The sequence below is a fragment of the Protopterus annectens genome, chromosome 8.part0, assembly GCF_019279795.1.
Source record: "Protopterus annectens isolate FY-2018-M chromosome 8.part0, PAN1.0, whole genome shotgun sequence".
NCBI lineage: Eukaryota > Metazoa > Chordata > Ceratodontiformes > Protopteridae > Protopterus > Protopterus annectens.
In genome coordinates this window covers 627,992,467-628,280,824 of record NC_056741.1, presented here as the reverse complement: position 1 = coordinate 628,280,824, position 288,358 = coordinate 627,992,467, and positions in this window count along the sequence as shown.

The window sequence follows — 288,358 nt, the reverse complement described above, 5'->3', positions numbered from 1 at the left end:
GTTTAAGCCCCATATTAAAGACAACTCCATCACCCCACCTGGCTTTAATATATTAAGAGTAGATAGAGCACACAAAAGAGGTGATGGCATCGCCCTTCTCTACAAATCCAACTTAAAAGTCCAGCTCCTTCAAAAAGAAACCCCAAATTTTGACAATGCTGAAACTCTAGTCACCAAACTCCTTCTAAACCAGTGCAAACAACTCAACCTACTTAGCATCTATATACCATCAGAGGAAAACCTTAATACCCTAAAATCTATACTCCACTGGGATTCTCACTCCCTCTCCCAAGAAACTATAGCCCTAGGTGATGTCAACACTAACTGGAACAGTACCAACAGCCACCAACCACATAAACCTATATAACGTCACCCAACTCATACACTCACCCACACAAATTGACAAGACAAACAAAAGGGAATCAACTTTGGACTGGATCCTCACCAACCAGCCCAACACTATCCACCAATGTGGAACATTACCCAACTCCCTCAGTGGCCACAATCCAACTTTTCTCCTTTGGCACAAACTTAAATGCTCCAACCCACCCTCATCACTAAAAACCCACTCCCAAAATAACATCCCCCAAAAGCTATTCTCAGAAACCCTAAAATCCTGCAACTGACCTTCACTAAAACCCTCCCCCTAGATACTGCAGTACAATACTTTAAGTCCATATTCCTAAAAATTCTAAACCAATTAGCCCCACTCAAAACAATTAGGGTATGCAATAATCCTGTCCCCTGGCTAGAGAAAACCACTAAGAGCTTACTTAAGGATAGGGATAAAGCATGGAAAACCTGAAGACAATACAAAACACCCAAAACTAGACAAATCTTCTCTGAACTTAGAAACAAAGCAAAAAAGCAGGTCAAGATGGACAAACAAAATCACTATATTACCTTGCAAAGGAAACACAGTAACAACCCACAGAAATTTTGGGCTGCAGTGAATAACATCCTCCAACCTGGAAAAGCTAATACACCACCACCAAACATTGAAGGTCCAGACCCTAACACAGCCACAAACTTCAATAACTATTTTATCACTTCCATAATGAAACTTGTGAATGATATATCACCTACAACCCAGCCACAAACCACAACCTGCCAAATTAACTCCATCCCCTTCTCACTCAAACCAGTACAAACATCTATCATTCAAAAACTCTTAGAAAAACTCAAACCAACCACTCTCACTGCATAAAACCTACCAGCTGAATACCTCCAAATCGCATCCAAGGCCATTGCCTATTCCATCTCCCTACTTATTAATAGATCTATTTCTGAATGCACCATTCCTTCCTTGTGGAAAATCTCATATATCATCCCCCACCACAAGGGTGAACCCTCAACTGACCTCTCCAACTACCATCCCATCGCAATCCTATCACCCCTAGCTAAGATTCTCAAAAAGTGTATCCACCACCAACTCCATACCCATCTACTAACCAACAACCTACAAGCTAAAACCCAGCATGGTTTTAGACCATCCCATAGCACCACCACTGCTCTAATTAACTTCTCCAATATCATTAACTCACATAGGAACCAAGGGAAACTGGTCTCCACAACCTTCCTAGACTTATCCAAGGCATTTGACACAGTTTCCCACAATAAACTCCTTACCTGTCTCTCTGAACTCAACTTTGACAACCCCACTCTGCACTGGTTCAATAGTTACCTAAGCAACCACTCACAATCTGTCAAATGGGTCAACTCCCTACCCCCCCCCACTCCCCGTCACATGTGGCATCCCCCAAGGCTCAGTTCTAGGTCCCCTTCTCTTTAAAATATTTACAAACAATCTCCACTTAGCAACCACTAAAGCCGATATTGTCCAGTATGCAAAAGACACAACCCTAATCTGCTCAGCATCTGACATTCATCTTCTACAAAATAAAGCCCAAGAATCCTTTACTGAAATAGAAAACTGGCTAAACAAAAACCAACTGATACTAAATCCCAAAAAACATAGCTAATGCTATTCCATCTAACCAAGGACAATGACCTCACCTTCGCCATTCTCTCAACCAATAACACCCTCATCAACCCAGTAGCTGAGACCAAACTCCTAGGAATCACAATTGATCAACAACTTAAATACAACAAACACATATCCCAAACTATAGCTAAAGTACATAAGAAGTTAGGATGTCTCTGTCATAGCAAACAGTTCCTACTCCCCCCCCGAGTCTAGAACTATCATAGCCAGAACTCATCTCCTATCATCATTACTTTATGCCTCTCCAGTTCTAACCAACATAAATAAAACCAACCTGACCAAACTCTCTATATGCTATAATAAAATAACTAGGTTCACAGCCAGTGCTAGATCATACCTCCACCACTGCCAACCCCTACTTAAACTACACTGGTTAGAATTTCTGACTTTACTATGCTACCACCAACTCATTATAGCTCATCAAATTCTTTACCGGCCTGACAGTACCTCTGCCCTAGTGGGCATGTTAAATTTCCACAACTCCAACAGGACCCTACCATCCAGTAACAAATCCGTGATCGAAGTCAAGCCATGTAAGAACAGCTCTGGAGAAGCCCTATTCCCCATGAGGTCACAAAAGCATGGAACATCCTCCCTCCCAACCTCAGGCTACAAAATTGCATAATCATATTTAAAGACCTCCTTAAATCATACCTTTATGCTAACCCTCTTTGCAACTGCAAAGACTCCACTTGAATCTTCACCTCACTGTAGGCAGCTTACCCCCAAAGCCTCTGATGATCACTTTACATTGTCCCCTATGTGCATTGAATACTCTGTAAATATTATAAATATGTATCTGCTTCTGATGCTCACTCTACACAGTCACCTATGTGCATAGTACATTTTTTTGTAAATATTGTAAATATGTACTTAGTCCTACATATCTTACGCACACCTAGTGTACTAGTACTGTAAAGTATATGATCTCCTGACTGTACTATTAGACTGTTATGCATTTAGCTGCATTCTGTCTTATATGTTAGAATTCTACCATATGTTAGCCAACTCCTTATTTGCAGTCACCTGGCACTCTGTAATAACCCATGTATTCAAATGGTAACTTCTTAGAGCTTTTCACCCCAGGAGACCTACTGTCCAGTTGGATTTATCCTGGTAAAATAAATGTTAAATAAATATTAAGGAACATTCTGTAGCTAGCAATATTGTATCTTTCCCCTGAGAAAAGAACATTGTGTCTGCACACTTTATGCTTATTTTTCCTTTTTAATAAACTGTTGACCATCAAGGTTATCCTCTCTTTCTACTTAACTGTCTTTTATGCATAAATGAAACACAATTTCTTTTACCCTTTAGCCTGTCTAATGCCTAAAACTACTTTAAAATGGAAGTCCCTAATCTAACAATATGACAATACCACGCCCCATTGTTACAACAGCAGTAGTACATGTGACATATTACCAAAAGAATGGAAAAATACTCTCCTTGTAGTACAGGATGGAGTGATGGCATCCCTGATGTACATGTGTGAGAGATATGTTGATGTTTACCATTAACAAGTTTATGACAGTTGTGTGTCATTGTACATTGAAAGCGACATATGGGCATACCAGCATGGTGTATCTGCAACAGCTATACGTGATGTCTCTGCCAGTCCAGTTCCCACATTCAGACCTCATCCAGGTATCAGTATCTTATCACTGTCTGCAGACCGGGACACCAGAACACTCTTTGTGTCTGTTGTTGTGGTCTATAATTGTGGTCCTAAACCTTTGACCATTGTCTCACTTGAAGGGGCCTGAGCTTTTGCATGGGTATGGTGTATCATGATAGTGACTTCATGGCAGACCAGGTATCTGACAATAGCATTCACATCTATCATTAAATCCCGCAGCAAACTCTCTCTCTCTCTCAAGGCTTTGTTAGTGTTCAAAATGTGCCTGACATTTGGGAACATAGGGTCTGTAATAGTACCACTGTTTCCACCAGCAGAAACTTCTTCAGATGCTGTCATTGTTTGAGGGCCACTGGAATTCCTATAGAGATGAGCATGCATCTACGGTCAATGCCTGGGTGCAAACATGTCTCCCATTATCTCTAATTGCCCACCATTCCTGTTGGAACTGAGATTGCAATGTGTGAAATGCTTATATATATTTAGTGTTATCACATGCCACATCCCCAGTGCAGGCCCATTATGCATGGAATCAAGTTATGATGTAACATATGGGCTGTCATGTGTATGTACAGGCCTGTGGCCCTCAGGCAACACCAAAGTCTGCCCCATGTGCATACCTCTGTAACATGAACCACTTAGCATGTGTCTTCCCCACCCTACCCCACTCCCTATGTAGGACAACTAGACCTATATAGCAGAGTGCATTCCAGCCAACAAACACTCACTGTTCGAGTTTTCATCCAACACAACAACCCAAGTGATCCTAGTCATTATGTAGCCACACAGGTGGGCCTGGGACAAACAGAACCTGTTCCCTTAGTGCTGTCATTCCCCTTCACCCTCACATTGCTAGTCCCAATGTACTGAGGTTGCTGTTGAACACCCAGCATGCAGTAAATTCTGTGTCCCCAACTACTCACTAATACTGGCCTCAAAGCAATATATTTATGTAATTGACATGACTTTGCTCAACTCTTTCTAATTCTTATGTATAACACAGCTTGATGGCAGTTCCAGATTGTGCTATGGGGCCTGTGTTGTGCACACACTTTTTAGTCTATTGTATGAGCTGCATGTGCCCAGACAGGTCCATTAGCCCCATGCATGTGTGGTTACACAAACCTCAATGATCAGTTTATACAGGCTTGATACCAAATATAGTGTATGGATAGCAGTATAATGCCATGATAATTCAGTTTTTTTTAAGTTTTAAAGCTGCATCACCATGCATGAAGGCAGTGCAAATGCCATCCCATCAATGTCTACATGTTTGTTGTGGTCATGCTACTTCACATTGTCATTGGGATATTTTGTGCTGCCATGCTAACCATGGTGTCTGTGGCTTGCATTGTCATGACTCAGCTATCATTTTCACTCCTGGTTTCAACCTGGCAAGCGTCTGTGGTTTCTGCAAGGTCTGAATATGGAAGTGGGGTAGTGAATATGCACTGCATATGCACCAGTTGGTGTGCCAGCTAGTAGATGCATAACAGGGCCCCCAATACAAGATGGATACCTGGCACTTGCCTGCAAGATGATTAAGTGATGGCAAGCATCACCCACTCTGGTGAGCAGTGCCAACACTAAGAAATGACCTTATAAGGCCTCACCCTTGCATTCTCTGCCAATAAAAATAACAGGCTAGAGAGAGGCACCCTGACAACTATAATAAGTATAATTATACACTTTTTTGTCTTACTACAGTAGGCTATACTACCATGATGCACATCACATAGTGTCTGTGAGGTGTTTATGATGTCTCTGGTTATGTTTTGTTCATAGATTTTATCTGTATTTCTGTCCAGGAGTAAGTGGAAGAGAAGAAGATGACCTGTCAGAGGAGGAAGGCAAGACTCTCCAAGTAACAGGGTGAGTTAGTGTATTACTGCAAGATCTGTACATCTCTGCTTCCCCTACTTCGTACATCACTGCCCAGTTTTACGTTCTTATTAAAGAAAGTAACCATTGCATTTTTGTCTGTTACTTGCATGAATAATACATGTTTTAAATGCATTTGTAACTGTGCTGATCTCCACACTACTCCCAGTTTCTTTTGTTTGTAGCTTAGGTTCATAGGTTCATAAGTATAAACTACGCTAATGACCACTAGGGCCCTTAGGTGCTGATTTACTGACTACCTCTGTCTATCATAGATGTAGGGCCTAGACCAGGGGTGAATTTCTAATTATCCATCCACTGGTCCAGGTTGCACTTAAAAAGGGATGTGGAGGAGGATGGGGCCACTGTTCCAGAGAATGGGAATTCTCTGATTCTCTGGAAAACATATATATTTCTCCAACATGTAGAATTTATGTTGCAAGCAAAATTTACATCTTTTAACCAAGTAGTTCTGGTGCTGTTTGTTTTGTGATGTGCAAAAGTTTCATCTAAACAGGTTCCAGGGATGCCCTTTATGTCAGGCAAAGATCACCTGTCAGAAGTCTGTATGATACCAAATAAAGAAACAGGGCTTTGAGGCAATCACTGTAGAGTATTGTATTTTCTCACTGTATTCTTTTCATATGGAATCTTTGTGGACATTCCAGTTGCTGCATGCCCGGTCAGGTATATATGGAAATGTGCATTATAGTATTTGATAGGTCCGACGAGGGCTGAGTACAGTGGTATGATGATGTTTCTGCACCTAGATGCCATGCCCTTGCTTATACATTGAGCAACATATAAGGATTTTCTTACTATCTTGGACACATGTTGGTCAAAGTCTAGGTTACTATCTACTTGAGTTCCCAGATCCCAGACTAGTAAATCAACGTTTAAGGGTGTTCTATTGATGATGTAGTTACCTGGGGTAGTAGACTTCCTAAAAGGTACTGTAATGCCTTTCTTGGCACTGAGTTTTAAGCCATGGCTTTGCCACTAAGTGCTTGTCTATATTAGACCTTCCTAAAGGGTGTTCTCATCTTGGGGGATTCAATGACTGCTCCAAGTTTGCAATCATCTGCAAACTTGGTCAGCTAAAGGCCTTTGACATTGGCTTTGGCATTCGGGAAGTAGATGCCAAAGAGGACTAGGCCCAGCACAGAGCACTGGGGGACTCCACTGGTGAGCAGCCTCTTTGTGGAGAGACCTCACTGATTCTGACCTCCTAGGTCCTATTAGTGAACCAGCTAGCTATCCAGCAAGGTTAAAGATAAAGGAGTTTAGACCTGGTTCCACAAGTTTGTTGACAATACCAGAGTGGGGTATTGTATCAAATGCTTTAGCCAGATTTCCCTCATCCATTGCCTTAGTGACCTTTTCAAAGAAGTCCACCAGATTCAGTAAGCATGACCTTTCTTTGACAAAGCCAAACTGGAATAGATCTAGTGTCCTTATTGTTATTGTTGATAATTTCCATGATAATTCTTTCTATGGCTTTGCAAATAAGTCTAGTTAGACTAATGGGTCTGTAGTTTCTAGGGTCTATTGAAGGTCTTCCAACATGAAGGGAGATGAACATAGCAATCCTCCATTCATGTGGCACAAAGCCTGTTTTAAGACCATATTTAAATAATGACTCCAGGAGTCCTGATAAGTGAAATTCTAGACTATTCAGGAGGCATCTTGGAATGTTATCAGGGCAAACTGAGGCTGTGTTCTTAGCTTTAGTGAATGCAGCCAGTACATGCTCCCTAGTTATAACTGGAGGGGTTATATTTGAGTTTATTTTTAAGGGGATGGTTGAGGGTGAGAGGGGGATAAAGTTGGAACTGAATTTGTCCACTAACAGGTTTGCTATATCACCAAGCTCAATGAATGTGGCATCATTAACCACCAGCTCACCACATTGCTGTGTGCTGCTCTTGAGGTTTTTGACATAGTTATAGAAGACCTTATGGTTATCTTTCACCTAGGAGGCTATCTTAACCTCAAAGTTGGTTTTGCTTCACCTAATTAGCCCTCTTAGTTACTTTAATGAGAGAGTTTCTATCTTTATGATAATTGCTATTCTTGATTTTTGCCATATTTTTTCCTTTTTGTTGCATATCCTTTAATTTGGAATGCCACCAGGGTTGTTTGTTTCTAGGGCTAGTCCTGGGTTTACTTCTGGTAGGTTCGGCAGCCTCTATGTAGCCATGGATATGGTTGTACAGAGTTTCTGAGAGCAATTCAGAATAGGCTGCTGTGTACTCTACATTTGGAGGATCAATACATTTTGACAATCCATCACGTAATAAAAGGTAATTTGTCTTAGCATAGTTTTAATGGGATTATGAAGTTGATTTTGAATTCAAATGAGACAGCATTATTGTCAGATCTTACTAGGGAGTATGAGACATTGTGGGGTTGGAGTGTTCTCCCATATTTATAAGCACAACATCCAGTATGTTGGAACCTCTACTGAACATATTCACTATTTCATCAAGGGTGTTTGTATTTACAAATTCCAGGAATCTCTGTGCCTGTAGAGTTAAGGCAGTGTAGAATTCCCAGTTCATAGAGAGGTAATTAAAGTCTCCCAGGAGTAGGGTGCTAGGTTGGATAGTAAGTGTCTCCAGTAAGTCAGGGTATGCATTGAAAGCTTCTTGGGACATGAAGGGTGACCTATAGCTGGCTAGGAAATGGTACAGCAGTTTGTCTATGGTGATCTGTATGTAGAAGAACTCCAGTGATTCATACTATTTGACCACCCTAGAGGGGTATTCTTGTTATTGATGTATATTGAGGCACCTCCACCTTTAACCATTGTCTGTGCAGCTACTGGTCTAAAAGTGTGGAAGACACTGAAACCTTGCCAGGACACTCTCTGCCACTTTCAGCCATGTCTTTATAACTGCACAGATGTCTATATTCTTAAGTGCAAGAGGGACATGGAGGGAGTCAAACATATTTCATTGTATGCAACTCTATTGTAATCAGTCCCCTGTGATGAACCATGTTTGGCATTGAGCAGTTAACATCTTCAGTTAAGTTGATTTTACTATGTCGGTAGGTGTGTCAATTTGGTATCGCCTAAAAAAGGCACTATGGAGGTGGATAAAGTTTTAGCCAATATTCGAAAGCCTAGGGGGAGAGGTGCAGACCACCCTTGGCAATGCAATGTGGTTTGTTAACCATGTCCTCCCAAGCTAACAAATATTGGATCTCCTTAGGATGACACTAGAATGACAGCCAATTGTTGAAATCAATATTTTTTTGCTCATATTGCGGCATCATCCTGGTAATACGCTGCTCAATGCGAGGCTCATACCAGCCTGAGACACATAGTCTGACAGCTCCATAATGTCCCTCTTCATATATTCCAGGGAGGTACATCTCAAGCCATTTACACCTACATGGACTATGATGGAATCATACTGGTACACGTGGCATAATTACTTGAGTGCATGTATAATTTGGCAGATTCTGGGTCCAGATAAGCAACTAGCAGTTATCTTCTCCTTGTTCAGCATTGTTAGAGGAAGATTAATATATCTTACAGTGACCAAATATGTTTGACTGATACATATTTGAAATGCATTTGTAACTGTGCTGCTCTCCACACTACTCCCAGTTTGTTTTGTTTGCTGCTTGTATGACTGATATATATTTAAATGGATCTACTTCATCTGCCCTATCTTCCGATTGACCAACACCCATTTGCCCGACCCCATTTGACCGAAATTTCATTTGACTGACACTTCATTTGACCAACAAGTATTATTGGCAAGTAAATGGGATATGCCCCCTTCTCCACTGCAGTGCGACCCTGGAGTTAGAATATATAGTTAGGGGGGTGTGGGGGGCACAGCCTCCCACTTTTGTTTTACTAAGCAATATTAAAGCAAAACTAAACAATATAATATGAAATTAAGTGGGGGGCTTTGTCCCCCACACCACCCAGCCCCCCACACCCCCCTAACTATATATTCTAACTCCAGGGTTGCACTGCAGTGGGGAAGGGGGCATATCCCATTTACTTGCCAATAATACTTGAAAGGTCAAATTAAATTTCGGTCAAATTAAATTCCGGTCATTTGGTGTCAGGCAAATGGGTTTCGGTCAATCGGAAGTTAGAGCAAATGAAGTAGACCCATATATATGCATTTGTAACTGTGCTGCTCTCCGCACTACTCCCAGTTTGTTTTGTTTGCTGCTTGTATGACTGATACATATTTGAAATGCATTTGTAACTGTGCTGCTCTCCGCACTACTCCCAGTTTGTTTTGTTTGCAGCTTGTATGACTGATATATATTTTAAATGCATTTGTAACTGTGCTGCTCTCCGCACTACTCCCAGTTTGTTTTGTTTGCTGCTTGTATGACTGATATATATTTTAAATGCATTTGTAACTGTGCTGCTCTCCGCACTACTCCCAGTTTGTTTTGTTTGCTGCTTGTATGACTGATACATATTTTAAATGCATTTGTAACTGTGCTGCTCTCCGCACTACTCCCAGTTTGTTTTGTTTGCTGCTTGTATGACTGATACATATTTTAAATGCATTTGTAACTGTGCTGCTCTCCGCACTACTCCCAGTTTGTTTTGTTTGCTGCTTGCATGACTGATATATATTTTAAATGCATTTGTAACTGTGCTGCTCTCCGCACTACTCCCAGTTTGTTTTGTTTGCTGCTTGCATGACTGATATATATTTTAAATGCATTTGTAACTGTGCTGCTCTCCGCACTACTCCCAGTTTGTTTTGTTTGCTGCTTGTATGACTGATACATATTTTAAATGCATTTGTAACTGTGCTGCTCTCCGCACTACTCCCAGTTTGTTTTGTTTGCTGCTTGTATGACTGATACATATTTTAAATGCATTTGTAACTGTGCTGCTCTCCGCACTACTCCCAGTTTGTTTTGTTTGCTGCTTGTATGACTGATACATATTTTAAATGCATTTGTAACTGTGCTGCTCTCCGCTCTACTCCCAGTTTGTTTTGTTTGCTGCTTGTATGACTGATACATATTTTAAATGCATTTGTAACTGTGCTGCTCTCCACACTACTCCCAGTTTGTTTTGTTTGCAGCTTGTATGACTGATACATATTTTAAATGCATTTGTAACTGTGCTGCTCTCCACACTACTCCCAGTTTGTTTTGTTTGCTGCTTGCATGACTGATATATATTTTAAATGCATTTGTAACTGTGCTGCTCTCCGCACTACTCCCAGTTTGTTTTGTTTGCTGCTTGTATGACTGATTTTAAATGCATTTGTAACTGTGCTGCTCTCCGCACTACTCCCAGTTTGTTTTGTTTGCTGCTTGTATGACTGATACATATTTAAATGCATTTGTAACTGTGCTGCTCTCCGCACTACTCCCAGTTTGTTTTGTTTGCAGCTTGTATGACTGATACATATTTTAAATGCATTTGTAACTGTGCTGCTCTCCGCACTACTCCCAGTTTGTTTTGTTTGCTGCTTGTATGACTGATACATATTTGAAATGCATTTGTAACTGTGCTGCTCTCCGCACTACTCCCAGTTTGTTTTGTTTGTTGCTTGTATGACTGATACATATTTGAAATGCATTTGTAACTGTGCTGCTCTCCGCACTACTCCCAGTTTGTTTTGTTTGCTGCTTGCATGACTGATATATATTTTAAATGCATTTGTAACTGTGCTGCTCTCCGCACTACTCCCAGTTTGTTTTGTTTGCTGCTTGCATGACTGATATATATTTTAAATGCATTTGTAACTGTGCTGCTCTCCGCACTACTCCCAGTTTGTTTTGTTTGCTGCTTGTATGACTGATATATATTTTAAATGCATTTGTAACTGTGCTGTTCTCCACACTACTCCCAGTTTGTTTTGTTTGCAGCTTGTTTGACTGATACATATTTTAAATGCATTTGTAACTGTGCTGCTCTCCACACTACTCCCAGTTTGTTTTGTTTGCTGCTTGTATGACTGATACATATTTAAATGCATTTGTAACTGTGCTGCTCTCCACACTACTCCCAGTTTGTTTTGTTTGCTGCTTGTATGACTGATACATATTTAAATGCATTTGTAACTGTGCTGCTCTCCGCACTACTCCCAGTTTGTTTTGTTTGCAGCTTGTATGACTGATACATATTTTAAATGCATTTGTAACTGTGCTGCTCTCCGCACTACTCCCAGTTTGTTTTGTTTGCTGCTTGTATGACTGATACATATTTTAAATGCATTTGTAACTGTGCTGCTCTCCGCACTACTCCCAGTTTGTTTTGTTTGCTGCTTGTATGACTGATATATATTTTAAATGCATTTGTAACTGTGCTGCTCTCCGCTCTACTCCCAGTTTGTTTGGTTTGCTGCTTGTATGACTGATATATATTTTAAATGCATTTGTAACTGTGCTGCTCTCCACACTACTCCCAGTTTGTTTTGTTTGCTGCTTGTATGACTGATATATATTTTAAATGCATTTGTAACTGTGCTGCTCTCCACACTACTCTCCGTTTGTCCTGTCAGTGCCTTTTTTATGTAAAGTACTGACTTTGCATGTCCAAATACAGTTAGCACAGTTAGTCTCATCAGTAGTGCTTTGGCATTTCTTTACTGCTCAGTGCACCATAGCTTTGTTATTGTCATTCCATGGGTGCTCATAACCCTTGCCTGTCTGACATTTTGTAATGCATTTGTACTTGAGCCACTGCCCATCACTGTGACAGGTGTGCCTGGAATAGCAACTATCATGCAGTTGTGGAATACTGCACTTGATTTCCTTATTTTGAGGTGCTTGGGGGACTGAGAGGGTTTCCCTTCACATGCTCAAAGACCAGTTGCTTGAGCATCAGTAAGCTGCAGAAAAAAAAGGCGAACAGCATAATACTGAATGCTGTTTTCCATGGGAAATCATTGCTGGTTAACTTTCTTTATGCACGCTTGTAATGATTCACTTTTTAGGGAGATTTCTCCCTTCTTCGAGTTTGTGCGGCCATAGAGTTGGCATGTAAAAGTTTGGGGGTGCAGTGTGGGGGGGGGGGGCATGCACCCCTCCACAAAAACAAGAAAAAAGGCATTTTCACACTTTTTTTTGGGGGGGGGGCATTTTCTTCCATTCTTTTGGAACTTAGACTTTCAAGAAGTTGGCGTTTCATAGTAGAAGTGATTAAGAGTCCATTACTTGGTCCTGTCAGTTAATGTAAGGCATATTATATGTGGTATTGTGCCAGCTTGCGCCACCTGCTCCTGTTGTACTGTGTATTGTAGCGCACATACTCTGGCATATTCCACAGGACAGTACAATTCTGTGTATAGTTTGGTCATGACCCCCTTCCTTTACTGTTCACTGCTCCTACACACAGGTTATCATGCAGAACTCTAGCTACTGTCCTTCCCAGCAGTGGCATGGGTATATCCACTCATTTGCCCCACCAATATCCCCCTGTCCTCTTATAGGAGTGTCACAGGCTTTTATATCACCTGTGCTCTGCTAATGCCATATGTATTGTATGTGTGAGAATTTGTCTTTTAGTGAAACTGATAGAAAGATTATGTTGAGAGAGTTAAAGCACTTGAGGGACATTAGAAATAATACATAATTCAGTCTTGTGGCAAAACATATATGAGACTAATGCATTTCTTTCCCTGCATTCTGCATTTTGTATCTCTTATATGTTTACAGTAATTAATTTAGAATAGAATTTGAAATGGCTCTAATGTGAAGCACTGCTACTTGGGATTCTGGGATTCTAAACTGATTTTTTTAAAGTCTCAGTGTAATTTGAAACAAATTAATGCATTTAACCATATTTTGATTTTTTATTAAAGGTTCCATTCCTTTTCACAGTGGTGTTCTTGAATTTTTATTTGATGTAAGGCAAATTTGTCAAGTGTTATTATTTCAATAAATTTTATTGAATATTATCATTACACTGATGAGTTGCTTTTTAGATGCTGAATTAATGTGGATGAATTTCAGCACCTTATTTAAGAGTGTTCACAAACTACATTTCCTGTTTAAATACAGTGCAAATGATACTATGCATAAATCTGCACATTTGAACTCATTAGGAAAACCAGGACAAGTTGTCTCTCAGTTATACAAAAACTAGTGTTAATATATTTGCATGTGATAGCAACTGTCATGCTCCTAAATTAATTGCCTCCCTCATTTATGTGAGCCTCTCAGAGCAAGGCATGTATGCAGCAGATGGAATGACCTATGACATCTTGTTAACCTCTAGGGCCCTGATTTCTACATTCCATGATAGGGACAAGTTTAGCATAACAATTGCCTGTAGAAAAGGCTGCAGCAAGGGTCAAAATACCATTTTCATCTTTCAAAGAAAATGAGATTGTGACTATAACTACACTAGGCCTAGGAAAAGGGAAGTCATTAAAAGACGAATATTATTAAACTACAATCATATTTTGTTAATGAATATAATGTTATTTCAGAAAAAGTGACAGCTGTGATTAGGAAGTATAAGATGATAAAGCAGGAAAAAAAAGTTTTAGACCACTGTTATGCTCTTATCCTCAGCTCTCCTCCTCTAGTGGGAGAAATGCTGGGGAATTAGTTGACCATATTAATTTGTCTAGACTAACTTGTCTTGGAATTTCAAATGATTAACCTTAAGATATCCTCAAATAAGACCCTAAATCTAGATCCTTATTTCTTCAGTCAGGAGTATTTTCCCTCTGGGTATTACTCTTTCTGTTCACATACATTATAGGGATTATGCCATGAAAGGTTGAGAATCCCTAAACAGGGAACTGGAAATGAGAGAAAAAAACAGAGTTACTGCACAAATCTCTGGCACATAACTAAGAGCAAGTCATGAAACATTAAATACTTCTCTCACAGTATCAGTGAACCCCAGCTACAAAATCTAGCTCCGGCATTGTCTGAATCATTGTGCTGTTATAGAAAGGGGTTTTAGTAACATAATGTTTAGGATACACTATACAATCTCGGCATACTGAAATGTCGAAATTCAGTACGTCGAGACCGAATAGTGAAAAGTGCAGTTAAGCAAAATTACACTATGCCGAATCCGCCGCTATCATGGTGTCGCATTCATGACGTGTGGTGCAGTTTATGGATTTATCTGGGGTTTCAGGTAGGTGTTGTGTGTTTGGGGATAATGGGTAGGGATTTTAGTGTGTGTGAGTGTGTGCGGTGGTGTTTGTTGTGTGTTTATGTGTTTAGTGCAACCTCGGAGTTAGAATATTTAAGTGGGGGGGTGCAGCTCCCCACATGGGGGGTGCAGGGGGGGCTTGCCCCCCTGCTTATAGGTAGATGAAATGTGTTTGTGTGTGTTGTTATGTTTGTTTAGTTAGGTAGGAGTATGTGTGTGCGTGGTTATGTCCTGGTTTGTGTGTGTGTGTGTGTGTGTGTGTGTGTGTGTGTGTGTGTGTGTGTGTGTGTGTGTGTGTGTGAATGGTCGCAATTGTAGTGCCACTGTGGTCAGTAAGTCCTTTTATGTGGCACATCTCATTACTAAGGGTTTTGCATCCAGGAAGAAAGAGGTCATTATCTCCCTCTACTCTTCTCTCATTAGGTCAATCATTCAGTACAATGCCCCATTTGGGATGTACCTCACTAGACACCTGCAGCAGCTGGAGGGGCCACAAAGACAATCTCTGCTTGACTTACAAAGCCATGTCTAACCCAGATCTGTTAGAAATGCTACATCTAAATAAATCCCAATCCCTCCACACTACATGCTCCAGAGACCTCAACCTTATTACCACAATCAACAGAACAAGCTGGAGGGACAGGTTCATAACCCAGAGGCTGCCCATGCTATAGAATAGACTTCCCATACATGTCAAGTGGACCACCGCACTAGCCCTCTTCCAGGGGAAATCTTCATGAGTGGATGGGAAATAGAAAATTCACCCCAGGGATCACTCCAGTGACCTTACTCGACAGAGGCACTGGGAACTAAGGTTGGGTGGCATGATGCCAGGGTAATCCTATGGGCTAGGTTTGTAAAGGCTCCAGGTACACACCTATGAACCTACATATCTATATATATATATATATATATATATATATATATATATATATATATATATACAGATATATATATATATACATATATATATATATATACATATATATATATATATATATATATATATATATATGCATATATATATATATATACATACATATATATATATATATATATATATATATATATATATATATATGGTTCTACCTCACTTCAACGACATGCCGGAACATCGACAGGGAAATCGCGAGCCCCAGAAGATCGACAGCGCAGAAGACAGACGCGACGGGACCTAGAAGATCGACAAGCAGAAGACCGACCTGACGGATGAAAGCACCAACGCCGAGGATGCCGAAATGGGAAAAGGCTGTGTAAGTATGCGGTAGTGACGGACGTTAGGTCAGTAAGGTAAGTGTGGATAGGGGTGGGTTAAGTGAGTTAGGGTTAGAGGCGGGTCAGGTAAGTGTCGGTAGTGATTGTGTTTGGGTTAGGGCGGATAAGTGAGTTGGGGTTAGGGAGGGGGGTCAGGTAAGTGTGCGGTAGTGATTGTGTTTGGGTTAGGGGCGGGATAAGTGAGTTAGGGTTAGGGCGGTCAGGTAATTGTCGGTAGTGATGGACCTTAGGGTTAGGGTTTGGGTTAGGGTTGTAGGTAGTTGTGTATGTGAGGTTTAGTGTGGGTTTGTAGGGATTTTGGTGTGCTTGTGTTGTGTATGTGGTTTTGGATGGGGAATGTGTTTTGTTTGTTGATTGTGGTGTGTGAAGTGTATGAGGTTTCGTGTTTGTGTACCGTCGGTTATTTCGTTGTCGGGCATGTGGGATTTCGTGTTTTTGTACTGTTGGTTATGTGGTTTCGGTGATTGCGTTGTCGGTGTTTTGGTGTTTCGTTTATGTGAGGTAGAACCATATATATATATATGTATATATATATATATATATATATATATGTAAATATATGTATATATATATATATATATATATATATATATATATATATATATATATATATTTATATATATATATATATATATATATATATATATATATATATATATATATATATATATATATATATATATATATATATATATATATATATATATATATATATATATATATATATATATATATATATATATACACACACACACACACACACACACACACACACACACACACACACACACACACACACACACACAATTAACTCATCTAGGAATTTCAAATGATGAATCTTAAGCTATCCTCAAACAAGACCCTACATTTAACTACTATATACATTCTGCACATTATTAAAAAAAAAAACTCTACCTTAAAAGATATCTTCTATCTTGGCTAAATTGAGCCATAAAAATATAACATTATTATTCTAGGTGATGTAAACAGCAGTTGGAGAAAAACTGATATATCACAACAAAAAGACCTTCAAGCCCTTATGCTTGCCCTCTAAAGAAGGTCACAACTTATTGCTGCACTAACTAGAATAGATGAAGCTACTAGAAAAAAGTTAGTTTTTTAACCTGAAATCCTGACCGAGTCATTCAGGTGGGGATAATACCAGACTCACATGGGTAACCATAATCTAATCATTGCAATCTGGAAAAATCCTAAATATCTTAAAATATTATCAGTAGTTGGATCATAAATAAAAAACACTTTAATGTAGATACCTTCCTGACACTGCTTAGCAAATGTAACAGGCAACCATCGAGACACCTACCACTGCATGAAGCTGTGACACTTTTCAATGACGCCCTCTGTTTCATATTAGCTTCTTACCTCATAAGTGAGGGAAAACAGTAAAATGCCTTACACACACATACACACGTGCACACACACACACAAACACACAAATCCTGCTCCCTGGATGAAATTTACTGCTAAACAGACAGTGGTTATTAGAGATAAATTGTGAAAAGCTTAGTAAAAACAAAACACCACTACCTTCACAGAAACATATAACTCTTCAAAATATACATTAAACACTATAAACATGTTTTGAAAATAAAACATTGTACAAATCTAAAATCCACTAATAAACAGTCCCTGAGTTATTATAGAGTTCTATTAATAATTTGCTCAAACATGATAGGAAACAAAAAGCAATAAATTACCAGGTCAATTCAATTACACATTTGCCTACAATCTGAATTCTCATTTTAGAAAAACAGGTTCCTCCATAATAAATGAGAATGTCATGTAGTCTGTTCACACTATATGTGTCAATGGTTTCTTCTCCCTTGACCTTGTACCAACACACACTCCAAGACATACTTAAAAATATAAAGTGGTTTGTCACCTGACAATTTTCCTACTATCTTCAACTTTCTACTGACACCATTAATTCTCTTGTATTCAGTTTAATAAACTGACCCATCAAAGAGTCGTATGTTCCTGCAATGTGGAAGATGTCTTACTTTGTCCCACTTCATAAAGATGGTATCTGCCTCATACTTTCTAACCATAGGTCTGTTGCTGTCCTATGTCACCTATCAAAAATACTTAATACACAATTAGTTGTATCTCTCATTTTGCTCCTATCTAAAGCCTTTTAATACTGGATCTCATCTTTCACATGTCCAAGACTATCTACCCTTAATTTAAATGTCTCCAATCTTAAGTGTTTTCAGAGAAATCTTATAAAATATAAACAATGTTCACCAGCAAAGCATCTACTTCTCCTTCCTACCTATACTAATTGCGGTTCCTTCATAGGCCTCTACTCTTTTACATCTTCATCAGAGAACAGCACATTTCAGTACAGGAAGGAAATATTATGCACTATGCTAATGATTCTGCTTTAATATGTAGCACTCCCTCCATACCACAGCTAGAAAAACTAAGACAAAAAACAAATAGCCCTAGAAACATGGTCAGTTAAAGTACAACTAGTTCCACAGTCTAAAAAAACTAAATTAATTATGATGTTCATTACAACAAGGAAATCAATGTAAAGATATGTCAGTCACATCTCTCAACAACACAACTATTGAACACTTAAAACAAGTCAAGCTACTAGGTGTTATTAGTGACCACAATTTAAAATTTGATCAACATATTAATTATGTAGTTAGGAAGACTAGCCAAAAGCTTGGCTTGTAATTCAAAGCCAAATCATATCTTACAGATTATGACCACTAAACTTCAACTCAGTCCCCTTTCCATTTCCAACATTCAGCTTTTTCCTTTGTCCTAATCAATATTCAGTCTATCCAGCTTAACAAACTTCATACAAGAGTAAAAAACAGCACAATATTGTGTTATTAAACTATTAAAATCTGGAAGCATAGATGGAGGTTTCATGTTTCTTATGTTAAAGACATGTCAAGTTAAAAATGCTTATTCTAAATAATAAACCAGTTCCTTGATATTTATCTTATTTTAAATCTTTAATACTGCATTTGTTTAAATAATAATAAGCATTTATTTTATAAATTAGGTTGTTTCCATACAGCATATGTCACCCAGTCCATGTTTAAATTCCATAGTGATTTTGTTGTAAGATATGGATCTAGCTGTCTAATTAGATATTTGAATGAATACTTTTACTTTAATATTTGTTCAGATATATTTTGATTTTTATCTTTATTTGTCTCTCAGCTTCTTCTTCTTCTTCTTGAAACTTGTATTCCATTCATTTTTCTCAGCATGGTGTTTCAGACTAAAAGAACTCCAATCCATTACCTCTATCTGGTCTAAGACTTTGTTGGTTGATAGATAAGTCACTGTTGTTTCTATTGTGTCAAATATTTTTGGTCCATCACTGAAACAAATTTTAATTCTTGGTGGAAAAAGTAGGTGTACTTTGAGTTGCCTTTTTTAAGTTCCTTTATTAGTGGTAAACATTATTTTCTTTTAGCCATTACCTCAGATGAATAATCATTCTCAAACCAGATTGTGTGCTCTCCAAATTTGATTGGGGAATTAGACCAGACAGTTTTTAATATAAGTTCTTTATCTTGAGATGAAAACAGTCTGACTATCACTGACCTGGAAGTTTTTTTTTGTTTTATTGGATGTTGAGTTTGGCTTTAAGGCTCTCTGAGCTCTCTCAATCCCATAGGAGAGAGCCTCTGGAAGCTTTAAAATGTCTGGTAGCCATGTATTAAGAAAATTCACCATATTACTACCCTCAGTTTTTTCTAGTATTCCATAAATCTGGAGATTGTTGTGTCTGGATCTATTTTCCAGATCTTCACTTTTGTCCATTAGTGAAACATTTTGTCTATTTTGTCTGTCAGTACATATTTCATAGTCCGAAATTCTGCTTTCTACATCAGTTAATGTTCCTTTCATATTTTCTATCTTCAAGTTCTGTTGTTTTGTTAATTCCTGCAGTTGTTGGATTTGCTTTTGACTATTTTCTTCAAAAGTATCCAGCTTCTTGTTCATTTTGTCAAATTTCAGCGGCAAGTCCTGCATTGTTGTTAATAATGACTGTAAATCCTTTTTAATTGTTTGGTCAGGCATAGTACTTTTTGTGAAGCTCATCTTTTCTCTGGTCTTGATTCTTTCTCTTCTGGTTTTTAACAGGATTAGTAGTAGATAATGCAGAATTTTTTCTGTGTAGACTTCTTCTACAATTAGCTGAAATATTCCAACAAAAGTGAATTGTCTACAATCAGAGCTGAAGAAAGATGTTGCCAGCCAGTTCACATGCTTGCCATGCCCCCAACCAACAAATACAACTTTTTAAAGAATTTTAAATACACGTTAAAAACTGCCAAAGTGCTACATGTACTTGTAACTACTCTTTTCCGTATTAAACTCATTATACCATACTACATCACAGCTTCATTGTCATCAGTCATAAATAGTGTATTTAGTAATGTACCTATCAGCGCTTTTTTCCACATTGAACTCAGTATAGCATATTACATTCCAGCATCATTACTATCAGCCATTTTTCCACATTGAACTCAGTATAGCATACTACATTCCAACATCATTACCATCAGCCATAAGTAGCATATTTTGTAATGCTCCATGTGGCACTCTTTAGTCCTTTTGTCTGTTTACACTTTCTCTCTTACTATCTGCATGTGTTTTCATTACAATAGTTTTACCTCTAACAGTGTCAAGTTATTTTCCTTTTAACATGTCCTCTATCTGCAAATCTCTTCTTAACTCTTTCTTCATGGTTCATCATTATAACACTCCTCAAAGAAGTTAAAAAATATACAAAATTGATTTTATTGAACTATGACCTATATTTCATATGTACATTTGATATTTATTTTTACACCTTTACATTTAATTTGTACTTGTATGTGCAAACATATTTTATGTCAGTTAATTTGTTATGTTACAACTTTGCATCCTTGTGGAGCTTGTGTCCCAGGCCTTCACTGAAAGGGACCAATTGTTCAGTCAGATCATCTTGGTAAGCAAAAAGTATATAAATAATTATAAGATGTAAATTCAAAACCAAGCTCAAAAATGTCACAAAAAGCAAATAAGATGAGTACAAATGTCTAATACAAAATACTGTCAGAGGTAATTGCTTCCACTTTCACAATCACTTAAACGATCCAAGACTTCATCAGACTTCTGTTTGGTATAAATAATTATAAACAGAGACTAGAATCTCACCATCGAGTCTATTTCCAAAATTGTACAACATTAGTTAAGGAATTTACCACTTACTCCAAATGATAAGTGATTTCAAAATTAGAATACTAAAGTGTGGATGATGTGTGGTGCATAGACCCTTAAATGGGGTGTACTGTGGTTCTTCCCCCCCATGCAAAAGACATATTTTCATTTTTTTAATCTTTTTTTTGCATTTGGAAAAGTTATAAATTTCACTTTTTTATTAAGAGGGCTGATATTTTGATTGTCAACTTATATAGTCCAATCCATGTCATCCTTTAGTCCTGGATTTGATTACCTCTATCTTCATGTCATCCTTTAGTCCTGGATTTGATTACCTCTATCTTCATTTGCATAACGCATGACTAAATGAGTCACTTAAGCAGACAATGGTCATCCCAGAATAAAAGCAGTTATTCCTGGTGGATTTATAGTGGATTTATAGGTTTAACAAACAAATAAAATAGCTAGGATTTATAGGTCTAACAGATAAATAAAATAGCTAAAAATACGTAATCCTAAGCAGCATAGCTCTTATAAGTACTACACAACAAAAGTCAGAAGGGTTTGGAAAGTTGGAAATTATTTTTTCACCCAGTTACCCAAAACGCATATGTTTGTCTTTCATTAGGCACTGAATTTAGCTCTGAGTGATATACTCATATGCTTGGCTTGCTCTGAGATGTTCAATGAAACTGAAATTAAGAAAGATCCAATGGTTTTCTTTCCCAGGTGTATTTACTAGAAAGTTTACCTTGCATTCATCTGTTAAGTAACAAAATGCTTCTCTCTCTCTAACTATAGGATCCTCCAATAATACTACCTAGCAGGGGTGGCTCGTGGTATCGGACTGCCGGACTGCAGCCCTCCCACATAGAAAAATAAAAATCTTTAAAACAAACAGAAAAAAAAAGAGTTCAGACTGCTTTTATCAGCAGTCCGGATAAAGATAGACAGGTACCCAGCAATCATTGCTGCAAATGCACCAGGATTTATGTGTGTGTGTGTGTGTGTGTGTGTGTAAAATACCCCAGTTACTATATGGTGGATAGAAATACTCAGGCTTGAGCCCTGTACCTTGGATGCAGATGGCAAAGACCTGAATTCCCTATCCACCACCATTTCTAAAAAAAAAAAAAACTTGCAGATTTTTGCCTCATATTTGTTCTGTTCCTCATAAAATCTGTGGTTTCTGTATCTACATTTTTCCTTGCAAAGTCTGTAGTGTAGTGGTGCACTGGTAGCATTGTTGCCTAACAGCTACAGGTTCTCTGGTTTGATTCTTGGCTGGGGTGCCTTCTGTGTGGTGTCTGCATGTTTTCTCATCTTGCAAAAGATGTAATTGGCATTTCTCTCTGCTCTGCTGAAAATTGTCTTTTGTTCCAAGTCAGACTAGTTTCCTGGTTAAATGTTTAAAAAATAACAGGCATTTGAATTTCAGACTTCATATTCTTCAGAAAGTACATGGTAACACAAAATTGTTCTAGCAGTTGTCTAAGTTTATAACATGGATATTTGAAATTTGTCCCTATTTTTGGGACTGTATTCCCCCATTATTGGCTTTGTCCAGGTATTTGTGCTAAGGTTGAGAGTTATCTATGGTGAAAACTGTATTGATTGAATGTTTGGGGGCTGTATCCCCCCCCCATTACTGGCTTTATCCACATGTTTTTTGCTAAGAGGTTGAGAGCTATAGTGAGAACTGAATTCACTGAATATGTTTGGGAGCTGTATTCCCCCCCATTATTGGCTTTGTTCAGGTGTTTTGTGCCAAGAGGTTGACAGCTATGCTGAGAACTGAATTCACTAAATGGTAGCCATTTAAGTTTGTCTTCCTCTCTTTTACAAAACAGCTGATTTGGCATAGTGGTATGTTTCTCTGACTGTTTTGCACAGGGTCCCCTGGGTTAAAGACATGGCAGTGAAATGTATGGTGGTAACACAGCATTTTATTCTAGCAACTTTCCAGCATTATACAAGCAATGTTTAAAATGTGTCCCTGGTTGTATCCCCCCCCCCCCAATAAATTTCGGCTTTTTCCAGATTTCTTGTGCTGCAAAGTTCAGAGATACAACTGTGTGTCGAGTAGATTATACAAGGAGCTGAGAGCTGCAGGGGAACAGAACTTTAGTGCTGCTTATGCTGAGTCTGCTTGTATTAATAGCACAACAGGTACTGTACTTGCTTTTGATGCAGAAGGCTGTGGATTCTACTCCCACAGTAGATAGATGCATTGCTGATACTGTACTGTGTTGTAAAGTGGGTGGATGCTGCAGTCCTTTTTGGCAAAGATACCTAGAGTAGTAACTATGAACCTGTTATCAGTTTGCCATACAGTCCCTATTGCGATATTACTAGGTTATTTTTTTTTTAATGCATGCAACATAGGCAATTTATTCTTCAAGGGCAACACGCACTTTATTTGTAGATGAATAAACAGTGACATACAAAGTTGTTTGCTAGCAGCAACCTCTTCATTGTTACAGATTTCTTTAATGTGGAATTATTTAGATGACTTTTACTACTTCAGAGATTCTGCATATTTACTGATACTGGTGGACTGTAGAAGGTTGAGTAGACATGATGGAAATGTTCTGAATTGGGTAGTTTTGTCATTGGTGCATGCATTTTGTTTCATTGTTTACTGGAAAAATGTTCAAAACAATAAATTTAAAATGCCGTCTAACAACTGTACTGTATTGTACAAGGAATATAATTTAGTAGAATCAGGAAGGTGTATCAAAGAGCACATGTATGTTTCATGTGCAAGGGGCCTATGATTTGAAAACAGCCCAAAGTTAATCTTTATCTGCCACTAGCAAAATGTATTTTCTTTGAATGTGCGTTTCAAGGGCAGAGAAGTTTTTAATGCTAAGCCTGTTTTCATTGTGAGACTGCGTTGCTTTGTTTAGCAGATGTCTTAGTGATTGTGCTGTAAAATGCAAAATAAAACTTTCAAATGAAATTCAGATCATCATAGAAGTAAAGCAGTATGCACATTAGTGTTTATGGTAAATGGAGTGAAATAGCCAAGTAATGGATCATTGGAATGGCTGCAGGGGGAGGCTCCATTCGACCATGATTTTGTGAGGGGGAAGGGCGGCAAACTCAAAGACAGCCCCAGCTGAACTATACCTCCCAACTGTCCAGATTTTCACAGAATTAATAGATTTTTGCTTCTTATTTTTGGTTTGTTCCTCATAATATTTGTGGTTTTCTGGAAAATCATTTAGAAATTAAGTCACTAAATAATGACACTGGGTTTCAGACTTCATAACCTTCAGAAAAATGCATGCTGAAGTAAGACCTGTTCTATCAACTGTCTCAGTTTATACAAGAGCAATTTTTAGTACTGTTTATGTTCCCCCAATATATTTGGCCTTGTCCAGATTTATTACATTAACAGGTTGAGAGGTACATGCAAATAAATTGCTTTATAGAATTAAGCATAGCCAAACTTCTCAACTGTCCCCGAATTTGGCTCAAAATGTTGCTCTTCCCCTAATAATCCCTCCACAAAATAGCAATTTTGGAGGAAAACATGGAGGGTTTACAATTTAGAAATAACTGTAATAATCAGAGTTATAGATTACTTTTATTTCAGAAATGCATGTAGATTCTTTTATTTTGTCAGCTGCTCAAGTTAGCAGTACTATTATTAAAAAAGTGTCCCTTCTTTGACAGGTTCCCAGCTGTATTGTGTGGCTATTTTATATTTTTGCATTACATTTTTGGTCCATTTTTCATAAAATTGTTTTTTTGGCAAATTAGTGGTGAATCACTAAAGACTGAAGTTAGAAAATAATGACAGACATTTGAGTTTCAGGTTTCATATCCTTCAGAAAATTCATACTAATGCAAGATCTACTATTCTATTATCTTTCAAAGTTTATAAGAGCAATATTTAAAAAATGTCCTTATTTTTGGGCCTTTGTCCCACTTCTATGTATGGCTTTGCTCTGAGAGTGAGGTATGACAAATGTGTCAGGGCCATCAGTCAGCCAGAGACATTTCAAATTGTGACATACTTGTTGCACCCCACTCCCCCATGTAGTGACTCTGGATGTGTCCAAGCAAGGCAAGGAGCAGTTGTGCAGTGTAAATGTGCAGGGTATCCCCCCATGCAGTGTAAATGTGCAGGGTATCCCCCCATCCAAGGTAGACACAAGTACTACAGTGGCTTTTCATCTGTTCTTGATTTTGCAGAATGGTCTGGTTTCTGTCATATTTTTGTACTGTTGATTTATGCTTATTACTCAAAGTGCCTGTTGCTCTGTGTTTTAAGTAGCAATGCTTTAATGACCATCACGTAAACTTGTCTGAGATCATAACATGCAAGTAAGCTTTAATAAGCATACTGTTAAAGAATTGCCAACATTGAAGACTTTCTGTTGTTGCCATGCAGAGAATACTTAACTAGATAATGTATAAGCGTTGGGTATTGAAATGCATATGACAGTATTTGTAATAAAGGACAGGATTACATTATTTTAAGAAGCTCATCACACTTGTTGGAGACTTCCAGTGATCTCTGAGGGTTTTACCGGTAAACTAAACAGAATGCCATTCATGTGTGGTGCATAACCTGTATAGTAATCCTTTAAGCAATGTATCTTGAGCTTGTTTGCTTTTCATTTTTTACTTTGATCATGTTTTCCCCATGAAACAAATAGATGTCAGGCAGCAGGTCTTTTTTGGATAAGAAACATTTTTACAAGTGGGGGCATCACAGAGATTGCTACTTTCAGCATGTTACTTGGTACTTTAATAAAGCTGAATATAAGTTATAATGCAGTGCAAGGAGAAGTGGTTTGAGTTGAGTGCTGCATGTTTTTCTTATACTTGATTTTGACTGGCATTCCAGTAATGTATTTAAAAAGTAATTTATTTTTTCATGCCTCACAACCTTTTTGTTTCCATCTAGATATTAAGTAAGCTGTCCATCAGCCAATGCATTGAAATATTTTTATTCTTTTACACTTCATTTGTCTTGATTGGACTCTCATAATGAGGGTTTGGCACCCAGGGCAGCATATTTAATTAAAGTTTAGTTTTTGTGGTTTTGAGCATAGCTCCTCCCCTTTCTAGTTGTCTGCACCCCTTCCCACTGACCCCACCCATTCGGCTATCTCCTGCAGCCCCCCTTTGATTTGAAGTCACCAGCCGCTACTGCTACCTAGATTAGTCCAGTTACTTCAATGGGAAAGATAGACTCAATTCCTTTAGGGTACTCACATTAAAATGGACCCTCTTAAATTTGCTATTGTATACATTAGAACCAGCCACACTCTAGAAGAACAAATATCATTTAGAAAAATCCATCTTAACCTGCTCCTTACATCAGGACCTCCTAAAACTAATTCCTATATAAAGGGTGATGGGATTCTCCCCTGCGTGTGTGTGTGTGTGTGTGTGTGTGTGTGTGTGTGTGTGTGTGTGTGTGTGTGTGTATATTTGTGTCTATATATATATATATATATATATATATATATATATATATATACATACACACACACACACACACACACACACACACACACACACACACACACTCCACAAAATTTAGGCTGGCACTTCCTACTATAAACAAACCTCTGTGCTGCTTAATGTTATCTACCTTTTTACTGAAATCTTCATAAGAGGCAGTGTGTGGATGAAAATCTACTACTGATAGATTTTGTTTGCCCAGAGATTCAGGAGGTTAGAGATTCTGTTATGACATCTTAGTTTATGCTGTTCTCTGTTACGTTTTCCTTTGAAAGACAATCATCATTCTCAGCCCGAAAGCACCAAGCAGCTCTGAAGGAACTTGTTCATAAACTTCACCAAATAGCAAAATGAGTATCAAATGGATGAAGAAATTAACTTCCTTTGTTTTATCATTTTTGCCCATCTCTGATGGGTGTAAACTTCATCAGAAATGTTAAACAATTGACATTCAATACCTAATATGAAAAAGTTTTAAACTCAGATGTATACAATTAACCCATAAACAAATACATAGCCCATTCTAGAATAATTTAAGAACCAAAGCACAGTAAATCACAGAGCTCCTTCAGTGAAGAAAAACCTGAACTAAAATCACAACAGAAACACCACACTCTCTGAAGAAACTCTTTAATCTGATAGATTAAGTGCCATCATCTTTATCCAAAATCCATCCATCCACAACGCCTTTTCCCATTTCTGCACATGGGGTCAGGGTGTCACTTCAACAGTGACAATCATCTAGACACAAGGTTCACACCACTAGGTGAATAGCCCTGCCACTGCTATTCTTCCATACCACACAGTTACACACTCTCACACGTATGACCAATGTAGAGTGTCCAACCCACCTACTGCATGTCTTTGGAATGTGGGAGGAAACCACACCACCCGGAGGAAACTGACATGAATACAGAGGAGACATGCAGACTCCACACAAAAGGCATTCCAGACAAAAACTGAACCAGATAACCTCTTCCTGTGAGTAGACGATGCTATCATTGTGCCACCCCTTTATCCAAAGACTTCAGCAAAATCTATGTCCCCATCTAAAAATGCAGTTTAAATACCTTAAAAATGGTCATGTGATCAACAACCACTCACCTTGATCAACAACTACTCACCTCAATTTATTTTTAAACAGATATGCATCCTAACTTATTATGTAAAAAATATATATTACAAAATATACATATAAAAATGTAAACATACAAATATATATATATAAACACACACCCACACAGTGCAGTCCCTCACACACACACACACACACACACACACACACTACAGTCACAACACACACTTACACACAGCATTTCCCCTCACAAATACACTCACACACACACACTTACCTACAGCAGAACACGAAAAGCACTAATTCAAACTCGCGTAACATCGGGATTTTGAATTTCGCACTTTTCAGTGTTCTGCGGTTTCGTTGTTTTCATCTCGGCATTCTAGATTTCGATCTGCTGGTCTTTCGTCCAACTCAAGTAGACCTATATATATATATATATATATATATATATATATATATATATATATATATTTATGCTGGATCAAACTTTTTGAGCTTACATTTTAAGAACACTGTTAATAATGAACTTATCATTAAGCCCTGGAAAAATGTGGGCATTCAGTTTCATTTGCCACCAAAATTCCCTGTGTTACAGGAAAATTTTTCAGTCACCTACAAATGGTCTCATCTCAACCATTTCCAAGATACAAAACAAAAACTTTGAAAATACCATGCAACTTGGAACATGCTTACTTAGCGTATTATTATTACTTCCTTCTCTAATACAGTAATTATGTTTACATATCTTTTCTTTCAGAGAATATTCTGTTTTTCCTATATACAATATCCTACAATTAGAGCATACTGTGATTTAAACCACACCCTTTGTCCCACTGTTAATTGAGGGACACCCAAATAATTTAATAGCAAGTATCAAAATAGAGCCTACATTGTCAGTATCAGTGTAAGTACACTATTTAGAATAACCATACCCATATTTTTTGTTAAAAATCAGGGCCATTTCAAAATTGTTTTCAGACTTATTCTTCATATTACATTCTTTTTTTGTACACAAACATCAGATGGTCTGCCATTACTGATTTGGTTTCATCGAAGCAAATAAAAATATTCTAGTTATTGTAAATAAATTTCTTAACATTACTAACACCACTAGTGGAAGTAAGATTCATGGCCCTAACAAAAGTACTATCCACAATATTGTTATTAGATACAGCCTGCACCTTTGGTTGGTATGCAATTCTCAAAATAGGAGAAAATATAAAATGTGTTCCTTGAATAATTTAATCTTTTTTTACTACATAATAACTCACCTGGGTAACCCATTCCTTAAATAATCTTATGAAAAAATCAAGTTCCCCTTGAAATTTGTGCTCTTCTGATACCGGTCTAAATATACAGCCTATCTGGCCCTTCACAATACTCACTTTTTTCTCAGTGGGTGGCAACTACGGTAATGTAAACATGCACTGGAAAATGTATCATTCTTAAAAAATGTTGAAGAATAACTCTCTCAGTCAACACTTTTATATATAGCAACATTCAAACAGCTAATTACTGTAACTGACCCTTTACAAGCAAATTCCAAAAACCTAGTGCTGTGGTTAAGAAGTTCCAGTAATTCATCTAATAATTCCATTGAACCTTCCAAATAATAAAAGTATCATCCAAGAATCTAAACTAGATGCCTCAGTGTTTGGTGAATAGTGAGGTAAACACAACATTGCATTCCCAGCATAACACCACTCAACTAGCATATTTTGGAGCACAAGCTGTTCACATGGCTTGACGGTAGTATTCCCTTTCAAAACTAACAAAAATTGTTGTTTTAAAAGAAACTACATAACTTCTATAAAGAGATTCAAATCACCATTCAAGCATTCAGGGAGACCACCAATAACTTCTGCAAACCATTGTAAATCTATTTCATGTAGTATAGTGAAGAACAAATCCTTAATGTCTATGGTGACAAAGATACTGCCATTGGAAAAAAGGTACTTCATTCAAAAGACTAAAAAAATGCCAAGAATCTTTGAGAATGTTTGAATGTTTAAACAAGTCCCCTTTAAGTTTCCAAGCTATACATTTTGCTAAAGGTTCAGTCTTCAACCAACTAGTTTCCAATCTGGCCACAATTTGCCTTAATGGGGAGCATATCAGTCCTATAGACCTTAAGAATATCAAAAATGCTAGGTATTCTTAAAGATTTTATCATGATTTTAGAAAAATGTAAGAACAACTCTTTTTTTAAAGGAATCAAGTGAGTGTACCTAGCATACATATTTCTTTTACATGAACTTTTTTTTTTCTAAACTTTCTTCATGCTTTAAAAAATTAAACTACTCAGTTCCGCATACTGATGCAAGTTCCCCTTTAACCCATGTGGAGAACTTGCATTTACCTGGATTTGTCATCACATTTCTCTGTCTTCTAACAAACTTTCCCGATCACATTCTCTTTTGGTTAAAACCACACTTTTCAATACAAAAACAGTTTTGAATTTATTACAGACATCTGAATGTCTGTACATTGCATTAACGGTGATTTTAACATGAATACCATAAGCATAACATGAAAATCCTTTGTGACAGCTTCCTTTTGGCACACCCCATATAGAAGCTGTTGCAAGAGTTACAGATAGTCAAGTACATTACTGCCTATGATGATGTTTTTGTTCCAAGGGACAGCCCAGTGTGTGTTGAAACATAGAATGTTCCTGTATTAACCAAGCAATATTGTTTACAAAATCCAAAAGCATACACCCTAGTAGGTTTGTCACAGTTAGTCTCTTTACTAAATCCTTGTAATTTTCCAATAACAATTTCAAGTTTGTTTATGCTTCTTATCATTATAACTGGATCTTTACTTATCCTGGATTATGCTTCAGGATGTCTTAAAATACCTGCCAATTTGTCTGAATGATCATCTTTACTATACTAAACTCTATAATATAGGTTAGAGGGAAATCATGTACATAATATTTTGTGTTATGTTTTGTGCTGCTACCTGATATATTTGTTGAATAGATGTAGTTTGTGTTTCTAAAGCAAACCTGCAATGCATGAACCTTAAAATGTATTTACTTGGCTACACACAAAGCTTCCCTGTACACCCTTTCAATATATACACCTCAATCATCTCTTCTGTAATTTTTGAAAACTGTATATCATCCACTGTTAACATAGAAACATGTATGAACTGATGTATTAAAATACTCTTTCTAACATACTGTGGGTGATTTGTTATGCTGTAAGTGTAGTTATTTGTGAATATTAGCAAACACTCCAGATCTAAATGCCTTAGGATCTGCATCATAGCTTAGATTAATATATACAAAGGAAATATCCTTATGATAACTATAAATCTCAAAAAACTGGTAGCATTATTTATTTATTTTGACTGCATTATTACACTGATCCACAAGGAGCTTTTCCAGACTTAACCTAGGACCACTAACAGTTTATATGGCTTGCTTAGAGTCCACAGTTGCAAACAGAGACTGAGGGAATCAAACCCTGGACTACATGAAGCAACTCATTAAGTTCCCATAACTTTAATCCTCTGCACTCTTACTTGCTTCCTTCTCAAATTGAAATACATCATTAATAAAGCATGAATTAAAGTGCACATTGTTAAAAGCATCCAGTTTATAGAATACTGCTCTCTCATTTTCATTCATAGCCAAGCTGGAAAAAGTGGGAACTACAGGGCTTCCCATCACTACACCCCTTATTTGCTTGTATAAACATAATTAAACAAGAAAAAAAAATGTTGCCAAATATTAATTCTGACATAACACACCATATAAAATGTCTTCGTGTCATTTCAGTACTCATCTGTTACATCTTTCTCCAAATAAACTGCATGACATTCTGTGTCCCAGATAGTGTCCTGCCAGTATCACCCACTTTGCAAGATATCAAACAATCAGTTCAAAGTTAAGAGCACAAAATGCATTTCAGGTAACCAAACAGGCTGGACTGCCCAGAAGGTCAGAAATGCAGAAAGGCTGAGCTGATTGATTTTGCAAAGCAGATGTCTCCCTGGATAATTAGCTTGTCTTCTTTTGGGAGATTCCTGACTGGTACTTGGAGTAATGTAGATCCATTGCCAACCTGTCATACAAAAGGCAGACATATTTCATCAAAGCTCAGTCCTTCACCTTTCCCTGCACAAGTTGCAGAGCTCACGTTTCTACCATGACAGAGGAAAAGCATTCCTATATGGTAGTGTCCTGATCCAAGGCTGCAGCCAGAGTGTCATTTTGTCCTGTCTGAGGAGTGGAGATAATTCATAGTTGGTTGCAATACTTAAGTTCCTGTGCATAACAATTTTAACATCATGGGTAAGACAAAGTAGTTCAGTGATGAAGGTTCCACACAATATTTAAAATGACCACACCGAGTTGAACCAGTAAGTCAAGTGAGTGCCCTTATATATGGGTAGCAGTGGTAACTTTTGCCCAAATATAAAATATTTCATAATAGATGTGAAGTCTTTCACAAGAACCATTGATCTGTCATCAAGCCAGATTCCAAAAACAAGTAAGTTGGCACTGAGATGATAACAAAATCTGCAAACTGCAAAAAAACCTTTATGGTACTGAGTAAGTTATAAAAAGGAAGACACACACAATTTGTTCCTACTCACATGACACAATCAACATATTCAAAGGTGTCGGCATTTCTACAGTTAACCTAGACCTTATTCACATCTAATTTAAAACAAATTGCTACTTACTGTGGTGTTTCACCTTGGGAGCTGGATTAATGAGTTGCTAGAAGATACAAGTACTGTCAAAGGTCTGCTAAAACTTGAATCCAATGAAGTCTCAGTTAGAAATGCAAAATCAGTGTCATGTAAATGACTGGCTATAAGGCTAGCCTTACTGAGAACAAGCCATGCTTTTGAAAATAATGCCCTGTATGTAATCAAAGACTACAGGTCCCAGAAATTGGCCTGAGATGTAAATTAATACAGTCCATGGTTTACAGCTTTTTCCAAGGATGTCCTCCTTACCAGTATATCTGTACCTTGCTCAAAAGGCACCACTGGCTTGACCTATACCTCACACCATTCCCATGCACACCTCTGAAGGACTTCCATTCAGTGGCATAACTTATAATAAAAGGTACTAACTCTGTGACGCCTGACAAACTCCCAGGTGAATTCTTCATAACTTTAAACACTACTTTGTTGAATCTCTTGAAGTCATGATTGATGAATTACTAGAAGCCGTGTACATTGGTGACTTATTGAGAACAGACAACATAATTCCTGAACAAGTCAGTCTAATTATCACCTTAAGTGTATTATTCATAAGAACATCTAGACATGTAATCACAAAGAGTGTAGGGGGACCTGGAGTGTTGGATCGTACTAATTTGGAAATACATCTTGCCTTACAACTTTGTGGCTTTAAGTTAGTTATAGCAGAAATGGGTGAGGGGCTAAATGTACATGCAATTTATGTTGCTGTGGTACAGCCTTTGAAAGCATACTGCATAAATGTATGTTAGGCAGTGTTTCCAACTGTGGAAATGACCTACACTTCATTAGATGTTTTGATAACTGACTTAAGGCAAAACCTACTGATATTATCTGGAGAAACATCAAGTTTGTTAGGCAGCTTATCTAACTTTGGTAGGCTGATAACTGGTTTATGAAAGAAAATTATTTGTGGTACTGTCTAACAAAACATCAAAAAATAGATATTATGCATATGATATCAGCTTTATGTCTCTACAAATGATATCAACTGTAGTTCTATGAATATGTACAAAATATATTACTATGGATATGTAGTGTTGTGTTATTGTTATATAATTGAAAATAATAACAATTATTAAATAAAAAAGAAAGGAAAACTGATGCCATAAGTGATGTGCCTTAAAGGTTAGTAATAGGTTCACTGATATTTGGAATATTTTTTTTTAAATATAACTTAATTGCCATGTATAGGTTACAAACAAATATACTCATGACTGGAAAATATTATTATTATTGTTTTTGTTGTTGTTGTTGTTATTATTAATACAGACAAGCTTGGCTGAAAGTCCCATCCCCATAACATTCATTGTGGAATTCCAAGACTATTGTCATTTCAGACTGCTCCCTGAAGAAACGTTCTTCTTTGGACATCAGATCTAAAAAGAAAGGGAGAGAGAGAGACAGAGCTCTCAAGATATTTTGACCCTCTCCCCCAGCCTCCCTCTTATCCATCTGTCTAGTTCTCTAGGAGTGTCGTGGACATTGGTTTGGATAAGATGTTGAGAAAATTTGTAAAAGCCCAAACAAATATGGGAGTCATTTCCTTCCCCTCGACTCTGAGGATGTAGTGCTAGCCCAATCACTACACTTCTCGTTGCTTGTTTCCCATTCCCTATGTCAGATCCAGTAGTTTCTGAACTGAGACTCCCCTGATCATCCTTTTGTCAGTAACAACAACCTTAGTGTTTTCAACATAGACAGTTTCTCTGGCCCCCTTGACTTCAAAGTCCACAGAGCCAATGGTATCCTGGAGCCAAAAGCTTGGTGTCAATTACCCAGAGGCAGGTATTACTCCATCTGGGTTGGGGCTGTCTTTGGTCCTGAGTGCATCAGTTCTTAACAGCTCAGCTCAGGTCTCAGATGCTGATCTGATTGGATCATTGCTGCTGAGAATTCAATCTTTAGGTCTGCTAATCTTTGAGTTAGCTCAGAATCAAAGGTTGCCCTCCTTGGTGCCTTTGGGCCCATCCATGTCATTCAAGGCCTTCAAAAAGAATTTGGCTAAACAGCCGACATAGGAAGGGGTGTTTCTTTTACTGTAGTTCCATCCTGACATTCTGATGTATCTGTGACCTTTGGATCTCATCATCTTTCTCAGGGACATGCTTCAGACAGCCTCAAAATATCCCTTGCCCGTAGTACTGAGGACACTGACTCCAATACTTTTCCCGCCTGAAGAACACAAAGTGTAAGTGCAAGAAGAGACACTTGGACTCCCTTTAAGAGTATCTCACTGAGCACACTGGGGTAGATGAGGAGGAAGGGTCCTCCTAAATTTCAGGCACCTCATTTAGTGAGTTAATGGAGCTGTTAAAACAGAAGAGAATATGGCCCACTGATACCCCTTCCTCTGATCTGAAAGTGTTTTTCAGGGCCTTTGGAACAGGCCCATCAATGTCCTGGGTCATTCCTCCTGTTAACAAGCTTATCAACATTTCACAGAAGACTTGATGGGATCCTGATGTGGTGGAACCCATCCCATACAAATGAGATAAGATGCTTATCCCTTCCAAGTATCACCTGCATTGGAGCAAAGGTCCTTTTGAGGATTCTATTGCCATCGCTGCAGCCATAAAGAAGGAACTATTAGAGGAGAGCTTCATTGTCTATCCTCCAAACTAAGAGTCTACAAAGAACATTTTGGGAAGTCTATGTATGCTTTGGGAATATTTTCTCTTCAAGTACACAATTACATTTCTCTAACCAGTGAGCTGTTACACTCCCTCAGGAGACCTCAGATAACAGAGATGATGAACGCCATGGAGTCTCAGTTGCCTACCATGTTGTCAGTTGCCAATGGCATCATGAGGCTGGTTTTCAGTGCAGCATATGGAGCACTGAGAGCAGCAGGTACTGGCACAGTGATATGTCATGCCTGGTTGTATTTATGTGATTTGAAGACAACTTTAAGGCATCCTTATTGAACTCTCCTTACAATAGTCCATCTTTTTTTCGACCCAAAGGTAAAATTTACTTTGTCAGAGTGAGCAAGATGATAAAACTTTGTCAGCAGTAAATTTTTGTTTTTCTAATCCTAAAAGACACTTTTCTACAAATAAAAGGGAGAGGGAAACATCTCTGGTTCAGGACGTCCCTGTATTTTGTCACTGACTCCTGAGGCAGAAGGGGGAACTTCAATGGATGCTGCCCTGGAAGCAGAGGAGGTCTGCAAAATCAAGGATTTAGAGGCCCCTTTACTAATAAACTCTTTAAGCATTCTTGAAAGTTTGCTCTCCTGCTCCACAGTGGAGGGAGCTGGAAATTAGATGGCCATCACCTAGGATTTATGGGTGAAGACAATATTATTTAAAGGCTACATAATTCCATTCCAGGCAAAATCAACCCCTTTCTACAAGAATCTTCCAGATATTCCACTCTTACAATGAAGGGCCACAACTCAAGAAATCTGCTGACTGCTAGAAAAAAAAGAGTAATCCAGGAGGTCCTACCAGACAACAAAGGATGCGGTGTCTACTTAAGATTCTTTTTAGTTCCCCAAAAAGCATGGACTTCAAACCTATTTTGGACACCAGCAATCTGAACTGGTTTGTGATGAAGACAACATTGAGGATAGTCATGCTACCATCTGTTCTTCTTCTTCTAAAGAAGGGAGACTGGATGTGTTCTACAGATCTTCAGGGTGCTTATTAGATGTGGAGATTGCCCTGCACTCCAGAAGATACCTTCACTTCCAGCTGGGAGCTAGTCACTATCATATAGGGCCATTTGGTCTCTCCACATCTCCCCCCTGGTGTTCACAAAATGAATAGCAGTGGTGGCAGCTCATCTCAGGCTGCAGGAGTTCCAGGTATTCCTATACTTATATGACTAGCTCCTCACTACAAGAACAAAATAATACTTAATCCAAGCAAGAGATCATTTGCCTCAGTTGTGTTGATCTTTTTTATAGCCTATTCAGTCCTTGGACTTCATAAGTTGTCATCTAAACACAGAGTCACAAAACTGCAAGACTACCAATGTCAGTGCTGATTTGCTTTCCCCTGCAGACACAAGGCAGCATTGGTTCTCTGAATGCATTAGCTTCTCTGATTCTTTGCTTACTGGGTTCCATGGCAGCTTCCGTCACACTAGTACTTCATGCAATATTTTTCATAAGAGTTCTGCAGTGTGCTCTTTCAATCTGATTGCCTCTGTTAACACACTGTCTCCTCCATCCAATCAAGCTATCCTTTCTTTGTCGTCATCACATCTCTTGATGTATAATCTTCCTGCTGGTACTGCAAGGATATCTATTTGTCCTTCCTCTTTCAATGGCCACAGTCAAAAGAGATGCCTCCCTACTGGGATGGGGGGCATTTCAAGGGGAGGACAGTTTAAGAAATGTGGATCATTCAGGAGGTCCATCTTCACATCAGTGTTCTGAAGATGAGGGAAGTCCTTCTAGCATTCTAGAAACTTCAGGACTTCCTTTCACAGGGTGTGATTTCTGTCCAGACAAGACTTCTTTGGTCTAGTACATCAACAAACAGAGGGGAACCTATTCCTACCTGTTATGTCAAGAGGCCATGAAAGCATGGCAATGGGCAATGTCTTTTCAATGCTTTCTCATAGCAATGCACATATCAGGTTGATAGTATTCACACAGACAAACTGAGTTGTTGCATTCTTATCCCTCATGACTGTTCCTTCAGTGATATACTGGCAACATACGTTTTTATCCAATGGAGTCAGCTCTGTTGCAACCAATTGCAACCCTACAAATTTGAAGTGTAGCAAGTATTTCACCATCATCCATCTACAGGGACAGTCACCAATGGGCACTCTAGTATATACCTGATCACCTGGACTCCTTTATGCTTACCCACCACTTTTGTTAATAACAAAGTTCATACATAGATCCAATAATTCATGGGTAGGCACTAGGCTAGTTGCCCTTGTGGGACATTTTAAGCCTAGCTAATTTCACTTCCAAAGATGAGAATCAAACACTGGATCTTGTGTCTGTGAGGCAAGCGCCTTAGCCATTATACCAACCCCCAATCACAGAATGAAAAGCTTACACACAGCTTCCATGTGCAATGCAAAAGTAATTCTCATTACCCCTTTCTGGCACTTACAAGTCTGGTTCACTTACATATGGCCTCATCTTCTACCTTCTTTGGTCCTGGATTCCTTTCTGAATCTACTCTCTCAACCAACTGACAAATCTAAGCCATGCATCAGGTCCCTCAAACCAATTACATGGTTTATCCTATTCCAATGATGGTCAAAGACTCTTCCCTACCTTCCAGAGTGGTACACATTCTGACCACCTCTTAGGAAACTTCCAGTAGAAAAGGTCAAATTGTAAAGGTTTTTAATATAGGTGATAGGGAATAGACTTGACCTGTTTTCTGTCTCCCTTTCATTCCATTATAGATATTTTGTCAGGTCCCTTTCGCACTGGTGCCAATTATTCTGCTATTAAAGTTCAATTATCAGCTATTGATGATTTTCCCTGGGTAACAAATGTCTCATCTATAGCATCTCTGAAAGTCTCTAAAGCTTTTCTAAGACTCCTTATTAAAAACCCAGCTCCTCCTTGAGATATTGCCTTGATGTTGCAAGCTCTCATGCAGTCCTTTTTTGAACCTGCCTCCTCCATAAATGTAAAGTTGTTTTCTTGGAAAACATTGTTTTTTAGTGGCTATAACTTTGGCTAGATAAATTTCTGAGCTTCAGGCCTTGACATGCAAATATCCTTATTTGAGTTTCCACAATAAGAGTGTTTGGCTGAAATTCAGTTTTGTGCCTAAGGTAGCCAGAGTCAGCCTTGAACCAGGTTGTACATTTGCCTGTCTTTTTCCTCTTTTTCCATAACTACTCAAACAAAGATGAATACACTTTGCATACCTTAGACATTCACTGGCAACTCATATTTTACTTGCATGACACAGTTTTTATGGAAAGATGGATTGTTATTTGAATATTACTGTAAAATTGTATTTATTTTTATTTATTTTACATTTGTTTACCTGGAAAGTCCAACTGGACACAGGTCCTTTTAAAGTGGAGGCCTGGGAAGAAAAGGTCCACAATTAACATCCAACAATACACAATATGCAATACAATACAGCTAAATCTCAATTACAGGATGCTAAACAAATACAACTACAGTTACAATATATGTTCTTGTGAGACAGACAAATTACTACATAGGTATATATCATGTATGGTACATGCATTTATAATTCATCTGATGAGTACTATATATATTAATGAAGAGTGTAAAATATGGGTAGGAATAATAAGAAAAGTGGGGACAGTGGTATTAGATTTATAGAGAAGGAGGAGTGGATAGAGTTGAAGTAGTGTTAAGTCCAGAGTCTGAAGAATGGAGAAAGTAGAATAGTGCTAGCCTGGACAGTTGCAGTTGCAATGCCATGTGCTTAATATGTGTTTTTTAAGAGAATTTTTAAAGTCTTGTGTAGAAGCAGTAGATGAGATGGCAGGGGGCAGTTCATTCCATTGTTTAGCTAGGTTTAGTTACATTGAGAAGGAGCTTATTGGAGTGTAGGTTGCTCAAACTAGTATATGGTGTTAGTAATGTTATAAGGCCGGGGTGTTTTTGGGGAGGTGACGTATTTTATGTGCTAGTAGGAGTTGGTTGTAGAGTAGTAGGTGTGGAAATTCGAGCCAATTCAGTTGTTTAAGGGGAGTGCAGTGATGTGTTTTGCATGAGCTATTGATAGCGAATTTGGCAATTTTATTAAAGCAACTAGTTAGTTTGTTTATATCAGAATTTCTAAGACTGATGAAGACTGGGGAAGCATACAATGTGTGGAAATGAGATGGGTACATGCTATAGTTGCTCTAGTGGTGTCTGTTAGGAACTGTTTATTTCTATAAAGTGTTTCTAATTTTTTATGCACTTTTTTATTGTATGCGAGATGTGGACATTGAATGTCATGTTGTGATCAATCTGTATGCCTAGAAGTTTGATATGTGTGACAGGAGATATAATAGTGTTGTTGTGAGAAATCATGTTGAAGGTGGTGTTAGCCGATGCATGTCAAGTAGGCTGGAAAATAAGTAATTTTGTTTTATTTGGATTTAGTATTAGTTGAGAGTTGGTGAGCCACCTCTCTACAGAGAGAAAGGAGGCATGGGTATGCTGTTGTATTACTTGGAGGGAAAATGATGCACAGATTACGGTGGAGTCATCTGTGTATTGGATGATTGTTGAGGGCGGTGTAGATGTGTGGAGGTTGTTAGTGAATATAGAGAATAGTAGAGGTCCAAGAACAGAGCCTTGTGGGACCCTTAGAGTCACAAGGAGAAGAGAAGACAGTTCTTGATGCCATTTAACTGCCTGCTGTCTCCCAGTTAGGTAACTCTGAATCCATGCAATAGTGGATTGACTAAGATTCAGTTCAGCACTTGTAAAAATAACACTGCTGCAGCCGGATACACAGACCATTTCCAATTTATTAAAAATAATTCCACAAATGTAGATTGAGCGCTTTCTTCCCTGTAAGTAGGGATTTCATCAGAATCTGCCATTACATACCATATTTCCCCTTAAGTACTAAATTAAAATATGACATCATCCAATTAAGCACATCCTGTCCCAGTTTCTATGTGGGTAAGACTGAGAGACGGTTAAGGAACAGGATATATGAACACAATTACCAAATATTAACTAATAATATGAATAATGCCTTGTATAAGCATTCTATTGTGTGCCCAAGTTTTACTGAGTTTGTGTTTGCCATTTTGGAAAGGGTGTTACAAAATTCAAGAGGAGGTGACTACAGAAGTCACATAGAGGAAAAAGAGGTCAGGTGGCAAATCAAGCTGCAGGCTAATCAAGATCCTGGGCTTAATGATAAAATCTCCATTAAGCCCTTGTTACATAAAAAAGCAACTTTTGTGAAATAATTTGTATGTAGAATATTTTGGTATCAGTTTATTATTATATATGTGCAGTTTATATTAAATATTTAAGTGTTTTTTAAAAAAAATGGTAGTAATGCAGTTTAAATGTTTTAGTAGTATATTTTTAAACAAATGAAAATGTGTGTTTTAAAATTTATGGGCTATGTGTTGCTTTATGTGCTTAATTGGATGATGTCATGTTTTAATTTAGTATTTAAGGGGAAATATGGTATGTAATGGCAGATTCTGATGAAATCCGTACTTACAGGGAAGAAAGCGCTCAATCTACATTTGTGGAATTATTTTTAATAAATTGGAAACGGTTTGTGTATCCGGCTGCAGCAGTGTTATTTTTACAAGTGCTTTAGTGACTGGCAACACTGGTTGGCTCTAGTTGACTTCTTTTAAGATTCAGTTCAGACAGAGCAGTAATGAGTTTGTTGTGGTAAACCATATCGAAAGCTTTATAAAAGTCTAGAAAGATGGCAGAAACAGATTTACCATTATTCCTGTGCTGATTAACTGTGTGAGTAAAGAACATGAGGGTAGTGGTGGTGCTATGAAAAGGCCTAAATCCATGTTGAGTGTTTGAGAGCAGATTATGAGTAAGAAAAATAAACTGGGATCCAAGGTATCTAAAGTTGCCTTGTCCAAATGGCTATCAAATTGTATTTCCTTTGCTTATAATATGAAAGGATTGTCTCTGTCAACCAAACTAAGAGGAAATAGCACTAGGACTGTTTCAACTTCAACTGCTTTTTTCAAACATTTCTTGTTGGATATCTCTACAGCAGCAACATTGTCTATCTTGCACACCTTTGTCAAACATTATAAACTGGATGTTGTTTCCAGATTCACAGCTACCTGCAGTTTCACCATACTCAAAGGTACCATATCCTTGTTGTTCCTTTCCATCCATCTCAACATCCCACCCTCCTTTCCCCTACCTAAAGCGTCACCATACCCTTTTTGTTTATTTATTTATTTATTTTTTTTCTGGAGGACCATAATGGACCAAGCCTGAAGCCTTTATGGTGCATATTTGTTAAACACTCTGGTTCCTTGTTTGGGTTTCCCCTGCCTAAGACATTCCTGTTCTTTTAGGGCAAACTCAAACAGAAGCTATTCTGCTACTGCAGGAAATAGTATTTGTCAGCTTGTGTCTGCATTGAGGCAGATAACCGAAATGACAAGAAGGAGGGAGAGGGACAAATATCTAGAGTTATGGTAAGTGCATCACTTTCATGTTTGTAGGATTGACTGGATTAACAACAATTGACCTGATATGACAATGGCTTCAGAATGTATAACAAATGCATATAATGACTGCATCAACCACTAGGTTTAAAGTCTTCTTACAATATTCTGGTCTTATTCTCTTCTCTTATTTTGCCTGGGTGAGTGGCACCTCCTAAAATATAAAATACAAAATATACTAAATCCAAAGACAGTAACCATAATTGAAATATTTAATGATTGTTTTCATATAATAATAATAATATAACAAAATAATATAATAATAACAACAATAATTGTTTGTTTGTGTCTTTCGGCTTTTCCTGGTAACAACAACAACAACAATAATAATAATAATAATAATAATAATAATAATAATAATAATAATCATACAAGAGTTCATCAAAATAAAATTAAAGTCCACAATTAGCAATTTAGATAATCAGATAATCTTTTTATAGTTGCATTTTTCCCCATGTCTGCTCACCATCAAGCCTCCCCAGGAGGTGTACCAGTACAGTACAGAGTGAGCCATCCAGAAGGGTCTCATTTGGACAGCCTTAAGAGTTCATTGTGCCCCAGCTCGTTGCTTCTTCTCCGCATCCAGTGGCAATCATCCTCTTCTACTAGACAAGGTAAGGTTCGTAAGTTCATTGGTGTGAGCTAGGCTAACAACTACAAGTGCCTTTTTAAGTCTGGCCATGCATCCTAAATCTTAAACAAGTTTTGGTATCCTTGATAAGTGTAAACAGGGATTTAGGGTATGAAATATTTACAAGCAGGGGCTGGGAGATGAACCATATACAGGCGGCCTGTGTCCATTAGAAGCATAGGTGTCAAACCAGGGATGAATAATGTTTCCCATCCAATTGTCCAAGTTACATTTGAATTGGTTTAGGGAGGATCTCTGCTTCATATGGAATGGGAGCCTGTTCCAGAGAAAGGGTAGTCTCTGGGATACACATCCATCTCTTCAACAGATCCTATTTATATCACAGGCAAGGTTTAAGTGTTTAGAATGGGTAATTTTGGTGCTTTTTGTTCTGCGGATATGCAGGAGGTCCATAAGGGTGTGGTCTGAAAATGCCTTGTATGTTAGTAATATATCTCCCCTCAACAGCCTGTATGAGACAGAATACAGGGATAGGGCCTTGAGGTGGTCTGCATAGGATATGTTACTTACTCCCTGTATTCTTTTGGTGACAAAGCTTTGTGGACATTCCAGTTGTTGGATTTGCCTGGTTAGGTACATGCCAAAGGGGGCATTGTACTTAATGATAGGTCTAATGAATGCTAACTACAGTGGAATAATGGCTCCTTGGACCTAGATGCCATAACTTTATTACTTGCACAGTATAGAATGATTTCCTCACTACTGTAGACACATAATGGTCAAAGGATAGATTACTGTCTACGTGTGTCCCCAAGTCCCTGACTACTGAGTCAACTCTCAGCCGTGTGTTGTTAATATGATAGTTACCGGGGGTGGATAATTTCCTGAAGGATACCATTATGCATCTCTTAAATTTACTTTTAGGCCCTGGCTCTGATACCAGATATTTGTCTACATCAGACCTTCCTGGAGAACATTTGTGTTGGTAGGGAATTCTATGACTACTCCTAATTTGCAGTCATCTACAAATTTATTCAGCCATAGGCCACTGACATTGGTCTTGACTTCAAAGAATTAAATACCAAAAAGAATCAGTCCCAGGACTAATCCCTGAGGGACCCTATTTGTGATTGGGTTCTTTATATTGGTGGACTCCCCGATCCTAACTTAATGAGTCCTTGCTTTGAGCCAGCTGGCTACCCACCAGGTAACATAAGGGTTTGTTCCTAACCTATTGAGTTTGTCACGAATGCCCAAGTGGGGTGTTGTGTCAAGTACTTTGGACAGGTGAATGTAGGTAGTGTGAACTGTTTTGCCATCATCCTTTGCTTTGGTGACCTTCTCAAAAAAAGTCCACCCAGCTGAGTAGGCATGACTTGCCTTTGACAAAAACAAATTGGGTTGGGTTCAGTGTCTGGAGGTTTCCCAAATCATTATTGATCATTCCCATGATATTCTTTCAATGGCTTTGCATATAAGACTAGTGGGACTAGCAGGTCTGTAGTTTCTAGGGTGTGTGGATGCCCCCCCCCTTGTGCAGAGGGATGACTGTTGCTGTTATCCATTCCTGAGGCCAAAAGTAATTTCTCCAGATCACAGGTCTATGGTGTCATGTTTTTGTTGTCCTTGGGCAGGGAAACCACAAAGAACCCACCTTAGCAGCTTTGCATCTTTCTGACTGAGTTATGGTGGCATTTCTAGTATGCCCTTGGTGACTGGCAGATATAGGTATCTACATCACCGTGAGGACATCAGATGCTCTTCCCTTGACATGCAAGTGCTTTTCCATGCCCACCGCTTGAGAACTACCAAACCTCACTTGGGATCACCAAGCCTATATCCCCTGATCATATGGCCACCTCGTACTCACAAGCCTTAACTCACATGGGACTGGATGGCTGACCAGGACCACCATCTTCCTCCCTCACTCCAGGGTAATCAAGCCAGCAAAATGATTTATTATCACCCTCCTCCCACTGCTCTTCCAGTGCAAGTATCACTAATTAAATTCAGGTTGTCTACATTGTGTCAGATCTATTTCTCCCTATACCACTCAGCCAAGGCAGCAATTTAAACACTTTAAAACCATAATCACAAGACTTTATTGGACTTTATTAGAGCAGCCACAAAATCTCTGTGAAAACCTTTCATAACCTACTTAAAATGATAAAAATAAATAAATGAATATTTAAAGCCCAGGATATATTGACAATCCAAGGGAATACTACTTGAGAATTAAAAGATGTTAAACTATTTTAAGCATCTTAATTTCAAGATGGTACTGAGTTTGGAGGATGGAGGGTGGGACGGAGAATGAATGGCCTGAGTCTGATTGAGGGTATCTTTATAGTCCAAAAGCAAAAGTACAAAAATGGGAAGAAAAAAATGTAAAATAATCATAAATTTATATTAAATTTATGATGTGCTATAATTGGCAAATATTAAAGGCATTACTATACTTCATTATACTGTATTTTGTACTGCCATTCACCAGTTTGGTAATATGTCCCACATTTTGCCATCTGCCATCACTATGTTATGCATTTACCAGATGAAAGGTTGAGGGTTAAGACTTATGCTCTGAATGATCTTCTTGTTTGGGGGCAAATCTGAAGCTTATAAATTAGAGTAATAAAATTTTAAAGCGATATTTTATGGGGTAGCACAATCAAAGCTGTCTTTTCTTTTAGCAGTTTTAAACCTCCTCAGTGGAGGAACCAATGGCAGAGCATGTACCCCAAGTGTAAGAAAACACATTGATAAACAGAAATGGTAGAAAACCTTGGAGTGCCTTATAGAGTCATAACTCCCCCACTACCACCCCCACCACAACAGGATGTCAGCCTGTGCAACCTCAGCTAAGAATGGATTTGTAAAACCAAAAATGGCTGAGATGTAAAACTAGCAGCTAAGGCTTTATCCCAGCCTTCAGGTCCAGGTTCCTTTCTAGCCTGCACCGCTAACCCCCCCCCCCCATACACACACAACAAAACACACACATTGGTTTATTCTCCACATCTCTGCAGATTCAGTGGTTAAAATAAAAACACACACATGCTGCTTAGAGGTCTGTGTTAGATACAAGAGCAAGGGATTCTACACTAAGTATTTTTTAATTCTTAAGAAGTAAAAACAGTGAAAGTCATACCTCTCAACTCATAGTCGGCCTTAGGCATAGGCCAACTAGGCGGCTGCCTAGGGCACCACTGTAGCAGGGGTACTTTCCAGTTATCTGGATGGTGTAGGAAGACCAGGATGGGGGCATCAGGTGGTGTTGGGGGGTGCTGTGGAGACTTTTTACCCAGGGCACCAGTTGACCAAAGGACTGCCCTTTCTCAACTATCCAGATTTTTTCAGAATGTCCAGATTTTTGTCTCATATTTTGGTGTGTTCCTTATAAAATGTGTGGTTTTCTGACAAATCATTGAGAACTGAAGTCACTAAATAATGATAAGCATTTGAGTTTCAGACTTCATATCCTAGAGAAAATGCACACTAATGCAAAATGTTTTATTCTAATAACTTAGTTTATAACAGCAATATTTAGAATCTGTCCTTGATTTTGGACCTTTGCCCACCCCCATTTTTTTGGCTTTAGTATAATTCTTGTGCTAAGAGGTTGAAAAATATGGTGAAGGTTAATTTAAGCATCAGTTTTTTTAAAACCTGTGTCTTACAACTATATCAACAGCAATAACAGTCACACGCCTGACACAGGTTTCAGAACTGTTTTATATCTCTTCTAGGAAGAAATGTGCATTTCTGAAAGCTTGTACATGCTAATTACCTTTTATACACAAACTAATATTACCTCTGTTTATGGAAGGAAGTAGTTCAAAGACTTAATATATTATATTACCTCCCCTTTTTTTTATACTCTATATTAGATCCTTGTTTTTCTTTTAAAACATATAGTTTCAGTACAGTGTCATCTTTTGTAAAGCTAGTCAGTTAGGTAGGATCACTTTTCTTACTGGATAACATTTATGAGCCGCAGAACTATTACTAGGTAAGCTATTTGTCTTTCACAGAACATGGTTTACTGTTATGAGTGAATGGGTGGTGTCAGTGTTTCTAGAACATGGTCTCCAGTCACTTGTAAGCTTAAAGGCTGGGGTATACCACTGATATAAGCATTAGGCTCTGTGTATGCTTTCGCTTGGGCATCTAGTATTTAGGCAATATGCTGTCACCTGATCTACAACATGTACACTGTAGGTTAATGGTTCCATTCTGGGAGCTATCTTCCAAGGATGCCACTTTTCTTCTGTGCAGCTCCTTATATGCAATTCCTGCCAAACATAAAATCTTCATACTGTTTTTCTTGACATTTGGGTAATGTTTTTCTTCTCTACTGCTCTTCAAATTTTGGATTTTAAGAGGTCCATGGAGGCTCTTAGGTTACAGTTTATAAACAACTTTGCCAGAGTTTATTTTTCTTCTTGGTCAGCACCTCTGACCATCAAGCCCCCCCCCCCCCCATTACTCCATTGACTCATTTGTTGCTCCAGGTCTAAGGCTCAAGTTATAGGTTTATACTTAAATTTAGGAAACAAAGATCAAATATCTGGGGTTGGTGCAGTGATCCTGGGGGGGGTAGTGTTTTTCAGCAGCTATAAGTCCTACCCTGTGTGGTAAGATCATCAATAGGTCAGGCAGGCAATAGGGAGTAGCCAGGACCATGCTCTGCTCCAGTCCTGTAGGGTGACCATTCCTGCCCCCCTCTCCCCAGCCTGGCATCCTCTATCTGAGCTCTAGCCTCCATCAGAGCTCCACTAGAAAGAGAGTGAGACACCTGCATACACACACACACACACACACACACACACACACACACACACACACACACACACACACACACACACACACACACACGATAGACATGATCATCCATCTAAAATACCTGTGTCAACAAGCACCCGAGCCACTAATCAAACAAAGGTTGTCTGGGTCATAGTCAGGGCTTTATCCTTCTATGCTGCTGGCAAAGCCAGTTTGGTTTGCAACATGTATTTATGGTATAGAAATAAGAAGATTTCAACTTTATGTTAAAAAGAAATGCCCTCCTTTTCCATTAGAGAGAAATGATCTCCATGTTCATTACCTTTATGTACTTCTTGAAGGTCTGAACAAGCCTTTCAAGTAATCTATTGATACCAATATTATGAGGAACACTTCTGACATTTTTGATGCAATTTCTGTTCGTAAAAATGTAGAACTCCTCAGTGTAAACTGTGTCTGTTCAGTTAATCCAGCTCTAGAGCCTATATAGTTCTTAAAATTGTAGCAATCTTCTTCTACATGGCTGGCTTCATAGGAATGACCTCTTGCCATTTAAACTGAGCATCAGTTGCTATGAAGAACATAATATTCTTAAGTAGTTTGTCAAAATCACATGCAGACTTCGGTGATATTGGCCACTCTTAGTGATAAAGGGGTGCTGAAGGCGGTACACTCTAAATCCCATGATGTTCTGAATAGTTCCTGTTTTTTCAGCATTTGGCCACAACTGCAAACATAAGCAATACATTTTATCTTAACTGTCCCTTGGGGTCTCTTGTGTAGGCTGTAAATCATTCTAGCATGTAGTTTTGCATAAATGACTACACACAAAAAAAATTAGAAACAAGTTAATATGCATTGGTCATCCTTGCATGTTAATGCCAGAGATGTTTGGCAAACAGAGTAATTTCTTAATTCCTTTGGATATGTGCATTTGTCTGTGCTGAATAAAAGAATTATAAATGATCCTCGTAATTAGAGCTCATTTCAGATGTCATCATGAGGGAAACAATGAAGGTATTAGTACTGTGTTACTTTGTCCCCTTTTATTTGTTTATTTATTTATTTTTATTTATTATTTGTTGACCAGGATAGCCCCACTAGGCTAGTAGCTTTTTTCAGGGAATATGTGAGGTAGTATTTATACTAAATACTAATGTCTTTCGGCATTTCCCGATTAGGGGTCACCATAGTGGAACTCCAGTCCGCTAATGATTGGCAGTGGATTTTTACAGTGCCGAGGTTCCAGCCCGATGCCCAACCTTCAAAGAAGGCACAACCATTCATGCACACACCTACCTGCATGTCTTTAAACATCACTCAACTGTGGGGAGGACATGCATACTCCACACAGAAGGTGCTCCAGCTGACAGTTGAATTGGAGAACCTCTTGCTGTGATGCAACAACACTAACCGTTGCACCACCGTGGCCAGGTGAGAATTTGGTCAGGGCATGAGGGAACTTTCCCTACTCTTGGTAGTCAGGGGTAGAGTTTGTGTGTTACACATCCTGACTTCCTGTTTCCTGTCCAGGCATGGCAGCAGCTGGGAAGAACAGGGAGAAAACATGGCTAATTCAGCTTTTGCAGAAACTGAAGTGAAAGTTGTTGAAAATGTAGTTGAAATGGTAGAATCGCTACCACAAGTTTTTTTCTAGTAATATGGGTGCAGTAAAAACAGTGACATTGGAGGAAAAGGAGATGGTAGCTGAAAAAGAGAGGGATTCAGAGGAAAACATTCAGAAAAGACTGTTTGAAGGAGAGACAGTTACCTCTGAAAAATGCATAATTGCAACCCTTCAATCGGGGGTGGGGGTGCAGGATGTTTATTTGGAACAAATGGTAAACCGAAGTGAGCCAGAAAATGGAGCAGCAATTTCATGGAACAACACCATGAAAAAAATAGAAAAAAGTGAAGAAGAGACTGTGCCAGAAAAAGTTGCAGAGACAAAAAACTTATGCACAACTGTTGGAGAAAGATCAAAGAAGAAAGAAGAAATGAAAGAAACAAAAAAAGAAGTATACAGTACATGTGAGCAGTAAAAAGAAGCAAGTTTGGACAGGTATGAGGTTTGGGACTCTTGTCATAGCACCTCTGGGTGTCAAAGCAAAAGAGGTAAAAGCATTTATTTTAATTAATAAAGAGACTTTTTGTGACTTGATGTTTGAGACTGGGCAGGCCTTGAAAATTTTTGGATGCGTATGAACAAAAGAAAAATATTTATCCCTGGCCAGAATATGTTGTGCAAGCTTTTTACAAACAAATAAAATGAGAATAATGATCCAGTTTAGATCTGAAGCTGAAGCAAAATAACTGAAAGAACATTTGTTAACTATTGTGAAGAAGTAATGGACACTACAAAAATATATGATGAAAGTGGACTATGGACTGGGGGATGGGAATCTGAAGTAATACTGAAAATGTAAAATGATAATGTTATGCATGTACCTAGTATTATTAATGTTCATGGTAATAGGGGGATGTGAAATATAGGGGCCAGCCAAAGACTTGTTATTTTTGTGGAAAAAATGATAATTTATTCAATGAATGTTCCAAAAAGATGCTATTTACTTGGTAAAATAGGGCATAATGCAAAAAATGTGATTTAAAGTGCAAAAATGTGGCAATACTGGTCATTCATGGCGAGAATGTGAAATGAATGTGCAAGAAAATGAAAATGAAGTTATAAAGGAATAAGAGACAGAAGAATGTGTTATACAAGAAAATGTACAAAAAAAAGATGTGACTGATAAATGGGTTGTACATGAAGTTGAAGAAAGTAACAAGGAAAATGAAACAGAGGAGACAAGTAAGCAAGAAGCTGGTTGGCATACATTAAGATATAAAAAGATTTAAATCAGGAAAAGAGTTAAAGAAAAGAAAATTCAAAAATATAATGCTCAGCGAACATACGAAAGGAGAGGGATAACAATTTTATTATAATAACTGTTCTTAAAAGCTGAAAATATTAGCTTTAAATGTGAACAGTATGAACATTTTTAAAGGAGAATAGGTATATTACAATGGTGTGTTGTAGCAGATGCACATATTATTGTTTTAGAAGATATCAAATTATTAACAGAAGAAGACATAACACAAACTGAAAAACTTTGGAATGGTGTGGTAGTTTGGAACATGGGGAAAGAAACATGCTTGGGCATATGTATATTATGTCAAGAAAGCATTAAAATATTATATGTAATCATAGCGAAACTAGGACAAATAACAATATACTTGAGATGGAAAATGTATGTGTATAGAATTATAGCTTTATATGCATATGTAACAAAAGAGAGAGAGAAATGATGTGTTAAAATATTCTTGAATATGTTTGTGTAAATATGGACATTATAGTGGTGGGTGATTTTAACTGTAATTTAAGAGAAAATAAGAGCAATTATAATGTTAAAATTGTTAAATAAAGTTAAGTGTATAGGAGAATGATCACTGGATCTACAAAAGGAATGAAATTAGGACGGGAATTGATTATTTTTTAATATCTGATAGTTTAAAAGTTAAAGAAAAAGGAATTAAGTATGCTGGATTTTCAGAACATTTGGCTATATTGGTTAAAGTACAGGAAAATGAAGAATATATAAGAATAAGGAGAGGAATAAAGATAATTAATGAAAAGGAATTAGATTTAGAAGAGATAAAAGAACTTATGGAATTATGGAAAAAGAGAGGTATAAGATATTAAGTCAAGAAACATTCAGACACTTATTAGAGAAGTAAATTCTTTTTATGAAAAATATAGAAATATATGAAAGGAATCAAATGAAAATTAATAGCTTGTTATATAAACAAAAATATTGTTTGCAAGGAAAGAAGGAAGAGGTAGCACCATATTTGAGTAAAATAATAAAAGAAGGAAAATAATAAGATAATTAAAGAATAAAGAAGGTAAGCAAATAATGCAGCAAGAATGAATATACAAAATAATTAAAGAATATGAATTTTAATTATTTGTTAAAAGAAAAGAAAACATAACACAAATTTATAAAGTTGAAAAATTAAATAATGAAGATAAGATTATTTAGAATAAAAATAACTTTTAAAGAACTGAATGAAATCCTAAAAGATATTAACTTGAATTTTGCAACAGGACTGGATGGATGGAATTGTATATGGAATTGTATATGATATGTATAAAGAAATGAAGGAGTGACAATAATAACCTTTATAGAAGTTATAAATGAATGCTTAGAAACTGGAATTAAAGAGAAAGAGATATGTGCAGGAGTTATAAAATGTATATTTAAAAAAGGAAATAAAGTAGAGATAAAAATGGAGACCTGTAACATTGAATAATAAGTATAACATTTTTATGAGAATAATAATAAAAAGGTTACAAAAAAATGGATAGAATATATGACTAAAATGTATTCAGAAGAAAAGCAAAAGGAAGTCAAGGATTATTATGGCTAATAAGAGAAATAACTGATGATATCATAAATAAAAACTTAGAAGTGAAGGTTATGATAGGGGATATAAGTAAATCTTATGATAATATTCAATATAAATAATTATGGGGAATTTTGCAGGCATATAATATATATAAGTAAGCAAAAGAATATTACAAGTAATAAAATCTGTTTATGAAAGGAACTATGTGAAACTAAATGTAAATGGCTGGATTGGGAAAGAAATAAAAATAGAAGTGGAATAAAGTAGGGCTACCTATTTAGTAGTGTAATTTTCTCAATAGTTATGATACAAAATTATGAAGGAAGTACATTTACCAATAATGTGTAATGATGTGGATGATATTGAACTAATTATTAAAAATAAATTATGGATAGAAGAAGTAAATGAACATTTGAAAAATTAAGTATAAATTAAAAAAAATGGTTTAAGTATAAACAAAGACAAAAGTAAAGGATTTGGTTTTGAAGGTACGATAGGAGATACTGAGTTCAATGATAAATATATAGATATATTAGGAATAATATTTGGAAGGAATAAATGCAGACAACAATGGGATAATGAAGAAAAGAAATAAAAAACGCAAACAGGTATAGAAACTCCACAAAAGCACAAAAAATTAATATAAAATAAAAACACAAAGTGGAGATTCAGCACAGAACAGTGCCACATGATTCAAAATAAATGTTTTAATATAGAAGTTAGCACTTTCACAGTAGTAAACCACTTCATCAGACAAAAATGAATACGCACACACCCATATTTAAATCAACAATAACTAATAAGAACATTCAGTGTCATTGAAACATTAATTACAATCAGACATTAAAAGACCCAGTGCACTAATGTTTCAGTGGTGTTGCATGCAAAAAGGTTTAAGTGATACTGTGTCATTAATTCCAGGACTACTGTCAGCTTTAAAAAACAGTATATATTTCTGTTCACACTCCTCAGTTCTATTTCTTAAATCACCCCCTAAAACTAACATAATTTTGACCTTATTATGACTCATGTTATATAGGAAGATTTATTTAAATATTTTAACACAGAGTATCTTACCTTCCCCTTTGATTTATGGCTTACCCAAAATTCACAAGAGTTTAGGTATCCCACCCATGCATCCCATTGTATCTGGGAGAAGGTGGATAACTGACCCTCTCTCTATCTTTGTAGAGAAAATGTTACAACCTATACTTGAGGAGGTAGCCACAGTCTTGATAGATACTAAGAATTTCCCAGAACAGCTCTATAATATGACTTTACACTTAGACCTAAGAGATGATCTTTATTTTTTTACCCTAGATATAGGCTCACTGTCTACAGTGATCCCCAATGATTGAGGAATAGAAAATATTAGGGAATTTCTGAATGGTGGTCAATTTTTTAATAGTGATAAGGTGAATTTGATATGTAGTCTACTTGAAATTATATTGGAGAACAATGTTTTTATATTTAGTGACAACTGTTATTTTACAAAAAGTTTGGGGTGGCTATGGGCACAGCATGTGCCAATAGCTATGCCAACCTAACCCTGGACAAATGGGAAAGTGACTTAGTATTATCTAATAATGTATTTTGTCCACATATTGTATGGTACAAGTGTTTTGTGGATGACATTTTCCTTTAATAGTGTGGCTCTAAGGAGACATTGCTCTATTTTATTCAATATTTGCATACTACTACCCCTTCCTTAAATTTACTTTTAAATACTCTATGGAACAAGTTGAATTTCTAGATGTGAGAGTTCAGAAATGTGATATGGGGAACATTAAAGCTGCAATTTTTAGGAAGGATGTTAAAATTAATTCACTGTTACATAAAAATAGTATGCACCCCAGACACATTTTTTTAAAATGTCCTTAAAGGACAATTCCTTAGGATAATGAGACTGCATAGTGATGATCAACAACTTAAGGATGATTTTAACAATTTTAAACGTGATTTTTTTGTGTGTAGGGGATATAGTGAGCAAGAAAGTGTAGGGGATATAGTGAGCAAGAAATTGACGCATGTATTCATACTGTGATGAATGGGGCAAATGGAGACCCTTTTTTTCTGAAAGAGTTGATTTACTAAGGCAACAAAGTAATGTAGTATCTGGGAAGAGTATTAGATTTCCTTTAACTTATTCCAGTGATGTTAATTTATTTTGTGGAATCATTAAGAAAAACTGGAACATTTTATATGCTAATGATGATTTACATGACCTTGTGACTGAGAGACCTAGTTTTTCTTTTAAAAATAATTTGTCACTTAGGAGACAGTTATATTATAAGAACAATAATAGTAAGAAAATGGCTATTTCTCAGAGGCAAGGTACTTACCCATGGAGGCACTGCAGTGCATGTAAATACATACATAGTGGTTCATATTTTATACATCCTGTACTTGGATATCATATTGATTTTTCATTTTATAAAGACTGTATCTCTAGATATTTAGTCTACTACTGTTCTTGCAATCAATGTGCAGCCTATTATATAGGCAAAACTAACTGTTCTCTTAAGGAACATGTTTTAGAACATTATAGAGACATAAGGAATAACAAGGTTACTAATACAATAGCCAAACATGTTCAGCAAACTAACCCTGAACATGCTTTTAAGTTTTTTTATATTAGAGTTAGTTGGTGTTAGTTTTAGTGGGGGGGGGGTGATTTAAGAAATTGAACTGAGGAGTATGAACAGGAATGGATACTGTTTTTTAAAGCTGAGAGTAGTCCTGGAATTAATGACACAGTATCACTTAAACCTTTTTTGCATCCAAGACCACTGAAATATTAGTGCACTGGCTCTTTTAATGTCTGATTGCAATGAATGTTTCATTGACACTGAATGTTCTTATTGGTTATTGTTGATTTAAATATGTGTGTGCGTATTACTTTTTGTCTGAGGAAGCTGTTTACTACAGTGAAAGCGCTAACATTTATATTAAAGCATTTATTTTGAACCGTGTTGCGCTGTGCTGTGCTGAATCTCCACTTTGTGTTTTTATTTTATTAACAATGGGATAATGTACTCAAAGAAGTAAAGGATATGACTATTTATTTTAAATCAAATAGATTTTCATATAAAAAACACACTTGTTGATCACCATGGTAATAGGAAAATTGCTTATGTTGCCAACATCTATATGAGTCCTATTAAGTAAGAAAAGGAACTAATGATGATTATATTTTCTTTTATATGAGGCTCTAGACTGAATCCAGTTGAGAGAGGGATTCTATATATGAAAAAAGAGCAAGGAGCCTTGGGTTTAATAAACCCAATAGTACATGCAGCATCTTTAATTTTATATAAGGTAGTAAAAGGAATTATGAAGGAAAATAAAAGCTAGATATAAATGATATTATATTATAAATGCAAAGAACTGTAGGAAGAAATCAAAGTTTAAAAAAGAAGTAAAAACACTGTGAATGAAGAAATGAAAGAGTGCCAAAACAAAATTGTGTTATGGAAAATAAAAAAGAATATATGTGAAAAACAGAAAGGAGTGGTACTTAAATATAATGAAAGCATTTTATTGCATGGATCCATGGAATGATTTAGAAATAGATAAGAAAAAAGACATAATTATGAGATATAATAACTATAAAAAAATTAAAGAATATAATGATTTTTTATGGAGATTGTCTATTAGAAAATTACCAGTTAAGGCAAATATGTCATACAAGAAAAATCAAGATAAAATATGTAATACATGTAGAGAGTTTGAGACTACTGAGCATGTGTTTTTGAAATGTGAAAGAGTTAATAATCTGTGGAAAGAAATATATAAAATTAATAGGGTGAAAAGTTTGTTAAAACTTGAGCAAATAAGTATGGACATAATAAAATGTGGTTATTATAGTGCACAAAAACAGGAAGAAGTGAAATAATGGGCAGACATAATTTATGTTTCATGGACTATATGGAACGAGAGGCTAAATGAAATCAAATATAATGGAAAATGGACTTTGACAAAGATTTTAGAGAAAATAATGTGTTGGCTATAGATAAAAGAGTGGGGAGAAATGCTTAAATTAAAGTTTATAATGTATGGATATTTGTAAATAGATGTAAATAATGTAAATATATAAATAATATGCAATGTATATATCAATAAAAAAACTCTTTTTGCTAGGTGTCATGGAAGCTATCACAATTCAAGTAGATGGGACTTCAGTTTAGTATCACATCCAAAGGATGAGACACTCAGGAGTGAAGCACCTCCTTCATCCATCTCCCTGGTGTGAGACTAGAACACATAGCCTTCTGCATCAAAAGATAGTGTGCTACCTGTTGCATCATTAACATGATTTAAATTCAGTCTCCTAAAGGAGAGATGAGTGTTATGGCCAGGCTGCAGTCATTACTGGAACTACTTTTCTTTTGTTTGAAAACTGAAAACTAAACCAGTCAATAATACAAATGCAATCTCAGTGAGTGCTCGTACCTCAAAGTAAATTCACTGAAAGCTACATTTCATACAAATACAATTTAAATATTCACTTTTGACTGATTGTGGAGTAGGAATGTAGAAGTTTGGGCAGTGTAGGGGTGTCTGCCCATCTGGGGGACGGAGGTCTATAGGAGGAAAACTTCAAAAGCAGGCTTTGAGATTAAGTGAATGTGGCTTTCAGTGATCTATTTATTTATTTATTTATTTTATTTGGGGGTAACTGTACTCACTGAAAATGTCTTCAGAAAATCAAATGAATCCATTGAATCCAAGGGTTGATGATTAATCACTAAGATGAACCTTGATCAGTAATGGTATTTGTTGAGTTTCCTTATACCATATAAACAGCTAAGAGCCCCAATCAATCTAGGTGTAACTGCACTTTGCTTGAAACAATAATGTAAAAATGAAAGTACTCAGAAGTTCTATGCGATACTACAGCATGTGTGATAACAAACAGCAATGCCATAGGGTGAAATATCACATGCTAAATTGCCTATTAAATACAGGTCATGGCACATGAGGACTTTGTTGGAAATTATCAAGATTTTTTTGTCTCCTGAAAGGCTTCATCACAGCTGCTAGTGCACTCTTGGCTGACCCATGTCTTCTGCAGAGCATTTTGCAGATGTATTACTGTAACAAGATGTGGCTGAAAGTTTTGTAACAGTTCACAAGACTTAAGACCTGATCTTAACTGTTATGCATTTTAAAGCTGTGGTGATTGCAACCTGCTTCACCCCTTTTCCTATGTCTTGCGTAAGTAATCTTTATTAATGGCTTGTACACAATATGAGACCTCATCTATGAAAAAGAAACTCACGTGTTCCTTTTTGCAGTCATGCCATATTCAGTTAGCTTGGACAAAAATCTACTGTATTGCAGTAAAGATTACGAGTATTTACTATCAGATAGGTCCTCAGATTCTATTTGTAAGTAGGCTTCTCAGTAGAAGCATTTCCTTTCTGCTAAGGTATCAAACATGACATCAGTGTGCAACAGTGGATACTCAATAATGTAGGGCACAAGTTAATGGTTACCTTGAAGTCTCTGCAAATACATATGCCCTTAGCTTTCCCCTTTTTAAAGTTGGAACTGTAGATGTACCCCATTCAATCCCTTCAACCTTCAACAAACATTCTGAGTCCTCCAAATGTCTTTATATTTTCACCTTTGCTTTGAGCGCAAATGGCCCTGGATGAGTCTTGTAAATTTTTGCTACAGCATTTTTATCTCTCTTAGTCCCATCCTTCATATCCTAAAGAAATTAAGACAGCCCATGCCTCACTCAAAAACTTGTTTCAAGTATGTAAGCGACTGGGAAACTGTTTGTTTTGTGGTGGCACTATCAGGTATTCCCATATTTAGTACTTTCACTCCAGCCCAATCCATTTGAATTTTCTACAGCCACTCTCATTAAAATAGTGCTGGCCTTCTATTATTTAGTTTGAATAAATTCAACTGATAGTCTCTTATTGTAAGCTATTTCACCTGTTATACTGCCTTTATAATACACTTTTTCTAATGTATAGATTTTGAGTACCACTGAAGTCTATTATAACAGCATCCATGGGAACAGTCCATCATAATCAAAATCTGAAATTACAGCTAATGCAGACTCAGACCCTTTGTCAAGCTCCACTTTCAGTTTGACTCCAGACACCTCTGACAACCCTTAGGATTCTTAGATCTGACTCTGAAAGGCTGTGCAGTTCCAAACTTAACAAATTATATTTTTTCAAAACGGTATCTGACTGTAGGTCTAGTTATTGTTCAGTTGCATTCTGAGCATTTTTTTTCATTAGAAGCACTTCTGCATTGGTTTGGTCATTTGCTGAGGAAGGGTGCTGGGTATATTGGGAGAAAGATGCTAAGGATGGAGCTTCCAGGTAAAAGAAAAAGAAGTAGGTCTAAGATAAGTTTTATGGATATGGTGAGAGAGGACATGCAAGTGGTTGGTGTGACAGAGCAAGATACAGAGAACCGTAAGAAATGGAAACAGGTGATCCGCTGTGGCAACCCCTAATAGGAGCAGCTGAAAGAAAAAGATGAAGACTTTTCTCCCTGTACCTTCTGTTTCATGATATGCCTTTTATCAGCTTTGCATATTCTCTGGGCCCCCTTCCTTGCATCGCCTTTTGCAGACTTTCTATTTAAACCAACAGTTATTTGTACTATGTGATGCCTCACCACAGTTATAGATTATTTGTCACTTCTCTTGCTTCAGCGACATTTTATTTATCTGGAATTCCATTGTTTTCTGTTGCAATTCAGATGATTCCTCATGATACCGCAGCAGAAGTTTCCATCAACATTGCTATACTCAGAGCTCACTCAGAGATTAAATCTTTTTCTGACATCACTTTGGTTTCCCAAAATGTGGCCATTCCTACTGCTTTGCTCTGCTCCTTTACCTTTATTTTTTCTCTAGCAGCAGTAGTTTTATGTAGTTCTCCTGCCTGAGTAATGATTACTGTGCTCTCTTTACCCAAAGTGTAATTATTATTATTATATTATTATTATTATTATTATTATTATTATTATTATTATTATTATTATTATTATTATTATTATTATTATTATTATTATCTCTCTCTCTCTCTCTCTATATATATATATATATATATATTTTTTTTTTTTTTTTTAGAATCTCTACTCTTCAACAATTTATCATATCATAGTACTTTTACAACTATACACATAGCAATAGCAGTATAAGTAACAATAAATCATACATCTGACACAATTTAAAATTCTATTTTAGCCTATCTAGGAGGCATTGTGATAGTAATAATATTCTTTTGTTAAAGAGGTAGGGCCCACACACAATCCTTTTTCATAGGTGATCCAGGAGCAACATTTGGGGAAGTGACTTGCTCAAGGTCATAGAGTAGACAAATGAGAGAGGGATGAGGGAATAAACCCTTTATCACAAGAACTACATCTTATAGCCTTAACCCGCTCAGACAACTCACAGACATTGTAAATATATGTTAAAGCTAATACATGCTGTGACGACTGGAGAGATGGGCGAAGGCTGCCAGCCTAGTCAAATAGAATTTAATATATAATTCTATCAACTGTATAAATAAATGCAAAATACAGGCTTGTGTTTTTAAATGTAGGAAAACACTGTGAAATGTGGAACTGCAAAATATGTGACAACATTGCAGTCTGCTGGCCCAGTGAAGCATGTTGTATCCTTTCATGTTAGAATTTGGCCGAAGGGTGGATGGATGAAGATTTCATGCCCATTGTTTTTAGGCTAAAGTTTATGACTAGAATTTAAATATGGAAGGTGCTTTATTGCTTTAGTTTCTGTTAGTATGTACATGTGAAATGTCTTCTATTGTTGTAAGTTTCTGTGCAGGTGGTAGATTGCTAAATAATGCAGTTTGTGGCCTGAGAACTCAGACCAGGTGCTAAGATGATGCAATATGAATACTGGGAAAACCTAAGTGTCAAAAATTATGTAATGTTGGGACAGCCTCAGAGACATGTTTGTTAGTAATGTTTAAATACTATTGCTCACAAGAGACCTGGAGGCATTTTGATCTGGACATCTAACTTATCAGCACTCTGCTTATGCTCACATGTATGTTTTTAGCACTGTGATATCTTGTAGGAATAGTTAAAGCTAGTAAAGATTAATTAGGTATTTTTCTTTGAAACCAGACCTGTCCTACTGTAATACTTTAAGTTTCTGTGTGATCTGTGAACTCTTAGATATCCCTGTGGTGTAGTAGATGTGACTTGTGTTTTAATTATTTATTATTAAATATTTTTAAAACCTTCTACCTGTGGCTGGTTTGTGTAGAGATGAAGTATGCTTTAGAGTACATTATATATTTATAGAGTTTACTGTCTAAGCCCTTCCAATAAGCCTTAGACTGTATAGTCACATTACCATTGGATATTAATATTGCACAGTAATAATTGGACACCCTTTTAAGGTCCTTTTAGTAGCTGATATTATTAACTGGGTGGTGGCAGTAATTGCTACCGTATAGTCTGGGTAAAGGGGCACAGCTGGAGAATCTGTGTCAGCCTTTCCCAAGAGTGTCTGTGAAGTTGTATAAATACTTATCTCAAAGTGTGTGTGTGTTGTGTCAGCAACTTGGGCAGGGACACTAAGCACTGGTTGGACAGAGAGGGCACTGGAGGTCCTAGCTTGCACAGTTAGGCTGAGACCTGGACCCTATAGCTGTGCCAGTGGGGAGTCTTACTGGGGACCTGGTGAGCAAGGGAGCAGCCAGCCCCAGACTGACTGTGATCTCTGTGTGCACTTAAGGGAAATTGTACTTTACTGTGTGTATTAGTTATCCTTTCCTCTCCTCTAGGAGATGACCTCCCTGGTGTTAGTGGTGAGGATTGAGGCTCCTTGATTGCTGGGCCAGGGCACAGCCGTCACAAGTGGTGGCAGTGGTGGGATCTACTTCACATACTAATTGGCTTGTAGTGGTGTGGGTTGAGCGAATTCCTGTAGCTTATGTACAGTGATCTCTAAAAGTGTTTTGTACTCTAAAACAGCCATGCAGTGTATACCAAGAGTTCAGATCACAGTTGTTTATTTCTTTTGTTAGCTTAGTGTTAGTCAGGGTGAGCAGGCAGCATGTCAGCAGAAAAGTATGGAAAGCTGACAAGGAGCCAGCTGGCGGAGATGTGCCAGGCTAGGGGGCTGGTGCATGGAAACCTGACTAAGGCAGACCTGATTGCAGCCTTGGTTACAGCTGTATCAGAAAACAGCAGCCTGGAGGATAATCAGACTGACAGTGGAGATACAATATTCTCGGAGAATGGACAGCTCAACCTTTCTGCAGTGGACTTAAAAATCCAGCTGGAGCTAAAGAGACTTGAATTGGAGGCCAGGCATATGGGACTGGAAGCAGCTGAGAGAATGAGGAGCCTAGAAGCTGAAGAACAGGAACGGCAAAGAAAGCATGAGAGGGAACTGCTGATTTCGCCAGAGTCATGGAGGTAATGGGGAATGGAGTAACCGGACCCCAGAAGCACAAAAGGTCAGTAAATTTCTTCCACAGTTTAAAGAGGGGGATAATTTTGATAGCTTCATTCATATGTATGAGCCGGTATGTAAACAGTATGAAGTTGACCAAAGGCTCTGGGTATGGTTCCTGACCCCCTTACTCCATGGTAAAGCTGTAACGTCTTCAGCAAAATTGCATGACACTGACTGTTTTGATTATACTGCTGTAAAAAGACATTTGTTAGAATGTTTTAAGCTAACACCTGAAATGTATAGGAAAAAGTTTCCTGAGCATAGATGCAAGGCAGATGAAAATGTATGTAAATATGTTGTTGAACTGAGCACTTATTTTCATAGCTGGGTGAGTGGATGTCAGGTCACCACTTTTTTTTCCAAATATTTTATTGATTTTCAAAAAGACAAAACAATTTCTACTAGAATACAAATGAAACAAAAGACAAACTCTATACAATATGTACATATGGCCTATATATAAAAAATGAGAATAACTTAGAGTTAGAGAGAGGTAGTTACACATAACAAAAAAATCAGTGTAATTTCTCCAAGTAGGTCACCACTTTTGAAGGGCTGGCAGACCTTTTGGTAAGGGAACAAGCCCTTAGCATTTTGCCTGAGAAGATGAGGATCTGGTTAGCTGATAGACAGTGTGCTACTTCAGAGGAGTTGGGGGAGAAGGGAGACAATACCTAGCAAGCAGGGCAGCCCTGCACAGGAAAGGGACCCCAGTACTGCTCATGGGACTAAAGGAACCCATGGTGGACAGCATAGACTGCCCCAACAGAATCCACCAGTAGCAGGAGAAGCCACTAGTCCAGGTACACATCCAGGAGCTAGGGTTAAATGTTTTGAATGCAACCAGTGGGGCCATGTGGCATACAGGTGTCCACGGAGGCAAGGTGGGGAACCAAAGTTGAAAGAGCCAGTAAATGGTAAAGACAAAATGCCAATAGTGGGTTGTCTTGGGACAGCAGAGGTATGGAACTACCACCCTACAGATGTCCTGAGAGGGAAGGATTTGGATGAGGCAGTACTATGTACTTATGCAGTTACATGCAGTGAGGCTAGGAGACAAGCATGTGAGTCTGGTAGCCTGGGGGAGACACAGACAGACTGCATACTTGCAGCCAGGACTGCTGAGGTGGTTACTTCAGGGAGTGAGCTACACTGTAGCAGTGAGACTGAATGTGAGCCACGGCTGCTTGTGGGTACTGATGTTTCTTTGGACAGGATAACTGCAAAGGTAGAGGTGAGTAGCAGTACCCAGGCTGACAGTGAGGCACCGCTGTCAGAGGATGCCAGACGTCCAGTGGAAGGGGAGCTGGGAAGGATTACAAGGAGAGACTTGAGGTAGGCTCAGCTCTCAGACCCTGCATTGCAAGGCCTGAGGCAGGTAGCTAGGGAGGCACCTGATTCTCATGGGAAGGGGGAATCTGTATAATAGAACAAAGGGTTACTGTACAGAGAGTGGACCCCTGAGGGAGGGCTAGAAGGTGAGAGAGTACAGCAGTTGGTAGTGCCTAGAGATTACCATCTGGCACTTCTAGCCATAGCCCATGATATTCCCTTTGCAGGTCATATGGGCATAAAATGTACAAAGACATGTGTTATGCAAAATTTCTATTGGCCTGGAATTTCCAGAGATGTAACAGGGTACTGCAGGACCTGAGAGCAGTGCCAAAAGGTAGGCAAGGCAGGAGACAAGGTAAAAGCTCCTTTGATGCCTCTGCCTGTGATTGAGGAGCCGTTTCAGAGGGCAGCTATGGATAATATGGGTCCTCTGAGTACCCCAAGTTCCACAGGGAAAAAGTATATCCTAGTGATTGCAGATTATGCTACACGATACCACGAGGCAGTGACTTTGTCCTCCATTGAGGCCGAGAAGGTGGCAAATGCTTTGCTAGAGATTTTCAGCAGGGTAGGTTTTCCAAAGGAAATACTGTCTGACAGAGGTGCCAATTTTATGTCAGACCTGCTGGCTTGTCTGTGGATGTCCTGTGGGGTGAAGCACATGAAGACCACCCCCTACCATCCCCAGACTAATGGTCTTGTTGAGAAGTTAAACTCTACAATCAAGCCCATGCTACAGGCATTTGCAGATCAGTTTAAGAGGGAGTAGGACAAATATTTTCCCCATCTGTTGTTTGCTTACAGAGAGGTTCCCCTGGAATCCACAGGGTTTTCACCCTTTGAGTTGCTGTATGGGCATAGGGTGAGGGGACCTCTAGATTTAATTTGAGATGAGTGGGAAGGTGAGTGTGAGTCTCACAAGGAGTTTGTTGTGGCATATTTCCTGAACCTCAGGACAAGGCTCAGGGAACTCATGGGCCTGGCCCAGGAGAACCTGGCAGAAGCCCAACAACAGAAAAAGGTGTGGTATGACAGGAATGCTCGAGCTAGAGAGTATGCTGTAGGGCAGCAGGTGATGGTTCTCATTCCTGTCAGACACAACAAGTTGCAAGCAGCTTGGGAGAGACCCTACAAGATGGTAAGGAAGGTAAGTGCTGTTAACTACATGGTGGAAGTGCTAGGCAGATGGCAGGGGCACAAACTGTACCACGTTAACATGATGGAACCTTACCATGATAGGGAGGCCCATGTGCTGAGCATTTGCAGTGGATTGCAGGAGGAGTCTGAGGGAGATCTGAGGACTGAGCTCCTCAGTGAGGCTCAGGCTGACACCTCGATGGAAGGGGTAGCAATGTCCCAGCAGATATCTCCTACCCAGGTTCGAGAAATCCGAGCAGTGTTACAGGAGTTTAGGGGCATGTTCACTGGAAAACCAGGGAGCACCCACCTGGTGCAGCACCAAGCAAATACAGGACCCCAAAGGCCTATCAGGCAGACCCTTTACAGGGTGCCTGAGAGAGTCAAACAGACTCTGAAGGAAGAGGTACAGGAGATGTTGGAACTAGGGGTGATTCAAGAGTTCAACAGTCTCTGGGCCTCACCAATGGTGTTGGTCCCAAAGAAGGATGGCAGCACCAGGTTCTGTGTTGATTACAGGAAATTAAATAGTCGCACAGAATCAGATGCTTACCCCATGCCTAGGACAGATGAGGCCCTCGAGCAGCTGGGTGGGGCTAAGTATCTTACAACCATTGATCTTACCAAGGGTTACTGGCAGGTGCCCTTGACTCCCAGTGCTAGAGAGAAGTCAGCCTTTGTGACTCCTTTTGGCTTGTATGAGTTCACAAAGATGCCCTTTGGGATGAACAATGCCCCAGCGACTTTCCAAAGGATGGTAGATCATATCTTAGCAGGAGCAGGAGGGTTGGCCCTTGCTTACATGGATGATATTGCTATCTACAGCCATTCCTGGCAAGAGCACCTTCAGCATGTCAGGGAGGTGCTGGGCAGACTACAGAGGACAGGGTGGACCATTAAGCCGAGAAAATGTCAGGTGGGTATGGCAGAGATCTCCTACCTAGGACATAGAGTGGGGAGTGGTAAGATAAAGCCAGAACCTGCCAAAGTGGAAGCTACTCAGGCATGGCCTGCATCTGTTACCAAAAAGCAGGTGAGGGCATTCTTAGGGACAGCAGGGTACTAGAGAAAGTTTGTTCCCAATTATAGTACAGCCCAGCTGTTCCCTCACAGACCTGACAAGGAAGAACAGGCCAGATAAGGTAGTGTGGACCCCAGCATGTGAGCAGGCATTTCAGAAGCTTAAGGAAGCTTTGGGAGGACCCCCTGTGTAAGCCAGTCCAGACTACAGCAAAGACTTTGTTGTGCTGGTGGATGCTTCAAACTATGGGGTGGGGGCTGTACTTAGCCAGATTTCTTCAGAGGGAGAAGAGCACCCAGTGGTTTATCTCAGTCATAGGCTCCAAGCCAGGGAGGAATGCTATGCAGCGGTAGAAAAGGAATGTCTAGCCATAGTGTGGGCACTACAAAAACTTCAGCCTTATCTGTATGGAAGGAAATTCACTGTGATGACAGATCACAACCCTCTAACATGGTTAAACAGAGCCAGTCAGCAAAATGCCAAGATGCTAAGATGGAATTTGGGGTTGCAAGCATACGATATGTCAGTGCAGCACTGCAGTGGGAGTAGCAATGCAAATGCAGATGGGCTCTCAAAACAGGGAATGGGGTGAGGTACACCCAGATAGACCTGACACTCTCAAGCGATGTTTCTCAAGGAGCACTTGAAAAACTTGCTTGAGTTACCTGGGGGTAAGATATGCGACGACTGGGGAGAGATGGGCAAAGGCTGCCAGCCTAGTCAAATAGAATTTAATATATAATTCTATCAACTGTATAAATAAATGTAAAATACAGGCTTGTGTTTTTAAATGTAGGAAAACACTGTGAAATGTGGAACTGCAAAATATATGACAACCTTGCAGTCTACTGGCCGAGTGAAACATGTTGTATCCTTTCATGTTAATCCAAAAAACAAATGCTTGATGCTGATACCTCAACCAGAAGACACAAATGGAAAACCACAAAAGTCAAAAAAAGTCTCTGGAAGAGTGCTGTTACGTATCCAAAAGATTTATTAAAATGAAGTAAAATCACACAACATTTCAGAGAGATTAGCGCTTTCGGGTGTTAACCCTTCATCAGATAGAGAACAAATGTTACAAAGTACTATTTAAAACAATGAACAGCCAATCAAAGACTAGCAGATAACCCACCTATTTCTTAAGGTGGGTTTTATGGGGACAACATCATTTAGCCCTGGATTCCTATGTGCCATAAATTCTATAATTTTTCTAGACTAAATTAACTCTGTATATTGTTTGATGTCCCCTCCCCAATTATTTAGCCTCACATTGACTATAGCCCTAAAACCAAAACAATGAGTGGGGTTATATTTTATATGTCTGAAAAGGGCATTGTGTATATCATTGTTCCTAATACTGGATAGATGTTGTAAAATCCTTACTTTAAACATATTATTAGTCTTGCCCACGTAAAAACATGGGCAAGACTTGCAATTCACTAGGATATACAATGTCTTTGGTTCTACAAGTAGCCCTAGCTTTTAATATAAATGTTTTATTGGTGGTGGGATGTACAAAGGTAGTGTCCTGAAGGATATGCGGGCAGGCCTTGCATATACCACATGGCTTACTGCCCATAGTTGAGCAAACTTACGAGAGACCATGCAGATTTCTCGAAGGGAAATATTTTTGTTTGGGCTAGACCAAGAGAAGCTACATCTAATAAAAGTACTTTCGCCAACAGGAATTTCATTAAACCTTCTTCCACTACTTCATCTACTTCTGTTACTTCCGATGGTATTGTGAAGCACTCTGAGCCTGTGAATATCACGCATTCGCTTACTTCTACTTAGGAACTACGTAGTAACGTGGCGGCTGCAGATGACGTAGAACACATTCCTGATGATATGGTAGCAGCTGTTTACTCCTCGGATGTTGGGGGAACGACTGTTTGTTTAGTGAACTCAGAAACAGACCACGCTTTGTCTTTGGCAGCCAACCCGACTGGAATTCCAACAGCGGATGATATACGCTTAGGGGCACGACCCAAGGCTCTTTTGGCTGAACAGCATTTTTTGAAGGTACTACCAGTTCCAGTGAAGAAGAAACAAGGGGCATGGAAATGCTCACTAAGCGAGGGCAGAGACCCACGAAAGAAACGGAGGACATTAGAGTGACTATTTGCGGTAACAATGACAATGGTGATATTGTTTTTTAACTTATTCACACATAGTTTAACGACTGAAGAACTTTTTGTTTTAAATAAGGGTTTATCCTTTGTTCCCAGTAGGGACAGTAATTACCATGAAATTGTGATGGATCTCATGCTTTTTTGTAGGGGTGTGGCACTAAAGAATATGTTTGGTAACAATGTGATTTATAAGCCTATACTAAGACAGCCTAGTACTTTTGTCCCCCCACTTACACCTTCTTTGCAACTATTTATTAATTCTTGTGAACAAGATCTTTTGGACTATTTTCATAGTGGCTACACTCAGAAATATCATAATTTAACTATAGCTCAAAGACAAGCCCTCCATGATTTGTGTGAAAACAGAGAAATTACCATTAAAATGGCTGACAAAGGAGGTGCTATAGTTATAATGGACACCATATTTTATCAAAATAAATTGACACAATTATTATCTGATTCTCAGACATATGTTTCTATGAATCCTTTAATGGTTAAGCATTTAATAGAAAAAGTGCACCAAACTTTGGAACAACTTTTAAATGACATGGTCATTAATGAGGAACTCTACAATTTCCTCAGAGTGGAAGGTGTGGTTACACCTCTCCTAAAAGGACTACCAAAGATACATAAATCTTTGATAGACCCCCCCCTTATGACCCATAGTGTCAGGCAGGAAATGGGTCACAGAAAATGCCTCCATTTGGCTAGAGATTACACTTAGACCATATGTTGAAAAAATGGAGAATATACTGACAGACACGGGGGGATTCTTGAAAGCACTTGGGGAGATAGATAGGGCCATTCCTAAGCTACATTATCTTATGGTCACCCTTGATGTGCAGAATATTTTCACTGTCATTAATAATGACTATGGAATTTCGGCCATCAGTACACTCTTAAAGGATAGTGGAGCCACAGACCATAACATTATCCAGATTACAACTATGTTGAAGTTGGTTTTGGAGAACAATGTATTTCTGGGCTTGAAGCATGTGTATAGGCAGGCACAGAGTGTAGCCATGGGCACACCCTGTGCAAACACTTATGCAAACCTAGTGCTTTCCTTTTGGGAAAAACTATATATTCTCAATAACAATGAATGGAAACCATACATTGAACTCTATAAGCGTTTCGTGGATGATGTTTTTATTTTATGGAAGGGGGACATCACTTCATTAGAACTCTTTATTACGTTCCTACATTCCACCACGGATTTTTTCAGGTTTACGAAGGAAACATCATATATTAAAATAGACTTTTTAGATGTTTTGATAGAACAAACTACTTTAGGTTTCTCCACAAGCCTACACAAGAAGGAATGTTGGAAAAATACACTTTTGACATTTGACAGCATGCATCCACGATATACCTTTTCCAACATAGTGCAAGGACAATTAGCCAGGATATCCAGGATTTGCACGGATGACTCTTGTTTTAATGGGGAACTAGATAACTTGAAAGGATTATTTGTTGACAGGGGATATAAAGAGGCAATGGTTAAAGATGTTATAGAGAAAAATAAAGGAAAAAGGGGGCATAAATACAAACCCTGGTTACATCGGCCTGACAGAGAATTGAATGTATCCCCAAATGAAACAACACGTGACTTTAGACCTAAGGTTATGTTCACATACAGCAGCAACATCAAAGAAATTAGTGGGATTATAAAGAAAAATTGGAACATTCTTACCAGTGATGATAGGATTAGTACAATTGTTGGTCCGTCTCCAATGTTTGGATATAGGAAAAACAAGAGTTTAAAAGACATTCTATGTGGGGAACACACTAATGATTGTGTTACCCCTATTTCATCAATGGGCAGTAAGCCATGTGGTATATGCAAGGCCTGCCCACATATCCTTCAGGACACTACCTTTGTACATCCCACCACCAATAAAACATTTATATTAAAAGCTAGGGCTACTTGTAGAACCAAAGACATTGTATACCTAGCGAATTGCAAGTCTTGCCCATATTTTTACATGGGCAAGACTAATAATATGTTTAAAGTAAGGATTTTACAACATCTATCCAGTATTAGGAACAATGATATACACAATGCCCTTTTCAGACATATAAAAGATAACCCCACTCATTGTTTTGGTTTTAGGGCTATAGTCAATGTGAGGCTAAATAAGAGGGGAGGGGACATCAAACAATATACAGAGTTAATTGAGTCTAGAAAAATTATAGAATTTATGGCACATAGGAATCCAGGGCTAAATGATGTTGTCCCCATAAAACCCACCTTAAGAAATAGGCGGGTTATCTACTAGTCTTTGATTGGCTGTTCATTGTTTTAAATAGTGCTTTGTAACATTTGTTCTCTATCTGATGAAGGGTTAACACCCGAAAGCGCTAATCTCTCTGAAATGTTGTGTGATTTTACTTCATTTTAATAAATCATTTGGATACGTAACAGCACTCTTCCAGAGACTTTTTTTGACTTTTGTGGTTATCCTTTCATGTTAGAATTTGGCCCGAGGGCGGATGGATGAAGATTTCATGCCCATTGTTTTTAGGCTAAAGTTTATTACTAAAATTTAGATATGGAAGGTGCTTTATTGCTTTAGTTTCTGTTAGTATATACATGTGAAATGTCTTCTATTGTTGTAAGTTTCTGTGCAGGTGTTAGATTGCTAAATAATGCAGTTTGTGGCCTGAGAACTCAGACTAGGTGTTAAGATGATGCAAAATGAATACTGAGAAAACCTAAGTGAGAAAAATTATGTAATTTTGGGAGGGCCTTAGAGACATGTTTGTTAGTAATGTTTAAATACTATTGCTCACAAGAGACCTGGAGGCATTTTGATCTGGACATCTAACTTATCAGCACTCTGCTTATGCTTAGCACTGTGATATCTTGTAGGAATAGTTAAAGCTAGTAAAGATTAATTAGGTATTTTTCTTTGAAACCAGACCTGTCCTACTGTATTACTTTACGTTTCTGTGTGATCTGTGAACTCTTAGATATCTCTGTGGTGTAGTAGATGTGCCCTGTGTTTTAATTATTTATTATTAAATATTTTTAAAACCTTCTACCTGTGGCTGGTTTGTGTAGAGATGAAGTATGCTGTAGAGTACATTATATATTTATAGAGTTTACCGTCTAAGCCCTTCCAATAAGCCTTAGATTGTATAGTCACATTACCATTGGATATTAATATTGCACAGTAATAATTGGACACCCTTTTAAGGGCCTTTTAGTAGCTGATATTATTAACTGGGTGGTGGCAGTAATTGCTACCGTATAGTCTGGGTAAAGGGGCACAGCTGGAGAATCTGTGTCAGCCTTTCCCAGGAGTGTCTGTGAAGTTGTATAAATACTTATCTCAAAGTGTGTGTGTGTTTTGTCAGCTACTTGGGCAGGGACACAAAGCGCTGGTTGGACAGAGAGGGTACTGGAGGTCCTAGCTTGCCCAATTAGGCTGAGACCTGGACCCTATAGCTGTGCCAGTAGGGAGTCTTATTGGGGACCTGGTGAGCAAGGGAGCAGCCAGCCCCAGACTGACTGTGATCTCTGTGTGCACTTAAGGGAAATTGTACTTTACTGTGTGTATTAGTTAACTTTCGCGGTGGTGCAGCCATGGCATTGTTGCCTCACAGCAAGAGGTTCTCCCGTTCGATTCTCAGCTTGGGTTGGGAGTGCCTTCTGTGTGGAGTCTGCATGTCCTCCCCGCGGTCGAGTGAGAGTTCGAAAGACTTGCTTTGAATGGATGTGCCTTCGTTGAAGGCTGGGTGTTGGGCTGGCAACTCGACACCATAAAAAACAACTGCCAATCATTAGCAGACCGGAGTTTTGCTGTGGCGCCCCCTAACCGGAAAAAGCTGAAAGACAAACAACTGTGTGTATTAGTTATCCTTTCCTCTTCTAGGAGATGACCTGCCTGGTGTTAGTGGTGAGGATTGAGGCTCCTTGATTGCTGGGCCAGGGCACGGTCGTCACAAATGCTAATTAATTTTGTACACAAACTGATATTATTTCAATTTACTGAAAGGTAAGGTGATCTGAAGGGAAGTCATCCCTCAAATTATTAACTCCTTATACATTCAAGACAGTTATAATAAGCACCAGTTTGTTTATTAGCATTAAGGGAACTGTCTAGCTTCAATAATAAGTCCCCACTGACAAAATCTATCCAGTTCTGAGTGCTTTCATCTCTGAGCTGATTCTGCAGTCCCAGCTCAGGCTAAATTTAACTGTCTAACCATAAAACCTTGTCAGTCACTTCACATCTTAGCCTATTCTTTCTTATTCAGCATATCTCCTCAAAATACAAGTTGAACATTTCTAAATCTCACCTCTACTTATTTATTTTCTCACATTTTAAACAGTGTCTTGCTGATTTAAATGTCAAAATGAATGATCTTATTAAATTTCGTATATATTGCTTTACCACCACCATACAGTTAATTATTGTTGTTGGTGTGACATTGTCTAAGAGTACCAGCAGTTAATCTTTCACAGTGCTGGAACAATTCAGTAATTGGCTAACAAAATTAATTCAAAGTGCTAATTAGTCTGACTTCGTTAAAAATCATTGATTTACTGTACTTCTCTCAGGAACTGTTTGTTTAACCTTGTTACTTTGTCATGTTAATGCTACTTGGACGTTTTCACTCCAGGGAAAAGAGAACATTCTAGTACAAATAATGTTCTTGTGATTTGTTTTTTTCCTAAATACAGTATTACCTCCTAGCTGTTTCACAGGACTTTAACACTTATTGCCTTTGCAAACTATATAGTTGTATGAGTGTCAGAACTTTACATGAAAAGACAGTAAGTGATGCCCATCAGGGACATCTTGCTCCTGGCAGCACATTGGTTGCAAGGAGTAGTAGTCTCTGTAATACTGTATAGTTTTCTGTAAGGCCTTTGATACATTTCTGCATGCTGTTATTTGTGACAAGTTGACATGCATAAACATTAACCCAATGCCATCTGCTAGATAGCCAAAAGGCCCACTAACAGGACACATAAAGTTAGGGCTGTAGCACCTCTGCACACAAATGTAACTTGTGTCTCACAGGACTCAGTCTTTAGGCCCTGCCTCTTTGGCATCTACTTCTGTGGTATGAAAGCAGACATCAAAGGCTTGTGGTTAACCAAATTTTCTGATGACTGCAAACTTGAGTGCCATTATTAACCCACTCCTGGCACTCAGCTCTTGCAATAATAGCTTCATTTTCCAATACCTGGTGATCTGACCATGGTCTCAAGCTCAATGTGAAAAAATATAGCACAGTTTCATTTGAAAGACAGGGCTATCCAAATGACACAGTCATTAGGGACCTAAGCATAATCATTGACAATGAGCTGTCCTTTTTACTACAACGTATCAGTCATAGTGACTAATTCTACTAGACTTAGCTAACTGCCAAAGGCATATCCATCAGAAATAAGAAAATCATAACTCCCCCATATTTTTCCTCAGTAGTTTCATCGTAATGTATAATGTTATGTACCTCTCCAAACAAATCACAAGAACATTATTTGTGCTAGAATGTTCCCTTTTCTTTTTTTTCAGAGTAGGCCTGGAGTGAAAACTCCCAAGTAGTGTTAACATGGCAAAGTAACAAGATTAAACAACTGGAAAGGCCACAGTGATTTCTAAGAACAAAAAAAAATCACAAAACTAAATTCCTTAAGCTACCTGGATTGGGTAACAGTCCTATAACTATAATCTATATTATGCAAATATCTCCATGGTGACCTTTACTTAGCTTTCTCTGTGAAAAAAAAAACTGTCCTACCTGACCTTTTTTATACGTTCATGGGTAAGTACTCAACAAGCTGCCATTGAAGGCCATTTTAGCCTAGCCAATTTCTCATTTGGTGACAGAATTAATCTATCTCATTTGGTGTTAAATTGAACTTCTCTATTCCACTGTCAATAATTATATATTGCCTCTAGTCAGAATAACTGGGATTGTGTCATAGATAATTTGAAGGGACCTTTACATTAGTGGTACAGGGGACAGTTCTGGGATAAATTTTCTATTACTCATCCATACATCCAAGTTGTGCTTTACTAGGAACTTTACCTTTAGAAGTGTGGTAATACTTCAAATACCCATGCCTGTCCTCATTATAAGGTAAATAGGACCTGATGGTGTGATCCATACTAATGTAATGTATCACCTACATATAGGGCATATTTTCTTACATGTCAAACAAATCAAAACATTACTGTTTTACTCATTTGTAGGAGATCAAATTCTATTTAGGTATGTGACATCATCCTACTGTTCCTCAGTTACTGAATACTGGATTCAGACCTGGTATTTGAAAAAGCATTATTTCTGTGCAAGACAGTTCATTTAACTTTTCTCTTATTTTCCTAACTAGGAGTAACACAGCTGCTCATTATCAGATAAGCTACCTGAAGTGAACTGAAAATAATACCTTACTCTCTGTGAATGTCATGGTTGAGGAGCCATTGAGCCCTTTTAAATCATACTATTTAAGTGGTTCCATATATTATTTAAATAGTTCCTGGTATCTCTGTCCCCTGATAGTCTGAGAGGTGGCAACAGCCATGTCCTTATCAGGACATAATGGTGCAACCAGGACTTCATCAGTCAAGTCAGGAAAAATATATTAGAAAGAAAGTCATGGATCACACCACTTAACAGTGTAAATGCTTAATTTTGTTAAGTGTTTATGTCTCGTTGTTTCCTGTTGGTTGATGAATACCTGACATGGACACCATTACCACTACCTCAGCTTGGCTTCCTGTCAGAAGTGAAATGTATAACAGTTTGAGTTTTGACACATCGAAAAATAAACACCAATTCAATGAGAATTTTGCAAGTTGTGAAACGTGCTGTTATACTATTATGGCCTTTTTTGCAGGGGTAACCTGCACTCCCCCACCCTTGCCATTTATTTATTTAAAATGTGTTTACCTGGATAGAACACTGTTCACAACTGTCCAGTTTCAGTCTCTGCTTGGGAATATAAAAAAAATCTGAATTACATTTATTTAGCGGCAACAAGACAGTAATAAAATATACATATGTAAAAATAATCATTATCAGCTAAAAAGTGTAGTTTTACACACCTCACCAGAACCTTTAGTTTAGTCAGTCACTCCACTCTTATAATCCACCTTTCGAAACTAGACATTTGCCCTGATGCTCTGAAAAAAAATTTCTAAGCTTGTTTCCTGACTTTTCTGTGGGTTGTCTAGTCTGGATACAGATTTGCTATGTCCAGGACTGGTTGTGGGCTTTTGAGCCCCCAAGCCTTTCTGTGTTTGAGGAAAGCCTTCTAGCTTAATTTGGTTTCTTAGAACTAGGCAGTTTTTTAGTTTCAGCACTTGTCTGTTTCTTTGAGCTCAGCACTTGTTCAGAACTCATTGTAAGCACTAAATAAGCTACAAATTACTACAGCACTCAACTTTCCTCACTTGTCTAGAGGAAAACAGTTTCTAGTACTTAACAAATAAGCACCTATCCAGGCATGTCTAAGGGTCAGCTCCCGATGTTTTCTTCTGTCTACCTGATGAATCTGGGCATCTTGGGGCAATGCAGCAATTGCCTCATGTACACAGACAATCCTCTCCTCCTACCACCCAACACTACAACATGTGAGAGATGCACTTATATAGCCAAACTGGAAGCAAAGCTCTCTTCACCCAAGACTGGACTAGACAGTCAAGAGGAGAAGGTAGACACTTGCACCACACCACACTCATCACATGGTGCCTCAAATCCTACACCACCAAAACACACACATAGAAACACAAAACAGACACCTACATTCATGGAGGCTCTCAGTAAAAACCTGCCCAAGCAACACAGACCTCCAAAGCAAAAACACAAGCAACCTCCACCCCCCCCAACACAACCCTAATGACAGTTAGCCCACAAACTCAGTGTGCCACTCAACCACAGCCCATAAGGCATAACAACGTACCTAACACTCTAGTCATAGGTGACTGTATAGTCAGGCACACTGATGTTCCACTCACCAGGCTAAACAAGGAGAAAGTTACTGTCAGCTGCCTGTCAGGTGCCAGGATCCGCCACATAATGCATGCACTCAGGTCACTCCACAACAAGTACAAATATGACTCTGTCATTGTCCATGTTGGTGTGAATGACCTGAGACATACCTCCCTGGACTACATGAAAAGAGACATGGAGGAGCTCTCTGATCTTGTAGCTCAGGCAGGTATGACCCTAGCCCGGAGTAGCATCCTGCCATCACCCAGAATGATGCCACAGTACAAGGACAAAATGATTGACTTCAACAACTGGCTAAGCTTCTGGTGTCATTCTAAGGGGATCCAGTATCTGTCTGCCTGGGATGACATGATCGACAAACCACAATGCTTTGCCAGAGAGGGCCTGCACCTGTCACCCCTGGGATTACAGATACTGGCTGAGGCTCTAGCCACCCCTATAGTGCCCTTTTTAGGCAAGGTTCAAATGACAAATTCACCATCGTAACAGGTACATGCAAGCAGAATCTGAGGGTATTGCTACGCAATGTTAGAAATCTAAACCTCAAAATGCACTCCCTCGAGGTACTCCTTAAAATGGAGAACATCAACATCTGTGCAGTGACAGAGACCTGGTTCAAGGATCCAGAGAGTACCCCTGCATTACCAGGCTATAATTCATGCCACACCTTGTGGCTGCCTAACCTGGACCGAAACACTAAAGGTGGAGGCATGTTCATATTCATTAAGGATATCCACACCTCCAGGCTAGTTGCTCAGCATAATGCATCCGAGATTATCCATAGTTTCATAGTTTCATAGTATAGTACTAGGCTATCTGCCCTGGGGCATTTGTAAGCCTAGCCATAGTGAAGTGGGTTTTGCCACCCCATGAAACGGTACAAAAATTTACAGAATAAATCTAGAATACTGTGCCTCTGTCTAGTAGTGACACAATGAAGGTCCCTTTATATACTAGAATTAGTTTACTGTGCCCCTGTCTAGTAGTGACACAGATGTGACCCCTGGGGTAAACTTGCGATCTCCCATCCACTCATCAAGATTTCTCTTGAAGAGAGTCAGTGAGGGGCTCTGCCTAATACGAACTGGGATCCTGTTCCAAAGCATAGGAAGCCTCTGGGTTATGAATCTATCCCTCCAGCATGTCCTATTCATACTTGTGCCGAGGTTTAAGTCTTTAGCTCTCGTGGTCCTGATGGATTTGGGTTTTTTGAGGTGGAGCATGTCCATCAGATCCTGATTGGACATGGCCTTGTACGTCAGGCAGAGATCACCTCTGAGCAGGCGGTATGCTACTGAATAGAGCTGAAGTTTCTTTAGTCTGGCAGAATAAGACATATGTTGGAGACCCTTGATCCTTTTGGTGAGGTACTTTTGTGGTCTCTCCAGCTGTTGCAAATGCCGGGTGAGGTACATACCAAATGGGGCATTGTACTCAATCATGGGTCTGATGAGGGAGGAATATAGGGGTACAATGACATCCTTGGATCTGGATGTGAATCCCTTCATGATGAGGTGTGCAAGGTAGAATGTTTTTCTAACCACTTTGGCAACGTGGGTGTCAAATGAGAGGTCGCTGTCTACTTGGGTCCCTAGGTCTCTGATTACTTTTTCCATACTCAGTGGGTTGCTGTCTATGTGATAATTTGTGGGTAATTTGTTTTTTCCAAAAGGGATGACTATACATTTTTTGGCATTTAGTTTAAGGCCGTGACTATGGCACCAGTTGTCCGTTTCAGTGAGGCCTTTTTGTTGGATGTGTGTGTCTGCTGGTGTGTCGACTATGGCACCTAGTTTGCAGTCATCTGCGAACTTTGTCAGTCACAGCCCTCCCATGTTTGCTTTAACATCTGAGAAATAAATGCCGAACAAGAGGGGTCCCAGGACAGATCCCTGTGGGACACCACTTGTGACTGGCTTTGAGTCTGACATTGCTCCAGTGATTTTAACTTTATGGGTTCTGTCCTTTAGCCAGTTTGCAACCCATCTAGTGACATAAGGGTTTACTTTTAAGCTGCTTAGCTTATCTATGATGCCTGAGTGAGGTATTGTGTCGAAGGCCTTAGCCAAGTCCAGGTATGCTGTATGGACTGCTTTGCCCTCATCAATGGCACTAGTGACTGTTTCGAAAAAGTCAACCAGGTTTAAAAGGCAGGATCTGCCCTTTACAAAGCCGAACTGGGTGGGGTCAAGTGTCTGTAGGTCCCCTATGTCTCTGTTTATGAGTTCCATAATGATTCTTTCCATAGCTTTGCAGACCAGGCTAGTTAAGCTTATGGGGCGGTAGTTTCCAGGGTCTGAAGAGGCACCCCCCTTGTGGAGTGGGACCACTGCTGCAGCTAACTCTGGGCAAGACCACAATCCAAATTGTAGCTTGCTACAGATCCCCCACCATGCCCCAGGATTCCCACTCCTCATTTCTCAATACACTAGAAAATATTAGGGTACAACCTAACACCCTAATAATGGGTGATTTCAACTACCCCACCATTAACTGGGAAAATTCATATACCAACTCTTGTGCTCAGTGTTTTCTGGAATTCATAAATTCCAATGCCTTGGATCAACTTATCCCCACCCCAACCGGAGGTCAATTCCTCGTTGGTCACATCCGACCACAAGCTAATCACCCTAGACATCCACATTCCTCCCCCACCCCCATTAGGGAAACCACCATAAAAAAATTCTCCAAAGCCAACTTCACACTTCTTAAAACAGAAGTGGCAAACTTCACGACACCCATGCTGACGGGCAATAGAGATATGACTGCTGAATCCTACACAAATGCACTTTATAAGCACTTACATGAGTGCATGAATCGTGCAATCCCTAACAGAACCAAGATGCTATCCTCCAAAAAATGCAAACAAATCTGGTGGTCCCCTGCCATAAGCAAACTCTACAACAGAAGAAAGAAACTGTTGCAAAAAAAGAGTAAAATCCCATGACTGGAGGAACTCCCTGGTCAGCCTAAGTAAGAAGCTGAGATCCCTCATAAAATCCTCCAAAGCTAGTTACAAAAACAAAATCTCCATTTACTCTAAAGACAACCACAAAGCACTCTATAGCTATATCAAGAATCTCAATGGCAACACTCAGATCTGCTCTGAGTTACAGCAAAATGGCACTAAATATGCAGACCCAACTGATATTGCCAACATCCTGGCAAATAGGTTCAGTGCTAACTTTACCCCCCTCTCATCCCATAAAGGGCCAATCTCTATACTAGAAGAATGCAAAGTTCCTGTAATCACAGCTGCACAGGAAAAAAACAAACTCTCCAAAGCCAAGAACACAGCATCCGTGGGACCTGACAACATACCAGGCTGCGTTCTACATGAACTACAGAACGAACTGGCACCACACCTAAGTACCATGTTCAATCATAACCTCACCTCAGGCTATGAGCCCACTGAATGGTGCACAGTGACAGTTATCCCACTCCACAAAGGGGGAGCCACCACGGATCCCAGAGACTACTGCCACATTAGCCTGACGAGCTTGGTCTTCAAGGTTATGGAACGTAATCTCATGGAACTTATAAACAATGACATTGGTCATCTCCAAACTCAGGACCCCACCCAGTTCAGGTTTGTAAAACGCAGATCATGTCTCCTAAACCTGATAGACTTCTTTGAAGCAGTCAGCAAAGCCGTAGATGAGGATAAGGTGGTTCACACAGCCTATCTAGATCTCGCCAAGGCTTTCAACACCACCCCCCACTCTGGAATTATAAATAAACTCACTAAACTAGGTATAAATCCCTATGTCACAAGATGGGTTGCCAACCCGCTCACTGACAGAACCCACACTGTGAAAATAACAGACTCCAGATCCAACTTCAGACCAGTGATAAGTGGAGTACTGTAGGGTTCAGTCCTGAATCCTCTCCTGTTTGGTATCTACTTCTCTGAAGTACAGGCTAACACAGAAGGTCTTTGGCTAACAAAGTTCACAGATGACTGCAAACTAGGAACCATAATCAAAACTTCAAAAGATGTGGACATCCTACAAAAGAGCCTCGTTGAGACAGATGCCTGGTGTCAAAGCCATGGCCTCAAGCTCAATGCCAAAAAGTGCATTGTCATCCCTTTTGGTAAAAACTCTGTACCCATGAACTACCACATAGGCGGTAGTCTACTTAACACCGAAAGTGTGATAAGAGACCTTGGGACACAGGTGGACAGTAGTCTCTCCTTTGATAATCACATCGCCACAGTAGTCAGGAAATCCTTCTATGTGGCACACCTCATCACAAAAGGTTTCTCTTCCAGGAAAAAAAAGGTTGTCACTCATTAGACCCATTATAGAGTACAATGCCCCTTTTGGTATGTAACTCACAAGACATCTACAACAACTGGAAAGGCCACAGAAATACCTCACAAAGAGGATTACCGGCCTCAAACAGATGCCCTATGGAGACTGTCTCAAGAAACTGCAGCTTTACTCCATCACATATCGCCTACTCAGAGGCGATCTCTGCCTAACACACAAAGCTATGTCAAACCCAGAGCTTTTGGACATGTTCCACTTAATGAAATCCCAATCCCTCTGAGCTACATGCTCTAGGGACCTAAACCTTGTCACCACAATAAACAGAACATGCTGGAGGGATAGATTCCTGTCCCAGAGACTTCCCATACTCTGGAACAAACTACCTACCTATCTATATCAAACAAAGCTCCTCATTAGCACTCTTCAAGAAAAATCTTGATGATTGGATGGGAGATAGGAAATTCACCCCAAGGATCACTTCTGTGGCTCTGCTCGACAGTGGCACAGGAAAATAATTTTTTGGTTGGCGAAAGCCAGGGTACTTTTTAGCTAGGCTTATATAGGCCCTAGGGCCAATAGCCTAGTACCTACCTATGAACCTATGCCATCCCTTGGTTCCAAAGTTGTCTAACCAAGCACAATTTTTCAATGAACTGTAACTCTTGTACCTCTCTCCCACTCCTATCCACTACTCGAAGGTGTACCTCAAGGATCTATTCTTGCCCCTTCTGCTCTCTGTAAATTTCCTCTTGATCTTCCTTACCTTTCTCTCCTATAAAGAGATGACATGGTCCACTACTCCATCTACTCCCTAACTGCCTTACAACAAGATCTTCAACCTGATGTCAATCACCTCGGTGGATGGATTACTACTAAAAATTTGACACAATTCCCCATTCAGGTATTATTGATAAACTCACCAACCTGGGCATAAACCCTTACATCACAAGATGGATCGCAAACTGGCAAACTGGCTCTCAGACAGATCCCACAAAGTAAGAGTAGCGGGATCTATGTCCAAATCCAGACCAGTAACAAGCGGTGTACCTCAGGGCTCTGTCCTGGGGCCCCTCCTGTTTGGCATATACTTCTCAGAAGCACAGGCAAGCACTGAAGGGCTGTGGCTGACCAAGTTTGCAGACGACTGCAAACTGGGTGCTATAATAGAGTCTCTGGCTGACATGGATATCCTCCAGAAGGGCCTTAATGAGACTGATGCATGGTGTCAAAGCCATGGTCTCAAGCTAAATGCTAAAAAATGTGTAGTAATCCCCTTTGGAAAAAACAGAATACCCGCGAACTACCACATAGGAGGTAACCCCCTGAAATCTGAAGTAGTAATAAGGGATCTAGGGACCCATGTAGATAGTCAGCTTTCCTTTGATAACCATGTTGCCAAGGTGGTTAGAAAATCCTTCTATGTGACCCATCTGATCACGAAAGGGTTCACATCAAGATCTAAGGATGTAGTGGTGCCCCTCTACTCTTCCCTCATCAGACCCATTATTGAGTACAATGCACCAGTTGGAACGTAGCTGGCTAGGCATCTCCAGCAGCTGGCGAGAGCACAGAGGTACCTCACTAAGAGGATTACTGGCCTCAAACAGTTGCCCTATGCAACATGATTGAAAAAAGTAAGGGTTTTCTCTGTTGCATACCGCCTTCTCAGAGGCGATCTCGGCCTAACATACAAAGCCATGTCCAACCCAGAACTGTTGAACATGCTCCATCTTAGCAAAACCAAATCCACTCGAGCTACACTCTCTAGGGACATAAACCTCAGCACAACAATGAATAGAACATGCTGGAGGGATAGATTCCCTTCGCAAAGACTTCCCTTGCTATAGAACAAGGTCCCGATCTACATAAGACAGAGCCCCTCACTATCACTCTTCAAGAGGAACCTTGACGAGTGGATGGGTAACAGAAAGTTCACACCAGGGATCATACCGACAGCTCTACTAGATAGGGGCCAAGGGTACTAGCTGCTAGATCAAGGGCCTAGGGTACCAACCAAAGGGGTGGTGAATACCGCGCTGGGCTAATATATGCCTTTGGGCAGATAGCCCAGTACCTACCTATGAACCTATGAACCTAAAAACATACTAAATATACTAAGTATATCCAAAACTAAATGTGAGATTGTTGGTACTAAACAAAAACTCAGCAGCTCCAAGAAACATTTAGCAATATATGATCACAACAAAAATCCCTTAGAGCAAGTCTCCTCTTTCCAGGATCTTTGTATCTCCTTAGACCCCTCACTCAATTTCCACCCATCCAGCTTGATAATATAGATAAAAATAATCCACTACTTTTATGAACAGAAAAAATATCCCCTTTCCTCCCATACTCCACATGGTCTGCCACAGGGAAAGGAATCCTACTCCCTCAACTTGAATTCAGCATCCCTCTTCTATCAGCAGTCTCTACTGAAAACTCCTTCACTATCCAAATACTAGAAAATAAAATATGTAGATTTATTCCACATTCACCAAGAAATGAACACCACTGTGAAACACTAAAAAGGCAAACTTCAAGAAGCTTTAACCCCTCAGCCCCTAAAACATAAACCCCATATTCCAAACTACATATCTCTGACCCTGCACTCTCATTTCTCAGACCCAAACTGCGGGAGTCCCACCCAACTGAAATTAAAGATCCATCATCTTATTTCAAGTTCCTTCCTATACTAAAATCATTTCAGTTAAGCAAGCAAAATATGCCTGTACCCTTCAGGTTACATCACTTAAGTCTATTTTGTCTCTGCTCTATTCTAACTCAACCACTAAGATCATTTGCTCCTTTTCACACCAAGTTTATTCTACACTATCACTGTACTATTTTATTGTCACTTAAGTGTTATTCTATTCTTGTATATTTTGAATGTCTGATCAATTTTTGACCCAGCCTGAGACTAAAACTGGTCAGAATTTATCAGTGCTCTGTCCCAGTAAACAAATTCAAATAAATAAATAAATAAAGAGTATCTACAATTGTAAAAGAAATTGTTTACAAAAAGCAACACAAATCTAATGTAGTAAGTAAGGTGCTGTGTAATAATTACAGCTATGTTATGTCTAAGTCGGAATGTAGGATAGTTGAAGGAAGTGAAGTGTGTTAGACAGAGGCAGGAGGTAGTAAGTAGTTGGAAGTGAAGACTGGTGCAATAGAACGTGCTGTATGTGAGGACAGTAAGTGTTACTAAGAAGAGAAAGAGAGTGATGTAGCTCATGTTAAATAATATGGCTGGATGATTGGCAGTGAGATTTGGCTGATGAAGGAGGTGTGCCTTTAGTTGAGTCTTAAATTTTGGGTAAGATGATGTCTTTCATTTGTGGGGGATTACTTTCCCAGAGTTTTGGACCTATTATAGACAAGCAGTGATTTGTATAATAGAGTTTAGTTTTGAGTGCTGTAGTGTGGGATCAGATTTGTCATGGTTTCCAAGGCTGTAAGAGGAAGGTTGTCTAGATTAGCTACTAGGGAAGAGAAAGTCTGATTGACTAAGAGTTTAATAGTCAGAATTTTAGGAGGTCAACTATTTTTTGAATATGGAGCCAATTTGCTTTTTTACTGTGTTGCAGTTGTATTCATTTTTAGGGAACTGGATAAAATAAGCTTACAATTTTTACTGGTTACTGTATGAATCTGTGTAGAGTTTGTTTCTGATGCTAACGCTAGGAAGGAGAGGCCATATTCAAGTTGGGAAAGTAGAATGCTTTTGCCTATGGCTGTTCTGAAGGTGTTTGTAAGAAAGGAGATTTTTAATCCATTTTTGAAGGAACAAGCCAAATGCCAAGATATTTAAAACAGGTATGGTTTTCTTTGGGTATTGTTGTGTCCATACATATGCAATGAATGTTTTTTATAAGTTTGTTTGGTGATAAAAATCACAGTTTTGGCTTTGCTGGAATTGGGAAGGCTGCTTGCCAGTCCATCTTGAGGTTGATTAGTGAGTTATATTATACTGACATATATTATTATATAATATTATACTAAATATATTTATATAGCTGTATGTCAAAATAAAATGACAAAAGTTTACATTCATGAACGTCCAGATCATAGTAAGCTTTCTCAGTGGAGTCAGTTGGCCAATGTGCTGAACTTTGCTCTTGTCTGCATTGTAGTGTGATCTCAGAGTTAGTATTTTTCGTGGGGGGGTGTGGGGGACAAAGCCCCCCACCTAGGTGGGTTTTATTGGCTTTGGTTTGTTTTGTAAAGCTTTGTTGGCCAATTGTTTACTTACCAGGGGAAAATTTACAACAATCCAGATGTCAGTGAATATAAACTTTCATTGTTTCCATCTTGCCGTTTTGCCTTGCAGATCTGGCTCTTCAGACTGATAAGACTGTAGCTCCCGGGATCCAAAGTGGATCCCCCCTTGTGGAGTGGGATGACTGTAGCTGTGCACCACTGAGTGTACACGAAGCCTGAGGTGAGGCTATGATTAAACATGACATATAGGTGAGATGCCAGTTCATTTTGCAGTTATGCAGTACACAGCCAGGGATCTTGTCTGGTCCCATGGATGATGTATTCTTGGCTTTGGAGAGTGCATTTTTTATCTGAGTGGCTGTGATTACTGGAATTTGGCATTCTTTTGGTATTGAGATGGGCCTTTAAGGGGTGAAAGGGGGATGAAGTTGGCACTGAATCTATCTGCCAAGATATTGGCAATATCCTTGGGGATCATTATATCTAGTGCCATTCTGCTGTAGCTCAGAGCAGATCTGAGTATCACCATTTAGATTCTTGACATAGCTATAGAATGCCTTGTGGTTGTCTTCTTTGGCAATTTTGCTTTCGTAACTAGCTTTAGAAGATTTTATGAGGTATCTCAGCTTTCTACTGAGGCTGTTGAGGGAGTTTTTTGAATCCTGGGTTCTTCCTCTTTTCTGCAACAGTTTCTTCCTTCTGTTGTACAGCTTGTTTATGGCAGGGGACCACCAGATTGGCTTCCTTTTTTTAGAGGACAGCGTCTTGGTTCTATTTGGGATGGCTTGGTCCATGCACGAGTGAATGTGCTCATACAGCACCTTAGTGTAGGATTCAGCAGTTGAACTTCCAGTTCCCATCTGCATGGGTGTCATGAAGTTTGTTACTTCTGACTTGAGAAGCATGAAGTTGGCTTTGGAGAAGGTTTTACAGTGGTTTCCTTAAAGGGGGGGGTGGGGTGGGATGTGGATAACAAGGGTGATTAGCTTATGGTCAGATTTGACCAATGAGGGGGTGACCACTGGTGTGGAGCATTGATCTCCCATGTTGGTAATGACAAGGTCTACAATATTGGTACCCCTGGTGGGACTATGAATTAGTTGCTCTAGGGCATTGGAATTTATGAATTCCAAGAACCATTGAGCAAAGGTGTTGGTACAGTAGTAGTTTTCCCAGTTAATGGCAGGGTAGTTGAAATCACCCAGTATTAGGGTGTTTGGTTGTATCTTAATATTTTCCAGTATGTTTAGAAAGGTGTAGTGAGAATCGTGGGGGATGTTGGGGGATCTGTAGCAAGCTACATTTTGTATTCCAGTCTTACCTAGTGTTAGTTGCACCTGGAGAATTTTAGATGCATTGTGTTGGGCAACCAGCCTGGAAGTGTGAATATCCTTGGTGAATATGGACACTCCTCCACCTTTAGTGTTTCGGTCCTGGTTTGGTGGCCGAAAAGTGTGGTATGAGTTGTAGCCTGGTATTGCAAGGGTGCTCTCTGGAGCTTTGAACCAGATCTCAGTTACTGCACCGATATTGATGTTCTCCATTTTTAGGAGAACCTCCAGAGAGTGCATCTTGAGGTTTAGACTTCTAACATTGAGTAGCATTACCTTCATATTTCACTTGCTTGTACCTGTTATGGTGGTAGTTTTGTCCTTTGAACCTTGCCTAAAAAAGGCACTATAGGGGTGGCAAAAGCCTTAGCCAGTAACCTGAATCCCAGGGGGCGACAGGTGCCAACCATCTCTTGCAAAGCATCATGGTTTGTCGATCATGTCATCCCAGGCAGACAGATACTGGATCCCCTTTGAATGACACCAGAAGCTTACCCAATTATTGAATTCAGTCATTTTATCCTTATACTGTGGTATCATTCTGGGCGATGGCAGGATGCTACTCAGGGCTATGGTCATACCTGTCTGGGCTACATGATCCGAGAGCTCTCCGATGTCTCTTTTCATGTAGTCCAGGGAGGTACATCTCAAGTCATTCATGCCAACATGGACAATGACAGAGTCATATTTGTACCTGTTGTGGAGTGACTTGAGTGCATGTGTTATGTGGTGGATCCTGGCACCCGACAGGCAACTAACTGTAATTTTCTCCTTGTTCAGCCTGGTGAGTGGGACATCAGTGTGCCTGACTATAGAGTCACCTATGACTAAGGTGTTGGGTACATTGTCTTGCCTTAGGGGCTGCTGTTCGATGGCACACTGGTGTTGTGAGCTATGAGATGCTTTGATTGTGTTTGAGGGTGGTGTTTGTTTGCGTTTCAGCTTCGGAGGTCCTTGTTGCTTGGGCATTTAGCATCTCTCTGTGAAAAATACATATCTCTCAGATCTTTGCAGCTGCTGGAAGACATAAAACAATGAAACTCTTACAAAATAATGCAGAAGGCTCCCTAGTTTTAGACATCCTGTCTCCTTGCTGCATTGAAACCATCTCTTTTATTACTTGGTTATAAAACAATTTAATTTCAACTATTTTTCTGAAGTTTTGCAAGTTAACCTTCTATGTTCCAGTTTCCACTGTTAAAAATATATACATTTACACAGCTACCTACAATAGTGTATGTACATTTCTGTTCTCTTCCAGTAGGGTACACTGTGAAAATATCTTTTAAGCTCAATACCATACAAACCCTGTTCAACACACACTTCTGTACCAGCACTTTAATATACACATAACATACAGTTCTAATACATTTGTAAGACAAGCATATGAATCATGTTGATATTCACAACTGACATATGATTATTTACGAAATTCCAGACAGCTGGGCTGGCAGTATTTCCTTTTTGTGACACAAGGCATGGCACAGTGGCAGATGTACATGATAAACTTGAAGAAGCACAGAAGGCTTAACTATAAAGGTAGAGAATGTTTGAAAAAAAAAGATGACAGATGTGTGAAAAAAGCAGATTTTTTTCCCTAGAAAGGTTACTAGGAGATGCTAAACCTCCCTAATGGAGAATTTGTGGCAAACAACGGGACTTGAGAGAAAAGAATCATGAAATGGGACTGCAGAAGGCATAGAAAGATATAAGGCAGAGAAGGTGATATGGAGAGAACAGAAGAGGGCAAAGCATGAAGGACCGGAGATAAGGTGGTAAGAGGGTTCATGAATATAGGAACAAGTGGTATTAGTAAATTCAAAAATGGTGAGAGGGCTTCAGTTTTTAAGTCATGTTATAGAGACCAGTGTAGAATTAAGATTAGAAAAATGTCCTAGCAATTCATCAGATTCCACAAGGGATTATGCTGATTGCTTTTCCCAGAAGTAAGATGATTTACCCATTTTGATTGCAACTCAGAGACCTGTAAGTATAATGTAAACCTGAGGGAGTAATTTTTCCATTGGCATCATGTATACTCCCTGAGTCATAACCTGGACTTTCAGAGAAGGGTTGAGTCAATGGTACCTTCCTCCTTAAAATGTGCAAGTAGCAAGGAGAAAGACAAATTTCTGGATTAAGAGCAATGATTTTTCAAAAAACATCTAATGATAAGTTTGCACATTTGCCAGAATGAGGAGATATTCAGTCCAGAAATTTATATCTATAACTATATATATATAACTATATATATATATATATATATATATATATATATATATATATATATATATATATATGTATATATATGTATATATATATATATATATATATATATATATATATATATATATATATCTCTATGGATCCATATGAGTTCGTCGACAGTTCATAAGAACGACACTCACTTCTTCAACACGACATCATCGACCGTTCATATTATCGACATGTCAGGTATGCGATCTTCCCCCTTGCAGGGCCCATGTTAGCACTTGTTTCTGTGTTAAGGTAAATTGTACAGAGTCACGTAACTCCCTAATCGTGTCAACACAGAAACAAGTGCTAACATGGGTCCTGCAAGGGGGAAGATCGCATACCTGATATGTCGATAATATGAACGGTCGATGATGTCGTGTCGAAGAAGTGAGTGTCGTTCTTATGAACTGTCGACGAACTCATATATATATATATATATATATATATATATATATATATATACATATATATATATATATATATACACATACACATATATATCTATATTTATGTTCAACACCGGAGGTGTACCCCTCACTGGTGAGATCAGACCACAAACTAATCTCGCTGGAGGTCCTCATCCCACCCCCACCTGAAATAAAAAAGACCACAGTAAAGAACTTCACAAAAGCCGACTTCACACTTCTAAAGACTAGTGTGGTCTCCTTTAAGGCCCCGAGCCGTGGAAAACAGTACTCAAGCCGCTGAATCACTTACAAATGCCTTCTACCAGCACCTGCAGGACTGCATGGATAAGGCAATCCCAAGCAAAACAAAGACTCTTTGTACCAAAGGCAAGCATCCAGTCTGGTGGACCCCAGCCATAAACAAACTCTACAACAAAAGGAGGAAGCTACTACAAGATAGAGCAAAATCCTTAAAAGGTAAGACACCCTTGATCACTATAAGTAAAAACTAAGAGCTCTCATAAAATCATCCAAAGCAAATTTCGAGAGAAAAATAGCTAAAGACTCAAAAGACAATCATAAGGCCTTCTTTAGCTATGTTAGAAACCTGGGAGGAAACTCCCAGATATGCTCAGAGCTAGTTCAAAATGATGTGAAGATTACTGATCCTACAGACATTGCCAACATACTGGCTGACAGGTTCAGTGCAAACTTCTCCCCCCCCAAAAGGAGAGATATCTATACCAAACGATTGCAGCCCCCAAACATCTCCAGCGCCCAAGTGAGAACTGCTCTCTCAAAGCAAAAACACAGCATCCATGGGACCTGATGGTGTCCCCGGCTGTGTGCTCCATGAACTCAATGAGGAATTAAACCCACAGCTAGGACAGCTGTTTAATCAAAGTCTTACCTCTGGATACGTACCCAGGAGTGGCGCACTGCAACTGTGGTACCACTTCACAAAGGCGGTGCCTCCACCGACCCTGGAAATTACCGGCCCATTAGCTTGACAAGCCTTATCTGCAAAGCCATGGAGAGGATCATAATGGACCTCATAAATAAAGACATAGGAATTTGCAGACTTTGGATCCAACCCAGTTTGGCTTTGTCAAAGGCAGATCATGCCTTTTAAACTTGGTTGACTTTTTGAAACAGTCACCAAAGCCATTGATGAGGGAAAGGCAGTCCATACAGCCTACCTCGATCTGGCTAAGGCCTTCGATACAATACCCCATTCGGGTATCATTGAAAAACTCATCAGCTTAAATGTCAACCCATACATCACAAGATGGGTTGCAAACTGGCTGAGTGACAGAACCCACAGGGTCAGAGCTGCTGGCGCCATGTCAGACTCAAAGCCTGTCACAAGTGGTGTCCCACAGGGCTCAGTCCTGGGCCCACTCTTGTTTGGCATCTACTTTTCCAAGTACAAGCAAACACAGGAGGGTTATGGCTGACAAAGTTTGCAGATGACTGCAAACTGGGCGCCATAGTAGAAAACACATCTGACACAGATATCCTTCAGAAGGGTCTCACAGAAACGGATAACTGGTGCCAGAGCCACGGCCTAAAGTTAAATGCCAAAAATGCATAGTCATACCCTTCGGGAAAAACAAGGTTACCCCTAGCTACCAAATAGGTGGCAATCCACTGAGCACAGAAGAAGTTATCAGGGACCTGGGGACCCAGGTTGATAGTAGTCTGTCATTCGACACCCATGTAGCTAAAGTAGTTAGGAAGACCTTCTACATTGCCCACCTTATCATGAAGGGATTCTCATCTAGATCAAGGGAGGTCATAGTCTCCCTTTACTCATCACTCATCAGACCAATGATTGAGTACAATGCCCCATTCGGAATGTATCTGACCCGACACTTGCAGCAGCTGGAGAGGCCACAAAAGTTCCTCACCAAAAGGATAAAGGGTCTCAAAAATCTGTCCTATGCTGCCCGACTGAAAGAACTCCAGCTCTATTCAGTCGCTTACCGCTTGCTCAGAGGTGACCTTTGCCTAACATACAAGGCCATGTCAAACCCAGATTTGATGAATATGCTTCACCTCAAAAATCTAGATCCATCAGAGCCACAAGGGCGGAGACTTAAACCTTGACACGGCTATTAATAGGACGTGCTGGAGGGATAGATTCATCACCCAAAGACTCCCTATGCTGTGGAACAAAATCCCGGTACATGTGAGGCAGAGCACCTCGCTGGCCTTGTTCAAGAGAAATCTTGACCAATGGATGGGAGATCGCAGATATACCCCAGGGATTACCTCAGTGTCACTGCTCGACAGAGGCACAGAAAAATAATGGGTATAGTTCCCCATACTAAAGGGGTGGCCTAAGCCACAAAACGATGGGCTAGGCTTGTAAATGCCCTCGGGCAGATAGCCTAGTATGAACCTATGAACCTATGAACCTATATATATATACACATTTATATATATATATATATATATATATATATATATATATATATATATATATGTATATATATATATATATATATATATATATAAATATATATATATATATATATATATATATATACACATATACACATTTATATATATATATATATATATATATATATATACACACACACACACACACACACACACACACACACACACATGGTACTTTTCCATTAAAGGGGCAGCAGTCATCGCCAAACATAAATTTTGCTGTAAAATGTACATGGAAAAGTACTGCAAATGTTATCGTGATTACATGTTCACATTTTCAATAGATGCTTCTATCTGTCAAAGGCCTTCGTCCCCATTTTCAGTTCACATTTTCACCACATCTTCCTATTTTTCAAAGCCCTTTGTCGCTCTTTTCAGGACATGGTCACAGAACAAAGGCAAAACAAAAAGCACAACAAGACTGTTAAATAAACACAACCATCATGTCAGAAAATGAATAGCACTCTGACAATGAAGACAACATTAACATTATATAATACATAAATGCATATGGACTGAAAAAAATCCATAATTTACCATCTTATTTATTTGGCAGGGTAAGCCAAATGACCCCTTTTTAGATGCAACCCAGGAACAATTGCCCACCTATGTTTGACATTATTTTGAGGATCACATTATTTTGCTAATCTATATATGATTTGTCAGGAAACAACATGCTTTTAATAAGTTTCAGCTAATGTTTACTAGGGAAAAATCGGGTACAAGCACCCCCTTCATTTTGTTAACCTGAACAATAATGTTAATTATACTCTGTATATACATGCCACCAACGATACAAATCAGAGTGCTGCTACCATGAGCACAATGATAAAGTAAAAATGGTATAATTCAAAGCTCAACGCAGAAGCCAACATTAATGACCAGCCAAGTGTTAAAGCTCTGTTAAGATTTGAACTTAAAGAGAGTGTATGCCCATCACTACTTCAGACATGCGCATCATTAAAATACAGCTGGCTAAAATTAAATAAATGTCTAAATTCACACAAACACTTTAGCAAGCACACTCAATTTACTTAAGCAACTGCACAATCTGCACGTTATCGCAAAAGGTTTTGCAGGGTGCTATGCAAAATTATCTTTTAATGACAACAGGTGGCGACGACTTCTGCCCCATTAATGTAAAAGTGCAATCTACATATATGTGTGTGTGTGTGTGTGTGTGTGTGTGTGTGTGTGTGTGTGTGTGTGTGTGTGTGTGTGTGTGCGCGCACACACACAAGCGTGTGTCTGGGTGTAATTTTTCGAAGGTGAACAGGCCCAGTCAGTTGGAATAGCAGGTGGGGGATTAATACACCTGAAATAATACAAGTTAATAGTATATGGGCAATAGTCATTTCTGGTATTTAATGTAACAATGGAGAGAGTTGGTCATTGGCCTTCGAGATCTCAGCATTAATCGCCTCATAGAGGCCTTCCATTTTATTTCTGCAGATGCTTTCCTTATTACTACCCACTTCTTCTTTGGTAAGGATGGATCTAGCTCTTTAAATGAGCTCCTCAAATCTTGCCAACTTGGGTACAGCTTTACAGGTTATGTGGAGGATCATGGATTCTGCAACATGGACAGATACCCAGACTTGTTTGGTGTCAGTTCCTCCCCTGGATTCCCCCTCTTTTGTTTTGTCTCAACCCCTTCATGCACTCATCAGTCAGTGCCAAGGGACTAGCCTCATAAGAAATGCTCAGCTGCAGGATGAGTCCTCTAAGGAGTTGGATTCCCCACCCTTGGCATTCAAAGAAAGAGGATGTGCAAGAGGAGGCACATCAACTCCTCCTTAGAATCAATCACATAACACGCAGACTCAGAAGAATCAAGAGAGTTCCTTCCAGGAGATACCATTTTTGGTGCAGAATAAGGGATCCTTGCTAAATGACCCTCCATCTCAGGATGACGAGATCCTTTTTGAAGCCTATGATTCAGCTCCCTTCTAATTCTTGGATGGTTCCTCCTGCAGCCTACCTCACCTGGTCCTTTAGGAGATCATGCCAGGAGCACAACACCTGCGAATTAGTATCCATAAGGCTGATAAATTCCTTATCCTCCCAGACATACAATTTTGGTCCTAGGGTCCTGTAGTTGATTCTATAATTGTGGCAGCAGCTACAAAAAAAAGCTCAGAGAAGACACAGCTACTGTTCATCCTCCCAATAATGAGTCCAGGCCATGGGCAGTTAGGGAGTGGGTGTATGATTCAATTGATTATGTGCTTAGGAGTTTACATACAAATACATGTATACAAATATTTCAAGCACTGGCATTAATGAATTTTTAGCTTGCCAATACACCAAAACACTTGTTCCCATAATAAGTGTCCAGGCTGTTCTTAAAAATATCTAAACTAGTACTTGATTTAATGAAAATTGGTAGTCTGTTCCATGCATCAACTACTCTCTCAGAGAAACAATTAGTACACTTCTCATTCCTATAGAATCTTCTACATAGGTTATCTAATGATTCTCTAGTACTTTTTGATAACCCCAAACATTCCCAAAGGTAGTAGTCTCTAAATGCCCTATATACCTGAATAAGGTCTCCTCTTAGATGTCTGGAAGAGACATTGTACAAGTTCAGATATTTTATTCTTTCATAATAATTTAAATTTTCACATTCATGGATGCCCTTGGTATATTTCTGCTGTACTCTTTCCAGTTTAATCATGCTTGTTTTCTTGTAGGGTTTCCATATTGTTATTCCATACTCAAGTTTGGGTCTAATGTAACTAACAAACAATGACTTCATTATTTTTGATTTCCTAGACCTTATAAATCTTTTTATACACCCTATAGTTCTATAACTATCATTAACCAATTGGTTGCTATGATTAAAAAACTCATAGCTGAATCTACCTATATACCCAGGTTCTTAAATGAGTCTACAGTTTCAATCACTGTGTGGTGTATTAAATATTCACCTTTGTTTATGGATCCCAAATCTCATATGCTTAGTTTTTGATGTATGTATCAGCATATTATTCTCTTGTGCCCAAATGGTCAATTTAGTCAAGTTATTTTGCAAACATGCCTTATCTGTAGCACATGTAATCAGTTTACCCAATTTCAAGTCATCTGTATATAGACTGTAGAACATCTCAAATGAAAAAGTTAGGTCTGAAAGATGCAGTCTAAATAAGTAGGGCCTAGGACAGAGCCCTGTGGGACACCCTGACTGTAATCAAGGATTTCACCTGTCCAGTTGCTTTATGATACTTGCCATGTCCTATTTGTAAGCCATGCAGCTACCCATCTTATCAAGAGTACATCAATACCTAGTTGTACTAATTTATTGATCAGTGTTTTGTGTATGACCCAGTCAAATGCCGAAGTTAAATCTATATAAATTACATCACAGCACAATTTGTCATTCATAGCTGTTATTATATTGTTAGAGAACATCATGTTACAGGGGTAATATATCTGTTTTCAATATATGCATGCTGATATATGGTTTCAAGTCCCAACCTATCCAGTTCTGACAATAACTTGTCCAATATTACCTTCTCCATTATTTTTCCACAACATGAAAGTAGACTTAAGGGTCTGTATGACTCTGGGTTTGTCCTACTCCCTTTTTCCTTAAAAACAGGTTTAATAAGTAAGCTTCTCCAACCTTGAGGAATCTCTCCATATTTCTATGACCTAGTAAATAACAGATATAATGGTACTGTAAGTTCTTGCTGAAATGTTCTCAGGTCATTGTTACTAATTCTGTCTCCTCCCTGTGCTTTCTTTGGATTCAGTTTGCTCTGTTCTTTTCTAATATAATCTAATTTGATTCTGGTATCTGGAGTTACATGTATGTCCCCTTTTGTGGAACCAAACAGTTTTGCATAAGATTTTGTAATTATATCTATAATTTGTTGTGTCTGAGAATAAATTTTAGAATATGCACACGGTTTATCAATTTGTGTGTCTTTACTCCTTTCACATCTTATGTATCTATAAAAGGTTTCCTGTTATGCTCAATATATTTATATAAATTTTCTTCAAATTACACTATGCTTAATCTATTTGTACAGCTTGTTTATTTCAGTTTTTAAAGTTGTTGTTCAACCTTTCTTCCATTTCTTATATTTTTTGTCTCTCACCTTAATCAAATATCTTGTTGTTATGGAAGTATATCCCCCTGATGTTGTATGCCTAGATCCTGATGTTAAACATTTTTTTATTTTTTTGCACTCAAACAATTTCTCTTTCAAAACTTTCCACATTCCATCTGCAGTTTTTTCACTTACACCTCATCCAGTTAGTTTTACATAGTGACTGTTTTGCTTCCATATCATCTGTAATTAACCTTCTGTGCATTGCCTTAGATTTCTGTTTGGAATAATTATCTAGTAACAATTTAACCTTTATAACCCCATGATCACTGCTCATCAATGGTTGTAAAACTTGACTTGAAGTTACAGACTTTGATCTATGCCATCCATATGAATCATTTTCAGAGAGACCTAACACAAAGGTCACCCATGTCAAATTCTAGAAAGCTATTAGAGACCACTCTGAGCAAAATGTTTAATATCATAAACCTCTTCATGAGGCTAATATATGAAGCAGCTGATAGAGTGGCACATGCTCTGTGAGCAGGTATTAGCATGAGGTGTCATACCTGGCTTCACTTTGTGAACTCTTTAAGCATCCTCTGCAAATGCTCCTATGATGGATCATCCTTGTTAGCTCCTTGGGTGAAGGAGAAGCTGCAGAAGTGTGAGCAATATGGAAAGATGCTTTCTGCCATAGGAGTCAGGTTTGAGACCCCATAAGGATCATATTATAGGAACCAAAAGGGGTCTAAATCTGTTTAGTACAGAAAAGGGAGGCATCACCCTTTTGACTACAATTCTGACAGGTTCAGCTACAGCAGAGGTAGCCCCATTAATGGATGCAGACCTGAAATGAGAGGTGGTTTGTAAAACAAGGGATATAGTGCACCTTTCTCTGAAAGACAATCTAGTTGTTACTGAAGATCTGCTTGACTGCTCCCCTCTGGAGGCAGCCAGGGAAGTTGTTTATCTATTCATATGTAAGCACTTTCATACAACATGATGTGCCCATGCATGAGGAAGCAGCAACTGCCATTAGTAACTGGGTTGGCCTAATTTTTCCTTTTAAAATGAAACAGAAAACTAAACATTTATCTACTCCTCCTCAATTTTCTATGTATAGGAGTAGTTTACTGGGACTGGCTCAAGGTTTGATTCAGGCTATTGATCCATCTTGTACAGTAGTTTTCAATAAAAGAAAGAGGGATGCCTCCTTTCATGAAGAGATTCAAGATTCTGAATCCCAACAGAAAGATGCAGTAAAGGATTCAGAGTTTTGTCTTTAGATTTTGGATTCATAAACGGAGGAGAGCTCACTTTCTGATTCTCTCTGTGGAGTTTCTCTTTTTTTTTCTGAGACAATTGCTAGAATGTCCAAGTGTTTTCATTGGGAGAACACTGACGTTTCTCGGTCCCTTAGAAAACACAATGAGTTGTTACAAAAGGATTTTCCAGAACCTACACCCATTCCTCCTGTCCCATCTACTTTACAGGATGTCTGTCATACTGCCTGCAGTTTTCCTGATAGTCAGCCAGCTGTCCCTAAAAAGGCAGATAGGATGTATAAGGTTCCTCAGGCTTTTACATTTTTATATACTATTTTCAAATCTGACCTAGCAGCTATAGCCTTAGTTGACTCCTCTGCTGCTAAGCACTTAGTTAATTCCAATCCTAATCTTTCTGGTAAGGATGGGAAAATTATTGATAGTTATGAGAAAAAAAATGTATACTTTAGAAAATTTGAATTTCAAAATTTTAAATCATCAGGCTCATATGTTAAAGTTTATTCCGGCATAATGTGAAAGTATAGTTCATAGGTTCATAGGTTCATACTAGGCTATCTGCCCTAGGGCATTTATAAGCCTAGCCAGAATGTGTTTGGCTTTCGCCACCCATTTTAAATTTATTTTGCTATGCCCTTTTTAGAGGTTAGTATACTGTGCCTCTGTCTAACAGTGACACAGAAGTGATACCCGGGATAAACCTACGATCTCCCATCCACTCATCACGATTCCTCTTGAAGAGAGTCAATGAGGGACTCTGCCTAACCTGGACTGGGATTTTATTCCAGAGTGAAGGGAGCCTCTGGGTTATGAATCTGTCCCTCCAGCATGTCCTATTTATTTCAGTGCTGAGGTTTAAGTCTCTCGAGCATGTAGCTCGATGGGATTTGGATTTTCTGAGGTGCAGCATGTCCATTAATTCCGGGTTGGACATGGCTTTATACGTCAGGCACAGATCGCCTCTGAACAGGCGGTATGCCACTGAGTAGAGCTGGAGTTTCTTTAACCGGGCAGCATATGGCATCTGTTTGAGCCCTTTGATCCTCTTGGTGAGGTACTTTTGGGGTCTTTCCAGTTGCTGCAGGTGTCTGGTAAGGTACATCCCAAAGGGGCATTGTACTCAATTATGGCCCTGATGAGGGATGAGTAAAGAGGCACGATGACCTCCCTGATCTAGATGTGAATCCCTTCATGATTAGGTGGGCTATATAAAATGTTTTTCTAACCACTTTGGCCACGTGGTTGTCAAATGAGAGATTGCTATCAACTTGGGTCCCCAGGTCCCTAATTACTTCTTCTGTACTTAATGGATTACCACCTATGTGGTAATTTGTGGGCACTTTGTTTTTGCCAAAGGGATGACTATACACTTTTGGCATTTAGCTTGAGGCCATGGCTCTGGCACCAGTTGTCTGTTTCTATGAGGACCTTTTGGAGGATGCTTGTGTCGGCTGGAGAGTCGATTATGGCACCCAGTTTGCAGTCATCTGCGAACTTGGTCAGCCACAGTCCTTCCGTGTTGGCCTGTACCTCCGAGAAATATATACCGAACAAGAGAGGTCCCAGGACTGAGCCTTGTGGGACACCACTTGTAACTGGTTTGGAGTCTGACATGGCTCCAGCAATTCTAACCATGTGGGTTCTGTCCTTGAGCCAGTTTGCAATCCATCTAGTGACATAGGGGTTTATATTTAAGCTGGTGAGCTTATCTATAATGCCCGAGTGGGGTATTGTATCGAAGGCTTTTGCGAGGTCCAGGTAGGCTGTGTGGACCACCTTCCCCTCGTCAACGGCCTTGGTGACTGTTTCAAAGAAATCAACCAGGTTTAAGAGGCAGGATCTGCCCTTAACAAAGCCGAACTGGGTAGGATCCAGTGTTTGTAGGTCCCCAGTATCTTTATTTATGAGGTCCATGATGATCCTTTCCATAGCTTTGCAGACCAAGCTAGTCAGACTTATGGGGCGATAGTTTCCAGGATCCGTTGAGGCACCACCTTTATGGAGAGGGACCACTGTTGCTGTATGCCACTCTTTGGGCACATATCCTGTAGTAAGGCTGAGACTGAACAGTAGTTTTATGTTTGGGTTTAGCTCTTCTTGGAGTTCATGTAGGATGCAGCCCGGGACACCATCTGGTCCCATTGATGCTGTGTTTTTTGCTTTGGAGAGGGCGGCTCTTACCTGAGCATCTGCTATGTCAGGGGGGCAGCACTCTGCTGGGATAGATATTTGCTCTTTTGGTGGGGAGGGGGGGGGGAGAAGTTTGCGCTGAACCTGTCAGCTAGGATGTTGGCAATGTCTGTGGGTTCGGTGTATTTTTTCTCATTTTGGACTAATTCTGAGCATATCTGGGAATTATCACCCAGATTCCTAACATAACTAAAGAAAACCTTGTGATTATCCTTAGTGTCCTGTGCAATTTTTCTCTCGAAGCTGGCCTTAGACAATTTTATGTGTGCCCGTAGTTTTTTGCTAATACTGATCAGTGATGCCTTCCCTTTTTGGGATTTTGCTCTATCATTTAGTAGCTACCTCCTTCTATTGTATAGTTTGTTTATGGCTGGGGTCCACCAGACAGGACATCTGCCTTTGAAGGATTGGGTCTTGGTTTTATTTGGGATCGCATGATCCATGCATTCCTGATGGTGTTCATAGAATGCGTTTATAAAGGATTCTGCGGTCTGGGCCGTATTTTCCACAGGCCCGGGGGCTTTAAAGGATTCCACCTCAGTTTTGAGGATGAAGAATGTTTTATCTACAGTTTCTTCTTGTGAAGAAAAATCTGCATTAAATAACTTTGTTCTATTGCACAGGTCACTATTCACTGTTTGCAGTGTGTGTATATGACTCTGTTGATACTTCTTCCAGGACCATGGCCACTAGTATGGTTTTAAGGAGGTTTGCATGGGTGCTTTCTCAGAACCTCTCAGATGATGTTGAAACTGAGATTTTAAATTCTCCGTTGGGTAGAGATTTAGTGTTTGGCCCCTCTGCTGCAGAGGTAATCAGAAAATGTGATGAAAGGAGCAAGCTGGTCCAGGAAATCTCTAAGATTTTTCAAACCTCCTAGGGATTTTCTTTTCCTCATCCAGTTTCAGCAAAAAAATAGAATAAACAGTCTCAACAGAATTCAGGTAAACAGATGTTTAAGAAGAAGTGGCAAGGACTTCCAAAAAGCAGTCTCAGACTTCCCAAAACCAAGGACATGTGGGTTTTGAAAAATCATTCATCAGGATTACAGATGACAGTGGGAGGAAATTCCTCCTTTCTAGGGGGTCATTCATCATCCTGCAGATCAGACTCTTTTGTTTCCATCCATTGTTCATCACATGTTGTCCCAAGGAGTGATAGAACCAGTCCCTCCTTCCCAAGTGAGGAAGGGGTCTTATTCAAAGATGTTCCTAGTCCCAAAAAAAGAAAATGCTTGGAGACCAGTTCTAAACCTGTTTGTGGTAGTGCCCAGGCTCAAAATGATGTCACTTCACAACCTGTTGCCTCTTCTTCCTCTTTCAGGTTTCCTGGTAAAAAGATGCTCATCACGTTCCTATTCGTCCAGACATCCAGACTTCAGGTGTTTCCTAAGGTTTGTGTGTCTGGATCACATTATCAGTTCTCTTCCTCACCCTTATCCACTGCACCAAGAGTGTCCACAAAGTATCTATCTCCAGTTATAGCTCATTGCAGGCTACAGGATACCCACATTTTTCTGTATTTAGATGACTTGCTAATTTTTGCAGAGTATTTTTCAAAATGTCAGAAATCTGTCTATTGGGTGATAGATCTCTTACACAAGCTAGGATTCCATGAGAACATTCAAAAGTCTTTCTCAATTCCCTCATACAGGATTGTGTTCCTGGGATGTCAACTAGACACATCAGTTCAAAGAGCTTTTCTTCCACAGGAAAAATCAGATCTTTATTTTGATCTAGTTCTAAGGTTTTCCACTCAGACTTTGGTCACTGCAAGAGAATACCTCAGGATGTTGGGTCTCATGGCATCTATGATTCTCGTGATACTCTTGGCAAGACTCCAAATGAGAAAGACACAGTGTTATCTGAAATCTGTTTGGTACCAGCATCAATACCCTTTATCTTTTCAGTTACCAGTACTGGAGATGTCAGAAGAGAAATCACTTGGTAGAGATAACAGATATCCTTAAATCAAGGTCTCCCTCCCTGCTCCAAAGCAGTTAAGTCACCACAAATGCTTCAGACTTTGCTTGGAGAACAGTTTCATGAGGGATAAATGTGTAGGGGGTGTGGGACACCCTGGACAGTTGCAATCACATAAATATCAAGGAGATGCTTGCCCTGATCAAGACACTCAAATTCTCTGAACAATGCTTGGTCTCCAGGACCTCTTCAAGTGGATACAGACAACACATTGGTGTGATACATCAACAGGCAAGGGGAAAAACAAGACATACCCCCTTTGCAGACTATGGTGTGTTACCTTGGTATACAGCTTCACTGCACAATCTCACTCTACAGGCATCCTACATACTGTCAGAGCAAAATTGTGTGTCAGACAAACTGTGCAGGACCAGGGCAGGACCTCATGAATGGGAACTATATCTGAGAATCCATCGGTGGTGAGTTCCTCAAGTAGAGCTCTTTGCTCTTCCTTTCTTAGCAATCAACTAGCAAAATACTGTTACAGGACTCAGTGCAAGAAGGCCTAGAAGACAGATGCTTTTTCTTTTCTTTGGATAAGAATGTCCCTGTATGCTTTTCTACCCTTTCCACTAATATCCAGGATACTTTTGAAGATTCAAAAGGAGTCCCCCAAGATCATTGTGGTAACTCCCTTCTGGCCCAGACAACCATGGTTCTCATTTCTTTTGGAAATGGTCAGGGGCAATTACCACAAGCTTCCTCATAGAATGAAATGACTCACACAAGAACCAGGATGTTCTATAAACCCTGACATCAATCACCTTCTGCTGACTGCCTGTATTATAGGGTCTTAATTCTATTTAGGCACCTGTTTTCTGAGGCTGTGCAGCAGGTACTAATGGAAGCAAAAACACCTGCTGCTAGAAAATCATATAAAAGTAAATGGAAAAGGTTTCCTACTTGATGCCAACAACATAACCAGCACCCAATCAGAGCTAGTTGTTCTCTGGTTTTACAATATTTGTGTGAGTGACTATCCTATGGCCTTTCTTATTCCCCTATCAAGGTGCATTTATTAGCCATTTCAACATGTCTACCCATGTATCCTCCTCTTTCAAGGCAGTCACATATCCAAATGTTCTTGAAAAGGGTTTTGCATAACAGGCCTGCAAGTAAACCAATAGCCCCTCCTTGGATCTTAATTTTCTGTTATACAAACTAACATTTGCTCCATTTGAGCAAGCTAAACTAGCTGAAGTGAGGTTTTTAACATGGAAAACAGTTTTACTGATTGCTCTGACCTCTGTAAGAAGGGTATCTGAGTTGCAAGCTCTTACAGTGAGTCAGTCCTACCTCATGTTCCACAAGGGTAGGATTTCTTTGAGCACTAATTCTTCTTTTATGCCTAAAGTAGTACCTGAGTTTAATTTAAGCCAAACTATCCATCTCCCTGTTTTCTTTCTTGAACCTAAAATGTGCGAGAAAGGATACTCCATACATTGGATGTCCACAGGCAACTCAGGTACTGTCTAGTCAGAAATAAATCTTTCAGATCATTGAATCAATTGTTCATTTCTTGTGAAGGTAAGTCGTAGGGACAATCTGTGCCAAACTATTTCTATATGGATGTCCAAGATTATTACCTTTTGTTATACTCAACATGAAAAATCTATTCCAGGCAGGATCGAGACCCACTCTACAAGGACCTATCTTCTTCTATGGCTTTTTGGAAAGAGATGTTTTCTATAAGTATTCTAGAAGCTGCTACTTGGTCCTCTGTCCATAGCTCTACAAAACACAATAAGCTGGAATCCTTCTCCAGGTCTAGATTAGGCTTTGCCAGGACCATTCTCCAGGGGTTCCTGAACACTTCTCCTTCCACCTCCTAAATATAGTTAGCTATGGCAATATATCCATATAGCAACTGCAACTGCAATAGTGATCAATATGAAGAAGTTAGTACAGTTGTGTAAGTTGAACTTACCATAACACTAGATGTTTGAATGATCACTGCTGCAATAGCTGCTCCTTCCCTCTATCCCCTTGTTTTTTGGTGTGTTTTTTATGCCTGGGTTTTTGTTTGTCTTTCGGCTTTTTCCCGGTAAGGAGTGTAAGATGCTTAGAAGGTTAAGGAGTGCTGTAGAGCTACCTTACAAGCCATCACAGTCAGCCTGCACAGTGGGTATGACCTGATGTCCCCATGCTTGTTTATGTACCTGCCACTGTAGTGTTGTCTGTAATTACCTGAATAGGTCCCAGTGACCACAGATGGTGAAAAAGATTTTAAGATGTGGATTTCAGCCATCTCCTTACCATTTGTGTGCTTTAATCTGACTGAGGAGTTCTACAGGCCTTGCAATTTTACCCCCTTAGAAAATGCTTCTTAAGAAACACTGGAGAATCTGTAGTTACAGACTGACTTGGAATTTGTGGACAAAAGGAGAGCCCATTTTCTCTCTCTCCCAGAGCAGTTCTTTTTTTTTTTTTTTTTTTTTTTTTTTTGTACAAAGGCCAAAACTGGAATCTTGTTGGGTCCATGTGTGTTTTACATGACAATGATTTTTCTTCTCTTATGTAACCTGACAAGAGGAATCATGAGAATCATAGAAGCCATAAATCCTGAGATATTCTCTTACAGAAGTCTAAGACTGATTGGAGAAGGTCAGGCAGGTTTCCAGGTAAAAAAAAACACCTTATCCTGCGTAAGAAAAGCCTTTTTTCTGAGAGGTGTCTAGAAGGCAGTTTGGAAATGCAATCCTGTGTGATGGTGTCAAGGAAGATTTTTTTTTGTTGCATTTACCTGGAATCACAGATTGATAAGAAAAGACAAAACCCATGTTAAGGACTCAAGACTCTGAAAAGATAAGTAAGTTTTCTAAATAGGGAAAATGTGAATGACATGCAGTCTGCAATGAGCTATTATTGGAGCTAGACACTTTGTAAACATCATTGAAACTGTAGATAAACAAATTGGTAATGCAGAGAACTGATAATGTGACCCAGTCACAGAGAATCTGAGAAAGTTCTTGAAGTCTGTGGATACGGGAATGTGGTGATAAGCATTTGTTAGATCTAGTGTTACCATGAAACTCAAAAGACGAATGAGAGGGTCAGCATTTTGAAGTTTGGTACTTTCACATAAAGATTGAGAAAGGAAAGGTCTGGGACTGGTCTTTGTAAATGCTCTTTCTGGGAACCAGAACCATTGTGAAATAGAAGCATTTACCCATTTGATCTTAAGGCACTGGTTCTATGATTCCTGGGGTATGCGTGTGGAAGAACATGCAGAAAAAAACTCTGGTTAGGAGGATGAAGAGGAATTCCCCTGAAAGGATGTATTTGTATCCAATGCCACCTATAACCCTCCTAAACCACTTTTAAAATCCAAGAGTCTACAATCTGTTGCCATGGAGAATGTAGAGAGCCTGTTTCTGGGACGGAATTAGAGAGGCAGGGCCAGGAGACAAATGGTGGCAGAATGCTGGCATAATCATTCTCAATTATTAGACTGTCCCTGTTTCGAAAGATTCTCTGTTTCTTGTTGTCCTGTCCTTCTATCTCTTTTTTGCTCAGTGTTAGAGCAGAGGTAGCAGGGATTCCTTGTTTTGTTATTTAAATGAAGTAGAGTGTTTAGGGGATTTAAAATGGAGGACCTGAAAAATCTTAGAGACTTCCTTAATTAATCTTCCTCTTTCATCAAATTGTTTCATGGCCTGAGTAGCAGATGGGCCAAGCAAAGCCTCCCTATCTCAAGCAAAATTCAAAATCTCAGACCTTCATCAGACAACTTTTGGTTATGTACCCAGGCATATCTCCTCAAAACGGTAGCAGTAGCAGTGGCCCTACACACAGCATCTGCGCATTCATGCATACACTTCAAAGCTTGTTTAGATACTTAAAAAAGTTAGATACCATAGGATTCAGATAGATGCAACCTTCTAAAGGAAGTGTGGCAATGTCCTTCTACTTGTCTGCACAACACTGAATAAACTTACACATGTATGCCTTGTAGTTAACAATTATGTAAGCCAGACTGTGAGAAAAAAATATGCTCTTACCAAATCTGTCCAAAACCTTGCATTCTTTTTCCACAGGTGAAAAATTTGTATTGACCAACAGTCTATTTCCAGCTGGGTTTGATCTTTGAAGAGAAAAAAAAAATTGGTTAGTTTGAAGTACTTTATACAGTTTTTCTGCCTTTTTGGGGACTGAAGATTGAGAGTCAGAATTATTACAGGCAGCATTAAACACATCCTCCAAGGCTGGCAAATAGAAGGGATGGGTATAGGATGTGGTATATCCACTTGTAACATATCATAATATCTCCTCAGTTCAGGGGATGTATCCACTTGTTCCTACAAAACACCTCATTCATCCTCAAAATAGTATGAGAAAAAGAAAATGTCTCCAAAGAAAATGGTGAGGACCAAGTTTCCCCAGAATCATAGTTTTGGGCTTGGACATCTGCAGGAGAGGAATTCCTGTCTCTGTCCATGTCAGAAACCTTTGGCAAATTCTTCTCAGAAATTTCTTTACTAGTATTGCCATCGGGTAAGGATTTCTGAACACCAGGATTAACAGACAGTAATCATTGTTTGGCCAGGCTAGGAAGGACTACTGGTAGGCTATCAAAGAAGCTAAGAAAGAAGTTGCAATAGTAGGGAAGAGGGCATCAGAGGCACTCTACCAACTTCTGGAAAGTGACTCACTAAGTGGCACAAAGAAACTATATCAGGTTGCAAGGCAAAGACAGGAAGATAAAGAAGATAGTCAGACACCTTTCATAAGGGATGCTAGCAACAACCTGCTCATCATTCCACAGGACATCAAAGGAAGATGGAAGGAGTATTTTCAGCAGCTTCTGAATGAAGAAACCCCCCACAGAAGTTGTACTACCCCAGAAACAGCTTACAATGAGAGAAGAAGAGGAACCCACCCTAGATGTAAGAACAGCACTAAGGAAAATGAAGTCAGGGAAAGCAGCAGGCTCAGATGAGGCTACAGCAGATATGATAAAGATGATGGGTGAGATAGGAGAGAACTGGCTCCTGAGGGTACTAATAGCAGTGTGGCAAGAAAGTCGTATCCCAGGTGACTGGAGAATAAGCATACTCATGCCAGTGTACAAAAACAAAAGGGACATCCATAAATGTGGGCAGTACAGAGGTTTCAAGCTCCTATCACATTGCATGAAAGTTCTGGAGAGGGTGAGTGATAAACGGATATGCAGAGCAGTAGGAAGTAAGATGGGAAATGAGTAGTTCAGATTCAGATCATGATGCATTTCAACTGACCCAATGTTTTTAGTGAGACATGAAGCTAGAAATGAGGAAAGAGTCCAACTGAGTATTCCTAGACTTGGAGAAAGCATATGGCATGTTCCCAAGAAAGCTAATCTGAGTAGTACTGCGGTGGTTTGAAGTCCCAGAAACATTGGCAGAATTAGGGCAGGCTATGTACAAGGACCCAATAACTCAAGTACGAACAGCATTTGGCCTCACAGAGGGTTTCCCAGTGGGAGTGGGTGTACACCAGACTTTAGCTCAGACCCCACTGCTGTTCATTCTGATGATGGACTACATTAGCAAACAGGTCAGAGGGAACAGATCAACAAAGTTGCTGTATGCAGGCAATGTGGCATTACAGGCTGACTCTGAGCTAGAATGGAATGCAAAACTGAAGGCACATGGGATGAAACTAAGCACAGATAAGATGGTGGTAATGGCAGCAAACTGGGGAAATTAGAAGAAGCTGGGAATAGAAATAGAAAGGAAGGCAGTGGAACAAGTAAACAGCTTCAAGTATCTGTGAGGGTTGGTTGAGGAGAAAGAAAGTCTGAATGAAGAGGTCAAAGCTAGAATCAGAAGGGCTGCAGCCAACTGGCATAGAGTGTCAGGTGTAGTCTATGACAGAAGAATACCAAAGAAGCTGAAAAGTAAAGTGTACATGACAGTGGTGTGACTAGTACTACTGTATGGTACAGAAACCTAGGCAGTAAAGGCAGAACAGTTGAAGAAGCTAGAGGTGATGGAAATGAAGTGCCTGAGAAAGGTGGTAGGATCCACACTGTGGGACAGATGAAGAAATGAGGACATAAGAGCAGAAGCCAAAATACCTCCAATTGCAGAAAAGATCAAAGAGAACAGATTACGGTGGTTTGGGCACATGTGTAGAAAAGCAGAAGACAATCTGGTGAGGGAGATTTGGGACAGACAGGGAGAAGGTAAGAGGAAGCGAGGACATCCAGCAAAGAGGTGGATGGATTGTGTGAAAGAAGATCTGTGACAGTCAGGCATGAGTGTTGAAGAAGGCAGGAGAGTGGCACTGAATCGAGAGAGTTGGCGACAGTTAATACGATACCCCGATTCCATGTAAATGGGAAAAAAGGGATGATGATGATGATATGGAAGGAAATAATCCTTACTGTTCTTGCATCTGCAGCAAGAGTATTTGAGTTGCAAGCTCTCATGGTGGGTGAATCCTATTCGGTCTTCCATAGAGACAGGATGACATTAAGAGCAAATCCCTCATTTATGTTCAAAGTTTTTTTTCTGTGTTTACTTTGAATCAAGTGATCAATTTCCCAGTGTTTTATCCAAATCCTCAGTACTATCTTGACTGAACTAAGTCCTTTAAAAAAGCAGATCAGCTATTTATTTCTTATGATGGGGCAAAGAAAAGACAACCCATGTCAAAACATATTATTTTAAGGTGGTTGTTCACAGCTACTGACTTTTGTTATATTCACCATGCAAAATCTATTCCAGGCAGTATCAAGTCACATTCTACAAGAGCGCTGCCATTTACAATGGCATACTGGAATAGGGTGGACTCTAGAAGGATTCTAGAAGCAGCAATATTGTCCTCAGAACTTTTACAAAGTATTACAAACTGGATTCCTTTTCCAGGTTTGGGACTGGCTTTTCTTGGAACATTCTCCAAGGGCTTCTGGATCCTTACCCCCCCCCCCCAAGTTTGAATAGGCTTTGGTAGTCTACCGCAGCAGTGAGAATGATGAACACACACACCATAACAGTACGTGTTTGATTTTCTCACTGCTGCAGTAGCAGCACCCACCTTCCAATTCCCCTTTTTTGTATATGGCAAGTTGTTGGGATATAAAGTTATTTGTCACTGTATATATCTTTTACAGATTCAGATAAGTAAGCTCTTTATCTCTTTTTGGACTAAAAAGTACTGAAGATCTCTGCTCTTTGACTGCTGATTTCCCATGTGACTGCTGATTTCCCTCCAAGTGGTTAGACAATTATCAGTCAGAATGTAGGTGTGGAAAGGAATCAGAACTTTGTGAAGCTAGAACGTTGTATCTCAGGCAAGATATAATCTTTACAGTAGTTTAAAGACTACAGCAGCAATGAGGAATTTGAGCATATACTATTATGGTAGATGCAACTTGCACAGATGTACTTTCTGTTATAAGGAGGGCTATAAGTTTAGCAGGGAAGTTGCCATTTCTTGAGGTGACATGGAGTTTTGTTTTTCCTTGGAACATTGATGAAGAGTACTTCATGCTAACCGATGTCTTTCTATAACCTTACTTTTAAAGGCTTGACTTCAGAAAGAGGATGTACTGCTTCTTAATCAGACTGGACTAGATTTAATGGAAAAAGTTGCAAACACTTATCCATAGATTTCAGGAAGCATCTTTGAACTATTTTGATGCGACAGCACATCCCTAAAATCTTTCCAAGGCAAAGTAAGTATTTAAGCAACTTAGTTTTTTTTTTTTTTTTTTTTTTTTACTCTAGACTGTGGACCATTGACAATTGTCTGAGGATTTTAGCTTAAAATGTCCATTAACTTAACAATGACTAGAAAAGGGCACTGGGGAAAGAAAATAGTCTGTACAGAGCCCTAACCCATGTAAAGGGAGGTGCATCTCACTCCTTGCAAAGCAGGCCTGGAGCCTACACATTTTTCCCAAGCAGAGAGGCATTGATTCTCCTTGGATCACCACCTAATCTACACCAGTAGATTAAAGCCAGTAATCTTTTCACATATTTAAATGCCATCTTCAGTGAATAAAGGATCTTACTAACTGTAAAGGATTTTCCAGCCTAGGTAAGGGTATCCACAAGGTCAGCCATATCCTCTGCATGACGGGAAGACAGGAGTGTCTAGTGTCATTGATTCTGACAGGGACAGTTGCAAATTTAAAAGTCGTTAGAACCCTAAATAATGGCCTTAGTGACATCTCTAATTTTAGTTTTAGGAACTAAGACACTGAGTCTTTCATTATCCAGTGTTGTGAGTGCAAAATAAGTGCGTTTAATCATGGAGACATCGATTATGACAGGTTTTCCAGTATATTCTGTTTTGGTTTAAAAGAAGGACCCATCTATTGTGCTCTTTCCTTGCTTCTTCATAATTGATACCCAGTAACTATACATGAGTATATGTTTGTGTGTGTGCGTGTGTGCGTGTATGCGAGCGCGCGCGCGTGTGTGTGTGTGTGTGTGTGTGTGTGTGTGTGTGTGTGTGTGTGTGTGTGTGTGTGTGTGTGTGTGTGTGGTATGCTGATTCAAAGTGCATGTCTACTAGAACTAGTAGACTTAGCTGGTGAACAAAGTAGTACCTCAGTATAAGTTCTGTTGGAAGTGGAAGGGTACTCACTGACCATTTTATATGTGCAGAACTTTACCTCTAGTTTAAGTGAATATCTGCATCTTCCACACTAAGAATCACTAGTCCAGATCAAAAGGATACTGTCAGTGAAAGTCAAGCAATTTATGCATTGTCTAATGAATCCCAGTGTAAGAAGGTTTGAGATGGAGAGTTTTGGTGTTCCCAGCATTTTCTGATGTGGGAGAAGAAGAGTATATAGAATGTAACATAAACATTTACTTTCTGGTCCTAACCTGGAACATTTAAAGCTCCAAGGAAACTAAATTTAAAGTAAAACAACACTGCAATAAAATGAAGAATTTTCTACTGCACTTGCAGCCATTACTCGTATGAGCTTACTGATACCAAAGTGCTTAGGTCAGTAAAAAGAATTACTCAAGAAACTATGCAGACTGAGACTTTACCAGCAGAAGTAAAAATGATCATTAGTAAAGGGATCTGCTGCAGCTGGTAATCAATGAATTACCTGCATTGTAAAACAGCACATAGCCCTGCTACCGTAAGTATGGTGATTGCTTATCATTTCACTTCTTAAGAAAGAAACAACCCCCCCCCCCCCCCACACACACACACACACACACGCACATACATGGATACACAGACACTGAATGGCATAAGTTACCCTTCATCATGCTCTGTACTATGAAGGACAACAGGCATGTTGCAAATAGAATACCTTGAAAATGTTCAGAATGACAAACACTTAGTAAACAGAAAGTAGTGCACGTCAGTAATTAAAATAACTCCTACAAAAGTCAATGTATAATATCTTATTTTCAATGTTCACATAATTCACATAACCAGAATACTTACCGTTATGAAAAATACTGAAAATAGAGGCATTACTCTACCTGGCACTCTATCTCTGTGCAAATAAATGTTAAACATCATGCATTAGTACCTTTTCTTTCACTTCCAAAATTACAACTTTGAATGTGTGTTTCTGTATTCCCATATTTAGATCTTTGCATTAGCAATAATGTAAGCTTTCACTGCAGTTACTGCCTTTACTTGGCTGTACATACTGCATCCAAATGTTAAGCTAATAAGAATGCAGTAAACCATGCAGCTAGAATAAAAGTAAAAGAAAATGATTATCAATAAGGACATGTGGTACTGATGTTAAAAACAGTTAATTCAACTATACTGCAATGTATTTTTGGTGATAAATATTATAATGAACCATTTTTTGCTCTGAAAGAATATTCTCCAGCGATAAATGCACACAATCTTTCTGGCACATAAAATTATTTTTTTTGCCACATAGAAGACACTCGTGCAATACAGGTGCAATCATACCTCTCAACTGTACAGACTTTCCCAGAATGTCCAGATTTTGCCTCATCTTTCTGGTCTGTTTTTCATAAAATTGTGTTTTTCTGACAAATTATTGGGAAGTCATTTAAGACTGAAGTCAGAAAATAATGACAGACATTTGAATTTCAGACTATAAACTTCAGAAAATTCATGCTAACACAAATATGTTATTCTATTCTATCAAGTTTGTAAGAGCAATATTTAAAATTGCCCCTATTTTGGGGCCTTTGTTTTCCAATTGTTTATGGCTTTGTCCAGATTTCTTGCTCTAAGAGGTTGAGAGGTATGGGTGCAAGAAATCTACTCCTATACCATATATACATTTGCTGACAAAATAAAAGTACAGTTACTTATATTGTGTAAACAAAGCAAGCAGATCATTCATTAAAATATGCACATTCAAGTACTGACTCAGCAGAAAAAAATGTAAAATAACAAATCTCTAGAGAAAATTTTCTGACAAAATAAGAGAAAACAGTTTGAAATTAACTGCACAAACAATGGTATTGTTATATTATGGTTTTGCAATGGAAATCTGCTATAAAATTCAAACTGTTGTCAAAATAACAAAACCTAATTATGTAGATAATTAGATTATCTAACTGCCTAGATATTCTTTCCAGATATGTATCCACAATATTTTGAACAACTTTTACTTTCCCAACGTACAGGAAATGTCTGAATGACTCCAGAAGACAGCACTACATTCCCAGCTCATTTACATTTTTACATTTTACATTTGTTTTACCAGGAAAGTCCGACTTGGAACGAGGCCAATTTTCAGCGGAGGCCTGAGGAGAAACACTCCAGATGCATGTACACTCCTGCCTTGCTTCACCTGGATGCTTGTGCACTTTTTCATTACAAGTACTCAAACAATATTCACATTTGTTTTTAGTAAAAACAGTTAAAATAAAAACAGCTGCCAGCCTAAAATTACGAAAAAGAAAAGTATTGCGGTTTGAACACTAGAGCAAATGGGTTTCTTTGAGTATATCCTAAACCCAGGTTGGATTTTTTTGATCTAGTGGTAAAACAGCATGTAAAACAGTTTCTATTGCAGTGTGTGCTTGAAGAATATATTCATCTTTGCACTTAACACTACCAAGAAGGGTCAAATAGTGAACGTATACCAATATTCATCAACAAAGAACTGTAAAATCAGTTTGTATCTTACACATCTTCCTCAAAATGCTGGCTGTTGGCATACTGTAACTTAAGAAATACCAAAAGGCAAAAATTAATCCTGTTCTGCAGACCTAACACAGATGTTCCTCAAGCACCTTTAATTCCTTAGGGATCTTGAAACAATTAGCTGCAGCATTTCTAGGGCATTATGAGGGACATCAATTATACGGCCATTTTTTGAGAAATCTAGAGCCATTAAACTGTTTTTGAAAAAAGTTGTTAAACACTACAGTTCAAATTATTTGTTTAGTTAGTTGAACAAGGGAAAGACGGACATGACATGACATTTTCTTTTTTTTTTCAATAATGTTTATTTATTTTTCAACAATGCATATAGAAGAAAAAAAAAGAGGAATTAAGAAGTTTATATCTACAAACATCTATGGGTGAGTGTTATATATATCTTTTACATCTAGATTATAATAAATCATACCTAAAGCAAAACAACTAATCTTATTTACATTATGTACATAGATGCTTTCATAGTTTAATAACATAGAACAGGTTATCTTCATATGATTCCTCTGGATGAAGTCTTATATGTCAGTACCTATATCTGAGTTTATGCCTGCATGATGAAGTGGGATTTCTTGAGCATGCTGTATTAAATCTATGATTGGTGGTTTATGCAAGTATAATGTTAAAGATCTGTTCCCAGCATTTGTAGTGTTTGGAATTTTGGGTTCCTTTATTTATTATGAATTTATGGGCTAGTATATGTTTAATCGCCAATATTCTAAAGCTCGCCCAAGAGTTCTTGTTCGGATTAAGCCAGTTGGTAGCTATATATATAGTTTTATTAAGAGGAAAATATTGATTAGAATGGTTGCTTGGTTTTTGGGTATATTATCTGGGAGAATGTGTAAAATCATAAATTCCCAGGTGAGTGTCGATGTTTGGTAGCCCATCTTTTGCAGTTGCAATCTTAGGGAGTTCCAAAGCTTGAATACACATTTACAGCTCCAGAATATGTGGAGAAGGTCAGCAGTTTTATCTTTACACTGTGAGCAATTTGGGGAGTTTTTAGAGTTAAATTTATGTAGGATAGTGGGTGTGTAATATGCATTGTTATATATTATAAGTTGAGTAAAGGCCAATTTTTGAAGGGATATAGATTTTTTTGTTAGGTTGATTGCCTGAATTAGTTTGTGATCCTCAATAGATGGGAGTTTTTTCTTCCAGTATTCAGATATGAGTATATTGTTTTGGAATTTCATATCCTTTATCATTTTGTATGAGCATGCGGTATATTTTTTGTTTAGAAGAAGAGTTTTCCATAGTAAGTTACATGTTGTTATGTCTTCCTTGTTAATGGTGGTATCCTGAAGGTAACTCATACAAAGTTCTTTAATCTGTCTCAGGATCAGCAAATATGATTTAGGGAGGTTCATTTGACTTCTTATTTCTTGGACAGAGCAGTTTAAGTATGGGTATATATCCTGTATAGTTGTGTTTATTATGTAAGGGAAGCGTTTTAAATCCAACGTCTGGTTATTTATTTTAAGACTGGGGTTTTTATTGCAGAGGTTGTAATATCATCATGGCTTGTATCAGGTTTAGTGATTTAAATAGGTTTTGTGTTAGTATGATGGAATATTTAAGGGATTATATTAATTTATAGGATTTCATTATATTGGTGTTTAGAAATGGTAATGCTTTGGGGTTTATATCCAGCCTTTTGGCATGGTTGTGGTATATTCTTAACCAGTGTGAGTACCAAGTTTTGTCCATTGGATTGTATTCTGCAATTCTCAAGATTCTATTGGTATTTATAATTAGGTAATAACTTTCAAAGTTTGGTAGGTCTAAGCCACCTTTGTTTTAGGCGTCATTAGTTTATCATATGAAATTCTACTCTTTTTGGGTTCCCAGATAAATTTAGCAAATTCAGTGTGGAGCTGTTTGAAGAATTTCTTGGGTATGATTAACTGGGAGGACATGAAGATATATAGAAGTCTAGGTAAGACATTCATTTTTATTATTGAGACTTTGGCTAAGAGTGGTAGTTTCAGATTTTTCCATCTATTAAGTCTAGTAGGATGTGGTTCCATTTTTGTTTTACATTATTTTAATAAAAATCTTTGTTGTCTGTGGAGAATGTGATACCTAGGTATTTAATTATTTCTTCTGTTTTTATTTGTCCTATAAATGGTAGAAGTGAGAAAGGTTTAGGGGTTCTCAAGGGGAAAATGTTTTTTTTTTTGAGGTTCATTTTGTAGTTTGATATTGTAGAGAAGTATTTAATAGCTGATAGTATTTTCTTTATGTCCGTGATTGCCGTGGTACAATAGATGTTGAGATCATCTGCAAATGATGATAAGGAAATTTTAGTGTTGTATATTATTGGGGAGTTATGGTATACATTTTGTTTTATATTTAAAAAGAGGGGTTCTAGATATAGGTTAAACAGTAGCAGAGATAGAGGGCAACCTTGACGGGTTCCATTTTTAATTTGTATTCTTTTAGACCAGATTTTGTTTATATATAACAATGTATAGAGGTTATTGTATAATATTTGTAATGTTTGAATACATTTTTGGGGTATGTTAAAGTAGGGTAGTATTTGGAATAAGAATTTCATGTTTACTCTATCGAAGGCTTCATGGGCGTCAATGACAAGTGCATATATGTTTAGGTTGTTTTGGTTAGCGTATGAGATTAGTGTATGTAGTGTTAATGTATTATCACTCGTTTGTCTGAAAGTTATAAAACCAGATTGTTCAACAGAGGTAATTTTATCCATTAATTTTTTTCTTTTTGTTAGCTAGTATAGATGTTAGGATTTTGGTGTCAATATTAAGTAGTGATATGGGTCTGTAACTATCTGGGTTTTTGGGATCTGCCTTTTCTTTAAGTATAAAGATAGTTTTAGACGCATTAAAGTGTATATCATTAATTTTATTATTTATTATATAGTTAAATATATGAAATAGGATTTGTGCTATAATGGGGTAAAAGCTTTTATAAAATTCCACTGTGAGACCATCTGGTCCAGGGGATTTATGAGATTTTAATTGCTGGATTGTTATTGTTATTTCATCTATGGATATTGATTTCGTTAATTTTTCTTGTTGTTTTAGGTCCAGTTTCGGGAAATTAAGTTTTTGAAGAAAGTTTCTACTGTTTTCATTTGGGGGTAGTATCTGTTGGTCCCCATAAGTTTGTGCATATATATCTTCAAATGTTTTAATAATATCATCATTTTTGGTATAGTTCTTGTTCTCGTAAACCATTTCAGAGATTTGAGAGGATGATTTTGTTTGATTGATAATCCTTGCTAGTGCTCACGATGGAATCTGAACATGATTAGCATAATTGGCTAAAATTTTGGTTTCGTGGAAGGATAATTTATTATTGTGTAACATGTATAGGTCTTTTTGACATTTCAGTAATTCTGTTTCAGTTTATGTATCAAATTTCTTTACTAGATCATGTTCAAGTGATTTTATTTTAGCCTCCAATTGCTGTTCCTCTCTGAGTTTAATTTTTTTATAGTAGGTTGCTTTTTGAATAAAAATTCCCCTGATTTGGGCTTTAGTTGCCGCCCATTCAATATCTGGGGGTAGCTGTTGTTTTGCAAGGTTCGTCAGAGTTGTTTTAAGGATAGATTGGATCTCTTTGTTTATTTCATTTTTAGTTAGAAGATTGGGGTTCAGGGATCAATTGTATCCTCGTTTTAGTGCATAGTTTTTAGGATTTCCACTAAAGTTTAGAGTAATTTTAGAATGGTCAGATAGGTACCTAGCATGTATGTTCACTGTAGGGTCTAAGGTGATTAGTGCTTCCGAAATTAAGAAAAAATCAATTCTCAACCACATTTTGTGACAATTAGAGTAGAACGTAAAATGATTTGATTTATTTGGGTTATTCCCATATTTAAAGGGATCATACACATTAAAGTCGTATTTAATTTCGTTTAATGTTATCAATGCTTGTTTGTTATACGACAGAGGTAAACTTGATTTGTCTTGTTTTGGATTTTGATAGGTGTTCCAATCTCCTCCCAGAATCATATAGTAGTTATGGTATTGGCTTAAGATAGGGTACAATGACGCAAGAAAGGAGTGTTGATTATTACAGGGAGCGTATATATTTAGTAGTAGAATAGGTTTAGGATATACGGGAGTTGAAAGGATTACATAGCACCATCTCCCTTCTTTGTCTATTTTGGTTTCTATGATTTTGTCTTGGTATTGTTTTTTAATAATTATGGCTATTCCAGCACTATAGGTTTTACCTTCCGAAGCTATAATTTCTCTTATACATGTTTTCCCCCTGATTTCTGACCATTGTCCTATAGTTAGATGGGTTTCCTGAACTAATATAAAGTTTGCTTTAGCTTGTAAGATAAGATGTAAGAACAGTTTCCTTTTTTTCTTATTTTGGAGCCCTTTGATATTCCATGAGTCAAATTCCCACATTTACGTATTTCATCAGTTTGTATATGAAGCCCTGTGGTTTATGTATAGATATCAGCTTTTGCTCAATTTTTATCAAAATCGTGTTATGAAAGCATCCTCTTATTCCCGTCCCTCCCCTGTGCCTAACCACTAATCTCCTGAACCAGGAATCAAGTAAGGTATGAGAAGTTTTTAACTTTGTAGGTTTGTATGTCAGTAGGATAATATCCTCTTGTGGTTTAGAATTTCTGGGGAAAGTGAAGATTAGTAACCCTCCCAACATATGTTTTCACTACTTGTACAAAGCCTACCCGACTCATTCCCTAAAAAGCACTACTTTAGTACCCTAAGTCTCCTCCATGACTTTTACTATCTAACATAATAATTTCGAAAACATGTAGTCAACAATCTTAGTCTTAATTAGTGAAAAATGTGCCAGTCTCAAAAAGTCTGTTGTAAACCATATTTACATATTTTATAACTCTGTTCTGTTACAGCTAAATTTTATTTTATGACTAGACTATTAGTATATATTGATTTCAGGTCTTATCTTCCGTTATGGTTGTTCATTACCCTCCTTGAGAGGAAGTCCCTCACCCGATTTACTTATCCGCTTGGAAATATTTGGGTTCTTTAGCTGAGAATGTTATGTTGCTAATTCCCTAGTCCGGGGTTAGGGTGTATACAAATGTTTGTGTACGAATGTGTGTTATAAAGACTTTGTAATTATTCTTAGCTTTGGTTTTCTAATTAAATTTTATTGTCTCAGTGTGCTCTTTAGTTTTGTGAGCCCGTCTATTCTCTCTGAACCTTTGTGTTATTCTTATGTGGTGTAGTGTGGTGTTACTCCCAAGCTAGCTGTTTTGATACACTTAAGGCAACTATCTAAATATGGTTCGCTAGGAATGTTTTGGACTGTAATATTTGCAGTAAGAATTATATTACATAATCCGTGGTAAATTACGTCCTTAATACAAAAGTGTTAAATGTCATACACTCCAAGTATATCCATTAATATGAACCATAGAGAAAAAAGCTGTGGCTATGTATAAGCCGGGTATTTATAATTTGAGTTAAGAATCACAATAGTTCTTCATTCTATACACTGTTGTAGTTACTGTTTCCACATATGTGTCATGTATAAGCTGTCAGAGCCCCATTGTGAGTTTAATTATTTTTCATGTGTCAGTTTTCTTACAGGAATTTCCTTTTAAAGGGTCTATCTTCCAATGCAAACATGTGCAGGGGCTGTAAAAGGTATTGATATATAATCTGTTTACGCACACATACACTCACATACATGCATTTACGCACACATCTGCATTATATAACTACAGTTAGTCATAAGAGGTGTTGGTTTACTATTGTGTACTGTTGTACATTATCTTTTCATAATTTTTAGTTTAGGATTTACTTATTTCTGATATCTAGGGTGCTCTGAGTAAATGTATTGTATAACCTTATTGGTATGTAACAAGTTAACTGTATGATCTTTTTATTAATTAGTTAACACTTGTATCACTATAAAAAAGGTGTATTCTTTTTGATGGGTGTAATATTAACAGTAAATGTGTTGGAACAGGTAACTTCTTGGAAATGCCATTTTCTATATATAGTCTTTACAGATACAGTATTTGCCTTATAATGTGTAGGTAAGGGAGCTACTGATTCTATGACTTTTTCCTGTTTTTTTGCACAGAATCAGTTGTGATGGTATCTCTGCAATATGATTCTTGCAATGATACAAAAATAAAGCACCTTAACACATTAAAGAAATTAGAATAATTTTCATTTTCCCTTTGAAATCAGAAGTTGCTGTATGAAGAACAAACACCTTAGGAAATACTATGAAAACTATTTAGACACTTCACTTTGCATGTCACATCTGACACCTAAAAATAAAAATGCTTCCCTGCTTAGGTATTAGTTGTGACTAAAACTGTCCCATCTGAATACAGTGGCAGTCTGTTGTATTAAAGGACCTTATTAAGTAAAGGGAAAGCAAGACACCCTGAATAGGTTTTCAGTCAGGAAAAAAATAGATTTGACAAGCCTGTTCAGTTATTTACTGTTGATGGTTCTACATTGTATGTCTTAATCGATGTAAAATTATTTTCATACTTTAAAATAACAGAAAGAGGTAAAGAAAAACAAATAATAAAAGGGGAAAAGAGAATGTTCGTTTAAAATGATGTTAACTGTGTGTACTGTTCTTTTCTTCCATCCAGCTTTGCTCAAAGGCTTCACGAAGCATCAGGTCGTCTAAGCCGACTGCTAAGCTGCTCGTATGGGGACTCTTATCTGGATCAGACTTCCGGAAGTGCCTTCTCTGCGATTACTCATCTGTGGGTTAAGGGAAAGTCTTTTCAGTTCCCCTCGTGGGAGAATTAGTAAGGCGGAAGTGAGTTGTGCTTTCTGGTTTGTTCCTCGTGTCCTGTAGAGGCAATATCCGGATCACCATGCTCGAAAAAGAGGCCCAGCATGAAACTAAGTCCAAACAAATGCAGAAGGAAGACCCCGGCTGGTCGCAGGGTTTGCAGCCGACATCTGGAGCTCCACAACCCGTTCCGGTGAGTGCAGTTAGCTTTCTATGGCGGGAATCTTTTTAAAAATGGCCAGAAAGATATTTTTTGCTTCTTTATGGTTGGCGACCGAGTATTTAATTCCATCTACTTGGAATATTAGAATATTTGGATATTTCATTTGAAATTTTATTCTCCTGTCAATTAAAAACTTGCAGTAGGGGGAAAGAAGTTGTCTGGCTTGTCTAATTTGCAGGGGCAGATCTTGAGCAAGTGATATTGTGTTATTATTCCATATTATGGACCTACCATTTCTTTTTGCAGTTGTCAAAATTATGTTAGTGTCCTGAAAGTTTAGGAGTTTGACATATACTGGTCTTGGTTTGCTTAATACTTGAGATTCTCTCAGAGCTCTGTGTGCCCTTTCTATTATCATTTGTTGGGCTGTTTTTGGCTCTTTGAGTAAGTTAGCAAATATTTGGATAATAGAAGGAATCAGTTCATTGTGGGATATAGCTTCTGGTATGCCTCTGATGATTATATTATTTCTCCTGGATCTTGCTTCTAGATCAGTAATTTTTGCTTGAATGTTTTGGATGTCTACTTCATGTGTATCAGTTTTTTTTTTGTTATTAACACTATCTTTTCTTCATTCTCAGTGATTTTAGCTTCTAATTTATCCATTCTTGACATTATTTGATTGAAAGTGTTTCCAAATGTTTGTAGTTGGATGGAAAGCTCTTTTATTGCATCTTGAATAGGAAGTAAAGCTGATTTGATGTCATCCAGATTTGCAGGCTGATCTGATTTACCTCGGTTTCCCATTTTAGGAGTGTCTTGTTGTTTTGTTATTTTCTGTCTTTTAGAGTTTAGATCTTTCTCAGGCGATAATAATTCTGATAGTTTAGTTTTAGTTGTAGTAATGTCCATATTTTTGTCGTCTTTTTACATTTTGTGGAATTGATAAGTGTCAGTATGTATATGTATTTCAGGATGACAGGATTTCCAAGCACACGGCTTTCGTTTCTTGTTTCCCTCTTTTGCTTCCGATAATCTGCTTTAATCTTGGTAGTTTAGCTGTTGTTTCAGTTTTTTTTTTCCTTGCTGGTATTTTTTAGATGTTGGTTAGAGTTGGTAGTTCAAAGTATTATGTTGAAATACTTCCTGGTTTGTCTTCTGGGTTGGTTTTATTCCAGTTAGTTAGAGGAGCTGTGGGTTAGCAGTGCTTACAGAACAGCGGCCATCTTTGAATCCATGACATGACATTTTCATATGTCAGTCCACTCTGCATCCCTATAATGTGCAGCAGGTATCCCTCCACTGATTGAGACACGGGGGATCATTTTGAGAAGATAACAGTGATGTCAGTTAGGATGAATTACTATTTACAGGTTACTCATTCAGATTCCAGGCTTTGCAGCTGCAGAGAATGTATAGAAAATATTATTGTCCTTAGAGACTCACAGCACACAGTAAGAATCATGAAATGTAGAGAAGGCATTGGTATCATTAAGGCCATTCCCTAAATGACAGTTATCACATTTATACTTTGTAGATTATGCATACTGGACACTTAAGGCTTCAGAGTCATGCTGTAGGTGTGACTCCTCAAAAACAAATTTAAATAGATTGCCATCTACTAAGTTTTTGCAAGAAAATTCTCCAAATGTGGTAGAAGGAGTGTTAAGAGAGGAGATTCTGTCCTGGCCGTGTATGTCCTCAGGATGATGAGACCCTACTGCAACTTTGGGATGGGAAAATGGATTTTCCATGTAAGAAGACAGAGCTGTATAGATATATATTGCAGCACAAAGGAAACACCTGAAAATGTCATTGTCCAAAAACTGAAACAATACTTTGCAGCAGGTGTAAGAAGTATGTTATCAGACAGTGTTATGTTCCAGGTCTCATGTTCTCAAGGTTCGTTACAGGATAATATCACCAAATGAGCAGATGGGGCTCCTTTCTTCCTTCAGATGTGGCAGACACTGCTGTTAATTGTATGTGCAGTGTTAAGTGTGGCACTTTGCAAAAGTGCAATTACAGACAGGGCTCAAAATTATGTTACATTGATGTTCACTGTGTGCTGTTGCTGAACCAATGATGCTATCTGGAGGATGCAATTAATAACACATTTAAAACTCATTTTACCAGATGGATACTATGGCAACTCAATGCTCTAGTACCCTTGATTTAGTTAATTCTAACTTCAGCAGACATTTACTGACTTTGCAGGCCATTCTCACATCTAAATATATTGGTAGTACATACTGAGTTTCAGTTACTGACGTCCAGCTTGCACAACTATGCCCACCATGTCCTAAGTCCACACTAAGCTGTCTTATGCACTTACGAAATCCCTGCCCAAACCTCAAAGACCTACAAGAGGTAGGTTGGGTAAACAGGATATTCAGTGACTCACAGGCAAACATTATCTACAGAAATAAGTGGAAGAGAAAAATGGGTCACCCATCTGGCAAGCCAATGCCTTTAAGGCAACCAGACTAAGCCAACACATCTGATACTATTCTAGTCATTGGTGTCTCCATAGTGAGATGAACAGATGCACTACTCATGAGACTCTGCAAAGAAAGGGTGAAAGTAAACTGTCTCTCACATGCCAGGATATTCCATGTCACTACAGCCCTCAAGTCCTTTCACCCATGGTACGCATGTGACCTATGACCTGGTCATTCTGCACATGGGAGTGAACTAACCTGAATCATATGAAGAGAGACATGATGGAGCTCTCAGAATAGGCATCTGAGGTTGGCATGAAACTGGTCTTGAGCAGCACGCTACCATCTCTAAGAATGATGCCACAATACAAATAAAGGCAAATAAAATAGAATTGACGTTAAATATTTGCTTAGTTATTGATGTCATTCTAAGGGGGGGGGGTGCTGATATATATTAGCTTGGGGTGAGATGATTGATGGTACTATCCACTTTCCTACAGATGGCCTACACCTCTCTCTCCTCATGACTTTCATATATTTTCTTAAGCTTTCCTCACCCCATAGTGCCTTTTTAGGTAAGGTCAGTCTCCTCTGCAACATAATCAAAGAAAATTAAGACAATAAAAGTAGTGCTTCTCAATGCTAGAATCCTGAATAAGAAGTTAGACTCTTTACAGGCCTTCCTTACCCTAAAAATAAAGATAGCTTCATCTTTACTGAAACATGGCTTCAAAGTAGCAGTAACACCCCCCCCCCTCCAGTGCTAGATTTCAATGCCTATCACTTATTCAGACCTAACTCCAAAAAATACTATGTTGGTGATAGTGTTGTGTCCATATTTTTAAGAAGCCAATTCATATCAGGACTCATAGAACAAGACAATAACCTGAAGCTCCTCCCTGTCCAACTCACCATCAATAAAAATCCAGACAGTATCACAGCCAACAGTCATACCCATCCTCCACACCCATATCACACACAGCCCACGAGACATATCTAAACAAACAAGAGTAACTCCTTATTGAATCAAATACTATTCTGGGGGATTTCAACTATCCTTCCATTAACTGGGTAACCTATACTACCACAAATAAGTATGCACAATGCTTTCTAGATTTCATAAATGCTAATTGCTTAAACCAACCAGTTCCCATTCCAGTTAGAGGATCAAAAATATTGGATCTAGTCCTGTCCGCTATAACCCCACTATGCTCTGTCCCTGTAGTTGACCTATCACTGGTCGTATCTCACCACTGCTCAGTAATATTCACTATAAGGCTTAATCCTCATTTGCCATCAAACCTTCTGTATTTGGAGATTCAAGGGCAAATCTAGCATAGCAAGCTGATGACCTGATGAAATGTAAGCACTCTTCTCCTTTATCTTCAACGTCTGTACCTCGCAAACTGTTACATTCACAGTTTCTGTGCTCTCCTAAATGCTTGCATTGAGTCATCAATCCCCATCACCCTCAAATACAATATTGTTTTCAGGAATAAACCACTATGGTAGAATCCTAGTTTAAACAATCTGTACAATATAAGGAAGAAACATATGGTCTATAAGAATAAACTAAATACCCCAGTCTCTGAAAATGGAAATAAGCAAAGAAGTGAGAAGCAAAATCAAAACCACCAAAGAAAAATGTGAATTGAAAAATGCACCCATGAAAAGGATAACCACAAGGCCTTTTATAACTTTCAAATCTAGATGCTTAGGATTTCCCTCTCTCTTCCCCCCTTGGCTGACTTGGTGTGACTTTGTTTGAACTCTACTTTTACCTAAAAAACAGAGTTTACAAGAATGCAATTGGTCACCATAACAAAATCAGTTTCTCTCAGCATTTAAGCAGAGTAGGTTGCACACAAAAAGCATTTGTTAAGCTTTCACTTACAGTGTTGTGTAATTAAGCAGGTCACCATTTTGGTCAGCCATAGGGCTCTTTTTCTACTTGAGTGTTTGCCTCCTTCCCTTGCAACTTAAGAAAACTGACTCTTACATTAAGAACTATAATACTTACCTTATAGCTTTAGGACACCTTTAAACTGAACCTGTACCTAGAGAAAGTGTATAATCAGAGCTCCTACTTGCTGCATGTGTTTTTAATGTTTAAATTGCACGCACACATTGAAGAAGTGCTTTTATGACTTGAATAACTTGGGCTAGTGTTAGAAAAGTATGTATTAATATATGTGTGCAATGCTTATTTGAAATAAGGGAAGATTAACACGTTTTTATTCTATATGCAGTATTAGTTCTATTTGAAACTGAAAACATGCTTTTCTGAAATTGTGCTTTCTGACACTGCAAGATGCACTCTGACCTAGTTTGCTAGCACAGCAAAATACATGTTTATGCCTTGGAAATGTACTGGAAAGCAGGTGATTTTCTGCTAGGTCAGGAAATTAAATAGAGAATAATAATAATTTCTGTAGATCCATTCATTATGGACAATAAGCTCTGTTCATGCTAATGAAAAATTGCAAAAGCTGCAAGATAGTTAGACACTATAAACAATGAACTGCTTCAGAAATCTGTACTTGCATTGTGCTTGAATTAGCCATAGTACCTAGACTTGTAACATCACATAGCAAGAAAGTTATAATTGACCGGTGGTCATCAAGGCCATCCTGTTTACTAAAAAATCTTTTTTAAACTTTGAAGAGTCAGCTAGAAATGTGAGAAACATCTGTAAAGTAACAGAATTGTGAACTGGTGATCTACTACGTTAGTCGTAGTGGGCAATGTCTTGAAAGAAAGGTATAATAACTGTGGCACTTCCTGATTTAGTCAGACAAACTCTGTAACTGCATTTTTGTATCCTTGCACAAGAATAAAGATACCTGAACTGAACATTATGCTTTTGGTCTTTTGAAGTATTTTTCTCTGACATTTTTTGGTCCTTCGGACTGGAAACCCTCATTTAGCCTGGGATCAGATGGGCCAGGTGGCATGAAACTGCGCAGGGAAGATACCACATCAGATCTTCTTCATTGAAAGACCTCCGACTGAATTGTCGTGCAAAAGAGGCCAGCCACTTTTCTGATCTACGACTGAAGGCGGGTTCCGTTTGAACAGTGAGTGACCAATCGCTGAGGCTCAGGTAAGGTGAATCTACTTTTTTCTGTTTTAGATCAGACACTTGATTGTATTTGTTCTGTGAGAATTTTTAAAATTCAGGGACAGAAATATTGCTATCTTGTCATAGATCAGGGAAACAGAATAAGTAGGCAGGTAGTCTGAAGGGACTGTAAACACTTGGTGGTACCACATTAAAAACAAAAGGGTTACGTAACATTTAAAAGGTTAGAACAAAATGGGTAATACGTGCACAAAAACGAAAAGACCCCAAAGCCCACCATTAACCGAAGACGCAAAATATATGCAATCACAGCATGCTGACAATGTTAGATATTATACTAAATGGGTTAATAAATATGAATTTGATGGGAAACTAGAAAGATCCTCGCTTATCAAACTTATTAGACAGCTAAAAACCGATTCTAAAGGTCGGGTTAAAAAACAACGTAAATTAGGAGTTCCTCAGGCACACAGGTGGATTGAGGAAGCAAACCGAAGAGAACAAAAGAATAAAAATTCAAAAGCAATGTTTCTAGACAAAGAGGATAATAACTTAGTTATAGCATCGGCCCCTCCGCCCTCTCCGGTTCCGGTTCCCTTACCAGCTCCCTTACCGGAATATGAAGCAAAAGAACAAACTGACCCACCTCCACGATATCCAGTTGTTCCTATAAAACCACTACCTTTTGTTAGAGAGCCTATCAAGACTAGGTCTTGAACACGTAATTTAAAAGGGGATATTGAATTATATCAAATGAATGGAAATTCACGGGCTATGAGTGAAGAAGAGATATGCCCACTCATAGAAGTACCAAATCCTCAGGCAGGACAAGAAGGGCAGGACCCAACTCTCTTAGTATACAGACCGTGGACACCGGAAGACATCCGGAAAGCCGCAGAGGGAATTCCCCATCCAAAAGTTAATTTTAGAAAGTTCTTAGAAGACTTACAGGGCATGAGATTAAGTTATCACTTAAACGGAGAGGAAGTAGAAAAAGTAGTCAGACAAATAGTAGGTCCAGATTGGCACATGATCAGTGGCAACTGGAATCCCTGTGACGCTGCACTTAGGCCCCTCCCACATAGAAGCACAGAACTAGATAACAGAGTGAAAGGTCTGACAGACCAAATTTCTGAGAAATGGAAGCCTAGAGCAGACTGGACTTGCATTAATCAATGCATCCAACAAGAAAGTGAAACTGTTGATAGATATTTTGCCAGATTATTAGAATGTTTTAACAATCACTGTGGAATGCAGGTGCCTGAAGACCAGACACAAGATTCCCCATATGAGCAGCAGTTAAAGAATGCATTTTTGAAAGGGGCATCACGAACCCTGGTACACCCCTCCAAACTACCAGAAAATTCAGAATCACATGACTTTATACTAGTAAAAGCAGCTAATGGACAGCTGTATCAGGAGCCTCTCTCCCATAACATTACAATAACAGATCCTGTTTCAGGATTAACCCAGAAAAGCAAAATTGTTGTTTCTGCAAAATGCCCAGTGAACCTTTTGGGCAGAGATCTTATGCAACTATTAGGCATAGCAGTAGTTCCAACCATGCAAGGTATGGAAGCACAGCGACAAACTAATACTTTTGCAGTGCAAACGGAAGGTGAGACATTTTACTGGTACAGCCAGGACTTAGTTACGACTGGTCCTGCAGCAGTAACTGAAGAGTTAATGAATGTAGCTATCAGTAAGTTCCCCTCCCTTTGTATTGACATACAACACCTGTTGCACTGTACTCTGTATTATTGTAATACACCAGGACCTGACAAAGAATATGAACAAGAATTGTTTAAAAATCATGCAAACAGATTAGTGCTGTGTAATTTGTACTGGGACATGAAAGGGAACAGTGTAGTTAGCTGTTCATTACCCTAGGAGTTCTTTTCACTTTACAAATCAAATCTAATACCGTTTAACTAAAGAAGAAGATTTAAAATGGATAGACCTAGGAGAGAAAGTTACAAAATGGGAAAAACAGACAGAATCAGAACTGTCAGAACAGGGAATACAAAGATAGAAACTGAACTGGATAACACAAACACATCCAGCTGTACACTTGCAGTCCAGCAAAGACAGCTGAGAAGCCCTCTTATTAGAAGAGGAAGAAAAAGCTTTGTTAGACATACCAGAAACTCTCTGGTCAACAGGAAAGTCAGACGTAGGACTTATTCGCACAGCAGGACCAGTTACTATCATGCCAAAGTCAGCATTTAGACCACAAAATAAACAGTACCCCTTGAGAAAAGATGCAGAGGCAGGTATTAAACCTATCATAGCAGCTTTGCTTAAGAAGGTAATACTGGTGGAATCTCCCGATTCGCCATGTAATACACCCTTATTCCCAGTTAGAAAAGCAAACGGAGAATGGTGTATGGTCCAAGATTTACAAGCTGTAAATGATGCAATAATACCAAGAGCACCTACGGTGCCAGATCCACATACCTTGTTGAATGATTTAAAACCTCAACAGAAGTATTTTTCTGTGGTAGATATCAGCAATGCATTCTTTTCGATACCGATACACCCTGACAGCCAGTATTGGTTTGCATTTACATTTCAGGGGAAGCGGTATACATATACGTGACTACCACAGGGTTATAGTGAAAGCCCAATGATATTCTCACAAGAGATGGCAAGTAATTTAGCAGGATTTATCCTACCGAGAAGTAGTCAAATTTTACTTTATGACATCCTGATGGCTGCCCCTACCCAGCAAGATTGTAAGGAAGATACTATAGCATTATTAAAATTCCTAGCAGTTGAAGGACACAAAGTAAGCAAAAATAAATTGCAGCTTTGGAGAAAACAAGTGAAATACCTTGGATATGTAATATCCAAAGATGGCAGAACATTAGATGAGGACAGAAAAGTAGTGATCTTACAAGCACCAAAACCCACAACCAAGAAGGAAATAATGTCCTTCCTGGGTACGACTAATTTTTGTCGAAGCTGGATCCCAAACTATGCTTTGGAATCTGCACCTTTAACTGACCTGATTTTTAAGAAGCCTATGGCAGCACAAGATTTAATACAGTGGACACCAGAAGCAGAATTAACTTTCTGCAAACTGAAACAAGTGATAGCATCATCATTAGTTTTAGGATTACCAAATTATCATAAACGTTTTTTCCAAACTGTAGATTGCAAGCAAGCTTATATGACATCAGTATTGACTCAACAGCATGGGGACAAACAATGCCCCATTGCTTATTATTCATCACAACTGGACCCAGCGGCACGGTCTCTACCCCACTGTGTACAAGCAGTAGTTGCAGCTGCAATGGCAGTGCAGGCTTCAGCCTCAGTAGTGTTATTCCACCCTCTCACATTGAGAGTGCCTCATGCAGTCGCAATCATTTTACTGCAAGAAAAAGTAGCATATCTTTCCCCTGCTAGGCATCTTTCTTGTATGACTATATTGCTGAGCCAGCCTCACATGACAATTGAACAATGTACTACTTTGAATCCGTCTACCTTGCTCCCAACTCCTGTGGATGGTACACCCCATAACTGCCTGCAGGTAATTGAGCAAAAGACACTGCCTAGAAAAGACCTCACGGATGTTCCCTTGGATGATGCCGATGTGACATATTACGTGGATGGCTCATGCAAAAGGAGTCCTACAGGACAGAACCTAACAGGTTATACAGTAGTTTCTGATACTGAGATTGTAGAAGCGAAACCTCTACCACATAACTTATCTGCACAAGCAGCAGAATTCATTGCCTTAACACGGGCATGTACCTTAGCAAAGGGTAAAAGCGTAAACATTTTTACAGACAGCCAGTATGCTTTTTGTACTGTACATGTTTTTGCACAACAGTGGAAGAATCGAGGAATGGTGACATCTACTGGCAAACCGATTAACCATGCACAGTTTATTTTAGATTTGTTAGATTCTATTCAGTTGCCTCAGAAAGTAGCTATTTGTAAATGCATAGCTCATACAAAACAGCAAGATAGGATTTCAAAAGGCAATGTGAGAGCTGACACAGCTGCAAAGCAAGCAGCCTTAGAAGCATTTCTTTTGAACGAGGAATTACAACCTTCTGAGATTTTAGACTTAGAAATGTTGAAAACAATGCAGACATTTACTACATAAGCTGAAAAACAAAAATGGAAAAGATGAGGAGCAATTCTCAAGGAAGGGCTGTACATCTCCAAAGAGGGAAAACCGATATTACCATCTAATTTATTTAGATATGCAGCTTTGTTGAGCCATGGGCAGAGCCATGTCTCAACAGGGGGGATGGTACAGTTAGTGAATCGGGCATTCGCTACGTACAGGTTTACAAACTACACTAAAAAATTTTGCCTGTCATGTCACACTTGTAATAAACATCATGCACAAGGGGCATTAAAGCCTAAGCAGGGGAGTTTCCCTACACCACCGTATCCGTTTCATACTATCTGTATGGATTTCATAGAATTGAGCAAATGTGAAAACAAAAAGTGCTGCCTTGTCATTGTGGATATGTTCTCCAAATGGGTGGAGGCCTTTCCGACTAGTAAACCAGATGCAGCCACTGTTGCAAAGACCCTAGTTAAAGAAATTATTCCTAGATTTGGCATACTGGAAAGGATCTACAGTGACAATGGTACACATTTCATTAACCAAACTATACAATAGTTAAGCCAATATTTTGGGATTTCTTTAAAACATCAATGTGCATATCACCCTCAGTCTGCAGGGTTAGTAGAGAGGCACAATGGAGTTTTAAAGAATAAGCTTAAAAAACTTATGGTAGACACACAGAAGAACTGGGTGTACTGTTTGCCTCTGGCACTGTTGAGCATGAGAACTGTTCTGAATGCAAAAAGATTGACACCTTTCGAAAAGATTTTTGGAAGAGCTTATTATATACCTCAGTGGAAACCTCTCATGCCTACAGACCAGGAAGCAGATTGGACACTTGCAGAGTATATGAGGAGTATGCTGAATAACAAACATCTTTTACAGTTTAATTCTGTTTCAGATAAAGACCAAACTAAACCAATCGAAGTGGCAGTAGCCCCAGGCACTTGTGTCTGGGAGAAGACAATCAAAAAGAAGAATTGGACGATACCAAAGTGGGAAGGTCCGTATCAAGTACTGCTGAGCACGCCCACAGCAGTCAAGATTGCGGAACGTTCATCTTGGATTCATTTAACACACTGTAAACTAGTCAAAAACTTTGAACTTGATAAAACTCTTGCTAACACACAGCAGCAGTAAAATGACAAGACCCAGAGACAATAGAAATACTGAACAACTTCAGCAGTATATTCAGCAGTGCTGCATAATCATCTTAATAACTACATTAGTGACAATGTTCTTTTTGCTGTGGCTTTTGCTGTGGCCTTTCTTTTCTTCAGCCACACCAGCCAGACTGAACAAACGTGATTCAACACTCATAGACTGGCATCTGAACTTTAACACTTACCAAGCAATCAAATATGTGTATGCTGAGACTTTTAATATTTCAAATTGTTGGATTTGCACAGCTATACCAACAGCATACGGGAGATTATTGATGGCTGCTGTACCCCTAGGGGTCACTGAGACCTGGAAAAACTTGATTTTTGAGGCTACACCTGTGAAATCTATAGACAAAATTGCATTATTTCTACCTGTTACACAATCAGGAATTGTATGCTTTTTTAAGAATGTCACGATTCAAGTAGGTTGGAGTAAATGTAATGTGACTATTTCTTATAAATGTTATATTAAACCTAAAAATGCTAAAAATACAGAAACAATTTGTGATGCAGATTATGGCTCATACTTTGAGTCCTTGCATAAAACTGTCAGTGATATACAACATAATCCTGTTCTTTTAAAGCAACTGTCTATTATAGATAAGAAAATGTTTCATGCAGGGAAGGTGTATATCAATACTAAGGTAGAAAACTGTTATTTCATATGTGGGAAAAAGGCATACAAATGGTTGCCTGAGAATTGGTCTGGCAGTTGTTTTTTTGGATTACCTGGTCCCGGCCATACGACACACTACAGCTTTGCCTCATGGGAGAATTAGAAACGTCAGAGACGTCACAAAGAAACCTGAAAATCCAATCAAGAAACCTGAGAATCCAGTGGGACAGATCATAGCAGGCTGGAGAAACCATAACTCCATGAAAGACAAAAGTAAACTAGCACACATGGACTTGAATGACACTATCATATCCTGGGATGGCATAGCCCCTGCATATGGTGCAGTTAAATCAATTTGGGAACTGAGAAAGCTATCCAAACTTCTTGAGGTCATGAGCAATGCAACTTTTTCTGCTCTTGAATTAATGACTGATGAACTGAATGCAATGAGAACTGTGGTACTTCAAAACCACATGGCTCTTGACTACACCCTAGCGGCGAGAGGTGGTATGTGCGCTTTAATCAAAGACGAGTGTTGTTCATTTATTCCCGACAATAAACACGAGATCAACAATCATTTGGAAGTGATTCAGCAAGTGTCAGACATGACCAGGCCAGGCCCGGACCCACTGATGGACTTTTTCCAGAATTTGTTTGGGGGGTGGGGTTCCATCCTAATGAACATCCTGATTGCCATTTGTGTGGGATTACTTTTGTTAGGAGCATGTATTTGCTGTGGAATTCCCTGCATGAAAAAATTAATCAAAGATTTTATAGACATGTCAGTTTCTGAGACTTTGTATCAAAGTACTGAAATTGAAGAACTGTTGAAAAAGGAAACGCTTTCATAAGTTTAAACTGAATGACTCTCTTAGCTGCAAATCCTTAAAGGAAGAGGTTAGGAGAAGAAACAAACTGTTTATGCTTTTGAAATAGAATAAAAAGTATTAACAGGGGGGAAATGTTAGAAAAATATGTATTAGCATATGTGTGCAATGCTTATTTTAAATAAGGGAAGATTAACATGTTTTTATTCTATATGCAGTATTAGTTCTTTTTGAAACTGAAAACATGCTTTTCTGAAATTGTGCTTTCTGACACTGCAAGATGCACTCTGACCTAGTTTGCTAGCACAGCAAAATATATGTTTATGCCTTGGAAATGTACTGAAAAGCAGGTGATTTTCTGCTAGGTCAGGAAATTAAATAGAGAATAATAATAGGTCAGGAAATTAAATAGAGAATAATAATTTCTGTAGATCCATTCATTATGGGCAATAAGCTCTGTTCGTGCTAATGAAAAAGTGCACAAGTTGCAAGATAGTTAGATACTATAAACAATGAACTGCTTCAGAAATTTGCACTTGCATTGTGCTTGAATTAGCCATAGTACCTAGACTTGTAACATCACATAGCAAGAAAGTTATAATTGACCGGTGGTCGTCAAGGCCATCCTGTTTACTAAAAAATCTTTTTTAAACTTTGAAGAGTCAGCTAGAAATGTGAGAAACATCTGAAAAGTAACAGAATTGTGAACTGGTGATCTACTACATCAGTCGTAGTGGGCAATGTCTTGAAAGAAAGGTATAATAACTGTGGCACTTCCTGATTTAGTCAGACAAACTCTGTAACTGCATTTTTTGTCTCCTTGTGCAAGAATAAAGATACCTGAACTGAACCTTATGCTTTTGGTCTTTTGAAGTATTTTTCTCTGACAGCTAGCTATACCTGAAGTGCTTTTACTGGCAATTTTCCAGTTGTACAATTGTGAACAATTGATTTAGTTTTTCTGGTATATCTTTAAAATCTGGCAAGTGTTTATTTACTGCATTGCTCTCTTGCTTAGGTTTCTTAGCTATAAATCTTAGTTCATTCTGAAGTGTGCTACTTTACCCCCCACCCTCAAACCTTTCTGAATGTATTATTATAAAATAACTGCCTGTTGTTGCCTTCATGCTTACCCTAGAATCTCTGCTTTTCTCTTTTCCTAGTTGAACTCTACATTTACCTACAAAATGGAGTCTACAGGACTGCAGTTGGTCACCATAACAAAATCAATTTCTCTCAGCATTTAAGCAGAGTAGGTTGCACACAGAAAGCATTTGTTAAGCTTTTACTTACAGTGCTGTGTAATTAAGCAGGTCACCATTTTGGTCAGCCATAGGGCTCTTTTTTCTACTTGAGTGTTTGCCTCCTTCCCCTGTAACTTAAGCAAACTGACTCTTACATTAAGAGCTATAATACTTACCTTATAGCTTTAGGACACCTTAGGAAATCTTGTAAACTGCAACAGCCCGGCTACATTTGCCCTCACTACGCTTGGGCTCTCTTCACTCCCCTCCCTGCCTCCAATTCCCTCCCACCTTCAGTACCTCTCATTTTAAATTACTATAGCCACTACCCCACTTTCTAGATCCTATCTGCTTTCATCTGAGATAATTCCTCCCACCCCCATTCTTCTACCTACATTTTAATAGCATCTATTAGCTTTCATCTGGCATTCTCCCATCCCCTTCCAGTACCTTTACCTCACCACTCTATCTTCTGGTGTTGTATCACCAGGTAAAACAGTTCCTTAACTTACTAGCTGAATCACAGATAATGATATACTCCTCTTTACTACCCCTCTTGTTCACACCATACCTCCTTACCTTGTATGAAAACCAGTTTCCCACAGGATGTTAGATCCTGAAAGGCCATACTATCACCCCAGCTGTAAATACTCCCACCTTCAACCGTACTTACAGTACCAGGTCCTGTCCAACATCTTGTTCAGTCTATCAACATCTCAACCTCAGGCACATTAGCTCTAGATCCAAACACTACCACAAACTAATAAACAAATTCTTGAAGTTCATCACCAAGTATAGACTTAACCTAATACTTGTTGGTGATATTCACCCCAACCCTGGCCCACGCACTTCAGATACACATACCACCTCTACTTGCAATCTAAGCTAGAAGCCTACAATTAATAGGCCAACTAACTCTCTCCTAGCCTGTCATCACAATATTAGAAGCATTAATAACAAGGTACATGAATTGTATGCACTTCTGGATGTCCACTCCCCTGAGATTCTCTGTTTATCTGAAACCTGGTTAAAGCCTAACACTACAGACAATGAAGTGTTACCACCTGGGTACAACATACACAAGCTGGATTGTGCTTCCAGGAAGGGGGGTGGGGTAGCTGTACTCTATAAATCTGAGTTGAATGTCATCATAGATGTAATGCAACCACCTCAGATTAATAACTCAGAGATTCTTGCCACCAAATTGCAACTTAATAAAAATAAATGCATTAATATCATCTGTATGTACAATCCCCCAGGTAACAATATATATACACTTGACGATATCCTGCACTGACTATCATGTCACTACCCCCAAGAAACCCTACTACTTGAAGACTTTAACATAGACTGGTGCACCTGTTCCTCAGAATCCCCAACCACCCATATTAACCTGCATGCATTTACACAAATCATATCCACCCTTACCAGGATAGGTAAACCCAACCAAAAAGAAAGCATACTTGACTGGGTACTCATAAATAGTCACCCCCAACTGTGCACCTCTGGTACCCTCCCTGATGGCCTAAGCGATCACCTTCTCACATATGTAATTAAGCACAAAGCCATTAATTCCCAACAACCCTTACTCAGAAAGGTTAGAAACAATAAAAACTTTGACCCTGCCAAATTCCAACAAGAACTAAACTCATGTAATTGGTCTATTCTAAAACACTTCCCCTTAGAGGAAGCAGTAGCATACTTTAACAACAAATTCCTTGAGATCCTTGATTTGCATGCACCTGTTCGTTCAAAGAGAACAAAGGCAAAAACTGTGCCATGGCTTTCTAGAGTCTAAACTCAAAATTACCCTTAGAAACAAAGCATGGGCTTTATGGCATTCTTCTAAAGACCCCCAAGATCACATTAAATACATGCAATCCAGGAACGAAACTAAAAATCCATTTTACAAGACAAAAAAACAATACTACTGTAATTTACAGGGGCAGGTTTAAATAATCTACTACATCCTGGACAAACTTCAACCCCAATCCCTGCTGCTACTATTGATAAAACCTCTGAAGATGTTTCTCACAGTTTTAACCGATTCTTTACTGAGACAATTCAAGCCCTAGCTAGCCAACTACCTCCTAGCTCCCCAGGTCCTGAAAGTACCACCCCTAAAAACCTACTCGCGTTCAGCTTCCAACCAGTCGCCACTTCACTTATCCGTACCTTGATCAAAAAATTAAAACCCACTACACTTTCTGCTGATCAACTCCCTGCTGAGTACCTACAAAAATCATCTGATGCTGTTGCTTACCCCATCTCAATACTAATCAATCGAACCATAATAGAAGCTAAAATTCCCACCATCTGGAAAATATCCTATGTAATCCCACTTCACAAAGGAGGCAGCTTTACTGAATTCTCCAATTATAGACCAATAGCTATACTCTCTCCACTTGCAAAGATTATGGAAAAATGTATTCATAGACAACTCATGTACCACCTAATCCAGAATCACCTTATGGCGGACACTTAGCATGGCTTCCGTCCTCATCACAGCACTACTTCAGCCCTCCTAGCCTTTACCAACACCATAAACCATAATCGCAACAATAATTATATATCCTCTGCCCTCTTCTTGGATCTTTCCAAGGCATTCAATATGGTTGATCACCAACTTTTAATCCACACCCTGCAAACATTCTGTCTAGATACTAGAGCCCTTCAATTGTTTCAATCCTACCTGAATGGTCAACAGCAGGCTGTCCTCTGGCAGAACAAACTCTCTAATTTTCTACATAACACCCTTGGAGTACCACAAGGCTCTATACTAGGGCCCTTGCTGTTCTCCATCTTCATTAACGACCTTTATACTGTCATCCCAAAAGTCAGCTGTATCCAATATGCTGATGACTCCACTCTGATTTGTTCGGCCACATCTCCAATAGAGTTATGGTCAGCTATCCAGACCACCTTTAATACAATAGAAAATAGTTTTTCTGAATGTCGTCTGATCCTAAATCCCCAAAAAAGCTAAAATTCTGTTATTTTCACCAACACGTAGGTCTACTGCTTTCACCTTTACCATAAATTCAAATGATGGCACAATAATCTCCCCTGAACCCTCTACAAAACTATTAGGTGTCATCCTAGATAATAATCTAAAATTCGACCTACATGTTAACCAAACTATCAAAACCATCAATAAAAAACTAGGGTCACTTTGCAGCATAAAAGCCTTCCTACCCCTCCAGCTAAAATTGCCATAGCTCGCTCTCACCTTCTTTCAACCCTTCTGTATGCATCCCCTCTACTCTCGAATTTAAACAAGACTGTCATTAACAAACTTTCAATTTGCTACAACCACATTGCCAGGTTTGCCACTGGGCTGTCTTTTAGGACACATCATTGCATCAATCTAAATCAGCTTGGGTGGCTTGAATTACACAGCGTAATCCAGTATAACCAACTGATTATGGCCTATAAAATCCTCTATAATCCGGACAATACTCCTGCACTTAAAAATATTATCACCCCCTATAACAATCCTAGACCTCTTCGATCCTCTAACAAACTACTAATTCAGACTATACTACTATGCTGAACTTTTCTGCATTTAGCTTGAGAATGTTTTCAGTTCATCAAGTATGTGCACATTCCAACCCTTTCTGGAGCAATTTAGTATCAGTAAATGAGCAAATAACATTACCCATCTTGCAGTCATCAGCAAACTTGGTCAACCACACTTCAGGAATATTGGTCTGGATGTCTGCAAAATAAATGCCAAACAGGAAAGCACCCTGCATTGATCCCTGTGGTACCACACTACTTAAAATGTTACTTTTAGAGAGGGTACCAGCAACTATCACTTCTTTGGATCTGTTGGACAGCCAGTTTGCAATCCAGTGGACAATGTCAGGATTTTCAGTAATTTTGTCTAACTTTTCAATAATATCAGCATGGAGGGCAGTGGGAACAGCCTTGGCCAAGTCAAGATAAGCAATGTGTACAAAGTCACCATTGTCCACAGCCTTTGTATCCATCTGAAAGAAGTAAACATCTCACTTCTCACTAGTATTGACAAGTGACCTGCCATTCGCTAAACCAGACTGAGTATGGTCTAGATCACTTAAGCTGGCTATGTCTGGCTATGTCTGCATAAATGAGTTTTGCTATGATATATTTCATGGCTTTGCATATAAGGCTGGTGAGGCTGATGGGCCTTTAATTATCTGGGTCTGTTGAGGGGGCCACCCTTGTGTAAAGGAGTCACTATGGCTGTTCTCCATGCATCAGGGGCAAACCCTGTGGATAAGCTGCTGTTGAACAGATTAAGTAGAGGCTGGGATAGTGTAAACTTGTCACTGATGGTAATGTAGCTTGGTCTGTTATCTAGCCCCACATAAACATTAAGTTTCACCTTTGACAAAGATTATAAGACTTGTTTCTTGGTGATTGCAGAGAAAATTAGATTTTCAGGGATAGTGGGCACAATGGTTTACTATTAAAAGATTGAAAGTCATATGGTTGACGTTCATTTGGTCGAAATCATTACATCAAAAGGTCATAATATTGAATTCATAATGTCGACATTCAAATGGTTGACAGACATATGCAAATAACACTAGTGTTTATGCAGGGGAGCTGCAAACCCCCTGCGCCCTCCACCCCCACACCCCCCGCTACTTATATATTACATCTCTGAGGTCACACAACAGTGCTGACAAGGAAAAGCCTTACCTGTTGTCAACATAATGCTGACAGAATGTCAACCAATGATCTGTCGACCAAATGGACTACTTAATATTCATGTGTCAACCATATCTGTCGACCATATGAACTTTAGACCATATGACTTTCAATCTTTTGATAGTAAACCGGGCACAACAATGTGTGCAGGTGGAATGATGTTTGTACTAAACATGTCTGCTAATATATTGGCAACATCCTTAGGAATGGAATGTGTGATATTATTGTGGATGAGCTCAGTGTGTTGCTGAAAATTATTCCTTAATTTCCTGACATATCTGAAGAAAGATGTGTAGTTGTAGCAACCTTAAGTTTGTACTCTGCTTTATATTTTCTAATAGTGCTCTTAAGTTCTTTTTTGGCATGTTTCTTTGTGGTCTTACGGTAAGGAAGCGGGGGTTTCGACTTTTCATTATTTTCCTTCTTCCTTATTATACAGTTTTATTAATACAGGGGTAACACCAGAAAGGTGTATTCTGGAATTTACCATTATATTTAGGCAGAAGAGGCACAGGCTTTTGTATGCAGCTGTTGAGATGCTGGTAAAAATTGAAAGGGAATGTGATGGCCTTTTCAGCTGGGTCCATTTGTGGGGGGATCGTTGGAAAATTTTCACAAGTCTTTTATAAGCTGAAGTTGGTTTACTTTGGTGAAGTCCCTAAGGATGACTTTATTTGGTGGTGGAGTGGTACCATTAAGCCTGAAACAAATGATAACTGATCCATTGTCAGATTTAACAATGGATGTGGAGATGCACAGTGGTGTGCAAGTGAGAGCTTAGTTGATAAAGCCCAGGTCAAGGATATTAAATCCTCTAGTGGCTAGTCTTACAATTTGCTCCAGTGCAGTGGTATTAACAAAGTTTAGGAAAAGCTGAGCATATTCATTTATTGAGGTGTAGGTGTAGGTGTGCCATTTAATGATTTGGCAATTAAAGCCACTTAACAAGGAGGTATTTGGTATGATATTTAACCCTTCAGTTGTATTAAGGTAATTTAATTTCCGTGATCTTTGACGGACATTAATCAGGATCTGTAGCTAGTAATGAAATTACAGATTGATTTATTAAAGATGATTTGGATGCCTAGGAATTCCAAGTTAAGGGTTGTGGGTGGTTTGATGTAAGATGATGGTATTTTTGACAGGTACAGCTATTCCACCCCCCAACAGTTACCCAATGCATGAAGGCATGATAGGCACTAAACTCTGGTGTAGAGGGAGTGCTGTCATTGCACTGCAACCATGCTTCCATAACTGCACAGGTATGAATGTGTTCAAGTTGCAGGAGGGCCTCAAGTTCTGGCATCTTTCTGTTTAGTTTTCTGTCATTGAATTGTGTCACCATAATGTCTGGATTTTGGTTGGAGTTTGCTATGCCGGAATGTCCAGTAGGGAGACTGTGTCTAAACATAGCACTATAGGGAAGCAAAGGCTTTAGCCAGTATGCAGAAGCCCAAGTATGAGAGGTGTAAGCTATTCCAGATGAAACAGGAAGCCTTATCTATCATCTGACCCAGGCTAACTTATTTTCACAATAGCAACATTCAGTATGGTAGCTAGGATCAGGTGAGAGGGACAGCTGTCCCAGGTGTAAAGTTTTAGGGGGCAGAATCAGCCATCAATCATCCTAATTGCTCTTTAGTGCAATACGGGCTTTTAAAAGTTGGTAATGCATTTGCGGTCAAACTTGACTGCTGTAGCACTCCATGTGTGGTCCAAGCTGCAGCAACTGCTTGTTATATTGTAGCAAACAGTTTACTACAGTTTAAAAGTAAAAAAATATATATTTTTTTAACTAAAACTTGAGCACTGTAGAACTCTAAGCAGGCTATAAACTGTAGCAACTGCTTGCAGTATAGGACTAATAACCTACCTGGAGTTTTTAGTATATAACTAGGAATTTAGTATATCCCCTGGAATCTCCTCCCAAATGAACTCTCCACACTTCCTTCACTATCCTGCTTCAAAAATAAATTGAAATTGTTCCTCAAAACTCATTGGTTATGCCCCTGCTCCAAACCTGACTAGTCTATATGTGTCTCTAATTTTTTTTTCTCTTCCTACCCTGTCTACTCACACACAGCAACTCCTCCTTATAAAACTAATTTACTAAACTATCTCTAACATACCTTGATTGTATTACCATTCCTTTGTTATGTCTGTATTCTGCACTGTAAATATTACTGTGTTAACCTGTAATAGATACTGTTAATAGTTTTTATTTGTTTAAAGTTTCATTAGTTTGATTGTGTTAATTTCATTGTCCTACCTAGGAGCTTATCTCCCCGGGCCTCTACTGAAAATGGACATGTATCCAGTTAGACTAGCCCGGTCAACAAATGTAAAATAAAATAAAATAAATAAATAACCTAAACTAAATTAGGCTTATTAAGCCCTCTAGTTAAACTTTGTGAACTTAATCCAAAAAAAGAAGTTATGTCTTACCATAACGTTCCATCTGTGTTGTTGATCTTCATTCATTCATCACTGATGGGAAGTCAGTTCTGTCCTCGGAACCGAGTCAGCCTTATACGAAGTTTGAGCCAGCCAAAAAACTCTTGTGGTATAGTTTTTTTCTCATTATGATAAATGAAGAGCATGCAATCTCTGAGCCATTTAGATAGGGTCAACTTAGAAACTGACTTTCCCATTTTAGGACCAGAAAAGGAAATAAATAACTGATCAGATTTGCGCATTGTTTTTGTGCTATCCAGATAGAATCTCAGCTGTCTGTGTACATCTAATGAATGCAGACAGTACTCTCTTTTATTTGAAAAATTCAGGGAAAAAACTGGAAGGTCAATGGGCTGATTAATGGAGAAATCTGAAATCACTTTAGGGAGAAAGGAATGGTTTGTCCGGAGTGATATTCTGTCCTTGTGGAAGATCAAATAGGGGCGTGTTATGCATAGAAGGTGAAGCTCAGAAATTCGCCTAGCTGACGTGATGGCCACCAGAAAAAGAGACTTCCAGGATAAGAACTTGATGTCATAAGTTGCTGCAGGTTCAAAGGAAGGTTGTGTCAAAGACTGTAAGACTAATGTGAGGTTCCATGGTTCTATAGGTTGTTTGACTGGAGGTCTAATGGGAGAGACTCCTTTTAGAAAGGTTTTACATAGACAATGTGAGATCAAAGAAAAATTCCCAAAACCATTATGGAAGTTTAAAATAGCAGCTAGATGGACTCGTATAGTAGAAACGGCAGCACCGTCTTCAAAGAAATTTGACAAATAATTTAGTACTGCAGTAACAGGAACTGAGTACGGATCTAGTTTTCTCTGCTTAGTCCAAATTGAAAATCTCTTCCATTTGTCAAGATAAGGTTTTCTAGTGGATGGTTTGAGGGAGGCCTTACTGGGGAAAAAAGGTTGTTCTGTCTGGTGATCAGCGGAAGTGGAGAAACCAAGCTGTCGGCTTGAGACTGGTTAAGTTCAAGTGACTCAGCCCGCAGGGATGAGAAATCAGGTCTGGAGTTGAATCCAGAATCCATGGTCAGCATAGCAGGTGAAGCCAGAGAAAGGGGAACCATACTTGTCAAGGCCAGTAAGGAGCTATGAGGATCACTTTGCTTTTCAACCAAAGAGCTTTCTTTAAGAATTGGGGAATCAGAGGAAAGGGAGGGTAGGCATATATAAGTCCCATGGGCCAATCATGGGTAAGAATGTCCCTGGGGGACTCCCCCTCATGTGGGGGAATTAGAGCAAATTAGTTGCTGCATTTGTGGTTTGATGGGGAGGTGAATAGGTCGCAGCAAGGCTGGCCCCAACAGTTAAAAATTTTCATCACGATGGAGGGATTGTGGGACCACTCGTGAGGCATTAAAATACATCTGCTCAGCTTGTCTGCAATTACATTGGAATCCCCGGGAATATGCATTGCTATCAGAAAGCAGCTGAAAGCTATCGCTCATTGCCAAATTCTCATGGCCTCTTGACATAAGGGATAGGACTTGGTTCCTCCTTGTTTGTTGATATACCAACTACTGACATGCTGCCTGATTGGATGGCAATTGTCCTAGAAGGAAGAAAAAAAGGAAGAACCAAGTTCAAAACAGGCAAATAAGTAAACTGCAAGCACCAGTCTCCACGTATGTATGAATGTATGTAAAATGAAATTAATTAATGTAGGTAAAATACTTCTTTAATGTAAGGATTCCACACAAAGTCGATACTTTAAAACACTGTGACAAGACAAGAAAGTAAAAAAATATATAACATAAAGCGCTTTTCATCCGGATATTATCCAGACTTCTTCAGACAATCAAAAACATTCAAATCACCATTTAAAAACCCTTCATCATAAAAATATGGGCCTATCAGGTCTACTCATCTGGAACGCCAAGTATTTAAAGGTATATGTTACCGCTTAAGCAAGCATAGCCATATGGTGACATAGTACTTTGTTTCGGTTTAAAAATATGTGTGTCGAAATAAACATAAACATACTGCATTTAAATCAGGTGCGCTAACTCATCGTCTGATGTTACTAAAATCTGAATGAAACTATGCCCTTTTATAATCATACCAAGCGCATCTCATCTGAATACTGAAACTATCATTGAAACTGTGTTACATAATGTTATATTATCTTAGAGTTACATTCAAGCTGTGCTTAAACTTCAGTTTGGAAAACCAGTCAACCTTGTACCAAAATGATACAAAGTAATAAATAACCCTACATTTTATATATATACACAAAGTAAAGTAAAAAAATAAAGTAAACCAACTAAGAACAATGTGGGCACACATAGGTGCGATGCATGTAAGTTCTGTAGACATATAGATACTGGAAACCACTTTGTTATTAGAAATGAGACTTTTTACATTACAGACAAATATAACTGTAATACTAGATCAGTGATGTACCTAGCCCAATGCCAGCAATGCCCAGCTTTCTACGTCGGTAAAACCGACCGTCGATTGCAGGACAGGATTTATGAGCATACTTATGTCATTAAAAAGAAAAAAACTAGATAATGCTTTGGCTAGACACTGTGATACTAACATGGATCAAGTCAAAGTCATCTCTCATATAACTCAGCGGGAGAACAACAGATACATGGAAGACAGTTTGATTAAACTTTTATTAGAAAGAAGTGAGCTTAATTGGCAACTTCGATTGGACACTTGTAGTCAACCAGGACTCAATGAAACATATTCCATTTCATGTATTTTGAAACTAAAGAGTTTTTATAGGTGAATTCTAAGATTATAAGGTCCTAAGACAGGTCCAATTTAGAGTTAGAGGTGGTAGAATATATATGCATAATTATTTATATTTTTTAGACGTTGAGGAATTTGTTGACACTTTGAGAATTTGTAACATTTTGTTTTTTAACATTTTCTTGGACTCGTAATATTGTTGTTACTTAATATTCATGCTTACTTTGTATATATATATATATATATATATATATATATATATATATATATATATATATATATTAGTTTAAAATGTAGGGTCATTTATTACTTTGCATCATTTTTGGTACAAGGTTGACTGGTTTTCCGAGCCAAAGTTTAAACAAATTTACCGCGTATTGCAGCACAGCTTGAATGTAACTCTAAGATAATATAACATTGTGTAACACAGTTTCAATGATAGTTTCAGTATTCAGATGAGATGCGCTTGGTATGATTATAAAAGGGCATAGTTTCATTCAGATTTTAGTAACATCAGATGATGAGTTAGCGCACCTGATTTAAATGCAGTATGTTTATGTTTATTTTGACACATATTTTTAAACTGAAACAAAGTACTATGTCAACATATGGCTATGCTTGCTTAAGCGGTAACATATATCTGTAAATACTTGGTGTTCCAGATGAGTAGACCTGATAGGCCCATATTTTTATGACGAAGGGTTTTTAAATGGTGATTTGAATGTTTTTGATTGTCTGAAGAAGTTTGGATAATATTCGGATGAAAAGCACTTAATGTTAAATATTTTTTTACTTTCTTGTCTTGTCACAGTGTTTTAAAGTATCGACTTTGTGTGGAATTCTGACATTAAAGGAGTATTTTACCTATGTTGGAGCGTGGAGACTGGTGTTTGCAGTTTACTAATTGTCCTAGAAGGAAAGACAGACTGGAATGCTTGCAATGCTAAAAGCACTGTACTCATTTCTAGGACATAGATATGCAGATTGGCTGAGGAGGATGGAAGGGGTGGCTCCAAAGATGAAGGGTTTTTGGGCTTCCAGTCACCCCTCTGTTTCAGCATTTTTCAGGGGGGTGTCCGTGGGGACCCTTCCCCTTCATCGTAATCCATATCCTCTGTAAGAGACTCCTCAGGGGAGTCTATGTACTTCCTCTTGCATGACTTCTTCTGTGGCACATCTTCAGTGAGAATTTCTGAGGATGACTCAGAAGAAGGGGCACACTGCAGTAGGATTTCCTGCGGTTCTTATGTACGATGTCCTAAAATGGTGGCTTGTGTCAGCTGCAGCTCAGGAGGAGGAGACATCTGGGGTTTTGATGCTGGCAGTTTGCCTCCAGAAGCAAGAGCCCTCTCCATCACCCAGAAAGCAGGCCCGCGCAAAGAGGGATAGGAGCCCAGATGCAAGAAAGACAACCTCGGAACCGGGGTCACACCCTGCTCCTTCGAGCCCAAGAAGGATGGGTGCCAACAGGACTCCTGGTGCCATGGATGGGACTGTAGACACACTCAGAACTGTACTCAGCACAGAAGAGCCCATAGCCCAATCCTGCACCTGAGGAAAACTTGGCTCCAAATGAGCTGGAGGCCAAAGAGCCAGCTCCAGGGCCACAGTGGGGTCCACTAATGGCACAGAGGATGTGGGAACTGAAAGAGGTGTCGGAGTCAAAGGCTTTGAAACCTGCAAGCAAGTCAAAGCAGGAGAGAAGGATGGATTCCGTGGAGAAACACTCCCAAGTCCAACAGGTGGATGGGTCTTAGAGGGTGTAGGAATCCCCTGGCCATCAGCAGCTGGCCCACAAGGCACACCACATCAATTTCAGAAAGGCTCCTGATAGATCTAGTGGATATCCCTGATGGGGACTCTGGCCATTCAAGGAAGGGGCTATATATCTGTCCCAGAAAGGGATCCACAGATGGTGAGTATCGGGTCCATGATGGGGTGTCCAATGGCACTACTGTCTCGAGTTTGGAGATGGGGAGTAAGGAAGTATCTACTGTAGACATGGGTACTGTAGATAGGTTCGGTGCCATAATGGCACTCGGTACCAAAGTGCAGGTGAAGGTGGCTACTGAGGGAGGCTCAGCTATGAATGGAACTGTAGTCATGGGTACCAGAGTCATGCTCAGTGCCATGGCACTCAGTACCGTAGAGGGTGAAGCAATTTGTAACTTGGGTATAAATGGTGCCATAGACATTATTGGTGCCGAAACAGGCACCGATATAAAGGCAGTTGACGGTCTTGAGGTCAGTCTCATAGAGACTGGCTTTGGCTCTGATGACACTTTAGGCATGTTCAGTTTAGGTGGCTTGTCCAAATCACCAGAAGGTGAAGAAGGCACAGAATGTGGTCTTTTCTTTCCTTTCTTAGGAGGGGGAGAACCCTCCAACGCAGAAAGAGCCTCTGAAAATGGCGTTTTAATGATGCCCTTCAGAATTAACTTGTTTTTGCATTCATTCAGAGTATGGGCACTAAACCCCTTGCAAATAGAAAAGGGAGGTTGCACTGAGATATGAGGCAACCCCAAACAATACACACAGTATTCATGAGAGTTGCTGTTTGGAATTTTCCTACTACATTTCAGGCATTGCTTAAAGCCTGACATTCCTTTCTTTTCAGACATAATTCACACACACACACACACACACACACACACACACACACACACACACACACACACACACACACACACACACACATAACAAACACCCAAAGAGAAGGCTAGAAGGGAGATTTCATCTATATATATATATATATATATATATATGTATATATAGATAGATACATAGTTTTTTTTTTTTTTATTATTATTATTTTTAGGTAAAGGAAAGGAGGAAGAAATACCAGCGATGGTATTTAAGAATTACCACAAGGGTAGGGAGAAAGGCCATACCACCAATGGTACTAAGATTACTGAAGGGTAATTAAGAAAAAAAAGGTCAAAAGGAAAGGGTAAAGGCTGGCGACAGACAAAGATAGGCAAAAATCAGGAAAAATTGCAAGAAACTTCTATCAAACTCTATTAAATACCAAAAAGAAAAAGTTCGACTTAGCTGAGAGCTGGCTTGAAAGCGGCTTTACAGCTGCACAGCAAATGAGATCTTAGGTAACAGGGAGAAGGGTACTATGGGTAAAAGCTTAGCTTGAGAGTTTTTTGGCTGGCGCAAACTTGTTATAAAGTCAACTCAGTTCCGAGGACAGAACCGACTTCCCATCAGTGATGAATGAATGAAGATTAACAACATCAGATTACTTTCTTCTGCCACCATTAAGAGTAAATGATATTACTGTACCATTGCATAAAGGTGGGCAAAGTCAATCTAACAACTGCTAACTAAGTCTTGCAAGCATTCTGAGAGTGGACTTGGAGACATTTCTGTCCATCTTATAGAACATGGGAATCTTGCAAAACATGGGACATAATCATATTCTTTTTTTGTCTTTTTTTAATACAAAGATGCTGCTAAATCAATGTATGGGACTTTCATGAGCCTGTTAATACATCAATGGACTTCAGCATGCCCAGGGCATTAGTGGACCTTAGTATACCATTATGTGGTATTTATCTGGACCCTTCAAAAGGCATTAAACTGCTTACCTCATTCTGAGATCATGAATCATATACCTTACATGTCAATAGATTGGCTACATTATGGATTGTGAAATGGTCACTGTAGTGAAGCCAGAAAGTTCATAGGTTCATAGGCTGGTACTAGGCTATCGGTCCTAGGGCCTATACAAGCCTAGCCATAACAATTCCCTGGATATTTCTTCCCACAATATTTACTTCTCTGGACCCCTGTCTAGCAAGACAACTGACATGATCCCTGGGGTGAATTTCCTATCTCCCATCCACTCATCAAGGTTCCTTTTGAAGAGGGCCAAGGAGGCACTCTGCTTGACATGTATGGGCAGTCTGTTCCAGAGTATGTGGAGTCTTGGGTCAGGAACCTATTCCTCCAGCATGTTTTGTTCATTGTGATGACAAGGTTTAGCTCCCTGGAGCGTGTGGCTCTGAGGGATTTGGATTTCTTTAAGTAGAGCATGTCCAACAGCTCAGGGTTTGGCATGTCCTTGTATGTTAAGCAGAGATCACCTCTGAGTAGACGATATGCCACAGAGAATAGCTGGAGTTTTTTTTAGATGGTCAGCATATGGCATCTGCTTTAGGCCTGTGATTCTTTTAGTGAGGTATTTCTGCGGCCTTTCCAGCTGTTGCAGATGTCTTGTGAGGTACATACCAAATGAGGCATTATACTCTATAATGGGTCTAATGAGGGATGAGTACAGTGGGACAATAGGTTCATAGGTTCATAGGTTCATACTAGGCTATCTGCCCGAGAGCATTTATAAGCCTAGCCCATAGTTTTGTGGCTTACACCACCCCTTTAGTTTGGAGAAACTATGCCCATTATTTTGCTGTGCCTCTGTCGAGCAGTGACACTGAGGTAACCCCTGGGGTGTATCTGCGATCTCCCATCCATTGGTCAAGATTCCTCTTGAACAAGGCCAGCGAGGTGCTCTGCCTCACATAAACCGGGATTTTGTTCCACAGCATAGGGAGTCTTTGGGTGATGAATCTATCCCTCCAGCACGTCCTATTAATAACCGTGTCGAGGTTTAAGTCTCCAGCCCTTGTGGCTCTGAGGGATCTAGATTTTTTTGAGATGAAGCATGTTCATCAAATCTGGGTTTGACATGGCCTTGTATGTCAGGCATAGGTCACCTCTGAGCAAGCGGTAAGCAACTGAATATAACTGGAGTTCTTTCAGTCGGGCAGCATAAGACAGATTTTTGAGACCCTTTATCCTTTTGGTGAGGAACTTTTGTGGCCTCTCCAGCTGCTGCAAATGTCGGGTCAGATACATTCCGAATGGGGCATTGTACTCGATCATTGGTCTGATGAGTGATGAGTATAGGGAGACTATGACTTCCCTTGATCTAGATGTGAATCCCTTCATGATAAGGTGGGCAATGTAGAAGGTCTTCCTAACTACTTTAGCAATATGAGTGTCGAATGAAAGGCTACTGTCAACCTAATAACCTAATAACTTCTTCTGTGTTCAGGGGATTGCCACCTATATGGTAGCTAGGGGTAACCTTATTTTTCCCGAAGGGTATGACTATGCATTTCTTGGCATTTAACTTTAGGCCATGGCTCTGGCACCAGTTATCCATTTCTGTGAGACCCTTCTGAAGGATATCTGTGTTGGATGTGTTTTCAACTACGGCGCCCAGTTTGCAGTCATCTGCAAACTTTGTCAGCCATAACCCTCCTGTCTTTGCTTGTACTTCAGAAAAGTAGATGCCAAACAAGAGTGGTCCCAGGACTGAGCCCTGTGGGACACCACTTGTGACAGGCTTTGAGTCTGACATGGCGCCAGCAACTCTGACCCTGTGGGTTCTGTCACTCAGCCAGTTTGCAACCCATCTTGTAATGTATGGGTTTACATTTAAGTTGATGAGTTTTTCAATGATACCCGAGTGAGGTATTGTATCAAAAGCCTTCGCCAGGTCTAGGTAGGCTGTATGGACTGCCTTTCCCTCGTCAATGGCCTTGGTGACTGTTTCGAAAAAGTCAACCAAGTTTAGAAGGCATGATCTGCCTTTGACAAAGCCAAACTGGGTTGGATCCAAAGTCTGCAAGTTCCCTATGTCTTTATTTATGAGATCCATTATGATCCTCTCCATGGCTTTGCAGATAAGGCTTGTCAAGCTAATGGGACGGTAATTTCCAGGGTCGGTGGAGGCACCGCCTTTGTGGAGTGGGACCACAGTCACTGTGCGCCACCCCCTGGGTACGTATCCAGAGGTGAGACTAAGATTAAACAGCTGTCCTAACTGTGGGTTTAATTCCTCGTTGAGTTCATGGAGCACACAGCCGGGGACACCATCAGGTCCCATGGATGCTGTGTTCTTTGTCTTGGAGAGAGCAATTCTCACCTGGGCGTTAGAGATGTTTGGGGGGCTACAATCATTTGGTATAGATATCTCTCCTTTGGGAGAAGTTTGCACTGAACCTTTCAGCCAGTATGTTGGCAATGTCTGTAGGATCAGTAATCTTCACATCATTTTGAACTAATTCTGAGCATATCTGGGAGTTTCCTCCTAGGTTTCCGACATAGCTAAAGAATGCCTTATGGTTGTCTTTAGAGTCCTTAGCTATTTTTTTCTCAAAATTAGCTTTGGATGATTTTATGAGAGCTCTTAGCTGTTTACTTATAGTGATCAGCGGTGTCTTACCTTTTAAGGATTTTGCTCTATCTTGTAGTAGCTTTCTCCTTTTGTTGTAGAGTTTGTTTATGGCTGGGGTCCACCAGACTGGACGCTTGCCTTTGGTACAAAGAGTCTTTGTTTTGTTTGGGATTGCCTGATCCATGCAGCCCTGCAGGTGCTGGTAGAAGGCATTTGTAAGTGATTCAGCGGTTTGAGTAATGTTAACCGTCGGCTCAGGGGCCTTAAAGGAGACCACACTAGTCTTTAGAAGTGTGAAGTCGGCTTTCGAGAAGTTCTTTACTGTGGTCTTTTTCATTTCTGGTGGGGGCGGGATGAGGACCTCCAGCAAGATTAGTTTGTGATCAGATCTCACCAGTGAGGGGTATACTTCCGGCATTGAACATTGTGCTCCCATGTTCGTGATGATGAGATCAAGTATGTTTTCTCCTCTTGTGGGGATGGTGACTAGTTGTTCCATGGCATTTGAGTTTATGAATTCCCGGAACTTTTGGGCTAGAGTGTTTGGGCTTGAGTAGTGTTCCCAGTCTATATTAGGGTAGTTGAAGTCACCTAGTATGATGGTGTTCGGAGATACATTTATCCCTCCAGTGTTTTCAGGAAGGCCATATGAGGTTCCTGAGTTTGCGAGGGTGGCCTGTAACATGCTACAAATTGCAGAGCAGTCTTGCCTATGGTTAATTGCACCTGGATGGTTTCCGATGCATCGTGCGATGCCACCAATCTTGAGGTGTGGGTGTCCCTGATGAATATGGATACCCCTCCTCCTTTCTTGGTATTGTCCAGGTTTTGGGGCCGGAACGCATGATATGAGGTAAACCCTGATAGTGCTGGGGTGCTCTCAGGAGCCTTGAACCAGGTTTCTGTCACAGCACAGACATCGATGTTCTCCATACTGAGAAGGGCCTCGAGTGCGTGCATCTTGAGGTTGAGACTTCTGGCATTGAGCAGCATTACCCTTAGTTTTTTTTTCTTTGTTTTGTTCTAGGGTGGTAGGTTTAGAATTTGAGCCTTGCCTAAAAAGACACTATGGGGTGGCAAGAGCCTTTGCCAAAATCCGAATCCCAGGGGTGACAAGTGCAAGCCGTCCCTTGCGAAGCAGCGTGGCTTGTCCAGCATGTCATCCCAGGCAGACAGACATTGGATCCCCTTTGAATGACACCAGAGTTTAAGCCAATTGTTAAATCTGATCATCTTATCTCTGTATTGTGGCATCATTCTTGGTGAAGGTAGGATACTGCTCAAGGTCAGGGTCATACCTGCTTGGGCTAGATAATCAGAGAGCTCCTCTATGTCTCTTTTCATGTAGTCCAAGGAGGTACATCTCAAGTCGTTAACACCAGCGTGGACAATGATTGAGTCGTACTTGTACCTGCTGTTGAGAGACCTGAGTGCATGCGTTATGTGGCGGATTCTAGCACCCGACAGACAGCTTACTGTGACCTTCTCCTTACTCAGTCTGGTGAGCGGGACGTCAGTGTGTCTGACTATGGAGTCACCAATGACTAGTGTGTCTGGCATTGTGTTTGGCCTTAAGGGCTGTGACTGCTTGACACTCTGACTGTGTGGTCTATGTGTTGCAGGTGTTGTGTTCTGAGGTGGTAGTTGTTTGGGTGTCTGCTTTGGTGGCCTCTGCTGTTTTGGTAGATTTTTGATCAGAGCCTCCGAGTATGTCTTTGTGTGTTTATGTGTATGATTTGAGGTTGTGATGGTATTATGTGAGACTGGGTCTATAGTGTGTGTGGTTACCTTCTCCTCCTGTCTGGTCATGCCAGTCCTATGTTGAGAGAGCTCAGCCTCCAGTTTGGCCATATAGTTGCATCTCTCGCATGTATTTGTGTTTTGTGGGAGGAGGAGAGGGTTGTCTGTGTACATGAGGCAATTGTAACATTGCCTCAATATTCCCAGGTTCACCAGCTGAGCAGGAGAGGACATTAGCAACTGGTCCCTCGACATGCTAGAAGGAATAGACAGAAAAACTTAAGAAAAGGTTCTGGGGATGTGGGTGACCGAGAAATGGGGTTTGCTTTTTTGGGGTACTTTCTATAACAAGAGTGCTGTATCGAGGTGATAAGTACTGTAGGAGCAAGTGCTTCGCTATACAGATAGAGAATAGTCTACTTGGGAGTCAAGTAGAGATAATTTATAGTTGTAGGATATACTAAATAGGACAGTAGTATACTTTGAGGAAGGTAGTTTTAAGGGAAAATTTGAAGAGTGGACTTTAGGTAGCCCTAATAGTTTAAATCTGATTAACCGGCACTGCCCTAGTGTGCAACGGTAGCAGCTCCGCGCTAAAGCGAGCTAACGCGTGCTTTATAGCAGGGGGCTGGAAAAAACAGGAAATGACCCAAAATGGCCGACGAATTACTAGTTGCTGCTTCTAACCACTCCTCTGAGGACAAACAAGCAGCTCAGTACTCCCCACTCCCACTGGTGAGTAAAGAAACTACCTCTGGCCACACAAGAAAATGGAGGAACACAGAAACCAAATACAAAGCCCAGGGATCAGCAAAATCTGATCACTGGAACAACTAGCTAGGAAAGTTTAGGAAAGGAGAAATAATGACCTCCTTTTTCCTGGATGAAAAGTCCTTAGTGATGAGGTGTGCCACATAGAAGGATTTCCTGACTGTTTTGGTGATGTGGTTATTGAAGGTGAGGCCACTGTCCACCTGTGTCCCTAAGTCTCTCACCACACTTTTGGTGTTTAGTGTACTGCCACCTATGTGGTAATTCATGGGTACATGTTTTTTCCCAAAGGGGATAACTATACATTTCTTGGCATTGAACTTGAGCCCATGGCTCTGGCACCAAGCATCTGTTTCTGTAAGGCCCTTTTGTAGAGTATCGACATCATTTGGGGTTCAATAATGGCTCCCAGTTTGTAGTCATCTGCGAACTTTGTTAGCCAGAGTCCCTTAGTGTTGGCCTGTACTTCAGAGAAGTAGATGCCAAACAAGAGTGGTCCCAGGACCAAACCCTGAGGTACTCCACTTGTCACTTGTCTGGAGCTGGATTTGGAGTTGGCTACTTTTACAGTCTCGGTTCTGTCAGTAAGCCAGTTGACAACCCATCGAGTGATGTAGGGATTTATGCCCAGCTTAATAGGTTTATCTATGATTCCAGAGTGGGGGATGGTGTCGAAGGCCTTGGCAAGGTCCAGATAGTCTGTGTGGACTGCCTTATCCGCATCCACAGCTCTGGAGACTAATTCGAAGAAGCCAGTCAGGTTCAAAAACAAGATCAGCCCTTCACGAACCCAAACTGGGTGGGGTCCAGTGTTTGAAGGTTGCCAATGTCTTTGTTTATAAGTTCCATGATAATGCATTCCATGCCCTTGCAGATCAGGCTGGTCAGACTAATGGGATGGTAGTTCCCGGGATCCAAGGTGGATCCCCTTTGTGGAGTGGGATAACTGTAGCTGTGTGCCACTCAGTGGGCATGAGGCCTGAGGTGAGGCTATAATTAAACATGACACTTAGGTGAGGTGCCAATTCATTTTGTAGTTCATGTAGTACACAGCCCAGGATGTCACCTGGTCCCATGGATGCTGTATTAGTAGCTTTGGAGAATGCAGTTTCTACCTGTGTGGCCGTGATTACCAGAATTTGGCAATCTTTTGGTATTGAGATGGGCCCTTTAGGAGGTGAGAGGGGGGGTGAAGTTGGCACTAAATTGATCTGCCAGGATATTGGAAATATCCTTGGGATCAGTTTATTTAATGCCATTCTGTTGTAACTCAGAGCAGATCTGAGCATTGCCATTTAGATTCTTGACATAACTATAGAATGCCTTGGCAATTTTATTTTTGTAACTAGCTTTTGAGGATTTTATGAGGGATCTCAGCTTCTTACTAAGGCTGGTAAGGGAGATTTTTGCATCCTGGGATTTTCCTCTTTACTGCAACAGGTTCTTCCTTCTGTTGTATAGTTTGTTTATGGTAGGTGACCACCAGATTGGCTTCCTTTTTTTTGGAGGAGAGCATCTTGGTTCTATTTGGGATGGCACGATTCATGCATGAGTGGATGTGCTCATACAGTGCCTTAGTGTAGCATTCATCAGTCAAACTTTCAGATCCTGTCTGCATGGGTGTCATGAAGTTTGTCATTTCTGACTTGAGTAGCATGAAGTTGGCTTTGGAGAAGTTTTTTTTACGGAGGTTTCCTTACTGGGGGGGTGGAGGTGGGATGTGGATGTCAAGGGTGATTTGCTTATGGTTAGACCTGACCAATGACGGGGTGACCACTGGTGTGAAGCATCTATCTCCCATGTTGGTAATGACCAGGTCTAGGATATTGGAGCCCCTGGTGGGACAATGGATTAGCTGATCCAGGGTGTTGGAATTTATGAATTCCAAGAACCATTGGGAAAAGGTGTTGGTACCTGAGTAGTTTTCCCAGTTGGCAGGATAGTTGAAATAACCCAGTATATTAGGGTGTTTGGTTGTATCTTAATATTTTTCAGTATGTTTAGAAAGGTGTAGTGAGAATCTTGGGGCATGGTGGCGGATCTGTAGCAAGCTACAATTTGGATTGCAGTCTTACCAAGTGTTAGTTGCACCTGGAGAATTTCAGATGCACTGTGCTGGGCAACTAGCCTGGAAGTGTGAAAATCCTTGCTGAATATGGACACTCCTCCACCTTTAATGATCAACAATGGCCACAAATCCTCCAGGATCATGGCTGTGGTCATTACTTGATACTATACTATTTAAGATGGTGTTGCTACTCTAAATGACAAAAATTATGTGGCTAAAAACATTTGCTAAATGACTGTAGAATAGAGTATAGCTGAGCAACATGGTGAATTTATTATGGTAACACTGTTTTCCTGGAGTACAACTAGCTTTTAGACCCTCTTCTCCACATTTTCAGCTTATCTGTTGCACTAAATGCTATGCCTTCTATTTGGAAGTCTATGCCGTGGTGGTGCAGCGGTAGCATTGTTACCTCACAACAAGAGGCTCTCCCGTTCGATTCTCGGCTGGGCTTGGGAGTGCCTTCTGTGTGGAGTCTGCATGTCCTCCCTGCGGTTGGGTAGCGTTCAAAAGACATGCGTGCATAAATGGGCGTGCCTTCGTTGAAGGTTGGGCTTCGAGCTGGCACCTCGGCGTTTCGTAAAAAATCTACTGCCAATCATTAGCCGACCGGAGTTCCGCTGTGGCGACCCCTTACCGGGAAAAGCCGATAGACAAACAACAACAACAACAATAATAAAGTGCCTAACAAAGTACAAAACTTTCCACATGCATTACTGTAATATAGGACACCACTGTCTCAGTTGTTACAGAAATGTTAAGGTGGAAAATGACTCTGTGCACAGCATTAAAACATTTAATAAGTATTAATATGTGTACAGCTTTTTGTTTTGCAGGGAACAAGCACTTACACACGACTCTTACTTAAATATATTAACTATGAGGTTATATTGCCTTGTAAAAGTGGGAGAATTTGTATATCCCTCTTGAGATCAAACTAGCTAACAAACTTCAAAATCTGACTCAAGAAACACCTAAACAATAACTGTCTCAGAACATGTTCATCTCCCAGCTGAACATGTCTACAACATTCTACCATTTACAGCACCCTGCCATAAACCTTAAGTACTTATTAAGTCACCTCTCCCTTTAACTTATCCTCCTCATAACAACACCTAAAGCATATTTTACCTCAAAAACTCTCTCCATCTCCTCTTTTCCTTCTCTCATTACTCACTCCCTCTCCACTATCTCCCCTCTCTTAACTACTACCCCCTCACCTTAGAAAAAAAAACTCTAATCACTGCCTGCATTGAACTAGTATTGTTTCTACTTATATCCCCACATCATATTGTACATTGAACTCCCTGCATTGACCTAGTATTGCTTCTACTTATATCCCCACATCATATTGTACATTGAACTCCCTGCATTGACCTAGTATTGTTTCTACTTATATCCCCACATCATATTGTACATTGAACTCCCTGCATTGACCTAGTATTGCTTCTACTTATATCCCCACATCATATTGTACATTGAACTTTCTGCTTTGAACTAGTATTGCTTCAGCTTATATCCCTGCATTGTATTGCATGTGGAACTTGTATTGTTTCTGCTTATATCCCTGCATAGTATTATTGTGTTAATTAATGTTTAATTTCTAATACTCAATGATTGAACATTATCTTGGTATTATCTGTGGAGTTTTCCTACCTGGGCCTCCTCTGAAAATGGGCTCTGCCCAATCAGACTTTCCCTGTAAACAAAATCAATAAATAAAATAAATAAATCTTTGAGACAGTTAAATTAATGTACTGAAATTAAACTTGTGCTGTCATTCCTAAAGTTATGGGATCTTGGACGTAGAATAGGAATAATTAGGGGTATGTGTAGAGGTACAGCCCCCAAGAGCTATGCAGAGAAGCTTGCCCCACTAACATTGATCTAATTTGTTTTTGCTGTCTTTATATGGCATTGTTGTATATATATCCTTTCAGCCTATTCAAGGTTTTCAATGATTATTATCAAGATTACTATATTTCATATTAGAGACCAGATAGCATAATGGTTAAGGACTTCTCCTTCCATGCACAAGGTACAAGGTTTGATCCTGATCTCTGGTCAATGTCTGTATGGAGTTTGCATGTTTTCCCTGTGTCTCGCTGGGGTTCCTCCCAAAAACATGGGATGTTTTGTTCAACTGTGCTGTGCAGTATTCTCACAACAGGAGAAAAGTAATCACAGACTGCACTCTGTATAAGAGTTAGCCACTTGATGGTGTAAAAAGTTGGTTCTAGGTTATTTGGTTGTGTTAACTAATGTCACTAGAAATGGGCATGGGCATGGATACCCAACCTGCGTCAGGGATTCATGCTAATGGTGAAAGGGTTGTGTGTGCCCTTATTGGCCATTGTGTGCATGCCATAAAGTCCAGCAGCCCTGGGTCAATAGACTTCTGGCTGGCAGATATCAAGTTGCCCAGTTGGATTTGAGTGAAATCTAGATGTAAAATCAACTAACCTGTCAAATTTGAACTAGGTACACCGACAGGACACAGCTTGGAAGTGAATAACATGATGGTAAGAAGAAGGCTGGGCATCCTATGTATCCGATATGAGATGGAAGGGCAGTGCAGCAAAGTCACTTGGCTTGAGATTCACAGTCTACTACTCAGGAGGAGGACAGTCTAAAAATAGTGTGGTGAGGGAGAGGCTTCAGAAGATAGTGGCGGATGTCATCAGAATTAGTGACAGACTCCAGTGTAAGGATAGCTCACTATTCATAAGGTCAGCCTATTCTCCACATCGGGGTTGTGACAGTGAGGAAAATAATGTAATCAGACAGCTGTTGCAAGACCTGTTTGATAAAACAGGACAACATAGGTGATGTGAATGCACATATCGGGAAACACAGAACAGGATATGAGGAATGCCTGGGTCCACATGGCTGAGGCAACAAGAATAAAGAAGGAGAAGCCCTTCCAGACTTCCCTATGGCAAAAGGCTTAATAGTAGCCAACACATGGTTCAGAAAGAGAGACTGTCACAATATCATACACAATAGTGGCCAACACACAATTCAGGTAGATATCCTTCTATTAAGGAAAGGGCACAAAGGTAAAACCGGAGTTTGCAAAGTCATACCCAATGAAACAGACAACCCACAGCATAAGCCACTGTTTTCCACAATCAATTCCAGGCAGTGGTCAGAGAATGCTCTAAAGTCAACAGAGACTAGGCTGAAGTCCTGGAAGGTGACTGAAGAGAAATCACAAGAGTTCAAGGAATTACTTAGGGCTCTAGCACCTCAGGAAGAAGATGAAATAGGTGGAGTTGAAGAAGAATGGCACTGCCTCAAAACAGTATATTTGAGGACTATAGAACAAATGCCAAGCCAATTAAGGAAATAAGGTACATAAGAAAAGTTGGTGGTGAAATGCAGAATTCCAGGAAGTCATTAAAATAAAGAGGGAGTGCAGCAAAAAGTGGGAGATAGAAAAGATAGACCAGGCTTGGAAGGAACACTAGTTGGCTAACAAAGATGCTAAGAGAGGAGTTGCAATGGCTAAGAATAAGGCATCGGAGGCACTATACCAAATTCTGGAAAGTGACTCAGTAGATGCCACAGAGAAACTCTATCAGGTTGCAAGGCAAAGACAGAAAGATAAAGAAGATAATCAGATACCCTTCATAAGGAATGTCACTAGTCCATAGGACATCAAAGGCCAATGGAAGGAGTACTTCCAGCAGCTTCTGAATGAAGAAAACCCCAAAGAAGCTGTACTGCCCCAGACACAGCCTATAATGAGCAAAGAGGACAGTACACCCTACAAGAGGTAAGAACAGCACTAAGGAAAATGAAGATAAGAAAAGCAGCTGGGGCAAATATGATAGAGATGTTGGAAGAGATGGGGAGAAACAGCTCCTGAGCTTACTCATAGCAGTATGAAGAGAAAAGTGTAGTCCAGATGGCTGGAGAATAAATACACTAGCACCAGTGTACAAGAACAAAGGGAACATTCACAAATGTAGGCAGTATAGATTTTTCAAACTCCTGTCAAACTGCATGAAGTTCTGGAGAAGGTGACCGATAAATGAATATGCAGAGTAGCATCAAATAAGATGGGAGACGAGCAGTTTGGATTCAGATCAGGCTGCAGCACAACTAGCCTGAAGTTTACAGTTTGACAGATACTTCAAAAGAACATACAGATGAGGAAAGAGCCCAACTGACATTCCTAGACATGCAGAAAGTATATGACAAGGTCCCAGAAAGAAGGTTTGGGCAGTCCTGCAGTGGTGTGTAGTCCCAGAAACATTGGTAGAATTAGTGCAGGCTATGTACAAAGACCCGGTGACTCAAGTGTGGCCAGTGTTTGGTCTCTTAGAGTGGTTTCTAGTGTGAATGGGTGTATATCAGGGTTCAGTTCTGAGCCTACTGCTGTTCATACTGGTAATGGTATGCATTAGTAAGCAGGTCAGGTGAGACAGAACAACAGCGTTTGTGTATGCAGATGATATGGCATTATAGGAACACTCTGAGCAAGACCCTCAGCAAAAGATAGGTGAATGGAATGCAAAACTGTAGGTACATGGGATGAAACTGAGTACAGATAAGACAGATGTAATGGCAGCAAATGGGGAAAATCAGAAGAAGCTGAAAATTGAGATAGAAGGGAAAATAATGAAACAGGCTAACAGCTTCAAGTATCTGGAAGGGGTGGTTGAAGGGAAAGAAATTCTGAATGAGGAAGTAAAAGCTAGATTCGGAAGGGCTGCAGCCAACTGGCACAGGTTATCAGGGGTAGGATACAACAGAATAATGTGAAAGCCAAAACGTTAGATGTACAAAACAGTGATGTGACCAGTACTACTGTATGGTACAGAAACCTAGGCAGCAAAGGCAGAGTAGTTGAGGAAGTTAGGGGTGATGGAGATGAAGTGCCTGATACAGGTACACACTGTGGGACACATGAAGAGATGAGGTTATCAGAGCAGAAGGCAAAGTAAATCCAATTGCAGAGAGGGTTAATGAGAACAGATTACAGTGGTTCAAACACATGTGCAGAGAAGGAAAATGACAATCTGGTGAAGAAGATTTGGAATAGTCAGGAAGAAGGTAGGAGGAAATTACAGCATCCAAAATTGGATGGATTGTGTGAGAGAAGGCCTGTGACAGTCAGACATGACTTTTGAAGAAGGTAGGAGAGTGGCATTAAATCCAGATGGCAATAGCTAACACAACACTGGATTCCCCTGTAAACAATGGGGAAAAGTGGGTTAATGATGATGATTAACTTTCATGCTTTGAGTTTGATACTGATGTTTAAATGAAACAAACTATAATATAGACATATTAATGTATTTCAGCTTGCTTCATGCATAAGCAGACTAGCTCTGCCAAGCCAAATAAAAGAACTATTTAACTTTGATTAAATGAGAGCTGAAATCATTTACTTTTACCCACAGACTTTCTCCATAGACACCAGTTACTGTTAATGTATTGCATACATTTCAGGTATCGGGTTGTGAATAAACAAAATTAATGATAATAAATGCCACAGTAATGAATTTAAAGTTCTTGCTATGAGATACATACACTGCTATACTGACAAGCAAAGAAAAAGGTAATGGCCATAGTACTCTATTTCAGCTTGATTCACAGATTAACATTAGGAAAGCAAAGTCAGACAGCCACTCAAATTCATCTCACCTTGTTTTACATGAATACGCACTAGTTTTGCACAGCCAAATCAATGACTGTTGTGATAAAATGACAGAAATGTACAGTCGTTTCATCCTCAGATTGCACTGAACTTATTAATTATATCTATTAATGTCAAATGTCTGAAATGCCTGATTATAAAAAATGGCTACAATAATGCATTCCAGCTTGTTTCATATAAATACACACTAGCCCAACAGCCCTATAAAACTATGTCAAATGACTGATTGGTATTTAAAGAAATGGCAACAGTAATTATTCCAACTTATTTCAGAAATGAACAATGGCCATAAAAAGCTAGAATAATTACAAGACATTATAACATAGCTCTCATTGTTTCCTCTCCAAAGTAAGAAAGAGGCAACTAGGAAGTTTGTGGCATAGTTATTAACAGTTTCTTCATAGTTTAGAATATTTATTTTATTGAATTAATATGATTAATATTAAGTATTATTTATCATGAATATTTCTTAAAAAGTCTTCACAATGAATGTTCAAATCTTTTCAATGTTGAACAGCATATGAACCTATGAAAACTGAGAAATGTTCATAATGATGTATAGTTCAGGGGTATGGCTTACATTTAAGGAGAATATCAGTACAGGATAAAGAAGAAAAAGCAGACCTATAAGTGGCAAAAACACAGGAAAAGCTGGCATGTGTGTGTGGGGGGGGGGGTAGAGGCTTCTGCCTCAGGATTTCTATTGGAGTCAGTGGGTATGTGCACCAACAGTTTGGGTACTCTTATGAGCAGTACTTGCTATAGCATGGGTAGTATATTCTGCATCTCATGTGTACCAAAACCTTATGTATGATTTTTCAATATTATTGAAATCACATTCTTTATTTAAATGCCTTTAGTGACTACTGAGTTCAATGTGAACAAGAAGCATTACTGAAGATAGTAGAAGCAAGAAGCAGAGGTTTGCAAAATTCTTTATTTAATGGCATTTAAAGAGGCAGTTAAATAAAGCATTTTACTTACTTCTGCTTCTCACTCTTCAGAAATGCTAAAAACCACATTAAAAAGTATGCATGTCACCCACCCTATAAGGAAACTCCCTTACAAATCTACAGTCATTAAATCTGGAAGTTGACTACAGCCACAGTTAGTATATTTACCACAGAACTACTTCCAAAAAAAAAAAAGGAAAGAAAACAAATGATCCTTTGCCATTTACAGTGTTAGTGGCTGTAATAATTGTATACATTTCACAGAGTAAATGCTTTCATCCTTAGTCTTCTAAGGACAAAAGCGCTTACTATGTGCATTTTAGATAAATCACTAAAGCTCACCAAGAGTGCCAATGGCACCAGTTCTTTTGTTTTTTTCCTGACAGACAACATTGACAATGACTGCAATAAAGCATACTAATACTGCTAAATGCTTCTCATTAACAACCACAGTAAAGACTGTTGCCCTTTTTGTTGTGGTGACTTTACTGAGTTTGCAGATGAGAAGCTTGTAGCATGTGAGAGCTCATCTGCAAAAACTAGTACTAATAACCATGGTGCTACTGTGAGGGCAGAGAAAGGAAATCTAACTTATCTGCAAACAAGAGTGCAGATAACCATGGAGTACTGAGAAATGCACTAAACACTCCAGCAGCTTGAAGGAACAGTCTTTTCTTAAACATTTTTGAATGCAGCCTTTGTCTTTTATTTATGTTACTATACAGCTCTAACTCACAAAACCTCAGAAGGAATAGTGCTTTGGTAAACATTTTAAAATGCAGCCCTTCCTTTTATTTTACCATACTCCTCCAACTCACAAACCCTCTCAAGAACTATCAGGTAAGAACCAATGAGAAGAATTCCATAATGCATTAATAAAAACTTAGTCTGCATCACTCTATTGTAGAAAACTTGAAGCAAAGCTGCATCTCTGAAAATACATTATATATTCTCCTGAGTGGTTTCCTGTAAAGTCATCATCTTTTGGGCTTTGAGCTGACCAACTTAAGCAGCAGCAACAAGTGGGAAGCATGCTCATGGCCAGATCCAATACTTTGGTGTTCTGAATTGTGGCTCCTTCACCAACTGTTGGGTGCCCCTAGTTTAATGCGCTTAACACTCTGATATCCCATAAACCTCCATTATCCAAAAGCTCCATTCATCAATGAGACAATGGTCTCAAAAACATGCTCACAGGCTAAAGGAGTCTAGCTGTTGTAAATGAAATCATGGTGATACATTTCTCATAAGTGTGACTAAAGAGCCATAAATATCACATAAAGAATTTTTCATGAGTTTTCTGCATCTAGCAGGTGCTATCAGTTGCTAACAAGCTTTATTTTGTAGTCTTGGGTAAAATTCATGCTTGATTTCAACAATTGGCTAAGTTTCTGGTGTCATTCTAAGGGGATCCAGTATCTGTCTGCCTGGGATGACATGATTGACAGACCTCAATGTTTTGCCAGTGATGGCCTGCATCTGTCACCCCTGAACTTCCAGTTACTGGCCAAGGCTCTTGCCACCCCTATAGTCCCTTTTTAGATGGTGTTCCAAAGACCAAATTACCACTGTAACAGCTACAAACAAATGCAATCTGAGGGTCATGCTGCTCAATGCTGGAAGTCTAAATCTCAAATGCACTCACTCAAAGCACTCCTTAAAATGGAGAACATCGACATCTGTGCTGTAAATGTAATGGAGACCTGGTTTAAAACAGCAGAAAGCACCCCTGCACTACCAGGCTATAACTCATTCCACACCTTCCGGCCCCAAAACATGGACCATAGCTCCAAAGGCGGTGGTGTTTCCATATTCATAAAATATGCGCATACCTCCAGACTGATAGTCCAACATAATGCATCAGAGATACTTCAGGTGCAGCTAACATTGGGTAAGACAGCAATTCAGATCACAGCCTGTTATAGATCCCCAACCATGTCCCAAGTCTCACACTCCACGTTCCTAAGCACCCTGGAGAATATTAGGGTCCAACCTAACACTTTCATACTGGGGGACTTCAACTACCCCTCCATTAACTGGGAAATCTACTCATGTACCAATACACTTGTCCAATGTTTCCTGGAATTCATTAATTCCAATGCCCTGGACCAGCTTGTTCTTACCCCCACTAGAGGTACATCCTTGACCTGGTCATTACTAACATAGATTACTATTGCTCTACATCAATAGTCAACTTCTCCCTGGTTAGATCCAACCACAAAGTAATCACCTTGGAAATCCACAACCCTCCCACCCCACCCCACCCAACAAAGGTAACCACAATGAAAAACTTTGCCAAAGCTAACTTTCGGCTCCTAAAAGCAGAGGTGACTAACTTCAGAGCACCCATGCAAACGGAGAATAGTTGCATGACCACCAAATCATACATCAATGCACTGTACGAACACGTACACAAATGCATGGATCATGCCATACCCAATAGAACCAAGACGCTCTCCTCCAAAAAAGGAAGCCAATCTGGTGGTCCCCTGCCATAAACAAACTATACAACAGAAGGAGGAAACTGATGCAGAATAAGGTGAATTCCCAAGATTGGAAAAACTCCCTTATCAGCCTCAACAAAAAGTTGAGATCCCTCATAAAATCCTCTAAAGCTAGCTGTAAAAACAGAATTGCAGCAGATAGCCACAAGGCCTTCTAAAGTTATGTAAAGAATCTCCATGGCAATACCCAGATTTGCTCTGAGCTACTGCACAATGGTACCTCCTATACTGAGCCAACAGATATTGCCAATATACTGGCCGAAAGATTCAGTGCCAACTTTACCCCCCCCCCCGAAAGGACCAATCACAATATCAGTAGATTGCCAGCCACCCAGTATTACTGCTGCACAGGTTAAAACAGCACTGTCCAAGGCCAAGAAAACAGCTTCTATGAGACCTGACAATATCCCTGGCTGTGTTCTACATGAACTACAGAGTGAACTGGCACCTCACCTGTGTGCCCCGTTCAATCACAGCCTCACCTCAGACTTTGTCCCTACCGAATGGTGCACTGCTCTAGTCATCCTAGTCCAAAAAGGATGAGTGACTACAGACCCTGGGAACTATCGCCCCATTAGCCTGACAAGTCTGACATGCAAAGCTATGGAACGCATCATCATGGACCTAATAAACAAGGATATAGGGAATCTCCAAACTCTGGATCCAACACAGTTTAGTTTTGTGAAGGGTAGATCATGCCTGCTCAACTTTGTTGACTTCTTTGAGTCAGTCACCAGAGCTGTGGATGAAGGCAAGGTGGTTCATACAGCCTACCTTGATCTGGCCAAGGCCTTTGATACCATTCCCCACTCAAGAATTATAGAAAAACTCACTAAGCTGGGCATCAACCTCTATATCACTAGGTGGGTGGCAAACTGTCTCACAGATAGAAACCACAGTGTGAAAGTAGCTGACTCCAAGTCAGACTGATGACCAGTCATGAGCGGAGTCCCACAGGGATTGGTCCTGGGTCCTCTCCTGTTTGGTATCTACTTCTCAGAAGTCCAGGCCAAAACGAAGGGACTCTGGCTGAAAATGTTCGCAGATGATTGCACAATGGGAGCCATTATTGACTCCCCAAGTGATGTTGACATCCTACAGAAAGGCCTCATAGATACCAACGACTGGTGTCAGAACCATGGCCTTAAGCTCAATGCCAAAAAATGTGTCGTCATCCCCTTTGGGAAAAACCCAGTTCCATGAATTACCACATCGATGGTAATCCACTGAACACAGAAGGCGTTATAAGAGATCTGGGAACATAGGTTGACAGCAATCTCTCTTTTGACCTCCACATTGCCACTGTGGTCAGAAAGTCCTTGTATGTGGCACATCTCATTACTAAGGGTTTTGTATCCAGGAAGAAAGAGGTCATTGTCTCCCTCTACTCTTTCCTCATTAGGCCAATCATCAAATACAATGCCCCATTTGGCATGTACCTCGCTAGACACCTGCAACAATTGGAGAGGATGCAAAAGTACCTCACAAAGAGGATCCTAGGCCTTAAACACTTGTTCTATATGGACAGACTCAAAAAACTCCAACTATTCTCTGTCTCATATCGCCTACTTCGAGGTTATCTCTGCTTGACTTACAAAGCCATGTTTGACCCAGCTCTGTTAGAAATGCTACATCTAAAGAAATTCCAATCCCTCCGCACCACATGGCCCGGAGACCTCAACCTCATTACCACAATCAACAGAACATGCTAGAGGGACAGGTTCATAACCCAGAGACTGCCCATGTTATGGAATAGACTTCCCTTACTTGTTAAACAGAGCACCTCACTGGCCCTCTTCAAGAGATATCTTGATGTGTGGATGGGAAATAGAAAATTCACCTCAGAGATCACTCCAGTGGCTCCATTCTACAGAGACACTGGGAACTAAGGTTGGGTGGCACGATGCCAGGGTAATCCTATGGGCTAGGCTTGTAAAGGCTCCAGGGACATTAGCCTAGTATACACCTATGAACCTATGAACTATTTATCTACTGTGTGACTCTGGAGAAATTTGTATAACTAGACAATGCTCCTTGGTTACGCTTGAAAATAACCACCCACCCACACCCATGCCTAAAAGGATTACCTAGTTAACAAATTAATAAAATAAATAAAATATATTAACACAATTTAGAAATCCTAGTTAATCACAAATGAAAATATTTGCTTCAAGTCAGGCCTGCCATTTATGTATTAGAGTAAGACTTTTTTTGTTGATTTTGCAGCATAAGAAGCAAAACTTCCTTTTAACTGAACCTATACTGAAAGGTACTGCTGTATTTGATTTAAGCACTAAAGATACATCTGGCTGTTCAACAAGGGAAATATTTGTGTAAACATTTCTGATGTTATCCTACTAGACAAGGCTGATGCTATGATAATGAAATTCATTATCTGACACTTGATAAATTCTGACAAGAAGTTACACAGACTATAAAAGCAGTCATTGAATATTTCCAGCTTAAACTGCTTTCTCGGCTGGGAAGGAATGTGTTTCTCATTACACATAGCAATACTTTCTGTGAAGGCAAATTTAATATGTCAAGAAAAACATAGCTAAGGTTATAGGTTCAATGGGAAAATCACCCAAAAGGCATGCCTATGCGACAGTGTATGCTAAACATACTGGAATTTAGAAAATCCTCTCTTCTGTTATGACATCAGGTTAATATTTTCAAGAATGTTTGCATTGTGGGGTTACCATTAATCTACTGGAATGTGAATGCAAAATCTACAATATGCAGCTCTAATTTCAAGATCACAAGAGGCCAGAAAATAAGACTGCATAAAATAATGCAAACTTGTTAACTAACCTAAATTCTCATTGTCTGAATAAGAATATAAGCATATTTGAATGACGTTCATGTTCAGAAACTGAAATTTTGGATTTTATTTGAAAGCATTAAACACATGCAGTGTGTGAATACAGAAATATTATATTAGTGTTTATTTAAATAATGGAGGTCAGTGTTATAGTTGGAGTTGAGCCACAGTTTATTTACATTTTCTTTTTCATTTGTAATAAATGTTTACCCCAGGAATCCAAAAGATTTGGGATTGCATTGTAGAGACACTCTGCCATCCTGCAATACTATTCTGTAAGTAGATTCCAACTCCGGACCCCCCCAGTATGATATCTAATCTGGGGGGAGTGAGTACATCCTACACTACCTAATGGGATGCCAGTGCTGCACTTTGTAATATACCCACTATAACAGGAGCAGGTAAAGAGATTCATTGCCATTCTGTGTTAATGAATGTTAATGATTGTTACCCATTTAGTTACGATCTATCAGTCACAGAATCTGCAGCATAACTGCCAAATTCAGACAAAGTCTGCCAACTCCACAGCCCGCCTTTATGTGAGAACTAATACTGAAGACAATAACCTGCCAGCAGTATCAGGTTTGACGTACAGGTGTAGCTGAGAGTTCCCAAAGCTGGCGAACAGTGTATCACTACCTGTATGTTAGAAATGAGATGTGGCAATCAGAGCTGTAACTAGGTCATCTAGCAATCCCAGTTCCATAAACTGAATTCCCAACTCAAAGTTAAAGAGAAAAAATAAAAAAAAAAAATTGCTACAAATGTAACAGTTTGTTACATTTAAGCATCATGCATTCTGAACTCCAGCACTATAAGGAGAGCATGGTGTGATGCTACACTAACAAAGCACAATTTGAACTTAATGGAAGGTCATTGGAAGCCATCTCATGCATATTTAAGGGATGTTTTCCAACACTGCGCTTATGCTTATGCATACAGTTCTTGGCCAGCAACCCCCATCTCCTTCTCTGCATAAGACCAGCTCCGCCTGTATGTTAAACCTCCTAAACCAGGCAGTAGGCTTGTCATGAACCTAATGCCTGCCGAATCAAAGCCTTCATACAGGTGGACATACTTTAAACTGTGTAGTTATTAGATGAGGAGTTGAAAGCACAACTGCAAGTGATTAAAACTTTCTCAGATGATATAAGAATTTCATTTGGGCTTGATAAATGTGCAAAAGCAATGTTTAAGGCAGGAAATTTGCAGTAGCAAGAAAATATTAATCCAGGATAGGAATATGACTTAAAGGAACTCGAGCAGGAGAGGGAGTGCATAAATATTTGGAAACTGATGAAGGATTAGCAATAAAACATGAGCCAATACAAATAAAACTCACGAAGGAAGATTTCAGAAGCCTAAAAATAATATTGAAAACAGTCTTGACATCTATGAATAAAGTCCATGCTATAAATTAATTTACTCTTCCTTTTCTAACTTACAGTTTTGGGGTGATTGATGCCAAAAGGTATTGTATCAGTTGGTCGGAAAAAACAAGAAAAATGCTTCACGCTTATCAATAAAAAATCAGTGCATACCAAAATCATATATTCCTTACTCTTATGGAGGTTTGGGCCTCCTCAAAATTGATTACATGTATAAATCTGCAGTCGTGGGACTGCATACATATCTGCTGACATCATCAGAATCAAACATAGTGAAAGTTTTAAAACATGAAGAAGCAAAGTCTAAGATGACCTGTCTGCTTAGTTTAGCAAAAGATTCAAGTGTAAAATGAGGATGGAAACCAAACCAGAAGTAGGCAAAAAAATCTCACAGCAACTGAATGTGCCAAAAAAACATACTGAGCATAAGGAAAAGGATCAGATGAGAGGGAAAGAAATGTAAGGCATAAATATTGTGGCAAGCACAAATGTCTCCTGGAATAACCTCAGGATGATCAGGATTTGATGCAGGAATGGTTAAGAAGAGATGAGTTGAAACCAAAAGATGAAAGGCTAATAATGACAGCCCAGGAGAGTAGACTATATACACATTGGTTTATAATGTCCATTGAACATATGGAAGAAACAGACAAATGAAGGTTCTTTGAAAATGAATTAGAAACAGTCCTACATATTGTTGCTGGTTTTGATACACTCATGGCAAAGGGCTTGTACACTGAAAGGCAGAATAATGTGGCAAGACCATTGCACTATGTATTATACAAACACTACAATATAGAAGCAGCTAAGAAGCACTGGAAACATGAACCACAAAGCATTATAGAGAATGATGAAGTGTACATCACATGGGATCACCCATTATCAACCATTCAAAAAATAGATGAGAGAAAACCAGATATAATAATCCATGAAAAAAGAGACAAAAGTAGCATTTATCATTGAAATTGCTAAACCTAGTGACTGCAGTGTCTTACATACAGACAGACACAAAGTCATAAAATAACAGAATTTACAGAGAGAAACAAGAGCACTGTGGAAGAAAAATACCCAAACAGTTCTAAATAGTAGTAGTAGGAACAATGGGTCTAATAAAAAAGAATCTATTGTCATAATTAGATATGCTACCAGTACATGTAATGCCACATGAATTGCAGAAGGAGTCAGTTCTGGGCACATTGAGAGTGCAAAGAGTATTTTTGCTGACATCAAAGGTTGAAACAATGTTAATTTCATGAACTTTAATTACACCCTGACTTTGGAATGGAGTCCATTCCTGTCATGTTATTAGAAAACCAAAAGACTTGGAGAAATTAAACTGAGTGGAGACACTGCTATGCCATATAACCTCACTGACATCAATGGGCTACTCTGTTCTTTAGAGTTTTTAAACTGGCTGTCAATGCCAACATAAAATTCTAAGTGTTGTGATATAGCAAACATGATTCCAGTTTTGGAAATGGAGCTTATGGAACTTAAAGATTCCCAGAGCATACTTTATAGAACGGGAAGCATTTGGGAGAATACGCTAATCCAAGCATGGCCTTTTAGAATCTGGTTTTGCGTTATAATATTTTTCATGGTATTCAGCTTTCAGTATTGCACATATATAAAATAAAATAAAACCTCAAATATTTGAGTGGACTAATGCTAAGTTGTAGAAGAAACAACAAGGAGAATGTAACTGTGAACATGCCAGAATGTGATAAGGGCTATCAAGTTATAGATGGCGGGGACAGTGCCAGTAAATTATATTCTTCAAATTATTAAAATTGAATCCATTTAGTTTATATATTAAATGCACATCCTGAGGTTTCCATTTTGAGACATTACAGTTTTATGTTATTTTTTATCCATCCATCCATCCATCCATCCATCCATCCATCCATCCATCCATCCATCCATCCATCCATCCACAGCCCTTTTTCCCATTTTTGCATATGGGATTGGGGTGTCATTTTAATACAGACAATCATCTAGAGCCAAGATTTACACCACCAGGTGGCTACATTCTCTACATAAGATTTAATTTATTTATTTTTTGAAGGGAGTACCACTAGTAGGTTCTAACCTAAACCAAGGCTGCCCCAATTAGATCATAAAGTACTGAAGGCCACTTTGGTTCTTGGTCGCGGTTGTTTCAGGCACAAGTAAGACAATTCATCTGTTACTCTTTGTAGGGTAGCTTCACTTAATTTTAATTTATAGAACAACACCTCCTCACTGAATTACATTTAATCTAAAAAAATCTAACTTACCTATAGTCAAAGAACCTATTACATTGAACTTAGAAACTGACCAAAAATGCAGAATAACATGAACTAGCAGAAATAATCTGTCTGAATAGCACAATACATAAGTTGCCTGAATAGTGATACAGATAGGGAAAAGGTGTTTAGTGCCTTAATGTGTGGGATTAAATTTAGGAGCAGGAGTAGGGTTAGGGTTTGCTCATGTATGTTAACCCCACTACACAAGAAGACACTAACACAGCCACTTTAAAACATACCATTACCAAAGCACAATATACAACTGTTCTTTCCATAGCTTTTACTGTATCCTTGACCTACAAACACTCACAGACACACTCAACCCCAATAATGAAACTTGTTACAAATTTATTTTATTTTATTTTTATTTTACATTTGATTACTGGGAAAGTCTGACTGCACAAAAATCCTTTTTCACCAGAGGCCCGGGGAGAAAAGCTCCACATTTAACATGTAACAATGATAATTACAAACACAAGGTTTTCATATACATGACTTGACATCTGTGTTAAACATATAACATTGCATAAAAATACATTCATGTAAATATTCTTATTACTGGCATTGTTGCATAGTCAAGTACTGGAAAGGAGAGAATTATTCTTAAAAAAAAAAACGAAGTGAAGGAATCTGTCAGAAAAATGAGTGACTTATAAAATGTATACCAGGTATTATTAATAACAATTGGTGGGTTAGCAAGTTTCATACCTGTAGTAGGAGGAAATGAAAGTTTTAGCAATTTTGCTCACTCCTACTTACCTTATATTTAATAATCGAACATTTATGTAGTTCACCACTCAAAGAATGTGAACATTTAACTGTCTTCATCATCAAAAACTTTTCAATAAAATGTACCTGTGACCAAACATTATGTATTCCTATACCACTGACCAGACATTCTGAACCTATATAAATACCCATATCTATATATGAAATTCTGTCCACATCTATATACGTGAAAACTCTGTCTTGGCTGTAGCTACAGTGAAAAACTCCAGATTGGCTAAGTGTTTCTTGCAGTTTTTACTGAATGGTTTGTCTATGTGACCTTTTCACCCTTTGGTATGGATGTTAGCTGAGATATTTTGCAGGCACCTTAATTTTTATGAGCATCAGCTGGGTTTAAAGACCCATTGTTGCTAAATTGTACCTAACTATGTGCTTATGCTGTACTAACAAGATCCCTAAAAGGGCTTTATATGCATGTTCACAGCTAATGGGATCTGACCTTACTGGGCTGAATATGACCAAAAGGATTTAAAATGTCCTGGACATTCAGAAGCCCTATGGCTAGACCTATGGGCTTCTATTATAGAAGACTTGAGTATTACAAAGTGAAAGTTCTAATATGGATGAGTTTTACCTATAATTTTTACCATACCTATGTGTAAAAATGTGTGTTTCTCTCTCCATAGTTGTTATACCTTGAGTAACAATCTCCCCAGTCCTCTCCCTCCCCCTGTTTGTAGTAAACAACAACAATTTCTACTGTTGTACTATTTGGTCACCCTTTCCACTGATGTGTTCACTTTCTGATGAGCTGTCAATTCCTGAAGTGTGAGTAAATAATTGGCACATGGTAGTTACATGGAGTCATATGTACATTATGGAAGAGGAAGATGAACTCATGACTTGTAAATTTACATATGGTTCCCTACTATAAATTGCATTTTTAATGAAGCTCAGCAGCATAACTACCTGGCAATTAATCACAAAAAATAAAATAAAATAAAACACAATATTACTTCACATTATAGATATGCATGCCTCAGACCACCTGCAAGCTTAGTTTTCAGTCTTTGTGCTGAATAAATCTTTATAAATGCCTGTTCCTGGAGTGAAATAAATGATTAAGTTCAATATTTCAGGATTAACCAATTCCATTTCTTTCAAAGTTGTAAAACCAAGTCACTTCTAACATGCTAGTGATCACCAAATGCCCGCCTTTACTTTAAATGCTCAAGTCTTCCTGAGGAGTTGGCTAATAGAGCCCACCCCCAGTGATAGAGAATTTTTCTGTTTACTCATAATTTCTAAAAACATCACAAAAATGGTCATACTATTATTTTCATTGCTAGCATGTTTAAGGGTAAGCTTATGATGGCAAAGGGAGTATTCTACTAGGATAACAGAGTTTATAAGAACTTGGCTGCCTGATTTTTTTAGGAGGTTGCAGAGGAGATTGTTTGTAAGCTGCACTAAGTTTATTACATCTGTCAGAGGCATCTTTTCTGCTTATAAATCCTGTAGTTTTACAACTCCATAACTCAAATACTTAAATTAGAATAACTTATGCTGCAAAATCATGACACTTCAGTGATGTAAATGAGGTAAGTCAGTGAGTGTACATGGCAAATAAGAATTTGGCTTATAGCCTCTTTTGGGTGGGGGTAAGCATTCATGGTCACCTTCTAGACTGAAAACAACAATGCATAACTTTTGTTTTCAAATTTTAACATGACTGTATAAGAACTGTGGATATGCAAAATAGAATATAGGAGCATTTTACTGCTACAGTTTCTTTAATAAACAAACTTTTCATTAGTATATATTAATGGCATGCCTTCTGTGATGTCCCTCCTCTGGGCCAGTAATTATGCAGCCTGAATCCTCACCACTGACACTGGTGAGGGACATTCACTTGGAACAAAGATAGATACACTCAGTATTTCCAGATACAGCTCTCTGCATCAAGCACAATTTCCCTTAAGAGCACACAGGGAACAACTCAGTCTGGTATCTGGATTTCTCTCTCTCTCTCTCTCTCTCACTCTCTAGGCCCCCAGTAAGACACTGGCACAGCTGTAGAGTTGAGTCCTCAGCTGAGTGTCCAAGTCATGTCCTCCACCACTCTATCTGTGAAAACAGTGCTTTGTGTTCCTGCTCCAAACAGCAGACACACACACTCTTTGAGATTTGATTTGTGCATACACACACACACACACACACACACACACACACACACACACACACACACACACACACACACACACACACACACACACACACACACACACACACACACACACACACACCTGAGAAAGGCTGGCACAGATTTACTCACTCTGCTACCCTTTGCAGAGACTATAAGGTAGTTACCACCACCAGACACTCCAAAGCCAGCTACTCAAAGGCTCTTACAAATATAACCAGTTATACTGAGTGAAATTAATACTAATGCAAATGATAATGTTGACCAAACAGCAAGTCTTCCAAAAGCAGCTACAGTGTCACCAAATAAATATAAGTACTCTCAAAGGTTAAAATATTCTCTAAAATATCAGCCACAATGAAAAGTTTAAATATATTTGATAATAAATAGTAAAAGAACATGAAAATACTGAATATCTATTTAAAATAAACCAGAGTTTCAATCACAGGAACTATTAAAATAACACAGATGAATAGATTCACACAGATACGGAAAAACAGTACTTAACTAATCTCACTATATTTTCATGACTAATCTAAAGAACTACTATTCCCTGGTTACTTACTAAAGCAAGGCAAGATGAAGTGGGTGAGTGATCTTTCTACGTCAGATTTCAAAAACAGACTGCTTTGAGACATCAGTCTCCTCTAGTATTAAAACATTATTTCCGTACTGGATTACAGAATGACATCACATACATCTGGTCATCTGACATCTGGTTTCCATACTATCCCCTTTACTAAAGGCTGCCGGAATTTAGCACAGATGTGTTACCTTAGACACCTAGAGCTTTGCTAAGATTGGTTGCAGCTTCTGGAAGTCATAAAACAACTTCAAACTTCCATCCTTCCAGGTTAGCAATTAGTTCACCCTCAAGGACAATACAGAAGGCTTCCTAGTACAGATATTTGTTTATCGCTGCATTGAGACTTGTGAAATACAATCTTTATGTCCTAAATTAAGTAATTTAATTTCAGTATATTTTTCTAAAAGTTAGTTGGGGCTGAGCTTAACCTCTTCTTTTCCAGTATCCTCTGTTGCAATATTAATTTCAACAGTTATAATACACTCTGACACACAGGTGTATTTCTTTTTTCTGCCAGCAGGACCCACTGTTAGTACATTTTCTAACACAAGCATCTATACAAGTAAATTTTTAAATCAAGCACCTGTACAAATCAGTTTGATATATAAATGAAATAGTTCTTTACAAAACTCCAGCTAGCTATGCTAGCATATTTTGCACACCCACTGCTATACTTCTCCCGGCATAACTGGCAATATATCATATTGTCATACTTTCTTTAATACTTTTAAAATAGTTTTCTGCTGTTAGTAATGGCAAGTAGCAAGTTAAGCTAAATAAAAATATACTTTTTTATTTTAGCTGTTATCATCAGAGAATGGAATGATGTAGTCAATTAAATTGACATTATTTTACTATCAAGGCACACACCACTTTAGTATCCATTCTTACATTTACAGTTCCATATGAGCAGTACTGCCCTTCCCTAAAATATATACTTGAAATAAAGTCATCCCCCATATCATCTGTAATCAAGAGCATAACATGTTATCTCTGTTTTTCTGCCATTTGACAGAATAATAGGTATAAAAAGCTTCAGTATGGTTATGCCTGCCAGATGAATCCATCTTCCTCCCAACATCAGACAAATCACTGACTACAAACTGCTGCTATCAGAAAGGTCAAGAACCATATATTACCTAACTATAGAACTCCCTCTATCACCCAAGAAAGCCAAATGCCTATTGACAGGAAATAGAATCACTCAGTATTAAACCAAGTTCCATTTTCTTAGGTGATATAAACTATCAAACTATAGACTGGGAAACCTACACCACCACTAGTGCAAGCATAGAGATTCCAGGATTTTGTCATTAAAAATGCCCAGAACAAATAATCAGAGTACCCACTAGATAGAACAACATTTTGGATCTTGTCCTAACTAATATGGTTGTATCTTGTACCATCCTTTGCCTATTTTTGTCACGTATTAGGTCGAACAATAAAGCTGTCTTCTTTGAAATAAAATTGAAACCAGCGATTCCTTCCACCCAAGGTACCTTTAGAAATTGCCTACTCTTAACTGATACATTGGAAAGCCTGCAATCTCCACCAAACCTAGTTAACTCCACTGAATACTTGGAAATGTATATCACCACACTGTGTCAGCATGCATTCAGCTATATAAATGCAGCTGTACCCTGTAGGAACAAGTGCAGGGCAAAAACTTCAGAAACAAGCTCACATGGTAAAACCATAATATCAACAAGCTTTACAATAAACGGAAGAGAATTTTGACCAAAGGTAGGAAATGTAATTCTCAGAATGATAGAGCCCTTGTTGCTGGAATAAACAAATATCTCCAAAGCTTAATAAAATCCACCAAAACAAAGTTTGAGGCTTCCCAGCCCAAAGACAATCAAAAGGTCTTTTTAGTTATGTTCGTTATTTCAAAAGCACAAATTAGCAACACACTGAGATGATTGTGAATGATGTTATCTACACTGAAGCTGAACATATAGCCAACCTACTGGCTAATAAATTCATCTGTAATTTTACCCCTCTCTCCTCACCATCTGTCCCTCAAGATATACCTGAAACTGGCTCACCTCCAACTATCACAGAAGACAAGCCGGAAATGTGCTGTCAAGAGCTAACAATAGTGTATCAATGGGCCATGACAATATCCCTGGATGCATTTTAAATAGCATGGAACACAACTTAACCAACCCCAGACAACATTGTTCAACCTCAGCCTCCATACAGGTTTTGTACCAAGTGAATTGAAAACAGCCACAGCCATTCCCCTGCATAAGGGAGGACCTTGCATAAGCTCAAGCAATCACAATCCTATAAGTGACCAGCCTTGTATGCAAACACATGGAAAGACTTATCATAGACCTAATCAATAAGGATATAGGGAAACTACAAACACTGGCTCCATCTTAGTTTGGATTCATCAATGGCAGGTCATACCTAATCAACCTAGTGGACATTTTTGAAAAGGTCACCAAAGTAATGGGTGAAGGTAAAATGGTACACAACATATACCTGAACCCGGCTGAAGCTTTTGATGCACTCCCCCACTCAAGCACAATAGAAAAGCTAAATAAACTGGGAATAAACATTTGTGTTACTCTATGTATTCCCATTTGCTTCACAGATAAGAAATAGAAATCAAAATAGGGGAAGTATCCTTCACAAAGAGACCAGTCATAAGTGGAGTCCCTGCGGTTCTGTGCTGAGACCTCTCCTCTTTGGCATCTATTTCTCTGTAATAAAAGCCAATACCAAATGGCTCTGACTGACTAAGTTTGCAGATGACTTCAAGCTAGGAACAGTTTTTAATTTAACAAATGACTTAGCCATCCTGCAAGAAGGTTTGCTCCAAATAAACTGGTGTTGAAATCATGGACTGAAACTTAAAGACAAAAATGTATTATTGTATCCTTTGAGAAGTCATCTATCCCGGGAGACTACCATCTTGGCAATGTACACCTAAGAGTAGACCCAGGTATTCAGGATTTCAGAATTTATGAGAATAGTGACTTAACTTTCAACCAGCGGGTGTCCATTGTCATATGAAAGTCCTTCTATATTGCACGGCTTATAAAAAAGGGATTGTTTATAGATTTAGGGATGTCATTGTCACCTTTTACTCAGTCATAGTTTGGCCAATCAGGAGCCAGTCCATCACACCAACATCTTGGTCATATCAGCTGTAACATCCTTGCAGCCTGCTGCTTTTCCTGACTTTATTTTCCATAATGCCATTATTAGTTCTTCTCGGGTGGAGTCCTCCTCTTCTTTCATTGTATGCTCTGTGTAGGGCAGTACAGCTTCTGTGCTGGTTCTCTTCATTCAGAAGCTGCTAGCAGTATTCCTTCCATCTTCCTTTGATGTCTTGTGGACTGATGAGCAGGTTGTTGCTATCATTCTTTAGGAAGGGTTTTTGGCTATCTTCTTTACCTTTCTGTCTTTGTTTTGCAACCTGATAGAGTTTCTTTATGCCATCTACCGAATCACTTTCCAGAAGTTGGTAGAGGGCTTCTGATGCCTTGTTCTTTGCTAGTGCAACTCCTCTGTTAACCTGAATTAGTTAAAGCAATTGCAGTTAAAATGATTATTGAAATTGCTTTTTGGAGATCTGTGGAATATGTAGGTGTGACCAACAACTGGAGTACAGTATTATGATCGTAATTTATTTAATGTTCATCACAGGCAAACAGCAGTAGTGTACTCAGCAACTATGCCTTTTTTGGCAGAAAAACACTGATTGATGTTATGGCTGCAGTGAGACTGCACTGTGTATATGTGTTTAGGAACAGAAAATAGAAGTATATTAGTCTGACTGTAATTTCTTCCATGTTCATATTACTCAGATTTGATAATGTACAGTGCAACAGCATACAACTTCTTGTTAATTAGTTTGCTTAACTGTGGATATTGCTACTGTACAGGCTCCTGTGAGTTTAATTTTATAATACTGTTTGCAGTTTTTTAGAAAGGGAGTTACTGCAGAATGTCCTAGACAACCATCTGGGGATGGAAGGAATTCGGTCAACTTGCCTTAAGCACTGTTCTTTCTCTTGATTCCTTTTCTCATAGATACTTATGAAGGTGATGTCTGCTGGTAAAAAATAAAAATGGAAAGTGAAGATCTTGTTTCCAAAAATTCACAATCTGAGGTCTATTTCATCATTAGTCTACATGGCACCATTTTGTGTATAATCTATCAAGAAACTATTGCTGCCCCCCGTATCATTGAACAAATGAGCACTGTCAAAGTAAAAGCCGTAAAGCTATACATTAGCAGCCAGCAGTACCTTTTCAAAGTAATAAGACAGAGTAGTGAAGTGTCAACAAAAGTCAGCTATTTAATAGCAGACCTGATGTCAGAGACTGCCTTAGAATATTTGCAGATATGACCCATCCAGAGGAAAAAAAAACAGCAGTAGGAAACCTTAGCCTTTCCCAACAGACCATTGCAAAAGACTGGATAATCTGTTCTCAAACATAAAAGATAATCTTTGTAAGAGACTAGAACCTTCTGAGTTTTTCAGCTTGTCACTTGCTGAAAGCAGCATTGATGTTAAGGACACTGTTCAACTGGTCACGTTCACTCAAGGATTTCATAAGTTTACAGGTTATGAAAAGCTGTGTGTAGGCCTACATGGTGTAACTGCCTCCATAAATTTAGGATTGAAAACTTTATAACCTATCCAAGAATCCAAAGTTTCTTTGATTTTTAAAAAAGTATTTAAAAGGAAGTACACGCGGTAGTGGTGCTGCGGTAGCGTTGTCACCTCACAGCAAGACATTGTCATGTTTGATTCTCAGCTAGAGTGTCTTCTGTGTGGAGGCATGAGTGAATGGGCGTGCCTTCGTTGAAGGTTGTGCGCCAGGGCTGGTAACTTGGCATGTAAAAATCCACTACCAAACATTAGCAGACCGGAGTTCCGCTGTGGCGACCCCTAACTGGGATAAGCCGAAAGATACAACATACTACATGGAAGTTTGTTCTAAATTCTTGACAATAACAGTGATATATTTACTTCTCTGTGTAGACTTGTTCAGATTCACACAGATGTTCGCATTTGGATACTTACATTTAATAGCATTAATATATATATATATATATATATATATATATATATATATATATATATATATATATATCTAAGTTGAAAAGGGCTTGTTGGGTATGCCATTATTTCTTCACATCAAAAGTATCTATAGTGAAATGTGAACAAGTTCAGCTATGCACATCTATTGTTATAACTTGTATCTTAAAGAGTTAGAATGTGCATAGTAAATTTCTTCTGTCCAGATTCAAGTTTATCTAACTGGCTTGTATAAATGCAGAAGGAGTTGTATTCTATTAATATTCTTAAATAAGTCGTATAGATTTTCACCATATTAAATTCATCCCTTAACTCATTACAGCGTGGATATGCCTCCAGGTGTTTTTCTAGTGACCTCCTTCTGATGCCTCTAGACATCAAATACTGTCTGTTCATATTTACATTACTAATTCAAAAACCATGCATCATACAAACTATCAAAAGTTTTTATTTTAAACCATGCATGCTGGGCAACACCATTGCATTGACACTTGTCCTGTGTCTACTACATTTAATTAGATATTTAAGTGATATTTATATACTATTTATTTACATTATCATAATTTTCATATTTCTGTAAAATCTCAGCAACCCAATGGCATACACAGAAGTGCTAAGACTCATGTGAAAGCTCATAGTCAGAAAAAATTTTGCTGACAGTATACATCCAAATTGAGTGTTTACTGAGATATTATAATTTGTTTGCAAAATATTAAAATATCAGTATTTACTATGTTTACCTATATAATATTGGTTTGAGATGAACAGTTTGACATCTGTACTTTGTTAGTTACTCTTATGGTTCCGAAGATATAAACATTTGTTTGAAATGTGAGGATATAACTTCATTTTGTCAAAAAGATCAGGATGCAACCATTGGAAGTTAGAAGACAAACTTCCAGACCTCCAATGGAAGGAATGAGTTAAGGAAATCCATTTGAGCATTATGCCCATTTATCTTAAGGCCTTAATCCTAATGTTATTTAAACAAGTCTCAAATTAAAGTCTACTAGTTATTGAGCTGCCAAGCTCTTTGTAGACAAAAAAGTCCTCAAATATGGTGTTACTTAATGCTATTGAACTTTTTAATGCAGCTCTTCCAAAATACATAACTTTACATTTGTCTGTACTAACATGGACACCAACATTTTTGCCCATGCTCTAATACCTTTCAAATATCTGTTTGTATTAGTTTTGTCATTGTTTGGTATTGCCATAACCCCCCACCTGCATACTTCTTATTCTAACAGGATTTATAAATGGGAGCAGTAGAGAATATTAAATTAAATAAAAAAGGACTAAGTATTGATTCCTGGGATCCTCTAGAAAAGCTGGTGATAACTAGACTGAATTCATTGTACTGCTATATACTAAGACCATCATGTAAGTTAGTTATTGATCCATCTAAGCAGATGAGAGTTGAAATTATTTTGTTTTAGGACTGTAAAGATAGGTGAGTAGTGAACACTTAGTAAGATCCAAAAATATAGCACCTGCAGATGTCCATTGTTTACTGCAAGGCTGACTTGGATGTAGAATTCAACTAAATTAGTAAATATTAACCTCCATGTAGTGAAATTATGTCCAGATTACATAAACTGTTAACTAAGTCCCTTAAAAGATGACATGTATATCTTTCAAAACATGTACCCAGCAGTGATGTGAGACTTATTGATGTATAATTCTGAATTAACAATGTGTTACCCTTCTTACGGATTCCTATATGGTGCCTTTGATTAGAAAAAAAAAACATTAAATATTGAATGTAACATAGGCGCTAAAACATTTTGAATATTCAAAATTAGTACTGATGGAATATGATCAGGTCCATGTGTCACAACCTCTTAGTGCAAATAGTTTGGACAAAGCCAAATGTTTTGGGGGGACAAAGGCCCAAAAATAGAGACAGATTTTTGTATTGCTCCTACAAACTTAAAAAGTTCCTAGAATAACAGGTTTTCTATTTACATGCATTTTCTGAAGAATGTGCAGTCTGAAACTCAAATGACTATCATTATTCAGTGACATCAAACCCCAGTGGTTTGCTAGAAAACCTCAAATTTTATGAGGAACAGACTAAAACTAGAATACAAAAATCTGGATATTTTCCTAAAATCTGGAGAGATGAGAGGTATGATCAGGTCATATATATATATACATATATATATATATATATATATATATATATATATATATATATTCTTACCTCCTTTTTAAGTGAGTTTTCAGTAACAATGTTTGGAATACTTAAACATGGGTCCACAATAGTTAGATCAGGATTGTTGACAGGAAGTAAAAGTACTGAATTAGAGCCATTAATTGTAGCTATTTTGTCATTATTAATGTGATATAGATATTTTTGATTGTTTGGTATGGGAGACTGAATCAATGTATTTGTAATATAATTTTATATTATGTTTGTCATTAGTCAGTTTAGTGAAATAAAATTGATTTTTCATATCTAAGTTTAAGTTTAAAATCCTTAAAAATCTTTTTGAATATTGTTTTAATTCTATGAGTCTGAATCAATGTATTTGTAATATAATTTTATATTATGTTTGTCATTAGTCAGTTTAGTGAAATAAAATAGATTTTTCATATCTAAGTTTACATTTAAAAGCCTTAAAAATCTTTTTGAATATTGTTTTAATTCTATGAGTCTGAAAATTTCTATTTTCTTTAAAAACGTGTATTTTCCCTTGTTATTTACTTGTTTATTTTTATTTATTACATATGTTAACTGGGAAATGTCCAACTGGGCCAGGAGTCCAGTTTCAGCAGAGGAAAAAAGCTAGAAAACAGTAAAAATGCTAACAATAATAATAAACAAAATAGTAAAAAACACAAACTTGAAATAACAGTGTGCATTATGTATACAGTGAAGCATTAACAAAGACACCAACACCATTGCAATTGCATGTACAGTTATAAGCAATGGTTCATATGAACCCATGTCCATCAGTGAAGCAGAATAAGTTGTAGTATGCAATTCAGGACAGAGATGAAGGGGGAAAGTGCGGAGGTGAGAATCAGGCAGATACGAGTAGAGTTAGAAGGACTCACTGTAGCAAGGGAGCTAGGAAGAGTTAGCCTGGAGTATAGGAGGAACAAAGCTGACTAGCTCGGTAATTATTAAGGAGTTGTTTGAACTCATGATAGTGAGGATTTCTTGTGATGGTCTGAGGAAGACTATTCCAAAATTTGGTAATTTTGTATGAATAGAAGGAGTCACCATGATAGTTGTGGAAGAGGGTAACCTTTAGCATTAGTTTGTCAGAGGATCTCAGGGGCCTGAGATTATAACTAGGTTGGACTAGATTAGAAAGGGAGGGCAGTTTCTGGGCTGGTGGACTATTTTGTGGACCATGGTAAGTTGATTGAGAGCTAAAAGATTTGGGAGTTCTAGCCAGTTGAGCTGGGAGAGAAAAGTGCAGTAGTGAGTCCTGTGTGGATGATTAGTGGCAAACTTGGCAATTTTGTTGTAACAAAATTCTAGGTTATTGAGGTCAGTCTTTTGTAGGTTTGTGAATATATGAGATCGGTAGAGGAGGATAGAAAGCAGGTGTGACTGAGCAGTGGCTAGCCTGGCACTTTGAGTAAGGTATGGTTTGACCCTATAGAGTGTGCCAAGCTTGATGTGGACTTTTTTATTGTCAAACAGATATGTTTATCAAATGTTAGATTCTCATCTGTAGTTCATAGGTTCATAGGTTCATAGGCTGATACTAGGCTATCTGCCCTAGGAAATTTATAAGCCTAGCCAAAGTGTGTTTGGCTTTCACCACCCTTTTAGATTAGTTGACTGTGCCTCTGTATAGTAGGTCACAGAAGATAGCCCTTTTACGGTTAGTTTACTGTGCCTCTGTCTAGTAGGGACATAGAAGAGATCCCGGGGTAAATCTACGATCTCCCATCTACTCATCAAGATTTCTCTTGAAGAGGGTCATTGAGGGGCTCTGCCTAACATGGATTGGGATTTTGTTCCAGAGTGAGGGGAGCCTCTGGGATATGAATCTGTCCCTCCAGCATGTCCTATTTATTTCTGTGCTGAGGTTTAAGTCCCTGGAGCATGTAGCTCTAAGGGATTTGGATTTCCTGAGGTGGAGCATGTCCATCAATTCTGGTTTGGACATGGCTTTATACTTCAGGCACAGATCACCTCTGAGTAGGTGGTAAGCAACTGAGTAGAGCTGGAGTTTCTTTAGCCTAACTGCGTAGGGCATCTGTTTGAGTCCCTTGATCCTCTTGGTGAGGCACTTTTGGGGTCTTTCCAGTTGCTGCAGGTGGCGGGTAAGGTACATCCCAAATGGGGCATTGTATTCAATTATGGGCCTGATGAGTGATGAGTAGAGGGGCACAATGACCTCTCTTGATCTAGATGTGAACCCTTTTGTGATAAGGTGGGCTATATAGAAGGTCTTTCTAACCACTTTGGCAACATGATTGTCAAAGGAGAGATTGCTGTCTACTTGGGTCCCCAAATCCCTAATTACTTCTTCCATACTTAATGGATTACCACCTATGTGGTAATTTGTGGGCACTTTGTTTTTCCCAAAGGGGATGACTATGCACTTTTTGGCATTTAGCTTTAGACCATGGCTCTGGCACCAGTTATCCATCTCTGTGAGACCCTTTTGGAGGACGCTTGTGTCAGTCGACGAGTCGATTATGGCACCCAGTTTGCAGTCATCTGCGAACTTGGTCAGCCATAGTCCTCCCGTGTTAGCCTGTACCTCAGAGAAATATATACCGAACAAGAGAGGTCACAGGACTGAGCCTTGTGGGATGCCACTTGTAACTGGTTTAGAGTCTGACATGGTACCTGTAATTCTGACCATGTGGGTTCTATCCCTGAGCCAGTTTGCAACCCATCTTGTGACATAGGGGTTAATATTTAAGCTGGTGAGCTTGTTTATGATGCCCGAGTGGGGTATTGTGTTGAAGGCTTTTGCGAGGTCTAGGTAGGCTGTGTGGACTACCTTCCCTTCATCTATGGCCTTGGTGACTGTTTCAAAGAAGTCAACCAGGTTCAAGAGGCAAGATGTGCCCTTAACAAAGCCAAATTGGGTAGGATCCAGTGTTTGGAGGTTCCCAATGTCTTTGTTTATGAGTTCCGTGATGATACGCTCCATAGCTTTGCAGACCAGGCTAGTCAGGCTTATAGGGCGATAGTTTCTGGGGTCTGTTTTGGCACCACCTTTGTGGAGTGGGACCACTGTTGCTGTATGCCATTCCTTGGGTACATATCCTGTAGTAAGGCTGAGATTGAACAGTGACTTTATGTGAGGGTTCAGTTCTTCTTGGAGCTCATGTAAGATGCAGCCCGGGACACCGTCTGGTCCCATTGATGCTGTGTTTTTTGCTTTGGAGAGGGCAGCTCTCACCTGTGCATCTGTAATGTCAGGGAGGCTACACTCTGTTGGGATAGACATTTGCTCTTTTGGGGGAAGGGGAGAAGTTTGCACTGAACCTGTCTGCCAGGATGTTGGCAATGTCTGTGGGTTCAGTGTATTTTTTTGTCATTTTGCACTAACTCAGAGCATATCTGGGAGTTGCCACCCAGGTTCCTGACATAACTAAAGAAGGCCTTGTGATTATCTTTAGCGTCTTGTGCAATTTTTTTTCGAAGCTGGCCTTAGATAATTTTATGAGAGATCATAGTTTCTTGCTAGTACTGATCAGAGATGCCTTCCCTTTTTGGGATTCTGCTCTATCATGTAGTAGCTTCCTCCTTCTGTTGTATAGCTTATTTATGGCTCGGGTCCACCAGACAGGTCTCCTGCCTTTGGAGGAGTGAGTGAGTCTTGGTTTTATTTGGGATAGGACGATCCATGCATTCCTGTAGGTGTCCATAGAATGCATTTGTAAAGGATTCTGCGGTTTGGGCCGTATTTTCCACTGGCCCGGGGGCTTTGAAGGATTCCACCTCGGTTTTGAGAAGTGTGAAGTTTGCTTTTGAGAAGTTCTTCACCATGGTTTCTTTGGCTGGAGGTGGGGACGGGATATGGATGTCCAGTGAGATTAATTTATGGTCAGATCTTACCAATGAGGGGTATACCTCTGGTATGGAACAGATAGTCCCCATGTTGGTGATGATCAGGTCCAATATGTTTTCCCCTCTTGTAGGAGTGGTGACCAGTTGTTCCATAGCATTTGAGTTTATAAATTCTAGGAACCATTGGGTGAGGGTGTTGGGGCTTGAGTAGTGCTCCCAGTTTATGTTTGGGTAGTTGAAGTCACCCAATATGATGGTGTTTGGAGAGACCTTCATATTCTCCAGTGTTTTCAGGAAAGCTGAGTGGGGTTCCTGAGTTTGGGAGAGTGGTCTGTAGCAGGCTACAAACTGAAAGGCAATTTTGCCCACTGTTAGTTGCACATGGATGGTCTCCAATGCTTCGTGCATTGCCACTAACCTGGAGATGTGGGTATCTTTGATGAATATGGATACTCCCCCTCCTTTTGTGGTTCGGTCCGAGTTTTGGGGCTGAAAAGCATCATATGAGGTATAACCTGGTAGTGCTGGGGTGCTCTCGGGATCCTTGAACCAGGTTTCTGTTACTGCACAGATATCAATATTCTCCATACTGAGGAGAGCCTCGAGTGCATGCATCTTGAGGTTTAGACTTCTGGCATTGAGCAGCATTACCCTTAGTTTCTTTTTCCTTGTGTTGTCTATGGAGGTGGGTTTGTCTTTTGAGCCTTGCCTAAAAAAGGCACTATGGGGGTGGCAAGAGCCTTAGCCAATATTCGAAATCCCAGGGGTGACAGGTGCAAGCCGTCCCTAGCGAAGCAACGTGGCTTGTCAAGCATGTCATCCCAGGCTGACAGACACTGGATCCCCTTTGAATGACACCAATACTTTAGCCAATTGTTAAAATTGATCATTTTGTCTTTATACTGTGGCATCATTCTTGGTGAGGGTAAGATGTAGTGACACCTAGAAGTTTAGTCCGGTCTGTGGGTTTTATCTTGGTTCCATTTGAAGAGATGATTGAGATAGGGGACTGGCATGCTTTAGATTTTTTTTATTTCTGAAGACTATTATCTTAGTTTTGTTTGGGTTTAGAATGAGTTGATGTTCAGAGAGGTAATTTTCTATGTCCTGAAAAGAAGGTTGCATTTTTATTTGAAGCTCTTGGGGTGAGGGGGAAGAGCAGCTAGGGGCAGCATCATTGGCATACAAGACAGTGGAGGCTAATTTAGTTGCAGAGTTGAGGTTGTTCATAAATATGATAAAGGGGAGAGAGGCACACCAACTGAGATGGGGAGTAGGGGGGAAAGGGCACTCTCCCATTTAGTAGCTTGCTGTTGATTGGTAAGATAACTGTGGAACCAGCACAGGGAAGATGAACTGAGGCCATAAGTTAAGAGTTTGTTGAGTAGTAGTTGGTTGGAAACAGTGTCAAAGGCTTTGGACATATCCAGAAAGATAGAAGAGACTAGCTGGCCTTCATTTAGGAGATGGTGAATGGTGCTAGTGAAAGTTATTAGGGCAGTGCTAGTACTACGTTTGGTCTAAAACCATGCTGAGAAATGGATAACAGGTTATGACTAAGGAAGTGGTTAAGGTATTGTTTGTGGATGCATTTTTCTAAGATTTTTGCATGGGAGAAAGGATGGCTATGAGACAGAAGTTGGTTAGTTCTTTAGAGAGTCCGCCTTTGTGAAGGGGAATGATATGAGATATTTTCCAGAGAGTAGGATGTATTGTTCTGCAATAGAATGATTAATCAAGATAGATATGGGGTAGGCAATAGAAGGAGTGGCATTTTTTGGAAATTCATTAGGACGTTGGTCAGCTGCAAGACAGCAGGGTTTTAGCTTGGTTAGGAAAATTGTTATGTAACTAGTTTGAATGGAAATAAAAGTGAGGGGGTTGGGATTATCTAGAGTAGGAGTGGGAAGAATGAGAAGTTGATTAGACTGACTGCCTAGTAGAGCAGTTATAGTATTTATAAAGTGAAAGTTGATTTGAGATGCAATAGGATCAGAGTTGTTTGAGGTGACTGAGGCAGGGCTTGGGGTATGACTGGGGCTAAGGACATAGTTAATTTTTTGCCAGAAGTTTTGGGGGCTGTTTAGGTGTTTCTGTTGGCAGATTTAGAAGTAAGTTTGCCTGTCTTTTTTATTTGTTTCTTAGCTAGATTATGTAGCTGTTGATAAGTTATGAGGTTTACTTTATCTTTGGTGGTATGGTAAGCTGACCAGGCTCTCTCTCCATTTAAGTAGCAGTTTAGCATCATTGGTTAGGCAAGATAGATGCTTGGCTCTTGAGCATACTTTTCTAGTGGGTGTGAGGTTATTAAGTATTTTAAGGAAAGTATTTCTGAAGTGCTGAACAGCTAGGTCTAGATGAAGGTTTTTAAATGGTATCCAGTCACATTGTTGGAGAAGTAGGTTAAAAGTAGAGGGGGAGAAGATTTTCTTATAATGAATGTATTTGTAAGTGATGTTGCTTTGAATATGTACATGTTTTCTGTACAGAAAGGTTGGAGAATGGTCGCTGAGGGAGTCTACAAGGCAACCGGCTAGGTAACTTAGGTTGGGTTTGTTGGACAATATCAAATCAAATGTTGACTGCTTTTTGATATGTTTGTCTGTACAAGTTATACAGGTTATGGTTTGGGTAAAAGTTGGAGGGGTTACTAGATGAGCAGGTGTGCCAATCAAGGTTGAAATCACCAAGAATTATAGTTTCTTGGTTGAAACTGGTAGATGCCCAAGAAAGGAGACTTTCAATAATGGGAAGGTTATTACCTAGAGGAAGATAGATGGCTATGATAATTATTGTTTTGTTTGGGTTGATATTGAAACATGTAGTTAGGATTTTGGAGTTAGGTAGGTCAGGAGGAGGTTCAACTTTGAGAGTGTCTTTAAACATAATGGCAACTCCACCACCTCTTTTGTTAAGTCTGACTACTCTAATGATGTTATAGTCAGTTGAGATAACCTCTAATGTGGAGCTTTAACCAGGTTTCAGTTATCACAGCTATGTCTGGAGAGTAGCAATTCACTAATTTTACTTATGATGCTATGGAGATTGAACTTGGTAAATAGCAGGTCAGAATTAGATGCTTTTGGAAGAGGGGGGCAGGGATGGGAATGTATAGCAAACTGAATAGAATTTGTTGGGATGGTAGGTGGAGAAGATTGTAGCCAGGGTGAGAGGATGTTGTTGGGACCTAGGTTGAGATGGATGTCAGCCTGGAGTTTAATTTGTGTTGTAGAGTGTAATAGAAGATGTCTAAGTTTGTTAATCAGTTTTTGATATCTGGAAGCTGAGTAATTGGGATAGTAGGTCTGTATGTGTTTCAAAGGCATGAGAAGAGAGGTTGAGTTGTTATTTGAAAGACATGAGAAGAGAAGTTGAGTTGATATAAAGTCGTGGGCTGATGTCAGTATAAGTGTGGGATTGAGAGTAACGGGTGGACAGTGGAAGTGTTGGAGAGCGAAATTGTATGATATGGTATGAGTTGAGGGAGGTGGAACTACGGGTAAGGCAAAGAAAATGGATTAAAAGAGTATTGGTTAATAAGCAGTAGCAGAGATGCATATTGGACAGTGTGGTTGGGTAGTAGTGCAGAGAAGGAGAGGGAGGGTAGAGAGAGTGGTAGAGAGTAGTGGTTGGAATATGTAGAGGAGAGGGTGGGTTTGAGGAGGTAGGGTTGATAATTGAGAAGATGGCTGTGGATAGGGAGAGGGGAGGAAAAGGTGTGGTTTGGTTAGGTATAAACTTAAGGAAAGTGGGGGTGGGTGGGAATGGTGGTAGGGTAGGGGAGCGGAGGTAGCCCGAGCAAAGCAAGTGCGAATGGAGTGGGATGAGTCGAGCACTGGATCAGTGACCTGAGAATAAACTATCAGTAATAGTAGAAATACAGGAGTGCCTTCCCTCAGGTTGGTAATAACAGTTAATGAGGCTTTCTCTATTCTTGTCTGAATGTTTTTTTTTTTTTTTAATTTCCTTTCTTGTTATTCTTCTTTGTTATATTGATATTAAGTTTAACTAGTTTAGTATTTCACAATAAGGTGGTCTATTTTTATAGTACTGCTCATATTTAGGGTAATAGTTTTTTTCCAGTGATTTTTAATAAAATGTTATCTAATCTGGAGCATTATTTTGATTCTTTATCCATCCATTTAATCAAAGTCAGGGATTCTATGATAACATTATAGTTATTGGTATTTCAATTTGTAATGTGCTATGATCTGAATTATTTAATGGAAAACCTACACATGGGCTTTTAATAATCCTCTAACAGTTGGTAACAGTGATGCTGGAAATGTTTGTTTTCCTGGTTGGCTTCCTTATTAGTTCGGTGAAGCCATTGGATAAAATTATATCAATAAATTCTTGCTCAAAATGTAAATCAGATGAATAATTATTGCATTTTCTATTTGTGCACTGCAGATCACCGATTATAATTATTTGTTTATAACATAAAAAGTAATCAAGGTTAAGAATGTATTCATAATGAGGAGATGAATCCATAGAAGGTTTCTTATAAGTTAGAATGATCTTTACTATATGTACACCAGAGAGACATTTAAGCTGTGTAGCGAATGTTTCTAATTGGCTGTTATTATGACCTAACTTTGAATTCATTGACTTTTATAACATCATTAGAACCTCTGTCTGAGCCTCCATTCTTATATGGCCTCATCATCATCATCAACCTCCTTTTGCCCATTCTTAGGGTCTGGGTGTCTTGTCAACTGTAGCCATCCCTCTTGATTCAATGCCTCACTCCTGCCTTCTTCAACAGTCATGCCTGACTGTTATAGATCTTCTCTTACACAATCCATCCACCACTTTGCTGGGATGCCCTCATTTATTCTTGCCTTTTTCCTGTCTGTCCTATATCTTCTTCACCAGATTGTCTTCTGCTTTTCTGCACACATGCCCAAACCATCAGAATCTGTTCTTTGACCTTTTCTACAACTGGAGCTGCTTTGGCTTCTGCTTTTATGTCCTCATTTCTTCATCTGTCCCACAGTGTACATCTTACCACCCATCTCACACACTTCATCTCCATTACCTCTAGCTTCCTCAACTACTCTGCCTTTACTGCACAGGTTTCTGTACAATACAGTAGTACTGGTTGCACCACTGTTTTTGTACACCTTACTTTTCAGCTCCTTAGGCATTCATCTGTTATACACTACACCTGACACTCTATGCCAGTTTGCTGCAGCCCCCTCTGATTGTAGCTTTGATGTCTTTATTCAGACTTTCCTTCTCCTCAACTACCCTTCCCAGATACTTAAAGCTGCTAAACTGCTCCACTATCTTGTCTTCTGTCTCAGTTATCAACTCCTTCTGATTTCTGAATTTGCTACCATTACAACTGCCATATATGTACTCAATTTCATCCCATGCACCTTCAGTTTTACATTCCATTCCCCTATCCTTTGCTGAAGTTATTGTTCGGAGTTTGCCTGTAATGCCACATTGTCTGCATACAGCAACTTTGTTAACCTGATCCCTCTGCTCTGCTAACTAATATAGTCTATCACCAGTATGAACAGCAATGGGCTCAGAGCTTAACCTTGACACACACCCACTCCTACTGTGAGCTACTCTGTGAGACTGAACACTGTCATGTTGACTGGTAAGCAGGTTGTTGCTGGCATCCTTTCTGAAGGATGTCTTCACAAAAAATGTAAGAGTATCTTACAGATTTCCACTGTCCATAAGGGACATAGGGTACTACCCCAGGTGTGAATTTATTATTCCCCATCCATTGATCTAAACTGCATTTGAAGAGGGCTAGGGAAGGGCTCTGCTTAACATGATTAGGAACCCTATTCCAAAGAAGGGGCAATCTCTGAGACACAGCTGTTTCTCCAGCATGTTTTTTTGAGTCACTGACTAAGTTTAGATGCCTAGATTTGTTGATCTTTTTACTATTTGACTTGCTGATATGCAGCAGCTCCATCAGAGCTAGATTTGAGAGTGCCTTGTAGATCAGGCATAGGTCATGCCTTAATAGTAAGTTGGAAACAGAGTAAATAGATAAGGCTTGTAGTCTATCCGCCTATGACATGGTGTTTTCACCTTGTATTTTGTTTGTGAGGAACCTCTGACATCATTCCAGCTGCTGTAAGTGCCTATTTAAGTACATGCCAAATGGTGCATTGTACTCTGTTATTCGTCTAATGAGGCTGAGTGCAGTGGGGCTACAATTTCCTTGGATATGGATGCCATACCTTTACTTATAAGTTGTGTTACATAGAAGTATTTCCTCATCATTGTGGACATGTGGCAGTCAAAATTCAGGCTACTGTCTATCTGTGTACCTAGATCTCTCACCTCTGAATCTACTCTTAGGGGTGTTCTATTTATGTTGTAATTTGCAGGGGTATCTGACTTCCCAAAGGCTCCAGTCAGGTGACTTATCTAGACCATCCTGAAGAATATCTACATATCTGTGGGGATTCAGTGATTGCCTCCAGCATGAAGTCATTGTCATACTTTGTCTTGCAGATACCTTCCACATTAGCCTTGACTCCAGACAAGTATATTCCGAACAGGAGAGGTCTCAGCACTGAGCCCTGTGGCACACCACTAGCAACTGACCTATTCTTATCTGGATCTGTATTCACTCTTTTTAACCACATATGTCTTGTCCATGAGCTAATTAGCTATCCATCTGGTCACATAGGGATTTATTCCCAGTTTTGTGAGGTATTTATAATACCTGAATGGGAAATTGTGACAAATGTCTTGGCCAGGTTAAGGTAAGTGGTATACATTGTTTTACCATCATCCATGGCTATAGTTACTTTCTCAAAGAAATCCACCAGACTTGGTAGGCATGGCCAGCCCTTGACAAAGATGAATTGGGTCAGGTTCAGTGTTTGGAGGTTTCCTATATCATTATTTATCAGGTCCATGATTATTCTTTTCTGCTGTCCTGCTTTATCTAATAGGTCCTGCAACTGTGTCTGAATGTCCTCTTGTCTTCACTGTCACACCTCTGCTGGGGGCCATAGGCTGAGATTATGAATACTGCCATATCATTAGGCTGGAGTCTGAGTGCCATGAGTGTGTCACTAATTTTGGTGACATCTCTCACTGCCTTCTAAAGGCTGTCCCTCAGCACAATTCCCACATCATTTCTAACCTGCCCTCCTTCTGAATAGTAGACCCTGGATCCCAAGCCAAGTGGGTTTGCTGCACTGCCCTTCTATCTTGTCTCTTAGTTACATAGGATGTACTGCCTCCTCCTTATCATCATGTCATCCACTTCCAAGCTTTGTCTTGTCAATGAACCTATACTGAGTGTAGCAATTCATATTTGGCAGGTTGATTGGTTTTATTAACAGCTTTTGCTCAGCAGAACTATCCCAGGTAAACTAAGCTGGGTAACTGGACACTGGCCAGCCTGTAGCTTACTGAACCAGGTGCATACACCCTTCCCACCATTAGCATGGGTCCCTGTCAAAGGTCATCCTATTTATCGGGTCTATATTACAAATCAAATGCTTAAAACAGTGAACGATGTTTCATCGACCCTTTTTCAGCGAAAGCTGAAAATGTCGACACCTCAGAACAACAATTTCTTTCCTAGGGAAAGAAATCACTGTTCCAACCAAACAAAAAAAACAGTAAACATTTACAAACACATACACACGTACCTTAACCATAATTCTACCCTCCCCCAAAAAAGTAAACAGCTGAAAACACATATACAGGTAACTCAACCATGCATCTAACTCAAAAAAAGTAAACATTTCAAAACATATGCACTTACCTTAACCCGCACCCTAACCTTAAGGTCAGTAACTGTTGCACATTTACGTAAACAGTTCCAAACACATACACACTTACCTTAACCCTAATTCTGCCCCCCAAAACAAAAGTAAATAGCTGAAAACACATACACATGTACCTCAACCATACATCTAACGCAAAAAAAAAAAAACAATAAACACTTTCATACATATGCACTTACCTTAACCCGCACCCTAACCCTAAGGTCAGTAACTGTTGCACATCCATGCTCGGGACCTATACCAGACAAGGGAATCCCTGAGACCACACTACAGTGCAGAACATGACAAAACAATGAAGCAGTCCAGTGACTTCTTTCCCAGGAAAAGAATTCACTGAACAGCCGCTTCACTGTTTTGCCTGTTCGCTCTTTAGGTATCGACAAAAACGCATTCGACAAAATGCATTTGCGTGATTCTAATAGGAATCCTATTTATCACATGCAAATACATATGCCCATATGGAAACATGGCAACATTAGTCAACAAAACAAAATCACCTAGAGCTATATTTTACACCGTCAAGTGGCTAGTCCTGCCACAGCACACAGTCTGTGATCCATGTTCAATTTTGCGCACCACAGCAGATGCCCAAAGTGGTTTGTCTCTACAACATTTCCCTCTATAGGGCTCACGCCTCCATTCTTGGGTGAGTTTTTTATGATCAAAACACTCAGTATATGTTTTTATTTTTCTGAGATGCGAGGAACCCCCTACAGTGACACAGGGAGAACATGCAGACTGCAAACAGGAATTGGACGGTATCAGGGTCAAACCTTTTACCTTGTATATGAGAGGCAAAGAACTCAACCATTATAGCATTATATGGGCTCAGACAATAAAATTGAATGTATCCTGGGAAAATCAAATTAGTGGAATCCTGAGCTTCTGCAGTACATATGATATGCAAAAGTCATCTGCTCTCAAAATGTTGTTCAGCACTAAGCATTTTTGGCTGCAAGCATTATAAAACTAAGCCTTTTGTAGTGTGATGAGATCTTCTGTCTTTTGTGAAGTTAGTTTTCCAGCATTCATTTCCATAGAAACATTAGGAACTTCTTTAACTTTGCTACTAATAGTATAAATAACATAATGGGTAAGACAGAATGGCATTATTAGAAAGCAGTCTCTCATCCCAAAGAAAATCTTTCTAAAATTAAGTCAATTCTAAGTCATATGATTTTACAGAGTTCCCTTAACCAAGAATTAAATAAAGATGCTTTAGTGAATGTGTAATCATTCCATTTAGAGGATTATATCATTTCACCAAAGGCAACCTGAATTTTGTTAGATTCTAAAACAAACAGAATTTCCAGCTAGTTGTTTTTCATATGGTTTAGAGGAGTATATTTTAGATAATTGGTCCCATAGTGAATGAGAGAGTATATTTGCAGCTTTAATCACTTTTAAAGATTTTTATTATCAGTGCTGGAATCTGTGCTAAGTCCAGATAGTGATGTAATGGTTACCTTAAATTTGTCAATGTCACCAAATCTGTCAGAAAAATAACTTCCTCTGTTTTATACTTAACTATATGCCTTACTGGATTTGCTGTAACTTTAACTGATCCTTATGTTTAGAGATTGTCTAATTCAGATACTATTGCATTATCTATATGTTCATTAAAAACTGTATCTGGTATTTTACTATTGTCTAGTTCTGTTATCAGTGCTGTGTCTAAAATTGTGAAATATCCTGCTAAATCCCTTCCTTTTACTTTTTTTTCATGAAGTGGAGCTGCTTCCTCTTACTTTGTCAGGACTGTGACTTTGTTGTCTCTTATTCATATCCCTTGTTCTATTATAATATCGGGATATAAAACAGGTGGATGACAATTAGGGAACAGATTTAGAAAGATCTTCAGTTATGAAGAGCTGCTTGTGTCTGCTACACCTGGTACAGTTTCAATTGTTACAACTTGATTTTTTCTCCAAACATTTTTATTAAATTTCTACATATGACAAAGGCAATCTTACATTTATATAAAGGAAAAACATACAAAATGATATCACATTAGTTACAAACGGTTTACTTCACAAACACCATGGAAGCAACTATAGTTGTAAACATTATACATAACTTATAAACTATCCAGTCATTGTCAGTTAAGCATTATATGGCTCATTCAAATCCTGCCTCTTAAACCTTGTTCCTGCTCTGCATATATTGTTCCCGCAATTCCCATTTTTTTCTTATGTAGTTTGCTCTTTCCCTTTTTTAAAGATCCCAATTCCAGTTGTTTTATCTCTGTTACTATATTCACTACTTCTACTAAAGTTGGTCTAGACTTTGATTTCCATGTTCTAGTAATGGCTTTTTGGCAGCCACCATAATTAGACTCAGCAAGGCTTTACTATGTCTATGCAATTCCAACACTGTAGCATAACTCAAAAAAATCATCTCCCCAGTCAGGCCAATCCACTCACCCAGGATCTCCAACAGAGTGGCCCACATGGAATCCCAAAGATCTGCCAGCTTATAATATTTCCAAGAAATATGTTCCCAGCCACTTCTTTCTTGCCTGTCACACCTCCAACATTTGCTATCCACCAGAAGAAAAATTATTTGGAGTTTACTTGTGGTATAAAGATGCCTATGTAAACACTTCCAGGGAAAGATCCTAAATCTTCAAGACTTTGGTGCATATTTGGGCGATATACATATATCTCCCCATTGTCTCTTTGTGGATTGCTTATCCAGTCTCTCTTCCCAATCTTTTCTAAGCTCCTCTGATTGAGTCTTATAATTATCATGCTTTGCTAATTATTCCTTTTTTAATGGCAGACTCTGTTCTAGATTCTATTACAAACTCTGTTAGTGCTGTCTTTCATTTAGGAGCCCCCTATTTCTTTCTCTTTACCTAAACTCTGATATCAGTCCTTGATAGGGAAGACAATCCCTAACCTGCAGTCCGAATAACTTCTTGGCTTCTTCCCATTCTATTACCTTTCCCTTTCTAGTTATTTGCTCCCAATACCTTGGTTCCTTTGCCAGTTTTCTCCAATAAATTCCAGCTCCCCTCTCTTGCCTATTATCTGTATCCCTGACCACAGTCATCCCTATCAGCAAAATCTAATTTCTCCATTCTTGTGCTTGGTTTGGTTCTTAGAATATTGCCTGCTATTTTATGACTATAATACTTTGTATGATTTTTGTTGTTCTCCTTAAGAGTCTGCATCCAAAATCCCAATCTATACTTATTTCTTGAGCTTTCTCCCTGTATCAGCATCATTCCTTTCCACTTTGAATTATAGTTTTCTGCTTTTGAGCTGACTTTGATACATTTTCTATAATGTTTCAGAAGACTTGCTTTATATGGATTCTTCAGAATCTATAATATTAAAAGGCTGATGTGCCATTTGATCTATCTCAGAATTTATCTATAGTTGCATGACTTGACCTCTTGCTCTTCTGTCTACACTAAAAGAATTGACCTTATATTTTAATATTCGTATATTCATATTTATGGAATTTTCAATACAACTTGTATCTCATCGGAATTTCTTTTGTTTTAAGTACTTGCCTTAATTTTTCCTAATGTACTTTTTATTCTTATCAAGTCTTGTATTGTTATGCTGGCAATAAGGAACAACAAGTCCCTCTTTAGGTCATATTTCTATGACTCCATATATGTAGTTCAAGTCTATAAAGACGTCTAATTTCTGCAGTGGAAGTCTGCCCTATTATCAATCATTTTCCTTCTAAAAATCTTATAGTTTAAATTTGGTATAGATTGAACAGGCAGAATTTCTTGGTCATTTCTAATACATGCATCACATACTGTGCACTTTGTCAGGAATTTGTTTTTAATTAAATCCTCCAAAACATAAGTATTAGTGTATCCATAAAGAAAAACAGGTGATAGTAACCCAACTTAAGCTACAGGCCTTTTGTAAGTAGGCAGTATTATGATGACTCATAGAGCAAAAGATTTATTAATAGTAATTATAGTCTGTATCAGGCTGTTGGCTTATAGAAAAATATTGATATATTGCTAAATAAAATGCCTACACCTATAATACAGACTAAGGTATTACAATATCATGTTAAGAACAAAAATATACTGCTAGATATTGTCAGAAACAGCACTGTACACTTTTAATAGAAATAACTACAGTATTAATTTGTGGTTATAAAATATAAATGTAATGCTAAATTAAAGTGTCAAACCTATAGACGATATCTTGTTAATACAAACATATGCTAGGTATTGTCTATTTAGCAGTATAGCTCTTAATAAAATTAAATTCAATGCTCAGGGCTATAAATACAAACTTAAGTATACACAATAACACCTGACAAACATTTGAAACTGTAGAGGTAATTATTATAAACATTTCAGTAAGTATATCTGAAATAAACTAGAAATGTATATATATCATACAGTATTACCTATAATAGTCTAAGCCGTGGTGGCGCAGTGGTAGCATTGTCGCCTCACAGCAAGAGGTTCTCCAGTTCGATTTTCTGTCCTCCCCATGGTCAAGTGGCATTCGAAAGACATGCGTGAATGGGCGTGCCTTCATTGAAGGTTGGGCGTCGGGCTGGCAGCTGGGCACCATAAAAAAATAAACTGCCAATCATTAGCAGACCGGACTTCCGCTGTGGTGACCCCTAACCAGGAAAAGCCAAAAGAAAAACAAACATTACCTATAATAGTCTGCAAGGATATTATTGTGTTAGTTTCTGTAAACAAGGTGCAGGTTAATTGTGTGATCTACTGAATTACAGTCATCATCTTATAAAAAATAAAGTAATTAAATAAGACAGCATTTTAGTTTAACAAATTATTGTGTTGTTTGTGTAATCCTCTGAACTGTGGTAAACAGCTATTAAAGAAAATGCGGCAGAGCTGAAACAACATAGATTCTCCTTGGTAAAAGCAGCTGATTCTGGTGTTCAAGAATACATTAATCAGTATAGCAGATAAGCTACTGATAATCAAGTCTGAAAGTTCTTGTTACAAGATTTATAAAGTGCAACAAACAGTCCAGAAGAATGAGACCAAAGTATGCACAGCAATAAACAGCTAGTCAAATAGACTGTATAAGAATTAGACAGATGCTATATCTTAGAACTTAAAATATTAAAGGATATGGACCTTAATCTCCATCAATACATAGTTCCTGTTAAGAGTTCCCTAATACTGCCTGTGACACCCCTGCACTGGCCCAGTAATCAAGGAGCCTCAATCCTCACCACTGACAACAGGAAGAACGTGCACACTGGGAGGATGACAAGTACACACACAATAAACTGCAATTTTCCTTAAGAGATCACAGTCAGTCCGGGGCTGGTTTCTCCCTCTTTCTCCAGATCCCCAATAAGACTCCCAACTGGCACAGCTATAGGGTTGAGAACTCAGCTGAGTGGCTAAACCAAGATATCCAGTACCCTCTCTGCCCAACCAGTTCTACATGTCCCTGCCCAAGTAGCTGACATGCACACTCCTTGAGATTTGATTTATATACAAGCACACACACACACACCTGGGAAAGGCTGGCACAGGTTTACTAGCTATGCTCCCTTCTGCTCAGACTATAAGGTAGTTTTCACTGCCACAAGCCAACTCTTATCAGCTACTTTAAGGCCCTTAGCAAAGGGTGTCCAATCCAACTGTGTAATGTTACTATTAATCCAAATGGTAGTCTGACCAAGAGCAAGGCTATTTAGGAGTGGCCTGTACAGTGTCACCAAATAGATATGCAAGTACTCTAAGAGCGTAAATATCTCTAAACAAACCAGCCACAATTAAAAGGTTTAAATATATCTAATAATTAATAAAAGAACGAGACAATACTCAGTAAGTAATCTGTTACATCACAGTTCAAAATCACAAGAAATATTTAAAACAACATTGCAGGACAGTCTCAAATAAATATAAAAAAATCTAAGCTATACTTTACAATATTCCTATCTGAATCTAAAAGAGTTACTATGCCCTAAAAGCTTACTTACAACAAGGTAAGTGCAGAAGGTGAGGGGATGTTTCATGATCAATGACAAAATGCAAAATTCACAGTCTCTCTCTGAGAGAGTTCTTACATTAATATAAAATATTACTGCTGGGTTAGCTTGGATGACATCACCTTTTGTCACCTGACTTTAGTTCCCAAGCTAAACCCCCATTGTCAGAACTAACAGAATTTACTATCTCTCTGTGAAAACACATAGCCTTCAGGTGTTTGCAATAGCTAGGAGACATAAAACAAGAAAACACTTACAAAACAATGCAGAAGTCACCCTAGTTCTAGGCATCCTGTTTCCTTGATGCATTGAAACTAACTTTTATGATGCAATAAACAATTTAATTTCAACTATTTTCTCTGATTTTTTTTCAAGTTAACCTCCTGTGTTCCAGTTTACATTAAACATATACATCTAAACAGTCACAATAGTGCAGGTACATTCCTTTTCTATTCCAATAGGGCATGCTGTGGTTACATTTTAGCTCAGTACTATACACACACCTCTGTATAAATCATATCAATATTCACAAATGACATAGAATTATTTACAAAATTCCAGATAGCTGGACTGGCAGTATTTCGGTGTCCCACTGCCTGTCATCAGTAAATACATTGAGATAGAAAATCATTGTCATGGCAAGAAGCTTCATTTTTCGGAATAGAATTGAGACCTACTGAGAACAGACAAAGGCAAATCTAACATGGAAGACTACCAAGATTAATTTTATACAGTACAAATCAGAACATCAGTTGACTTTACCTCATGCAATTTTCATCTGAAACTGTTACCTTGCATTCTCTAACACTGTATTGGTTTCTCATAATCTCACATGCAGTAAATTATCCTTTGTACAACAACACTCCATTCATTACAGAACCTGTAATAAAAGCAAGGACAAATACAATAACAGACTGTTCACATTTCTAACTGTTTTTCCTAGACAACCAATGTCCCATAATAATTCTTGACTATAATAAAAAAGGAGGGACATCTTTCTAAATCTCTTTAACACTCCTGATGGACAAAACACCTGTCCATCTGCTGAAAGTACTGGTCAATCAGGAAACAGTTAAAAATGTATTCCCTGTATCTTTAAAAACAAATCTGATGATCTGTTGGACAAACTGCAAGCTTCCTGCAATGAAAGGCACTGCAAATGGAAAGTACAGTTTTGATCAAGTGAAATGGGTGCTGAAGAAAATGAAGCAGAGTTATGCCAAACTTTTTATGGTCACAGCTGATGGGGCTCCTTCCATGACAGGGAAGCAGAGAGGATTTGTAATTTTAATTATGAAGTTAGTGCTACAGGAACTCATAGAACATTACTGTGTAATTCACCCAGAGATCCTGTGTACCAAAGCACTTGATATGAGAAATGTCATGGGAAAGGTCATTGAAACTGTTAACTTTATAAGATCAAGGAGTCTGAATCATAGGTGATTTAAAGCCTTTCTTGAAGAAATGCTGATGTGATTTATTTCTGCCATTTTCTGATGGTTGATCAGGGCATCAGCACTAGACACCTGGTAATTATGTGAGGATATAAAATCCGTCATGACCAACAATGGTAAAGATGCCACACTCTTGCAAGATGACCTGCATTTAATAACCTGACTTTTCTTGTCAGCATCACCAAATTGTTAGCAGTCCAAAACATCACACAATTGGGGAGGGATCGGTTGGTTAAACTGTATGAACATGTAGCTGCAGTCATTCAAAAGCTCCTACTGCTGCAGTTGCATTACTCCAAGGATTTTTTTCATCCTTAATTACAAGATCTGCTGATATAGTGAATTATATAAAATACAAGTTCCCTACTATTCACATTTGTTGTAAAGTCTTTAAAGGTTTAAAGACTTTCAAAAACACCATAATTAAATAATTAAAATGAAGGTCTTTGGGGAGCCATTTGAAGTTGATCCCTAAACTGTTCCCGAAATGATGTAGTTAGAGCACAGCTTCAAAGCAGTGATTTAAAGAAACCTTTTATATAAAACACAGTTCTGAAGTTTTATGACATTAAGTTTCTTCAGAAATATATCTATATTTCACAGACCATGCTGTGAAATTTGCTGCACTTGTTGGCAGCATGCACTGCTGTGGGTAGCTCTTCTCCAGAATGAATACTGTGAAAAGTAAATCTTGATCTGCTATTACAACTGTGCACAACTGTTTTTATTGTTTATTATATTAAAAACCGCACAAAATAAAGAAGAAAAAACTTATAAACAAAAACTTCTTAAATAGAACTGCATCGAAGGAAGCCAAACCAGTGTTAAGTGCTTTTATTCTTTACTTGTGTGAAGAACTTTATCAGAAAATCTAAAAAAAAAAAAAAAAAAAAAAAAAAACAGTGTGGAAGTCAAATAAATAGAATACTTGGCACACTCACAGCAGCCAATAACACAAAGGAATTCCTAAGGTCAAAAAATAATTACTGTAAAAGCCTCTCAGTGAAGGACACTAGAGGTAATAAAAATCAGCAACCAATACTTATCACGTAAATGTGAATTTCAAACAGAAACATACAAGGTGCCCAATGTAAATGAAAGTTGAGATCATGGCTCAGAGTTTAACTGAACTAACATAATGCACATTTTATAATGAAGTTCTCATTTAGACCTGGGTAACTCCGCATTTAACATCAATTGCCATTTCAGTTCACAGAACTCTAACAAAGTGTCATTGTCCCCAAAGAATTTCCCCACCTGTTCCAGTACAAACAACTTAAATTGTAAGAAGCCTTGACATAATAGGCTATGTTTACTTAAAGCACAGTGCTCTTTAATTTTTGCTTTTTCACTGACCTTTTTACCATCTCTCCTTATTCCACGTATCCTTTTTCCTGCTATTCTCTAACAGCCTTAATCTCTTCCTACCAGCTTCGTTATTTTTTCTCTCACTCTCTCCCTCTCATACTCCCATTCTACCAAACTTACCTGCTGAATTCCTCAGACTTCACTGATTGTCTTCCTTGACAGAACTCTCTCTAGTCTCATCCCACTCCGTTCGCCCTTCGGGCTCTCTCCGCTCCCCTACCCTGCCCCCAAATCCCACCCTACTCCAGTGCTCCTACATTTATCCACCCACAGAACACACCCCTCCAAAATTTACACCTATCATACAAAACACATAATTAGTACACCCAACCCCTTTCTTTCATAACCCACCCACTCAAACCATCACTAATCACTCCTTCTCCTAACACCGATTCTACTACTATTTCTCTACAGTACTTCTATTTCCTACCTCCCATTTCTCTATTCAACTCACTATCCTTAGAATGTCTATCCCTATAATCCCTCACAAAATTCAAATTTTAATGTGAGTTTTCTTATTACCCCCTCTAGCCACCACTTATCTCATTACCTCCTATGAATATTCTCTTAACAATACCCTACCATTACCATCCAAGCACACCTCATCACCTACAAAACCTTCTTCTTACTACTTCCTAAGTATCATTTTCAAACCCAGCTACCAATTAGCCAAATATCATCGACTTACACATATTAACTTCTCTAACCTAAAAGCTAGAAAAGTATTTGATTTCTACTGCAAGCCACAACAACTTAAACCTTTTACACCCCATCAATCTCTATTAGATGGTGACATCCACCCAAACCCTGGCCCTAACAATCACCCTACCACAACAAATAACTGCCAAGACAATTATATAACCCCATCACCTACCAAACCTACCAACTCACTCTTAATTGCACATCTAAACATATGCAGTATTTGTAACAAAATTGCTCAACTTCATGCCCTCTTACAGGCTCATCCATTTGATATCCTATGTTTATCAGAAACATGGCTAAAACCCACCATTAAAGACAATGAAATCTCCCCACCTGGTTATAATATCATCAGACTCGACCGTACTTCCAAAAAGGGAGGAGGAGTAGCAATCCTCTATAAAAATGAGCTACAAGTCAGTACACTTAATCTTAACTTACCCACAAACACTAGTGCAGAAATAATTTTCTCCAAACTACAGCTAAATACAAGTAAAGCTATAAACTTTATCTGTGTTTATCTTCCCCCAGGAAACAATAACAATACTCTAGAGATATTCTCAGCTGGCTTTCTAGTAATATCCCACAAGAAACCATAATTCTTGGGGACTTCAACATTGATTGGAATTCCTGTACAAATAACAACCCCACCACCCATATTAACCTTTATGGCTTTTCACAACTTATAAAATCCCCTACCAAAACCAATAAAATCAATAACAAAGCAACCACCTTAGATTGGATACTTACTAATACTCCTCAGCAAACCTACACAACAGGAATCCTTCCAGACGACCTTAGTGACCATTTTCTAACATATATTATCAGACATAAAACCAACATAATATTCCCTAACACCTTCCGAGCAATACGCTCTAAAAAGCATTTTAACCCAGAACTTTTCCAAGCAGAACTCAATCAATGTAATTGGACACCTTTAAAAACTCTCCTTCTAAACGAAGCATTGGAATACTTTAATTCTACATTCTTAGCCATCCTGGATCATCACGCTCCAACTCGTTCTATTAGAATCAAAGCTAAACCAGCCCCTTGGCTTACTAACAATACTAAACAAAAAATCCTACTTAGAAATAAATACTGGGCAAAATGGTGTACTACTAAGAATCTGATAGACCATCAAACCTTTAGAGAACATAGAAACAGCACAAAAAGAGCCATCCTGCTAGATAAAAATAATTATTATCTCCAACTGCAACAAACCTCTCTCAGACAACCAAAAAAATTCTGGAATAGTATTAATAATCTTCTCTACCCAGGCCAATTGATTACACCCAATCCTCAGGGTTCTAACCCCAAGAATCTGATACAAACTGCAAATGCCTTTAATTGTTTCTTCACAGATACCATCCAAACTCTAGATAGCCACCTATCACCTGATATATCTAACCTACCCACTTCTTCTACTAATCCACCCCCTCAATTCCACCCCCAACCTGTGTCTACTTCATACATTTCCTCCCTTCTCCAAAAATTAAAACCTACCACCCCATCAGCCGACAAACTCCCAGCAGAATTCTTGCAAAAAGGAGCTAAGGCCATTGCCTACCCTATTTCCATTCTGATAAATAGATCTATAAGAGAAGGAGATGTCCCATTAATCTGGAAAATCTCTCATATCATCCCACTACATAAAGGGGGAAACTCCAATGACTTCTCCAACTATCGTCCCATAGCTTTACTATCCCCTATAGCCAAAATTATGGAGAAATGCATCCACAAACAAATTCTCAACCACCTTCTCCAAAATAACCTACTTGCTAACTGCCAACATGGCTTCAGACCTTTCCATAGAACCACCACTGCCCTGCTATCATTCTCAAACTGCATCAACAACAACCTCAACAACAACTGTATTTCATCAGCAGTCTTCATTGACCTATCCAAAGCTTTTGATATGGTTAACCACCAACTTCCCCTGCATACACTTAAGTCTCTTTCACTTGATTCTCTATCTTTGAACTGGTTTACATCTTACCTTGATAACCGTCAGCAGGCTGTACTCTGGCAAAATGAACTATCTAATCACCTCCCAATCTCCCTTGGTGTTCCACAAGGCTCTATTTTAGGCCCACTCTTATTTTCTATCTTCATTAATGACCTGCAATCTGCTATTCCATACTCCACCTGCATTCAATATGCAGATGACTTGACCTTAATCTGCTCAGCTACCTCACCAACCGAACTTCAGTCCCTTACCCAAAAAGCCTTCAACACTGTAGAACAATGGTTTTCTCACCACTGCCTCCTTCTAAATCCCAAAAAACTAAATTGCTACTTTTCACCCCAACCCAAAAGTCCATCTCTTCTCATTTCAATCTCACTTCTAATAATGGTACCCTTATCTCACCTGACCCTACCACTAAACTGTTAGCAATAACAATTGACAACAATCTAAACTTTGATACACATAAACGCTACAATAAAATTAATTAATAAGAAACTGGGATCCCTTTACAGAATCAAACCCTATCTTACTCCAGAAGCTAGGTCTGCTATAGCTAGAACTCACGTTTTATCCACTCTGCTCTACGCCGATCTCATTTATACTAATATCTCTAAAAATAACCTCAAGAAACTAACAACTTCCTATAATAATATTGCTAGATTTGCTACAGGTTCTCCTTTCACAACCCATCATTGTCTTAATCTTAAACAATTAAACTGGCTTGAATTCCTTAACCAGCTTCAATTTCACCAGCTTACAATAGCTCATAAGACCCTGTATCAACCTAGCAATACTCCTATACTCTCTAGCCTCATCACACCTTATAATAATCTCAAAAATCTACATTCCTCAAACAAACTGCTGATTAATACTACTAAATCCAACAACTCAGCAGGTGACTCCTTGTTCTCCAACTCTCTAGGAAAATTATGGAATAAACTTCCTTCCAATATCACAGCTCAGACTTCTTTTTCTTTTTAAAAAACATCTAAAACCATATCTCAATAATCACTGGCTATGCACCTGTACTAACCCTGACTAATTGCCCCCCCCACACTCACTTATCTCACCCTTCCTTCATTTACTACCTATTACAAATTAACAATCCATCCTATTGCACACAAATTATATATATATATATATATATATATATATATATATATATATATATATATATATATGTATATAAGTAAAATGTATCTCTGTACCTTACAGAACTGGATTACTATTCTACATTATTTGTTAAAACTTTTGTATTATCTTATATTTTTTTGATTTTTTTTTTGACAACAATGTATAACTTCTAATCTTTTAGCATCTATTAACTCTGTACAAATACGTGTAGCTTTTCTCCCCGGGCCTCTACTGAAAATGGACATGTATCCAGCTAGACTAGCTCGGTCAACAAATGTAAAATAAATAAATAAATAAATAAAGATAATCTTCGTGAGGTCTTACCAATATAAAAACTTGTGCAGGTCATGCATACTGCTGCATAAACAACATTAATACTGTGACAATCATAAATATCTTTGAACACTATCCTTTTATTACAATGCTGTTTTTATTGTTTGTCATTTGACATATATCATGCAGTGTTTTTGGCAACATTATCCTGGATTTTCACAGTTGAGGCATTGTCATTTGTAAAATAGTTTTCTCCATTACATTTGCATAGCCATCACAAGAAGAAAGATTTAATGCTCTTATATTGTTAGCTGCAAGCTAATTTTTTCATAGTCATATCAAGAATACAGTGAATCTGAAACCACTACTGTTTTGTCATATGTTCCAGTTCATTAACGGAGGTAGTGTGCTGCTTTAACTGTGGCTGATATACAAGACAGATGCATGTCTTGCTTAGGCTAATGAGTCTGAAACTGTTTAGGGCTGGTGTGACTGTCTCCATTTGTTAGATGTGGTAATGTGGCCTTCCCAAATGTTGCCAAGTATGATATGCAGCCCCTGAACCAAAATTATTGCACACCCCTGCTTTAAATAATGGGAGAATTGCATGAAAAAGAATGTGCATAATCTGTAGTTATTTTTTTTTTTACCTGAACCACATCTTGCTTCCTGACATTAAAATTGGTATTCACATACATTGCTGTCTTTTGGAATAGGATCTTTAGAACTTTCTTCAAATGTGTCACTAAATAGCATTTGATTCCACAATATCTCCAAGTTTGTTAAACATTATAGGGTGTATCCAATATTATATGCTCTCCTGATGCCTCTAATCAATATGTTATGTATATCAACTTTAGTCCACTTCCACTGCCCTGTGATAGTGGTCACAAAATCCATACATGAGAAAAATGGCCTTAAGGGCATATAGCAAATGAACACTGCTGCATTACGCTAATAACAAATTCCAGACACACCAAAATAGTCTCCATGCTTCACAAATGAAAAATAGGGTTAAAACCACTGACTCCCTAGAGAGTCACCTACCTCATTCTCACCTAATTTATTACAGTGCTACCTCACTAACAGTAACTATAGCTAGACTAAAATATTTTCTTTCACACACAAACACAATAATTTTCAGAAGAAGCTAATAAACTATATTAATGACATAAACTCTCTTGATCCTACTGGTGCCTGCCACCAGCTGGACCTGCCTGGCATAGCTAGGTCACAATTACTTGAAATTCTTAAAAATGGGCCAGCTTTAGTCTAATACCTTATAACAGCTTAAGTAAGTAATCTCTCTCTCACAAAAGTTAATGCCAGCTTTTAAAATTCACCTCTTCAGTTCATTGACCTTCTGTAAATGAATTAAACAACCAGATACAAGGTTTTGAAATTAAATATTTTTTTCATTTAAGAAATTAGGCAATGCAGTCTGATAATTATACAGACAGAATTGTTACACTAAAAGTTATAACATAAAAGGTTTTAAACAGACAAATGGCATTTAGAAAAATTAGCTGGCAATTCCTAACAACAGTTCTAGAAAAGTGCTACTTGACCCCTGTCTACCACTACCTTAAAAAGTACTAGCTATAAACAGGCAAAATAAACTGTAATAAACTTATTGTTTCAGGGTAGTAGTAAGTCATCGAGCACCCATTTTAAGGGGCAACTAAACTGAAATGATTGCTGGGTAGATTCTCTAAGAAAAGAGACACTGCATCTTGGCTCTGTGAGGTATCATGGAATCAGTCAGCACTGGAAGATATGACATCAGCACATTTTTTTAGCAATCTACTCCCTCTTCTGGTATCATTTCAAGAGGTTGCTGTCTCCCTCCTTCTTAATAAAAATATGCATTCAAACAGTAGATGATCTGAAATGTCTGCGTGCATGTGTGGCAGTAAGCAGACACTGAAGCTCTGCTGTATTTCCCACATGAAAAAAAAAAGAGTTACAGTTTCTATGCAGTTTTTTTGTCACATTTTATGCTTTACAAGTACCATTGGTGCTGCAACTTTACAACAATCATGTTTTTATAACTATTCATGTAGGTTTTTGTATTATTTTTTATTTTACATTTTTTTTGCTGAATCTGCACAGAAAACATAGGTTTTAATACATAATTTTCACATTTCTCAACTTTGCTGCATCTTTGCTGGAAAAAAAAGCAACTACAGATTTTGTACATCTTTTCAAAGCACATTTAAGCATGTTCCTTACTATTTAATTTCAAGAATTGATATCTGTTCTCAGTATTGTCTTCCATTTTGTATCTTTACCATTTCAGTAATAAATGTTTATAAAGAAATTATGAGGATCAAATGTTAGAGCTTTAACAACCTATTTTGCATCTATGTAATTAAAGTAACCAATGCAGTTAACTCCAAGTCCATATAACTTAGTGATTAAGGTCTTCGCCTCCCATGCACAAGGTACAAGGTTCGATCCTGACCTCTGTCCAATGCCTCTTTGGAGTTTGCATTTTCTCCCTGTGTCTCTGTTGGGTTTCTCCCATGTCTGGAAATTATGCTGAGTGTTTCCATCTCAAACTCACCAATGAATGGAGTTGTGGGCAGCAGCACAGGCTCTACGTGGTGCCCTCTAGGGGAAAGAGTTATACAGACCAACCACTTTGGGCATCTACTGTGGTGTGCAGTATCCTCAAGATAGAAGAACATGGATCACAGACTGCGCACCATGGCAGGGCTAGACACTCAACTGTGTAAAATATGTCTCTAGGTGATTTGGTCATGTTGACTAATGTCGCCAAAAATGGGCATGGGTAGTTAAGTGGGTTGAGGACTCGGCCTACTCTGACCCATGCCAGGTACCCGTGCTAACGGTGGGGAGGTGTATGTGCCCCTATTGGCCAGTGTGTGCCCACCACAAAGCCCAGAAGCCCTGGGTCAATAAGCTACTGGCTGGACAGTATCTGGTTATCCAGCCTGGGTTACCTGGGATAGCTTTGTTGAGCGAAAGCTGGACGTAAAACCAACCAACCTGCCAAACATGAACTGAGAATTACTACACTTAATGTATGTTCACTGACAGGATGCAGCTTGGAAGTGGATGACATGATGATACGGAGGAGGCTGGACATCCTATGTATCCAGGAGACAAGATGGAAGGGCAGTGCAGCAAAGCCACTTGGCTTCAGACCCAGAGTCTACTACTCAGTGGAGGGCAGCCTAGAAATGGTGTAGGAATTGTGGTGAGAGAGAGGCTTCAGAAGGCAGTAAGAGATATCATTAGAATTAATGACAGACTCATGCCAGTCAAACTCCAGTGTAATGATAGGGCAGTATTCATAATCTCAGCCTATGCCCCACAGCAGGGCTGTGATAGTGAGGAAAAGAGTGCAATCAGACAGCAGTTGCAGGACCTACTAGATAAAGTAGGACAACATGAATTAGTGTGGATAATGGATGACTTGAATGCACATATCAGGACAGACAGAACAGTATATGAGGACTGCCTGGGTCCACATGGGTGGGGCAAAAGGAATAAAGAAGGAGAAGCCACTCTAGACTTCTGTCTGGCAAATGGCTTGATAGTAAACAACACATGGTTCAGAAAGAGAGAAAGTTACAAGATCATGTACAAGAGTAGTCAACATGCAACTCAGGTAGACTTCCTCCTAGTATGGAAAAGGCACTGGGGCAGAATCCATGATTGTAAAGTCATCCCCAGTGAAACAGTCATCCCACAGCATAAACCACTAGTTGTCACAATCAGCTGCAAGCAGTGGTCAGAGAAGGCTCTAAGGTCAACAGAGACCAGGCTGATGACCGGGAAGTTGACTGGAGAGAAAGTACAACAGTTCAAGGAATTATTCAGGGCTCTAGCACCCCAAGAAGAGGAGGAAATAGGTGGAGTTGAAGAAGAATGGCAGTGCCTAAAAACAGCATGTGTTAGGACTACAGAAAAGATATGTGGCCGAGCAAAGTATGGAAATAATGTACATAAGGAAAGCTGGTGGTGGAATGTAGAAGTCCAGGAAGTCATCAAAAGAAAAAAGGAGTGCAAGAAGAAGTGGGAGACAGAAAAGACTGACCAGGCTAGGAAGGACTACTGGTTGGCTAACAAAGAAGGAAAGAAAGAAGTTGCAATAGCAAAGAATAGGGCATCAGAGGTACTCTACCAACTTCTGGAAAGTGACTCAGTAAGGGGCACAAAGAAACTATATCAGGTTGCAAGGCAAAGACAGAACGATAAAGAAGATAGACAGACACCCTTCATAGGGGATGCCAGCAACAGCCTGCTCACCAGCCCAGAGGACATCAAAGGCAGATGGAAGGAGTATTTCCAGCAGCTTCTGAATAAAGAAAACCCCACAGAAGCTGTACTGCCCCAGAAACAGCCTATGATGAGAGAAGAAGAGGAGCCCATCCTAGAAGAAGTAAGAACAGCACTCAGGAAGATGAAGTCAAGGAAAACAGCAGGCTCAGCTGAGGTCACAGCAGATATGATAAAGATGCTGGGTGAGATAGGGAGAAATGGCTCCTGAGGGTACTAACAGCAGTGTGGAGAGAAAGGCGTATCTCAGATGACTGATAAATAAACATAGTCATGCCAGTGTAAAAGAACAAAGGGGACATTCACAATTGTGGGCAATACAGAGGTATCAAACTCCTATCACATTGCATGAAAGTTCTGGAGCGGGTGACTGATAAACGGATACGCACAGTAGTAGAATGTAAGATGGGAGATGAGCAGTTTTTATTCAGATCAGGATGCAGCACAACTGACCCATGTTTGCATTGAGACAGATACTTGAGAAGAAGCTAAAGATGAGGAGAGAGTCCAACTGGGCATCCCTAGACTTGGGGAAAGCATATGACAAGATCCCAAGAAAGCTATTCTGGGCACTACTCTGGTGGTTTGAAGTCCCTGAAACATTGGTAGAATTAGTGCAGGCTATGTACAAGGACCCAGTGACTCAAGTATGGACAGTGTTCAGCCTCACAGAGGGGTTCCCAGTGGGTGTGGGTGTACATCAGAGTTCAGCTCTGAGCCCACTGCTGTTCATACTGGTGATGGATTACATTAGCAAACAGGTTGGAGGGGATGGATCAACAAAGCTGCTGTATGCGGACGATGTGGAAGTACAGGCAGACTCTGAGTTAGAACTTCAGCAAAGGATAGGGGAATGGAATGCAAATCTGAAGGCACATGGAATGAAACTAAGCACAGATACGATGGTGGTAATGGCAGAAAACTGGGAAATCAGAAGAAGCTTAGAATAGAGATAGAAGAGAAGATAGTGGAACAGGTAAACAGCTTCAAGTATCTGGGAGGAGTAGTTGAGGAGATGGGTAGTCTGAATGAAGAGGTCAAAGCTAGAATCAGAGGGACTGCAGCCAACTGGCATAGAGTATCGGGTGTAGTCTATGACAGAAGAATGCCAAAGAAGGTGTACAAGACAGTGGTGTAACCAGTACTACTGTATGGTACAGAAAGCTGGGCAGTAAAGGTAGAACAGTTGAAGAAGCTAGAGGTGATGGAAATTAAGTGTCTGAGAAAGGTGATAGGATGCACACTGTGGGACGGACGAAGAAATGAGTACATAAGAGCAGAAGCCAACATAGCTCCAATTGCAGAAAAGATCAAAAAGAACAGATTACGGAGGTTTGGGTACATGTGTATAAAACCAGAAGACAATCTGGTGAGATAGATTTGGGACAGACAGGAAGAAGGTAAGAGGAAGCGAGGATGTCCAGCAAAGAGGTGGATGGATTGTGTGAAAGAAGATCTGTGACAGGCAGGCATGAGTGTTGTAAAAGGCAGGAGTGTGGCAATGAATTGAGAGGGTTGGCAACAGTTAAAATGGTACCCCAACCCCATGTAAAAAAATGGGAAAAAGGGGGCTGATGATGATTGATGAATGCAGTTAATTCCAAAGGGAGTAATACTGACTCTCCATTGGCATTTTCTGAGACTTATTATCACAAATCATTTATGCTAAAAAATGCTTCCAGTGAATGCAAACAAACTTCTTTTTTGTAGAATTATTTTTCCTGTACCCACCACATAGGGGGAAAACGTCCATAAACCCCTAACTTATATACTAATACTGAATCCACAGTCATAAACAGCACTGGGGGAAAGCAGGAAGTCAAAATTCAGTCTAGCCAGTTTTCAACACAAGTGATTGTGAATCATAGAATATTACATTCAGAAAGCTGTCATGTTCCCCTTCGTAGATCCCCATCTCTATATTTTTGTTGCAGAAATTTAATGGCACCTTTACACAATCTTATCACAGCTAATGTGCTGTCAGAAAAACTAAATGGCTGCTGAGAGAAATTCCAACAACAAAGAGATATTTTTCTATTATTTTATGTACATTTTTTTAATCAGCATTAATTAATAAACTCCTGTAACTGCAGCCACATCTTCACAAGTAAGGAGTTCTGGAAATTTCTTATCAGAATAAGAATCCTATTTCTTTTCAGTGAATGCTACCTTTTACTCCTTCAGTTTCATCTCTTAATTTTGTTTTCTTAGGACAACAATTCTTTTCTTTGCTATGTATTCTATGGGACTGTTAGCTTCAGTAAGTGTGCTTGCATAGTCTTTTACTATTTCAGTACCTAGAAGCACTTCATTCATTGCCTTATTACAATTGTCATTAACATCAAAGGATGAGTCATTCTACACCGTTAACCCTCAGAATAAAATTTCACCTTTAACTACAGCTCTATTTATTGGGTTTTGTGATCCGGTCTATTTAGTCATTGATATTTTGGATGAACAATGAATAATTGTTTAACTCAGAATTAGCTTTGTGCTTTGCAAGATGTTTATATTGTACAACAGTATTTAAACCATTATGCAAGATAATGAAATCACAAGTGCAGTAATCACAAAAATCCATATTTTCCTTAAGAGAAGCATTCTTAAACTCACTGCTCTCCTAGAGTAAGATACTTTAAAAATATTATTATGGCATGCCTGTCTGAAATTTGATTCTGACATTTCCTCTTATGACACTGTCTTGCTGTATCCCGCTTCTTTTGCTGCCCTGATATAGAAATGGTAACAAATTACATGATGAGATGCACACAGGAAAAGTAGAACCCTAAGGAACTTATTGATGGTGTGAAGAAATTAGACCTTGTCATCTGTGCTAGCATGTCTGGCTGAAGTTTTTTGTACATAATTTCAGTTTAACTTGTGTATTTTATGCCAGCATGACTAGCTATGATATTGTGAATAAGTTCTTACATATTGATTTATAAGGGTCTATATTAGAAGACTGACTGTTTAGGTGATCGAACACCTAAACATCGATCTTCTGATATCGAATTGCACAATGTCGAATGTCCCAAGGAAACACGTCCCTTGGCCACAACACAAAAAACATTACTTTACATCTAAATTAAGTGGGGGGCTTCACCCCCTGCACCCCAACGTGGGGGGCTGTGCCCCCCACTCCCCCCTAACTAAATATACCAACTCTGAGATCGCTCAACAGTAGGGAAATAGCAAACTCCGGTGAATGGCCAAGGGAAATCTTTCCCTGTGTTAAATCAGCCATTCGCCGGTTTTTGCTTTCGATATTAGAAGATTGATGTTCAGGTGTTCAATCACCTAAACATTCGATCTTCTAATATAGACCTAATTTATAATCTGTTTGTACAGAATGTTTTAAAAACTTGAACAGTGTGCTTTTACATTTCTAACTGCACATGTTTGTGAAGAAAGATTCTAAAGGCAAAGTGTCTGAGATTCAGCTCATCTGCAGATGATGTCATTGGAATGTTGATAGTTGCTATGTGTCACTATCAGAAGCTGAAAGACAGGAAGGAACTTTAGTAAACGGCTGTTTGTTGATTTTTAAAATATAAAATGAAAATTAGAACTGGAACAGTTGTGACAGTTAGGATATGCTATAAAACAGCCTGCTGAAGACAGTCAACTGTCAGTTGTCAGTTACAATTATAGCCAATTTTGAGTTGTTTACAGATGTACTGTGCAGTGGATACCCAAAAGGACTTGCCAAGAACTGTAAGCCTGCCCTTACTGTTGTTGTTGTCTTTCGGCTTTTCCCAGTTAGGAGTCGCCACAGCAGAACTCCGGTCTGCTAATGATTGGCAGTAGATTTTAACAAACGCCGAGGTACCAGCTCGACATTCAACCTTCAATGAAGGCACGTACATTTATGCATGTCTTTTGAATGCCCACCCAGCCATGGGGAGCACATGCAGACTCCACACAGAAGGCACTCCCTGCACTCCAGCCGAGATTCGAACGGGAGAACCTCTTGCTGTGAGGCAACAACGCTACCGCTGCACCACCGTGGATAAGCGTAAGCCTGCCTTTACACTGTCCCTGATATAAACTAAATAATTGCAATAGAGTAAGCCTGCCTTTACTCTATTGTAATTATTTAGTTTATATCAGGGACAGTGTTTTAAGTCAGATAGGAATTTATAACTAATTAGCTAGATCAGTTAGAGTTTTAGTAAGTGTTGTATTCTATCCTTCAGTATTGATTTAATTTTCCTGGTGACTGAGTTCTGTTTGTTTATTTGGAATTACTGTTTTATATTTTTATAATTTTGCTCATTATTAAATATTTTATTAACTTACATTATGGCTGGTCAACCAGTGTTTTCTTTAGTAATTTGAGAGTGTTTATACTTTTCTTGATAACTTCCCAGCCCACTCTAAAAGCCTGGCTGTTTAGGTCATTTGCTACTATTTGTTTTAATATTTAATTTTAACAATTGGGCACCCTGTTAAAAAGGCATGAAGACACTCTGATTGGTGGCAGCATTACTGCATTATTTTGGGGAAGGGACACAGCTGAAAATCTGCGTCAGGCTTTCCCAGAAGTGTTTGGATGTGTGAGATTTAATCTATTTAAGTGTGAGTGTACCAGAGGTCTTAAACTGGGACACATTGCTTTCAAGTGTGTAATAAGGAGTTATACTTTGGGTGAACAGAAGAATACAGCCCAGTGCCAGGCTATAGAGCATGTTCCTGTTATGCTCTTAAGGGGAAATTGTGAAATATTACTCCTGTTTAAATGACAGTCTCACATCAGAATCAGTAGTGAGGGTTGAAGCTCCAGTGTTACTGACCAAGGATAGTAGGGGACATCACAATATTTGGTGGCAGTTCAGTGGGATATTATCTGGATGTCACAGATGGTTGTATATTTAAGCAACTAAAGTTGTAAACAACAAAAGTAATATATATTCTAGGACAAATAAACATATTTAAAGCACACAGAAGGAAAACTTATTTAATCAAAGATATATATATATATATATATATATATATATATATATATATATATATATATATATATATATATATATATATATATATATATATATATATATATGTTTAAATACATTATATACAATGAATCGCTCAACAATTGATCACTACACATGAAACCAAGACTTTCACATAGTAAATTACAAGCAATATTTTGCAATAAATAAACCAAACGCCAAACAATTATCACATGTCTGCGTAAGCCATGTTCTCTAAAGGTGATTATCATGGACAAAGTCTAATATACTATCAAACCAATGACATCCATCTCTGTGAACTTTCACTTTATCATTGTTAATATTTTGATTTAATTGCCTTCAAGAAGCTTGAATATTGTAATCCTGTTTTGATATATTCTACTCCCCATATATACATCAGGATTAATTTAAAAAAATAATGACTGACTTGCTTTACTTTGATTCCACAATCTTGGAGAGTGTTGCAAAATTATCCGTCAGATTTTTTTCTATTGTTGATATATTTTTAGTACTGGATTTCTTAATGTGGTGTTTGATCCCCACCAGGGCATTCTAGACATAGACCTTCCAGCAGCAACAGATCAGACATTGCACATAGACCAGGTAGAGGTCTTCCAAATATAAATAGTAATAAAGAAAATATTAACATTTGTTGAAAAATTTAAAAATAGTTCAAGTTTTTCAACTATATGATTTTTCTTTTAAGGAATTATAATACTTTTGAAGTTATTTCAGGTGGCATCTTTGAATGTTATAGAACATAATGCTGTATTCAATAATGGGTCAGATCAGTAGAACAGTGATCTTCCTGGACTGACCAGACATGTTTAATATTAGATAATCTGCTTTTCAAATTTTGGTAGATGTATGTACTGGCCAAAGTTTAAATTGTTTTCTACCACTGTCCCTGGATTTTTAATGATATTGTAATACTCTATGATCTGATAACTTATTTTGTAATCAAAATTTGTGCTCTTTTCACCAACTCTCATGATAATAAATGTATTGATATTAAATATGATGTCATTACTACTGCATAAGTACACAATCTTGAAGAACTTTCACCACTTTTATTAACGTAATTATGTTACACAACATATGTGGTTACTCAAAGTCCAGTTTCCATGTTTATAGCTGAGGAAATGTACCACAAAGAAATGACCCTGATACAGCATTCTATGAGATGACACTGATAACCCCCATCAAGGTGGATGGATAAACACTACCCTGACTCATTGTGTGCTATTGCTTAACTGGTGTTTTATCTACCGAACACCAAAAAGTTGGCATTTAAAACATTTAATTGAGTGTTATCCATAAGCAAAGAATAGTAACAAATGCCCTTGTAAAGCTGAGATGCACAACATGGAATTTTTAAGTTAATTCTTCATTGTGTGTTCTTATTTCCTCTTCATAGAATGCCACAGGGTTCAAAAGGCAAAATTTTCCTTTAGCAACCACATGTAGTTCCATATACAACAAAAATAGGTTTCCTGTCTTGTTCTGGATTATATTCATTCTGGATTTCTCCATCCATCCATCTATCCATCCATCCATCCATCCACAGCCCCTTTTTCCCATTTTTGCACATGGCCTTGGTGTGCCACTTCAACAGTGACAGTTGTCTAGAGCCAGTGTTCACACTTTCAAGTAGGGTGGTTAGCATAATTTCATATAAAATATTGTTAGGCTATTGGGCCTGATAGTGTTTAGGCCTGGTGTAACTCTCCCTTTATGTATTAGTGTGTCTATAGCCATAGTACTGGGCCATTTCCACATAATTTTTTGCTTAACATGACTTAAGGGGGTTTAGTTAGTTTACTTTATGAAATACTGTATAGGTTGTCAACAAGTATGTTGCTTAATTCCGCGCAATTTAATTTCCCTTTAATTATATTTCTGTCAGTAGTAATCATGTCTTTAGTTGTTCGAGTTATATCCTTATCTCTACAGTGTTTTGACAGATTTCTTTTTGTGAAGCTTGCACAATTTCTTTGTGGAACTGTGTAATCAGTTCATATCACTTGTTTCTTAGCTACATGTTGCACTCATGTTTTTTTTTCCTTTCATCTTTCCAGTATAATTGAATAATGCATTACTATTGTTTTTAACCTTTGAGATCATGCTGAGGTTATAGTAGTGTTTGAAGATCTGATCAAATACACAAGCAGTTTGCTTATCTTAGTTAATATAGAACTATTTAGGATAATTTCTGAAAAGCTAAATAGTACATCTACTCTTTGTTGTATATTTTATTAATTATAAACAATTATTTATTGTATTTGAATAATAGAATAACATGGTTAGGAGAAAAAATACACAATTCTCCATCACTGTGTATTTTTTCTCCTTTCATCTTTCCAGTGTTAATTAAATAATACATTACTGTTGTTTGTAACCGTTGAGATTATGCCGAGGTTATAGTAGTGCTTGAAGATTTGATAAGATACACAAGTACTTTGCTTATCTTAGTTAATATAGAACTATTTAAGATAATTTCTGAAAAACTAAATAGCACATCCAGTCTTTGTTGTATACTTTATTCATTATAAGCAACTATTTATTGTATTTGAATAATAGAATAACATGGTTAAGAGGAAAAAAAATTCTCCATCGCTATAAAAAATTGTCATAGATTTGTATCAATCTTTCTGAAGTCCCCAAATCTCAATATGAATTATTATTAAAGTTTGGTTGGTTCTGACAAACAAATTAAACTGATTTTTTTTTTCATTTATGTTTGCATGTGTTTCTGCATATTTAGAAAATCATTTGGAGCTATTTAATAACATTCAGTAATTTAGCACAAAATATAGACTGTTCCTTAAATGAAATACTATCCATACAAGTTAAAGGCCTAGTAATATTTTCTTCACTGAGAGTGCATAAAGCCAGGATCATGATGACTGATGATTTAAATGAGTACTTGGGAGGGTAATTCAGTTAACTGTAACCATCTGATACAGGGCTATAGATAAGGTACAATTTTCCAGTTTGTTCATTAAATTATTACAAAGTGTTTTAGAAAATGTACAGTCAAATATGATATATATTCCAAGTTTATTAATGTTTATGTGCTTAACAAATATGTTGCAAACTGCATCCAGATAGAAGTGTGGAAACCAAAAACTACAAGTCCAGGAAGCAGACTGTAAAGGAATCCAAGAGCTATTCACCAAAATACTAATAACTTTTTGGAGTGCATTTTTTTTCACTGCAAAGAACCACTGTATATACAGTTATGGCCATGTATCATGTGACTCAATCAGCCAGTAAAAATTCTGTTCACAAAAATATAAGAATAATTCAGAGCAAATTTCCTAATATTAGCACATATTTCATGTTGAAATAATAATTTGAACTTGGAAATGCAGTGACTTGGAGGTACAGTTGCACTTCCAAAAGATATATATTGTTACTACAGTCCAACATGAGTCTGTATAGTGCATTAGCTGAGTTTTTTTAAGTGTCTGTACAATGCATTAGCTGTGTTTTTTCAAGTGTTTATAGACTGATAATTAAAACAGAGATATCAATCCTTGTTTTAAATTCCTTCTCCATTGTTCAAAGTGCAATGACATTTTTTTCTGAGGTTAGTCAAGTTAGGAAAAGATATTATTACTGAACTAATGCAAGAAATATATGAGACTTGTATGATTATAAAACTGACAGAGTATGTCAATTACAGTAAAAAGTACTGTTATCAATCAACTACTCATTGAATAACACATGGAATCATAGCCACAGAGGCAGAAGCCAGAGAGAGAGAGGGAGAGACAGTGATGCCATTCATTCTCACCTGTACCTCACTATGAGGAACAGTCCTCATTTTGCACCTTAAAAAGTCCATGTTCCTCATTTTTCCACACCAAAAAGGCCGGTCTGACATTTAGTGTTAAGAATAGTTTTAATCGGTATCTATAGTAAATCATATTGAATCATATCAATTCATCAAACAACTTTTTATAAGCATAAACTGACATGTTTAACCACCCCGCAATCTATATAATTTGAGCTGTTAGCAAGCTTTTAACAAGAGTTCCACATTCTGCCAATTTCTTCCACATTATGAGAGGTAGTGTTCCACATTTTGAAGACAGAAGCTTGAGAGCTATGATTCCACTAGTTTCCAACATGGGAAGTAATTTCAAGGCATTTAACCTTAGTACAGTTAATTTAAATGAGAAACATGAGGCTTTGTTAAAGAAGGATTTTTCTTACATACCAAAAAAATAGCTAATTTGTTCAATACTATTATAGACCCAAAACTGCTTATATGAAAGCTCATTTTGCCTTATGTTTTCAAAGAGTAGAATTTGCGCAACTGTTGAGCCTATGCTAAATAGAAAACATGACCTTGAGCTCCATTACATCAGAGAATATCTCAGAGACTTATTAAATGCAGGGTGGTGGAGTGGTCTGCCCCAGATGCAGGCAACAATGGAATGCAACAATGGATAACTTCCTTAACTCTGCACCACTTTTAGAAGCACATTCTGATATTTAAGCTTGTTAACCCTTTTCATGACTGTCTGATTAGGCTGCTGACCTGCTCCAGACAATCTTTATTATTTTTTTTTTCAGTTTAGCAGGCTGTCAAAACCTAAAAAGCTTAGTAAAAAGCAATAGAATTTTTTTCTTTTTGTTTTTTTTTTCTGTGCAAGATCATGCATGTGTGCACTTGCACTGTCAGACAGAATTGGGAGAAAAGAATCAGGTGACATCTAGCAGGACTATAAGAAGTGGAAGCCTGGGAACAAACCAGAGTGGGTACAGTAATCAATTAAGACTTGCCCATCACCATTGTTATTCTCCCTAGTGTGTAGAAACACTTGTCTCCAGCACAGCAGCTGTCCATCTTTTATGAAACTGGGAGACTACAGGGGGTTAGAGAGGAATAAACCAGATACCAAAAGCAGAGGGGGCTCCATTGTGTGATCCAATGGACTGCAAGGGCCTAGAGCCTGCCCTGAGGTAAGAAACAAACTCCATATACACCTGTGAATTCAAGTTGTCTTTTGCCAGAATTCTATGAACAGTATTAAGTATTAGTAACAAAAAAAAACTTTGATAATATGCTACTGCATTTGGTTGGTTGGTCTGTTAACCTGCATTAAGTATATTAAGTATTAGTTAAAAAAAACAGTTAAATACTATGCTGTTGCAATTTGAACTGAGTGAATATGCTGTCTGTTGATGTCTATGCAGTTCTTTTGGCAAAGATTGTAAAAGGTGTTTGGTGAATCAGTGTTTCAGGCTGCCGGCATATTTATGTCCTCGCCATGGGTATTATTCAGATTAGTAAAATGATATAATCTAAAAATGTAAAACTGTGTCTTTCAGGAGAGATACTTTAAGGAAATTTGTAGCAGCTTTTGAAAACAGAAAGTGTTAGTATGCAGTTTTAGAAGCTAGATGTACAGGCAGAACTTGTTAAAAGTTGTGATTTTTAAGTTGATGTTCTGGAGTCATTAAATCACATTTTAATAGTTCAGCATATTTCAGAGAGATAAGAACTGGACTTTGTAGTATCTTCACAGTTTGTTTACACTACTTGACAGAGCAGTTTTGAAGATATGCACAATGTGTACAATTTTGCACACACACACACACATATAAATACATATATATATATATATATATATATATATATATATATATATATATATATACATATATATATATATATATATATATATATATATATATATATATATATATATATATAGATCTACTTCAGTAGATTGAATCACCAAATCATCTTAAAATGAAAAAGATGAAAAAAAAAAAAGAAACAGAGAACAACTGTTCACACAACCAATAATCAAAAATAATAATAAAAAAGACAAATGAAGATGTGCATCACTAGACACTGGAACCTTCACCCTTCTGACTGCATAAGTTACATTACACAAAACAGTTATTACTTAGAGAAATCATTTAGAAAAAAATGTACCTGTTTCAATGGTTATGAATGGAGATCTCAGTACAGTGAGGCACACACACACACACACACACACACACAAACTCACACACACACACACACACACACACACACACACACACACACACACACACACAGGTAGAACCATATATACATATATATATATATATATATATATATATATATATATATGCATTTTTTACATCTCTTGAAAATAGTACTAAGTCTCTTCTGTGAGTCTTCATGTGATGGCTGTGCCTATTTGGAAAAATAGTGTCCTTTGAAGGTAATCTTTTTTTATGCAAATAGCTATCTTGACTTTCATAATGCAACAGTTAACACAACTTATAGGTACATGGGTAAGTGTGGGGGAGAACACACATACACATATCCAAGAAAATAGGGTGACAGAAAAGCATATGTTGGATGAAGGTGAGGAAGAGGGACACAAAAAGTATGATAAAACAGGAATATCCCCGGTTGTAGCATTACATAAGCGGATCACATAGACAATACTTATGGTCCCGAGGGGCCACCTTGCTGGGGTCAAACATCAAGAAAGATCTCTCAGCGATCTTCCAGAATGAGTTGCGCCTTGCCCACACCATGTCATGGAAGAAGTTGTCTATCAGGTTCCTCATCTGCATCTGGAAAACATCTGTCATCACATCTTGGATCTGGTCCCTAAAATCATCTCTGTGGTGTGGTGGTAGATGTCTTCTATGACAAGCAGTGTGAATGATGGCACATGCAGGTCCTGGTCTGTTGTCATCATCATCATCCCTGTCACGGTTATTATTTTGGTTCTTGGAGTCAGAGATGTATGGCAGTGGTCTGGCAGGTTGTTGTCTTCTGCATATGACAGGATAGCCACCACGGGTCCCATGTTCTGTCAAGGTTCAAAACAAGAAAAAAACATTATACATACACAATAAGAACCCAAGCATATACACAAATGAAGAAATGAATGACACATCACCTTTGTGATTCACAGAAGGACAACTCAAAGCCAGCTGCAACGTGCTAAAGCTTTATTCCAAAGTTGAGTGCTTTTGTTGTTACTGTTTTCAGAACTGCATCAGAACTAAAATTATATATTACATCACTGTTTAAATAACACACTAAGAGGTCACATAATGCAAAAATCACAAGATAAAAATAAATAAAATCACAAACTGTCAAAATGCTTCAATTTTAAAATTGAATTAATTGAAACAGTCTCATTTAAACCAGAGTAGCTTGTGGAATTTAACTCAGTTTGTCACCTCACTTCACAAGCATCCAAATATTCATCAATAATCCTACCCTGAATGTCCTTCCTAATTTGTTCAATAATTAAAAAGCCAAAGCTGTGTGTATCATAAACCATAACATGTTTGGAATGAACACTAAGTTTGATTTTCCTAATATCTAAACAATGCTCATATATAAGATCTCTTAACCACCTAGAGGTTTTTCCCACATAAAAGCAGGGTATTGTAAACACTGGGATACATACACCACGTTTGTAGAACCACAACTGAAATGCCCACTGATTGGATAGGTCATCCCTCTTACTGTAAAATTATTACCACATACAATCTTAGAGCAATGTGGGCAAAAATCTCATTTTTCATACCATATTTTTATAATGTGCTTCATCCTGTTTTGCTGTTTCCAAAGAATTTTTAAAAGTTTTGTATCTCCTATAAATAAATCTGGGTTTCTCGCCTATTTTGTTTAATATGCTAGAATCTGTATAAAATATATTCCAATTTTGTTAATGCATTTTGCTATAGCATGGCTGTAAAGGGTAAAAGTAGAAATGAAAAGCCTCTTGTTCATGTCCTCGGTCCCTATGGAGTGTTTTACCATCCCCATATCTATTTTACTAGTGTTACTCAAAATGGGTAGCTAAAGCCCATTTATCTTTTGTTCACTGCTTCCTAATGTATATCATTTAGAAAATCAATAGGATAACATCGCTTTGAAAACATATTAATAAGTACATCTCACTCATAATAAAAGGACTCAGGTTCGGAAACCACCCTGGCCAATTTAACTAATTGGCCTTTAACCACTGATTTTTTTTCTGATGTTTTGGATACCAACTAGAAAAATGCAGGTATGAGTTCAAAATTGTTGGCTTACAATATATATTGGCAGTAAACGTCTAATTGACAACATCCTTACTGATCTCAACATCCAGAAAAGTAATTCTGTATCTATCAAAATTTGAGGAGAAAGATAAAAACTGTGTAGTGTTGTTAATATAATTAAAAAATTCCTCCAACCTTACATTAGTGTAATTCCATAAAGTAAAAATGTTATCCAAGAATCCAGTATAGAGAATCCAGCTCTCTTTGTAGTTACTAGTGAGCAAATATTGATCTTCCCACTCAACCATAAAATAATCAGCAAACAAGGGGGGCACATGCAGCGTCCGTGGCCACACCAGTGGTCTGCCTGTAAAACTGATCTTCAAAATGTATAAAATAATTTTTAGTACTATTTCCATCAATGTAACCATAACATCTACTTTGCTAGTTTCTAGGTCAGTATATTTAAATAGTTGGTTCTCAAACCATTTTAGGCCCAATTCATGTGAAATGACTGTAAACAAGCTATGAACATCAATAGTTACAAAAATGATTTCTGGAGAAAATGTAATACCATTTAAAAGCCTCAAAATGCCATGAATCTTCATAGACCTGTTCAGTATTACTAATACCTTCCTTCAAAATACTATCCAAAAACATGGCTATAAAGTAGGTTTTAGAATGTGAGTCATACACAATAGGATGAAAAGGAGGATGGCCCATATCAGTGTGTATTTTGGGGATTCCAAATATACTAGCTATAATAGGCCTAATCTTATGTATAAAGTCAAAATCACTTTTACTGATTTGTTCCTGAAATAACATATCTTACAATAAATTGTCAATCCTGGAATAAGCCATGTGATTTTCATTTCTAGAAACTTCCTCATAAGTCTCATCAAGTGAGATAATCCACATTGTCCATAATAACAAGGCTTCATAACATTTATACTAGAATCCTGGATAATCTCATGCAACAACTTTCTCTCACTATTATTTAAATTACTAAACTTAACCTCATATGGTGTACTTAAGAGATACCAGATATTAAGTTCACAAAATGTTTCAAAAACCTACACTGTCTGTTGTAAAGGGAGGTTAAACACACTGGGCCTATGCAAGAAATTAGTACTACCAAATGTTTAATTAGTATTGAAACAAAGTGCCAGGTTTAATTTCAGTGCAAACAATTTTAAATTAATGATAGTTTTTGTCAAGCCTGCTCTCCTAGCAGGCACAAATGAAAGGCCTTTAGCCAAAATGTTTGCATGTGAAGTGACCTGTTTAGAAGAGTAGTTGAATATTTTAAAGTCACCAGTATTATTTATAACTAAATTATAAGTCACTGCAATAGTCTCATCTAAAAAGAATCATTAACTGTTATTTCAGGTTGTGATTGTTCCAGTGGTTCCTTTTGGGTTTTGCCCCTTGCTTCACATAGGTCTCATTGGATATGGTGCATCTCCAAGAGTTCAGTCATTGTTTATTGCGCCTGATTCTCACGGATCTCCTAACTGCTTCCATTACTAAAAGGGCATGCTCAGCATTCTATGTTCTATTTGAACCTCCTGGTGATGGTGGAGGTGGAACTTCCCCTCTAAATTCATACTGATTGGTGGAATAAGGACCATGTCCTTGATACCAGGAGGTTTAGGGTATGCTTTATCCTTTATATACTCATCACTGTCCCTTCTAAACCTGTCAATCTTTCTCTGCAATATAAGATTGCACTGCTTATCCACACTGTTAAAAGGTTTGAGTAATTTGTTTCATGATGAATAAAGTAAAGAGCCTTGCAAATGGTTTTGTTTAAAGCATCTATTTGTTGAGATAACTTCTCCAGTTGAAAATTGTTGTATTTAAACATGATCTGCATGATATTGCACCCAGCTTTATCAAATACAGTATGCAATTCGCAGACCATGTCAGGCTTATCAGTGATACTATTAGGATACCACAGTCCATACCTCTCAACTGTACAGATTTTTGCAGAATGCCCAGATGTTTGCCTCATATTTTTGGTTTGGGTTTCATAAATTTGTAGTTTTCCTGGCAAATTAGTGCTAAATCATTAAAGACTGAAGTTAGAAAATAATGACAGAGATTTGAGTTTCAGACTTCATACCCTTCAGAAAATTCATGTTAATGCAAAATCTCTTATTTTATCAACTTTCTAAGATTGTAAGAGTAATATTTAAAGATTGTACCTATATTTGGGCCTTTGTCCCACTTTTGTTTATGGCTTTGTCCAGATTTAAGAGGATGAGCAGTATGATCCCACCACAGTCTTAGTTCCTTAGGCACATGTTGAATTTCAATATTTTCAAATGGATATGTTAGATTCAAGGCCATATCACCCCCTGGTATTAACAATAACACCTCTATAGCACCCATTTTAAAGATGAAGGCTTTGGAATTATAAACAAGTTAGTTATTTTTATTGTATTAGACTTTAACAATTTTAACATATTCATACATTTTTGTTTAAGAGGTTTTCAACTGATGTTTTTTACACATTTTTATTGTTATACATGCTGTTGTTATTATGGAACGTGCATTTTTTTTCTATTTATTTTACTTTAAATATTTTAATAATATCACATGATTAATTAAAGTGTATTTAAATGACAATTTTTAAGATGTATAACGGTTTTAATGAATTCCCATTGTGATTGCGATGAAAGTGCTTGACCATTTCTCATCTGTTTTAATTTATGGTTTATTAAAGTCTATTTTTACTTTCATTTTGGCTTTCTTGTCCTTACAGAAATTTTACCACTACATGAGCCTGTGTTTCATACACACAGCTTTGGCTTTTTATTTAGTAAACTAATTATGAAGGAGTGGACGTTCAGGGTAGGATTATGGATGAACATCTGGATGCTTGTGAATTGAAGTGGTAAATTGAAGTGGCAGATTGAGTTAAATGCCACATGCTACCCTGGTTTAAATGAGACTGATTTGATTAATTCAATTTCAAAATTGAAGCATTTTGATTGATTTTATTTGTTATTTTTATCATGAAACTTTTACATCATGTGACCTCTTGGTGGGTTATTTAAACAGTGTTTTAATGTATGATTTTAGTTCTGATGAAGTTCTGAAAACAGTAAGAAAGCTCAACTTTGGAACAAAGCTTTGGCACATTACAGCTGGCTTTGACATCCTTCTGTGCATTGCAAAGGTGGTGTGTCATACATACATAATAGTTATTCCCTAAAAGCAATAAGTACATAACATGTCATACAAACTGACACAATTTGCATATGGTAACTATTCTGTATGTGAGATTACAGTAGTGTATGACCTTATGCAACTGTAACACAGTATGTAATGAAATGTATGAATTCAATCCATATATGTATAAAATGGTGCGTAACATACATCACAGTCATGTGCAAAACAGGTCTGTCATAAAACACAATCAAATGTGAACCTACATAATAGTAAATACAGCATATGATATGCTATTAACATGATCAAAACATATTTCACAGGACTTGTGACATGTTTGCTCAAGGTATATCACAGTACAATGCAGTACATTTGTCATTAGAACTTATTTGTCTGACAATATGGCCCATAAGATGTAGTTATACTTTGTATTTCAAACACAAACTTGAGATAATAGCAAGTGCACTGTCACAGTCATGCAATATACCCAATGTCCTAATATCCAAATATTGATGATATAAATAGAAGGCCATGCATGGGCCACTGTGCCCATCATATAGTGTCAGTATGTGACTCTGGTTCATCACATGGTATGCAATGCCCAGTTTATCAGACAAGATTCTGTTATTGCTTATTCATTTACAAACATATGAATCATTAGGATGCATGCAAAACACATGTGCATAACCCACAGATACATATGTCATGGCACTGTGGCATACAACACTGACATAGTTCTCCATTCCAAAAGACTTGCTGCAATAGAAGCTCACAGTGACATTGAAAGCATGTCTTTTGGAATGAGGTTCCCTGGTATAGCCCAGTTGACATATAAGCCTTACAATAATGTCAGTCACAACCTCTGTGAGAAGATAATTATTTATATGGACCACTATTCATTACTTAATGTGTGTCTCACACATTTATGTTGAGGTATCAATATGCCATTTACTTTTCCACTATAATGTCTTTTTATGTGCAAGTAATGTGTCATGTTTACATCCCATGAATAAAATATGTTTATTCTAAATATATTCTAAGAAGAACAAGCAGTGGTACACTTAAAATGTATATGCAAATAAGATGAACAATGGTACATGGTTAATGGCTGGCATCATATAATTGAAATGCAATAGAAAAGCTGAGTATAATTGGACAATCTCAGCAACAGCATGTGACATCTAGAATTTTAGTGTATGACACACACACATATTAGTGTTCCTCAACAAATGTATCACTGTCTGATTACTGTATGCAACAAGTCAGACAGAAAAACATGAGTGGCTTGAGAAACAACAGTAGGAAACAGTATTTAAGTGTGTGTTAAACAAGCCATCACAAGGCAGTTATTGAACATTGCAAGACATGTGTAACTCAAATACATGCCAGAAAATGTTTGCCAACAGCATTCAGATTACTGATAGAGCATTCGCCCATTCAATAATAGAATAGGTGGGCTTTGCACAACATAATAGTTAGTGAGACCCACTGCTGACATACAAGTTTGCCACCACCTACAGCAATAACACGATAAGCAACTTATATATGAGCCATTCTAGTTAAAGAACTGCAACACCTACACACAGATATCTGCCATTTAGGTTGATAACACATACCTCCCATCCTCCACTTCTCCTCCAGCCTGTGGACATGCTCTATGTACAATGTAAGGTTACAGGCATGGTCTTCATCACCTGCAAATAGGAAAACAGAATGTATTCCTGCAATGGATGGATTGTGTCAGATTAATATATGATGACTTCTATGTACAACAATAAAATAGTGAAAAATAATCAGCATTACATGTTGTCTAGTCTTGACATAAAATACAATTTCACTTTTTGTACAATCACTCATTGCTGTGTTACTTTCAGTACTGCTCACACAAAGATTACTGTATATCAGCTGGAGTAACTGATTTGAACCTACAACTAGCACCTATATTTGCACTATAAACCTGACTCCTACCTGCCTACTTTATCCAGCTTGGTGATGATTGCATGGATTGATGGAAGTTAAAAAACACTTAACTATATGAATATGCAGGGAAGAATTAAACCAAATGTGAATTTGTGCTTCTAAATTACATGATAAGTAAAAGAAAAGTACAACTGCTGCCATGTCACTTCTATTTGGACCACAAATGTATGCAGCACGTTTCTCATAGCTGTTTGTTATTGCTGTGAGTAATGTGCATGTCAGCATATTGCCCACAGCAATAACAAACAGCTATACAGTTCAAAGTTCCAAGTACCATACTTTTCAATAAAATGTGACTGCACTAGAAACACACAAGTACACATTATATGCATTACTGTTCATCTGTGGTATTTAATAAATCAACGTAATTTAGGTAGGAGGGCAGTCAATGCTGAACAATAATGGATTATAATGCAATATTGTGTAATTCAAAATGTACAGGTAACAAATGTATGTATTGCCCATCATTTACACATATGACCTTATTGACATAAGCATGATGTTTCTAGAAACTTGGCGGATAATGAAGATATTCGTAGTCATCCATGACCCAAGCGATATAGGTATCAATGCAACACATAACTGCTAGATGTGTAAAGAGTTGTAGTGCATAACTTATCAAATAAGTATAGAGCTCCCATATCTGGTGTTAAATAGGAAATATGAAACTGGCAAAAGAGTCTACAATGAGTTTCAAACCTACACATACCTACGAAACATTCACATTGGCTTACTGCTTAACATTTTGAGTTAATGGACAACACATTTCCTTTAAAGTTGTAAAACTGTATGGAATGATGAAGGAATGCACATTTTCCCACCGTATAACATTTGTATGTGTCAGCATACTTAGTTTAACTGTCAAAGTTTGCAAAAAATTAACATCAGAAGGTGCTTTTCAAAATGAGCAAGAGATTAAAGGCATAAGTGCAAAATCATGTGATTCAATGACAAGTCTCCACATACAGTGGTAAACCTAGAGCCATAAGACAGGTTTACAGATCCACACTTCTGGTAATTGCATTTTGTTTTACAAACACAAACATATTTCAGCCATGCTGACCTGCATGGGTTTTACATTCCTCAGAGTGATTAGAACAAACATGGATCTTACAATAATGATGTATATTCTGTAATGTAGACCTTACTAATGTATGTATTACTCAGCATTCACACATAAGGAAATATTGTGTGATGCTTCTAAAAGCTTTGCAGATAACAGAGAAATGCATAGTTATCCACTGTGTAAGAGCACAGTAGGCATCAGTGAACCACACCTGTGGTAGATGTGTAAAAAGCTGTACTGCATAAGTTGGCAAATTATTTATTTATTTGGCATTTATTTATCGGGTTAGTTCAGCTGAGCCAGAAGCCCATTTTCAGTTGAGACCCGAGGAGAAAAGCTCCATGGTATTTACATACATAAATTTAACAAGTACGATAGAAGCATATCATCTGAGTTAATACATAGTAGTCATAGTGAAAAGAAAAAAAACAAGAATAGTTTAGCATAGATAATACAGTTTCAAGATTTACAAATGAAAGAAAGTAGCATCTTTGAGTGCAGCATCTATTTGCAACTGAGAAGCATCTTTGACATATATACAAACATTAAATGGGAGAACTACTCAAGTACTAACTCCCTTGCCCAACATTTCCTAGAATTTATAAACTCAAACACCCTGCATCAACTAGTCAACACTCCCACCAGAGGTGACAACATATTGGACCTGGTCATCACCAACATGGGCAAACGGTGTTCCACAAAGGAGGTCAACCCCTTGCTGGTTAGATCTGACCATAAACAAATCACTTTGGGTATCCACACCCCCCCCACCCCCGGACAAGGAAACCACTATGAAAAACTTTTCAAAAGCAAACTTCATGTTACTTAAGTCCAAGGTGGAAAGTTTCAAAGCCCCCATACAAAAGGATAATGCTGTCCAAGCTGCAAATTCCTTTACTAATGCACTCTATGGGCACCTACAAAAATGCTTGGATTTTGCTATCCCAAGCAAAACCAAGATTCACTCCTCCAAGAAAATGAAACCAGTCTGGTGGACCCCTGCCATAAATAATCTATACAACAGAAGGAGGAAACTAGTACAGAAAAGAGTAAAATCCCAAGAAGGGAAGACATCCCTGATCAGAATCAGCAAGAAACTATGATCCCTCATAAAATCATCCAAGGCGAGCTTTGAAATTAAAATTGCCAAAGACTCCAAAGATAATCACAAGGCATTCTTTAGCTATGTCAAGAATCTAAGTGGCAATGCTAACATCTGCTCAGAGTTAGTGCAGAATGGCACAAAATACACTGAACCGACCGATATCGCCAACATCCTGGCAGACAGGTTCAGTGTAAACTTCACCCCCCCTCTCATCCCCAAAAGAGCCCATAATGATACCAGAAGAATGTAGAGCCCCTGAAATCACAAACACTCAGGTTAAAACAGCCCTCTCCAAAGCCAAAAATACAGCATCATTGGGACCAGACAGTGTCCCAGGCTGCGTCCTACACGAGCTCAAAGATAAACTAATCCCCTCACCTAAACACACTGTTCAAACTCAGCCTCTCCACAGGCTACATACCCATAGAGTGGTGCACAGCAACAGTTATTCCACTCCACAAAGGTGGAGCCACAACAGACCCCGGGAACTATCACCCTATAAGCCTGACTAGCTTGGTCTGCAAGGTTATGGAGAGCATCATCATGGAACGCATTAACAGAGACATTGGGAACCTCCAACAATGAACCCTACCCAGTTCGGCTTTGTTAAGGGCAGATCATGCCTCCTGAACCTGGTGGACTTCTTTGAGACAGTAACCAAGGCTATAGACGAGGGGAAAGGTGGTACACACAGCCTACCTAGACCTCGCAAATGCCTTCAACACCATTCCCCATTCTGGTATTATAGACAAGCTCACCAGCCTGAACATAAACCCCTACATCACAAGATGGGTTGCCAACTGGCTCACAGACAGAACCCACGTGGTGAGAGTTGCGGGAGCTAGGTCCGACTCTAAACCGGTTACAAGTGACGTTCCCCAGGGCTCAGTCTTAGGACCCCTCCTGTTCGGCATATACTTCTCAGAGATACAGGCAAGCACAGGAGGACTGGACTATGGCTGACCAAGTTCACAGATGACTGCAAACTAGGGGCTATAATTGACTCTCTGACTGACACAGACATCCTCCAAAAGGGTCTCACTGAGACGGATACCTGGTGTCAAAATCATGGCCTCAAGCTAAATGCCAAAAAGTGCATAGTCATCCCCTTTGGAAAAAAAACAAAGTACCCACAAACTACCACATAGGTGATAGTCACCTAAATATGGAAGACATAATAAGGGATCTGGGGACCCAAGTAGATAGTAATCTCTCCTTTGATAATCACATTGACAAAGTGGTTACAAAATCTTTCTATGTGGCCCACCAAATCACAAAAGGGTTCGCATCCAGATCAAAAGAGGTCATTGTGCCCCTCTACTCATCACTCATCAGACCCATCATAGAGTACAATTCCCCATTTGGCATGTACCTTACAAGACACCTGCAACAGCTGCAAAGACCACAGAAATACCTCACCAAGAGGATCACTGGCCTCAAACAGATGCCCTATGCAGCTCGACTGAAGAAACTCCAGCTGTACTCGGTTGCATACCGCCTACTCAGAGGTGATCTCCGCCTAACATACAAGGCCATGTCCAACCCAGAACTGATGGACATGCTCCACCAAAGAAAACCATATCCCTTCGAGCCACATGCTCTAGGGATCTAAACCTCACCACAACAATAAATAGGACGTGCTGGAGGGATAGATTCCTGTCCCAGAGACTTCCCATGCTTTGGAACAAGATTCCAATCTACATTAGGTAGAGCTCTTCACTAACACTCTTCAAGAGAAACTTTGATGAGTGGATGGGAAACAGAAAGTTTACCCCGGGGATCACTTCAGTGGCTCTGCTGGACAGAGGCACAGGGAACTAATCTAAGGGGGCGGCGAATGACAACACATTCTGGCTAGGCTTATAAATGCCTTTGGGCTGATAGCCTAGTACCTACCTATGAACCTATGACTGTGTACAGTATATATTTATGATTGAGTTTAGGTAAGCTAAGGATGGAAATAGGTGTGGGTGGATAGCCTACTAAGAGATTCAGTAACAATTTAACATAGAATACAAAACAATAATTACATTGTTAGTAGATGCAGAGGAAGCTACAATGTGACATTACTTAGTAAAGACAAAATAACTAAAATAGGAGATTAAAGGGAAGAGAAAACTGTGAAAATAGTTGAGTGGGAGAAAAAGTTATGCTGGGAGATGAGAGGTAAGGTTGGGATAACCATGGGTCTTCCGGTTTAATTTCTCCAAGCGTTTTGGGTTTCTAATAGCATGATGGGAATGGACCTCATTCCTCAAAATATGATTCAACGTTCATGAAAATACTATTGTTTCAATCTCTGATGTTTGTCAGAAGTACTCTTTGCAGTAACCACAATGTGCCCAGTACTAACTCTTGCAAGCCATACAAAGTTACATGCATCGGTAGCATATCTGAATAAGACTGCAAATTCTTTTTTATAAGACCCATTGCTTCTACTACTATTGGAACTGTCTGAGTATCCTTCTTCCTCATTGCCCCCATTTCTGTCTGCAAATCCTGGTATTTTATGACTTTATGTCCCTCTGTATGTAAGACACTATAATCACTGGGTGTAGCAATTGCACTGATCAATGCTACTTTTGTCTTCTTTCCATGGACTACTATATCTGGTTTTCTTGCATCTATATTTTGATCTGTTGGTAATGGGTGAACCCATGTGATATAAAACTTCATAATTTTCTATAATGCTTTATGACTCACCTTTCTAATGTTTCGCAGCTGTTTCAATATTTAAATGTTTGCATAATCCCCAGTGCAACAATCCTGTCACATTATTATGCCTTTCAGTATGCAGGCCCTCGGCCATTAGTGTATCACACCCAGCATGCAACAAGATGTGCACAACTTGCATTTGTTTGTCTAACATGTTCAATGGACTTTGTAAACCGGCCTATACATATTCTACTATGCTAGGCCACCAATATTAACCTTACATCTTTTGGTTTAAATTGATCTCTCCTTAACCATTCCTGCATCACATCTTGATCGACATGAGGTTGTTCCAGGAGTTTTCTGTACTTGGAACTATATCTATGCCTTTTCCACATTTCTTGCCTTCTCATCTGATACTTTGCCTTATATTCTTTCTTTTGTTTTTTGGCATATTCAGCTTCTGCCTGATTTTTGTCTACTTCTGGTTTGATTTCCATTCCTGCTTGACACTGATATGCTTCTGCTAAACAAAGCAGGGAAGTCATCTTAGACTTGTTTTCCTCATGTTTTAAAACCTTCTCTATGTTTGGATCATGTGAGGTCAGCAGATATGTATGCAGTCCTACGATTGCAGATCTATACATGTAATCAGTTTTGAGGATGCCCATATCTCCTTCAAAATGAGGTATATATGATCTTACTATACATTGATTTTTTTGTATCATTTGATAAACATGAAGCATTTTTTTTTTGTTTTCCTGTCCAACTGATCCAGTACCTTTAAGGGCCAATCAGTCATCTCAAAACTGTAAGAACAGGAAGAGCAAATTGGTTTATAGCTTAGACTTTGTTACTAGATGTCAGAGCTGTTTTCAGTATTCATTTTAGTCTTCTAAAATGTTCCTTACTGAATTTTGTTAGCATATGTCAATGTTTTATTGTCAATCCTTCACCAGTTCCCAAACATTTATACACTCCCTCCTGCCCAGTTCCTTCCTACAATATTCCTGTCCCAGACTGATATTTTCTTGGTGCTGCAGCTCTCCTGCTTTGACTTTTGCTTTTGCACATTTATCAAGATCAAATTATATTCTTATATCATCTGAAAAAGTTTTGATCACTTGCAGTTGTGCTTTCACTTCTCATCTGATGACCTATGCAGTTTTAAATCATCCACAAAAAGAAGATGAGAAGTGTTTAAACTTGATTGTTTTCTGGAAGCCAAATTGAATAGTCAGCTTAATGGGTTAAGGGCAAGACAAAAGTGCAACAATGACAGTCACCCTGAAATACCCTCCCCCTTTGAATTTTTAGCCCATGGATAATCATTTTCCTTTATCATGGCTTAGCTGCAAAGTGGTTTGCCACTGTTTCATGGTCACTGTAATGTAACTGATCAATGTAAGGTGTATCTTATACACCTGTAAGCACTGCTTTATCCATGAATGTGGGATGCTGTCAAATGTTTTTTTGTAATCAATCCATACCATACTTAGATTCCTCCCCTTTTTACAATTCTCCACAATTACGCCATTTAATAAGGTCTGGGGTAACAAACAACCTCTTCGATTTGTGGTTAAGGTTGGGTGTTGTGGCCCTACCCTTTGGTTTATATCCTTTTTCGTCTTAGATTTATGTTACACACTATCAACATTTCCACTGTTAGATACTGCAAGCACATTTTTCTCATTAATAAGCATATTTGTGTGCTTTTCTCTAAGCGCGTATATTTGACTAATCTCTATGGCACTAATTAATGTCAAATCACTATCTTGAAGTAAAATCTTTCTCACCGCATCATTATTAAAACATCACACACAAGTCGGTCCTTTATTAACTCATCCTGAAAATCACCAAATCTACATGTTTTTGCTTTATTTTTCAGTCAAGTCAGTAATATATACTGCTATTGTTTTACCAGGCTTTTGATTTCTCATGTAAAACATGTGCCTTTCCATTGTAATATTCATTTGAGGGTTACACATTTCTCTAAATTTACATTTTAAACACTAAGGGTCTTCCCCCGTTTCAGCCTGTATCACAATATGGCGATCCCCCCTCCACTGCCTACTCAGCAGGTGCATACACAAATGAGCTTTCTCTCTCAATGGTTTCTAAGTCTGCTAAATTAAGAAGTATGAAGGCTTTTGTGCATGCGTCTTTATCAGAAAATACAGCATGTATGAAAATATATTCTTTTTCAAACACTCTCCATTTCTCAGCAATACTGTTATCAAACATCAGCGGTTCGGGTCTGTGAAATCCCTCTGCCATAACAGAAAAATACATTTAAACATAAGCATAGACCAGGTACTTGTAATTATGTTTGAATGCACAACAATCTCTTTGAAAACACTTCACTTCGACACTGCAAACACTGCAAACATTCCAGAAACTTCAGACACTTCGGATAGCTTTAATTAATGTGAAAAGTACTTCATTGTGAAGAAATGCTGAAATTGTAGCCATTTTTATTGATATTTTAGCCCATTTTATTGATATTTTAACCAATTTCCGAGGTATTTTAAACATTTCTGTAATTATTTTGAATATGTTTGCATTTATACTTTTATCAGTATATCACAATTTCAGACATTTCGTTTATCTTAGTAATTATTTCAAATGTTTTGAATACTTTGCCATTTATTCAGCAAATGAAAAATAATTTAAACGAGTGTAAGTATCTTTGAATAACCACTGACCTGTTTGTGAGTTCAGTCCGGTATATTTCTCCACTTTTAACTGAATGCTTTATGGCCTGTGTGTGTTGCCTCAACTTTGGATCCCATTCTGGCACCATGTCGCTTGATTCATGCATTTAAAAGAGACGATGAAGCGGTGAATGGGTTCAAGATATTTATTGTACATGAACATCATGAACTTGTATTTAAGCTAACTGATTCACTCATTACTTCAAGCACACTCTCATGTGCATCTCCATTCATGCCTGCATTCACTCTGGCTGACTGTACAAAATGGCACTGTTCTTGCACATGCTCAGTACTTATATGCATATCTAACTACAATAGCTGAATAAGAACAATACACTCAATGATCTACAAAGAAGTCATGGCAGCATTGGCTGCACAGCATGACAGTGTGATATCTGTTGCATGCTCTGTTGAAAGCCTTGTTATGGCAGTGCTAGAGCTAAGCAGGTGCTGCATGCATGGGGAGGTCATGGCAGCACTGGCTACACAGCATGACAATGTGATATCAGTTGCATGCTCTGTTGAAAGCTTTGTTACGACAGTGCTAGAGCAGTGCCGTAGTACTAACTGGGTGTTGCATGCCCTAACTTTACTGCGCAGGTTATCTCCAGTGTGGAGGGCAGACCTCTCTCATTAGACTCAGAAATGGCTCTCAAACAACAATGAATGTGCTACAATGTGCACGCACATCTAGTGCTGGTCACTCAGCTGTGACCCCAGCAGTTATGTCGTCACATCACAGTCATGCTCCTACCAATACTACTATGTCTCAACATGCTAGTGTCACCACAATCATCTCCATGGTTCAACACCATGGGCCAAGTGTTTCCAGATGTGGCAGGGGCAGCCAGGCCCATGGCATGGGCACCCTAGGCTGCATTAGAGTAACTCTGATAGTTGATCCAGAGTGTCTCCTGTTATATTATTTTGCCCCTGTACCAATGATGTCTGCTGTGATGACCACTGACAAATTAATTTGTAGGTGGTTGTTCAAATGTCTAATCCCATGGGATTCTTCGGATCATTTATCTACTAGGTAACTAGCTTCAGTTTGTGATATGTAGTACTTTGTCATTGGCATATGTCAGTACAGATATTGATGACAGTAATGCTATATGTGACACCATGCTTTCATGTTTGCATTAGTTGCTAGTGAACATATAGGTCCATAGGTAAATAGCAGGCTAGCTTCCATTGTGGGCCATTTTAAGTTTAGCCAGTTTTCTTTTTGTGCTCAAAATAATCTATCCCATTTGGTTATAGACTGGCCTTACAATCTCATATTCGCTAATTATATATTACTCCTAATGAGAAAAACAGGGATCATGCCATGGATAATTTGAGGGGACCAATGCAAGGGATAAATAATTTAGGAGATGCCTCTGTCTTTTAGTAGTAGAGGAGGCAGTCCTGGGGTAAATCTTCTGTTTGCCACCCATGAATCTAAGTTGTAGTTGAATATGGACAGGGATGAACTTTGTTTTCTGTGGATGGGGACTGTTTCACAGTAGCAGTATCCTCTGCAAGGTATACCTATACCTCCAAACTCTAGTGATATTGCAGAAGAGGTTTAAATCCCCAGACTGAGTATTTCTAATTCCATTTGACTTGCTGATGTGCAGTAAATCCATCTGTAATGGGTCAGAGGATGCCTTACATGCCCGATGCAGGTCATCTCATAGCACTCTGTAGGATACTGAGTATAGTGACATGGCTTTGAGTTGTTTAGGCATGTATCCTTTAGTAAAGTATCTCTATCTGCATTTCAGTTGTTGCTTGTGTCTGGACAGATACATGCCAATGAGGCATTATATTCAATGACTGGCCTAGTGAGGGCTGAGTAAAGAGGTACCATTACCTCCCTAGATCTAAACACAATACCTTTGCTTATAAGCCGTGAACTATAGAAGGACCTTCTTACAACAATCAGCACCTGTTGCTCAAACGTTAGTTCACTGTCCATCAACTCTTAGGAGCACATTGTCAATGTGGTAATTCCTTGCAGTAGATGACTTCCCAAAGGATACAGTAATGCATTTTTTAGCATTTGGTTTCATTCCAAGATTTTAGCACCAGTTAGTAATTTGGGACAAACCTTCCTGCAAGATGGCTAAGTCATTTGCTGAATCAATGGCTGCTCCTAGCTTACAGTCATCTGCAGACTTAGTCAGTCAAAGCCCTATGGTATTGGCTTTTACTTCAGAAAAGTAGATGCCAAACGGAAGAGGTCGCAGGAAATAACCCAGGGACACTCGACTAGTGACTAGTTTCTTTGTGAAGGTAACTTCCCCTATTCTGATTATCTGCATCCTATCTCTGAGCCAGCTGACAATCCAGTGGGTAACATTTGGGTTTATTCACATTTGATTTAGCTTTTGTACTATGCCTGAGTGTGGAGTTGTGTCAAAGGTTTTGATGAGATTTGGGTATGTGGTGTGTACCACTTTGCCTTCCATCATTGCTTTGGTGACCTATTCAAAAAATATATATAATGTATAATAAATTATATATATATATATATATATATATATATATATATATATATATATATATATATATATATATATATATATATATATATATATATATATATATATATAGGTTCACTTTATAATCTCGAAATTCTGAAATACCGAATTTCAGAATCTCGAGATCATAAAGCCGAAACACCACAATAACGAATGCCCATAATCGCGAAACTCAAAATCCCGACACTTACATACACACACTGACATACACACAACTGCCCCCCACACACAAACAAAATTAACCTAAACTAGAAGCAAGCAGGGGGCCTTTGCCCCCTGTGCCCCCCACACCCCCCTACTTATATATATTAACTCCGAGACCACACAATCACACACACACATTTCACAGCCTCTTGTACACACACACATCACAACCAAAACACACACTAACATACACTACAGCACATAACCTACACACTCATACAAACTTACCTGCACTTATATCCATTCATACACAGCAACACCAGAAGCTCCAAACTTCGGTATTTTGAATTTCGCACTTATGGTGTTTCGCGATTCCGATATGTATATATATATATATATATATATATATATATATATATATATATATATATATATATATATATATAAATGTAGGAGATATTTACATGGTTAATAGAATGTTATCACTGTAATCCATCATTGGTTTTTACATTACAGTTTTCTGCATTACACTTGTCGCCTCACAGCAAGACGTTGTCGTGTTCAATTCTCAGCTAGAGTGTGTTCTGTGTGGAGGCATGCGTGAATGGGCGTTCCTTCGTTGAAGGTTGTGCATCAGGGCTGGTAACTTGGCACATAAAAATCCACTACCAAACATTAGCGGACCGGAGTTCTGCTGTGGCGACCCCTAACCGGGATAAGCCGAAAGACACAACAACTTTTCCTTGTTGTCTACCATTCCCTCATGCACAGCTATGCCTCTCAATGCATATTTGTATCACTATTGGCATTTTAATATGCCACTGCATGTGTTTCACCCTCAGCACTAACTGCATTTCTGTGTACCTGTTTCCATTTCAGTCACCATGCTGATGTGTATTTCCCATGTGTGTCTTTCCATATCTGACTGATTTGACCATCATTGGTGGTCTGCATATTTGCACATATTATTACCTGGAATTGAGTCATGTTGCAGCAATCATCTGTGCATCCTAGTGTTGCCTTTTGTGTGACATCCATATTAGCCATGGGATGTGATATTTGTTTGTGTTTTTATTTTTGGGGCAGGGCCTTGAGATGTATGTAATTACCCCTGCTACAATAAGAGTTATAGTGTGCAGTAATACACTTTTGCACAAACCACAATACTATGTGTGATGCTTCAGTGTTAAGTGTACAACCCCTGTTTTGAGGTATGTATTTGTTGGTATATTCCCAAACACATCATGAGCCTAGATTCTGTGTGATAGTGACTGTAAGATGGGTAATGTTCCATGCTATTTATCTGCATGATGATATCCTAACTGTTCAATAATAACTTCTGTTATTCACACCTCCTGCATCTCACACATTTGCCTGTGTGGTTTTATCTTGTGATTTACCTTGCAGAGAGTCTTTTCATGTTGATGATTCTTCTGAGTGTTTTGCATATGTTCTCACTGGTATACCTTATGCTTTTGTTACGTATGATGTTAAATATGAACAACTAATGGCTTCTTTCCATCAGTGTTGATCTGTGCTGCTGCTGTGGGGCAATACATGAACATCACTATTTAGTTTGTGTACTTATGTATCTATAGCTTGTCATTATTCAAAGGTGTGTGTCAGACACTGCTATATTGCCTGAGCTAGGATATATGGCCGCATCCTCCATTGCCCATGTCTGTTTCTGCTCACCCCTGTGTCCTCATGATTATGCTGTGACAACTATGATATGTCATTAACAGATATCTGAGGTTCTTGGGGTAGGTCACCTACATGAGTGGCTGACAAGCCACCAAGTTTTGTTGTTATTGTGTTTTGTAGTGCACTCCTGGATGAGTCCAGTCATCTGAGTCTTGCTTTCAGCATGTCAAACACAAGCTCAGTGGTAGTTCATGTTGCTGTGTGTGCTCTGTTGCATATAATTTCAGCACGGCTTGATGGGGCTCTGTATGGTCTCAGTAACCAAGGCTCCAGTGGATAACTGCAGTCACCTGTTTGTGGAAAGGAGATAATGCATATGTTGTCCTCATGCTTATTGTTGACAGGTGTGGATTCTGATTACATCATTGCTGCGGTCCTGTACTTACTAGTCGTCTCTCAGGTATTTCACCATGTTTGAAAGCAGCCCTCAGACCACTTCCCCTCCATATTGTAGCATAATGGACACTACCAGGCTGTGTTTCCATTATAGTTGAAATGAAGCCATCTGCGGAGCACACCACTTGACAACTGAGAAATGGCCATCTCTTCCTATTTATGTACAATTCAGCACCAGGTACAGGCAAGGGTTTTAAATAGAACATGTTTGCAATCTAGGGGAAGTTAGCCATGGCATAAAACTGTTGAATGGTAGCTATTCGATCCAGGACTGCTGCTGTGAAGTGGATGTAATCATCTACCTTGGTGGATAGTATTGCCAGGAAATGTGAGAGTGTGTGACTGGCAGCTGTCTGGGACACTCCTACAGCATCTCCCATATGCCACTGAAATGCCCTAGAGACCAGTATGCCCAGACACAGACCCACATTTGTTTCAAATGGTATTGGGTTATCCCACAGACTACATGCATACAAATGGGGTGCACACATCCTGTACACAACCTGCACCAGATCTCTGTCTAATCTATATCTATCTATTATCTCCTAGTCAGAAAGCTGGTTTAACTGTAGCCTGGCACGGTGCCTAGATGATTGCTTTCTAGGATGCATTTACAGATCTTCCATTATTACAGATTGCAGTACCCTAGCCTGCTAGTGCATTGAATGCCAGTTGCACTATTTTTTTTTCATGTAACGTTTGTGGATTCCGCAGGGTTCCATACAAATCTGTGAAATATCGTGACATTAAGGAAAGGCACATATGGCCTCTGCCAAGTGCTTTCATAATGTCAGTGAAGCACTTTGTCACACTTAAGTTGTGTTGGGTGTGCCATCTGTGTTTTGAAATCTGTCTGGTGTGCACGGAGTCCATAATTATTGATATCCATAATTGTATATATATATATATATATATATATATATATATATATATATATATATATATATATATATATAATATAATCAGGCAATAATTGCAGAAATTACAGTTTCATATTTCTTATTGTTCAAAAATGGACGCTGATGCAAAACGTGTTGTTCTAGTAACCTTTTTAAGTGAATTAGAGTAATATTTAAAATTCCTCACTGATTTCTGGGGCTTTGTCCCCCATTATTTTTAGCTTTGTCCAGAATTCTTGACCAGAGAAGTTGACAGCTGTGCACTGATAAACAAATTGAGCACCCATTGAAAAAGGGCAAACCTAAATGGGAAACTGGGGGAAAAAATGGTTGGAAAGAGGGCTGAAGTCCATCCAAGAGGTTATAACCAGGTGTCACTCATCAATAATGACTAAAAGGCAAATCCTTGCAGCCTTAGGTTAGTCCATCTTCAAAAGTGACTCAAGGAGCACCACCTGCTCCTGTGCATATGGTTGAGAAAGGATTATTACTATCAGTGATGATGATGCGAAAGAACTGATACCTGTACAAATGATGGTAGAATGTCTATATGAGATTTCAGTAAAGTAAGTATATCCATCCATCCATCCATCCACAACCCATTTTTCCCATTTTTGCATATGGGGTTGGGGTGTCACTTCACCAGTGACATTCATCTAGAGCCAAGGTTTACACCACCAGGTGTCTTAAAATAATGTTGCTGTTGTCCTTTTCTTTTCCTCTGTAATATCTGGTTTTCATGGCTCCACTTTCCTAAATGCTTGTATTCGATGATCCCTCATGACCATTACTTTTGTCATTTTCAGTCATTTTTTGTGCTTTCAACACACAAGAGTTATTTGGCCATCAACAATTCACAGCCTGCAAAACCATTATTTTTCAGAAATGCATGTGGATACAAAACCTTTTGTTCTATTAATTTTCTACCTCTCTGAGAAATATGTAAAATTTGTCCCTGATTCAGGGCTTTTGTCCCCCATTATTTATCAATATGCCCCTATTTACATTTTGCAAAGACGTTAAGAGCTGCTATGCCTCAATAAACAAATGCGTTTGTTAAATAAATGTGTTTTGTGTGTGCTGTTGGACACATTTCTGTTTGTAGAAGCTTAGAAATATGAATTGCTTTCCTTTAGGTAGTAGGGGAACCTGCTTGCAGCTGGAAGTACCAGCAGGCTGTGTATATTAAAGTTGCTGGAACCGGAGTCAAAGTATTATAACCTTATGTAACAGGTTTCAGCAAGTGTCTTGCTCTTCTTTCTACTTTGCAGTATTTTTTTAAGTGTAATACATTTAAATACTTCCTGGTACAGAGATATTTATAGAATTCTAATTATATTGTTCTATTTATAAGGCATAGTGCATCTTAGAACCTAGTGGGTTTTTTGTTTTGTTTTTTTTACCTCTGTAAAATATTCTCACGTAAGTAATTATGTGCTTGGGATTCAAATATACCATCCAGGTTTATCAAGAAAGGAATGTTGTGCAGAGGAAGATGGCAATCAGAATAGGACAGGGAATATGGACTGGATGTTATCTGACAATACTGGACTTGTTTCTTTGATCTTGTTTAAGTTTGTTAGAGTGAAACATCTTCTCATGTAGACATGGAAAAATTATTGAAAATTATTGCTTATTGAAAAAAATAGAGTGTTACTGCTGTTATACAATGGCAGTTTTGGATTTTAAAAATCAAAGTTGCCGTGCTGTGACAGACTGAATGAGATATTATTTTTTTGTTGTTTATTCACGTTTGTTTGAGTGTGTGTATACTTTTTTACTTGTCAGTCATAGTCAAATACATTTGATATTTTTCAAAGAAGACCAGTTTTAAGAGGCAAATAACAGCCTGTCATGAAATGTAGACTAGCACCTTTAGATCATAGTTTTAGCTTTTTTTGTTTGTTTGTTTGTTGTTTAACAAGCAGCAACATTAAGTTATAAGGTGGGTATTTTTATGCCTGTGAAATAGGACAAGAGCAGTATGGAATTCAGAGCAGTGAACAAATATCTGTATGCTGTTTAGAAGGAATAGCAAACCATGCAGTAACAGATTGGCTGTCTGAAATCCGTAATTATTCTGAATTTTGTAAAGAAATGTGAAGTAAGATGCCAACATGAAACAACATTAACCCAGTTGTGCTACATAAGGAGGCGAGTGGAGTAATGCCTGGATCTATTCTGAAATATGCAATGCATTCAACATTGCATATAGTTAACAACATTTCTGAAGAAATGCAAGCTGGCACAGCCAAAGGACCTACACTACAAACAACACAAGATTCAGATGACAGAGGGCTAAAAGACAATGACAAATCATTTTCTGTAAGCACTGACAATGAGGAATAGAAGGGAAACGTTAGCAAAACTCAACCCAACAAGATAAAAATAATGGATAAGAAAGAGAGTCTAATAAAGACCAAGGCAAAGACTAATAAAGCAATGCATGATATTTTAATTTATAATGAGATCACTGCTTGACCAATATTGGTTTCAGATGACTTGAGAGATTTAGTTAAGAGGGGAAGTTAACCTTTTCAGAATAAATGTGGACATTTCTCTGCAGTCCATTGAGAAAGAGAAAACAACAAAGGAGGAAGTGACTCTTATAAAGCTTTACCGAAAAAGTAAAAGTGTTGAGAAATTGAATGATTTATTCAAAATAAAAAAATGGTTTGTTTTGTTTTTGCTGCATACTATTTACAGATAATGAGACAAATGTTGGAACATCCAGCTTTATGATCAGCTTTAAAACGTGGTGGAAATTAGTCTCTAAATTCTCTGAACATGAGAATTATCATCCCATTGTTCTTTTTTTTCATATTTCCAAAATTCATTAGTCCTGCACAGACCCATCTGTGGAAGTGTAATATCAACCAAGGGTTCTAAAACCGATCTCCTAGCACTTCATGTGAACAATGTTTAGACATAGTAGTGAGGTCTTCATGTTCTTATTTGGGAGAGTCAGCGCACTTTTTAAATAGCTTAGTGAATTCGATTTTTACACAACTTTTCGTTCACCACTATGTGCATAAGCATCATTATAAAGTGATACCTCACAACGTCAGGCTGGACATGCTAAGCAATTATTTGTTGCATAGCCAGTAGCAAGATATAATGAAAATGTTAATATAAGCATACTGATGGAATTTATATTGGAAAGTAATTTCTTTGTTTTCAATAATATAGAAGATTATGAGAGTTTTGTCAATGCTAACCGGGTTATGTGTTTGAGAAAAGGTTGCCAAATAATTCACCTTGAGAGCAAATCATGAAAAGTGAATCTTTGGCATCCATGTCAAGAACACATAATACTAGTTCAGCAATTGGCAAACCTCTCATAATTCTTTGTAGTACATGGAGCTTTATCTGCTCCATCTACTACACGTTACAGTAAAAATGAAAAAGAAAAAATGCTAAGTGTTTTACCGGCTTTCAGAGCCATAAAACACTTAACAAGTGCTTTCAGAAAGGTAGTATAACATAGTCCCTTATGTTTATACTCGCCTTCCATGTATCTCAACTGCCCAGATTATTGCAGAATGTCCAGATTTTTGCCTCATATGTTGGGTGTATTCTTTTTAAAGGTTTTTGGACAAATTACTGAGGACTGAAGACACTTAATAATGGCATACATTTAGGTTTCAGTCTTTGTAACCTTCAGAAAATCAGGTGAACACACAGCCTGTTATTCTAATAACTTTCTAAGTTTAAAACAAGAATTCAAAGGACAGCAGGCAGAAACAAATCTTTCATTCTGCCACTTGTAATGGTAGATTATACTGCCTACCACAAGGCCTGACCAGAGCCAGATCCTGCACTTTGCAACCTAAGCAGTTGCCTAAGGCCTACTAGCTTGAGGGACACATTGTTGGGGGCGGTGGGGGGAGCTGCCACAACATTTAATTTAAAGAAATAAAAAAAAAACTTGCATTTCTTCTTCATAGGTTCACAGGAGATTACTAGGCTAATGGCTCAAGAGCATTTATAGGCCTAGCCATATTTAACCCAAGTTTCCCAGTTTTCAATAGCTAGGTGAACAAAGTGATAGGGCTTTCAATCATTCTACATAGGACTTGTTTTTTTTATACCTTTTGTCTTCCTCGTGAAAAACCTCTGGGGTCACTCCAGCCATTACAGATGTTTGGTGAGGTTTATGCAAAAGGGTACATTTTACTCAACTAGTGATCTGATGAGGGATGAGTACAATGGAATTATAACGTCCTTTGATCTGGATGCCATGCCCTTGCTTGTGAGTTGTGCCACATAGAAGGACTTCCTCATGGCTGTGGACACATGGTGGTCAAAGTTCAGATTACTATCAACCTGAGTACCCAGATCATGTGCCAATGGGTCTACTCGAGGGGGAGGTGCTGTCTTAACTGTAATTAGCTGGGATATTTCTCAGACAGAATCTTTATGCATTTTTTTTGCATTTAGTTTCAATCTATGGTTCTGGCACTGTACCTCTCAACTTTTTAGAGCAAGAAATCTGGATAAAGCCACAGATAATGGATGGACAAAGGGCCAAAAATAGGGACACTTTTTATATATTGTTTTTACAAACTTAGAAAGCTGATAAAATAACAGATTTTACATTAACATGAATTTTCTGAAGAATATGAAATATGAAACTCAATTGGCCATCATTATTTTTTTGACTTCAATCCTCAATGATTTGCCAGTGATTTTCCAGAAAACCACAATTTTATGAGAAATAGACCAAAACTGTGAGGCAAAAAACTGGGCATCCTGTGAAAATATGGACAGTTGAGAGGCATCAATCATTTGTCTGCATTAATCCTTTCTAAAGTATATCAGTATTGTTCAGGGATTCAGTGATTGCTCCCAGCTTGCAGTCATCTGCGAACATGGTCAGCCAAAGGCCATCTGCACTTGTCTTGACTTCTGAAAAATAAATTCTGAACAGGAGAGGCCCTAGCACAGAATTCTTTGGTACACCACTTGTGACTGACCTCTTCCTAAAGGCGAATTCATCCACTTTGACAGTATGTGTCCTGCTGATGAGCCATTTAGCTATCCACCTGGTGACATAGGGGTTTATGCCCATTTGAGAGAGTTTCTCTATAATACCTGAGTGTGGAATTGTGTCAAATGCCTTGGTCAGGTCAAGGTAGGCAGTATGCACAGTCTTTCCCTCATCCATGGCCTTGGTGACCTTCTCCAAGAAGTCAACCAGATTTAATAGACAATATCTTCCCTTAACAAATCCGAACAGGGTTGGATCCAGAGTCTGGAGAAGAGCTATGTCCTTGTAGATAAGGTCCATGATGATTCTTTCAATGGCCTTTCAGATGACACTAGTCAGGTTTATGGATCTATAATTCCATGGATTGGTGATGTTCCCTTTTGTGCAGAGGGATGACTGTTGCTGTCCTACATTCTGCTGGAACATAGCCTGTCTGGAGGCTGTGATTAAATAGGGATCCAAGTGGGTCTGCTAGGTCATGTTTTAAGTTATTTCAAAGGCAATCTGGGATGTTGTCAGGGCCCATTAATGCCAAGTTTGCAGCCTTAGAGAGTACAGAGATGACCTACTCTCTTGAGATAATAGACTGAGGAATGGTGGCAGGCATACTCTGGGGGGGTGACAGGTGGGGACAGGGGGTGAAGTTTGATCTAAATCTGTCAGCTAGTAGGTTGGCTTTTCCTCCAGTTGAGTATGTATGGTGTCAGCCACAACCAGCTCAGTGCATAGCTAGGTATTCCCCTGAAGATTTCAGACATAGTTAAAAAATGCTTCTTTAAGGACACACTCTACATGCGTCTTTAGTAACATCTGTGTGTGTGTGTGTGTGTGTGTGTGTGTGTGTGTGTGTGTGTGTGTGCGTGCGTCATAGTAAAAGCACATGCACATTTAAACATTGAAACTTTGTGTGTGCATTGAACATGGGGTTTTTAAGTATGGAGAACTGCTGCCAGGCAAGCCATTCCTTTGACAGATGTAAGATGACCATGCAAACATGGAGAAGATTGTGCATGTGTATCAAATACCTCAGCTAGGGATAAACCTTGTACCTTGCTTACAAGAGACAAGAGCTTGAACCCTCTACACCAACTACCAAACTGTCATCAGGGTTGCATTTTCAAGGACTGCTAAGTTTCAGTGCATTTTCAAGGAATGTTGAGTTTCAGTGCATTTTCAAGAAATGTTGAGTTTCAAGGGAAAAAAAAGTTTACTGTTGGTCATGCTAACTCTATTTTCAATGTTAACTATTTTGTTTAGCAAATGGCCATCATCAGTGTTTGTGCTATAAACTTTAAAATCAGTTAGTAGCACAACAGGGAACATGCTTGCCTTTGGTTCAGAAGGCATGTAGCTGGACTGCTGATGTTGCAGTGCTCTTTAAAGGGGGATGGGGGTGCTGCACTCCTGAGTGTGGCTTTCTTTGAATCAGATGCCTAGTAGTTATGAACCCTGAGCATCCAAGTGCTCCAAATTATGTGGAATGCTCTGCATTTAATGATGAGCAAAGCCACTGTTCCACTGTTCCACATTGAACAGCTGTGGCTCCGCTACATGGATTCTGATTGGTTTGTGTACCACAATTACTGCCAATTGGCATTGCGGTATACAAACCAGTGCATAGCTCTGCTGCCCTTCCACATTACATAGCATTGGCTGTGCTCTGCAGTTTTTGATTGGATGAGCCCATGTTCAATGCTCTTATTATTATTATTACCAATCACATATAGGAGAAGACGGGGCAAATCTGTGGAGGTCGGCTTAGAGTGCATTGGAATTTCTTCTTGCTTAACTTTTTTATATTGTTTTCTTTCAAGGAAAATGACGCCGTGGCTTAAAGGGTAAGTAATAAGTGTGTGTGCGCGTGTGTGTATGTGTGTGTATCTGAGCGCACCCTACAAATAAGTTAGATTATTTTTCCATTGCATTCCTTTTGTTGAAGCAGTCACCAGACAATGAAGAAACTCAGTCAAATGAGGAAATTCTGACTCTACTTTTTGTAGCAGCAAATGAAAATTGACTTACTGTTTCTTTTAGGAATGCACGCTTACTTGCATTACTCCTGATCAGCACTCTATCTAGGATTTAGAAGTGAAATTGGGAAAATATGTGGAAATCATTTGCAGAAACCATATGTATTAATATTACTTAGCCTGCCTTAGTCACGCAGTTGTATTTTCCTTCACTCCTGCATGTACTCATTTATTGCATTGGTTTCAAGAAGTGTGTCGCCTAATAGCAAAGAAAAAAAACATTAACAGGAGTGGTATGTTTAGCAGTATCTTTTAAATCTGTGTAGTGTGTCTTACTGTTTACCAGCCTAAATAACACTCTAGTAACTAAAAAGGGTAGGGCAAGAAGTGGGTGAGGGGTGTAGCTTCGTGTCCCGATTTAGCCTTTTCTTGAGGAGGCAAGTACAGAGTAGTATTCCAAGGGTGTGCCTTGGTCGTGCCTGATGCATCACTCCTTCTCACACAGCTGCTGTAGCTCCATATTTCACAACCTGACATCCTCTGTTCCCTCAAGCATAGTGCAGCATTAGCTAGGCGCCAGTGTCATGATATAAGAGCTCTTATATATGAAGACAAGCAGTAGCAGATCAGAATCTACCGGAGTAGTAGGCAGAATGATAACACTAGGTTGAATGAATATACCAGTCTCTGCTTCTCCCCAAAAAGGTGGTGTGACATTTTATTTCTACAGATTTTAAAATCTATGGAGTGTTACATGTTCTGTAACCATGGTAACCACAACTTCCGTATTTTGGTTCTGTAATTTCTTCTTCCCTTTGGATGGTTTTGGTTATTCCTTATGTGTGAAACTACACCATTGCTATGCATGATAGCTAGAACAGAGGTAGTTTATCATGTCAGTTAAAATGTAGCTATAGAGGATTAATGATTTATTATCATTATTATTATTATTATTATTATTATTATCATCATCATAGTGTGTATTTCTTCAAGACAATCCTACCACCGTGCTTGTGTTATAGGGACTGGGTTTGTTATGGTTTACAAGAGTTGTGTGAATATCATAGTTCTCAGCTCTCCCTGATTTTGCAGAATTTCTTGATTTTGCCTAACACTGTTGGTCTGTTCCTCATAAAAGTAGTGGTTTTCTTCTGGCAAACCACTGATTGCAGTCAATGAAATAATGTCAGACATATACTATATGTTTGTGTCTTTCGGCTTTCCCTGGTTAGGGGTCGCCACAGCGGAACTCCAGTCCGCTAATGATTGGTAGTTGATTTTTATGTGCTGAGTTACCAGCCCTTCAACCAAGGTACGCACATTCGCACATGTCTCCATGCCAAAGACGATCTTGCTGAGAATTGAACCAGACAGCGTCTTACTGTGAGGCGACAATGCTACCGCAGCACCACCACCGCGGATGTCAGACATATACTATATATGCGTCAAAAATGGGCACCAATGTCAAACCTGTTATTCTAGCAACTTTCTAAGTACATATTGCCATTTTTTCAAATCTGTTCCTGATTTTGGGCTTTTGTCTTCCATTAGTTTTGGGTTTTGTCCTTGATTCTTGTGCTGAGAGGCTGACAAGTAAGCTTAACACTGATTTTTATTTTATGTTCTCTGTTTATTCTAATTTGTTTTATATTTATTGAATTAACTTACAGCGGTGCAGTGGTTAGCATTGCTGGTTCACAGTGCTTGGTTGTCTGGTTCTGTTGTTGCCTGGGGTGCCTCAAGAGTATAGTCTGAACACCTTCCCCAGAACCCCATGAGTTTTCATTGGGTTCTCTGCCTCCTCCCATCTCAAATACATACTAGGAGTGTCTTCAAGTTATATGTAGGTTTGTGTGTGTGTGTGTGTGTGTGTGTGTGTGTGTGTGTGTGTGTGTGTGTGTGTGTGTGTGTGTGTGTGTGTGTGTGTGTGTGTGTTTGTGTGTGTGTATGTGTATCGGTCTTTCTGTGACTCCCTCAGACATCTTGGGATGGATGGATAGATTACATCCCATCCAGGACTGGTGCTTGGCATTATACCGTTTGAATACTGGGTAAGGTTGTGGATGGATATGACTCTGGAGAGACTAAAGTGGGTATTAGAAAATTAATGCATATGCTTAGGTATTAAGTGTATTTCCAGTAATGAAGCATACCAGAAATATCTAAATGACTTGTATGAAGTAGTTACAATAGCAGTAACATTTAAGCACAGGCACATTATCATATCTCACAAATCAAAACTTACTTTGTTTCTGGTAAAATTATTGTGGCAATAAAGACTTTTTAAAAGCTGCTTTCAAAGGAATAATGCTCCCTGCATTACAAGAAGATCTGATAATGCTTTGAAATGTTATTGGTCTAACTAAAATCATTTGTGTGACATAAATATGATTTCTATTTTTGTAAAGTGCTGCTTCATTTATTTATGGTGTGGTTACAGTATTGCAGATTATAAAATAAAGGTTTTGGATCTAAGAAGTATGTCTTATTGAATTTTACAGATGTTCTACCATGCTCCATGCAATGGCATGTTGCGCGCAGTGTGAAAATAGCGTGTTCCACATTTTGACCATTTGTCACACATTGTTGAGGTCTGTATTCTACATTGGCCTCTTAAGAGGTTGAGACCTATGAACCTGTTGTCAGTTTGACAGCCATTCCCTATTGCGTTATTACCAGCTTACCAATTTTTTTAATGTAACATGGGCGATTAATTCTTCAAGGGCAGCAGACAATTGATTTGTAGATGAAACACTGAAATATAAAGGTTTTTTTTGCCAGCAGCAACCTCTTCATTAATTATAGATCTCTTTAATGTGAAATTATTCAGATAAATTTTACTTCTGCAGAGATTGTGTATATTCACTGTTATTGGTGGACTGTAATGACAGAAGTTTGAGTGACGTTTTGTGGTTGAAATGTTCTGAAATGGGTAGTTTTGTCATTATTGCTTCATACATTTTGCTTCATTACTTACTGGAAAAAAAATGTTCAAAACTACAAATTTAAACCACACTCTAACAAATGGTGCTGTATTATACAGGGAAAATAATTTAATACAGTCAGAAAAGAGCATCAAAGAACACATGCACACATGGCCCTAAAAACATGTGAAAGTGGGCAATGATTTGAAAACAGCACAGATGTACACTTAATCTGCCACTGGCCAAATGCATTTTCTTTGAATCTAGGTTTCAATGCCATTTCAAGGAATTTGAGTTTCAAGGGAAGAGACGTTTACTGTTCATGCTGAGTCAGTTTTCATTGTGAAACTGTATTGTTTTGTTTAGCAAATGGCTATCAGTGTTTGTACTATAAAATTTGAAATAAGTTTTAAATATCTCTAGTCATTGTAGAATTAAAGAAGAAAATAGCATGCATACTGATAGATTTGAGCAGTATTTATGGTAATTGGGAGAAACAGCCAAGTAATGTGACACTGGAATGGATGGGGGGACTGTTATTGCAGGGTGCTGCAGGGGTGGAGCTACCGTGGGGGGCTGATCCATTACTCTGCCTGGGGCCCCATTTGACCATGATCTGGCTCTGGATCTGACCTTAACAACTTCAGCAGGGGGGGTGCTTAACATTTGTTAAGTTCAGATCTCTAGCCACTCTAGCACTTAACTGATTTGTCTTTTCCTGAATATCGGAGCATAATCAGTGCACTCCATGCACTACAGTTAGATTCATCAAGTTAGAGATGTGGTTATGGGGGCTGTTGTAGCCCTCAGTTATGCAAATATTGTCATTAGTCAACAGAAACACCAATTTGTGTTTGGCAGTTAGTATTTCATGAAAGTTAAATATAATTATTGCTTTAGAAATTATGCTGGTATAATTTAGACATGTGCAGAAGAAGAATTTAATCATTTTGTACAGTATATAAACCATACTATGGATCTACTGTGTTTACAACTACTGCTTCATTAGACAAAATACAAATGAAGGACACTGAAGTGTACTTTGTAATTCTGAAAGTCGATGCCCTGGAGTATACAGGAAATCCATTTTTAAAAATACTTATTTGCATGTTATTAGTCATCACCCCAGGATCCAGAAGAACAATGTCATCAGGAACAAGAGGTCAAAGTATAACCTCAAATGAAAATGATTTTCTGAACAAATTGGTACAGTTGAAACAATTCTCTATGGAAAGGTACTATTTTATTTTATTTATTTTACATTTGTTAACCGGGAAAGTCCGATTGGATACATATCCATTTTCAGTATGCAGTATGAAAAAAAAAAAGATGAGATTCTAGCCAAGGTAATTCTCAGCAGGCCACTAAGTATAAACCCATCTTAAGTAGATATAGTAATGCATCCTACTAGTAAGCATATAAAACAAACATATAGAGTGCAATTAGATTTCTATTGCTATTAAAAATATTGCTGAAAACAAATGACAAAGCTGGCTATCCAACCCCACATGGGTTTCCTGGGCCAGAACAAGTATAGCATGAACTATTTACTTGTGGCAAATACATAGAAATGAAAATGAAACTCTGGTACTCGCAAGTCCTCTCCTTAAGCTAAAAATATGCTACCAACTCATAACACTATGGGGAGAAAAATTTGAAGAATATGTACATTTTTGAACTGTGAATTAGTTTTATTATACAGAACCCCAAATACTATTTAAGGTGTATAGAATACAAGCCATAAAATTCTAAAGTATAAAGTCCTTGCTGTAGAGATAAGTTCCTTCACCTCTATAACCAAAGCTTCTTCAGCTCATTTGCAAAAACTATTTTAAACAGTTATAACAACAGAGATTTATGAAACACCCATATGGAACAATGTAGACAAGGATTTACTGAATAGATGGGATGGGGTAATAGAGCAGACCAGACTGGGCAAGGATGCATTATTTTCATGTACAACAGAAGATTCTAAGACAAGCTAAAAAAAGGTAAATAACACACAACAGAAACTGGATTACTCAGACGAAAAACTTGGTAGACTGGCTATATTCTTCCAAAACATGAACAAATTGGAATTGTACATTTAAAAAAAGAAATTAAAAAATGGAAATTGGCAATAAAGACTATATAGCTTAGCACAGTTAGAAAAATTTGTTCGAAACCCTACAATATGTAGAAAGTATACAAATAATGAACCACCCAGCCGCTCTTGCAGTACCAGTTCACTTATTTCTAAAGTAACACTTTCTTTTCTCTTATCACTGTAAGAACCTACTTTCACAAATAATACTTATTCTGCTTGTTCTTCCTTTAAATTGTATCTAAAATCATGTTTGTATTTGTATCTGTAATACTGAACAAAAGTGTTATTACATCCTGTGTATTCTGCTGCATGTTTATTATCAAAAATGTTTGTATATGTGTATGTTTTAGAGTTTTCTCCCATTGACTCCATTGAAAATGGACTATCTTATCCCAATGGACCATCCTGGTAAACCAAATGCAAATAAATAAATAATAATGCAGACAAAAATAATGGTTACAGACACTCTTACAATGAGAAATCAAGATCAAATTGGGAAGTTTGCTGGACAATAAAAAAAACACGGGAGGTTTACAACTTATTTACTATTTTTTATTGACTAATTTAAAGTTGTTGACTCTGTGGTCCATAACAAACTATGTCAACTTCTTAGAAAAATAGGGATCCTGGGTAATCTCATGTGTCACCTGTGGAATCTGTATACAGAACAAAAAGCAACAGTTAGAAGTGAGTGTAAAATAACTGACAGGTTCAGGAGTCAGACTGGATTGTTACAAGGCTGTATATTGTCACAACACCTATTTAATTTATATGCTGAATACATCATGCAGATGTAGATGAGGCAGATGTTGGAATCAAAACTGCCATGCTGATGGCTGAAATTGAGGATGAAAGGAAGACCCTGTTCATGAAAGTGAAAATAAAAAGCACAAACACTGCTTACTGGTAAAAAATAATAACAAACTTGCATTCCCTGGGATTCATAAAACATAGCCTCATTGAGGTAAGCAATTTTGCTTGACAAGTGCCCATGTGCAAAGTAGATGTGATTTGAGAGACACACATAGCACCAGTATTGTATGCCAAAGAGCAGAGATAGCTATGGTATATGGTAATGGCTGGATAGTCATATGTTAATGAGCAACATTATTAAAATGAGTGGTGTCATGTATGCAAATGAGGCAAATCAAGATGGCAGAGTGATTAACAAAGCGTTTAAATCTCCATGTTTATCACTGTGAAGCTTGTAAACATATTAGGGGTTGCCATGGCATTACTTAATGTGTATTTGTAAGAAGCTCTTATTGCCACTCTGAGTCAAAGTGGTGAATGGCATTGCCCTAGAAGGTGCTGTTTCATCTGACCATGCTTAACATTCCATGGCACCAACACTGTGGACTTCTACTTTGTGTATAGGGGCACCATGCACAACATAGTGGAGTGTGCTGGTCTCATTTGCAGGCACATGGCAGTTGTGGAGTACCTATCCCAGTGGATGCCAAGGTATGTGTAGCTATATGTATACTAGGTATAGGAACCTTTCAGTGAGTGACTAAGGAGACAGTGTTACAGTATGTGGAGGAGCATATGTGGTTCCAATGCCCCAAACAGAAGAGGGGCAATATCATGCACAATTTTATATGACATAGCCCATTTTCCAAAGATACTGGGAGACATGGACTGCACCCACATTAAAATAAGGTCCCCACCCAGGGAACTGGGGAGGAGATATTGGGTCCAGAGGGTATCACTCCATCAACTGCTAGGTAGTCTGTAATGCACAGAGTATCATCTACAATGCATGTGTGCAGGTCACCATGCAGTTGTCATGACTTCTACATATGGCACACCAGTGCCCTGCACCAACATGATGTGAGTGGTGACTTACCCCAGGGCATGTCATTGCCAATGCTGGATATGTCTGGAACCCTGACTGATGACACCTATCAGAAACCCCTAGAATGGGGAAGAGCAAGAGTACATCTGCACCTTATCAAAACAAGGGCCATCCTATAGTGTGTGTTTCAGCTGCTTTACACACACCCTCACTGATGTTCATGCGGTAGTACCTACAGCATGATCCTGGTATGTGTGCAAAACTGTTTTCAGTTAATACAGTGTTACGCAGTATCATCCTTAGAAGGCAATTATAGCATGGAGGACAGTTGTAGAAGGTGCAGACCCCACCTCACCAGGCAGTGGAGGCAGACTCAGGTGAGGAATTGGCAGAGCAGTCAGCAGCAGGGGATAAACTTTCAAGATGGTGGTGGATGCATTATGCCATGGCACTAGCAAAGAAGCTTACACATAGCTTCAGCTCATAATAAAGCAGATGCACTATAGTAAAAGTGATGCATGCATACCTAACACCAGGCTTTGCTTACCCATGCATAGGCTGGCCATACTATGTATCAGACATAGACAGTTAAAATAACAATAAAACAAAGGGCAGAGCAGAGTTATCATCATTTGCACAAGTGGAGAGAGAGCATGTGTAGATGTCTTTCACAAGGAAATGTGTGAGTGCTGAGGGCAGTTAAAAGGAAGACTGCACTTATATCTAGGGGTTTTGAATGTGTTTGTGTTGGACTGCCATTGTGTAGAAAGGCTTTGTGAAGGACCAGAGTTACTGCATCTCTATATTAGTGATTTATTGGGGGCTGTGATGGTGTGAGTGTATGTGTACTGAGACACCGATGAGTAGTAGTTGCAGCACTGTTGCTCAACGTACTGGACAGTTTCAGGGCATGCACTGTAGAGGATTGCTAACCCTGTGCATGTACCCATACACAAAATATGCCTTTACCAGCAATTGCACTGGTCTTACCATGACCCTGGCTACATATCAACATGCTGAGCGACAGTGAATGAAGTCCATTACCAAACATGTCACTGCAAAGATTGCCATGACTCTGGTGATGTTGTCTCCTAATCATAGACACCTCCACAACACATGTAGCCATGGAAGTACTAGCACTCCATGACCAGGATCTGGGCCATCCATGGCCACTAATGCCACCCCTCATGGAGGTAGCTGTGGAACAGCTTTGTGGATGATACTTGACATATGGCAAGTCAGCATTAGAGAACATAGCATGTTGAAGTATTTGATGTTTTTTGCCAAAACTATCACACATATGGGACATGCTATCCCAGTGGTCATCTCACACACTCCACATAAGCCTTACTAACTCTGAAATATCTGTGTTGCTTCATGGTAGCTCTATACATCTGTTTGGTCACAGCCATTTACACAGCAAATTCAGGATGGAGATCAGTAACTATGTCTCCAAAGAGCAGCAACACCAATCTCTCTGTGTGTACCTTCCCACCCAATGGGGCTACTTGCAGATTATGACAAATGCCCTGTAGGGAGTACCACACTGCCCTAACTGTGAGTGTCCTCAGGAATCTGTCCTCCCTGTTTGGTGTGCATGTCCCCTGGATGTCAGCAGGCATCATTTGTGTGTCTGTGGTCTGTATAGGGGATCCAGTGCTCATGTTTGTTATGTCCAAAAGATACACTCTACTCCCTAACCATGCTAGGTGTTCACTGCCATCATCATCAGAGGTTGCAAAGACCCCAACTTCAGCTGCTGGCAATTCTACAGTGGTGGTGCAGGACAGACAAATAACACAACACAGCACAACAACGCATAATACCCTGCATAAGTGTAACCCAGCAGAAGAAACATACAATAAAACCAGATGTAGTAATACTAAACTTTTGAAACCTATCATTTTAGTTCCAGACATTGTGCAGATGGCCTTGTAGGTTGAATCTGCAATGTTTCTTTATAACGCAAAGTACAGTTTTACTAAGTTGTTCAGTGATTCAAGAGGCAAGGGGAAAGTAAGTGTAATGTTACGTAAGAAGGTTGCTAAGTACCTGGGACATCTTCACTGGATATGCATGGAGCATGATGAATCCCTGCACCAATGTCCAGAACCACATTGCGGGACCTTGTGGAGGTGTCACTGCCTCTGACAGAGACCAGAAACTCCTCTATCTCTGTCAGAGATAGTTCAATTGATGGACCACTTCCTGCTGACCTACTTTGCCATGCAAGTTTTTTTCCAATGCACTTCTAATGTCAGTGGCCCTGCAGGGGACCTTTTCATGCATATAGTCTTGGCCACTGATGACATCAATGCCCACCGCAAGATCTTTCCTGGCACATCTCAGTAGTCCAGGTCATCAGAATCCTGCCCAATGACATGTTGACCATGGATATGAAAGGCCTGAAGTAGAAATTCATTTTGTGCCTCTAAGAATTTTGACTTTCAACTACCAATTCAGGATAGTCAACAGTGTTTTTTTTCTTGCTGTCCTTTTTCAATATTGCTCAGTAGGCATGGAAAAACCTGATATTAGTAAGGTGGTTCTGACTGCTACAGGCAACTACGTACCACACTCTTTTAACCATTTACATTATATAATGCTGGTGCCATATCTGACAGTCATTATTTGTCTGTGCAGACTGTTTACCTAATGTCAGGCCCAGAACGTTACTAAAAAAAGTCACACACACTCCCACAGATTCTACATTCCTATCAAGATGGTGACATGACTGTCACTGTTACACAGAATTTTGCACTTCATGCACTATGAATCTATGCAATAAGCAGATGGTGTAGCTTGAAATGCTAATTCAGGACTTCACCAAATGTTTGCATATGTACGCTGAGTACTTTCTGCCGGGTGTATTTCCCATTAGGCTTAACAGTACTTCAGAAAAACCATTACCTTAGATGTGTACTGACACACCCTTTGTCCATTCAATAAGTCTTAAAAGTAATGTCAAAACTGTTATATGATGTAGTTAAGTCGCACAGTGGCTAAAAGTAGCATTTACCTGATGGAATTCAGGATACAGCACCTATAAATAATTGATAGATGATTTACCTATTGCAGGTTCACTCATAGCAACTTTGTGACTTCTTCTGTAGTGCATTGAGGCTCAGTGTCTTCCCTTGGGACTATATCACACAGATTCAGGTGACTGGGCATGCAATTATGCAGATGAGGTCTCAACTCCTTACTCTTTCTGAGTCGCACAATTTCTTCATTGAGCTGATTGGCCAAACTTCACAATAAATTCTATACAGCATCATGCATGCCTGGGCACCTGTGGTCAGTACTGCACATGTACGGTTCACCTTATGGATCTGTGAAGAGCTATATGTAATTCCACATGTAACCAAATGAAAATGGAATTACTGTACTACTTACAGCATTCCTGGATAATAATCTGAGGCAGGGCTGCTATGTTTCACATCTTATGGTGTAATGTTCAGACATTATAATACAGTACATATATTGGCCAATATCACCGAGGATCATACAAATGAGGTGCCACATTGTGTGTCAATTGGCACACCAGAGTATAGGTGTAGTTATGGGGCATCTGCCATTTTTCTCTGTAATGTCTCAGAAAGTAGATATGTCTTCTGAGGAAGAAGGGAGTGCACCTTTCAGGGCACAGAGGTTGTGTGTAGAGGAGTCTAAGGTAATCATTGCCTTCTCTGTCATGACTACAGCCGATGGCTACTGGAGGAAGGGTATGAAGACCCTCCATATAAGACCCAGTCCTTCAATTCTTTGATACAGCCCGTCTCATGTGCAATGGGCATCCTGCACACAGGTAAGCAATGTGCCACCATTATCGCTACATACCTCCCTGGCCAGTGAGAAGCCATGGTTAGAGGTGAAGCATTACCAATGTACTGTAAGTAACCTTTCTCTTACCTGCACATATAAGCCACCAGTGTGTGTTACCCACATAACTAACACACTCCTATTTGTCCTTCCATAGCCCCAGAAGTTATAACAGATAATGTGCAGCTGCATGGGAGGAAGGTAGAGCACCATAGAGAGTGCTGGGGTGAGTATACCTGTGTCATACAGTACAGGTTTATGTGTTACAGCTGCTGTGAGCAGCCAGCCCTGTTGCATTATGACAAACAGGCAACCCGGTTGCAGTAACAATTAATAATCTGTTGACCTACTATAGGTGTAGTTTGCCACAGTGTCTGTTCTGTTCAATACTGCTAAAGTTCTACTAAGTTCCATAGTTCAACAATAACAATCTGACTGTATTATACTATACCTTTGTGTGTGCATGAAGGCTTTGATGGAACTGTAGATGTATCTCAACACATTAAGGAACTGCAGTTCAAATGCTCATGTTGATGTCTGTGGGTGTGATATATATTCCCCATACTGTGTATTATAACATTAGTGGTAATTTGAGGTGTGTGTTTATAGCAGTTTCAAATAAAGTACCCACAAAGTTATAAGGGAAATCTATGTATGAGCTTCATTTTCTCTGCATATCTGCACATTTGTCTGCCCTTCCCTGTTTCTCAGTATCATTTGCATTACATACATTCATAGCTAACAGTGGTAGAAGTCTGCTTCAGTAAATTTTATCCTGTAGTCCCAGGTTTATGCTAAATTCCATAGTTGAGCAGCAGCAGCAGTATGACTGTGATACTATCACCTGTGTGTTTGTCTGCAAGTTTCATTGGGGTTGCACAATTAGCAGAGTCATTCTTGGCTCATATAGCACCCTATCCCCATTCTGGCACCCGTCATAGTGCACTACCTTCCAGTCGACCATCTCATGACCACACACACTTAAATTTTTCACCCTACCCTAGCTACAATTCTGTGTTAAGGCACTGCATTTCAGGTTGTTTGTGCTGATGTCTGTGGGTCTGATTTCCCCTTGGTTGCATATAGTGCTGTTAATGGATATTTGGCATGAGTGTTTGCTGTCCCTTTAGGATTAATATCTGTAACATTAACAGATAAAATGTTTGAATGAAATGCATTTTTTCATTGTATCAGTACATGTCCTTCCTATGATCACTGCTGCAATAAGGAGAAAGTCACTGTCAGCTGCCTGTCGGGTGCAAGGTTACGCCACATAATGCACGCAATCAGGTCACTCCACAACAAGTACAAATATGACTCTGTCATTGTCCATGTTGGTGTGAATGACCTGAGATGTACCTCCCTGGACTACATGAAAAGAGACATGGAGGAGCTCTCCAATCTTGTAGCCCACGCAGGTATGACCCTAGCCCTGAGTAGCATCCTGCCATCACCCAGAAATATACCACAGTACAAGGATAAAATGATTGACTTCAACAATTGGCTAAGCTTCTGGTGTCATTCTAAGGGGATCCAGTATCTGTCTGCCTGAGATGACATGATCAACAGATCATGATGCTTTGCCAGAGATGGCCTACACCTGGATACTGGCTAAGGCTCTTGCCACCCCTATAGTGCCTTTTTTAAACAAGGTTCAAATGACAAATTCACCACCGTAACAGGTACAAGCAAGCAAAATCTGAGGGTAATGCTACTCAATGCTAGAAGTCTAAACCTCAAAATGCATTCACTTGAAGCACTTCTTAAAATGGAGAACATCGACATCTGTGCAGTGACAGAGACCTGGTTCAAGGCTCCAGAAAGCACCCCTGCATTACCAGGCTATAATTCATACAACAACTTTCGGCCACCTAACCTGGACCTAAACACTAAAGGTGGATGTATGTCCACATTCATTAAGGATATCCACACCTCCAGGTTAGTTGCTCAGCATAATGCATCCGAGAATATCCAAGTGCAACTAACTCTGGGAAAGACCGCAATCCAAACTGTAACTTGCTACAGATCCCCCGCCATGCCCCATGATTCCCACTCCTCATTTCTTGATACACTGGAAAATATTATGGTACAACCCAACACCATAATAATAGGCAATTTCAACTACCCCACCATTAACTGGGAAAACTACTCATGTACCAACTCTTTTGCTCAACGTTTTCTGGAATTCATAAAGTCCAATGCCTTGGATCAACTTATCCACACCCCCACCAGGGGCAGCAATATCCTAGACCTTGTCATTACCAACATGGGCAACTCGTGTTCCACACCAGAGGTCAATTCCTCATTGGTCAGATCAACCAGAAGCTAATCAGCCTAGACATCAACATCCCACCCCCCCCCCCATTAGGGAAACCACCATAAAAATATTTCTCCACAGCCAACTTCACGCTTCTTAAGACAGAAGTGGCAAATTTCATGACACCCATACAGATGGACAATAGAGGTACAACTGCTGAATCCTACACAAATGCATTTTATAAGCACTTACACGAGTCCATGGATTGTGCTATCCCTAACAGAACCAAGATGATATCCTCCAAAAAAGGGAAGCCAATCTGGTGGTCCCCTGCCATAAGCAAACTCTACAACAGAAGAAAGAAACTGTTGCAAAAAAGAGTAAAATCCCATGATTGGAAGAACTCCCTGGTCAGCCTCAGTAAAAAGCTGAGATCCCTCATAAAATCCAACAAAGCTAGTTACAAAAACAAAATCGACACTGATTCTAAAGACAGCCACAAAGCATTCTATAGCTATGTCAAGAATCTCGATGGCAACACTCAGATCTGCTCTGAGTTACAGCACAATGGCACTAAATATACAGAACCAACTGACATTGCCAACATCCTGGCAGATAGGTTCAGTGCTAACTTTACCCCCCTCTCACCCCCTAAAGGGCCCATCACTATACCGGAAGAATGCAATGTTTCTGTAATCACGGCTGGACAGGTAAAAACCACACTCTCCAAAGCCAAGAACACAGCATCCATGGGACCAGACAACATCCCAGGCTGCGTTCTACATGAACTACAGAATGAAGTGGCACCCCACCTAAGCACCATGTTTAATCATAGCCTCACCTCAGGCTTTGTGCCCACTGAATGGCGCACATCGACTGTTATCCTACTCCACAAATGGGAAGTCACCACGGACCCCGCCCCATTAGCCTAACAAACCTGATCTGCAAGGCCATGGAATGTATCATCATGGAACTTATAAACAAAGACACTGGTAATCTCCAAACTCTGGACCCCACCCAGTTCGGGTTTGTAAAAGTCAGATCATGTCTCCTAAACCTGATAGACTTCTTTGAAGCAGTCACCAAAGCCGTAGATGAGGGTAAGGTGGTTCACAAAGCCTACCTAGATCTCGCCAAGGCTTTTGACACCATCCCCCACTCTGGAATTATAGATAAACTCACTAAACTAGGTATAAATCCCTATGTCACAAGATGGGTTGCCAACTGGCTCATGGACAGAACCCACACTGTGAAAGTAGCAGACTCCAAATCCGACTTCAGACCAGTGACAAGTGGAGTACTACAGGGTTCAGTCCTGGGTCCTCTCCTGTTTGGTATCTACTTTTCTGAAGTACAGAAGGTCTTTGGCTAATGAAGTTCGCAGATGACTGCAAACTAGGAGCCATAATTTAAACTCCTAATGATGTGGACATCCTACAAAGGGGCCTCACTGAGACAGATGCCTGGTGTCAAAGCCATGGCCTCAAACTCAATGCCAAAAAGTGTATTGTCATCCCCTTTGGTAAAAACTCGGTACCCATGAGCTGCCACATAGGTGGTAGCCTACTTAACACCGAAAGTGTGATAAGAGACTTTGGGACACAGATGGACAGTAGTCTCTCCTTTAATAATCACATCGCCACAGTAGTCAGGAAATCCTTCTACATGGCACACCTCATCACAAAAGTTTTCTCATCCAGGAAAAAAGTGGTCATTGTTCCCCTCTACTCGTCACTCATTAGACACATTATAGAATACAGTGCCCCTTTTAGTATGTACCTCACAAGACATCTACAACAACTGGAAAGGCTACAGAAATACCTCACAAAGAGGATTACTGGCCTCAAACAGATGCCCTATGCAGACCGTCTCAAAAAACTCCAGCTTTACTCCGTCGCATATTGCCTACTCAGAGGCGATCTCTGCCTAACATGCAAAGCTATGTCAAACCCAGAGCTCTTGGACATACTCCACTTAAAGAAATCCCAGTCCCTCTGGGCTACATGCTCTAGGGACCTAAACCTTGTCACCACAATAAACTGAACATGCTGGAGGGATAGATTCCTGTCCCAGAGACTTCCCATACTCTGGAACAAACTACCTATCTATATCAAACAAAGCTCCTCATTAGCACTCTTCAAGAAAAATCTTGATGATTGGATGGGAAATAGGAAATTCACCCTGGGCTCACCTCTGTGGCTCTGCTCAACAGGGGTACAGGAAAATAAATTTCTTGGGTGGCGAAAGCCAGGGTACCTTTTTGGCTAGGCTTGTATAGGCCCTAGGGCCGATAGCCTAGTACCTACATATGAACCTATGAGCTAAGAAATGGAATATCACACCAGGAATAGTGGTACATCTGGCCAGGATACCAAAGTCTAGACATCTTCCTCATGTGTATCACATCAGAAGTACGACAAAAGTATGCCAAAGCTTTACACTACATAAGAGATGTATGGGCAAGAAATACCTCGAAACTTTTTTGCTCCTAGCCTGAACGCTTAATCTGCATTTCTCTTTCAGTCTGTCAGATGCACGATCCTTGCTAGTTCCATATGTCTAGGGCAGATAAATATCCACAGTGGAGAATCTTCTTTTTTTTTAATTTTTGACTAAATGTAATCTATTTTCATGTCAACCAAGAAAGGAAAATGTGACTGTGGGAGGTAAATACCTTTCAGGGACAACCATACAAAATGTTTATTTTGCCTATAAATTGATCATGAATGTTGAATTTGTACTGTTTCTCAGTCCTTTCTTCATAAGGCTCTTAGGAGTATTTTGTCTTCTGTAAACTTTATCTGGAAAATCAGAGGCTAAAGGAGTTTCTACATGTTAAGATGTAATCTAATACTTGCCACTCAGACTTTTCACATTAGACAAAAAAGAAGATTAAGAGAACCAAAGTTGATACTTCTGTCATCCGAATGGACCTGGATGTCTCTGCTGTCTCTCTTGATGAGCCCTTTGACATTGCTCCTCAGCACATCAACCCTGACTAATCAGACAACTGTCTCTACCACAAAGGAGGAAACAAGGTTGATTATTTCTGAGAACTCAACGGCATTCCTCAGGATCATATGATCATAGGATCATAAGAGGTTGCTAGGCTATTGGCCCTAAGGCCTCTACAAGCCTAACCATGTTATACCATTGTTCCCTTATGGACCAAGATATATAGTCTATGTTTGTGAGCGACTCCAAGATCAGCATTGACTCCCCCTGTCTAACAGGAACATAGGTGAAACCCCAGTGTAAATTTATGGTTTCCCATCCAATTGTCCAGGTTACACTTAAATAGGGCCATTGAGGAGCTCTGTTTTACATGAATTGGGAGTTTGTTCCAGAGGCGTGGCAACCTCTGGGAGACCTACATGTCCTGTTAATATTGCAGGCTAGGTTAAGATCCCAGAGTGAGTGAATCTTGACCCATTGAATTTGCAGACATGTAGCAGCTTCATCAAGGCAGGGCCTGAGACTGCTCTGTAGGCCAGGCACAAGTCGCCTCTAAGCAGTCTATACAATACTAAGTAAAGTGATAGAGCCTTCAGTCTGTCCATGTATGTCTTGTGTTGTAGGCCCTGAATTTTCTTGGTGAGAAACCTCTGAGATCTCTCCATTTGCTGCAAAAGTCTGATGAGGTACATTCAAAAGGGAGCATTGTACTCTATTATTGCTCTGATGAGAGCCAAGTACAGGGGACTTATAACCTAATTAGCTTTGGATGCTATACCCTTGCTTATGAGGTGTGTAACATAGAAGGCCTTCCTTACAAATGTGGACACCTGATGATCAAAATTAAGGCTGCTATCATCTTGCATTCCAAAATCTCTCACCACTGGTTTTGAACTTAGGGGTATATTATTAATGTTGCAATTAGCAGGAGTTTCTCCTTTACTGAAAGGGATGATAATGCATTTTTGGTATTTAGTTTAAATCCATGGCTTTGACACCAATCATTTGTCTGTGTAAACCCATTTTGTAGTATGTTGACATCTTTGGGGGATTCAATGATTGCACCCAGTTTGCAGTCATCAGCAACTTTAGTAAGCCATAGGCCATCTTTTTTCACCTGAACTTCTGAAAAATAGATACCAAACAGTAGGGGGTCTAGCAAGATCCTTGTGGAATACCACTGGAAAAAGGTCTGCTAGTAGAGTTGGCATCCCCATTTTTGACTGTATGTGGTCTGTTTGTGAGCCAGTTGGTAACCCATCTACTGATCTAAAGGTTAATCCCCAGCTGGGTAAGTTTCTCAATGATGCCTGAGTGAGGGATTGTGTCAAAGGCCTTGGCTAGGTCAAGATAATGTGAACTGTTTTGCCTTCATCCAGGGCATTGGTGACATTCTTGAAGATGTCCACCAGGTTAAGCAGGCAAGATCTGCCCTTAATGAAGGCAAACTGGGTCGGGTCAAGAGTTTGAAGATCACCTATATCCTTGCTGATAAGATCCATGATGATTCTCTCCATAACCTTGCAGATAAGGCTGATTAAGCTTATGAGTCTGTAGTTCCCAGGGTCGGTTGAGGGGACCCCCTTTGTGCAAGGGATTACTGTTGCTGTTTTCCACTCAGCTGGGATAATGCCAGTGCTTAGACTGAGATCGAAGAGCATGCTCAGAGGTTCCACTAACTCCTGTTTTAGACCATTTAATAGGCAGCCTGGGATGTTGTCCATTCACATAGAGGCTGTGATTTTGGCCTTGGAGAGTGCAGCTATGTCCTGCTCTCTTGAGTTACTAGGCAGAGGACTGATGACTGATATGTTACGGGGTATGAATGTTGGGGATGGGGGGTGATTTTTTTCACCAAACCTGTCCACTAGCAGGTTGATGATGTCCTCGGGTTCAGTAAAAGTGATACTGTCCACAGCTAATTCGGCACAAAGCTGGGCCTTCCCCCTTAGATTTTGGATGTAGCTAAAGAACTTTGTGATTTACCTTAGCTAGGAATGCTTAGTTCTGTAATTAGCTTTTGAGGACTTTACAAGATGTTTAATCTGCTTGTTTACGCTTTGCTGGGAGTTCTTCCTTTCCTGGGACCAATTCCGTCTTGTTTTTTAACAGCAGTTTCTTTCTCTTATTGTATAACATATTTATGCTGGAAGTTCACCAGAGTGGCTTACTTGTTTCGGAAGGATCTTGATTTCATCCTTTCCTGTATGGCTGAGTCTATGCATTTATATAGCTGTTTATACAGGATATTTGTGTACACCTCAGTATAGGGGTCATTGCTGTCAGTGTTGGCAGGAGGTCTGAAACTACTGATGCAATCACTCAGTAGGCTATAGTTTGCTTTGGAGAAATGTTTTAACCTTTTTTCTCCTGAGAGTGATTCAGGTACAATCATTACTTCGAACAAGACTGATTTATGATTGGATTCTACCCGGGAGGGCCCCACACATGGGGTGGTGCAGAGATCCCCCATGGTGGTAAGCACTGTGTTAAGGATGTTAGAGTCTCTTTTAGGGGTCCTATCTGCTCCAGAGCAGTTGTGTTAACAAAGGCCAGGAATCTTCGGGCAAGCATGTTTGTGCTCATATATGTCACCCAATTGACGGAAGGATAGTTAAAGTCACCCATGATCAGGGTATTTGGCTGTACTGAGAGTGACTCAAGTAGGTCCAGGTAGGTTGTATGGTTTTCGTGGTTCAAGGTGGGGGACCTACAGCTAACAATGATGTGGAGGGGGGGTCTTTCCTATAGTTGGTTGGACTTGATGTCACTCTAGGGAGTTGTACTGTTTAACCAGTCTAGAGGTTATGTCTTTAATGACGATGAATATTCCTCCTCCCTTGATTTTTTCACATTCGTTGTGCAGTCTGAATGTGTGGAAGGCATTGTAGCCCTGCATGGCTGTGGTACTCTTTGAGGTCTTGAACCATGTCTCTGTGGCTGCACATACATCAGCATCTTCAAGGCTAAGAAGTGCTTCAACTGAGTGCATTTTCTAATTTAGACTCCTAGCATTTAGCAGTATACCCCTGAGTTTGTTTCTTGAAGGGATTTAGTTCTTATGACATTGCCTAAAAAAGGCACTATGGGGGAGGTAAGTACCTTTGCCAGCAACCTAAAGCCTAGAGGTGACAGGTGAAGACCATCTCTGGCAAAGCATCGTGGTCTGTCAGCCTATACTGGATCCCCCTGGATTGACACCAGAAGCTAAGCCAATTGTTGAAGTCAGTCATTTTTTTGTTTGTATTGTGGCATCATCCTGGGTAAAGGAAGAATGCTGCTTAGGGCTAGGGACATACCTACCTGAAATACATAATCTGAAAGATCCATGCCTCTCTTCATATAGTCCAGTGAGGTACGTCTCAAGTCGTTCACTCTAACATGGACTATGACAGAGTCATAACAGTACTTGTTGAGACTTGAGTGTGTGCATGATTTGGCAGATCCTGGCAACAGACAGGCAGCTGTCAGTGACCTTCTCCTTATCCAACCTAGTGAGGGGGACATCTGTGGTCTCTATGGAGTCACCTATGACCAAGACATTTGGTTTAGCTATGTTTTGCCTTAGGGGCTTAATGGGTGAGACACTGATGCATGTGATATTATGTGTAGTGAGTGCTGCTGGAACCATATTGTGTGCAGAAGGTTTTCCCTTGGGAGGTCCTTGCTCTTTTGGATTATTTATCGTGAGTACCTCCACATATGTGGGTTTATGTGTTGTGTGCTTGGTATGTGTGGAAGGTAGAGTGTGGTACTGACAACCTGGTTGATATTTAGTTTGTTGTTACATGAGAGAGAGCATAGATTCCAGATTCATAGTATAAATACATCTCTCACATATTGTATTTGCATGTTTTAAGAGTAGTAGGTTGTCTGCATACATGAGGCAATTGCTTCTGGTCAGAAAGGAAACAGCGGATTCCTTCAATGAGGTAATCAAAGGTCAGAATCTACTTGTTCTATGCAAGCTCTTCTTCCTTCTAAGAAAAAGCAGAAGACTAAGCATACCTCCCTTGTTAGGGATCCTCAGAAGAAGTGGTATGATTTTTCTCAATAGCTGTTTAAAACTTTAGTCTCTCACACACCTCCTCAGTTCTTCTCCTAAGTCCTTCAATCATCTTCCTCACCTCTGAAGAGGTATAGGGATTGTTTTTCAGATGGAGAAGAGTCTAATTCTGAGGGACATTCATTGGTTTGCCCTTGTCAGATTCGCTCACTTGTCAGGTTTGAGTCTGAAGAGGAAGACATTTTGTCTCAGGCTTCTCCTTTGGAGGAGATTTCCTTTGGGGATACAATATTAAAGACGATGCATAATTTTCAACAGGAAGGCAAGCAGGTGTCAAACATCCAGAAAAGGTATTATGACTTTATGTATTTTCACCATCCCTCCTGTTCTTGAGGCCATCCAAGATACCTAGTCAAGGCTTCAGTGATCCCTGAAAGACAACCTACTGTCCCCATGAAGTCTAACAAATTTTATAGAGTCCCAGATTCCCACAATTTTGTGTATAAGAACCTCTCATCTAACCTGGCAGTCATTTCACAGGAATGTGATATAACTACTAAACTCCTGCCTTCTGTCAATGCACTTCCTAAAGATAAAGATAGTAGGGCTATCGACAAGTATAGAAGGAAGGTTTATAACTCCTCTACACTTGCTTTCCATGCTCTCAGCTATCAGACACATATGACTAGATATGACTAGGTATGTCTTGCTTTATTGAGAGATCTTGGTTAGCTTTTATTAGATATGCCTGATTCTGAGAACAAGTTTTCTCCTGTTTCTATACAACATTCTGCTATCCAGGTAACCAAGCATTCTATTAAATTCAGGTATAATGCAGCTGATACCTCCTCCAGAGCAGCTTCGACTGGTTCTGTTTTGAGAAGATTTTCATGGTTTAGGCTTTAATCGCTTCCTGAGGATGTCAAATCTAAAATTCTAAACTCTCTTCTGGATATGAATTCTCGTTTTGGTCCTGCAGCTGCTAGCATTTTCAAGAATATTCAGGGAAGAGAAGAAAATTATGCAATACTTTGAGCAGATCTCTCTTTCTCCAGCTCCCTAGTTTTAAAGAAACCACCCTTTTAATGCTGGTCCCTTTTTTCATAAAGAATGAAAGGACCCACAAAAGGAAAAAGATGCTCAAAAAAGTGATCTCGGGACATATCCAAACTGGAGTTCCTGACAAGCCTGCCTCATTGAGACTATCCACCTATTCCTACCACATCCACCCCCTTTATAGGTTCATAGATTAGTACTAAGCTAACTGCCCTTGCGAGCCATTTTAAGCCGAGCCAATTATCCCTTGTGAGACTCAAACCCTGCACCTTGTGTTTGCAAGGCAAACACCTTAACCATTAGGTCACCCTCCCAACCTTGCTCTATTTCAAATTCCTCTACATAAGAAGCTTCCCCTATCCTTTCCAGTTTGGGAATTGATCACCAATGACAAAAGTGTTCTTTCAGTAATTCAGAGTGGTTACAGAATATCACAGCTTTCTCTTCCACACAAATCAGACATTCCTCCAGTTCCTTCAAGCCAACTCCATTTATTCCTTCTAACTGTGCAAGAGTTATTTCTTCACTGTACAATAGAATTCGTTCTTCCTCATCAGAAGGGATCATGTTTCTATTAAAGGTGTTTCCTGGTTCTCAGAAAGGAGGAAAAATGGAAAACCACTCTGGATTTATCCCCTCTCAATTTTTTTCCTGAGAGTTCCAAAATTCAAAATGCTTACCCTGCAATCTTTTCTTCCCATGATTCTGTCTCAGGCTTTCTTGGTAACCTTGGATATAAATGACGCATGCTTTGACATCCCTATCCATCCAGATGACAGCAAGTTTTTAAGTTTCTTTATTTTGGAAATATCATTTTCATTTCTGTGCTTTGTCCTTTTGGCTTTCTACTGCCCAAGGATTTTCACAAAGTGATTGTCTCCAGTTGTTGTATTCTGCAGGGTCTAAGGAATACAGATTTCCCCTTATTTAGATGGAACACTTCTTCAAACCCCTACAAGAAAAAAGCTCCTTCTGGACCTCAGCTTTACAAAAAACAAATTTACTGTCTGGAGTTCATCTTAAACCTCTTAAACCTCAGAAAATCCAATCGGGGTCCCTCCCAAGATCTGGTATTTTTGGGTTGCAGGCTCAGTTCACTGTCAGTGACTGCCAATCTCTTCTTCTAGATGTAACCTTAACAGGAGAGATCTTGAGATCCCTGGTGTTTATGGCCTCCAGTATTTTAATGATTCAATGGGCCAAACTCTATATGAGGAAGACTCAGTGATATCTCAGACCTGCATGGACACAGCATTGCTTTCTTTGTTCTGTACTCCATAGGTTCATAGGTTCATAAGTAGATACTAGGCTATTGGCCCTAGGGCCTATATAAGCCTAGCCAAAAAGGTTCCTTGGCTTTCACCACAGAAGAAAAATTATTTTCCTGTGCCCCTGTCAAGCAGTGCCACAGAAGTGATCCTCAGGGTGAATTTTCTATTTCCCATCCAGTCGTCAAGATTTTTCTTAAAGAGGGCCAATAAGGAGCTTTGCTTGACATGAATGGGTAGTTTATTCCAGAATATGGGAAGTCTCTGGGACAGGAATCTATCCCTCCAGCAAGTTCTGTTTATTGTGGTGACAAAGTTTAGGTCCCTGGAGCATGTGGTTCAGAGAGACTGGGATTTTGTTAAGTGTAGCATGTCCAACAGCTCTGGGTTTGACATAGCTTTGTATGTTAGGCAGAGATCGCCTCTGAGTAGGTGATATGCGATGGAATAGAGCTGGAGTTTTTTGAGATGGTCTGCATATGGTATCTGTTTGAGGCTGGCAATCCTCTTAGTGCAGTATTTCTGTGGCCTTTCCAATTGCTGTAGGTATCTTGTGAGATACATGCCAACCAGGCATAGTACTCTATAATGGATCTGATGAGGGATGAGTAGAGAGGAAAAGGGACCTCCTTTTTTCTAGAGGAGAACCCTTTTGTGATGAGGTGTGCCACGTAGAAGGATTTCCTGACTACTATGGTGATGTGGTTATCAAAGGAGAGACTACTGTCCACCTGTGTCCCAAGGTCTCTTGTCACACTTTCAGTGTTTAGTGAGCTACCGCCTATTTGGTAGTTCATGGGTACTGAGTTTTTCCCAAAGGGGATGACAATGAACTTCTTGTCATTGAGCTTGAGGCCATGACTTTGACACCAAGCATCTGTCTCTGTGAGGTCCTTTTGTAGAATGTCTACATCATTAGGTGATTCTATTATGGCTCCCAGTTTGCAGTCATCTGCAAACTTTGTTAGCCAAAGACCTTCTGTGTTGGCCTGCACTTCAGAGAAGTAGATGCTGAACAGGAGAGGACCCAGGACAGAACCCTGTGGTACTCCACCCTTTACTGGTCTGAAGTTAGACTTGGAGTCAGCTACTTTTACTGTATGGGTTCTGTCAGTGAGCCAGTTGGCCACCCATCTTGTGACATAGGGATTTATGCCCGGTTTAGTGAGTTTATCTATAATTCCAGAGTGGAGGATGGTATTGAAAGCCTTGGCAAGGTCAAGATAGGCTGTGTGCACTACCTTGCCCTTGTCTAGTGATGGATTCAAAGAAGTTGACTTCCACTATTCCTCTCTTGCCATTCATCAAGGAGTTTCTTTAGTGCATCAGCAAGATATCTTAATCCAAGTGTACCCTAAATAGTCCTTTCCCCTTGTCAAGCCCCATACACAAATGTTTCAGAACTGGCTTGGGGAGCTTTATCTATGAATGTGAAAGTCCAGGCTGTCCATGATGTTTAGTCCAAAAAGACAGAAGGACCACATAAATATCAAGGAAATGAAGGTGGTGACTCTAGCTTCAAAATCCCTGCATCTTCTCTGTTCTCCTTGTCCTCTCAGAGAATTTACAGACAATACTATAGTTATGCGGTACATAAACAAGGTGGAACAAGATCCTACTACCTTTGCAGACTTGCAGTGACTTCCTGGGATATAGTCATACAGCTCAACCAGCGCTTGTTATCAGTTTACATTCCATCAGAGAGCAATTCTGTGGCAGATTACTAGAGCAGATCCCAGGCAAATGCTCAGGAATGGATGTTAAACAGAGAGGTCTTCCTGGACATTGTCCATCAGTGAAGTACTCATCAGATAGATATCTTTGCCTCTAATTAGAACAAGTAGCTCAAGCTATTTTGTTCCAGAATTCCGTGGTCAGAAGTTTGGAAAATGGATACTATGGTTTTTTTTACAGAAGGGGAGGTTCCTATATGGATTCCCATCCCTAACCCTAATGCCCAAAGTTCTTCTCAAAATCAAGTATAAACCAAATATTTTCCTGGTAACTCCTTTGTGGCTCAAAAAGTACTGGTTTACCCTTCTTCTTCTTCTGGCCCAGGCAAACATCACACATTACTTCACAGGATAGACTTGCACAAACAACCAAAGGGTTCTATCATTCATCCAAACTCACAAACTCTGAATCTAACCCTCTGGATGGTTGGATTTTTATTTCATTTAGACACCTTTTTTTCTGAGGATGTGCTGTAGGTCATGCAGGAGGCTAGAAAATCTGCTTCTAGAAAATCTTATGTTTCCAAAATGGAAAACATTTTTTGTTGTTGTTATAGTGTCAGAAAAAATAACACTTTAGTGGATATTTCTAACATTCTTTATTACTTGTGTGAGTTATTTAATTCAGACCTGGCATACTTTTTCATTAAAGCTCATTTGTCAGGCATATTTGCCTGCCTACCCTATGATCCTCCTTTATCTTCACATGTCGAGGTCAAATGAGGCATCCTTCTCCTTAGGCCACCTAGAAAATCTATTTTTCCTCCTTGGGACCTGAATTATGTTTTTAAAAAAAATACCCTTGCTCCCTTTGGCCCTTCTTCTTTTGCTTCCTCCTTGTTTTGTACTTGGAAAATTGTCTTGTTGGTGGCTCTTACTTCTGCCAATGGGGTTTCAGACCTTTAAGCTCTTATGGCTTCTCCTCCCTTACTGGGTTTATATAAAGAGAGGGTTATCTTCAGAACTAATGCATCTTTCATGCTTGAGGTGGCCAGTGATGTCTCTTTGAACCAGACTATCACTCTCCCTACATTCCTCCCTCCCCTCAAAACAGGGAAGAAAGGATTTGTAGATGTTTAAAAGACAATTTAGGATTGAACATGACAAGACCAAGTCTATCAGAAAATTAATTTTCTTTCATGACCTATTTTAGAGGCTACTATTTGGTCTTTTGTACATATCTTCACCAAGCATTACAAGATCGATGCCTTTTCTAGGGCTAGAGCTGGGTTGTTAGGTCCGTCTAACAACGAGTTTCAGATTACATTTCAAATCTTCATTCCTCCGCCCTTGATACTTAGAAAAACTTTGGGATTCCTCTCACTTGTTAGTAATACTGCAACAGTGATCATAGGAAGAACATAGTGCAGTTGAGTAACAGTAGATTCCTAGCCTGATCATTATTGTTGTATTACTTTCCACTCTTCTTTCCCCTTCCTTTCCCCGTTTTTTTTTTTAAGACCAAGGTGGCATTATTTTCTTCTCTCTTATTATAGCTGATATGTACTTTTTGATTACCTTTTTCTTTTTCACCCTGTATGCTTTCAGGTCCTGGGCAAGAAAGTCCTGAGGTAAGTCACTACTGTACATCCCTTATATATTACATAGCCTATTACTTTGGTCATACATCTGATGTAGGGAGCAAGAGGAAGATGTCTAGGCTTTGGTATTCTGGCTGGATGCACAGATATCCCTGCTGGGATATTCCACATGTTAGTAATGCTACAACAGTGATCAGTCCAGCCCTCTACTACTATGTCAAGTTCTTAGACAGCTGTAGTCCTTCCCCCTTTCTCTATAGTGTTTGCATTGCATACATTTATTTTATTTATTATTTTGGTTTTCTCCATTTATTTTACAAATGTATGCAGTGGCATCTAAACCTGCACCTGTTGCTCCAGCAAGGCCTGTCAGCTCCCCTCATGTGCCATAACTACCCAAAACATCTGCTGGCCAGGTTGCCACAATCCCCTCCACACTTTAAACAGCAGCTGTGGGGGTCAAACCAGCCAGCCCTACATCAGAGGTTGGGACTGTTGTCCTCACTGGTAACAGTGGAACTATGGAGGTTACACACTAGCAGCTGAACAACATTGTGGGGGAGTTGACTGACTGGTGGCTAGATGCCCACATCAGCCATCTTAAGAACTTCTGCCAACTACTCATTGAGTCAAGTCCCTGGTCAGCATTGACTCCTGCAGTTGAGCCAGTGTTCAGTGGTGATGGAGACCAAGGTGGCAGGTTCATGGCTGGCAGAGATAGCAGTTGTGTAATCCCATCATATTCTTTATTCTGGTGTTACTTTCACTTTTGAGTCTATACCCAGCCCTGTTTGCAGTCAAATCCTCCCAAACACCATTGTCTACCCTCTGTTTGTTAGTTGTCTACTTCTCTATTATGCTCCCCCCTCCCTCAATGTGTGAGCAACTCCCCTGTCAGTCTTGTCTGCCTCCTGTGTTTGTTTGTGTACCCCTACTACCTACCATAACCTTCTTAACGTCCCCTAGTTCCCCTTCTTCCTACCCCACTTACCTTGTTGTCTCACTTTCTCTTTGTCTTTATATTTATTAGGTATAAGTATGCATGCTTGTGTGTGGTATGGAAGAACAACTGCAAAGCTTGCCACCCAGCAGTTTGGACACTGGCTCTAGATGATTCACTGTATATAAAATTGGGCACTTAACGTACAGACATATTTTACTCCACCTTCCTCACCTCCATTCTGGTTATTCCTTAACTTTTTACCTTGTGTTCTACCCTCTGTTTGCTTCCCCATATTTCATAACTTTTCTATACTTCCTTTTTTAACCATTAGTTTGGTAAAAAAATAAATGAAAATGCCATTAAAATGGCCATTTAAGGCTTCTACATGTCTTCTTCTTCTAGCAACTAGTTTGTATGCATGATCACGCAGAGACAATTAGAGACTACTGCACAAGCGAGGCTCACCCCATTCCCATTCTCTTTCTTTGCAGCCACACATCAATGGCGCATCCTGTTACTGCAGAGTTTGCTGCAGCCATGAGAAGGATGTTTAATAAGCCTATCTTCCTGCACTGATTTCCCCTGCTGTTCATTTTAATGAGCTTTGTGGGCCTCATCTTGCAAATAAGGTAAATAATGGTGGGCTGGCTGCAACTGCTCCTGACATGCTTCTGAATCCCAGAGGTTAACTTCCTTATCAATTCTTTGCTAATATATGGGAAAGAAGTTCAGGTAGTGACAGGTTTTATTTTCCTGGGTTAAAGGATCTCTGCAAATAGTAACTGCAGCCATAAAAAAAAAAAAAAAAGCAGATGCCTCTCGTCTAGAGTACCTCTTGAGCATTTAGCATGGTTGCAGTGACAGTCCACCATGCAGCTGCATGTTGTTGTGCTAAAGCTCTGTGATAGGGCTGTCTCTGAATATGGAAAGGTTATCACGAGGTGTAGTCCTTGTTTACATCTTGCAAGAACCTTTATGATTTAAGGCCTAAGTGACAGATATGTAAATCATAGCCTAACTGACAAGTAAATACACTCAGTATTGTAAGTAGGGTGGGGCAAAGAGAGTGGCTGTCCAGGATGCAAGTTGTTACAGGGTGCAATCCTTAGCAGTAAAGAGTTGCCAATTGAGCATGAGCTGGTGCCAGCAGCTGATTGAGCAGCTGCTTAAACAAATGTGTTTTGTAGTTTGTAACTATTGTATAAGCTCTTTGCAACAATTCAGAGGACTTTTTTATTTGGTCCTCAACTTTGGATGACCTTTTCAGATTGAGAGGTGCATCAATATAGGACTGTCCAAGACAGTAATTGACCAAGCTATAGCTCTGACTACACTGTCTACTAAAACAATAATTATAACTATTCTATATACTATTAACAAATATTCTACCTGTATTACAGGTAACTCTAATTATTGCAGCATTTATAATCTGAGTAAATATAATCTCAGGCCTAGAGGCAAATAAGTAATGAGTATTTAATATACTGCTAAAGGTAATCCAATTTGCTAACTTTAAAGAGAAAAATAAAATAAAAAGAGGACCAAAACAAGCTCCTCAAGGAAGAGCAAACCTGCCTTATGAACAACTGCCATTAACAGACTTTACAATAAGAGGAAGAAATTGCTGTCTAAAAGTAAAAGGGAGCAAGCCCCAAACTGGAAATACTCCCTCCTCAGCTTAAACAAGCAAATACGACTTCTTGTGAAGTCCTCCAAAGCAAACTATGAATCCAAATTAGCTTCCTCAACTAAGGACAACTATAAAGCATTCTTTAGTTATATCTGTAACCTAAAAGAAAAGGCCCAGATTTGTGCTGAACTGGTAGCTAATGATACCACATATACTGAGCCTGTAGACATTGCTAATCTGTTGGCTGACAAGTTCTGTGAAAACTTCACTCCCCTGTCCTCTCCACACCTACCCTATGACATCCCTACTACCTGTCCCCTACCTTGTATCTCTAAAGAGCAGGTCATCAATGCCCTCTCTAAGGCCAAAAACACAGCACCTATGGACCTGAAAACATCCCAAGCTGCATCCTATAGAGACTCCAACAAGAATTAGCAACACCATTGGGTACTCTTTTCAATCACAGTCTAAGCACCAGCTTCGTCCCAGCTGAATGAAAAATGGCCACCGTTATTCCCTTGCACAAAGGTGGTGCGTCACTGACTCCAGGGACTATAGATCTATTAGCCTGACTAGCCTTATCTGCAAGGCCATGGAGCAAATCATCATGGACCTTATCAACAAAGATATAGGTAATCTCAAAACACTTGACCCTACTCAGTTTGGATTTGTCAGAGGGAGATCATGCCTGTTAAACCTGGTGGACGTCTTTGAGACAGTCACCAAGGCCTTGGACAAGGGAACTCTATGCATACAGCCTACCTAGACTTAGCCAAGGCGTTTGACACTATCCCCCACTCAGGCATCACTGACAAACTCACCTAGCTAAGTATCAACCCTTATATTGTTAGATGGGTCAGTAACTGGCTAACTGACAGAACACATATAGTTAAAATAGGGGAATCCACCTCCAACAGCAGACCTTCAACCAGTGGTGTTCCACAGGGATCAGTCCTGGGACCTCTACAGTTTGGAATCTATTTCTCCAAAGTACAAGCAAAAACTAAAGATCTGTGGCTAACAAAGTTTGCTGATGACTGCAAACTGAGAGCGGTCATAGAATCTCCAAATTATGTCAACATTCTACTAGAGGGTCTTACACAAAGAAATGATTGGTGCCAAAGTCATGACCATAAACTCAATGCAAAACAATGTATTACCATCCCTTTCAGTAAAAGTGATGTTCCTGCTAGCTACCACGTCAATAGCAACACCCTAAATATGCACTCATTGGTGAGAGACCTGGACACACAGGTTGACAGCAACCTTACCTTTGATCACCATGTCTCCACAGTGGTAAGAAGGGCATTCTATATTGCTCATCTCATAAGTAAGGGCATTGCCTCCAGGAAAAAAAAGAAGTTATAACCTTTCTGTACTCTTCCCTTATCAGGCCAATAATTGAATACAATGCTCCTTTTGGTGTGCACCTTTCCAAGCACCTGCAGCAATAGGAGAGACCACAGAAGTTCTTCACAAGGAAAATTCAAGGTCTTCAACATCAGTCATATGTGGATCATCTGAAATCATTGTCACTTTATTCTGTTTCATACAGACTACTGAGAGGCAATCTCTAACTTGCATATAAGGCAATCTCTGAGCCTACTATATTGGAAATTCTGCATATCCGCAAGTGAAATGGTACATGGGTTATTCGCTCTAAACACCTTAACCTGGTATGTGATATTAATAGAACTTGCTGGAGTGACAGATTTGTCTCCCAGAGGTTACCAAACCTTTGGAACAGACTCTCACTTCATGTCAAACAGAGCACCTCATTACCCCTCTTCAAATGCAATCTGGATGATTGGATGGTTAACTGTAAATTCACCCTGGAGCTTCCACCTGTGTCCCTCTTGGACAGGGGCATTACGTGCTGATCATAGAAATAAGGTTAGAACTTGGCTAGGCTTGTAAGGGCCCTGGGGCCATTAGCCTAGTAACCTCCTATGATCAAACACAACACCAGGAAAAGCAGATGGAATACAAATACGACAAACCAGTGTCCACAAAATTGTTTAATACACTCTAGCGGCTTAGCATGCAATGCCTTTAATGGAGTAAAAAAACCTTCCTATGATCCTATGTTCCTATGAGCCTATGAAATAATATTTACCTAAAGGCTGTATTGGTAGTAGCATGGATAATTGGTGCATCATTTTGTTACATAGTATATGTACTCACTGCTGTAGCAGCCTTAGCAAAACAGGTTATATCCTGTCTAGGATATAACAGCCGGTCAGCTTCCAAAGCTTAAGCGCACCATCCAAAGCTTGAGCTAGGTATTGAGAAAATCTGCAGTCTGGGCAGCAAGCACTTCAGAGTTATCTTGCCTCTGAAGAGCACTCCTATTGCAGGGTTTCAAGGATCAGCAGTTGACTAACATTTCTCCATTGCTGAATATATACGTTCCTTTTGGGTTTTTATTCAAGGATATCTCTGTTACTAAACAAAGAAGCTCTGTGGAAACCAGCCCTACATATTTCCTTTCTCATTTAGTTTGTGAAAGTTCCTGTTTTAGTTTTTTGATAACTCTAGATTTAAACGATGTTTATCATCACATTACTATATTCATGGATTTCAATTTTGTAAGGTTTCCTGTATCTGGATTGCACTTTCAGTTCTCTACATTATTATCCACTGCACCAATAGTTTTTACAAAGTGTGTAGCCCCACTGGCAGCCTATTGCAGACCACAAGATATTAAAAACTTTTCCTTATTTAATGACTTGTTATCTTTGCCGAGTCTTTTTCAAAGTGTCAGGTGTCTCTCACTTGGGTAAGAGATTTCTTCTGCAGACTGAGTTTCCAGGAGGACATTGAAAAATCTTGTCTTACTCCATTCCACAGGACTGTATTCGTGAGGTGTCTCCTAGAAACATCCACTCCAAAAGCTTTGCTCCCACAGGAAAAAGTTAATCTGTATCTAAAGCTTTTTCTGAGTTTTCCTCCGAGTCCAAAATTTCAGCAAGGCAATTTCTTCAGGATTTTAGAATTCATGTCATCTATCATTTTCATGATTCCTCTAACCAGACACCACCTGAGAAAGATTAAGTGTTATTTAAAAACCTATATGGGCCCAACGTCACCACCCCAAATTTTCAAATCCCAGTTTTGGGATTTGTAAAAAGGATCTGGTTTGGTAGGGAGACCAGTGTTATCTGAAGCCAGGTCTTCTATTTTCCCTTTCATTTCTAATATAGTTTGTAACAACAGATGCCTCAAACTTTCCTTGGGGTTATGTGCATTTTGGGGGGGGGGGTGCAAGGTCTTTGGAACAAAAAAGACAGACTGAAACAGAAACATCAAAGAGATGTTGCAGTAATAAATGCACTGAATACCCTTGTAATCATCTGTGGTCCCCAGCACCTCTACAAGTTTTCACCATCAACACCACAATGATGTTACATCAACAAAGGGGGTGGTAGTTTGAGGTTCAGATTATATTCTCTGTCCAGATTAGCCATGGTGGTCTGGGATATAGCAAATTTACACAATTTCACAGTGCAGGCATCTTACATTCCATCAGAGAAAAATGTTGTAGCATCAAGGTGAGCAGGACCAGGAAAGGCCCTCATGAATGGAAATTAGATCAGGGAGTCTTCCAGGATTTCATCCAGCTGTGGATAACACCTCAGGTAGATCTGTTTGCCTCCACTCACAACAAATAACTGGAAAAAATGTGCTCCAGGATTCCTTGTAAGCAGGCCATGCAAAGCAAATGTATTTTCATTTCTTTGGACAGGAATGCACCTGTATGACCTTCAGACCTTCAACCATCTCCACTGATATCCACAGTCAATCTGAAAATTCTGAAGGACTCTCCAAAGATCATTGTGATGACTCCCTTCTGGCTTAGGCAACAGTTGTTCTCTCTTCTTTTGGAAATGGCCAAGGGCAATTACCACAAGCTATCACACAAATTGAACCTACTCACACTAGACAGAGGTTGTATGATTCACTGCAACTTGAAACAACATCAACTGACTGCCTGGATGATAGAATTTTAATACCTTTTAAGCACATATTCTTTGTGGATGTGCAGCAGACATTAAAGGTGGCAAAGAAACCTGCTCCTAGGAAATCGTATATTAACAAATGAAAAACAGTTTCTAGTAGGAAAACTGTGCCCACAGACAGAAAAACATGTTTATTTCATCAGGTCTACATTTCCTACATTCTAATACTATGTTTGGACTCTGTATACTTTTTTATATTTTTAAATGGAATTCCAGTGTCTGCCCACATGGGATCTGGCATTGTGATTTTTTTAAGTCTACCTACAGGTATACCACAATGCAGTGGTTGGCTTTAAAATCATAGCCCCGCAGCTCCTGTGAATGCATTGACTGCAAACGTTTTCAGATATACCCTGCTTTCTTTTAGTCAGTCAGGTTTAATGACCATTTCTTACTTTTCAGTGACTACTTAAAAGACAAACAGGGATAATCAGGCTTTGCTACTATCATTCTCCAGGGTCTCCTTGACCCTCATGCTTCCCTCTTTCAAAAATTCTAAGCTTTGGTAATCAGTCAATATAGCTTAGCCTGCTGAAGCAGTGATCTAACGATTAATGCAGTACAGTTGTGCAAGTACCTAACCATTACAACAGATAAGTAGATCACTGCTGCGGTATCTGCTTACTCCCTCCACTCCCTTACTTTTTATATGATGTTGCCTGCCAGGGTGAGGACATTGATATCTTTATACACGTAACATTGACCTGTTTCTGGACACTAGTTCCCTACTTCAGTTTGTTTGAAAGCTCTGAAGGGCTTTGATGCCCAGACATCTGATTTTCTCCCTTGTCAGCTTGATCTGTCAGTGGTCTGGGCATATGGAAGGTGTCCTAAAACTTTGGAAGCTGGCTGGCCATTATATCTTGTACAGGCTATAACCCCATCTAGCTTAGGCTACCGTAGTAGTATTTGAACATCTACTGTCATAGTAAATTTACTTACACAATTGTACTTTCATAATTTTCTCATCTCACATCTTTATCTGCTCTGCACTCAAAATCAGAGTTAAAACCTTGCACTGTCCTTATATTTCTTCACACACACACACACACACACACACACACACACACACACACACACACACACGCAGTTATTAGTGAATAAACTTTTGGTTTATCAACTGAAAATTGTTAAAAAAAATGATCATGCAGCAATGCAAAAGGAAACAAAATCTAATCTCATCCAGAATTTGCACTTCAAGAGATCTTATAACCTAAACATTTTCTTAAAATAACATAAAACACATAACTGACTCACCTTGAAACTAGGAGGTTAGCTGTGCAGATAAAAAAAGATAAGGACTAGGGGCTGGTGGTTAGTAGCAATTCCAGATATGACCTGTAGATCAGTGTGTATATTGAACTTAATTCAGCCACTCTAGCTAGACACCACGTGCATATGAGTTTCTGAGCACATGTGAGATCAGAGCCATTTTGTGTAGTTAGTCAATGTGAGTGTAAGCTTGAATGGAGATGATGTGTGTGTGTGTGTGTGTGTGTGTGTGTGTGTGTGTGTGTGTGTGTGTGTGTGAGTGTGTGTGTGTTTTAGTAGTAACAAGTCAGGCAGTAAGCATATGAAGTATGAAGTATATGTACACTTTACAGCTCCTGATGTATGTATGTATAATAAATGACTTGAACGCATACCCAGCCTCAGTGTCTCATCTGAATACACAAGACATGTGACATAGTGTCAGAATGGGACCAGAAGTTCAAACCATGAGGCACACAATTAGAAATGTAGCAATATCCAGGACTAAACTCACAAACAGGTCAGTGGTTATTCAAAGTTCCTTAAATTTGTTTCAAATGATTTTCAGTTGCCAAATATATGGCATAGTATTCAGTGTTCAAAATAATTTCTGAGATGTTCAAAATGTCTAAGATAGCAGTGTAATATTTAAAGTGTTTGAAATAATCACTGAAGTGTTAAAAATGTTTGAAAAGGCTAAAATGTCCACATTTTTTGCAATGTCCGAATACTTTACAGTAACTAAGATTTTTCAAAGTGCCCAAAGTGTCCGGAGTGTTCAAAGTATTTACAGAGTTAAAATAAAGCATTTTCAGAGAGGTTGTTGTGCACTTGAGAAAAAATTACAAGTACCAGGTCTGTAGTTATGTTTAAAAGGAATTTGTTGTTATGTTAGAGGAATTTTGCAGACCTTAACTTCTGGTATTTGATAATAATATTGCTGAGGTTTGGCGAGTGTTTGAGTATGAATATGATATTTTCATACAGGCTGCATTTTCTGATAAAGACACATATACAAGAGCATTTATACTTCTCAATTTAGCTGGCTCAACAGCTATTCAGCAAGAACATTCATTTGTGTATGCACCTGCTATGTATGCTTAAAACATAAATTTAAAGAAATGTGTAACCCTCAAATGAATATTTCAATAGAAAGGCACAAGTTTTATACAAGAAATCAAAAGCCTGGTGAACTGTTGCAGCATATATTACCAACTTAAGAAATAAAGCAAAAACATGTAGATTTGGTAATCCATGAGATGAGTTGATAAAAGGCCGTCTTGAATGTAGTGTTAATAATGATGATGCAGTGAGAAAGATTTTGCTTCAGGATAGTGAATTAACATTGAACAAAGCCATTGAGGCTTATCAAATACATGAAGTTACAGAAAAGCATACAAATATGCTTACGAATGAGAAAAGCATGTTTCCAGTATCTGCTAGTGCGAATGTTGATAGTGTGCAGCAGAAAGTTAAGATGAAAAAGAAATATAAACTGAGAGGCAGTGCCACACCTAATCTCAGTGTTAACTGCAGTCATGAACCTAAACAGGAAAAGTGTTTAGCTTTTGGTCAGCAATGTCACAAATGTAAAAAACTGAATCATTTCCAAAGGCTTTGCAAGTTTAAACTGTCTCAGAATTATGCTAAAAGAGAATATTCAAAGAAGCAAGTAGATCAGATAGAGACTGTAGCAAGGTCCAAGAACTGTGAGCAAACTTTCTATGTTGATGATGTCTCTCTGATCGATGAAACAGTTAATACAGTACACTATCAGTTGTCAGCAAACAGCAAAATATTTTGTACTGTACAAATTAATGGGAAATCTGTAGAGCTTAAAGTAGACACTGAATCTACGTGCAATGTTATAACAGCATAAATGTTTGCTAAAATAAAAGCTGGTAATAAACTTGATTCAGCAAAGTGTGCAAAACTAGTTGCTTATGGGGGTGAAGAGATTCAAACTGATGGTGCAGTAGTTCTTTCATGCTAGTTTGCTGATAACAGCTATGACTAGCAGTTTTACATAGTCAAAAGACACGTACAGTCACTGTTAGGCCTCAGACAGTCTGAGAATGGTACTGATTTCATTTAATAAAGAGGTTCACCATATAAGTATGAACAACAGTGATAGTTTTATACAGAGTATTTTTAATGAATATGCTGATATTTTCAAAGCTGAGCTTCGTAAACCTCCAATCACATATTTCATGAAGTTAAACCATGAAGTTAGTCCAGTTGTCAGACCAGCACGGAAGATTCCAATAGTAATGCAGAGTAAAGTAAAAGCAGAACTAAACAAAATGGTGAATTTAGGTGTCCTTACTCCAGTAGAAGAACCGACTGAATAGGTATCCTCCATGATCGTAGCTCATAAGAAAAGCTCAGATGATATTTGAATATGCATTGATCCATGGGACTTAAAGCAAATAAGCATCCTCATCATCCAATGACTACATTAGAAGAGGTGATCACTCTCATGCCAAATTCCACTGTTTTCTCAGTCTTAGATGCAAAATGCTCATTTTAGCAAATTTTGCTGGATTGCAAATCTTCATTGTTAACCACATTTAGTACACTATTTGGTAAGTACAGATTTTTAAGAATGCCATTTGAAATCAGTTCTGCCAGTAAAGTCTTTCAATGTGCGGTGGAACAATTTTTTTCTGGTTATCCATGTGCTATTATACTAGACGGCATTATTGTTGGAGGCAATGGTGAAGACAAACATGACAGAAATCTCAGGAAATTTCTAGACTGTGCACCTGAAGTAAATCTTAAACTGAATCCTCAGAAATGTAAATTCAAACTGAAAGAACTATGTGTAACATTTGTTTACCAGCTCTGGCTTACAACTAGATTCATCTAGGCAAACAGCAATTGTTGAAATGACAGTTATAGAGAATGTCACATCTTTACCACATTTTCTAGGTATGGTCAACTATTTAGGAAAGTTCATCCCAGACCTGAGTGAGCTTTCTGCACCATTACGTGAGTTGACATGCAAAAACGTAAACTGGTCCCGGTTGGAACAACACCAAAGTGCATTTGATATTCTGAAGAAGAAAATTGCCATTCCACCCACATTGAGATATTATGATGTTCACAAACCTGTAACTCTTTCTTGTGATGCTTCAAGGTAGGGCCTTGGTGCAACTGAGGCAAATACTTGTACCTTGCTGATACTTTGTCATGTGCACCCAGACAAATGATAGAGCGGCATGAAAAGTAAACAGCAGACTTTAAAGTCATGCAAGTCATCAAGGCTTGATGAACTAAGAAATCACACAGCTTCAGACCCAATTCTTCAGAAGCTAAAAAATGTTATCAGTCCATGATGGCCAACATGATAAACTAGTTTACCACTTGACATTCAACAGCATTTTCCTTACAGAGATGAGCTCATTGTGATGGAAGATGGAATCATCATGAAAGGTCCAAAAGTGGTAATTCCTAAAGCATTACAACAAGAATATATCAAAATTTTGCATGGTGGTCACCCAGGTACTGATTCAACCAAAAGAAGGACAAGAGACTTTGTATTTTGGCCTTCTATACCCAAAGATATAGAGAAGAAAACTCTAGCATGTTCAATTTGCAACAGCACCAAACCACATCAACAAAAAGAACTGCTTCAGCTACACCAAATTCCTGAATTGCCATAGTCGATGGTTGCTACAGATATTTTCGAATGGCATGGTCAGCATTACTTGGTATTAGTAGACTCTTACTCAAATTGGTTTGAAATTGACCTACTTCCTAACTTGATATCCAGTTCAGCACAGTCATTACAAAACTGAAGAAACATTTTTCTGTCCATGGTAGTCTGTACAAAGTCATGTCTGACAATGGTGCAAAGTTTACTAGTCAGCAGTTCAAGAAATTTGCTGAGTCTTGAATCTTTGTTCATGTTACCAGTAGTTCTGAGTATCCACAAGACAATGGTTTAGCTGAAAGTGCAGTTCAGAGTGCAAAGCACTTGGAGAAATACAAAGGAGATGGTACCAATGTTTTCCTTAACTTACTCAATCTCACAAACATTCCTGAAGACATCTTGCTTAGTTCACCTGTTGAAAGACTGAAGTCTGACAGAAACAAACAACTCATTGAATCAGCAAACAACCGTTAGTACCAAATGCAAACAACAGTAATGTGGTCAAGGCTCAACTTTTGAGAAAACATCAGTCACAAAGTTGTACTATGATAAAACCAGCAAATCCCTTTGACCATTGCTACAAGAAGTTGTGAGACTACAAACATCCAAAGGTCATGATCGTGAAGGAATCGAGAAGGATATTTGTGAGGAACCGAGATCTTACATCATACAATCTAAGGTAATGGCTTACAGAAGGAATCGTAGACATTTGTTATCTGTCTCAGAACCAGTGCCATAGCAGATTGCCTGTGACAACAACTCTAATTTCAATAGTGACTCGTCAACTGTTAAAATTCAAAAGGACAGTGTGCTTTTTTCAAACAACTTAGATGTAAACCCAGATGTTCCAGTATTGAATGAAACCCCAGAGACTGTCCCTGTTGCTAAAGCCAGTCAGAATTTCTATGTAACCAGATTGGGTAGAATTTGAAACCCAATCCTAAATACACAGCAACTTGGACTTGAAGTCAGTTAAGTTTTGTTGAAATGTTGAAATAATGTCTCGCTCTTAAATGTGCCTTTGTTCTTGTATTTTGCAATGCTGAACAAAATGAAAGAGGGAGACTATAGATCAGTGTGTATATTGAACCTAGTCAGCCACTGTAGCTAAACAGCACATGCATATAAGTTACTGAGCACATGGGACATCAGTGCCATTTTGTGTAGTCAGTCAGTATGAGTGTAAACTTGAATGGAGATGCATGTGTGTGTGTGTTAGAAGTAACAAGTCATCTAGTTAGCATATGAAGTACAAAGTATATGTACAAGTTACAGCTCCTAACATGTGTATGTATAATAAATGGCTTGAACAAATACCCAGCCTCAGTGTCTCTTTTGAATTCACGAAACATGCGGCATGAGCTACATACAGAATTGGGCTAAAAACTCACCCCTCCATAACTAAATATTAATAACTGAAGTAAATTTACCTTCAAAATGAATAAACTGCCCAAAGTTATAATCCCCAAGCTTGTCATTCAATGGAATAAAGTTAAATTCCCTCATAATCAAAATTATGCTTTTAGCCCATTTATTGACGTGTAGACCTTCCAACCTTATACATGACAATTCTGAGCTCTAATTGTCAGAAAAAAAAAGAAATATCATGAATGCCATCCCATGTTCCAACAGGTGTATTGACATCAGCTGCAGTCAGGATGTTGCCAGCATTATCTATTTCCAGACCTCTAATAAGGGAGGCACAAAATCTCCAACACTGTTCACTCTTCATAGATTTCTGTGCCACAGGCATCAGCCAAAGGGAGATACACAGTCACCAAGAGCAAATTTGATTTCCCTATATTCCGTCAGTAACAATACAAGCATTTTGAAGACATGTAAGTTTACAGAGTATTAATTCTGCCCTAGCTTGTTACACAGAGGCCGTATCTCATATATGCTTCCTCGTCAAGGTGATGTTACCCATTTTAATATTAATCAGCTCTGAAAGGTCAAGTGAACCCTTGTGCACATGGCTACTTTTGTTTTAAAATGAATAAAAGAGTAAAATTAAATAAAAAAATCTGAAACATCTTTGCAAAATCAAGAAGAAGGTCAAGATAGGCTTTTCTTTTAACTGCAAGTATAGAAAGTTAACCAATTTAGTTAAATCTTAGTAGCAGATAAATATCTTTTATGCCCTTTAGCTGTCTTGAGCATTGCAAAAAAAAATCTGTGACTCAAATCATGGTAATTAAAAAAATAAATAAATAACTTATGAAATTTCTCTAGACCTTTACAGTGAGGTAGGAAACATTGTTTGTATTTAATAAATTAATATTCCCGATTAATTATATAACAACCATATGTTCTTAACCTAATAATGCATGTTATTGAAACAATCTCACTGGTAGCTCAGGACTAAAGGAAAGTTTAGTGCTCCAGGGCTCAACATTATTGCTCATTACATCTATTTTAATCAGCTCATTATGTAAAGTAATTAAGTATTTTATTCAGTTGACAACATTCCAAATATTCAGGTTGGCATCAGTGTGCTCTGTGGGAGAATGAACAGCTGTCATTCTGCCAAAAGGAATGACAGAGTTACTTAAAGTGGGCAACAATACACAAGTATATGAAGCAAATCAAAAGTTAAAAAAATAGGGGGGTGGAGCCTAGATGGCCAACTGAAAGCAGTGAATTTTGAGAGCTCCAAAAACTAGTATAATAATATAGGAAATTTTTATTATTTTCAAGTTTAAAATGTCAGAAATCTATAGATAAACTACTAAACTACATAAATATCAATTTTGGTGGAGATATACAAAAATGTTCCTGTCAAGTAACTTGGAGATATATTGAGTCACTGAATATGAACAACTCAAGGAATTCTCATCCAGATGCTGCTTTGAAAAAAAGAACTGCAATTGATGACATCTACCTTACAGGAACTATCTTTGAAGATGGATGGCTTTAAAAATGACTTAGAAAACCTCAAATTAAATTTTCAAAAACAGACTGATACTCTTAATGAACTATTACAGAAACACCATACAAAAATAACAAATGTAGCTACTTCTCTAAATGACACTGAAGGGACACTCAAAGAAAAAGAATTCCAAAAAGAATGTCTGCTTAAGCAGATGACTTAGAAAACAGGATGAGGAGAAACAACATAAAGATCTTTGGTCAGCCTGAAAACACTGATGAAGAAGACATTATTTCATTCTTAACAACCTGGATTCCTGAATTTTTAGACTTGAAAGAGGAGTTTTCATTTGGATTTGAAAGGGCGCATAGAACACTGAGGAAACCTGCTTCTAACTCAACAAATACTCCACCTAGATCCATAGTTATAACATTTCTTTCATTTCTGGACAAGCAACTAATATTAAAATCTGCTTGGAGAAAATCACCCTTAAAATACAATCAAAGCCTAATAAGCTTTGACAATGATTATTTTTCCAGAATACTAGAATAAAGGAAAAAAAAAGTCTGGCCAATAATAAAACTTTTGAAACAAAACAATATTAAAGCACAGCTGGCCTTTCCAGCCAAGATAAAAATACATTTTTGCCAATGAGATGAGAACCTTTAATGACTTAGAAGAAGCTACTATATTCATCAAAAACAAAAACATAGTGTCTATCCCAGAAGAAATGGAATGGATGGCCCCTACTCTTAAAAGAATAAAAGAAACAAATCCTTGGACTGGTGCTAGAAAGAAGAAACAAAAAAATGATTCCAAGATAGCTGTCCCAAAACAATAACTCTTGCAACTACATCTCTCAAAGTATCAACTGATATGGTATATCACTTGTCATCTGTTTATATTTAAAAAAAGGAGGGTTTCTTTAACAACTGAGAAACAGTAATGATTTATTCAGAATATTCAAAAGAGTGGAATAATTCTTCACAAACAAAGGTAGGTCAAGATGGTTTACTATTTGCATTATATATAAGCCAAACAAAGCAACATATAATACAAACATAGAAGTTTCTATTCCCCTACTTGAACTCCGTGAATACTTATCCTGTTCATTTTTCATTGATTTTACTTATAATAATTTAAGTAATTAATTAACTAATTCAACAAGGTACCATTCATCAGAGTTCAGACTCAAATGTAACAAATTAACATCATATATAATAGCAGTAACAGTAGAGTGTTTTGAAAAAAAAATGCTGTCATGGAGACTAATGCCTTCTTCAGTTAAAGTATGATTTAGAAATGTCATGTATATCCTGATTAAATAATAGTAGCAAGCTCTTAGTACAAATGTCATCATTATTCTTTCTAAATATAGTTAATATCAATTATTGCAGGTATCACAGCTACAAGTGCTGTTTGATCAATCCTGATATCATGTGTGTGGATGCAACTGTGTCTGGCAGCTAGTATAAATGTTATTATTATTCTTTCTAAACATAGTTAATATCAATTATGGCAGGTATCATAGCTTAGAGTGCTGTTTGATCAATCCTGATATGGTGTGCATGGATACAGCCATGTCTGGCAGCTAGTACAAATGTCATTATTATTCTGTCTAAACATAGTTAATATCAATTATGGCAGGTATCATAGCTTTGAGTGCTGTTTGATTAAGCCTGATATGGTGTATGTGAATTCAACTGTGTCTGGCAACTGTTGTATGTTGCCGTTTTCATATCCGGGAAACTGTGGGTTGCGGCTTGTGATCAAGGTTTACTGATCCTTATGTATTAGGAAAAGACTTTTGGTGTTTTAGCCTGGATCCAGGGGAAGGGGGTGGATAAATCTGTGATTTGGGATATTTTGGCAGAGAATAGTTTGTTTATAAATCTGCTGAGTGAGAGGTGGAAAGGCTGGAAGAATGTGCTATCTCTTGTTGTGGCAGCTTGTTGGGAGTTTTTTTTATCTGTTTGCTCTACATTCTTTTCCTTGCTGCTGCCTCACTGAAAGGGAGGGAATTTAGGCTTGAAGTTGCAGTGAAGGGAAGCTTTGCTTCAGGTGCATCACGAGCATCTGGTATGCAGTACACAGACACACTAACAGAAACAGATGCTCCCAAGTTGCTATGGTAACGGAGACAGAGTGACGATAATGCTTAATGGCTCTGAGGAGCCTCCGAGATGATTCTCAGCAATGAAGTTTTTGTTTTTTTAAAAAATATATATAATAAAAGGGCTGTTTTAAACCACATGTACACATATTTATGGTGTCCCAACACTTCATTTAGCTCATTAAGTTGATACTTGATAAAAAAATAATAAATAATAAGCTCAATTTTATATTTAAAATGTATTTTGGTCCAAACACATTAAGGACTTACATAAGAGTGGAAGTCTGAGTTATTGTGAAAGACTAAGAGCACTTGGTCTTGTGCAGTACCCTTTGCAGTGGACTGGGAGGTGATCTTGCTCAGACGTGTTGGGCATACGGGGATAGCTGATTCTAGGGATGTTTGGAGTTGCTGGGATGTGCTAGAGAGTCAGATTTCCTTCACGGAAATATCTGTGGGAATGGAAGGTGTGTTGAGTAGTTCACTGGCAGAGTGACCACTGCATGGAACAAGCTGGTAAAATGGAACAGGACAAATATTGGTTTGGATATTTTAAGAACAGCCTGGAAACACACCAAATGAACTATCAAATGGTATTCTGGCAAAACTGGATGGGCATTGTTGCCCGTGCTTGAAGTACTGATATGTGTGTATGTAAGGATGGAAATATACTTATAACAAATAAAAAATGAGAAGGGTCTCATAATTTAAAGTCTATGGACTGTATAAACATACTTGTAAGGAGCTAGTAATAAGAATAGGCATTACAGCTTGTGGTCTCTCAAATAACTAAGCAACAGCCAAAAAAAAGAACACACACAATAGTTATGTAATATATGATTTTAGTAAATCTAGACATAAAATATATAATCATATAAGATGAAGCAGTCTGCTGAATTTAGATATTAATTAAAAATCATTAATTTGTCAATCACTCCCTGCCCCTTTTCAGACCACAATTCATTGATACTAAAACTTCAAAATGGGTACAAACCATTATTCTTTAACTCCAGAATTCCAGCATATATAAGTAAAATTAAAGAGTTCAAGCCCTGGATATTATCTGAATTACAGTTCTTCTTAGATATTAATTACATCAAAGAGATAAATAAAATAATGATATATGACTCATTAAAAGCTTACATATATGGTAAAACCCTAACTTGGTTTAAAAAAAATCAGAAAATGGGATTCTGAATTATTAGACCTACTATCCAAACTTTTGTCAGCAAAAGCTGAAAAAAATCAAAATCAATTGGATATGAAAAAGAAAGTAAAAGTATTAAACAATAAATACAATGAGATTCTAATACATAAAACTAGTTTTGCTTTAGAAAAACTAAAAATTAATACCTTGGCCACTTCCCTCAAATATCTACATAATTTATCCACAAGAATCAAAATACAATCAAAAGCTAATAACATTAAAAGTATCTTCCATGAAAATAAAGAGAAATATGTCTTGGATATAGGTGACCTTCTTGATGTCTATAAAAATCACTATATGGAACATTTCCAAAAAGAAAATATACATATCGATCAATTAAATCTAGATGAAAAATGTTCAAATATAAAAAAAAAAACAGAAAGCACCCATATCCTACAAAGAAATTGTAGATACAATAAAAGAGGGTAAAAATAATAAAGATCCATGTATAGATGGCATAATTATGGAAATATATAAACTTTTTCCTTCAAAGATACTATCCCTCTTCCATAAAACTCTATTAGAAATTCAGTCACAAGCTTTAATACCACCCTCTTGGAGATATTCCTTAATCACACCAATTCTAAATTAAAACAAATCCCCATACCTCTGTACCTCATATAGACCTATATCATTATAAAATAATGACTATAAGATATTTATGACAATATTAACTAACAGAATGAAACTGCCACTATCCAAAACAATAAATAATGATCAAACTTGATTTATATATCATAGACACACCCATGACAATATT